Source organism: Lepisosteus oculatus, chromosome 22 (genome assembly GCF_040954835.1).
Source record: "Lepisosteus oculatus isolate fLepOcu1 chromosome 22, fLepOcu1.hap2, whole genome shotgun sequence".
Taxonomy (NCBI): Eukaryota; Metazoa; Chordata; class Actinopteri; order Semionotiformes; family Lepisosteidae; genus Lepisosteus; species Lepisosteus oculatus.
The window spans coordinates 4,119,350-4,390,975 of record NC_090717.1 but is presented as its reverse complement, the minus strand read 5'-3'; the positions used below and the strand labels follow the sequence as shown (position 1 = coordinate 4,390,975).

The 271,626-nt window shown below is 36.7% G+C and overlaps 5 protein-coding genes and 1 long non-coding RNA gene across 7 annotated transcripts; 4 read left to right on the top strand and 2 right to left on the bottom strand.

Moving 5' to 3' along the window:
• Positions 1-93,103: 93,103 nt before the first annotated feature.
• LOC107079759 (uncharacterized) lies at positions 93,104-116,750 on the top strand. The gene is made up of 3 exons (XR_001480671.2): positions 93,104-93,200; positions 114,338-114,373; positions 115,660-116,750. It is a non-coding gene; the product is annotated as an uncharacterized lncRNA (long non-coding RNA).
• A 5,239-nt stretch (positions 116,751-121,989) lies between these two features.
• srrm4 (serine/arginine repetitive matrix 4) lies at positions 121,990-186,422 on the top strand. 2 transcript variants are annotated; one of them, XM_015366393.2, is made up of 13 exons: positions 121,990-122,713; positions 162,949-163,089; positions 167,657-167,743; positions 167,941-168,012; positions 168,333-168,359; positions 168,451-168,501; positions 172,112-172,198; positions 174,503-174,683; positions 179,091-179,425; positions 180,449-180,658; positions 180,844-180,933; positions 181,437-181,589; positions 182,172-186,422. In XM_015366393.2, the coding sequence occupies exons 1-13, from the start codon at positions 122,583-122,585 to the stop codon at positions 182,428-182,430; spliced, it is 1,824 nt and encodes a 607-aa protein (XP_015221879.1). In that variant the 5' UTR covers positions 121,990-122,582; the 3' UTR covers positions 182,431-186,422. The 2 variants fall into 2 exon arrangements, with proteins under 2 accessions (XP_015221879.1, XP_015221878.1); XM_015366392.2 differs by having other exon boundaries at positions 180,823-180,933.
• Positions 186,423-187,103: 681 nt separating this feature from the next.
• Positions 187,104-195,670, top strand: hspb8 (heat shock protein b8). Its single transcript, XM_006640308.3, has 3 exons — positions 187,104-187,929; positions 191,775-191,838; positions 194,345-195,670. Exons 1-3 carry the CDS (start codon positions 187,563-187,565, stop codon positions 194,511-194,513), a joined length of 600 nt encoding a protein of 199 aa, XP_006640371.1. The 5' UTR covers positions 187,104-187,562; the 3' UTR covers positions 194,514-195,670.
• Positions 195,671-196,043: 373 nt separating this feature from the next.
• Positions 196,044-199,228, bottom strand: LOC102688740 (heat shock protein beta-1). Its single transcript, XM_015366055.2, has 4 exons — positions 198,579-199,228; positions 198,155-198,218; positions 197,409-197,535; positions 196,044-196,668 (listed from the first exon to the last, which is right to left on the bottom strand). Exons 1-4 carry the CDS (start codon positions 198,964-198,966, stop codon positions 196,198-196,200), a joined length of 1,050 nt encoding a protein of 349 aa, XP_015221541.2. The 5' UTR covers positions 198,967-199,228; the 3' UTR covers positions 196,044-196,197.
• Positions 199,229-202,791: 3,563 nt separating this feature from the next.
• On the top strand, positions 202,792-235,882 carry LOC102688538 (coiled-coil domain-containing protein 60). Its single transcript, XM_006640306.3, has 14 exons — positions 202,792-203,465; positions 207,445-207,534; positions 208,164-208,243; positions 215,041-215,223; positions 215,649-215,780; positions 218,109-218,213; positions 219,746-219,836; positions 220,829-221,090; positions 223,090-223,177; positions 223,623-223,703; positions 224,201-224,341; positions 224,598-224,738; positions 225,438-225,627; positions 226,136-235,882. The coding sequence occupies exons 1-14, from the start codon at positions 203,175-203,177 to the stop codon at positions 226,313-226,315; spliced, it is 2,055 nt and encodes a 684-aa protein (XP_006640369.3). The 5' UTR covers positions 202,792-203,174; the 3' UTR covers positions 226,316-235,882.
• Positions 235,883-240,209: 4,327 nt separating this feature from the next.
• Positions 240,210-243,249, bottom strand: xbp1 (X-box binding protein 1). The gene is given in 6 exon segments (XM_015366469.2): positions 240,210-241,172; positions 241,627-241,734; positions 241,737-241,793; positions 241,919-242,035; positions 242,354-242,450; positions 242,884-243,249. Coding segments are annotated over 6 exon segments (1,170 nt in total). The 5' UTR covers positions 243,117-243,249; the 3' UTR covers positions 240,210-240,614.
• Between the last annotated feature and the right edge of the window lie 28,377 nt (positions 243,250-271,626).

Here is a 271,626-nt window from a genome sequence, read left to right as displayed (position 1 = left end):
TACCTTAAAAGGAGGATTTTTTATGTATCATGCACTATTGGTCCTCAGTCTCCTTTGGTTAGAATTAGAGTCCTGGTGTTAGTATTATCTTTTTTTAAAATTTAGAAATGTCCCTGAGTCCAGTATCATTGGTGAAGTTGCAGTCTCCCAAATCATCATGGATGGGTCTCTAGTAAACAGACTCGTCTAGTTAAACAAGGAACATTTAGTGGTGAGTTCCATCTTGAAAAATAAAAAAACCCCACAACATTCTTATTTTCTTTAGTTGAGCATAGGAAAGAGATTGCACTAATCCAGGAAAAATCAGTCTTCTTTTTGGTTTGGAGAAAGTGTTTCTCAACAGTTGTTTATAAACGATTTGCCCACCTGGCTACAAATAACACCCAATCATCTTGATCTTCAGCACACAAAAGCATCAAATGGCTAAGATGTGTCACTTGAGCTCCAGATTTAATCACTAACAACTGACAAACTGTCCCACTTGTACACAAAAGGCACAAACATCATAAAAGTTCAAAGAGTATAATTTTGCTGGTGTACTCTGAGAATAACAATTTCAACAACAATAATAACACTTGCTTTGCCATATGGGAACAAATTAATTTCCCCTAAAACTTCTCTCACCTGCCCTGTAGCTCCCACTCTGCCTTTTATTGCTTAATTTTAACTCAAAATGCAGCATTTGCTACACTGTAAGAGTATGCTTATGCAAGTATTGTCTGTTTATGCTAACAGATGGCCACAGACATGCATCATAAAGTCAAAGATGAGACGTGGAACAACAAGGTAAGACTTTTGTTTTTTGTCTATGAAGATCATTGTTTGAGTTGGCTTGCTTTCAGAAATTATTTTATCGTATACTGTACAAACAATGGTAATACCAGGAGTTATGATTGTGTCTGGGAAAAGAGCATAAGAGAACAAACTGCAACAAACTAAGAACTAACACTGGAAAATATATTAATATCACATTAATATCACTGTAATAATGAAAGCTTCCGCTAGTAAACTGATTTTTCTTATACCATTTAAACCATATCAGATTAAAACAGATCATAGGTTTTGTCTTATAGGAAATTCCTAACAAACTGGCCAGGCAAGTTGATTTTTCCTAACAAATTCACAAGTGAAAAAAACATTACTTCGGTCTCCAAAGTGCACATATCCAAAGTTCAAAAGTCATAGTCATATGCATATTAAACAAACAAGGAGTACTTTAATCAAATATGTTTAAAAGGTGTGCTAATATATATAGATACATGGACATGTGCTGTTCTACTGTAATTGAAACATAATGTCAGCCAATGTATTACACTACTGAACACTTTTTCCATTTTGCTAGTTTTTATAGTGATAAATCATATTAGAAAGCAGGGTTTCTCCCACATTACAAACTGTTACTTGGTGCTTACCAGCCAGCTAACATTCAATTGACATCTTGCGGTAAGGTTTAAAGATGTTCTGCTGAAATCTAAATTAAAATAATGTATCAAATGTATGCAGAATGTTTGATCAACTAATGGGCTTTTATGGTAATGAGACATAGCAACATTTCGAGTTTTGCGATTTTGCAGCATAACTGCCGTAATTAAAAAAAGAAAGTTGCAGACAATTATTTACATGGCCTCAGCGATTGTATATCCAGAGGCAGTCTGTTTCATACTTTCGCAGGTGCATGCTGTTTTAATAAGCAGCTGTATTCTGTGCCTGCCGGTAACAGGATGATTTCATGCCTATTTTGGCATCAGCTATCAGCGGGTTTGCTGCCACTCAGATTGCCAGAGCAGGCTGGAGCTTTTTGATGTTGGTTGCAGTATGGATTCAGCAGTAAAACACTGTTCAGGCAGCATAAGCTTTGATATCCAACACGCACAAAGGGGAGAAAGAAAAGATGAACGAAAGGAAGGAAATATTGAATTCTGTCCACAGCTGTTGTGTAAACCTGCAGTTCTTCTCAGATGGAAAAAAAGTAGGAGATAAAAAAAATATTTCAGAGATGGGAATATATCACCTGTGGCTATGTTTGTGTAAACATCAGTCTGCCATTCATTGTCTGCAGATTCCATTGAGAACTGATGCTAGCCGACTGTGAGCTGATGATCTTAAGACTCTCCTTTTAGCTGTGGTGTTGGGAGAAAAGTAGAAATGGTTTTGGGCGCAACTACTTGAATCTGTAAATAAACATAATGAGACAATGCTTAAGGCCCGAATAGTTCAATAGAGCTGAATAGTTAAATAGTTCAATAAAAGAATAAATTTAGCCAAAAGGAGAATTCACACTTCACTGCTTGTCGGCAGGGATGACTGATGATAGCTACATATTTTAACATAAAGTATAAATATTGAATAATCAAAGGGAAACAAAGTCGAATGAGGGGCCTTTTCTTCAGGCACACCATCATTTAAAAAACAATTTGGGGTGTGTCAAGTTCTCATATTTTGAGGGAAAAAATTAACCTGTGTTTCATGGTAGCAAGCTTTGTGAACTGTTTTTTGTTGAAAAGACCGATAATGAACAGTATGTGCTATCAACTGCTTCTCCAATAGAAATGTATTGTTATCGGCTTTTTATGGGTTCATGCTATATATTACATAACCTTAAAAAGGCTGGGAATAAAAGAAAGCCATTTAACCCATCTATTCGATTAGTGCTGCACCATTTTTTTCTAGGGCTTTTTATAAATAAGAAATGAAATGATAGCATAGGCGTGGTTTCTCAGTCTTTTCTGGGTATTCTAGTCTTTTAAATTTCCACATTCAAAGAGTTGTCAATCCACACACAAGTGTTATGAATTATTGCCTTATTAACATTCTGAAGATGCATTGCTCTCACTATGTTGCCCATAGTCTCAAAGCACATCAACCATTGTAATTTGTGAACAGATTGCAGCTTTCCAGCAGTTTAGGTTCAGTATTGTAACTAATTCTTATGTTTCAGAAACTGTTTGCCTTCATTTACACCTTTTGGATTAAGATTTGTTCCAGATTTTTGTTATTAATTTGACTTGGTGTAATCGATGACATTTTATAATTAAATCTGTTAGAATCTAGGCGATTGAATCTATGATTAGAAACAGGTACTTTACTTCTTCAACATCTAAAATACCCTTAAATCGTTCTTTGTGAGATAATTGAATCTGAACTGATATTTGTAATGAACAGGAAGGTCACCATGAGCATGATTCAGATTCATCTTGAAATGTTCTCCTCCTCTTCCCCATATTTTGGAGATTTCTATTCACTATTTCATCTTGTGTTGTTAGGAGACTCTGCTGTCACTTAATTGTTGGCTGGTTTTTGCTACTACTGAAACATTTTCTCTGTAGAGAAGGTCTAAGCCTGCCCTAGGCAAAAATAGTGTTTGGTGGTCATATCTTGTATTTTGCTAACTTTTACTATATTCTTTATCTCCTTGACATAAAAATCAATGATCTGTATGGAGATACCCATATTTTAGAATTGTCTTTAAAAAAGCGGCTTTTGACTTTTTTCAATAAATCACTTACAAAACTCATAATGTTTTTTTAAATCTCATGGCATTCCACTTTGCACAAGACATGTTTGAGACATACAAAAAGTCTCTCAAATGGGCTTTAAAACTATCCCTTCCTGAAAAATTATTTTCTCCTTTTTGAAAGGTCACTGCATTCGAGACAAAAAATGCCAGTACATGAGAATAAGCTTTAGGCTAGCCTTCCTAACTCCCAGCTTCATTTCAAAATGATTTTTTTCCCCTTTTGTTAAAGGAAATATTAAAAAAAAATAAAAAGATCCACATTTTCACAAATGAAGCATGATTGTTAGCTTCTGGGGTTCGAGGCCAAGCAAGTACAGGTAATTTAAATTCAGATTCACAAATGTATACTGTATATAAATTGTATTCTGGCAGATAATCCGATGTGGTTCCATGTAAACAAAATTTATGCAAGGTATGAGCCTGTTTGTTTGCAGCGAATATCATAACCCCTGTGACTAGGAAAGTGAGAAATTGTTTTATTAAGTACCCTGTGGAGATAAAAACTACGATATGGAATGGTTGTTTGTTTTTTATTGCTACTATAATGTTATGCACTATCACCTATAACAATAAGAACTGAATTAAACTAGGTGGCTCGACAGAATGGACAGAAGACATTTATAATTCCCCTTCTTACCTGTTTTGAAATGTTAATAAATGTTCTTTTGTCAGTGTTCTCTTTGGCTCTCTTCTATCTCTAATTGAGCAAAAAAAAAAGGAAAACCACAAAACAAAAACAACAAATACTGTATTGCCCAGCCGAATCAGCCGACATGTCATAATTGCCCTTTGAACATTTCAGCTTATCTTGAAGGATGCCATGTCAGAAATGACAATTTCTCCTTTCTCACTACCGTTAAAACTTGGACTGACATGTGACTAGTCTGCTTCTCATTTCTTTTAACAACAACAACAACAACAACAACAACAACAACAACAACAACAACAACAACAACAGGCTCACCACACCCCACATCAGTGGGAAGGAAAAGAGCCTAAATAAGATAAGATTTGGCCATATACAATTTCATATATTAAGAATTTGTCACATACCCCAACTTGGTCTCCATGTGAGACACAGACAGGGAGAGAAGCTTGGGGTCAGAGCACAGGGTCAGCCATTTATACTGCACCCCTGGAGCAGTATAGGATTCCTCTCCTGGTTACGGGATACGAACCGGCAACCTTCTAGCCACAGACACAGATCCTTAGCCTTAGTGCTACCTCACCGCCCACTGCCATCCTCACCTTCAAAAAATGAAGCCTATTCAAAGATGTGGATTATTAGGAGGCTGTGATTAGTAAAGGCCAGGGGGAAATTTGGCCAGGACACCAGGGTTACACCCCTGCTCTGTATGAGAAGTGCCCTGGGATTTTTAATGACTGTAGACAGTCAGGACTTCAGTTTAGCTTCACATCTGAAGGACAGCACCTTTTCACAGTATAGAGAGTTCCTATCACTTTAATAGGGGAGTAGGACCCATGCAAACTGGAAGGTTAAGTGCTAAAAACACCTTAATGTAAGTTAGCAACATATCCAGAAATGCTTTAGAACGGCAACACAAAGTTTCACCCATATTTTTAAATTCTGCTGTGCTAACTCATTTACCTGTTTTTAAGTGTGTTATTTTGAGAGAGAGGCTGTGGTATGCTTAGAGGACACTAGTGTTTACCCTTTTTTCACACTTTTTGGACATGTGCACTTGTGAGTTTGTACGTGCAAAGTCGGCATTTGCAAGCACACAGTGCATACAAGTTTGCTGTTTTAATGCCACTTTTTGAAAAGACTTGCCTCTAGGAATTACTGAACACCACTGAATTCCAAACAACAAAGTGAGGGTTTAGATGCTGTTTTATATAATGCACAAAGGCACCCTGTCTTTCTTTTCTGGATTCATATTTTATTTAGAAGCCTATAGAGCCTTTTTGTCTGATGCTGGACATGAAGATCCTGAAACAGTTTCACTTCAGATTACAAGATCTTTTTTGTTTCTCCTCTGATACAGACATGTTTCACAGAAGTGGTAATGGCATCAGAAGACTGACAGTCTTGTCTAGTTGAAGCGGTGAGTCTCCAGAGGTACTAAGAGGTGAAGATGCACTTCAGTTGAAACTGAAGACAGTTTGTTATTAGGCAGCGGGATGTTTGTGACAAAACACAACTAGTGAGAGATACATGAGACAACAGATGCTCAAAAATATAAATATTTTACAGTTTTATATAACATATAAATAAATAAGGAATTAAAGTGGATTGACGCACTTATGCCCAGATTTAAGAGTTTTTATTATTTTTAGGATAAATAGTACATATGAAATTGATCACACATTGCTTTGTGTACTGTATACAGTATGTGTGGATTGAAGTTATTTATCCAAATCCAAACACCTATATATACAGTATTACTAAATCTCTACCTCCGCACACACCCCTTGTAACTACAGTTGTGTTAATTCTTAATTGGCTTGTCAGGTAGGACTTGGCTGTGATCGACTGGAGTGTCCTGCTTTTGCTGGTCCTTCTGTTTTATGTCACTGGAACATAATCTCATATGAGTGAAATCGAACAAGATCATATGCTTGGGCCCAGATTCTTAGCTTGTGCTCCTGTGTTTTGTTTTTTTTTTGTTATTCAGAATTGTCTCGCTACAACTTGGGGCATACTGGTTTTCAGCAATACAAGAGCTGTGATTAGAAATCTTGTCACTGGCTCTTACAATGTCACTATGAGAAATGTCATCACTGCACAAAATCAATACTGTGAATAGCGTTGCAATATCAATAAATAGAACCCTTTGGTTTATTATGTTTAATGTTCTTTTATGGATTTGTTGTATTTGACCTCTAGAATACATACCTCTAATCAGTGTTCAGCCTCTTCAAGGTGAAGGCCATGAAAATGCATTTAAAGAAACATGGATCACATAGATTGGGGAAATGAAACCATATATTGACATTTAACAAATATCCCTTAAAGGTAGGGTTTATTGAGTGAGCTACACCATATCTAATTCTTTCCAGACACCTTTTTAAATCAGGTTTGGCTCTGGTCCCCATCAATCATCCAGATAGGGCACAAACTGCACTGTGTTTTGTGGGGAGTTGTGAAAAAGGGAGTCTTAGCCCTTATAATGATTCACAGTATTAAAAAGCAATTGTCAGATGAAGAGGCAGGAGAGTGAAAGCAAAACGTGGCAGTTATTTTATTCATTTCTCTGGCACAGTGATTGAAAAATCCTATTTAGATCAGTCACAGGTGTGTACATCAAAGAGGTGCAGCTCTTCAGAAGCTGTCACACAAAATTCAAAGAGAAAAATATATACTGTATATTTTAAAAAATGTAGAAAATTGTATAGAAACAGAAGGTCTTTCAAGAAAATAAATGTTCAATTGTAGACCTTAGTCATGCACTTTAATAAACCAGAGTAATTGTTAATATACATTGCCACACTAATGCTATCAGCATGCAAAAAAATTATATCTTCTGTCAATCTTTAGTTTTGTTAGTATTAGCTGTCATAAAGGTGTTTGATTAGGTAGTATATTTAATATTAAAAAGATAAAGGGGGCTAATGTACCGTACCATATTATATTTATTATTTGAGTGATGTAGCCTATTTCAGTATTGTACATTAGTGTCACTTATTTTGGATTTATCTTCAGTAAAACAAAACAGATCAGCTATTCGTTCCCCCATCTTCACTGCTGTTTGCAGAAGATTTAATTTAATTACTGTCATTTGAGGGTAGCAGGGTAGCGCAGTGGTTAGCATTGCTATGCTACCTCTCAGTGCTGGGGTCCTGGGTTCAATTATGGACCTGGGGTGCTGTCTGTGTGGAGCTTGTATGTTCTTCCCATGATGTTTGTATGGGTTTCTTGATAGGAAACATACTGGTAAGTTATTTGGCTTCAAGGAAAACTTGCCTTGACGTGAGTGCGTGCATGTCTGTGTCTGTCGGCTCTGCGATGGATTACTGTCCCGTCTTGGTGTACCTGTTGCTTGGCAGGATAGGCTCTAGATCCCCTGCGATCCTGAATTAAAGAAGTGGTTACAAAATGGAAGGACAGATAATGTCATTCAAACACATCCCCTCTCTTGACATAACCCCGCACTCCCTGGCAGGTCCCCCCAAACAGCAGGAAAGTGAGAGGCTGCTGTTTGTGATTTCACAGCTGCAAACACACACTGACCAGGGAATGTGTGCAGCACTGCTTGCACAGGATTAAAGACTAATTTAACCAACCCCCTTTTTCAATAGATCAAGACTACAGATTACAGTGTGATAGACTCTCCTTGCTGCCATGGATACCTGACTTCTGCCTTTATTGCTTAAATTAAAAATCAGAGGACTAAAATTACTGTAAATTAGTGTTTCCTTGGAGATATGTGTTAATTTTCTTCACCTATTGCTGTTACAGACATTTCCTATAACCGGTCATTTTGACTTTGCCTTCTTTCCTTGCCCAATTTGTTATGTCATTAAGAAAAATTAATGTAGATTGGTCCATTATGAAGGTGATTATTATCTACAGTATATATTTTTAGTTGTTTTACCTTTACAAATTTTTAAGCATGTTTAACGTTAAATGAATACTTTAAAAATCATATGAGCAGTTGTGTGTTCAGAGAAAAGTTGAAACAAACAATGTTTCAAAGCTTGTGCATTTTTCTTGTTTAAAGTTTAAAGGCACTGTTTTCGTTTCCTTTAGTTTCCTTTTCATTCACCTCCTTTTCAGTTTATCATCGGAATGTTCCCAGTTATTCAGAATTTTATGATCATATTTTAACACTTTTGATTAGAATTTAAAAATGGTAACTTGCTCAATTAAAGGAAAACTTTCTGATTCTTTTCTGATTCTTCTGTTGTGTTGCAAACAGGCACTTTCTTAGTGATTGTGAGTGCAATTGATCTTTTGGAATTTCTTTTGAAGTTATTAAAAGAGAATGTATCCAGTGTTTTGTATTGAAACACTGGTAATACAACTGATATTGAGAGATCTGTTAAAGTTTACTGTGCACCACAAAAGCTTCTATATCATGACCCTGGACAATGGAATTAAGAGAGGTCCTTCTATTTTCTGGATTTTAGCCCATTCTAATTTCAAAAGATCTCTTCAGCTTTAAGAGCTTTAAGTGTTAAACTGAAAGCAGAGGGATGTGTTATTTCCTACCCCCTGTGTTGTAAAGGAAAAGAAAAGTCTCAGTGCTGTGACCAAATTCTGAGATTAAAAAATAAAAATGTGAGTTTCTAGAAACTCAAGCAGCAGACACACTTTAATGACTTCAGTTCTGGGTGCACAGTAGGTTCCTCAAATAACAGCCTCGATGGTATTTTGCAGGCTGCAGAAGTTCATCCAAAAGTCAAACCATGCTTTCATAGGCATCTTGGAGGAAATCCAATTTATTTAATTCTTTCCATTTTCAGAAGCTGGCTCATTTTCAGAAGCTGTAGATGTGGCTGTCTCAGATACCTCTGAATGTTCCCAACATACAAAAGTTGTTAAAAAATCCCATTTATGTTTTCACTGGGAAAGATCATATACCCTACCTTGAAATTACTGTCTTTTCTACAAGAGACCTTTCACGTGTCATAACACCATTCAAGTAGAAGCCTAAGGCTGTAAAACTGGAAAACATGTTCTGGATTACTGTAACCTTCACAAATGTTTAGATAAAGCTTCAAAAGCTTGCTTTTCCCTTTTTTTTCTCTTATAAATACCCCTTGAGCTAGTTACTGCTTTTTAAAGGGGTCCTTGATTGTTAGAGCAATGTACAAAGCAAAGTGCCTCCTAACAGGCATAGTTCCCGTGGAGCACAGTTCCAATTGTCATGCATTTGTTGCAACATATTCACTGTGTCGTGATTGCAGCCTCTAAGCAATACCAGTACTTTCCGCTGTATGCTTCTTGACACTGTTGCATTTGTTTATTCTTGTAATATGTTATTGTGGATGAGAATCTCCATTGTTGTTTCTGCCTTGATGGCAATTTACTGTAGATAATTATTGCATGATTGATTGCTATTCAAGTGATTTCTCAAGTCTTTATTTGAAGGGAAATGCTTAAGATGCCCATCATCTCTGCAATGTCTTCAGTGCACAAGGCTTAATTGCTCATTTGTTTTCTTACTTCACTTTATTTTCTGAACTTTTTTTTTTGTAGGTTATTGTCAGGGTTAATTACAATCTTAGAGGAAACCTAAAAGAAAACTTAAATGAGAAAATCTCATATAACACCTAATATAATAGGATGGAAAAATAAAATAAAAGCCAGTGGAAAGCTTATCTTAAAAAAATCTTAAATGTCAGACATTGAAGCAATACAATTTAAAAGATGTATTGAAGTTGAGAGATTTACTGCACATTCTCTTGTCACAGAAAGTGCCTTACTCCCCCTGAGTTCAGTTTTGTCCTCATCCTAATCTCTTTTCTACTTCACAACCCACCATCTGTACTTTGTAACGTAAAGTGGCACAAAAGCATCCAATTGATATAATTCAAGATTCTGTAACAATCCTTATTGTTAATGTAAACTGGGTGTTTCAAAAATACAGTGCTGATTACACAACCCTTACATGAAACATTTCTTAAATTATGGATTGTTCACAATGCATTCTACCGAACATATCTGTAATTTTCCTAGGTGAATATATAATTTTTTTTTGCATTCTTTACAAGAATAAAAGACGCGTTACACTATTTGAATAATAGTTATTGCTATTGGTAATGCAGAAGTGCCGTTGTGCCTTCCAGTATAATTTAAGGGAGAGAAGCTCAAAATGTAAGGAGTTCGATATAGGAGAAAGATATAGTGCAGAAAGAGTTATCAAACGTACTATTTCTTCCCAAAGTGAGAGGGATTATTTATTTAAGGAGCTATTTTTCCCCATATTTTGAGATATATACAGTTGAAATCCAAGAATGGACACAGAAAAGAAACGTCTAAATACGCTTTGGTGAGATAGTGTGTTTTTTATTGCGAAATGGACTAAAGCAGGTCACCTGACATGTTTGCTGGTTTGCTCCAGGGAACAGAATACACTTCTCAGCTTTATCCCACAGGCCACATTTTCTATTAACATTTGCCAAGTTAAAGTGAGATTGAAAATAAGCCTCAGTAATGGCCAGCTGTTCCTATAATTTAACAAACAGGTCACAGGTTATTAAAGTTGTTATTTCACTGTTTTATTGTAGATTCATTTTCTCTCTTCTGAAAGTGACAGATTAGAAAACAGCAATTTAGCTGGTTTTCTTTAACAATCGAGACCAGATAATTAGGGTTTCCATGTAAACAGTAACATTATCTGTTTTTACTGTGGAAGTGCATTAAAGCTAATGTTTAAAACTATAATTATGCAGAGTATTGTAGAAAATATTTCAACCCAACAAACTTTAGACTAAAAGCTTTTGCTTGACATTTGAATGTGTTTAAGGACCCTTCTGTCATGCCTAGATTTTTGTAGTTGTGCAGCATCTGCATTAAGAGGAATAATGGCTGGATGTAGACTCCAGGGGAACATAATCACAGGGCCAAATTTATTGCACCGTGTTTCATGTTCATTGTAAAAACACATTATAACTCCACTTTCTTGCTTTGCATTTCCATGATGAACACATTTGTCTCCTAACAATGATTAATCTGTAGACCACTACTGGACCTTGACTGTTATTTTCCTCCTAAATACTAAATGTAATATTATGGTTATTGAAAGTGACTTTTGAGGTGCCCAAGAATATAGGGACAATGGTCAAACGTCTAGCTAGTGTCCACATTTTCAGTTCTTGGGAGCAGAGGATAGAAAATGCAGGTAGAGGGAGACAAGAGACAGAAAAGGACAGGGGTGGAAAGCATGTGTCAGGCAAGAAGTCCTTGTTTGGATCAGCCTTGAAAACTTGCCATTCTGTTGTTTTTAATACACCCTGATTTCCTGTATCAGAGAATTCCTGTTCTCACATGGTTAGTGAATGCATTTTTAGAATAGGGAGATAGGTTCCCATTCATTTTGTAGCATCCTATAGAGAGAGATTTAACTCCAGGTTGTATTCTGTTTGGTGCAGATAGCGGGTTTCTCTCTCTTTTTGGCCTGTTAAGCATCATATACTTGATATTCTTGATATAGTCTGTTTTTTGGGGGGTTGGTCAGGACATAGGGCTCCTAGATACCTTGCTTGTAACTTGTGTGTTCTATGTTTATGTTATTTGTTGTTCAGAGTGTCATTCTCATTATGAATACAAATTTGTTTAATCAAGTGTACCTTATTTATTACCCTTTTTACCAAAGCTGTACCAGAGAACAAATAACTCAGGTGCCTCTTATTATAGAGAATAAACAGGTATATTCTTAGCAAAAGTTCCTGCAATTTGGAGATTATAATTATTTGCTTTACTTATTGATTAATCTGCTTGGTCTATTTCTGTATTTCTCTGTAACAACAATAATAATAATAGACATCTGCCTATGTAGTTTGCGTATGTAATGTATCTACAAGGTGATTAGTAAGTCATTTCACCATCCTGATGAAACATTAAAATAAAATAAAAAAACTTAGACCTGGAAATTGCTGTGTAAGAAGCAAGATCAAGATCATTGCAACTCTACAAGATCATTGCAAAGAAGCCCTAAGATGTTGATATATAAAATATGAGATGTCTTGGCTTGTTGCAAAACTGGGCTTCTTTGAGAGAAAACATAGAACAACCTTTTTCAGTTTTATGCTGATTGTGAATTCACAAAATAAAAAAAAATGTTTATTGTGATTTATAATGCAGCACATTTGGGCTCTTATTGGTATTTTTTTATTCTGAGGATGTTACTTTTGTTTTTTGTTGCTGGTCAAAATGAAAAATGAAAAAACATGCTACAAAATACTGAGCAGTAAACAAAAAGCTTACCTACAGTATATGTGTTAAAAGTATAAAAAACCTGACTCCCAGGGGAGAAAAAATATTTTTTCTTTAGCAAATGCTGATACTGCAGGGTTATGTAGTTTGGAAATTCTGTGCAATGGCTTAGTTATGGTTCAGTTGCTTTTAATTGCGGTCATTAGGCTTAGGACTGTATGTATGAATAAGATATTTAAGATTATCGAATGGGTTAATATGGATGGTGTAAGCCTCATATGGTGTATAATCCCTATATATTCCAAAGTGATTGCAGATATATTTAGTTATACAGTAAGTAGGAAGTGGTTAAAAACACTGAAATTCAATTTAGCAAGTAATTTCAGTACCAAGGACAGAAACACTTTGCTGCTAACTTCTTTCTTTTGTTTTGCAAAGCTGTTTCCTTTGTGATTCTCTCTTATCTTATCTTCTATCTGGTGGAGTTGCACAGAACATTGATATATTGCAACACAAATGCTGAAATAAAATACTTATGTTTCATTATGACTTTGGGGAAAAGGAAGCTAACTTCTGTGGATTTCGTTTGTCTGATAAAATACATACATATATATGTATATAACTTTTAGTCAGCTTGGATAAACTATCTCAGCAGTGTGTCATATATTATTCAAGTCCTTATGGACTTTAGCAATATATGCCGCAATATTGTCATGATTTATTTATTAAAGGAAAATGTGAAATATCTCCAAATCTCATCTTAAAGAACACTGTCTCCTGAGGTGTCCAGAGGCAGACATCCACACTATTTGTGGTCTGTGCCTTGCTAGTTGAATTTCATTATTTGTATAACAAACATTATACACAGGGGTGGCATTAACAATAGCATCTAAGAGAAAATATTCCTTACTGCTTTTTAGTGGTTTTTAAAATAATTTTCACAAGTTAATTTCAAAGTGAAGTTGACAGGGATTCTTTCAGGAGATAATCTTTCAGATAATAGAAAAAATTGCAAGTTAAGCTAAAAGTCTTAAAGTCTCATGGAGCACGGATTTCTGTTTTTCTTTTCTCTGCTTTGGAACTATTCAATGAAATGTAGGTTAACGTACTAGAGAAAAACACATTTGTTTTTCTTAATGTTTCCACTCATAGGAAAATATACAGCATTATAACACCAGCAATTAGATTAACATCAGTTATTTTTTGCCGAGTCTGGTATTAGTTTACTAACCTATAAGATGGAAAATTAACCCAATATCTTATATTAAATATTTCAGAATAAAATCTTATAAAACCTTTGAACCCAGTTGTGCTGTTGATAAGTCTGGAGATATATAACCTACTGTATATACAGTATAACCATAAACTTGAAGCAAAAAACTCCTCACAAGATAAGGAAGCCTAAGGTCCATCAGATACGGATGTGGTGGTGTTTTGAATCATAGTACTGAAATCTCAGTTAGTTTATAAGTGCAGCACAATGAGGGTTAATAAGTACCAAGTGTCTTCATAAAACCAGACCTCAATATGCCTTGCGTCACAGCCTTGTGTCTGAGATGTTAAAAAGCGCACCTGAAACTTTAAAAATGCTACTGAAGAGCCTTGTTTAGCAGCTTATCTTGCTTTCTTCAGCTGAATATTTTTAATCAGATCTGCTTAAAGGAGCTAAATGACAAACAACCTGATTATATAATTTAACGTGCTGTGGAAAGAAACAAGATACCTTCTTAATCATTGCAGATTACGTATAAAACAGACTTGTATTTTGTCTTTTAACAAAATATAGAAAACACAACATTATATTTTACGGACAGTGCAGACAGCTGTTTGCATCACCACCATTCGGGCCAAGTTTTTCCTCTTAAAGAAAACTGTTCCTTAGTTTGGAATATCTCAAGTTTTTTAACCATTAAAGGAGAGCACATGGGAAAGTGAGATAAATTGAAACACAATACAAATTTATATGTTTTTGGATACTTAATACAAGGAGAGAAAAAAATAAGGAATTCAAAAGCACTTTATGCTCACGGTGAAATTAATCAAAACAGATTGATGTGCCTGAGGGTTTTAGCTACATAACACAGGCTAACAAAATGCATTAGCAATAAGACTGAAATCCAGCATTGTTTATAACAGTTTTACTGTAGCATATTGCTATGGTATTAATCATTAAGGCTGTGGCTACTTGTGGCTACTTCCTTTGGGCATATCAACAATATCTATAGTATTTTCCCCTCAGTGTTTACTAAAACATGGATTAGCCACTTTTGTCAAAAAAATTGCAATTATTCTTAGGCACATCAAATGATAATAATGCATAATCACACTGGTTATGAAGAGAATAGTACTGATTTTAAAGCAGTCAGCACATATAACTGACTATATAACATACTGATAAACTGCTTACATGATTTGGTCTTGATGGTACTTCCAAAATGGATACAAATCCAGAAAAAAATATTCCTTGGCATCTTCCATCTTAAGTATGATGGAGAGGTTGACTGGTGAAGATAGACTATGAGTCACTGTTTATGAAAGCATTTTGTGGAGGTGAAAGAAATACGGCACATAGTTCCCTATCCTCATATTTCTCCCTTTCTTAATCTCACCTCCACTTGCTGATTCTCTGTCCAAAGAAAAAGAAATCTATTGAATCCGATCCTGGCAGTGTTCATGTACTATATCCAGAAAGAGCTTTAACCTTTAGCGATGTGAAAAATACCGTTAGATTTGCCAGCTTGTCTTGTAGCCTCTAGCCCCGGGATTATTTATTTTGTCAAAGATCTGAAAGATCATTCACCTGCACAGCATGTTATTAGGAATAAGTGTCATGTGTTAAATAGAGAAGAAGCATGGCACATTGATGAAAGTTCAGTGAGGAGGTGGTGGAAACGTGCCACTTTTTTTTGCCTTTGCTCGTTGTTGCAGAAAGTATTTGTAGATATATGAGCATTTTTGGGGGGGGGGTCTGAGGATCATCAGCAAGGGAGTTTTCTGTCAGTGGTGAAATGAAGAAAGCTTACCTCAGAATATTTTCAAAGAATAAATGGCATCTAGGCAGGTGTAGAGACAGCTAAAAGGAATTTGTACGTGACCGTGGTTGGAAAGTTACATCAGAGAATTGTGTGTACCTGCATCGGTAACATGATTAATGTTCAGCCCTCAGAAGAGCCTGACTTTCAAACCTCAAGTTCTGTTCTTGTCCAAGATCAGCATGGTACTAATGAAGCTGTGAAGCAAAGGGCATATATTACATTGTCAGGGGCAGTTATGACTTCACAGTTCAAAGGCAGATTAAACAACGTAGATATAACCTCCTGCCACCCTTCATTAACATGCTTATGCCTTACTTTAAGGATTTATTACCCGGTTGCCGTTTGGATTCCATTGGACTATTAAAATTTTTCCACCCCTTGCCCATTTTTCTCACCAATGCTGCAAATCAGGTTTGCTTCCAAAATAAAACTTAACATTTTGAAACTTTCATTTCTGTCTGATGAAGCTTTTCTGCAATAATTAAAGAAATCACTGTGATGACAAATTTTTTTTTGGTATATATATTGTATAATATGAAAAGTTAAGTCATCTTATTACTGGTTTTGCTGAATAATTTGGTAGCTTTGAATTGTACAAAGACATTTCAGATTCCAAATTCCAGTGGTAATTTCAATACCTTTTTTTAATTATAACGCCTACAATATCTAGATTATGTGCTTTAACTTTACTGATCATTCATTTAATTTTCTGTTTATTTTTAAAGCATACCAAAAAGCTTACTAATATCTTTTGAAAGCTGTTTCATTGAAATGTAGTCATGAGGATAGGTAATGTTGGGAGATATCACAGAATAGGGACCAACCATTATCCTCTGGCTTCTAGAAACAGATTGTGGCTCACATACTCAAGTGTAAGCAAGCTTACACATTACTACACTAAGATGGGAAAAGTGCTTTGCAGGTAGGTACAGGAAAAGACAACACAATACACAATACATTTAACACAACTCAAGCATGTTAACAAATAAAAGACACATGTATGATGAGAAAGAAAAGAAAAAGCTCTCTGGAATGCTGAATTCCAAACCGTACCACATCAGCACATACAGTACAGCACACCTTTTTACCTGGAGTATGCTCTGCACTCAAAACTCTCCAGTTTGAGATAAAAACTGACGGAGCATATGAAAACATGACTTTTTCAGAAAGTAATGGAACAGTCTTGTTTATTTTCTGGGATTCTAATTAAAAAAAATAAATCAACTGGAAAGGTAATGAAATAACACCCTATAGCCTCTCTGCAGCAGGTTATCAACAGCTGAGGCAGTGGCAATCGCCCTCATCCTTCTTTTAAGGCAGTCGGGATTAGTTACATAAATACTGCTGCCCAATGAAACCTTAATGATTCCTTCTATACAGTACATGACACTGCATTCTCTCTCTAGTTTGGGCTTCTCTGTGATTGTCTGAATTAATGAAAGTTGATTAAATTCATTTGAAAGTTAAGCTGTACAGAACTGCAGTCAGATTAAAAAAAAAATTTCAAGATGCACTAATTACAGCAAAACACAACCAAAAAGCATTATCCTACACAGGTTCAAAAAGTTGAGTCATATATAAAGCAGTGTTATACTTAGCTCATACAGTATTTAAAAATCAGCTTTCTGAGAAACACAAACATGCAAGGTTACAAAACTGCTGCCTTTTAACCATTTCATTGGGCTTTGGTGGTTTATGGTGTACCAAAAAGAATGGGCTTTCAGAGTTACATTTTTTTTTCTACTGTTCAAAAAGTATGGATTCTAAGCCCATCCTTTAGCTGAGACGATAAAAACATGCAATAAGCAATAAATGACTTTCTTTATAATCATGATGCATCCCGAAGCATTCAGCTGGTTAAAATAACAAGTTTAGGGCAAAATAAGGAAAAAGAATCCAGGAGGGCTTCTTTCATTATCTTTCTGTTTTTGCCTTTTTGCTTTTACATTCGTGTACAAGAACTGCACCACACAAAACAATGACAACAAAAACAACTTTCAGCGAATGGTTCATTTCATTCACTTTACGTCTGCCTGTAAAAGACCATTAGCAAATGTGAAAAGCTTTTATGCCATCCTCTTTCACTTTTGAGAATGTTCTTTCTTTTAGCTCCTAATGCTTTTGCTGAGGGCAAAACAACAAATTTCAGCTGGGCAGATGAAACCATACTGAAGCACAGCCATAGTTCTTAATACCCCTAGAACTTGAAAAGATGTAGGTGACTGTCTTGATCTTTTCCTTAGCCTCCAGGTTCTGCCATACTATATACTGTTCTTTAGAAAAGAAAGAGAAAAGCAGCCCTCACAAATACAGCCACTTTAAAAAATGAAGGATAGGAACAAAAAAGTAAGTTTTCAGTTTGACAGTAGCCTTGTGCAGAATAGGAATAACAGCTCTTCTCCTGACCCAGCCTTTTATTAACCCCTTCAGAACCCATTTTTGTGTATCTTAACAAAAAATATCAAACAAGTAATGGTATATTTCCACAAGAAAAAGTTAGGCTTATTCATTAGATATCCAGAATAAGTCTATGCCATGCATATCAGAAATTATATATGCATGTAGAATTAACAAGATAAAAAATGTAGAAGGAGTGCTTTAAGTACTTTAAATTTACACTATGAGCAAAAATGATCAAATAATCTGTGTTTTGAGATACATGGTAGCACTCAGTCATTTTAAGTCACAGGTGTGCGTAACATTTTAAATTAAATGTACATATTTCTCTGTGCTCTCTTGCTATAATGTCCTAATAGTGTAGCAATGTGTAAAAATTGCAATCTATTTTCAACATCTCAGGACAGCTTTTCTACAAGGTGTGTGTAAGGGTTTTGGTAAGAAAAATATTGCGCCTTTTCTGTCATGATACTTATGTCATACTGGCCACAGCCAATTGTAGCTACAGTGGAAATGTTGAAACACCAGTAGTGTCTATTATCTGTTCAGAATTTCCTGATGTGTCTGCCACGTCTAACGTCTCTTAATTCAGCTTTTTCGGAAATGTACTGTATTTTCCCTGGAATCAAATGCCAGTTTGCTCATTGCTGCTCTTTGAGGTTGAATAAGCATTTTCTATAATGGTAATGGTAAATCAAATCCTGTAATTTTTAACTTTATTTCTCTGGATTTGTTTATCGACACAATATCAGAGGTTCAATAGGTTCTTAAAACCTCCATTGTTGAAATACCTCAATGTTATTCAAGAAATGGGACCAATTAACTGGTTTTATGGCCACTATACCTTCAATTGTTGAAGGTTGCACTGTTGCACAAATTCAATTCCAAATGTTCATCTCTCAAAGGCATCTGTAAATAATCAATTTCCCTACAATATGAAAAGCTTAATTATTTTAGTAATTTAGGAGACTGGATTGTTATTCATACTGTATGTAGCACAGCAAGAACATTTAATGCCAAGTACATTAAAGAGTAAATGCTCAGGCTACTCATGAAACCACATACAGAAATCAGAAATTCATTGGTAATATTTGGATACATTTACTGAAGGAGAAGAGTAATATACAATATGCAAAAACAATATCTGCAAGTAATTCCTTGTGCAATACTTAAGCAAACAATATCACTTAAAATGCAATACTATTAAAAGGCAAAAAATCCTACACTACAGTATCTCGCATTCCTATTGAGTTATTTCCCCCTGTGTATTGCCTATTGTAGGTACCGTAGGTTTGTATTTCAACCTTTTGTGGTTTCTAGAAAGATGCTTCTTTAATATATAAAGTTGATTTCACGTGAAGTGTGATTACAAGTTAATCTCCTACATGCCCATGAACCATGCAATATTAATATCTACAGTTATAATATCTCAAGCCATGCTTGGCACAACATTTCCTTTTATACGTGCGGCATAAAAAGAATAATACAGAAAAGGGTAGGCAATTTTGACAAGATTGTTAGCAGAGTGGTCTCCAATCTTGTATTTGTCTACAATAATATTTTATTCATATAATTTCCAATTAAAATATATTTCTTTTTGAATTATATTTGACCTGGCATTCATTATAGGAACAAATGAAATACCATCCCCTCTTTTTCTCATTTTATAGACAGTCACTTTAATTTTTGGGCAAGATATGTTTTTCAGGATTCATTTCAGATGGATAGCAGGCATTACCGTATCCAATCCAAGGTGCTGAAAGTTATTAATTAGCAGTTAATATTTTGAATTACACAGCAAAGCCTTGTAAAAGATTTGGATCCAGATTTTTTTTTTATTTTGTTGCATTGTGGCATGTTTCTATCTCAATTGCCAAATCTCATAAACTGATTTGTGACGTGAAATGTGGTAGTTCACTTTTAAAAAAAATAGAAAGGAAAATATGTACATTTCAGAAATGTACTTTTCATGTTCAAATTTTATTCAAAATATTTGTTTGGTTTCTGAATTGCGTGTGACATTTATATTCAAATTGATGTGGAAAACATTACTTTTATTTCTTGTGCTGCGTTAGAAAGGTTTTACGTTGTTTGGTTTGCAGGTTTCTTAATGCCTCAGTTCTCAAGAGAGATCATTTATCATTAACCAAGGACAATGGCTCGATGTACAGTTATTGAGACTATAATATGATACATGAAGTGTTGCAGAACAAAATTCTTACACAAATGGTTTATCTCATATTTAGATTTTTTGTTAATCCATTAGTGAGATATGATACAGGAGTTAGAGTTCTCATAGAAAGTATGAATGTTGCTACTTTATTAATTATGCATAGAAAAAAGTCATTTTGAAAGACATTAATCAACAGTTGCTAGAAACCAATACTAAAACCTGGTCCCTAGAGGAATATATTTTAGCTGTACGATTAGGACATTAATCCTCTAATGTATTTTAAATCAACCATTGATAATGAATTGCTGACTAAATCTGAAGATTATTACTTTAGAGCTCTCTCTGCCACTCTGGAAATGGAGCTTCAGTATACAGGTAAGTTGAAAATGTACAAAAAGTGTGAATGTAATGCAAGTCATTTGGTTGATGATATGTAGAAATGTAATGATAAGAAAGATTTGTAGAAAGAAACGTAAACGGTGAATATGGACAAGCATTCTGTTTGCAATTTATGCACAGTGAAACAAGGATGTTTTGTTTGAAAAATCCCCTAACGACAGAATACCTAATCCAGTCCTATCCTGACATGCTACAGTACAATGTCATTAACAGGCCTTAATGATATCCAAATTAGCTGTACAAGTGAAGCAGTAAAAGAGTTCCTATCTACTTCCCCCTGTAGAGGTTAACCCTATAATGTGCATTATCCAGATAAGAAAGTGAACATTGAAAAGACCTCTCAAAACTGTACTTGTATACTGCACAAAACTGCTTTTATTTAAAGTTTTCTTTTTGTTCTATATCATACGACGATTCCGTCCTACAGTTTCAAGTCAGTATGCTTCTGTTTGTTAGAACTCAATATCACTCACCCATGCTTTTTTCAAAAGCAGATGACAATATTGCAGTTTCACTCCAGAGCATGTACTATTTATAACCAGAGTAAAATGGCTTGTTTTTTAGGGGGCATTCTAAAAGAATAATACTAAATGGGATGTGAAACTTGTAGTTTGGTATTTTAAATAAGAAAATGCCTAAAGAAGGTCAATTATTTCAGGATGTGTCTGGCATAAAATCATACCTCATGCTTTTAAACTATTCAGATTGTTCTGAGCATGTTCCATAACAAGAAATGTGGGCATCAATCAAACACTCAAGTGTGCTACTAAAAGACGTTTGAATTCATCACAGATACACCAAACAAGTCAATTACCTTTCTTGAATGATTGCACATCAGATATTTATGAAACAATCTAAAGCTTTGGCTAAGAATTGGCAGAGGAAATTATCATGCCTCTGACAGATTTTGCTTTCTTTCTGTCATTCTTATCTTGTTATTATTACCCCAAATAATTCCATTAAAAGCTGCTCTTTTGTTGTTATTTTTCTGTTGGTGCTTTTTAAAGGAACATTGCAAACCTGCACTACTAACTCATAAGCCAGAGAAAAGGAAACACCTGTCTGGCCTTATTTTTCAGTAGGATTTCTTATTGGATGGGAATCTTTGTCTTTTATGTATGGAATTAATAATAATTCTCTGTAGATTATTGGTGGAGGGAAATGTCTGGCATGTAAAGAAAACTTAGGAGGTGTACAATGTGTTCTGCGGGCAGATGTGTATATATTTGTTTACAGAACCTGCTCTACACATACAGATAAAGCTACACGCACAGTAGGGCGACTGTTATTGATGAGTCTTTGTGATACATGGAGACAAAAACATTGCTGGTGATTTATGATGGTACTGTCATGTAATGAAAGATTATTCATAACACAAGAATATATTTTGTTACCTTCACATTTTTCTACTACCTTAACTGCATGTTCCATCTTAGTTTCATCCTTTTGTGTTATGTGGCCTGTTTTCCGTGACTTTTGCTTCTCCCTATGCTTGGGGTCTCCAATAATAAAATAATAGAATAATCTATAGCAAGCTACAGCATAAACCAGGTCAATTAAATCAAACAAGCTTGATTCTCTTTCTTTCTTTTTGACTACAGTAGCTTTTGTAAGGTTGAAAAGAAGCTGAATTGTGTGCGACCTTATCGATTGAGTAAACTGTACATAATTAACAGACTGTTTTGACTTGTTCAGAATGGATGCGAGTGATCTTAAAATATGAACAGGAGCAGCATCAGTCATCTATTTTGTCTAAAATGGAAAAGAGAGGCAACCACAATGGTACATCCACCACTATAGCTACTCACTTCTAACATTAAATCCATACAGTACATAGGTCTGAAGCTCAGAGCAGCTAACTAGTAACAACCACATTTTTCAATGTTATTTTCAAATAACTATTCATCCATTTTCTAACTACTATAGATTACAGGATTGGAGGGGAGCTGTAGTCTATCCTGGAAAGCAACATGCTCGAGACAGGGTACACCCTGGATGGGATGCCAGTCCATTGCAGGGCACATACAGACACAAACATGAACATACTCACACCCATTTTTTCCAGAAGCCAATTAACCTAAGAGCATGCTTTAGATTGTGGGAGGAAATTGAAGCATCTTGAGGAAACCCATGTGAACACGGGGAAAACACACAAACTCTATGCAGATAGCACATTACTCCATTTCCAAATATTCTTTAAATATTTTTTAATTTCGTAGGTACTGCTTTGGACAAATGTTTAGACTTAGTTACTATTTTAGTACTCCAGAAGAGTTTCATTCAATCATTTTTAGGTACAGTTGACTGATCTGAATCTTAATTTCCTGCACTGGACATCTTTTTCTTCTCTGTAGTTTTTTTTTTCCAAACAGGCCCAACTTATATAGCAAAATCCTGAAACTGGAAATTAAATGTTCCATATCATTTTCCCCTTGGTGCTTCATTTACCCTTCGGCTAGACTGATAAGGGCTGCCTGAATATTTGCATGTTCAAGAAATCTTTCATAACAGGCTCTCAGTTTCTATGCTACTGGGCCACATTTGTATAAGCAGTGAATTTAATTAAATCTATCCACTTTCACAGCTTATTGGAACCAGATCGATTATGTTGTTTTATGACTAAAAATAACTTGTAATATCAATTAATTTTTATTTGATAGACATGATAGTCTGATATTGCAAAATAATCAACACAAAAAATAAAAGTTAAACAGGAATAGAGTGTACGATAACTTGCAAATGCTTTAGTCAGCTAATAGACATCCAAATTGTGTTACAATGTGACAAATGTGTCAGTTTAATGATTGGATATGTATGGAGGACTGTTAAGTGGCATATCACAATGAAAGTGTTGCAAAAATTATAAGTTGCTATATTTATGAAAGTACTGCATTACTAAACCCCAAATACATTTTCAGTATTTCATCATTTGAATTCAATACTGACATCTGTGATACCCACAAGCAGAAAGCAGCAAATTTTCACATGACTAAAAGAATGAGTTCTAATACGTTGATTTAATATCACTTAAAAAATGATATATCCATAATAGGTTCAACTCATTTTAATTGACAAGTCTATCTGGTACAACCCTTCCCAGCCACTGGCTAATTTTAAATAAATACATTTAATAAAGAAGCAATAACATTTAGGGATTTTTTCTGTGTATATACTGTACCTGTAGATTTATGTATTTTTTTAAAATGTGTGCACCTTATAGAATTATGTCTAAAATTTCGTATCCTTCTACTGTATGTTTTTCAGATGCTAAATCACGGTGTCCTAACACACTACCTTCTTCTATCTCTCTCTCACTTGCGTTTGGGCAATGCAATGTTGACATGTTGCCAAAGGCAATTCAGGGAATTAAATTAGTGCAACAGATAAACAATAATCATAATACAAGCAAACACACACATTACTCCTAGGATCCTCAAGGGATGAAAAGGGATACTGCAATTAGTACTGTGAAAATTGTAGATACCAAAGCACTGATATGTCTTTTGGATAAACTCGATGATGTAACGGTTTGCATACAAACACTTCAAGGTGCCCTAAACTGACATTGTGCTCTAGGTTAAACAGAAAACATTAGGAATGTGAAGCATAGAAGTGAGCAGTCATTGTGTCATGTGTGTTAAACACAAATTATTTTGGTCATTTGAAATGCTAGTTCTAAACACTGATGAACATTAAACTTGATTGTTAATGAAGCACACACTGCAGTATTTACTGATTGGAAAGGACACAGAAAGCACAGAGCCATGATGAAGGAGTGTTTTAAGTACTTTGCATTTGAACCGTTGTTTCACAAAAGACACTTTGTAAATAGGAGTGAGCACTTCTCTTTTGTGGACATTTCCACTGGCATTATGTGATCTTTTATGGCTTGCCTTTGCACAATGGATCAGCCATCCAGACTTACTATATAGAAATACATAGTTCCTCGATCATCACTTGTTTGTAAAGCCAAACAAAGTGTAATGAATCCATGTTATTCAGTCTGACACAAGAACAGACAAAAACGCTGATCTTTTGTATCATTATATACTGTATTCTGTATTATGAATGGTAAATTAGGGCAGTAGTCAATACATTTTTAATGTGTCTTGGGATGGGAAAATAGATGAGCCTGTGAAACTGTGTGCTTGGTGTGAGAATGAAAACAAATGAGACAGACAACAGCTGAGAGTTTCAGATACTTGGTTTCCCATGAGCCAGTAGAACCTCCAATATAAAAAAACAAAGCATCTGCAAAACGTCTATAGGAGATTAACTGCTGGTAACTGCAATTCTAGTTTGTAGCTCCTAGGAGTGCTTGGAGACTACAGGATAATGTATCCCATGTCAGTAAATTAATTAAAGAGCTAAGAAAGACCTTTAGACAAAAAAGACATAAAAAATTAATTACAGCTAACATAACTCTTGGAGAAGCAATCAATGTCTTGCTCATTTGTCTGTAAAATAGATAGTGTTGGTATACTTTTTCCATGGTATTTTCTATTTATGTGAGTCTCATCGTCACTTGGAAACATGTTTATATCATTTCATCTGCATTCTTTAGATTAATGTGGTATGAAACAAAGGTAAGATACGAAACCTTACCTATGTTAGTTTTCTTTTTTTAGTTTGTTTTAGTTCCAAGAAAAGTGATTTTACCAACATTTTTGCTATGCATTGCAATCCTATTCTAATTATATAGTACTTTAAGTATGATTAGTGAAAAAAGCAACGCAGTGGGAGAAAATCTTGGCAAAGTGCATTTTTGTTGTAGAATGAATGCAGAGTATTAATTGGTTTTCTGCATTATTAACATTGAATAAAATGCAAACTCCAAAATGCATGTGCTGTTAATTAATTAATTTTGAAAGCATTATTCCAGCAACTAAAGGTATATGAAAAATAAATCGTGTTTTTGTCATTGATTAATTTCAGCTCATGTTTCTTCATGGTTCTCTCTTTTTATTCAAATTTGAATCCCTAAATTTGTCACCCTGCTTAAATTGGAAGAAATCAATTATATATATATCTAGTGTATAGTGTTGGATGCTGTTGTAAACTAGTGGTTGGAACTCTATCGGATATTTCTGTTGTTCTTTGAATATGGAAAATCAAGTGTCGTTTTACTGGGGTGAGAAAGGTACTTTTGTAACAGTTTTGATAAGCATCCTGAATTAATCGTCAAGGCAAAAATTGGGCCTTTAATTAATTTCTTGTCCTTGCTGTTTTTGTTGGTTTGTGCTTTTAATGTAAGTACAAAGTGCTCTATTGGCTAGGATAAATTAATCTTAGTGATTCATTAATGGGTCTGTAATCTGCACTTTTGCAGGCATCAATGTTTCTTTACCATTTAATAAGATTCAATTGTTCTGCAGCTGACCTTCAACCTCTCATAAAAAGCATAACTATTTAAGTGGTCGAGCATTGACCTACTGAAGATTGCAGGTTTCTCTCAAAACAAAGTAATTCTTTATTCCCCTTGGGCACAATGTAAATACCACTTCAACTTGAGCTTGGCTAGTTCTCTTAGTGTGTTCTGAAAGGGCAGTGCTAGAGTAAATAATAGCTTTGTAGGAGAACCAGAGGGCAATTGTTTAAAGGACAGCTCTTAAAAATGAGAATGTAACACAAATGCCACAAAAATCTATAATTTCACAGATAATTGATAACATATTAGAGGTATGTTATTTTATAAACACTGCCATCACTACATGAATACTAATAACCTTAGAACACAGTTACAGATTTACTGTTGTGTTATGAATATACATCCATCCATTTTCCAACCTCTTCTTCCAATTCAGGGTCACAGGGAAGCTGGAGCCTATCCCAGCAAGCAACGGGTGCAAAGAAGGGTACACCCTGGACAGGACACCAGTCCATTGCAGGCAAGACGCACGGACACAAACACACTCAAACCTAGAGCCAATTCTCCCAGAAGCCAATTAACCTACTGTTATGTTTTTTGTATTGTGAGAGGAAACTGGAGCACCCAGAGAAAGCCCATGTGAACACCAGGAGAACATACAAACACCATACAGCTAGTACCCAGGTCTGGAGTTTTACCAAGGCCCCAGAGTTGAAGAGGCAGGATTGTTAAACACTGCGCCACCATCCTGTCCATGTTGTGAAAGAGATATACAGTATAAGTATGGTGCATTTATTTCACATTTCTGCAAAGCAGAAATGCCCAAACCTACAGTACATTAGGTGGCTCAAAGGGTTTCAGAACATGAGAAACTCACCATGACCTGAGGTATGCAGTGACACTAGCTACTATGACATTAGCAGCCACCACACACCCATAATTTATCTTAAGTTAACAACCAACTAACAACTAATCACACCCATGTTAAACGATTTGTGAGCCTTTCACCAATTTTCAATCAATGAATTAATATGCATCCAATGTGTCTATTTACAGTTATTACAGCCTCTAGTGGTAGGTTGGGTGTCATTTCTTGACCCAACCTGGCACAAACTATTTACATTTATGTGTTGATAATACAGCTGTTTGTATTGTTAACTGGGATATTATAAACCTTGTTGGAAACTTACATTTGTACATCAGGGCAGTGCAAAGTGCATCTTTAAAGTCTTAAGATTATGATAAAATGCTGCATTAAATAAAAACCAGCCGTGTATCTTTGAAAACCACAGCAAATGCATGTTAATCTCAAAACAACATCCTGGTTTCTCTTTATGAAAGTAAGAAAAGCTGCTTACCTGCAAACATACAGGTGACAAAAGCTGTGATCTAAGGAGGATCCATAAACATGCTAGTCTTTCATTATTTCAGAACAACAACAGGATTAAAACATATACAGTGTGCTGTATTCAGCACTGCCTCTCTGTGGCAGGCAAAGAGATGGGGAAATTAAATCACTGCACACTAGCACAATAAATAAAATCCCCTTATGGTCAACAAAAAAGGGTCATCACTACTTCATTGCTTCTTTGCAGTCATGCCTCCTTTTTTTAATACTTTGCAATGATATCTCCTGCCTCCGTTTCGACTTGGTTATTACTCTCTCAACACAAATCAGTGTTCCACAGAGTAGTTTATGTAAGTGTCTCTCTCAACATATGGCTGCCTTTGTCAGAATGGGCTGAGGCTGCAAAAGCCTGTGCTTGTCAATAAAAATTTACAGTGTCTTCAGGATCAGCAGTTTCCATTGTAACAGCATGCACTTCACTGGAATGGCTCTGTGTGTTCTTTTTCCCTGACTTGCCCTGAAATGCATTACCACCTGCCACAGTGCACAGTGTTCGTTCTTGGTAAGCTGACATAGTAATGGCCAGATCGTAATGATGCTGGATGGTTTCAGTGAGCTACATAGTGAACTTCAGTTTTTGTTTCTTTCACAGCCATTGATTTAACATTGGCCAGACATCAGTGCTCATTGAGACTGGTGAGTTTTTGTTTTCAAAGTTAAGAACATTACCACCCACTACTGACACCCAAATGAAGATTAGCAAAAGAAGAACACAGAACCAGGCTGTGAGACCTGTTTGTAATGAAAACTCTGAAGTCATCTGAGACCTTCTTATTTTACTGGCAACCTTTATGGGGGGGGGTCAATATATATCAGTTGAGTTACATCTTTGTGCTACAAGTAACACAGGGGGACAAAACAAGTAAAACCGGGAAATTACTGCACAGAATACACTATGGTGATTGTGTTATGAATTCTTAAAATAACATTGAAGGTTGTGCCCACTATGGGCATTAGTTTCATTTTCTAATATGGCCTCTAGGTAGCTCAGCATAAAAGCATCCTACTGCAATCCTATGGGAAATACTGTATATTTTGGTATATAGGTCTTGCCCTTAAAGAGGTACCATTAACTGCTTTTAGCTTGCACAGCTAAGGAAAAGCAATTTAAAGAGCAAACATTCTGCATTGATATTTGATAGTACAGAACATTTCCGGGTTTTGGTTTTAAATAGTGTAACATTCACAAAATCATTGACGTCGAAAACCAGACACCATAGGAAATAACATTCTTACTTTCCATAAGTATTGTGAAATCCACAATTTTCTTCAGCACCGTTGCTTTGGTCTGTCTCTTATTTTTGTCATTCAGAGTCGATTCCAGTGTCGTGTGTGTGAAAGTAAAAGTGGTTTCTAGTAAAATAGGAAAAGGAAGCACAATGAATTTTTGTACTGACTTCTCTCTATTTGAAAGTCATGTGTATGGGCTGATAACAGCTCTTCGAAGAATGCTTGAGCTGGACTTGCAAAGAGGGCGAACAGAGAATAAATTATGCGTTTCACTGATTATCTTTCCATAAAAGTTTCTCCCTTTCTTTGGAGTCTTATAGTCATTGAACATTTGCAAGGGCCCAGACAGTGGCCAGTCCTGGTCATCTTGTTTATTGGTCTCAGACTCCAGTGTCTGAATTGATCACCAGTTTTAAATCACCCTGTTCATCTCAATTTTGTTATGCAGTCTATTACTTAGTGATGTCTTCTAGCAATTTATTTAAATATACAGAAGCACCTTCACTACTGCTTGATTGATAATGCAGTTACTTAAAAGGTTGCTTTGGGCATATCAGTCATCCTGGGATGGCTTTGTAATAGATTCTACACCCCCACCTAGCTATTGAGGCATTGCAACTGTAGTATAGTAATTAGAGTTAATTTGAAATACATATATTTTGTTTGGATAATTAAAACTAATCTCCTCCTATGCTGTCTGCTTAAATTCTTTAAGCTGTGAGTTACAATTATCCTGACAGCACAGAGAAGAAAAGTCTTCACTCCAAATCAACATCAAACTCTTTTGAAGTTTAACTGTAGTTAAAATATTAAAATATACAAAGTACTTTGTTTTCTTGTCCTAAAAAAATAGTTAACTTACAGTCAGAGATAAAAAACCCATTTGTCTTTACTGTTTTTTTCAGGTGCCATCCAATGATGATAATATGGTTTTTAAATAAAGACATACAGTATTTCTTTAGAGTTTTTTCTCAAATTCCATTAAAATAGGAATACTTTATCTGCGGTCTCTCCAATGCGCTCCATTAGACTATTTTGCTACAGAAAGCTCCTTAATTATTTAATTGATAATTAAAAGGATCGATACAGAAATTACAGTAAAGAGCTGGTTGCTTCAAAGTCGTGCAGCATGGTGGATTGGAAGGGGTTGTAAATGGAGTATTCCTGCATTGAATGTATGTCTTCATAAAGAATTGCAAAGAAAACTTACAAAGGGAATGATATTATACAGTATTTATTATCTTTACAGTTACTCTTGCTGTTTGTATGGCTACAAAGTCTTTCATACTGCATCAAAAAATGAAAAAAACATTCCTAGCACATTAAAAGATATAAAAAATAGTACATCAATAAAGCAAAGTATCTTGGCCCTCCATCACTTCATGCATTAAACAAAAGAATCTGATTGTAAAGATTAATCATTATATCTATGTTATGATCTGTGCAATGCTCTGTGGTACTCTTTATGTATGTATCTATGATGAAGCATTGGATATCAGCAGAATGGCAACAGTAATTACTCCGCACGAGAAAGCTGACTTAAAATTGCAAAATATATATCCTTCTTAAAGGAAGTAATACAATTGCAGAGAAAGATATTTCATAATTGCGTGATAATATAATGGATCACTGGCAGTCAGTGCATGAATAAAGCTGTCAACTTGTTCCCATAAGGATTAAGCATTGAAATGAAAAAAAAACACATATCAGGAGTTGAATTTATCAAATCGCATGAGAGGTTTTCTGATGCCACAGGTAACATATTAGACGTCCTTGAAGAAATTTTTGTTATATTAAACACAAGGGCATCTGACAAGTTTGGGACACAGTGCTGGACTTTGCAAATTGGTTTTCCCAGTTATTAAAATAGCATGTAGACCTAATCTCTCACTGAAGTGATGATGTAAATTATTGATGCAGCTCTAAATCCCTCTTTCAATCAAAGCTTCGACCCACCCGCCAGTCACGAAATACAAGCTTGGCAAGCACTTGACAGCTTCCTGATTTTCCTGAGGCTTGCTCCTGCTATCCAATGGAAATGAACCATCAAGGACTGCATTTAGATTTTGCAATTAGCACTCAGTTTAAAGTGTTGTGTTAATCTGGATCTAGCTCTTGCAGCCATCTAGAATCCTAAAGTAGAAAGAAATTTTCTCGTGTAAAATTGATAGTGCAAATGTTAACTGAAATACAGAGATGCTTTAATGATCTGGATACTAGCCAGGTCCTTCAGCAAGTCTGCCAGCCAGTGTCCAAGCCTTTCGGTCTGAAATACCACAGGTTCCAGTGCACTGCCAGATGCTCAATTAGTTCTTGTCTGTAAATAAAACATCTGTCCTTGGGCTAACATACATGCAAATTTGCACTCTCTTCCTTTTTTCTGAAGGCAGTCATAGCTGGATGAAAAGCATTGTCATATTGTACAGTATGTTCTTATTATAGGTTTCCTGGAATCTCTGTCTTTATATTTGTTATCGAGGGGCAAGGCCTTTGAGTTAGCCTAGTTCAAAATATTATACAGTATATATATATGTCACAGACAGAACGTAACCCAGTGGCATTCTAAACATGCTGATTGTGATACAAAAAATAATAAGAGCTATTTATGCTGAATAATCATCCTCCGTCTTATGCATAAATCACAATTTTATATTATATTAGCCTTTGCAGTTAAAAGGGCACATTACATCCAGCCAGATTATTTTAAACTGTGTTGTAATTAATGTTCTGAAGATGCCAGAGGGGTGGAAGAGCCCTACTGTCTTATATAGGTCTGTCATGGTACATTACATCAGTATGCAGTAATCACATCAGTCCAGTAATGGCAAAAACATCATATTACCAGTAACTTCACCCCAGAAGCATTAGTTGTAAACTATTTAAATGCAATGGGAGAAAAACAATTGTGAATTAGAACAAAGGGTACTTTTTGCTGAGGAAATTCCAGCAGTTTTATTAAAGTAAATGAACCTCACGTTCTTCCATTGGACAAGAGTATAAAAGTCATGTTTAAGCTTTATGCATTTGCATAAAGGATTTGAATAAAGGGAGTGTTATTTTTTATGGATGATAGTTAAAAGCATCCATCTTGGATCATCATTAAAAAGACAAAAAACAAAGCAACTATCAAATTGTGTGTTTGTAGCTTGCAGCCATGTTTAAATCCAAGTAGAGGTAATAGTATTTTTAATACTACATTTAGAATTCTATGTTTTTAAAAAACAAATGAATAATGATTTGTGGGTTCAGTATTGACCGTAGTGGGACTTTGAAAGTCTCTTAAAAGGTAAAGGATAGATGACAGAGAAGAAGAAAATCAGAAATAATGCTTAACCACAAAATTCTCTGTGGCTATTGTAAGTACTTTCAGTGTCTTGATAAGTCAACGCTGTATAGGTTGAACTGAGACATATTAAGTTTGAAGAAGTGAAATCGCTTACATCTACTCAGAAGGATTGATTATAGGTGATTTTTATGCCCTCAAAGAAAAGCTGTCTAACAGGAAATCCTATTATAAAAGAATTCTCCACATCCCAAGGAGTCATTAAGAAATTCTATGAAGCTATGCCTATTAAGTGTCCATCTTCAAATATGTTCTTTTTATATAACAGCCATTCAGATAAGTGGGAGTCACCATCAATGAACCTTCTCTTCCATAGAATCAATTTGAATCCATTTTCTAATATTGACAGATTTCAATTTTTTCCTTCCTCAAAGTTTTTTTAAACAAATTAGGACAGAAATAATCTAGGAAAGATTGGCTGATGTATTCTGGGTGGAGGAAGGTGGTGGATGATAGTCTATTTTAACTCAAATTCTGTAATACGGAACCAATTAATTATTCAATCAATCAGTAAGGAGCTGATAGCTTCACAATCAATGTGTCTAGTACTGTTGATTGCTTTCCTGGAATGGATAAAATGTATCATGCTTGCATTTTCTGCAGAGAGTGAGAAAAATATTTTAATGTTTTCCTAGGGAATTTAATTTACACATTCATTTAGATACATTAGCATAGTTATTTAATGCAACATATTTTATAGCAACGAGAAACACAGTATGGAATTACAGTATAAATTATTAATAAAACTGTACCTCCATCTGTATAATACATTAAAACCATTTGCAGCTAAATGCTCCTTACTTGGAAGCCCAGCTTTGAATCATAAAATTTATATTTAACTTTTTCTTAAGTAGAAGGGTATGTATCAATTGTTTCTGTAGTTTTAAGTTATTATAATTTGATAATAAATGTGATAACTTCAATAATTCAGGTTGACATTTAGGAGTGGAAAGGAGTGAAGTTACTTACAAATATATGTGAAAACACTTTGAATACATCGCATGCAGCAGGGATCAGATATCCATAACACATAAATTGAGAAATAATCATATTCTGCATATGCAAAGCTCAAACATAAATTACCTTCAATAGTTTTTCCTTACTGGTCCACAATGAGTACCAATCACTCATACAGTACTTCAAGCGTGGTATGGCTTCAAGTAAATTAAATATAGCTGAATAGATTTTTGAAACATACTCAGTACAAATTTCTACTCCCAAATCTTTCAGCACTTTGATGCATGCTACTGTAGTTCTTAGAAAATGCTTCTTTGAGGTTATTGTTCTTTCATAAAAGAAAAACAGTGCACAGGCAATCTCTTTGGTTGTAACCCTCTTCATTTTAAACCACATTAATGTTCACCCTCTTGAAATCAAGGGTTGAAGTCAGAGAACAGTAAAAGTGACACAGATAATGACTCAAGCTGTTAACTTGTCTATGTCAGTAAAAAGCATCCTGATTAAATTTCTCTATTGTTTAACTGACTTTTTTTGTTAAGCCTTAAGTGTTAAGTGTTCAGAATAAAACGGTTAATACCCCACTTAATTTCAGATGAAAGTATTTTTGTTTGTGCTGATCAAGGTGTTTGGGAAAGCTCAAAGTGGTGATTTTTGTTTAGCTTTTCTTATATTTATTAAACATCTCTTTCTGTTCCTTGAGACACTTAGATGCTGCGTCAAGCACAGAATGTTCATTTAAATTCGTCCCTTGGAATGCAGTTCAGCAGCTGTCAGTTGTGATAAACCTAAATCAGCCAAAGTTAATTCAGAGTTCACACCAATATAAAACAGCAATTAGTTTTAGAGTTCTGCACATACAGATCTGCACTTGCCAGCAGAGAACAATTTATTTTTCCAGTGAGGGAGAGAAGCTTTTCTGTTCATTTTCAAAGATGCAGAAGTAATTTTTTTCTAACATATTTTAGGGAATATAGAAGTGGAGTTAAAAGATACAACCAAATCAAAGCAAAGCTTTTTCTAAAACTAAAAAACACAGAGAACTAGCAAAGTTTAGCAAAGCTCTGTTAATTTTTAAGCCATTTCAGCAGACACAGTGACCCCACTGCATGCTAATACATTGTGTTAGAACAAATAACACATCATTGGTAGACCATGACATAAACAGCACATCACAAACAAGTTACAACACAACAGAGTCCAGTTATTGTCCTGCCAAGCAGTCCCACTGACCAAGAGCCCAGCTAACTGAAATCTGGGACCAGCACAGACAAGCCGGCAGAACTGTTTCACTGTAATATTTAGAATGTAAAGTAAGACAAGATAGAGGCTCTGTAAATTTTTATAACAAGTACCAGGAAAATACATATGCAACAACAATGTTTGCAAGAAAATTTAATTTTGGCCTGCCATTCAACGTCATAGATCATAAAGTAGCCAGTAAAGCCATTTCTTCCTTTCTTCTTCATTGAACGGTTTAAACCTGGTAATGAGATGTAATAATTATATGATAATTCTTGAACGAACAAGATCATCTGAAAAACAGATACTCATAACGTACGTCATACTGCCCAACTCTCATAAGTCTGGAGCATTCACTAGGATGTTGTTCCTCAGAAAGAGGAATGCCAATGTGGTCCAACATATACAGTAAACATTGATCAATCCCAACACTGATTGGAATCTATATTCTGAGGAAAGTGTACTTCAGGTAGGAGAAGTGATTTTCTTGGCCCAGATTCCCTCAAAATGTATAGGAGTCTGTGAAGTGGAAATGTACTCCTTTAGGTGGAAAGTACCATATGTGTAAGTGCTTGTGGAAGTGGGAATAGGAGATATGTGTTTATCGAAAGGATTGTGGAAGAATGAAACAAGCTAACTTGTCAATGAGGTTGAAGTCAATACTTTAGCTTCCTTCAAGAAACAGAGATCCTTGTATCAGTAAGCCCCTAACTACAACATGGGCCAAACTGAGACTGAATAGCCCCCTCTCATTTGTAATCTTAATGTTCTTGAGTACAATCTTAAGAAAATTAAAAGCACTTGGTTCAGGGTTTAGATTTTTGCCGCTGGCATTTTGTTTTGCAGATATTGTTCTTTAATAAAAGCAAAAAAAAAACATTTATTTTGAACTATCTTCATTTTAATGTTTGTGCGTGTAAATGTTGCAGACGATGGACTAACAGTGCAACAGTGCAAGCAATTCCTCGCCTGATCTCGTCAGATGGGAGACCTCAAAGTTAAAACAGGCCTTTCAGATAGGACATTAAACCAAGGTCTTGAATGATGCGATAGGTCATTAAAGATTCCATAACACTGAAAGCAGTTTCTCACTTCTTCTCTGATTAATTTACTGTGTAGTGGGACTGCTGGCACACAGTGGCCGTCCTGTGTGTCCTAGCTGGTGCTACACTTCCATGGTGGATGAAGTTGATAATATATGTAACAGATTCTCTGATATAAATGCCTAATTATCAATAATAATGAATCACGTAGCTCCCTTTAAACATATGCACATACTACCCTCTCTAAAGCCTCAAGGCCCAGGGTTAATTACATTATGAATGTGCTTGTGTTCTAAGCTGCCAGAACATGATTAGTGCCTCCTTCAATTCTGAAACTAATTTTCAATAGTCCAGAGCCTTTGACATCAGATACAGGGATATGCAAAATTAAACTGCAGGTGTAATGTAAAATTTGCATCCAAAAGGAATTAGTTTCAAAGCAAGCAATGCTTGTAGCAACTCCTCTAATTTCATTGCTGTAATTTTTTTTTGAAAAGGTCACTTTTTTTGCCTGCTTTGATAAATGTCTCCCATTACAGTCTGATGGTTGCCTGTGTGCAACCGGACCCAAGCCATGATTTTGCTGGTGCTTAAGCTGGTATTTTCTATAGTTGTCGATGAAGGGATCAAGAGACCAAGACAGGAAAACATTACCATGTATTACTTTTTTGCCTTCTCTGACAACCCTCACTCAAGCGGACGAGCAAGCATGAAAAACTGATTTCAGCTCTGATAGTAATCTTTAAAGAAACATTTGACATGTTATTTTACCTGTCACACCTCATTTTGGATGTCCTTTGGTTTTTACTGGCTATGAACGTCTGTTTAAATTGTACTGGGAAGTTTGAAAAGCTGGTAGTGATAATGGATTTTTAAAAGGGCATTACATGATAGGGAGCCTGAAAGAAAGCATTATTTTTTTTTGATTGGCTTAAATGTCACTATTTGGTTTTATTGCTTTATACCATCAGCTGGCTAAAGCCCACGTAGAGTGGTGAGAAGAGCTGAACACTGTTGTTACATTATCCTTATCATTAGAATTTTTGAACAAAATAATCCACGTTCCCCTAGAATACTGTATAATTAGCATTACTATTTAAGACATGTATGGAGGAGTGTATGAATGTGCATATGAAGTGATCAGCTATTTGTGACCAACAAATAATATTTTATATAAATAACCCATATCTGTATAATAAAAATACGTTTGGCTAAAGAAAGAAAATGCATAAAAATGAATCCTTGCCATTTTAGGTAGGCAAAAAAGCGCTCATGGGAAAAGCATGCTTTAACGCTTGAAATCATCTTCGGACTTCATTGCTATTTGTATTTTTGATTTTTTCTTGAAGCCACTTTACAGACAATGTCCGCACACAACTGCTGAATATATATACACAGTAAACACACTGTAGTTTGTCATTTGCCCTTTTTTTCTCCTCCATAAAAATACAGGTTACTGGCAATCCTCACCCTTGAATAACTCTTTGTGTGTGTTCTAAACCTTTCATTAAGAAGAACACAAACACTCACAGGTGTCTTTGTGGGCAAGCTCTGCATTATGTTAAAGTACCTGTATTGTACATTGGTTCTCAACCTACAGTATATTAAACGTTTGATATTCCTGGCCCTGAAGAACACCAGCAGACTTCAGTTATGTAACTCCTTGGAGAATGGGACAGTAGTCTATTGCACACATTATACAGTAGGGTGGGCAAGAGATCACTGGGGTACAGCAGTTTGTTCATGGGAGAACCAGAACTGTCTACTGCAGGGACTTACAGTATGCTCACAATCTTCCAGGTCTGAATACAGCCCTGCAATCCTTTCTGTCCCTTCCCTACACTACAGTAGTTAAGGACACATGGCTTTAAATGATAAAGAATCTCTGGACATACTATGGAGATGTCTGTGGTTTTTCTGGTTACTAAACCAAAATGATCAGGTTCCATTAATGGAGCATATCTGTATACCTATGGAGCCTTATGGCAGGGGGTTCTTTTATAAGTTTAAATATATTGCATTAAAATGTATGACTTAGATCAGGAGAGAGGAACAATATCACATAGGTATGCATTCTAAATTTAAGAAAATGTGCTGCACAGCATATGCATACAGGACAAGCTTGGAACAAAAGGTCTACTTCAGGTCCCTAGGTTGGTTTTTCAGGCATTTGTTATGCCTGTTTGCTTTGTGTGAGATTGACATAATTGATTCTTTTATTGTAAGACATTTTCAAGGAGGACAAATTTAAGACATTAAGATGTATTGGTATGGTGCACATCTTGAAAAGTCCTTGCAGAATTTCAACTGCTCAAGTTCAAAATCAATAAAGAATGAAAAAGAAGCTGATCAGTTTGCTAGCTGGTTTTGTCTCTTGGGTAATTGGGCACTGAAATCAATACCTTCCCTTTGTTTACGGGATAGAAATATAGCATCACATCATTGCCTGGAATAGATCTCTTTATAGAAACTGTGTTCTTTCTTTGGATAATGGTTACCTGTTTGGTCCTTAGCCTTAGAAAGACATGCATAATGAATTAGCTGTATAGTTCTACATGTTTTCAGAAAACATTGCTAGTTTGAATCTTAGCCCAAAATAAAAAAGGACATAAAAGGTTTGTCTTGACTGTGCATTTGTGATAAAATAAAATCAGATAAAATGGCAAAACTGCTTATTTCTTGTTCTGTGCAAGATCTCAGCTCATTGTAAAAAGAAAACATTTTGTTTAGGTTTATTTCTTATAGTAATTGCTCTGAGGCAAGTGAAACCCCTCTAGATATGTTATCTGAGCTTTTGAAGGTAACTGAAGATGAAAAGTCTTTCCCTACAAACTCCTAAAGTCTACTGAGTCATCTGTCTGATTAAGTGTTGGCTCTATTTACTTTGAATGAGCACATAAAAGTGAAGTTCTCATGTGATTATGCACTCTAAAATATTTTAATTGCAGTTATAAAATTCTATGTATATATTTATATTAAATCATATGATTAATTTTGTGTTCATGTAGTGATAGTAGCACATACTATACAGTAAGTGATATCAATGTGAAATGTTCACTTTTTGTTGCAACAGCTACAGATTCTACCCCCCTAGATGTTTAGATATATTCCTTTGACTCATGATCAAAACTGGTACCAGAATTTTGGAGATTTTGTTGTTACCTAGCACCTAGCACCTAGCATCTCAATGGTGAGAGACACATTTCTGTCTGGTTCTTTAGATTAACACTATGAATATGTTTGAACTGAATAAGCTACTGTATAACTAACATGCATGAATAGCAATATATAATATCAATATACAGAATATACAGTGCATAGTCCTTTACTGACAAAGAATAGAAACAAACATGTTTTAAACAAGAAAGAAGAAGAACACTTTTTTCTTGCAACTAATTGATTTACTCACTGATGGGTTAATTAAGGACATTATGTTAGAACATATCATTTCTTTTAATGATTTTCACTGCCTTCAGGTAAGTGGAAATACAGTGTTAATCCTATCTGTTAAAATTTCCACATTCTGGATTTTTGTTTGACAGTTTTCTTAAATTGCATTCTCACCAATCTGTTTCAGTGACAATTGCAGTCTTTAATTAGTCTCGCTAAACATTTCTAGCTCACCTTATTTAAAACTTAATTTGCACATTCTGTGACCATATGTTTATTGGCATTGTTCTTAAGAAGAAACAAGAACACGTGCTGTATTGCTTAATGCAGTTTGTATACAAACCTTCAGAGCTCTTAAATTGGATGTAATAGGGCAGCAACAGCTGCTTAAACAATACAGCAATACAAGAACTTTGGCTTACTGTTTGTACTACATATCTAAGAGTGACAGCTCTGTAAAATAAATTAGCTATATTAGCAAGGACAAGACATGGATGTTGTGCTGTTTTTCTTTGCCACTCATTGGAGTTTTGAAATAATTGGGTATGAAAGCAAATGGACAAATTATGCTAAACACAATTACACCAATTTATAGTGTTGAGAGGGTCTTTGTGAACTTTGTGCAGTATACACTGTACTTTTTCTGCTGATGTTGCAGTATTTTATAAGGTGGACATACAGATCTGGATTGACTGGAAGAATGCTGGACACAAAGGCTACCCTGTGCTTCTGAGTTAGGCTTTGAGGGCTGCAACACCCAGCAGGAATAAGTGACATTGTGATTATGGACAGTACGATTAAGGAATCTGTAAGGAAGACATGGAGTCCTGAATATTTTCATGTTATGCCTGTTAAACATAGTTAGCAGTTTTGTTAGTCTAAGTTGACACAGGATATGGGGAATTTCTTGATATAAAAAAAACAAACAAAAACACCGTAAAACTGGTACATGAGAATTAAATTTATGGGGCACAATGAAGCTACTTTTCTATGTATGTGGCAATTAAGCAGGTCATCATTTTGAGTGTAAGCTTTATAGAGTCTGTAACAGTTCAGGAGGAAAGTTCGATCCTAATCTCGTACACTTCCCTTCGCCCTCATACTGTTTATAAAGGGGGGACAAGGACCCAGGGCTTCACTTCACATCTCTCTCACACCACTTCCACTACCCCATCTGCACCCTTGCAGCAGCTCCCCAGCTCAATCCTCAGTGAGGGAGGGTTTGGACATTATTACCCTCACAGCTAGGCTGCCAATACCTCAGCTAGGCGAGTCATGCCACAGATGCTTTACATATTGCATTTTCTATCACGTTCGTTAGCATCTAACTGAACTGCTGAAATTTAATTAATGTCACAGAAGTCTTTTTTGTTGTTGATTCCTTTGTTTGCTTCAGCTTGGAGCTAACAGTGATCTTTGGAAGAGACTTATTTAAACAGCTTAGACACAGCTCTCAACAGACTCATGCCTGTCTGACTGTTCTGATAGCGGAGTACTAGAGAGCACACAGAGCAGACAGACATCAAAAGACTCAGTTAGAGGCACAACAACAGAGTCAGCTCACAGTCTGGGAGAGGTACTACTTTCAGTATTAGTAAGAAGAACATCTCTGCTCATGCACTATTTTCCACTCAATCCCGAACAACAGGGTTTGAATTTATAAAAAAGCAAACATAAAAGAAAATAACTTTACTGTGTATTACTGCATTTCTACAGATTGCTATGTTCTGCACCATACACATGCTTTCATTATTCAAAAATCTATAAATTGTAGGCACATATGCTGTACTTAATGTTCAGTCATTCAGCCCTGCTGGAAAGTAAAAGATTGCCCAATGCCAAACCAAGACTGCTGACTCAACTGGGTTTGGAGTCTGATGAGATTTAGTGATGACTTACAAAACAGCCAAGGGGTCACTGCATTGATTCTTATTTATCAAACTTCTGATTAAAACCTGAGCTCTCCTGAGGTCTTATGCGCTGTATAATGCATGAACCCGAGCTATTTATATTTAATATAGTGATATAATTATGTATATGTGAACTTTGTCCCCAAAATCTCAGCATTCAGGAAAAGGCACTGGAAGTTGTTTATTTGAATGATTTACCCCCACCTGATTCCCTAAAGAATGGAATGCCAAATTGTCTCTTGTGAAGTGTAACAACTCTGACTGGAAGGTCAGTTCAGAAGGAATAAGTGATTTGTCCAACCCAGCACATCTTTCATAACACACAACAGTAACTCAGAGAGAATCAAGGGCAGATCGACATGGGTTTGTGAGGGGAAGATGATTTACGTTTTGGCCATGCTCTGGGGAGATGAGCTTAAAGATTGATTGGAGATCTATCTGCATGACACAGCTTTGCCGTGCTGAGTCTTGATCAGCTGAGCAAAATATGTCTGACTAAACTGCAGTTTTTCTTGATTTTTTAGTGCTTTGGTGAAGCTCAGTATGTTGTCAAAAGATATTTTGTAATAAGGGAAATGTGCAGAGTTGTGTGTTAAAATGTTTATAAAAATATACTCTGCTTTTTTAATCCCCTAGAGAATGAACATTTCATGTAACTGTCTGAATCTAAATATCTAAATGAACCAATTGAAATTAACTATTGTGTAAGTCAATGAAGAATGTTTATGGTTTTACCAGTCAATATAGAACCACTGGCTGGACCTTTCATTAATATTTTACCTAAACCTCTAGAATTATAATAACAGAAAAAAGTTTTTTTTTATATTTAATCAGAAGAGGCTTATTTCCAAGAATGTATAAAACAAGACTTAAGTACATGGGATGAATATCCAGAAGCAATATAAAAAAAATATTTGTGTTCAGCACATATTTACACCATATGGCCTTTACAGAAAAAGTCTGGGAGGGATAACAACAGCTGAGTTCATGGTCACCTCAGCTCCTCTAACCTGTAATCATTCCTGATATAATTTCCCAAATAAGAATAGATTGTAAATGCCACACGGACATCTTTTCTCTTTCATGGTCTACTTTTGCCTCCTTCCTCCACCCAATCTCCAGCTGCACAGCTGCTACTTGATAACTCCTCACTCTGTATGGGGGTGCCAGTTTCTTGCAGCCAGGGGTTCAACGGAGTGGGTTAAGTCAAATCCAGCTATGGCATTTAACTCTTGCATGTTGTTATTCCTCCTGAAAACAGCATTCAAGGTCGGTCTCCCCTTGTCTCCTGTGCAATGCAAACCTATAGGAGAGTCCAATCAAGCCAAACCCAATTATAGTCTTGAACAGTCAGCAATTTGTGACTTACCAGTATTAAGGCGATGAAGGTAATCTTATTAGTTATTTATTGCCTTCCTAAATTATATAAGCAAGCATTAAAAACAGCATTTTCTAACTGCTTCCTTGCCATCATACAATGTATGGATATCAGCAGTTTTCTGTCCTCATAGCTCGCATAGCTTATTAGCTTGTAATAAGTCTTTAACATAAAAGTCCCAATAACATCTATTGTAGAAATTAGCTCTCAAAAACACACTCATTACAGTTACTTCAATAATATATGGTCTGTGTTGACTGTCTAAATTTATTTGGAATATACCCTAGCTGTGAATATGGTGACAGTCTTCTTTAAACACTTTCTGTATTGTAAATTAAACGCATTTTCTAAGTGTATCATCTTATTATGCACCACAGTCCAATTTTCTTTGAAATGCAATTCCTCTTTTGTGATGACACTAATTCGAGCGCTGTACACCTAATGGCTATTACGTTTCACTACAATCATGCAAACTTCTCACTTGTGATGTGATATGCTTTAGAAAATCTAGCGTTGCAGAAAAAAGGAGCATTACCTGTTAACTAATTCACAATGAACTGAATGGTTTATTAAAATGAGAAATGTTTCAAGGTCTGAATTTCATCCCCCCTCAAAAAAAAATCACAAAACAATTTTTTGTTCCATTGTCTTTGTCAGCTGTGTCTCTGCCCGCTCTGTAGCTTTTGCATTCAGTGCCAGAGACTAACATTGGGGTTGCAAGGTCATCCTGAAAGAAGTTTTCTTTAGTTGTAGTTTGAACACAATGAGCACCCCTCCAGCTCCCCCTTTGTGTGATATTTCTGCCTAGCAAATCTTACGAAGTTTATTAACGTTGCATGCTGTGTTTGCCTCAGAAGAGGAAAATCAATAATGTATTTCTTCTTCACTTAGATTTATTCCCAAGGACCTGCAGTCTGACATAACAGGCATCCAATCATTTTTAGATAGGAATTTTTAATAACTCACAAAATTGGCACAGATTAAGAATCTTTGCCCAAAGCGGCTTTAAAGATTTACTAAATCCCCTGAAGCCTTCATATTTTCGATCGGACTGATTGATCACAGAACTCTGCTATCTGATCTCATCAAGTTGTCCTTTGAGTTCTGATTGGAAGGCTCTGAAAACGATAAGATAAGATATATTGGCTGTTTGCATAGTGTTGCAGATCCTAGTTGTTATATAACAGAATTGTAATGGTTAACTGAAAAATTTAATGTGTGATCAATAAACCCCCCCCCCGACTTTGAGGCCCCCAAATTTCCAAAGCAAATTAATGTGCCAAAGTATATATTAAACTTCCAACAACTCTAGAATTACCGAGCTGCAGCAAGAGCTGTCCTTCAGTGATATTAAAAGTCCTGACAACCTGGTCTTTAAAGATCCATGACATTGTTCATAAGATTAGAAGTGTTAAGTCTGAGGTCAGGGGTAAATTGTATTCTGGGCTTGCAAATCTGACCTCCTTAAAGTTCCCCCTTAATGATCAATAATTTTTAGTATTTAAAGCAATATTTAAAGCTTTGTATACTGTGTTTTAACTCATTACATTTACTGTATCTGTTTTTAGAAGGTTTATAAAAGGGTTTTGAAAGAAGTGCTGTTATAGGTAAACACTAACCATACTTATTAAAAGCTAAAAGTAAAAATATTAAAGTTTTTTTACATTTCCTTTTGTGTTTTGAACACCTAGTGACACTTTTTTTTCTGTAATCACAGGCTGTCACATAATCACTGACAATCATCTTTCACAGTGAGGGGCCTGAATCAGCAAATTGCAAGCAGGACTGAAAACATGCAAAATCTCTCTGCTTCTCTGGGAAGGGTTGTTTCAATGTTGTTATTTTCTAAATATTCTTTGAAAACTTTACTCAACTTTATTTTAATTAATTAAGAATAACTTTTATCTTTGTTCCAGAATTTCAATATAGCAATTAGATGAGGCAAAGGGGGTAATTTAAGCAATAATTGTAGTAAATTAATACACCTTCACTGCATGCAAAGGGATAAGACTGTATTTTAAGTACCATTAATAAATAAGTGTTTGCTAACTCTGGTAATTAAGAAAATATACTTTCTGAAATGTTATAAATGAACTTTAGCTTTCTTTACACATCTGTATGAATCATTATTTTCGTTTCAGATATCGTTCAATCATATAAAATGTTATAGAGAACATGGGAAAAACAATGCGTCAATAGCTTTTAATCATACAGACATACAGTACTTTCTTTTGCCTTCTAGTTTCAGACTGAATCTACTCTGAACCAGGGCAGGTTCAAAGCATCTCCAATCAATCCTTTCAAAAAAGACTGGTTAACAGTATTTAAGCAACATAAACTCAAACCCTGCCCGATACTCATCCCACACCAGCCTGCAGACCTACAAGGGCACATTTAAGGATGAAATCTAAGTACAGTTTCCCTGTACTCACAATTCCCTTATTACTCTTATTGCTTTCTGTGCTTTTGACAGCCTTCCAGGCCTCTTTTGTTGCCATGTAAACAGAGAGCAGAATAGACTGTTATACCTCTGCTGATTCATTGAAATAGTATTGCAGTACAGTATTTCAAACACCACAAAGCCATTGAGAGCGATAAGGTAAACTATTTTTATAAGTTACAATGTTCTTATCTTGGGGACAACTATTGAATATTCCTATATAAGATAAAACTAAAGCACTGAGCCCTGAATTAGTATTCAATTTGAGAAGTGTGAAGTCCTGTGAACTGCTGTAAAATCCCTATGCTGGTGGTAATAAAAGTCAAAAGGATCGGTTGCAAATTGTAGCTCATGGGTATTTAATGATTAACAATTATAAAATACTATATACTCTTCCTTTGTGCGATAGCTTGTTAAAAGAGGTGTTTTATTTTCTTCAACAAAATTAGACTTTCAGTAAACTACATAGCACTTAAAAAAACATTCAGTTTTTATAAAGTTATCTACACTGTGGTATACAAAAAGAAGCAAAATAAGTTATCTCATGAGACGCTTATCATTAGTGTCAAACAGGTCAACCACAAGAATGAGATGCACTACTACTTTGCTGATTGAAATTGCCAATAAAATAGATGCTGAGCTATGATATGTTCATTTGCCCTATACGTACAAACAGAATTAAACTTCTTCCATATTTATAACAAATATTTAGAACTATCATTTAATGTAATGCTACATGGCATTAATATTTATTTTAACTTTTAGATACTGTATTCGAGATTTTAGTTACAACTGGAGTTTGCACACGCTATGCAAGTAAGATAAAGATTTCCATCCATCCATTTTATAACTACTTCATGCAATAGATAGTCATGGGGGAGCTGACGCCTATCCCTGTTAGCAACGGGAAAAAGGCAGGATACACCCTGGATGGGACGCCAATCCATCTTAGGACACACACAAACATAAACATACAGTGGATATGCACACATTCACATTAGGGTCAGTTTTCCCAGAAGCCAATCAACCTACTAGTATGTGTTTGGACAGAAAACAGAGCTCCTGGAGGAAACGCACACGAACACGGGGAGAACTTACAAACTCTACACAGATAGCACCCCAGGAATTGAACCCAGGATGTCAGTGCTTTGAAGCAAGCCATGCTAGCCACTGCTCCACCCTGCAGCCCTAAATAAAGGATTTAAGTTGAATATTTTTTATTTATTTCTAAATTAAGAATGACAAGATTAAAAATTGAGACTGTGCATTGTAGACCTTAGACATTCTGGTCTACTGTTGTGTCCTAGCCATGAGATTCTGTACCGGAGAGCTGGTGGTAAACTGAATGAAAAGAGCATTGATTACATAGAGTACATGGCTATCTTTCCACAGAAGAACATACCTCTTAAATTCTTTTTTTACTATCTTATCTGCCTCACCCCTATCTTCCACATCTGACCTTTAATTTCTGTCTTCTGTCCCAGTGGAAATGTAGCGTTCTTTTCTACATGCGCCTGAGGGTACTTTCTATTGCCTGGTTGGTATTATTGCAGGCTTGAATAGAAAATTGCATTTTGATCTAGATCCCTCTCCAAAATGTTTTAACCTGGTCTTCTCCCTGGGCCAGCAGTTTACATTAACTCAATTTGGTCTGAGCTCAAAGAGTCTGACCCTATCCGTCAGCCACTGAGACTCTGCCTGTCCTCAAAACATTTGCAACTAACATCAGAGATACTACATCACTTGGAAAAAGGCAAGGCATCCAAAAGCTCGGAGAACAGGATAAAATGTCCCCTTTGGGATTGTAGCATCAGCTGTATTAGAGATGGCAATGCGGGATCTGCTACTTTTGGAATTAGAGGAGACAACAACAAATCTTAGGGGTGTGTTAAAGGTTGCTCAAGGACTATGCTACAAATAGGAAACATTAATACCTGTCTTTCAAATGCTACAATACTAGTAGGCTTAGTTCAGGTGGGTAACTGTGTCAGCATGTGTAGGCTGCAAGAAAGAAAACACAACGTTTCGGCTGTGGAGCCTTCTTCGGGTGCAAGGAAAAACATTGTGTTTTCTTTCTTCTCTTTTCAGCATGGAATGAACCTATTACTTGTTCCTGAATGTTCACAAGCCAACTGATCATCAAAAACCTATTACTTGTTCCCCACCTGAACTAAGCCTACTAGTATTGTAGCATTTGAAAGACAGGTATTAATGTTTCCTATTTGTAGCATAGTCCTTGAGCAACCTTTAACACACCCCTCAGATTTGTTGTTGTCTCCTCTAATTCCAAAAGTAGCAGATCCCGCATTGCCATGTTCACAAGCCAACTGATCATCAAACACAAGGTAATTCTTGAGTTAGAAAAGCTGTTAGTCTAAGGTCCAGTTGCATTGAGTTAGTGATTATTTGGTAAAGGAAAATTCAGTGCAGCTTATCCTGTGAAACTGTGGTTTCTTACTGGCTTCCTAGTGAGGCTACATACAGTACAGAAATCTGAAATTGTCTTCAATGAACAATGGGATCACTGGCCACTTATAGATCATTGGGGTGCTATTATGAGCATCATGTTTAGTCACATTTCATCACCAGAATCCACAAAGCTGTTAGTTGTCCTTGCTGTTTGACAGATTAATTCTTGCGGAAAAAATTATATTTTTTCCAAACAGACATTGCTGGGTTGAATATCATGAATAGAACAATCAGATAGATCTGATCTAGGATTATTAAGAAAAGCCATCTGCTTTGTGGTGGTGTGCCGCTTCCAGCGCATCATTCAGGGTAACTGCAAAACACACTGTCAAAGTCTTTATCGATTGTTTTGGAAGACGAGAAAAGAATACGATCCATTATGCAACTGGCCTGTATGTGTAAAATATAAGCCCACTGCAGTTTCAAGGTAGACTGCTCGGCTAAATTTAGAAGCTGTGGCTCGTTTATCACCAGTTAGTCAGAATACGCATGAGGTACCCATTCATTTTCCCAGGTGTTAAATATGTCCTTCAGGGCTTTTGCCCATGACATTGAAACAGCCTACTGAATATCCTTTTCTCACAAGGCCAGACTGAATAGTTTCTTCCATTTTGGGCTCTGCCTCATTTCATCGGCTGGCTCTTTTCCATTGGGATGAGTATGTGGCTGTACTGATGTTCTAATGAAATATTTTGAAATGGAAGGTCAAAACATGGGTCTTATAAAAGAAGTCAAGCAGACAGAGAAATTTTCATTAGGCAGACTTCTCTTTTCCATGGAGATCTCAATAAAGTATTCTTATGTTATTAAAAGTTTTTGGATAAAAGTTGCAAATGGATGCTGTCCATTCATGAAACTGAAAAATAAGAATATAGCTTAACTAAAATTCTTATAGTTTTCTATGTATTTCATTATCTCAAATTATCACTTAAATGCAAGGTGTGGATGATTTGTAGTTCTGAAGCAGCAGACAAGCATGGTGAGATTTTAATTGGACTTTTACTGTATCTCTCTTAAAGTGGATTTTAAAACTCTCTTGTGGTAAATTATTTTCAGTATCCTTATATCATATTATGGTGATTTTTTTTTTTGCTGGTGAAATTCAAGTAGAGTATTGACATTTCAGACCTTAAGCCAGGCTAATTTGGTGCTGATTCTTATGTGTGAGTCTTACATACTGCCAGCTTCAGCAAAGCATAGCAGCATGAAACAAAATCTTAATGTAGAGAGAACCGCCACTGAAACAATATAATTGCACAGGCAATTATCTGGATGACATGAGGTAGCATTTAGAATTGCACGTACATTATCACTGCATTTTAGACAAGGTTTCTAATCAGTAATTAGGAAGCAGATGACATGAAGAGATGCCAAACTGTGCTGTAGTATAGTTGGAAATTCAATTTTTGTTAGCTAGTTTATTCCAAGGCTCCAGTAAGATCTTTGGAATCCCAGGATATGTATTTGAACAACTATATCTACAAGACCCTGAAATGGTCTCTAGTGACATCAGCTTTTTCCCAAACATTTGTTTAAATGGTCATAAAATCATCCAGATTATTGTCAAGGATGTAATACTTTTATTCTGAATTGTTAAATGGAATTTATAATGAATTACAAGACTGGAAGGGATGACACCAGCCAAGTTGTGTGTAATTTGCAATTAACCATGATGTCACTTCCTCACTTAAACATCATAAATACTGCACATTACCTCTCTCCCTCGAATTCGTCTTTTGTATCCATCTTCCACCCCTCTCCACCTATGCAACCACTTGGTCACTCCTCACACTGCATCTGGGTCCTAGCCTCTTTGACCTCTGGCCAGGAGGTTAGCCTTCTGTCGAGAGGGTTAAGCCAAATTATTGTCACTGTAAATACTCAATAAACCTTTTAATATGAGAAGAAAGAAAACACAACGTTTCGGCCGTGGAGCCTTCTTCAGGTGTGAAGAAGGCTCCACGGCCGAAACATTGTGTTTTCTTTCTTCTCTTTTCAGCACGGAATAAACCTATTACTTGTTCCTTTGCAGCCTACGCATGCTGACGCAGCTCCCCACCTGAACCTTTTAATATGGCTTATTCTTGGATGTCTTCACTCCTATTGAACTGATTGTTGGTTAGAAACGTTTTCAAATGATAATCATTCATTATATTTCTGCCCTCTGAATGCAAAAGCAATATGCATGTACTGTAATAACACATCTATTAATAAAGTTTAACAGGTGGTGTTAAACTGTTGCATATGCAGCTTGTAGACATTCTTAAATAGAAGAATTATCATACCATTATTAAATTAGTTCTAAGCTTTGACAGTGCATTCCCCTATAATGCAACTATGTTGCTAAGGTATAAACTAAAACCTGCAGTGTTTCATTCCTCTGACACTTGAGGTTTTTCTGCATTTTGCTATGTTTCAGCACCTATCTTCTACACACTTTTGCAGATAGTTTAAAATTGAACTTTTTGCATTAAGTGACCCTTTGCAAGGAAGTATTAATTTAAGTTAAATGCCCCTTTACACTATTTGTTCACCCAAAATTGAGAAGGGTGTACTCTAAAATGAATTATTGCTGTATATTTTTATAGTTAAATCCCTCACTTTGTGTCTTTTCTTCCTCAGAGCTACAGTAGAACCTTTGTCATGAAGGTAATGCGCTTTTAAGGTTGTGGAACACTTGCATTCAGTTTTTTTTTCTTCAGTGGCTGTCATTTCAAAGAGTAATTGTGCCATTTTCCTGAGTTTCAGATGTCCAATGCATTATTCAGTCCATATCACTTTTCTCAAATCTCAGCCAGTTGCAATTGACACTAATGTCATGTTCTCATTGATGTATCTTCCTCTGTTGGATGTTCTCTTGTCATTTGAAGGACTGAGTTGAGAGATTGCACAAAAACAATTCCTGTGAAGCTGTGCTTTATTTTATTTCAGTATTGACATTTGACTCTTGATTTTTCTCTCCAGAGGCTTGCTTCCTTGCATTCACTAATTTGCATAAAAAATACTGTAGACTTTGTTTTGGTCATTCATTGAAATGTTCTTGGATAATTGTGTATGATGATTCATTAAAATGAAAAGTGTTTTCTAATTTCACAATATTTGGCTGCACAAAGCCTCTCTACTATAAATTCAGACATATATAGTCATGTCTTGTGGAAACAACTGTACATACTGTAAGATACTTGTTGACAGCAAAGGTTTTGACTTTTGTCCTACTATGTTATCTGGGTACAATTTACAAAGCAACAGTTTATGTTTCATATATTAACCTAATCCTCTCACTCAAATTCTCATTAGCTTATTGACAGTGTATGTTTTGGAATAGGATCCATAATGAAGGAATCAACTTTTCATTATGCTATAACCTCATTAAAATTGACTTTCTTCTAGAAACTACCTCTGCTGGACCAAAAGACTTGGTAGCCATGATGAAAGATCATTTCAACTGAAAAAATATCATCTTTGAAAAACAAGTCAAAGACTCTCTGTTTACCACACTTTTGTCTGGATGTCTGGGCTTAGAAGTCATGTTTTTTAGAAACAATCTTTTATCATATTTTGCTTTACATTTGTTTATTTCAGATATTTTTCATACCACATTAAAGAAGTAAAGTTTCAAAAAAAGTTGCAGGGTATGATGTAGAGCTTTGTTGAAAGGACACAGACAACTCTTTCAACTCATGTTGAAGCCAGATAAATTAACATCCATCTAAAAAGATAATTCATAACACAGCCCGCAGAACATGCAAAACATATCAAAGCACTAAGAGTGCTGGCACAAGTCAATATATAACTCTAGCTGAGCAAACTTTCTTTAGACTATAAGGGAGAGAAATTCCAGGGACAGTGTTCCATAATTTAAGTGTTATATCAAAGTAGAACGAACTGTCAGAAAGATCATATGCAGCAACATGAAAAACAACCTTGTTCAAAGAACAAAAAAGATCTGTCTTGGGGCCATAAAGGCTGTAGGGAAGCAAAAAGGCCTATTTATGATTTCCTTGAGAATACCTCTGCAGGAGAAAATTTTGGCTGCCTGCATTTGAGAGGAAGGTACGTTGTAGGTGTACAATCTAGCAGAGTGGGTTACGGATATCTTGGGAAACCATATATTTTTGTCTTTTTTGTAGCTGTAAATTTAGCTTCTCATATACATTCAGACACAAATAAAATTGATTCTGGAGACTATTAATGATGCTCCTTTTCATGCTACTAGGTGAAAAGATTTTATTCTCACTGACTTCAAACTTTACTTGCTTGGTGGGCATTTAGATGAGTAGTTTAGGTGCAGATATAAATCTGTCTCAGTACACACGAGAAGGCTAGCATGAAAAAGCTTTCATGTATCATACTGTACATTTCATCATTTGGGGGTCCCAAAAATTTGTGTTTCTGTCACATTACCAAAATCTTAATAAACAACCCAAGCAACATATCTTTGAACAGAATAAATACTGTATGTACCTAAACATTTCATTGGCTTCCCACATTGTCAGAAAAAGAACAATGATTGATGAGTATAAAAATCAAAGGAGGATATTGTTGTGTAAAAATACATTAATAAGGCTCTTTCATACAGTAGGTTTGCTGTGTGTGTATATAGTATATGCAAATATATTCTTTGAACTGATTTGATCAAAAATCAATCTTTTGATTCGCAATTGAAAGTTCATTTAGATTTAGGAGGCTCTTCTCAGCAACATGACAGTTCTTAGATGTCACCCATTTACAGTGAAGAGTCACTGAGCTGCAACTTCTTTTGATATAAAAAGAACTGTGTTAGAATTCTGTTGAAGTAGGATATGGAAATGCTCCAGGTGCACATTTCAGTTGTCTGTCTGTGTGAAATGGAGCAGATACAGTATATGTGTTTGCATGCCTTAATGTATTCTGTGTGTACTGCACCCACTATGTTATCTAGCTACTTATAATAACTGTGTTAATCTGGACTGTTCTCATCTCATCACTAGGTATTAGAGAGAGCAGAATTGTTATTGTTTGGATCGCCAGAGTGGTATAATACAATTACACATCTGTGTTTAAATTCAGGCATAATTACTAGTTCACTGATAAAACAAAGTTTATTTGATTTTCCGGAATGTAATGTTGTAAAAACAGAAGACAATTTTTATGGATATCCTTTTGGGTATTTCTGAACTATTGAAATAGGATCAATACAATTATTAAGGGCAAAAAATGTTTATTGTTGCAGCTGTTGCCATATTACCCTTGACAACTGGCAAGAATTAAGTCATCTCTGAATGCATAAAAGTGAAGCTTTATGGTTCCTTGAAGCTAAATTTCACAGATGTTAGGAAAGTATATTAATATACATTATAACCTAGACAGACAATGCTGAGGAATGTCCCTTTGTTATTCTAAGAGGGTAGTTCTCACAAGACTTCTATTCTATTCTATTCTATTCTAAACCAGCACCCTAGGAGGACAGCCTGAGATGACCTTCCACAGGAATGTTGAATATAAGACAGGCTTTCAATTTCTGTAAGGACCCGAGCCTTCCTTAATTAAAATCAGAGTGAATGAATACCAAATAAATTAACAGTGTCACATTTCATATTAGAATGTGAGCCCATGTAATATGTCCATGCCTTTCTATTAAATTAAAATAAATATTTGCAAATCTTTTTCTTCAGTTAATATTGAATTATGGAAATTCCCTTATTGATATGTGATAGCATTATTACCGTTTGGCATCTATTTCACACTGTTGCAGAGTCTGGAGAGAAAAAAAAACACTGTTTTTTACAGTACTCAGTGTCTTGTTAAAGAAATGGAATGGAATGTATCTACTTAAGTTTACTGTAAATATGCTTTGTGAATAGGTATACAAATTAATGAACAAACAATATCAGTTCCTTGAATTGGAAGCTACTAATGATGAAAATGTTCTGAAGAGGAAGCATGTTGAAAATAATTTTTTTACAAGGGGAATTGGGAATGATTGTCTGAGAGGGAATTTGTGAACTACAATAAAAGATATAAAATGAACATATCTGCAGATTCAGTGACCTGGAATCCAGTGTTACTTAAACACATTGTTCAGTGGAAAAGAACATACCCAAAATAGGTTAAAACAAACTCAAAATGCTTGAAATGCATAGGAATTCTTGTGTCTCAGAACAACATTATGCACTTATTAAAACCTTGTAATTGAAGTTTTAAATTTAAAACCAAATTAAACAGATCACAGTTAACATTTTCAGAGTAAAACTAGATATTTAATTTACTGTTGTATTCAGATGTATCATCAATGTGGTACAAATTAATCTTGAAGTTTATGTATCAGGTTGTATGGTTTTTAGAGCTATGCATTGTTCTAGGTTTTGAAAGTCATTCAGATATTCTCATTCTGTACGGATGTCTGAAAGGTAGCTGATTTGAAGGATCTGATCAGTGACAGCTTTTTTATGGGTGTATATTCCTATTTACAGGCAATGCTTGGATATCTTTTAAATTGCACATCAAAGTCAAATGTTTCAAGTATCATTTTCAATACACTGCAGGATCATTGCAGTATGGATCTATTACACTTATCTGTGATTTTCCTGTCAGTAGCATTTGAAATGTTTTTAATGACAGGTTTTGATACCAGTGTATTAACCTATCACAGCATATGAAATTCTAAACGACAGCAGCTCCATCCATTATCTTTTCAAAGGTGAAAGAAAGTGCACCGTGTAATACAGAATATGAAAATCAGTGTTGTTGCAGGAGTGGAAATCAAGATGTCAGGATTACTGTAAATTCTCAAGACCCACCTCATCTTAAAGTTCACTAAAAGTAAAAGGATGTGCTAGCAAGTGTTTTAATTCTTCCCATCTATAAAGATGTCAAGTAATGACAGGCTCTTTTTGATGTTCATTTAAAAATGCACTGTCTCTTATTTCCTGTTGGCAGAGCTCAACAGTAGAAGAGAAGAAGTCAGCCCAGCAGCACACACCTTGTCTCTTGTCATTTGATGCTGTTTCCTCTAGAATTAGTGTTCTGGAAATTGGGCTGCATAGTATGTGTTTTGCCAATGATACAGAAACACATCCATGCCACAGAGACTCTCGTAGCATTCATTAGAGTTTATCTCTAACAATGGCACTAGTCTCCTTTTGAGAGCTACAGTACCACACTGTACTGTGGTATCATTACTGGGGATGCCCTCCCATATATACAGGCGGACAGACTGTGCTTGAGGAGAGCTCTAAGCATCATCAAAGACCCCACACATCCCAGCTACAGACTGTATGACCCTCTACCATCTGGAAAACAGTACCTGAGCATTCGGGCCTGGACTACCAGACTCAGAGACAGTTTGTACCCCCGCGCTATCAAACTATTAAACTCCCAGCCTCTCTCACTCTCACCTCACCTCTCACCTGTGATCTGAACCTCACAGTGCTTTCTTTCTTACCAAAAACTCACACATTGAAATCTACCTCTACCTTACATGCAAAAAGCTCACTCCCCATAATTTCTAACCTTTAATTCTGTTGATGCATGTTTTTGCACATCACTAGTTACCTTTTTGTTGTTTTGCACATTGTCTGTTGTTGTTTTGCACATTGCCTGTTGTTGTTTTTGTACACTGCCTGTTGTCTCTTTCTTTTATTATACAATTGTATTGTTGTTGTTTTTTGTACTACGTATTGTCTGAGAGCTAGCTAAATAGCATTTCGTCACACCATATACAGTACCTGTATATGAGTATAATGACAATAAACTTGAACTTGAACTTGAACTTGGAATCAGGAGCATTTGGCAAGAAAAACTGCTTCTTTCGGTGGAGAAGGGAGGAAAGAAATGCTTAAGTTGTGCAGTGAAAGCTATGCAATATTAATACTGCAATTAAACGTACAGAGAGATGTGTAGCAAAACTTGCAATTGTGATTGCTTAAAATAAACAAAGCCAACATGTTTGTCTTCTCTAAGCAAGTTAATTATAGATAATTGTAGTTCAGGTGGGTAGCTGCGTCAGCATGCGTAGGCTGCAAAGGAACAAGTAATAGGTTTATTCCATGCTGAAAAAAAGAAGAAGAAAGAGAACACAACGTTTCGGCCGTGGAGCCTTCTTCACACCTCTTCGACCTCTGGCCAGGAGGTTAGCCTTCTGTCGAGAGGGTTAAGCCAAATTATTGTCACTGTAAATACTCAATAAACCTTTTAATATGAGAAGAAAGAAAACACAACGTTTCGGCCGTGGAGCCTTCTTCAGGTGTGAAGAAGGCTCCACGGCCGAAACGTTGTGTTCTCTTTCTTCTTCTTTTTTTCAGCATGGAATAAACCTATTACTTGTTCCTAATTATAGATAGATGTGCTCCAAGGAGTGAATTTAAACAAATTTGTGTTGTTAGATTGAGCACCACCTCTTGTCAATTGCAATGGCCCTGTAAGGTAGCTAAGGTAAATATGTCAAAACTGTCTTCCAAGAAAGATCTGTTTGTCTCTCTCTCTCTTTAACACTATAACTATGTAACCTTCAACAAATGCCACATAACCAAGAAATGAAAGACTGCATCAACTTGCCATTTAGTCTGAAATTAAAAGGCTGAACATAAGGCCATGGAAAAGCTTTCATTCTATACCCCATGAATTAGCAAGGCTAACCATGATAATGCCTTTCATTTTCTCTCCAGAACCTAGTGATTCACTCTTTTTTTGTGCCTTCAGGTTTTATGTGAAGATTTTCAGTCTTTCCAAGTATGTAGAATGCACAATATGATCCACCTTAAAGCTATACTAAATATTCTAGATGGTGGGCTTTGTTTTAATAATGACAGGTTACTGACAGACATGTAATGGATATCCTGCACTACCCCTTGGGACTTTTATACAGTACCTTAATCATCTGAATGATAATTATCAGTAACTGCAACTACAGGAAGGCAGATGTTCATTAAAAAGCCTATTTGCAATCGAGGCAAATTGCACATGCTTGAGCTAATGATACTCACAAGATCTTACAAAAAAACAGATGGGATCAAGAAATAGCATACATTCCTGCCTTATTCAGGCTCTTTCTTCGTCATTCAAGTCCTCAGTTCAAGTTGATTTGAATCACCTTCATAAAATTATTCAACAGACTTGATAAGAATCTTTATCTTTTTGGTGCTTCGGAGCTGTCTATCAAAGATGTTCTTCAACAGTTTCTTCACATGAATTTTGTTTAGTTTTTACCATCTATCTATGAAGAATGATTCAGAATGCAGAGCATGGAGACACCACAGCCACTCTTGACAGACCAGTGAGCTAAGGAGCGCCAGCACCCTTCCTCATGGACTCCAAGGGTTGACTCTACAGAGGGATGACTTAAAATAACCTATCAAAGCTATCCTCCAAGTCTTTGTGAGGGTCAATGATATCAGAATATCCAGAGATATATATATATATATCCAGAACCTTGGAGCAATGAGTTATCAGTGCTTACCACCATCTACAATTGTATGTTGTATGTACAGTATGTAACATACAATCTGCCATTCATAGGTAAAATACTGTTGATATACAGTAAAATAGCTTGGCTATTAGGATACCATTTGGAAGAGACTAATATTCAGTAGCCAAATAAACAATTCTGAATGCATGTACCAAATGAATGCAGTATTGTGCCTTTATATGTGAAGACCTCTGAAAACAATATAGGATCAATACTTTCCCATCATTCTTGAAAGAATGTTGCATCCTATTCTATCTGACTGCTGAAAATTAATTTTCTGATGGTCCCTTGAGAACAGATTAAAATATGGAACTTCCTTTCTATTTTTGCTCATATGATGTTTTATCCACAGCAGATCAATGTGAAATAAAGCAAAATTGAATTTATTAAGCAGTTTATTGATTAAACAAAACTGCTACAGGGTAGAAGGGAGGAGGATAGTGAAAAGGCCTGTAGTTTTTCGAATGTAAACTGAATAGATTTCTGATGCAGAGACAACAGGGAAAGTAAAATACTACTATAAATGCTACACTACCACAGAGTTTTTCAATGTCTGCTCTACAGTCTGGTGCATGTTGTCACATGGTCTAGTCTTAAAACATCATGTCTTCCTGCATCACCTGCTTTGGGAAATGTGTTGGGTTACATTTTTCTACCTTAATGATACACCTACTGTAGCTTAACCCAACCCCAGAATGAAGGGCAACTTTGAAGCTGTAACAAATCAATTTTCCTAAGGTAGTGTTACAGTACTGTCATCTTTAGCTATCTCCTTCCTTTATACAGGGATTTTGTACATTTTCTTTAGCTAAACATGGAATAAATGCTCCCTTAAAATTAGGAAGTACACATTGGTCGATTCTGTCATGTAAAGCCTTAGTGTCTTCTGTTTCACCTGTTCTGTGTTATCAACATCTGCAGAAGAAAAGATATTCCTTTGTTCATTTTTAAATTCCCAGCACGATGCAAAAGCAGAACCTTAAGGAGTTATTGTAAGTGTCTGAATGTACCTTCTTTGAGGCATTCCTCCCAGAATCTGTGCAGCAGTTTTAGATACAAATCTGTGAGCTGTTCCATTTTTCAGACTGTTTTAATCAAGCTGTCACAAAGTTAATAAGTTAAAAGATGTAGGACCGCAAATACCTAATGCTTTCTTATACGTAACACACACAGGCATTAAAAATACAGCAAATGCTATTGGTTCCAATAGTCATTTTCCAATACCAAATTTCCTTTACCAATTATGACCTCCTAATAATCCCTATCAATGAATTGGCTTCATCACTCTTGTCTCCTCCCCACTGATAGCAGGTGTGGTGTTTGTGACGTGTGGTGAGTGTACTAGCACACTATGGCTGCTGTCACATCATCCAGGTGGCAGCCACACATTGAAAAGTACTACATAAGTGTAAGGAATTAATTATTATTATTTTATCTGTTCTTATCATTAATGAGGATATATACAGTACAGTACTTATAGGGTAGTTGGAAAGAATCAATCAATGCACAGTAAGCGTCTTGTATATTTACTGTATGTATACAGTATAAAGAATATCACAATAAAGTATATATCATATGCATAACATTTACTGTATATAACTAGAATATTAAAGAGGACTTAATTGGTTGAAACAGTTATGCCTTTTTTGTGTGCTTCTCACTTAGCTATGGATTTCTGCAGCTGATGATTTATAATGTGGCATTTTTAATTAGCACCCTCCTTTGAAATGAAAATGGCCGCATGCGAGTGAGGTTGAATAAATTTAACAGAGCTCTGGACTGGGAGGCAAGTTCACAAATAGAGGAGGCTCACTTAAAAGCAGGGCAGACTAGGATGGCAGGCGCTGCCACTGCCTGTGTCTGTGTGCTCTCCCTGGAACACCAGGGGAGAGGGAGCTGACTGGATTTGTTAATGGCATGACCCTTCTCTTCAGGTGCTGGTACTTACAGAGGCCGCATTGACAGTTGACTAATTACAACTAATGATCCACTAATCAAGTGGCAGCAGGTTTCTTGCTGAGCTGAGCTCTCAGAGCTCTGCAGAGACTTGTGAGTAATCCCTTCCCCTGTCCACTTCCACCTCGCTGATCTGGCAGCACTAGCTCCTTAAGAATGAACTAATTACCTGAATGGACCAAAATAGCAATTACTAGCATAGAGCTAATTATTCACAACCTGTACCATAAATTACTATTGAATTAAAAAGGAGCTGAGGGGAACTGTGGAACCTTCATTTATCAAGTTAAATGTTCAAGAAGCTTTGCCATCATTTTATAGTTTAAGCTTCTTGAGGAATGATCAATTATTTTTTTACAGTTTCCCAGGTCAGGGCTGTGATGAGAAGGACTGGAGAAGGCTCAGATGAAGGGTTTTCTACATGCCAGGTAAAAGGTGTACATTATGCAAGGAGACAAAGTTTACTTCTTGTCATGTAAAATGACCAGGCTCTATAAACCTGTATTCACTCTCTAAAAGCCTGTGGGCACTTTAGAATTGTCTAACTTACAATCACGATTTTGTTGTGTTGTGAGGATGTTTCAGTGATGCCTGTTTAGAGCCCAGCATTTAATTTAAATTTAAATTTCCTCTTTTAAATGGCAGGTTAGTGTAAACACTCACAGATACTGCAGAAACCTGATGATCTCTAGCTAAAGTTAATTAAATAAATCTTCACTTCTTTAAAATGAATATTTAGCATGAAAGCAGTGCAATTTCTAAAATACACAAAAATAATACCTCTTTAAATACTAGAATGCATGTTCTCTCTTCTCTTTGATTAAGTCGCTGTAATATTCTTAACCTTGGGATTATTTTATCTTAAAATGTCTTTGTTCTCTTGCTTTCTGAAGAGAAGTTACAGTCAAAAGAACACTTTTTTAATGGTCTTGACAGCACTGTAGTGTTGTCCTCTGGCACTGCAATAGTGCTGTAAACATATTATTTCACACTCAGGGATAAACAGAGTTGTGGCACTATTGAAGTGTAAGTATTACATTCTGTTCTTCTTCTTATATACTGTACGTTTGGGGTGGTGTAAAGCTGAATCCAATCTGAGCATTTTGTAAAGAATATACAGTAAATAGGGGGATGCAAGTACCGTATATGTACTACAGTATATATCTATTCGTATATGAATAAATAGCTGATTTATTAACTTAATTCACATGTACAATATTTTAGCTTATTTAAATTGTGCTTTTGGGATTGAGTTCAGGGTTTGAAAGTATAGCATTCATAATGAAAACAAGTGGTTTCATGCAAATTTCATTGCTCACTCATTCAACAGTTTTTCATCAAGGCTTTTCTTTGTTGGGGTTCAGCAGATACAGTATTTGTACAGCTTTTGCAAAAGGTAATAACTCACTGTAATGTTGTTTACAATGTGCTTCACCTGTAACCACCAGCCCTACTCGGTAAAGTGTGAAAACCTGCCCCTTACATTTTGAATACATTTTATATGTTTTACATGTGATGCAGGTGAGGAGCATTTCTAGCCAACAGAGCTGTCATCTGCAATAAGTGCTATTAACTGCTCAAAGCTATTTAAGCTCAATGTTTCCTTAAGTGGATAGCTGTGCAGTTACCCCCTCTGCTTTGTGAGCTGCTGGGCAACTATTGTGGCTGCATTTGTTTTTGGCCTACTTTTTTAGTTGCGAATCGCAGTGCTCCAACTGGCTTTTTAGACATACCCCAGTGATTCCGTAAAAGATCTTAGAATCCACTGAACCAATGTCATTCTGTCATTACCACTTTGATGAACAGAATTGAACAAAAACAGTGAATAATCATAACCATAATCATGTCTATTAACATAGATTTGATCATACAGTATATTTTCGAATTAAAAGCTTGACCTAATTTTGTGTCTTAAGGTGACTTGACTGACAACTCAGAAATGGAAGAGGTGGAAACATGAATTGCTTGTTGTATTAAGTTGTCTGTTTAGGCTTTTCACAAAAGCAAGCACTGTGCTGAAAAGTAACCAGAAAAAAGGAGAAAAAAATGATTGTTTTGAACATATCTTTGAAAAGAACTCAAATTGTTTTGTCAAGGACAAATAACTGACAAAATTAAAGTTAAACCCACTCTGGTCTATACCTTCTGATACAATAAATAATTTTTGTTAAATAAAGATGACAGCATTTGTGTAGACTGTGTTATAACTGCGCATGAGTGTGAAATTTTAAAAGCCTAGATCCACTGAATTGCAAATGTTAGTATTAGAAAAGTTTTACCTTCAAATCCAGTAAATTCCAAACAAACCTTACTAAAATTTATACAATAAATTGTTCTCCTGTGAGACTGTTAATGATTGTTCTCAAATGTCAGAAAACTGATTCTTTCAATGTATAATAATAATAATAATAATAATAATAATAATAATAATAATAATAATAATAATGAGGCTGTCTCTTATCCTTATCCTGTGCTGTTTGTGTTTGATTTTCTTACATGTCCTAACAGCAAACACTGGCCCAGGGTTTAGTACTGGCGTGATGTTTGGACATCAGCATTAATATTATCTGTCTAGAGAATGTCTACAATTCAGCTGTCAAAGTTGTTTACTTTTTTCCTAATTATTGACAGCATGTCTCTCTGGGGCCCTGCTTTTTAGTTGCTTTGTTTAAAACAATATTCTTGGATTATTAATATGCTTTGACCGGTTTTCAAGAGCTGAGTCTATTATTAATTCTTAAGGGGGCATCCATCACTGCCTAAAAAGTTTACTCGATTGGTTTATACAGTAGATGTCCATGTTACTATATGTTACTTTATTATACATAAGACTCCGAAAACTTCAAGTGTGATTTAAATGTTTTATGGTTTTATTATTTTTTGTCCTGCTTTTGAAAATTGGCTCACAAAAAAAGTACAAAAAAAAGTCAGAATCTTATAGCTTACTGCACATGTATTGTGGTTAAAACCGTAGTGTTTAATTCCATTTCAGTCTTAATTAAACTTTAAATTACAGAACTGCTAGCCTGGATAAGGAAAACCACTGGATAATGCAGATCCTCTAATCTATTCCCCAAATAAGACCAGACAAATAATAAAAAAAACTCCATTAACCACATTTATCATTTTGTATTCTATATTATGATCACAGAATGTCTGATTTTCATGTTGGTAATCCTCATGGCACAGGTTTGAAAGAGTTCAGATATCAAATTCATTTTTGTGCAGCTCATGAATTCGGTATTTGAATATGGTGAAAGGCACTCTGCTCTATCAACTCCTTTAGTGCTTTTCCTAATCTCACAGTGGACGCAGTTGCAGGAGGGAGCTGTACAAACAGTGGATCCTTGTGGTCATGATATGAGACAAATGTGAAGGAATGTAATTATCTCCAGTCCCTTGCTAGTTTGTGATGCTGAATACATAAATACAAATATATATTTAATCGCAAGAAAGTTGAAAAATCTGTTGCAGTGATATGAAGTGTAGAATTTAAATCCAGGGATGATGTGTCTGTTAGACACTAACAGAGTCAACTCAATGGATGTCAAATTTGATCTCCTATGTTTTTTTTAAAGAAATGTCTGGATGAGATACTTAGATGAATTAGCTACTACTACAGTACCTACAAAAAAACCACATGGGCCAAACAATTTCTTCAAAAACGTCTAAAATGCCAGTTATGAGCACCAAGTGTTTCAGCTTAATCGTGTTCCAATACTTTCTTGCTTAAGTGACTTTTGAAATGTTCTTTTGTCAAGCCTACATTGTACATTCATGCTATAGACTGTAGAATTGTGGATGATGACTGTAAACTGTATGGTTTTATTAAAATCTGAGATTTAAGTTGTAAGAGTAGGCTGAGAGGTGGCATGCTACTTCAAAATGCACTGTGATCTCAAGTCATATCCTCACAGCTGTCAAGGTCAGACAACCCCAGAACAAATTATTGAGGAGGTGTGGAGATGTCAGGCTGCAGCAGCAGCACTGGGGCTGAACTATAATCTCCCCAGGATCTGAAATGCATTCACTAAAACAGAAGTTAAATCTTATTCCATTTGGGCTGTGACAAATGAAGGCAGGGCTCCTCTTGAAGTGTGAAGGACGCTTCCAAAGGGTGAAAATAGCAGACAGTTTTGTATGGGTGCAATACATACACCACTTGCATCAGAACTATTATTCTGGAAAAATAGTACAGCTGACCCTGAAGTGCTAATCAAGCAAAAGGAATTTATAACCATCGTAGAAGACAATTTTTTCCAAGTGCATTGGAACAAAATCAGAAAATCAGCATGATTTTTTCTACTCTTGTACTATACACAGTATCATTTATTATTTAACTGGTCCTTCTAATTAAGGTATGCAATAGCACAGCTATTCTGTAGGTCTTTAATGAAGAAAATCTAATTCTTCCACCAAGCAGTAGCAATGTGGCAGGTTTCTGGGAATTTGTCTGGAATTTGGTTCCTCCATGTTTCAGATTTTCTCTGGGTGATCTGGTTTCTTCCAAGCTCCCAAAGAGATGCAGGTTAGAGGTGATTTGCCTCTCTAAAATGTTCTTTCTCATTTGGAAGGGTGGTGTAGTTAGTATATTTTTGAAGGGTAAGGACTGGACTACCAGGGACTACCAAGAAGTAGTATTTCATTGAGCTCAATGGGCCAAAAGGCCTCCACTCATCTCTCATCTGGCTTTCTGAAAGTAACACTTACTGTGTTACGGCTACAGCACCTGGGTGGAAATTGTAACCTAGCAACAGGCAGTTTAGGAAAAGAAGGAAACTAATTCTTTACCTCATCTGTTCCTGATTATTTGCTTCCAACTCAGATGGCCTTTGAAGTCATCTGATGCCTTCTTCATTAATCTCAATCTGTTCCACTTCTTTCTGAACTTTTATTTTTGTTGTTGTTAAAATGTTGTTAACCCCCCCCCCCATGAAAACAGAACCGACCCGTGACTGCTTTAAAGTCTGATAAAAGAAAATCTCTCAAAGAGACTTAGAAAATAAAAAATAGCAGACATTTATTTATCTACTTTGTTCTTATCCATTACTTTACTTACAATTCTTAAACCATGAAACGTACTAAGAGTTTCTTTTTTTATTTTGACTGGAAACAATTGCGCTGATTGCTGTACCGCAGAACAGTTTGGATGACATGACAAACATGTTTACTGGTAAATTTGACCAGAAGCTGTTAATTTGAGACTGTGGAGTGGCTTCAATCCCTGTAGAATACATATAAAATCTGTCAGAAATAATTGGTTTCCTATTGCATTAAAGCCTAAAACCTCAGGAAAAAGACTGTTTGAAATAAACCACCATCTGTAGTTTCATTTGCATCTCCAGATTTTGTAACTCAGCAGGCAAAATACAATATTTCTATATTTCTGTTTATCGAAAGTCCAAATGTTCTGTGTGGCAGTTAATGAACCTAAGAGTATTTTCAATTATTTGAATATTTAATTAACAGCATATACAGTAAGTGTGACTAGGCAGAGCATTTTTTATCAGTATTGGCATTTCACAAGACAAATGGGGAACATGGGGAAAAAGCCAATGAGGCAGTTTAAAACAAAAGTTCAGGAGGAGGTTAAACACCTAACTTCCTCCATTTACATACAAATATTGAAATTCTTCTTGCAGACTTGCTTGCATGTTTCGTTTTTGCATCCCATCCTAAAGTCTCCCAGTAAACCTCATTGACTGCTTTGGTTAAGTTCTAAAGAATGCTATAGAGGGCCAAAATATATTAGAGGTTACCTGTCGTAAATTATCTAGATGAGAGAACAGTAGCCCAACTGTAAGAATGAAACCCCATTAGGACCCAGACCCCACCGCTCTTCTGCGAGGAATGAGCTAGGGAGCTGCTGCAGGGGGGTTGTTTGTGTAGTCGAAAGAAACATCCAGAGGTTGAGATTGTATATAAATGTATACAGTATATAGAGGGGATAGAGGTGGGTTGGGATTAGATGCTATAGAGGGCCAAATGTATTAGAGGTAATCTGTCACAACTAGATGAGGGAACAGTAGCCCAGCTGCAGGCTTCCAAAACCCCACTGCTCTTTTGCAAGGAATGAACTAGGGAGCCGGTCAAAGGGTGTTCATTGGGTAGTAGAAAGAAGGCTGAAATTGCAGTATATATATATTGTATATAGGAGGGCAGAAGTGAGGTGAGAGTAGGATCAAACCTTCTACACCTTCTGGAATGAGCCTATCAAGGAGCCTGAGATGAAAGACCTGCAGTTAGAGTGTCTAGAACTTGCAAGCACATGCTCAAACTCACTGTTCTGCGATGGACTGGCATCCTGTCTAGGGTGTACGTACCTTGCACCCGTGGCTTGTTAAGATAGCTTCCCCGTGACCCTAAATTGGATATAACAGTTAGAAAATGGATGGATGGATGCCCCAACTCGGCTTTTGGAGAAGGTTGGCAGAATCTGATGGGAATAAAAAAACTTTTTCTCAGGCTGCATAGAGAAGACAGAGAAGGAGAAAAATGGGGAAACAATGCATGTGTTGAATGTTACAGCCCTGCAAGAGCACATTTCAGCTCAAAATCAATTACAAATGAGACTGTATTGTCACAACAGTTACAGGAATAAACACTTTAACAGTTTCTCTTTTCAGTTTAAAAAGAGAAACATTCTGTACGTTTCATGTCAAAGAAATTTGACTACCAATTAGTTTTTTAAAAATATTTTATGTGACTTTTTCTTCTTCCTGCGAATCAAATTGCAGTTTTTGGAGTCTGACAGAAGGATTTTGTTTTCAACGGATCACAAATGCCAAACAACCTCAGAACTGGCTAGACCAGGCCATTTAAGCATTTCATCGCGTCTTACTGTGACACTGTCTAAAAGAGATGAAGTCAAGATAACTCCAATTTAGAGGCTTTTTGAACGTCTGATACATGTTTTCAGATGTCTGTAAAAATTTTAGACCAATTTTCCTTGACAATGAATGTGCAAGAAGCCCAAATTGTGATCTTATCTGTGCCCATTAGTGCCCTGGATTGTGAATCCATCATGCATGATGACAGTTAGTTTGCCTTTGTTCTCCTGGATACTGGTGCAGGCCAGGAATACACTACATTCCCAGGCATCCCAACCTGACTAAACAAATTGAAATTGAATAGCCCCAGCATGTTTTGGTTGTGATATCTGCTACAAGACAGATGTGATTTCCTTGCCAGAGTTCTTGGTTGCTTTCTATTTGTTTGGAAGCTCATATGCAATGCTCCCTGCCTGACAATACTCTCCAATTATGGAAATTTGTGATTTGCATATTCAGACAGGTGCATATGATGCTGCTCAATACAAGTTCCTTTATTGTGTTCATGCAGAAAGCTCTTTTTGTGTATTTTTGACACCTGACAGGTTAGGAATGCTCTACTGGCATTTTAGATAGGCATTCAATTGCTTTGTTTGAGTTTTTTGGATAAATCTTGGAACCATTCAGTGTTACAATTCAGTGTTACAAGTATTGCTTTACTTAAGGCACACTAGATTTTTAATCTTGCATGACTCATGCACTGTGTAAGATCCACAACAGTTCAAGTTCTACAGATGAATGTTTTTGGAAGACATCTGGCAAAGAAACATTTCCTTGCCTACTACAAGCAATCCAGGTTAGATTAGCGACAACAGTGTAAGTGATATTGCATTTTGCAGGGAAATGCTTATTACAGAGAAGCAATTTTATTAAATTATATTAATTTCTATTGTGTATTATTATTCAACTCAGATACTGTCTCTTGGAAAAACCAACCCCTGCTGCGAAATTAGAACGGATGGCATCTGTCATAATGAATTAAGGCCCCTTTCCCCCTCCTAAGTACATCATACAGAATCATAATTTCCCTTCTTAATTTGATTGTACTGATTGGCCTGTTATCTTGAAAGCCTAGAGCCTGATATCAATGTTTTGTCTTCATATACACTTATAATAATATCTTGCCCATGTAACATGGATTTTATTATACTCAAAAGGGTGTCTAATTATATTTTGACACATGAAAGAAAAATCTAATTTATTGTGTCTTTCCTCTTCATCAGACTTTAAACTGTAAGCATGAATTTTCAAAAAATGCTCGACATTTTTAAAAACAACCCATCTATGTGGATTTGAAAATATGTTAAGGAATGCTTATTGTGAAGTCCGGCATAAGATATTGGTTTCACTTGCTTGGCTGAGGGCCATCACACTGGTTGCAGAACAATGAAGTCAGGACCTCCATAAAGAATAAGAAATTAACCAAGGGGCAGATGCAAAGGTGGAGATGGGATGTAGGAGGGATGTAGAAAAAATAATGCAAACAAGAAAAAGAGGCTTACTGTGGTATTTATACTGGGGTTCTTTAGAAAGTGACATAATATAGAATTAAGAGTTCGAGTAGTAGAGGTGAGAGAGACTTTGGTTCCTGTTATCCTTGCTAAACTTTCATTAGAAACACCATTTGTTCAATTTTTAGGGCTTTGCATCTATTTTAGAAATTAATAATACTAACTTACAGGTTATTGCCTTTCTGAAGATAATTGTCAATGCTCATTCAATGCACACATGAAGAAGGTTCCACAGCTGAAAGGTTGTCTCTTTTCTTTTACTTTCAGCATGTAATAAACTTTTACCTGTTCCTTTGCAGCCTATGCATTCTGATGCAAGTACTGTACCTGCACAGACCCCATTTCTGCTGCGACCCACTATGCCTCATACATCTTGGAACCCAGCATTTAATTTTAGCATTATCTGGAACTTGAATACAGCATTTAGTGCCTTTTGGTTGGTCCAAACCAAGTTAGTAGAAACTCCTGGGCCTTTCATGTAGCAGAACATGCAGCTGGAACAAAGAAGTTTAAATTCTCATCAAGGGTTTATTATTCTGCAGGAATTAAACACACACAAAGTAGAACAGATTGATATGGGTACTGTGATGGAGGAATTAAATTTTAAGAAGAAGCTTCAGAAAAAAAATAACTGCAAGATAAAGATTATTTTTATCTCTTCAAGTCTTGCGTATTGAGCTGTAGTTTAACTACTTTTTGTAGACCCATTGTCTGGTTCTCTGTTGGCTATAATCAAGTTCAATATTTAGATTAGGGACCCAGGCTGAATCTTGGGGTAGATAAAGAAATAGCTCAAACACATCTAAACTTGTAAGAGATTGCTTTATGTACCAGCATGTGTACAGATTAATTGACCTCTGCTTTATGCACTCCCACAAAGCTACAGCTTGACATTGAAGTGCATTTCGCAATGGACAAAAGAAACTGCTGAACTTCTCCGTATCCCTTGCATTTGCACAGGATGTGTTAAAGCTAGTGTTTCCGAAATAAGAGTAGTTGTAATCTGCCACTGGCAAGCAAAGTCTGTGGGTGGTCAAACTCAACTGAATCCCCCAGTGCACTTCTAGAACACATCAATGCAATTATAAAGCATGCCTCTGCTTTGAAACTTACCACCTAAGGCAAATTCATACATTGCTCAGAATGCTGAGCCACCCACACACCAACATACAAGAATTGGCTTTCAAAATGAGCTGTCCCTGACCAACAGAGGCTAAAAAGTTGCAAGAGTAACATCATTATTTAATTTGTTTTGAAAAGAAAACTGAGCTTTTCTTTAAACTGGAATGTCTTGAAGGGTATTTAACAAAAAAAAAAACTAAATGCTGTAATTGTTTCTGGAACACAGGGTTAGTTTTTCTATTGTGTGCCTGACTGTTAACATACTCTGTACTGCCATTTCTTGATGGTTTTGTATGGTATTAAGTTTGCACAGCAGAATGAAACACACGCTGCTTCATGCTCCAGCTGTTAATGTTAAAAACTGTGATTGCTTAACAATTAGGTTTTCACATAACATTCCACATTTAAGTTGCTCTGATAATCTACTGGAAAAGAGAGGCGATTTCTACAGAGCAGATGAAAGGAAGCTAAACTCAATCAAGAGGATAAAAATGTTTTCAACAGCAAGACAAGGTGAGTACTCAGATAACTCAATCTAGAGGGTTTTGCAACACAGGCATGCAGATTTGAAAGGGAAATAAATCAGACTAATTGAAAGAGTAACGTTGTGTTAATTTGCACTCAGTAACTATTCTTCAACAATGCCTGCAGTAGGTGGTACTGTAGCTTGCTACTAACACCACTGCTACAAAAAAATGCTATTATACAGCACTCGCTTTTCCCTCGATTTGCTTCTGTCTGTAATTAAAATATCAGTACATCTGTGACAAAAAAAAGTTATTCCCCAATACCTTTGTTTCAGTTTTAGCAAAGGCTCCTTATACAAGCAGTGTTGAACCACACCCAAGTGTAGCAGAGCATGTGTTGGTAGTATGGGTGATTCACCAAGGCATGGGCCATCTCATTTAGGCCAGCCGCATTCTTCAAATTCTCACCAGGAAATCACTGAATTGGCTGCACCTGGATTCTCTAGCTTCCTATAAAAGCTGTTCCTGAGGCAGTCAGAGGTTGTCTGTACACAGACCCTCACCATTAAGCAGAATAGGGAGCCTTTTAAAAGACAATAGGGTGGTTAGAGAGATCTTGTCCAGTGGATTTCAGAAGGGCTATAGCTGGATGGTTTTGGTAGCAGCCTTGGTCGTTTTCCGGGTCAGGATACTGGTAAATAAGAAGGTGGTTAATGAGTGTACCTGGCCAACCGGAATCGACCAAGTGAGGCTCTTGCCACTGCTATCCAGGGAATTACAGTTATACTTCACATGGGGGAAACCCCTTGCTATGCTGTTAAAAAGGGGATCTTTCACACCAAGCAGAAGCATGGCATTAGTATGTTGAACTGCACGCATACTGTACTTTTGGTTCTGATCTTCATCTTGTAAATCTTTCATTCTGAAAGCAAGAGCGTGTTGCAGCTGTTTGTGCACCAATAGCTATATTTTCTCCAAATACCAAAAAGGGGTTGAGCACTGTCTAATGGCACATTCAGCAGCTGGAGTAACTCCATTTTGACTTTGCTGGTGTACTTTTGGGAGCTTGTCACTTTTGAAAGGTGCCACTGTAGAGCCTAAGAAAGTTTAAGTGATCACTTCTTATAGCCACCAGAGATGATGTAGGTGGGCTTGAGTAAAATTGCTGCAGACAAGCCTAACAGATGGAATCTTACAACACTGCTCATAAGATGTTGATTTGATAGGAAACAGCTGGCTTTGTCCTTGGTCTGCCACTTTCTGTGAGAGTCCATGGTGTAATATAAGCCAGCACAGTAAGATTCCACATCTAGTGTCTAGTCTTAGTCAAGCATGATTTAAAAGATGGCATTTTCTGTGTGAAAGGACCCATCATCGAGCATTCAGGCGAATGCGATGCTTTTGACAGGAAGGCATTTTCCCTGAAATTCTACTGTCAAATAATAAGCAAATGTGACTGGAAAGCAGAGCTACACAAGATGTCAAGAAGTGTCTCTGCTTTTGCACCTGAGCTGTCAAAACAGAGTGCCTCTGCTAGCTTGCAGCCCTTGTGCACAAGCTACAGCTAAGGAAAGCTTGCCCATGTAAAGATTCAGTTTAAAAAACATTAGTGAAAGTATCCTTCATTTTTAATTACTGGATAGTATCTATAGAGTTCCAGTAAAATGCATTTTCATCAATTTTAGATATCCATCTTTTTTTAATGCAAGTAATGTGGATGAACAGTATTGTGGGTTGTGGATGGATTAAGGCTTCACACTACATTGAGTGTAGTTTTATAGTCTCTACTGTACTGCCTTTTCTGCATTAATATGCAATGCACTGTACATCACTGCTTCTATGAAAGCAATCTGTCACACTGGTTACACGACGGATGCCTGTTAGAACTGCAATGGAAATAACATAACATTCCTAAATAATTAAATCTCTTCCCCAACTCCTATTGTACTCTACAATTCTTTTCCTCATCAACTCAATTTAGGACTTGTGGTATTTCCCTCACAACAGCAGAGTGCAGATGTGGATTGCACACATAAAGTTACTTTCAAAGTTAGGCCATTACAGTTACAAATTACTTGAATGAGGCATTACTTTTTTTAGAATTTAATAAAAGTCAGGGGAATTTGCTTAGGAAAGATAGTGTTACTTTCCATACTTCCTATACACACATTGGAGAGATCACTTTTAACTTCTTGATCATTCTAAAAAGTAATCAATTTCACAAGTTACAGTACTTGTACTGCTAATGGAAAACTTTTTTTAAAGACGTGTAAAAGTTTTCCCCAACACTGACTGTAGATGTTCAAAAACAAGACAAAAAACAAAATTGCCAAATGTGGTTCTTGCAGGACATTTGTTTTCAACTGGATGAGTAACAGGACCCTGTCTAGCAACACCACACATATTCACAGGCACACTGCAAGTTACAGAGACTGTGGATGATGGCAAACTGGGGACACTGACTCAAGCTCACCCTAACCCTGGGGAGGCTCAGACAGATGTTCATAGCTGCTTGGGAAACGCTGACTGTAGTTGACTAATGACCCACATCCCAGCTGCCAATTCCTGGACTATAGGGCTCAACCTGTCTGAACTGTGAACCACCAACTCCATGAGACTCCATGAGTTTCTGTAATGTTCTTATCTTAGCTGTCCATCAAATACACCCCCCCCCCCCGGCACTCTCTGACTTTCAGTGAGTTTTTTATAAACAGCCTTACCAAACCACTGCTTTTCCACACAAAATTAATAAGGCAGGTTCTTTTGAATAAGTCTGTAAAATATGTTCTTTGTCTAAGATGTATTGAGCACAACTCTGTAACCTTTTACACCCTGAGTACAGATTCCAAAATGCTGTCATAACATGAATACAAAAATAAAGCTTTAGGTGGATTTTTTTATTCCTTTGGTTGTATTAAAGAATATTTTTCTAATAAGGTTGAAATTGATGTCACCGGACCTTGAACTTTTAAACTATTTGCAGTGTAATTTCATCTTTCAAAGTTTGTCACTCAAAAATTCGGTCTTAATTCTTAGAGTTGCCTGATTGTCATTGTCAATCCGAGATGTTAAAGCATAATTCACAATTCTCTTCAAAGGCTTGAGTAACCAAGATATGGTTTAAGTTCATTTTTGCTTTACTCCCACTCTTCCAAAGCTGTTTATTTTTTTTCTGGCACAATTAATTGAACCGAAATGCTGTAAGCTAGCAGAGTATTTATTTGTGTCTTTGAACAGTTGCTTCTCTTTATTAACAAAGTACACCCATGATATGTTAATGGAAGGCATTAATTTTCTTCACTGGTGCTTTTAAATGTATCTGAGGTTTTAATGCTTTGTGCTACAAAGGCACTTGGAAGAGATCTTCAGCGGACATGCTCTTGTGTCTCTTGTCTATTCACTACATCTAGGTGCTTAACACAGATGACAAGTACATACATCATAGGAGCAAAGACACACATTTGCCTCTTTTGGACTAACCCAATGTAACATCCACTTAGGCCTTTTATGATGCTGCATCCCTCAGTGTCCTTGGAGCCATTGATCACACACGGCAATCAAAGCCCCATCAGTGAAACTTAATGTGCTTCCTGCAGCAGGAGCCACTTGAAACTGTTGAACAAGGTTGTAATTTATAATGCAAAATGTCATTCTGCAAAAGCTGCAGCTAACATTCGCCCTACTTGAACTGACATAACTGTTTTTAATCCCGGTGTGAGAACAGGAAAAGTGTACACTGTGGATGTCTTCATAGCAAATGTGAATGTGGTAAATTATACCTGATTTTAAAAAACATTGAGACATAGTGCACTGATGTACTTCAAGCACAATTTTTAAACCTTCTTTTGCGATGGCAATTGATTTTTCCTTTGTCTCTCAAGGGTTTGCTTTCTTTCTCCCAAAACGTTTCAGCTGATGAAATAGCGATACGATGACTCCTTCTGGACCTTAGTGGACCCAGTAGACTTAAACAAGAACCTGATGGGTCTTTCACCTCTTTCATTCCCGCCACATCAGTTACTGATGCAGTTTGGAACTGCCCATGCCCATTGAAGCCGGTGCTAAATATTTTCTCTAGAATTGTTTCCCCCCTTCCCTGCCATTCGTGTTGTATTTCAAACTGAGAAGTGGATTGCTTATGATTCATTTTGTCTCTGAGCTTTATGGCTGCATGGAGAGTGGATGCATTTGCCAAGGGTAATAAAGATAAATCCTTCCAGTCAGATAGGTGAGATAAGTGCAGAAACATGAGTTTTTGTATTATTGCACTTGTATGACAAGCAGTAAAAATGGCGATCTATAAGAATAGACAGGTGAAAGTAGCAGACCTTCTCTGTAGCTTTACAGCACTTAAACGCCAAATTGAAGCATTAATGGAAAGTTGTAGATATCTTCCTACTAAGGGGTAGGACACTTTCTGCCATAAGAAATAAAATAAATTTACATTGAAATACTCAGCATATGCCTTTGAAGTCATTCTACTTTATTCCTCTATACATTATCAACAAGCCAATTATACTGGGGAGGGTTGTGATAAAGCCGGAGAAAGACCAGGTCACAGAGGAGACTGAACCCACATGACTGCTTCCGGACCTGGGGAGAACGGCAGCCCACTGCAGTGCCGTGGGGAAAGGCATAATGTCGCCAGTCCAGCCCAGCCAGTTTGTGTTTAGGAAGTGAGAGGAAAGCACAGCATCTGGAGAAACCTTTCTTGGGTACAGGGAAAATGTCCAGTCCCATACCAACACTTTTCCCAGGTCAGAATTGATCCCAGGAAACTGCACCTATGAACCCACAGTGTTGACCAACAAGATGCCAGACTGTCTTCAGTCTCTTTCTGGGCCACTCTAACGAGACAAAAGGCCAGTTTGACTGCAGACATGAATCGTGGGAGGGCATTGCAGTTCTATAATTTTATGAGGGAGCACATTACAGTTTTCCATCTACAGGTGTGCTCAGTGAGGGGAAGAAAGCTAGTGGTTTCTCAGTGATATGTATCATAATAACAACGGCATGCAGACAAAAGTAAATGTCATCATTTTTGAGAAAACGGCAAGCACTTCACACTAAAGGGCTTCCATGGCTGTGCAGAACCTGTCAACAGTAATTCTTCTAGACATTTATCACCCAGTTCTGTAAAGTGATTTTCATTTAGCACAAACAGATGTAAAAGGATCAATACTTTCCTTGTGTACCCTAGCATAAATCACAGTTTCTGGGCAAATAGTCCGATAGTGTAATGAAATTAAATAAAAATGAAAAGTCTGCTACTAGGTCTGGAAGTCTGTCAACAATCAGAATTCTAAAGTAGGGATAGAAAAAGCTCACAACGGTTGTGGGGTCATTTAACTCTTAGCATCCATTACCAAAATTTAGTTTTAATTTAAGGCTAGAATATTAAAGTGTCTTTAATTTGCTTGATTGTCTCCATGACCACAAACAACTTTAAATGAAAAAAAATCTGTAATAGTTTAATTTGCTATTTCTTTTGAATAGTTCATCCGTAATGCAAAAAGTGATACTTCAGAATTTGAAAAGGAGGAATGAGCAATATGAACATAGTCTAAGACACAATGCATTCAGTCTAACAAAGCAACATTTTTGTTTAGAATGGTGGACAAAGAACTCCCTTCCAGAATTAAACCACATTTTGGCATTCCTAACATCTTTGGCTTGGAGCCAGTAGCCATATCACCCTGCAACTCACAACTAGCAGCCCACTGAAGCTCAGCAGCTGTGAGCCTGGTCAGTACCTGGATGAGGTATTAAAGGGACCAGTAGGAGGTGCTCAGCCTGCATTCTGGATGGGTTCTAATGTCCCAGTATAGTGAAGGGGGCACTATACTGTTAAAAGGCGCTGTCCTTAAGATAAGATATAAAACTCCCCTTGACCATTACCAATCAAGGCCTCCTAATAATCTCCATCTATGATCTGGCTTCATCACTCTGTTCTCCTCCCCACCAATAGCTGATGTGTGGTGAGTGTATTGGCGCACTAAGGCTGTCATTGTTTCATCTACAGTAGGTGGGGGCTTCGTACCTGTGGTGGTCGAAGGAGTCCTCATTACCTGTAAAGCTCTTTGAGTGGAGTGTCCAGAAAAGCACTAAGTATAAGGAATTATTATTTATAAGTTAATATCTAAAAGGGGTCAAGTGTCCTTTTGTGAAGAACAATACAATGTAACAAACTATTACTATTCACTACTATTATTTCTCTTGGGTAGTGATTATAGTCTACCATCCGCAAAAAGTGAAGTCAGCCTCCAATATGAATTGTTTGAGAGGATTATACATTTATAGGGCCTTTAACAATGGAGTTAAATAAGGGTTAAAAATGTGCTTAATATGAAAAAGTCCAGTAGTGTTCCAAATTCCATACTTTGTTATAATTAAAAATAAATGATGCATCAAATTCAATAAAAGTTCTGGTAGCTTGCAAGATAATTTTACATACTAATGAGATGGCTGATTTTGGTGTAAATGAAGTGAATACTTAATATTTTTATAAAAAACCAGTTCTGCACTATATGGAAGAATGTTAAAAGTTCATTCTGAAATGATTATTTTTTTTCCAGCTTTTCTTAGTTTGTTTTATGTAGAGAACCAATTAAAAAAATGCTTAAGCACACACTTTGAACTAGAAGAGGAAGGTGGGGGGGGGGGAAGTAGATTTTAAAATATTCAAATAGTCCATAACTTTTCACCAGAGAGGAGAAAAGATTAACCCGGAGTGATAACTGTGACATCTGCTTCTTTTTACTGCATCTGAAACCTGGCATGAAGGACATATTAATTAACATGTCAACGGTTGATGGCACTGGAAGATGTCTGTTTGAAAGAGAGCCTTCTTTCAGCTACATCTGGTATTAACAAAGACTTTATTTGAACGGCACAGATGTGACACTTTTTAATCATATTATAATGAAGAATATCTTCTGCACTAAGCAAATCCTCTTTCTTTAGCATCTGCACATTTACGTGCCAGCTTTCGTTGCAGATTTTTTTTAAGAGGCAATACTTTACCTTTGCTGTGATCCCTGTAGGGACAAGGTTTTAAGATGTACAGTATAAAGCCCTGACTTCCTCCTTCCTTATTCAAAGAATGTTGTCATACCACTTTACTTCCATATGCAAAATAAGGTTTTGTGTATTTGTAATGCAGAACGTATGCCAGTGTTTATCAAACAGTGTGGTAATATGATATTAATGTTACGGTAAGTGGGTCCAACCTGAGGTGTTAAGTTTTGTTGCTTGTGATTTTTTTTGATTGGTCTGTCACAGTGTAACATACACATTACAGTAACAAAATAGAACCTACTGCTGTGTAATAGTAAAGCATCATGTACACCTACTGTAACAAATATGGAGGTTTAAACTTAATTTCATGAAAATGAAGTGTAATTTATTGCTCTGTTTAGGAATATGTAACTAGTCTCCTAAGTGCATGTTCTGCTATGGATGCAGTCTAATCATAAGAGTGTTTTCTGTACATTTGATTAAGCATAGGCCATCTCTACATTCTAGAAGGAATAGGGAAAACAACTCCTTTTCTCATGATGCAAGTAAGCCTCCGTGTTCGCTTTATTCATACTGTACCTACTAAACAAAATAGAGATCTTTGCTCTCCATTTTGTCCAGACATTTTTTTCTTCATAACCTGTCTTTCCTATCATTTCCTACCATAAAAAAATTAAACTTAAGTATGACCTAAATATTCTCCAAAGACCTCCAGAGAAACATGTTCTCCTAATCAAAAATATGTCTCAAGAATCACTTTTCTGTGCATAGCTCACTTTCCAAGCTTGTGGTTCTTCCTGTGCTCAGAGAGCTGCCAGGGAGGTTTTTTGAAGCATGCTAAATTGCAGTATTTCAGAAATGACAAGATTCACTTTGAAATGATTTTAATAAGCATTGTCTCATTCAGTTACATTTAAACAAGTTTACTGACCCATAGTAACAACCGCACAAAACACTGTTTATTTTTTTTCAGTGGCTTACAGCTCTTCAGGTGGTACACCTTGTCTTTTGCTTGTGTATCCTGTGTTGAAAAGCATGTGCATTTTTTACATTCAACTGAGAATACTGTCCTCTTTGTAACCCCAATGATATTCAAACTCTCCCTATCCCATTCACTGGGAGAAATGAAACCCTGCTTCAAGGAGTTTAGGGCCAGCTTACTATGATGAAACTGTTATAAAAAGGTTAAAATTCAAAGATTCTGCCTCTAACATGACAAATTTCTTCAATATGCAGTAAAGGTGTGAAATGTTATTCTTTCTAGGGTTCAATTGTCATTGCCTGACCTTCTCAAATTGGAGATTGTGTTTATACATGGCATTTAGATTAACTGTGTTGCCTTTTTCAGTTACTGCTGCTTTATTCTATCCCTTAAGAAGGATAAGACAGTCAGTGCCAATTCTGAGGCTGCTGAGTTAACAATTTTTTTTTTCATTTTAAGCTTTTGAATAGGTTTAAATAAAATGAAAAAACACTTTAAACATATGAATTTATGTCTTTTGAATTATATTGTTTCACTAAAATATATTTATGTAAATATATTAGCCAGGTAATACAGTACATATGTATATGAACACACTATGATTCATTATCTCATAAGTCTAAAACGGTCAAAACTTTTCATGGAACTTGTTACATTTGCCATACCAAAACGTAATCTAATATAACGTGTTGGGTGTTTCAACATTTGAAGGCTTTGGTTGGGTACGAAGTGTGATATTACTGTACAAGCTAAAAATGTATTCTGTTCAGTGGTCGTCTCTTAAACTGCAAATCCTAATCAGCATAGCTCAAAGTCAACAAACTCCAATTTATTCATTCAGAAACAGGATTTCTCCCACTCAGAAGCACATTTTGCTTTGATAGAACATAGCCAATCTCAAAATTCAAGGATTTTCTAAAAATGCTTGAGGTTTTGTACCACATTAAATCGTATTAGAATTATTCCTCATTATAATCATCACTTTATTTCAGCATGAAAATCCTCAGTTCTGCAGAAAAAAAGATAATGAGGGCAAAGAGCAATTTGATTTTCTGTTTTAAATTTTGATGTCACTTAGTCTCTTGTGTGGAAAATAAGCAAGTTTGTCTCCTTTTTTTATCAATATATTTGGGTTTGGGAAATGATCACAAAGCAATGTCTGGTCTGTAGATCAGGTTAACAGACTTTTTGTGAAAATAGTGCCTGTGTCTACATATTGCCCTTGCACAGAAATGAGTTGTTGCGTTTATCCCTTGTCATATTTAAATGTTAAATATTCCTGTTAAAACCAGCCCAGAGGCTTCAGTGTAGCAGGAAAAAAATAGCTGTAAGGAGCCAAAGATAATAGGATAGGAGGCTAAGTCTGATAGAGCCCCATGACAGGTGGGGAAAAGGAGTCTTGCTCACCATTGCTGCAGTTGCCATGCAGTTGTGTGTGGATTGGCGACCACCCCATATGGCAGTGACTCACCTGAAGTGGCATCACGTGACACTGCTTAGACCTTAAAAGTCAAAGTCAGATTGAATTTTCTGAAAAAGATCATCCACTCCCCTAGGGGGACAAGTAGAATTCTGAACAGGGATTGATAAGAATGTCATGTGATGAGACATATGGCACTCGCAGATAAAAACATTGAAAAGGCCTAAAAACTACCAGTTTAAACCGAGCCCCTCATTCCCAGCTGTGATGGTCTGTTGACAGTTTGGGGCTCGTTAATCCTGTTGGTGTTTGAAAACTCTGCAATTGCAAAGTGCATGTGTAACTGAAAATGCATTAGTGAGACTTTTTTTTTAATGCCAGGCATTAAAAACTTTGCCTCCTGCTCTCTGGTTCCACATAAAGGATTTTCCATGATATTTTGATCTTAATTTAATCCTGTCCTAAATTTTAACTCGGGCACTGCAGCTTTTTAGTAACCGGTGATTCTTTTATTACAGAAAGTTCAAACTTTAAGAACATGCTTTCTTTTTCTAGCACTTTTCATTTATTTTTTTTATTCTGTTTTTCCTTGCTTTTAAACCACATGAACTTTGAGTTACCATTAGCATTTTTCTGTGGGGAAAATGAAAACTCCAAATTTACTGCGCCACTTGTGTTATAGTTCATCTGTGACAAACAGGACAGAAAGCTCCCATTTGAGAGCACTAAAAGGCCCTTGAATTTAATACAAACCCTTGAGAGAAAAAAGCCATGTGGGATAAAAATACACTCCCACACATTTGCTACAAACCATCTAATCGTATTGTTAGAAACTCATTCAGTGGGGCATTACCACTGGAAATCATCCTATTTGACTTGGTCTATTGTTACCTGATGTTCTTGGGGATAAAGGTTCTGCTGATTTGTCATTTAGAATTGCTGGTTATTCCAGTGGCTTACAAAGTTCTATGAAATATTGCAGTTCATGAATAACCCATGAAATGTGCATGAATACAAAACAGAAATGTCTTTTAATGGTTGAAGTAACATGTAACAGTACATGAGTATTATATTACTGCTGGATGCAGCAGGTGTGTATGCCCTTGGAGATGACCATTGATTACTACTTCTAACATTCCCTGTGTTACACTTTCAGAACTCGGCTTTACTGGAACTTCACTTGGTCAGTGCTGCATCTTGAAATAACATCTGATATTAAATAAAATTGAGAAAAACGTTAGAAGATCAAATAAAATAACCCTGAGTGTTTAGTCTACTTTCTGGTGTACTGTATATGTAAAAAACATATGTGTTGTGGGTTTGAGCTGGGTGAATACCTAAAACTTTCCCGCCAGGGACAGTAGCATGATTGACTACAGAGTGGAAAATAAGAAATGGAGACGCCAGAAGTAAGACTCCAGCAGCAATGCAGACTTCAGTCTGAACCATTTATTTCTCACAAGTTTCCGTCAGGATTGAGATGCAACTCCACCAGCTGTGCAGATAACGCTGTCCCCCTTGGGAGTATACCCAGCAGCAGAAAGGATGTGTTTCTCTGTTCCCTTGTCATAAGGGACCTTATCTCGGCTTTAGTGCTCCGGGAAGACATTATTTGCTCTTCATCATAGCAGAGAGATACATACAAGGGCACTTAATGTATGAGCCCTGCAAGTTTTTCTTTTCACTCAAACCCATTGCGTCATTCACCGTGCTGTTTAGAGCAGCTTGAAAACTTTTAAGTCGCACCCCCTTTGAGGAAATCTACAGGAACATATTGTACATATAATTTTGTATATAGATATTTTTTTCCCCTTTTTCCATTACACTCTTTGATCTCTCGCAGGGCAACAGGTAAACGCACAACTCGGAAGGAATGTATTTGTACGAGTCAAAACCGATTTCTGTGGTTAAAGGGGAACTGCAACACTAGTTTTGTATTTCAGGGTGAGAGAGTCAGCAGTGATAAGTGTATATCAAACCACATTAAAAGAAGAATGCATACAGTAACTTGCAAAACCTCCAATTTACATCACAAAATGCAGTAGACCAAATTTCCAGGCATGCACAGCGCCATGTTCTGTGATTCAGAAAAAGGCCACAAAACATCTGGTGATGTGAAGCAGCCTTATCACATTGTACACAAGCAGGCTTGTGAATGCGTCTCTTTTAATCCATTAGAAATATTGCTCTTGATTTCGAGATGTTTTTGCCGACTATTATTACTTGTTAACATCTGCATGAGGATCACATTGAAACAGTTCTGCAGTGAAATATCTTCTGCACGCTTATTTGCTTGTACATTGCGATAAATTGCTCATCACAGTGACAAATGATCGGGAAGGGCCGCATTACATCTATGATACTAAGCCATGTTTATTTTATAGATGCAAGGTTTCCATATCTATTGTCTTAACATAATTATTTTAATGCATGCCTCCTTCAGAAGAAGGGAATTTTAAAAGTTGCTCATTCTTTGTCTCTCTTCATGTGTATTTATAACAGATCTGTAATTGATATCCTAACATAAATCCAGCACCCAAACGGTCTTTCATTCCGAGACATTGCATACTGATTTTGACACGAGCTATGTTTATTCCTGCGATGCATATATTATCGCTATTATTGCTAGTGATCATCTCTTACAAAATAATTATTTTATTTTTAGCTCTTAAATGCTTAACTTACTCATCTCTGTAACCTGACACGTTGCTTGCATAATTAAAAGTAATTTGCTGTTTTCCAAAACCAAAATGAAACTATTTGTGTGCTAATTAACAATTAATCAGGTGATTGATGAGGATGACATTTTCTATTGGTTTTTTTTATAGCTCACTGTGCAGCGCCAAAAAAAAAAAAATACCAAGCACTCATGGATACATACACAGATGGACAAAATCAATCCCAGACAAGTTGGGTATGGATTTGTGTGTTGGTGTCTTCAAAGAACAGTGTCCAAACTACAGACTGCCAGATGCATGCATTCTGCATAAATACAATTGACTGCATGAGGAAGTGCACTGAAAACTGAGAAAGAAAAAGCATTTTCTTACAAAAAAGATTTGTTTGAACCTACAACATTATAACCTACCTCGTTGTTGAAGCTGATACCCCCCCCCCCCCAAAAAAAAAAAATGAGGGACCAAATAGCCTCCTCTCATTTGTAAATGTTCTTGTGTTCGTATTACTTTATTGAATTCAATAAAATCACAATTAGGGAACCAAGATGAGCCACTGTATGATTGGCCTAGTTATGTCTTAGATTGTTACATCCTGGATTCTACAGTAGATGCAATTGCTTCCTGTTAGGTCCCAGTGTGTGTGTGTGTGTGTGTTTTTCTTTCCACACTGCTGACCCTTGATTGTTCTCCCTTCCCCATTGGCCCACCATTACACCACACTTTCAGTATGACGTCATCATCAATTAGCTCTCGGCCAATCAGAACACATTTTATTCACTATATAACATGGAGGTTTTCAGCAAGGAGAGGCCTTTTGTTTGACTTCGGTCCTGTTTGGTTTTGGTTATCGCTTCGCTTCTTGTTATTGCTTCGGCTTCATTCATTGGTTTGGTTTGTTTTGTTTTGCTTTTTGTGTGTGTTTTCGTATAGCTTCAGTTTTGTTGGTTTTCTGTTAGTTTCTTTGTCCTTTCGTTTGTTTGTTTATCCTTGTTTTGCCATTACCTTGCCCCAGTGTTACATGTTCACCTTTTGTACCCTGCTCCTGTTGATTACTCTTGTTTTCCCTTATTTGTATTTCTGGGTTTTGTGTGAACTTTTGTATATAAGGTTAGTTTATGTTGTTGGGTACAATTTACACACTTAGTTGATTCTGTATCAGTACACTAGTTGAGTACGGGTGAGTGCCATTTGTCTTGTATGGTTTTGGGTAGTCAGTGCAGGTTAGGTAGGGTGTTGAAGATGCTGAAGACCGTGTGTTTTGGGTTTTCTTTTGTAGTTAGGTTAGTTTTCCCTCACTGTCCTAGCCAGTTCAATTTTGTTTTTCTTTCCTTTGGCACCACTCTAGTTCCTTACCCTTGTTATCATACTTCCTAGTCCCTCACCAAAACCCTCCTGCTTCCAAAAGAATTATCCTAAATGTTACAGCCCTTTACCCCTAGACACTTGGGGTCGTAACACTTCCTTTTAAAGTTTGCATTTAATACTTCCATAATGATTTACAATAAAGTAATAGTTTAAAACAGTTTTGTCAGTGTTCATACTTGTATTAAATTTGACAACGACATTGGGTATTAGGTGTTTGTCCATAAGACAAATTCTTTTTAAAATGCATACTGTATATACTTAAATGTTCCACAAGAAAGAGTGGAAGAGGACTCTGAATTGGTTAAGTTATTAAAAGTGATAATGATCTGATGATGATACTGGAGATTTCTGACCATTCCTCCTTGCTCTTTAAGATTGCAAGACCAGTGCTTGTGATTTTCTATTTTTAACTCCGACCACAGATCTGTTAGGAGCTTATGTTAGCTAATCGAGAGCATTACTGGTGTGCCTCAAGGTATTTGATGGTAGTTTTGGAAATCATTATCTTGTCATTATCAGGGATAACTATTTTGGATAAAACATCATGATGCATTTAGGACTCCATCTGTCCCCCAACAAGGGTGCCAGGACCAGAGGATTCCGAACATCTAAAAATAAATAAGATCTGAGGATGTCATTCCTTTGAAGAACAGACAGAATTTCTTCATTCAGCCACATAATGTGGTCCCATTCTGGAGAACGTTCATGTCTTTTCTCTATATGCTGTAATATTTTGGAATATCCTGAATGAAGATTTATTTTTTGAAAATTCACAATTTTTGCCCAAACTGCATTTCTGAGCGCACACTAGAGTGAAACCTTCTTAAATCATCATGCTAGTGGAGTACAACCACTCCATTTTGAACTTGGTGATGGACACCATAATTTAGATGTCTTATGGGGTTATTAATAACTATTACCCGAGTTATGCTGGTCAATACTTTTTTTTTACCTTTGATCATAATTCAGAATTTTCCTGTGAGAAAGTGGTCGTTTTGCTTCAGTGTTCAGCCTTCTTTAATGCTCAATGACTAAGAAGGTGGCAGGGTTTTTCCTTGAATTTTCTGAGGCTTTGGACTTTGTAACTAGAATCAGAAGCCGAAGAAAATACCATTACAAAACTATTATATTATATACTAACATTTATATTAAACATGTTCAGAAGGAATAAAAAATGTGAACAGTATGTCTTTGAAACATATTTATTCAACATCCAGTATTGATAATCTTAAAATTGTTCACATTATTTAAGCAATGTGTACTGAATGTACATTTGCAGTACAACCAAATGTATATATGTATCTGTGAAAATTAGCAACTGAATTAAATTGTTTTCTCTCTTATGATAAATTACATTGTTAACTTGTTTCTTTTGAGACACTGAACCTGGAGAACTCCAGAATTCTGTCAGTTATGTGAAAATCTGATGATACACAGTACATGTTCTCAATTTTGTCATTCTATTTAAATAGATCTGTTGTTTTTTTATTTATCCCCAGAATTGAGCTGGCATAATTGGTTTAAAACATCATGCCATTGTTCTAGATATTTTTATAGTTGGCCCAAAGTTATTTTTGTGAAAGGAAATTTTTTCTTTTTGTTTCCTTGGCTTATTAATATTCCATGTTTTGACATTTCTCTTAGTGACCAAAACAAAGAAACCAAAAGCTTTGCCGTGACAATCATCCATAATCAAGTAACACTCTAGTTGTCTTCTAACTAGAAATACATGAAACATAATTAGATTTAAAAAAATAATAAGAGTAAGTTCAAGTAATTCACTGTCTATTTTCTTGGGATTCATTGTTCTGTTTTATTTTACCTTGCTCTTGAACCTTTAAGTATAAAGGGAACAAAATGTGCTTGTCATCTATTTTTGGTTGCCCTACTTTCTTAATGATTACTTTAAAGCCATCTACATGATTACATTTAAAACTTGCAGTAACCCAGGAGGGGTCATGGGAAGTAACCGACTGTTAGAAACACTACAATGGTAAAATGGTTGTCAAAATTGGACACTATAAGGCATTTTATTTCCTTTCTCAGTTAACCATAATTCATTTGATTTTCATAGTCTCCACTTTATAAGCATCACAAATTCCATTCTATTGGCAAAAAGCCAGAATAACAATGTTAAATGTAGATCTTAACTTGTATTAAAAACTGAAAGCGAAGAAAGATGTTTTTGAAAAACACAGCGTTATCCAATCAGCCTGTAAAAGTAGGTTATACAATGTAGTTTAAGTTCTCAAAACTGTTGAGGGATGTCCAGTACCGTCGTCTTAAAGATATGGCTGAAAATATAATTTCCTGACAGTAGATTAAACTTAATTAGTGACATTTTCTGCTCTCAGTCCATACCCTGTTTTTTACGATCAATAAACTTAATGATGAATGTTCATGCAAATTGCAATGCTGAAAGGATGCTGAATCGCTTTCAATGGTAATAACATGCATATAGGCAATTGCTTGTTCTGGTTGCCTGCACATATTTGCATTACAGAAAACAATAACCCAGAGTTGTTGATAGATATGCAAAATGTAAAGATAGATCAGCATACAGTACATGATGCTAAAGAGACATTTTATTAAACATTAATTGTACTGAACACTTGGCAGCAGAAGAAGACAAACGGCAAAACCAGAGATGAACTGGTATTCAAAAACTCCAATCAGAGAGGACAGGTTCAGTAACTGCTTATATAGAAACCAAAACTGTATTGCGAAAATTGCACTATGGAGTTATGAAATGCGGTACAAAGAGTCCTTGTTGAAATCGGAAAATCTCATCAGTGCTCACTGACACCACTGGTGGTATACACTGAAACAAGTGGTTAGTGTGCTTTTGTAAAGATGTTTTTCATCAAATGTTTTCCATCTATTTTTATATTCAGGTTGTTTGATTTAGCCACAGAACTTAGGAACCCTGCGCATTTCCAGAAGTATTCGAAGTACCGAAGTATACCTTGCTACATGCTACTGTACATATCCATCCAAAGTAACACAAGAGGGTTGTCTCGCCCACCTTCTGCTTCATGAAGGCGTTTTGGGATCATATGCCCTAGCAGTTTACTACTGCTTGAGCTGCTGTGGAGTAACACTCAACTACTGTTGGACTGCATCTCTGCTGTGCTGAAAAGCAAAAAAAAAAAAACCTGGAATGTCAAAGGAGTAATAAAAACACTTTTCCTTTCTTGGATACACATTTGTCTCATCTAGTGAACGCTGGAAGTAAAACAATATACTGTATAGGCTTTTAAGTTACTGGAACAGATTGCTGACAAAATAGTTTCACAGAAAATAGCGCACTTGCAATAATCTCAGTATTAAGCTTAACCATCACATTTTAGGACAAAGTAAAAGCTTTAATCTCCATCTGTAGATGATCCACAGTGTCTGTTAAGGTTTCTAAGTCATAAAAAGAAAGGTCAATGTGAACATAAACTACTGTTCTGTTGGTTATAAAGAGCAAAAGACAATGTTTTAGTTCCTTCTGGAAGCATATTACAGTACTTACCATTCAACTAAGTTCACTTCACTGGACCGTTTTTTTACAGAGCTGACACTTCTAGGCTTCGAATTATTTAACATATCATAGAATAAATGTTTTAAACTTTTTATTATATTTCCTGTAAAAGGACTGCAGCCATATTAACCTAAATTTTGAAATGAGTATTATTGTTCCACACTTTAAATCTGCATACACTGGGTCAGGGATTAAAATCTTATTTAAAACATTTTCAGTGTTGGGTATTGTAAGGAAATAAACCTATCAAATAAATAGGTCACCGTTAATTTTGGGTACCAAACTTGCATTTCCTTTCTTTTCTTTTCAGGCGCTGCTGTTGATAAAATCTCTGTTGCAGATTTCACATGAAATCCCTTTAGAGGAAAAAATGGTCGGAGTAATTTAAAAAAATATATTCAGGCAGGTTTATTGAATTTTTACATGCCGCATGCTATGATTCTGATTGTGTGAAGAGAACAAATGCATTTTTGTATGCGGAAACTGCAGGGGAAAGATCTTTATTTTATGCTACTGGAAAATAAACCTGCCAAATTGGTTGGGCTCAGTCTGCCATCGACCACTCAGAGGCTCTTGAGGCTTCACATGTTGAATAATCAAATCCTTGTGCTGTCAGCACTGTCATACCAAGCAGAGTGAGAGTAAGGACAAGTAAAAAATATTGATTTCACGTTGTTTCTGTATCGAAAGCAAAGCAAACAGGTTAATTTGTTTAAAAAAGAATACCGATGCAGACGCACAAACGTAGGCTCAAACAATTTACATATCATAATTGCTTCTTCATAAAAATGTTTATGCCTAGAGGCCGTATGACGGTTAAACCTCTGCATCACAGCTCCATGTTCCTGGATTCTGTTCCCGGAGCACCTGTCTTTATGATGTTTGTCTGATAAAACTAGATTTCTCAAAGAAACATACTTTAGGTTTTTATTTTTTGCTCTAAACATTGTCTGTTTCTAGGGAAGGTTCTAGGGGGCTTGACACCTGTGGATATTGTTCCAGGGCAGTACCTTGGCGTAGTGGTTGGCATTAGTGCCTCGCAGCGCTGGTGACTTGGGTTCAGCTCCAGACCCGGATTGCTACTGTATCTGTGTGCTAGCTTGTATATTCTCCCCGTGTTCAAGTGGGTTTCTTCCCACAGTCCAAAAACATACTGGTGGGTTAATTGGTTTCTGGGAAAACTGGCCATATGCGCAAGTGTGGGTGTGTCTGTTGGCCCTGTGATCCTATCCAGGGTGCGCCCTGCCTTGTACCTGTTGCTTGCTGAGATAAGTGCCAGCTGCCCTACGACTATCTATATAGACCGATTAATCTATTCTCTAACCGTTTATTCCAAGGATGAGTTGGAATAAGCGGTTAGAGAATAGATTAATGTTTGGGCACACCTAATACTGGGACAATGGGAAAAATGAAAACAGATTAGCTCAATGTCTGACTGGCTTTTCTGCTGTTTTAAAGAGACTTTTGGATTGGCAACGTATTAGTCATACCAGGCCTCCAAAGACACGTTCTTAAATGTACGTTCTTGTGCATGATGCACTGTTGAAGAGCTGTTATAACAAACATAAAATCCCATCTAATGTCTACAGAGCGTAACGTAAAAGGATGTTAATATTTATGGAACAAGGTATCAAGGAACGTTCTGGAAAGGTGGCAGCACTGCAAGTGGGAAATGAAAGACTTATTTACCTGACAGATTAGTTCAGATAACTGTCCAGAGCAAGGAAAGTAAATTAATCCAGGAGCCCTTTTTATGCAAATATTTTGCTGTCATTCTTGCATAAAATGTACTTCCTCTTTGCTGAGAGGATGCTTCAAAAGCTCATTCTAAATCGGAGATCTGATCAAGAAAAGAACAGATAAGGTGAAGGAAATTCTGAAACTGAAGGATTAAGAACTGTAGCTTTCACTGAACCATTTTTTTCCCATACAAGCAGCCTTCTACCCTTTGATTTCCTCTTTAACTTTACTTATGTATTCATTTTTGTGATAAATAGTGCTGAACGTGTAAATGTTTCCTGGAAAATGCACCTAGTGCACAGGTTCTGCTTTGCTTCAGTTAACTGATAAAAGTGGATTCTATACTGTGGGTTTAAAGTGCTTAGCTTCAGGTTTCTCTTCAGTAGTTTCATGGTCTTTTGTGACACAGCCATCAGTCACTGTGTGCAAAATGGCTCCCTGATCTCTGCTGTTCTGAACCGAAAAAAAATATAATATTCAATTAAAGTGCTGCAACGGACAAGGTTTGCTAACTTATGACTCCATCTTAACATTGCCCAGGGACTTGACGATACTAATTGATATCTAATAAGGCGTGTTCTCCATTTAAATAGGAAGACAGTCTGAATGGGATCACTGGTGACATTTATGAGGCCTATCCCCTGAAGCTGGGGGGGACTCTGTGGCCTGATGTGATCTGTGAGCCCAGTGTACCCATGTGAAATATGCAGGTGCAAAGGTTCGTCAATGCCATGATGCTGAAACATGTCCATTTCTGATTATTTTTAGTGTTTAGTGATAATTATTATTTAGTGTGTTATTAGTGTACTGAGGCATCAGTCTGATCAGCAATGTAGGACTTTATCCCAAGCACAGTGCTGTATTCTTCCCACACCTGCCCCATAGTGGAATTGATAATATGGCTCAAAGCTACATTTACATGCCCACTAAAAAAGCTTTCTTTTTAAAACTTTTTAAAAAGATTTATTTTCTAAAATACATTTTTCAGAACACATGCTTTTGCAAGTAATGCACAAGTTAACAAAATATTGTTTGGTTGTCGGTATCTTATACAGTCAGTAACTGTCATAATAAATTGATTAATTGTTATATTGAGCAACAAATTAATAGATGTGGTAGACTCTTGGAAGGTTCTGACCTTGATAAAAAAGCATTCTAGATATCCAGTTCCTCACAAATACTTTAATAGACTACTAAAATGTATAATGGAATCAGAAACAGAATATTCAGTTTCAAAAACGCATGCTTTCATTTCAGCTGCTTTCAGTGTAGGTCTGTAAAAATGAAAACAATTCGGGAAGAGAAATTACAGTATTTCGGATGATCCCACCCCCAAGTGAAATGAGCTTAATTGACTCTTTTCTTTCCAAGGCACTTTCTATAAATAAGGCATCAAATTAATGAAGGACAAGAGAGACAAAAGCTTGCAGTGCAGAATTTATGTAGCTGTAAGAGGATGACAGACTATCCGAGTCATGGTTTCTTTTCTTTCATTTACCCCTAGGTGATGGTAACTATCTAATTAGTTTCAAAATGTGTTCAACTTTAGAGGAAAAATATTATACACTGAGATATTACTCTTCTGGAATCAGTCCAGAAACTAGCAACCAGATAGAGTACTAGGCTCAAAGACATGTCCTGCACAGACAGGCTAAAACCACTGAAATGTTTCACTTGTGAGCGAAGAAGAGTGGGAACCTAATTGATGTGTTTAAAACCCTCAAAGTTATCAATGAAGTCAAAGTTAATATAGTGGACTTCAGAATCAACAGTGAAGTTACAGTATGTACAATGTACAATTAACACTGGTACAGGGTGCAGCTCTTTAAATAAAGAGCTGTGAAAATCCAGAACAAGCTATCCAGTCATGTTGTTGGAGCACTTACCTTGGTCTTTTTCAATAATTGGCTGGATGAGATTTTGTGATGAAGTAGCTGCAGACTACCAAATGACCATTTTATGATAGACACTGTTCACATAGAGGTTAATTCCAGACCTCTTTCATGTGTGAGTAATTCGGTAGCCAAAATGTGGAGTTTTCTTTTATGCTTTCAGTGTAAAAAGAACTTTTACCTGTTCTTTTGGAGACAGACATCCTGAAGCAACTCCATACTCGTAGACAAACCCACAGATAAATTCCAACACAAAAAATATAATATAACAATATAAAATAATGAACACATACTTAATGTAGATGGTGGTACTAATGAAATTATTAACCATTAATATGCTGTTTAAGAGTAATTTAGCTTTGTACAACACAACCTGAAAGCATGATGATGGATATCGTCAACTATGATGAAATGATAAAGAAGTTATACTGATGTTCACATATCTGAATACAGGATACATTCTGTCACCAGACATGCCTTTTGAAATATTTGATATATAGATAGACCCCATGAGAACAATTATCATTATTTTTTGTGCGCAAAATGATTTTGGAATTGTCAAAAATAATGTAACTGCCCTGTGTTAATTGCCTTTTTCTCATTTCAATATATAAATGTCGGAGAACCTGCTGGAATTACGCCTGGATGTAGCCTCTGGGACACAATTGTAAACGAAAAGGATTTCTCTGTGGATTTTCACGGTCATGAAAAATAAATGTAGGAAAAATTCATGTGGTCACATGTTCATATGTTTTGCAATAAGCTGTGATTTTTAATAGGTGTTGTAAAAACCATAAAAATAAGAACTGGTGCCACATGGAAGAGAAACCATAAAAGTCTGATTTCTAAGAACTACTGTACAGTTTGGCAAAGGGGATTTGCCAGGATCGCTTGTAAAAGATTCACATTATCCAACTACAAAGGTAAAGAAAAGCTGGAGTAGAGCAGGTGAATTTTCCTTGATACATACAGTACAGTATACAATACTGTATATGATGCTAGGATGCTACAATTATTCATCATAATTATTACCTAATGCTAATTACTCTTGATTTGCTTATAATAGCATTCAAAATCTGTTGTACCTGAGTTATTTTGAAATAGATTTTTTTGAATGTACTATTTCTACAAATTATACCCTGGTGAATTCATAGGGCCTCTTGGACACCAAAACGTTTTTAGATCAAGGTTAGCAAGGAGGGAGTTCGAGAGAGATGATCACAGCGTGACAAATTAAATTAGTAATTTATAATGTCCTTCTTAAAATGTGATGCTGTTAAATTAAGGATTAGAAAGTATTGACTTAATTTGTGTGCTTTGATCATTTAACACACAGCTGAACATATTCCAAATTTTAACATCTGCACATCTCACAGTTCAATTTGGTAGATATAAAAGCTGAATAAAACTCCCCTTAATAATTAATCCATCTCCTTATGTAGGAATGCTGAGGCTGTTTTGATATCTGACCCAGTTACTACCAGTCTTGACTGATTCAGACATTAGGATTCCTGAAACAGCCTAAGTTCTGTTATGGTAAGTTGCTCTTGCCTCTACCTTGGTAATATATTTGTACAGGTTTGAACACATCCAGATAATACCAGGATAATGCAAAAGACATTTTTTAAATCTCCTTACCAAGAGAAAAAAAACCTGAATAAGTTATTTTTTACATTGGTTAATTAATTTGGTTCCTGAATATTACAGCAACAATTACTATTTTTTCCCCACAAATAGTTCACACTGTATTTATAATCCACTGTATTAACAAGGTAGTTAAGTTTTTAAACTGGTAATGTAACTGGTTCCCTAGCCATTCTGAGACTTCTTGGGCTTTATTCTATTCCACTGATGTTTTTTCTTGACGTAAAAAATAAAGCAGCTTAAGCTGTAACATCTTTATGATTCATGCTTACTGGAATAAGATGAGTCCATAAGATTGTACCTGCTCTATTGGGCAGTGACGTTTCAAGCAAAGGTTTTGCTTTTTCTGTGCACTAGTCCTCCCTCTTTATATACAGTAGTAAAAGTAACAATAATAGTTAATCATGTTAATCGATTAACCTAATTCATTGATTATATAATATTGAAAGGACATTTCCTATCCTCTTATCACAATTAAGCAGGACATGGCTGTACAGTTTTAGTGTTCATTAATTAAAATCCAATTAGGCATGTACAGTTAATGTTATTAAATGAAATTAAGTAATTAAAAGCACGTTACATTACACGTGTTCAGGTCAGCCACACTAGCATCTCGGCTGAAAGGCTTCAGCAAATCACCCTCTGACTTTGCACTAAGCCTGCTGTTTTTGGAGTTAAATTTTACAGTTTAGAGCAAGGGGCTGTGTCTTTTGACACAAAGCCCAATACTCTCATGCTTTGCATTGGCAGATGTCGATATGAAGCCCCTTTTAGAGCTGCCTCAGTCCTGTCAGCCCATCATGCATCCCAGCGCCTCTGAACCAATCTCTCATTTCCACCAAAAGTCATGTCTTGAAAGCATAGAAGAAATAGTGCACTGCATACAGCTTGCACTCAGGTGACCTAAGGATTCTTTGGCAAGATGTTTATCTCATTTATTTCACAGATCTTTCTGTTTAATAAAGCCTCATGCTTGTAAAAAATCACTGAAAGCTGTGCCAAATTGCAGGGTTGTCATCCACATTATGACCTAGGGGGTATTGATTTGTTTATCTAATTATATCTGTTTGGTTGTGCTTTTATTATCACCCGGTAGGAAGATGTCATCTTATCTACGTTGCATATACTTTTGTGATTATACATACATATATATGTGTTTCTATGCATTTATAAATGCTAATATACGGATACATGACTGTGTGAATGCTTAAGCATACATTGCAGTAAAGGCGAATTTACGGCAAGATTTCATTACTATTAAACTAGAATTCATGAACACTCTGCTGAACTCACACAGATTTGTTGTTGTCTGATAACAGCACGCAAGACAAGAAATAAATTATTGATCTATGATTTCAGCCACTCAATCACAACATCCCAGGAGGCTGGTCTGCGAAGCAATTTATTCACAAGTATTATCAGCTTTGCTACTTCATTTAATGAGAAATAAACAGTTTGGAATTTTAATACAGAGTCTCTTAAGAAATATCAATGTGCCCCTTTAAAAGGGGGAGCAGTAGGGGTGATTAAAAATCCTGAGTCAACAAGTTCAAGAACTCCTTGGGAAAATACTTAAATGTTAACAAGCAAATAATAAATTAAAGGTCAGAAGGATCACAGTGTACACTGAGCTCACAGTGATTGAAAGGAGAACCACTGAAACTCCCTGTGGTTAAAACATACAATTAAGTCAAAGATGTGTGAAGTGTTTCATTGCCACTGGGGCAAAAGTATTTTTTGTACATGTAGCAGTCGCACAAGATATCTCTAAACGTGCTTGCCCTGTAAGGCTCCATAGGCTTTAGGGAAGGACGTTTGTTAATTATAAATGACTTTGCGCAGTTCAAATCATTAATTAAACCGAACTACGCCTTTAGAGCTTTGAGCGCATTGATTTAGGCTTTCAGAAATAGAAGAGGATAAGGGGGGGGGGAGAGTTGAGGCCACGACAGCAAGATTTGTTTGACCCATTTGTTTTGACTGCTGGCAATGCATTAGTTTCCAAATCTTTTATTTTGTACTCCAATGGTCCTGACAGAGTACGTCGGGACAACTGCATTTGTCCCATGTAGCAGTTATGAGGAGAAACTGAACAAGTGGGAAGGTCATACTGTGGTCAGTATGTTCACAAATGGATTTTCCCCCCCATTTGATTTCCTTTAAGCAAATGTATGTGAATCTTTGAGTCACTCACTCAATAATAAAGTTTAAGTGCACTATGCAAAACCACATAAGGCTTTACATATTATTATTATTATTATTATTATTATTATTATTATTATTATTATTAGCATAATTTAATATTGTGAATATTTTATATTAGTTCAGGGTAGCCGCGTAGGCTGCAAAGGAACAAGTAATAGGTTTATTCCATACTGAAAAGAGAAGAAAGAAAACACAACGTTTCGGATGTGGAGTCCAAAATATTGATTCAAAAATATTGGGCATGTTTTCATGTGGTCATTGTGGAGGACTAAGCTTCACAATGCTAAGAATTCATTTAACATATAAATGCTGTATATACTGCATACAATTCCATAGACAGATATATTCTCAATATTGCAAGTAGTGCCTATTAAAATACTTAATGTTAATTTTCAAATATCAGTATATTAATTAAAGTTGTGTGAGCTGAATATGAGCAGTCTTCATTTGGCATCCATGGTGCTCTACTTAGGAATAACAAACTATGACCACAAACCTGCATAAGACAGCCCCTGCTGAGCAGTATAGTTTCAAAATCAACACACATGCTGAAGCATCACATCATCTCTCATGGAAAAACCTCAATCATCCAAAACAAATTTGCACAAGTTACAGAGGCAGCTGCTGAAGTGGTTTGTGTAAATGGATTTCTCCATCAACGGTCAAAGTTTGTGTGCAGTTTTGCATGACATGCTATTTATTTCTCAATTTGGCTTCTTTCCCTCATTTTCCCATGTCCCCTTCAATCAGCCAGCCCTCCAAAGAGAGCTTTGCCCAGGTTTGCCATTTTACTCCATGTGATATAAGGATACAAGAAGACCAGCACTTCAGTTTGGCTGCAGTTCTTTCCTTTGTGCAGGTAATGTGGCTTATGTTTGTCTTAAAATAAACTTTAGTAATCAATGACTGTGTGTCAAAGGATTATATGTTGAATTTCACCCACCATTATAGACTACAAAACTGTAAAAGTATTATTAATTCCTTACACTTATATAGCGCTTTTCTGGACACTCCACTCAAAGTGCTTTACAGGTAATGGGGATCCCTTCTACCACCACCAGTGTGCATCCCCACCTGGATGATGAACATGAATTTCAGCATCAGATTTATAAATTGATAGATTTATAGCTCTATTTATTTCCTTGGCAGTCTGCACGTGAACCTCTTAGACAAATTGGTAGATTCCTCCAGAATATAAATGGAATAATATCACACTAGAAATAATGAAAACATCCTTAATTTAGAAGGCGGTCTTAATGAAATTATTGACCGTTTGTGTTGTTTGCTTTAGTGCCCTGTACCTATCCTTTTCAAATACTGTGTTCACTACTGTCATTAACCCATGCTGATCAACTACATCTCCAGAATCATCATGTTCTAAAGAAATCAAGTTGCCTACTCTTCAATATGTTTCATCTTTGTTTCAATGAATTTAGCTGTTCACAATGCCTGAATCCTGAATCCTGTAGCAACTCCTTAAGTTGTTTTAGGGAAAAAAGTATCAGTCAAATCTATTGGTAATAATACTAAAGAAACTAAATATGAATCTCTGCTTCAGGATGTTGACTCAGGAAAAGACAATATAAAAATGAAAGACATGAGCTTATTGTTTTATGCATTATTCTGACAAGTATGTGGACCGTGAATGAAATGAAGGTACCTGTACAGGCAGTTTTTTTTTCCATCTGCCTTAACAGAAGAAAGAAGGAAAATGAACAGCTGATCATTAGCTTCAGTGTTCAACCTCCATCCTTCAGCGACTGAAAATAGTGTCTGGCACTGATAAGCATTGATTTATTCTGGCTTGCATTGTCTTTTGAAGAGTATTTTCTGCTCGATAGGAGGTGACGAGACCTTATATTGTTCATTTTATTTACTATTCCTTGTATTAAACAATTTCAACTCATTGAAGAGTTTACGTTATATATGGGCTCTGTGTAAACTAGCAGTTGGATGCCAGGACCATATCAGTAATGGGTTTTATTATAATGATGATGACAATCATTATGTAAATACAAAAATCAGGAGAATTCTGAAGAGGATGATTTGTTTATAATCCTTCGTATCTTTCAAGAATATCAAACCCATACTTTGAAGTAAATCACCTGATTTTTCTATAAATTTAAATCAGTGCATGCCTTTAAGCAAAATGCTAAATGGTTTTCTTTTAAACCCAATGCAGTGGTATTGTATGTTTTACCTTATGACGAAAAGAGAAGGATTATTTAAAAATACATTGGAATGTCTAATCTAACAATCTCACTGTCGTGTTCTTTTTGATCCGACACACAGCCAAAATCTGTTGTTCCCGATTCTTCCTGGCAGGCAGATGTCCCACACTGACAGGAGCCAATTGAATTCTATCACCCTAGTAACTTGACCTTGATTGTTCATGAGCACACTATTGGTGAGAACTACTGGACTGAACAGGAATCGGCTCTTACTCTAGCATTTGAGCAAGTACAGTACTAGGCTTTGTGGCATTATGTGTGACAAAGAGAGCTCCAAAAGGGATGAGAGATGGGAGAAAAATGAAAAGTGAATGTTCTCAGAAATACTCTGTCTTGGGTTTTGAATGTTGTTGATAACAAAAATATGACTTGTGGTTTTCTTTAATCTTGTGACGAATTGTCCCCAACAACTACAGTACTTCCTGTTGTAGCATTCCTGAGGTACTTTTCTGTGATAATACAAATCATTATCACGTTTTAGATGTCATTTTATATGCATTATAAACCTGGTTCTGTAACTAATGTGCAAGTATTCCTGCCCTGCAGAATTACAGTGAAGAACAGTCATTGTCTTGATTGATTCAAATCAATACATTTTGTGTAGTCAATAAAAATTTTGGGAATAGCTGTATCACTCACATCAAGATGAAATGATAATTTCACCATGAGACATTTTAGTATATTCTGCTGTGATAATCTTCTGAATACTCAATAACTAAAGAAAATGTATCCCAGAAGGAATAAAGGTATGTTTTGTGCTAGAGTGGTGACTTTCTACCAGAAAATCTGTAGTATTTCTATCACACTTTTGCCTGTTGTTGAAATCCTATGGTAACGTCTGTTGTACATAATGGTTATTAAATTAATATTGATATCAATAAAATTAAATGCTGAGTTGTCTAACCTTAGAGATATCAATTTATATTATGTTGTTGAATATGTGTGTTTTTGTATATCTAATACTGTAAATCATTTAGATATATCAAAAACCTAGATAGAGACATTCTATGACTAATTCTGTTACCTATGAAAATTGAATGAATGATGGTGAGCTAAATAGAAAAACCACCTATAAAAGAGCTTATTTGTGCTGGTCTCTTGCATCATTTTACATAGACATTACACAGAATACTGTACAGATTACAGAGTGTTCCTTAAAGTTGATTCTTCTTTCTGTTCCTTTCAGACTTATAATTTAAGTCTAAGATCACCATTGGCATCTATTGAAAATGTTCTTAGCATGGTATCATTCTTCTATGGAAAGGTCATATAGTTTTGGTTTAATTTCTGAACTGTCGCGTTTCTTCAGCTGTGCTTTTTTTATCTGTCTTGACATCTTTAGACAGCCGCCTAAATGGTGACTGATCATTGCAAGCAGTTTATTATGTGATGTGCCTTCAGATCAGAATGACTCACTGTATTCCAGGAACTTAATTCCCAGAAGTGAGCAGTCTGCCATATTCCAACAGCCCTTAAATATTCTGTTTTCTGCAACTTGAGGCTGACATATGAGTTAGCTTAAATTCTATTAATCAAGTTTTGGTACTCAAGATAGTGTTATCAATGCCTTTAAAATGTTTAATTACACTTCAGGCTTACATTTCTATGTCTTTGTTTCTTGATGATTAACTAAACATTTATACATATCATTTCTAATGGTTCTGTTTACTATACCCCATATTCAACAATTTTAATAACTTCTTTTTGGTGTGAGCTTGAGAAATGCTTCTTTCAAAACAGTTCCAACTAGGGAAGGAAATAATAAGATTTGTGCCTGTGTCCTTATCATTTAGGAACCTCAAGAAAGGGGATGTGAAATGGCACAGAAAATTAGCTGCTTACAGATACCAATGAAACAGATTAACATGGCCTTAATTGCATTGCTCATCTTCGTTTGTTGAAATAATGGACTGACAAAACAAAGTAGAGCAAAACAATCTTATCTTTGTCTTTGTTTTAACTTTACACATACAAGATACCTCCAAAGCAAATAGCTCCAATAAACCCAATTATACCACAATGGACACATCCGTGTAGTATTAATACTATTTTGTTCTTAAAGAGAAGCACAGAGTGAAAGAACGTACTGATTTTAATGAAGTGGTTAAGGCAATAACTACCAATAACCTCCTGCTGCTTTTATAATTAAATGTCTGGTTTGATACACTCATTGCAAATGACACTATTGCCTTCAAACATTTAAGCATTGGTCAAAGCATTAATGAATGTCAAGATATTTTATTGACACTCATTGTGGTCTCCTTGCACACAGGATAAGTAAAAAAATAATATTAATAAAGTGTTTTTGCAAATTAGAGGCATATTTCTCCATCACTGCATTTGTGCTCAGCTGATGGGTCTTTTAAATAAGAATTTGTTGTTTAATTATTTCACATGCCACAGAAGGCTTAGCAACTGTGAATCTGCAACTAATGAAAATAATCTTAAAAACTGAATAAATCATTAGTGATATGCAGAGTATGTTCTGTTCCAGTCATGGAGCATATTGCTTTTTCATCATATTGACTTCATTTTTTTTTTACTTTTCAAACCTGTTACCTCCCTTTAAACCATGATTATAATTCAGTGTCGCATTTGCAGTACCAGTGGTCACTTCTTTTGTGAAAGAAAATATATTTAATCAATACAGCCAGGGATAATAATGAAATAGATTAATGAGTAGATTGGAAGCGTGGTAATGTGTTTCTTAGCCAAAGGCATGCTCATCCAGTCTGTAAAAAAACCAGTGTCCATAGCTTTTTAGTCCCTTCTTCCACAGGACCAATCCAATCAAAGTCATGTATAGCTCATTCTTTCCTTTTTACTGAGGTTTCATTGTACCTAATTACGGAATCTCTTTTGAGACAAAAGAAAAAATCATAACGAAAGGAAATGTGCAGAACTATCTTATGACTACTTGGAAAAACACATTGTGCCCTTTTCAATTCGGCTCCGGCTTACACTGGAGGCTGAGAGATGATTTTTAAAAATCATTGCTTAGTTTCCAAATTCTCCCTAAAGTGGTCTTAAATATAAACACACAAAAAGGTGCATATGATATTGCGAGTAAGGACTTACCTCACGAAAAGGAAATTAGAAATATATTTAAGATGTATTTCAAATCAGGGTGTACAGTACAGTAGATCAACAAATAAAGGTTAATTCTGTGCTGGAAAGATAAAAGAATGGACAACGTTTTAGCTGTTGGACCTACTTCATGTCTGAAGAAAACAGCTGAAGAAAGTATAAAAAAGACACCAGAAGAAGACTCAACAGCTAAAATGTTTTTCTTCCAATTTTTGTGGAGTTAATCTTTTACCTGTTACTTTGTAGCCATCACATGCTAGCACATCTCTCTGATCAACTCGGGGTAAGTAGATGTTAGTATATCTACTGACAGAGTACAGTATATCTGCTAACAGCTACTGACACTCCAGATACCTGATAGAGTATATCTCTCAAGTATCTGGAGTATTGGGATGTGAGTATTCGGTAATTAAAAATAAAAACAAAGTAATACACAAAGCATTCACTTAGAAATTTTGTAGGGTAAATGGGGAACTTCAACAGTATAGCCCTTCTTCTTAGATGGAGAATAGCAGTGAGTCATGGTCTTCGAGAGTTCAGAAAGTCCCAGAGAAGAGATAGCATCAGCAAGAAAGTTACTCCTGTGAATGGAAACACAGATAAGAAATCCTCTGTATATTTTCTCTAATACCTTTTTGAGATAAAATTGGAAGATGGCCTAACCTAACTACCAGCAGAGAAAAAGGATACCCTGAAAGTCAAACTTCAATTTATTGGGAAGGCGCTTTTTGTATTTCATGTGAAAACTGCAAAAATAACAGCAGCTGAAATTTGAAGTGCCTCAAAAAGTGAGAATTTTATACTCAGATTGAATTGCAACATAGTTTCCATATATTGGAAAATAATTTATTTTTCAAAATAGATTGGCCCTATCTGTATGTGGGGGAGGACAGCGAAGCTTGCAAACACATTTCTTTGTTCTGTGTGAAGAAAGTCACACAGAAAAATATAGCTCATTCATTAATTTCTTTTAGGTTTTTTTTTTAAAGAAAAACCCAAATCCCTTTGAAATCTCAAGGTTTTTAATAAAAACACATTACTTTCTGAGCTTTATCTCCTTAGCAACTATGTGCATCACAAACCTAGTCTCCATTACTGCCCTTGACAGAGAAACTAAAAGTACAGGCAGTTTTAAAGCAACAAAGAATTCCATTAAAACTAATCATTCAATCAATCATCCAATCAAACAAGAACTCTCTAGAGGTACGTTCTATGGCATTTTAGACAGGAAGTGACACTAGATCCTTTACAGCTTACTGTACATTAAAAATTTGGAACAAAGCTTGTCACTTGAGTTTATTGTTGATATCTGAAAATAAAGACATTTTCTGACTGGCACTTATGAGCAACATTTTAAAGTTTGTTAAATCCTAATTGCAGGCTGCACCTTTTTTTAGTTGCATGTTAAATACATCTCCATTCCAATAGTTTCAGTTCTGCTTTCCCGCAAAACTTTTGAGTGAACATAGCATGAAGGTAGGCTCATCCTTAACTAGGCATAACTGCAGCGTAGGTTTAATGTTTTTCTTTTTGGTGCATTAGGAAATTGTGCCTGATGTTGACAGTGAATAATCTGAATAAGCACAGTTGATTAACGTCTGTGGAGACAAAGACTTAATTTGCAGCAGTAACCATTCGTCAAAAAATAGTAAGGCAGTTGTATTTGGATCACGTGACTTTGTCCTGATTGTATTAAGAAAAGCTCTGGTCGCCTGTCTCGATTTCATACTTAACGGAGCATGGTTTTGCTACTGTGTGGTTCTATAGGTAATGCAAAGCAAATTCCATGTGGGGAAGAAAGGAGTCCTTAAAGTCAAAGCTACATGCCAGTTAACCTGTAGCCTGTAAATCATAAACCAACCTGACAGAGATAAAAATATTTAGATGAAAATGTGTGTTTCTGAAAGTGGTTAGGTTAGATACTTACCCTGAGGTGCAACGGCTTCAATCTCACAGAAAACTGTAGCAGAAAAATCGGTCTATGCCCCTGATTCCTGAGAAAATGGCATGAAGCTTCATACAGTTAGGTTTACGTAACCATTTGGAATACAGAATACAAAATTGCCATGCCATTTTCAGTAGCTCGGTTAGGTCTTAATGCCATAGAGGGGTGAAACACATAGAGTATTTGTTGGGGGAATGGTAGCCAAGTCATGAGGAGTGGTGAGGAGTGACCTTGGTGGCAGGGAGTGTGAAACAGAGATACCTCAAAGGAGGTCGTGGGTGCCAGACATAGTGTATACCTAGGTGAACAGGACATAGCAAGGCATAGCGTATACATATAGTATGTGAACAGAAGTGTGTGAGATTAGGATCGGTCCTTCCTTCCAAATTTTGGTTATAATCTCTGTTTAGATAAAACTCAGTTTATAGAAACTGCCTAAGAACAATATTAATTTGTTTAACCTCTTTATGGCTTTAAATTCATTTTTGACTTCACTTTTATTAACAAATAACAGGATGTGAAGGCTATATACAGTAAATGTTTATGACCTCACCAGACACGTTTAGCACACAAGGGCTGTGATTAAGGTAATTAAGGTATATAAGTATATATACAGTATATGCAAATAGACATTACAAGTTAAAACTGAAGGCAAGCTATAGAAATAGTTCATTTGTATGGAAGGAATTTGTTAAGTAATGGAAAGTGGCAGTTCTCATACACATTCTTACTGTTAAATTCATGTATGCATCATACATTATCTAACCTTTATCTCTCTGTATATCACTTGAACAATCACAATTGGTCTGACTGCAATATTTATAAAAAACGCTACTAATCCCAATCACCTTTCAATCCATGTTTGTGGGTTCTGTTGCTGTGGATAAGACTGATATGATTCAGTCTGAGCCCTAACTTTAATTGCTCAGTGACAAATGATATTTTTGAAGATTAGATCATTGTGGCTCATTATTATCTCCAATTTTCTAAGACGGAAATTATGTGCCTGCGTATTTTGCCCATTTTCATCTAAATCTCAAGTCCTGAATGTATTTACTTATGTAGATGCAGATTGCATCTAGTATGTTTAAGCCTGATCTTTTTGTTCTGTGATGCTACTCAGCAATCTCAGAAGAACGTGCTATTTTGGGGGGAGAAATTACTCAGAGGAAGTGTGAGACAAGTTGTCCCTAACCCATGCTTCATGATCATTTAAATTGATCTGGGTGAGAGTTTTAGCGGCAATCTACAATCCAGAAGAGCCTTCTATTTTTAAAACCAAGTTACAGTGGTAGAAAAAGATCAGTTAGAAACAAATATCTTTCATAAATACCTCTAGGAACCGAGAACTTGTGGACATTATAGAATTGTTAAATAAAATAATCAAATATAGTGCTATATAGTCTGTAATTTTCATTTATGATAACATCAATTAAAAATGATTGATTTGTGCAGAGCAGTTGAGTATCTGAATTACATTTCTTCATTTTAACTGTCAAGTACAAGTGATATTGTTCCATTCTTCAGAAAGCAAGTATCAAGTGCCTGGGCATCTTTAAAATATATTTTGCTTCACTTGTTAGACTGATTAATGACAGACTATATAATGAAGTTTTTGATACAGGAGATACATTCTGCTTAACTGCATGATTTGAAGACTTGATATTCAATATTTGATTCAAATAAATTATGATTCATGGCATTTTTTAAATGAAACGGCAACAAAAGTTTTTGTCACAAGTAACCCTTCACTGACCCTCCTTTTGTATGAGGCAATAAAGCCAAGCTCAAATGATCTAGCTGAAATGTTGCCACATTATCAGCATTGCTGTACTGCTGTTTCTCTATTTCTTAACTTTTGGGGAAGGATGTAAATTCATATGTAAGATTATATTCCTTGAATCTTCTTTATTAAATCCCTTAGCAACTGAGACAAAATGGGCACAAGGAAGCTAGTGATCTTTCACCTATGCTGCAGCTACAAAAATGGTTACTGTAGTCCTCCACTGAGGTGACCCTAAGTGCACTAGGCTCCTGTCAATGGAGCTGAAAGGCAAAGTGAGTCTACTGCAGTAATTTTGTTCTGTATGGATTGTAGCCAAAAGGTAAAATGGAAAATCTACCCTCAAGTCAAGCAGTCATTTCTAAAATGATATTTCAAAGTCATTTAAAATAACATTCCATCTGATTTCAGTATACTGTACCTCCTCTATATCTGAAAACATGCTGTATGAAAATATTACTTCTTGAATATAGCTCATACAGCAAAAGGGTTGTACATTGTGGCCACTGGAAATAAAACTGTACATACTGTATCTTGTATTGAAACTCATTAACTGAGTTTTATTGGGTCAGGCCAGATTTTGTGAATCTCTAATAATGACATGAACAGTAGCACAATAAGGAGATAATCTAGCATCTGTCACAATACCTAGTGTAGGAAGATGAAATTCCTTCTCAGCATGACTGCAGTGAAATGCTCAGGAAGCTGCAGGAGGACTCACACAGAGTTTCTGCATATTCATTTTTCTTTACTGTGGTGATCAAATATTTCAATGTGACATACATACAAGTCTCTCTTGTGCAAATTGAATTTTGATCCAATGGTCTCTGAAACATCTCAAACTACATGACCAGCACAGTTCAGACAAGCACTGGGGAATTCCACTATGCCAAAGGGCCCAGTATCCCAATGTGGGAAGTCCTGGGCAGTGATGAAATATGCATGCTTCCTCTTAAATGATCAGAAATCAGAAATAAATCAATGCTTAATAAAGTGTGTGCTCTTGTTGAATCTAGATTTGCATAAGCAGCACATGCCAGCTGTAAACTGTATGTTAACAACATTCCATGTCAAGAGGTTGTAAGGAATTTCTATATTGTAGTTCATAAAAAAGTAATTGTAAATCTTGACCCTGCCTCTGTGCCTATGCTCAATCATTTTAAGATTTAGAATGCTTTTAATATGAATTTACTTGAGCTTAGGAAACAAGTTTTAATACTTTATCGAAAGCAATGTTAAGTAAGCAATTTAATAAAGGGCTTAGACAACTGTCTATTATTTATTGCTTGGAAGAGTTGAATCTAATTTGGCTTTCGGTCTAAAATGAGATTGTCTGGAAGGCCTGGAAGATAGCCATAAAAACAAAAATTTTCCTTTTAGCACTGTGGAGGATATTCAGGTTTAGTTTAGTTATTGATAGCTTGATAATCAAAGTTGAATGTAAGAACCAATAAGTACTAATTTAGGTTACCTAAAAGGCAGTTTTCAATTTTGAATAAGCTGTGTTTATTTACTAGCTCTTGCACCAGCTCTTTGCTTCTATGTGTTTGGAAAGAGGGTCTTTAATATTCTAAGGAGGATTACACATTAAGGGAGAATATGTATTCCCAGTACAGCAGTGCATTGCTGTTTATTTTGCATTTGCAAATTATAAGAAATAGGCATGAGAAGCACATTTAAAGACAGAACTGAGCAATGGTGACCCTCTGCTTCATGCAATGGTGGTCCATTTTTACAGACAAATTGCAGTATGTTTCATGGGGATATTATATTTGTTGCAGGGCAGAGAAATAAGCAATAACTGCACTTTAAGGCTCAACCTGTGCTCTCAGTGAAGGACCAATTGGGTGGCTCAGATTTAAACCCATGTTTAAACCGAAACGTTGTTTTCTTTCTTCTCTTTTCAGCATGGAATAAACCTATTGTTTCTGTGTGTATATACAGAATATATCCCGACTGTGCCTCCGTACAGCATATAGCTCCAGCATATGCTGTACAAAACCTCCTGCAGTTCAGCCCTGTAGCTCTCTTCTCTGGAGAGACTGCAAAAGGGTACCTGCTACACATGAGCTGTCTGGTAATAATGTGGTGCTGATCAAAGTCTAAAGGGAGGAAACTCTGCATGTTTTACTCATTTCACTTGTTGCATGCTGCGTTTTAAACCCCTTCATTCAAAGGCCATTATCATCGTCATCTGCATTCCTCCCCAAATCATTCTGTTATTCCAGCATAGATTATCGTAAACAGAGCGCAAAAGATTCATAACTAGATCATTCAAAGTCTTCTTAAATTCAATTGTTTTACCTCTTCTCTACATAAACCATTTATTTTTACATTTTATTTTAAAAGGTAAACATTTTCAGTGGAGTTTCAAATGAGGCATTCAGTGCGTGATATATATTTCATTTCTCCTGCGATTAATACACCATCAAGACAACACTATCCTGTTGTGTCAGACACAGTTACTGGTTTACTGTGCTAATGAATGTAGCCAAGGGTGACAATTTAGTCAGTATGTGGTTACTGTATTTCAATAATAAGCAGTAAAACAGCAGCTTGTGCAAAAAGTTTAAGAATGACAGGAGTGAACAAGTCTGTAGTTTGATGATACACTTCCAGGCTGTATTTCATGGTTCATTTACACTTCACAGCAATCTAAAACTACCCATCATAACACATTTAAGAGTTCTCAAGTGAATACTACAGCAAATATACAAAATCTTCAGGTATAATTGCATATTTTTTACTTTCTTCAGATTGCATTCTGGTAATACTTTGTTTTTTTATAATGTGAAATGCGCTTCTTGCTTTTTTTATATCCATAAGTGCTGTGCTTTTGGAACTTTTGTTCCTCCTCTAGAGAAAAGGCAATACAATCATCAATTCAAAGCCTTTTGTAAAATTGTAGGTTTTTAAGAACTAAGTTTGATTAAGGTCAGCACTCTATTGTCAAATATTTCCAGGAAACCTCCCAGATGGAAACGTAACAAGTCAATTTAGTGAGACCTGACAGATTAAAAGCAAACACTGTAGCAATGTTGCAACATCAGAGCTTTTATCATGCAAACAAGTCATCTGTTTCACTCTGCATGGATTCCAAAGGCCAATAAAACTGGCACCAAGCAATCAAAAAAAGCACCATCTGTGTGCGATTTGTGTAAAAGGCCATTGAGCTAAGGGAATAGGATGTTGTTCTGCAGCAGTTATATTAATAAAGACCTGAAAAGCTCTATCTGTAGGCTTTTTCAAAGCTTTTTTTTCCAGTTTTAAAGCTCATTGTGGAATCCACAGGACAAATAAAACACACAAGCCAGGGGCCACTTGCTTCATCAATTAAACCAACCCATCAGCCAATGTGCTTTTAAGGGTCTCGAGCATTGCAGAGAGAGAGGGAAAATAAGAGCACAGTTATTTGACAGATAGCAAGAAAGTGGAACGCTTGCATAAGCATCCATCACACAGGGCTGGGAGATGTGAAAAGGGAGTCAATGATGTGGATCACTAATAGGAATTTCTTCCGCTTTCTGTTATAGCAAGGCTCTATTATTAGCAGTGGGAGTTGCAGCCAGTAAAGTCTGAAGTGTAAAAGTCATCCAAAAAGATGAATACCCATGTTGACTGAAAAGAAAATCTTGAAGATTTGAAGACTTGTGTGGGTCACCAGGAATCTAATGACATCAAGCCATGCTAGGTCATTGTCACTCGGGTTAAGTGCTCGCTTTCATGTCGGCTAGACAAATAATGTGATTAGGAAAGTAATATAGTAGTCTTTACATGGGATAGCTGACCACCAGATGTCTCATAGTTTAATAACGGAAGAATTGCTTGAAGAGGCATTTTCATTAATGTGCAAAAAGTGGTATGAGCAGCGATTCCACAAGTGATTTGTTAACTCAACAAAATCTATAGAGAGCATAATCAACAAAAATGATGTATGGGAAAATAAAAAGTTTGATGTAAACAGCTATAAAATGAGTCTTGGGCAATGACACTGCAAAGTGATCATTCTGTGATTTAATGTTTGGAAAGCAATAAATCCCAGAAGAATGTCTTCATTTTTTAATATGTGCTGAAGATATTAACATTGGTTTATTCTTTGCAAGTTTTTATTGAACATGAACCTATTGGTGTGACAGTAAAAAAAATGTTGCTTAAAGGAGCAATTCCTGCCCTGTGTGTATAATTCTTTTTGCTTTTGCCATATATTCCTGCTGATGCATCCAACAATAAAGCAATCTGTAAATGGAGTGTGTAGACAAAGCATTCATGTATAGTTGCAATCTTATTGAATACTGCATCTCAAACCAGAACTGTGTCCAGACTCTCTGTGATCATTTCAGGATTTTAAGGTTCAAATTTTTGTTATGGCAAATAAATATATAAGACTGCAATACCCTTCTGATTAAACAATATGTAAATTATGCTTATAGCCTATAGGTGCAGTGGCTCTGTGGCTAAGGATCCGCGCCTGTGGCTGGAAGGTGGCTGGCAGAGGAATCCTACTCTGTTTGGACTCCTAAGCAAGCCCCTTAACCCCAACTGCTCCAGGGGCGCCATATACAGTACAGTCAATGGCTGATCCTGCACTCTGACCCCAAGCTTCTCTTCCTGTTTGTGTGTCTTATGGAGAGCGTGTTGGGGTATGCAAATACAATACAAGAAATTGTATATGGCCAATCAAGTGATCTTGCATATAGAACACTGTGCTGTAAGACATACTGCCCTTCTGAGATGTTTAAATGATCCTGACCACATGGGCACCAAGGATTCCACAGTTCTGCATGTACGATGTATAACCCGGGTGTCCTAGCTAAATTGCACTTTGGAATTGCAGGCTGGCATCTCTAAAGATTTCTCTCTTAGTTCAATTGGCAAAGTAATTACTCACTTCTCCCGACCTGACCTGCTTGCAGTGGGGCTGCTGGCTCAGAATGGCTGCAGTGAGTCACCCAGCTAGGTGCTGTACTTCTGTGGCAGATGAGGTACTGTAGGTCCCATTCTGTATGTGAAGCATTGTGTTGTAAACAAAAGCAAATGCGATTATTAATTATTTACTGCCTGGCAAAGGAAAGCAGCAATTAGGCTCTACTATTTTTTTTTATTTTGAAGGTCATATCAATGAAGGACATTGAAACAGAAAACATGTAGTCATTCCTAATTACTGCAAAGACGCAGTATAATAACATATTTTAGAGTTCTAGAATCAATAAAATTACATCTGCTTTTTCCCAATACAGAGATAACTGTTATTCTGGGTTTCATTGGCATGTTTATAGATTATTTGTTTTAAATTATGAAAGAGGCACAGCTGGTATGATATGCATCTTTTTTGTAACCCAGCATTAAAAATTCACAGTCATTTTTGAACAGATGCCACAGCAAAGACATTCTGAAGTGATTAAGAGAAAAAAAGGGAAAGTCTATTTTGAACATGGAAAGTATTACTGTAGAGTGGGTAACAATTCAATCCAATATTTATTCAGATGGTGTCAAATATTTGCGAGTTTCTAAAATCTGAGTTTTAAATTTACAAATTTTTCCATTTTCTTTTATGAAAATGCCAAATTTTAAAAAGTTTTGTATTTTTAAAATCTGGATGCAGATTGATATTTTTAAAATCTGGGAAAAAAATGATATTTAAGATGTTCTTAAAAGTACTTTTAGACTAATGATGAGTGATGAGAAGAAATAAATTAAAAAGTCAGTTTTTCTTCTAGCGTCAACAATTGTTGCAGTTCAACATTTTTCCACCAGAGGTCCCTTAACTGAAGGAGGTGTTTACATCACGAATAAGCTAATTCTGTCTGGTGTTATGTCATGTAATGTTATGTTTAACTGTTTCTGAGTGCACTGGTGTTGGAACCAGAGTTCAAGCCAAGCTTTTACAGACAAGTAGTTATGCTTTCAGACCAGTGTCACAAAACTGGCACTCGATGCCAGGTTGTGTGGCCATGTCAGTTGATGGTTGACAATACTGTCTGTGAGAATTGCTTGCGTTTCCTTGCCCAGCAGCAGTTTGTGGCTCACAGACAAAAATCTGGTTTCTTATTTTCCTCTCTGAGCCTTAACTACAGTAATGAAGCAATGGGGGCTGTGACCAACACTTGGGTTTTGTCATGCTTTGAGTGGAGCTGTGGTACCTCAGATGGCAAGGGCGTCTAGTTCCTGACCAGAAGGTCCCAGGTTTAATCCCAGGTAGGGGCAAGCAATGGAGCTCACTCTAATGACTTTCAGACAACTACCAGGTCCACTCAGCCTGCTTTCCAAATAAGTACTGGGGGGTTAATCCTTCTGGGGGTAATAAGCTGGCCAGAGCATGATGCTGACCACATCACCTTCACCTCCAGTGTTGGGTGGTTGAGAAAAATGGTGGCCCTTGTCTTCCATTCCCCATGGGCCTTTATGGCCTGAAAAGGGGACCTAGCCTACCCGTAGGGGACCCACTAACCTTCCAATGTTACACAATGGTCTGACTCACCCTGTACATTTAACTTGAACTACAGACTTAAAAAACATGTGTTACTTTGCATAAAATATAGCAGGATGCAAGGTTTTGTTTTAACCATTGTTGAACAGTATAGTTTTTTCATGAACAGTAATTGGCTAGCTCTAAAAATATACCTCGTAGGCAGAAATCGTGCACTGTGCCAAAATGAGATGCTGATTCCGTTTTTCAATATTGCCAGGTTAGACCAGCACAATTCCTTTGGGTATATCACATAACATTTATTCCATGATGTGCTCCATAGCCTACCCAAAGATACAGGCATTGACGTTTCTTGAGTTTTCTTTAAAAATCTAGGTGCAAACATTATGAAATTGCTTCAGATACATGTAAGCAATATAAAATCAGTGACCTCAGATGTTCTTGCGGTGCCTGGTATTACAAAGAATTACTTTGATGTTCAAGGAAAGCTGTTCCAATGGGAATGCCATTTAGCATTGGCAAGACTAATGTCTGTAAATGGTATAAAACATTCATGTGGTAAATGGCATAAAAGAAAAAAGGGAAATCAAAGCTGACTTCTTCTGCACCAATCTATAAATAAAGAAACACAACAATAACAAACCTTCAGATATCTTCCTGTATCCATGTTATTTCAAAGCATGATCTAGTTCCACACAAAGAAAAATACTTTTATCATCATTTTTTCGACTTAATAAATAGGAGAGATGGCCAAGAATTTTCCAATACTTTTGGCAGACCTGTAGTAACTTAAGGGTAAAGAGCAAGTATTCATTTTGCCATTGCATATGGGAAATTTTAGTTTGCTTGTTTTCAGAAATCAATTATTTCGAAAATATGGATCTGAACCCTCCTGAGAGCCTTAAAAAACTCAGTTTGTGATTCCTGAAAGAATAAATATTTATATATCAGGTGTACAAATTACTGTAGGTAAACATACAGATTAGTCCCATGAGTATAATAATCAGAGGCTAGAAAGCAGAGGTCCATTGATTTAATAAATCAATTAAGACAAATATAAGGAGAAAGGAAACTGAAATGCTTATTTATTTATTTTTAAGTATTGTTTAAAGAGGGAGCATTTTTAATAATATTCAGAATCATAAAGATACAGTATAGTAGTAAGACCTTTAATACAGTAGTGTGTTCTTTTCAGTTTTACAACAGAAGAACAAGACAAGGCTAAGGAAAGTGTCTTAGAGATAATAACAAGCCTTAGACAATAAATGGGAATGCCAGATGTAATAAATATTTTACTTAGGTGTTAACTAATCCATTGAAAGGGTAATAAAACTGAAATAAGTAATTGTATGCCAATAAATCCTACTTCTTTGAGGGGAGTCCCCATTACCTGTAAAGCGCTTTGAGTGGAGTGTCCAGAAAAGTGCTATATAAGTGTAAGCAATTATTATTATTATAATGTTGGGGAAACCATAATAAGAACAAAGGTTTTGAGAGAATTCCTCATAAAAGATGAATTCTCAAATTGCAGACAGTTAGCATTCAAGTGTATATACTGTACTGTATTTACTGTAGACTATAAACTAACAAATGGACAGAAAGCAGATTCTAAAATGAGCACAAATAAGGACTGTTGTGACGTACTTAGCAGAGTAACTGTAAGACGAAAGATATAAGATGTGAAAAAGAGGTTAACTGATTTCTTTCTGCACAAAGACTTCTTGTAAGACATTCCATGCTTAGGCAGCTTTGAGTTATGGCAGGGATAGGACTTAATTAATATGAAATTCCAAGTGCAAGATAAAGACCCCCCCCCACCCAACTAAGGAAAGATAAAACCGACCATTAAGAGTGTTCAAGGTCTTGGGAATGTCCAAACACAGGTGGCCCCCCCATTACCATGGTAACAATTTGCGTCAGAAGAGGCTGAAATTTGCTATATAAACTGGACGCTTTGTACCTATATTTCGAACAATACTTTGGTCTTATTGTTTCTTGCATGCAATAAACTCAGTTCTTTAAACTTCATCTCGGGTTCTAGAACTTATTTGTCTGTTACTACAATAGGGATCTGTATTAGTACCTCTGCTTTTTATAATTTATGACAATAGCTTCTAGATTCTTGTGTGGGTGGTAAAGGCAGGTATCCTGGCTTCTCTAAAGAAATGCTGGATGAGATCTTTCGATCAATGAACTTACAGCTACCAATCAAATTAAATGATACAAATCAAGCTACAGATCAAGGCCAAATCTTGTCAATGAACTTAAATTCACTTATCCTCATGCATGCTGTGAAAATTTAAAAAATCATGTCCTTTTTCTGCAACACATTTGTGGGGCATCAGATGATATTGAGGATGCAGAAAAATATAAAAGTAAAAAAGGATCAGATATTTAATAGCCAATTATGAATACTTTCTTTGAAAGACAAACCAGAAATAAAAGCATGTGAACTAAAATGCTTTAATTCATTTAATCAGTTAATTATGTGATCAGAGACAAATTCTTCAGTTTCAAATAAATTACTGTTGCTTATTTTAACTGCATTAAAATATTATGGCTTTGTTGGGTTTTTTTTTCAGATTGACTCTGAATGCTTTTAATTAACTGACTCCGATTCAGTTACTTAACAAAACTTTTGATTAATCATAAGGCCTTAACTTTTTTATCCAAAACTCAGAAGGTTTTAAAGGTACCGCATCTCGTACTACATCAGTTGAAAAATGTAAAATAAGTCCAGTTGAATAAGTATTTAGATTATAATACTTAGGATAAGTATTTAGATGACTGATAGAAATTTAGAACAAAGTCAAAGGATTGTACTGGTTTCAGTAGGGATTTGACCTCACAATAATATTTCCTTTGCTGCCCAAATTTCCTTACTTCCATCATTCAAAACACACACAATGAGTGTGAACAAAATCAATATGAAATTATTCATGGAATTGTATGGTGACATTTTAAAATATTATTAATTTATCCAACTTGAAACAAATTAAATTAATTTGACAACTAGATTTTTCGGCACGGTTTTTTTCCATAAATTTTGAAATGTTGTCTACGTCTTTAACATGCTGCCTTTCAGCACTTTTTTGAAAGCTGCTGTTGCTGCTGTGGGTTAATAAGGAGAACTGGTTTCCAGCTCTGTTAAATATTTATTAGGTATTTGTGCTGTTTTCCAAACCATACAAAATCAGCACTTTTGTGAATGCCATGCACTTTCTTTCTGTCAGATTCAAATTGAAATTAAGCAAAATCTAGAACAGTTTTCTCCAAATGGTACAGTATATCTATTAATTATATAAAAAGCAAGTGGTTCATTGTCGTTTCCATAATGAATTTTTTTAAATAGGTTGGTATCATCTTACTGTATGTATCCATTCCATGTAATGCAAATAGCGTAATTCAGTACTTTTAAAATCAGGTCACTGATTTTCACCTACAAAAAACTCCAGAGGTGCCTGTGTAATGACATGTGACTTGTAATAGAATAACATCCATACGTTTGCATTCATTTGCAGAATATATATCTGTATATACAGTAGATCCTGTAGGCGATTCTTGTTGACATCCATTTCTGACCAGTTAATGTGCTTTTTGTATTCCAGAACATTATTTTTTACAACAAATGTTTTGCTTATTTTTTTTTTCTCAGTAGTGGTCAAGTGGCTTTTAAAGCAATCTCCCTTGTAGAGGTGTTTCTATAATAATCTATTTTATAGCAATTACTTTGTTTAGCATAATTACCAGATAATGGAATCAAGCTAATCATAGAATGTAAATGAATTGGTTGATTACTTGAAATTAATAAGCAATGTCCCAGATTTAAATGGTAATTGCTATTCCAGTCCAAGACCCCAGTGCAATTATTATGAAAGCACCAAAAGGACATTCTGGTCATATATTAATGAGAGGGGAGAAAAAATAGCTCAGATCTTGCATATTACAACTGGGAACACAGAAAATTGCACCTAATTTTGAAATGCATTCAAAAAAGGAAAAGCTCTTTTTTTAGCATTTATTTCACTGTGGTCTCAAGGAAAATGTCTTTGCATTGTGTTGCTCTTGAGGAGTATAAAACTAAGTGAAGTAGAATAAATTATCTATAATTGTGAAAATTGCATTCATTTTGTATTTGGTAGAGTTCTATATATTACATTGATGACTGTGTGATGTGCTGTTGAAAATGATCATTCAAATTTATAGGCTAAAAAGTCTCACTAAGTTAAAGTACTAATTTCATTCTCAGATTAAGTGCCACACAATTTAGGTCATTAAACTATAAGTATGCCCATAAGCTATCACAATTATAAAAGAATGGGTATTTTTGACATAGTATTGTTTACAATATTAGTATTAATTCTAAAAACCTAATATTAATAAACAAAATAAACAGTTGCGAGAATCCAAAGGTATTTTTCCTTTATATATTTCTTTACTTTATCTGCAGTAAAGACACTTTAAAAGAAGTATTTTGAAGACATTTTTTTGTTTGCTTTAGAATAAAGCATATATAATATTATTAAAACGAGAAGCTGGTCACATGAACAAATATCTTATTAGCTTTATCCCTGGTTACATTTTGAATAAACCAGATTGTAGGTATAAACTGCAATATAATTATGGGCACTGTACAGTATATTGTAATTACATTGCAATTTTCGTTCGTGCTCGAATTGATATAATCGAAACATCAATATTACAATATTGTTAATTGTTATATCTTTTCTAGACATGAAAAAGAAGCTTTTCTATTCCAATCGTTCTAAATAATGGCGAAATCCTAAACAACTCAATTGGACATGGTGTATTGCTCTTCTGAAAGATGGATAAGCAGCTGAAATATTAGATTATTACAGTCATTTTTGGGGGGTCTAAAACTAAACATGGAACAAGCTAATGGTTATACATTAGCAGACCTTCATCTCAAATCCTGAGACTACAGTAAAAGCTTGGGGATTAATTACTTTTTGTTTCCTGTAGATCTAGCTACTGCAGATGTCATATTCTCCACTCTTTGTCAGATTCAATTTTAGAGGGGCAAGAGCAGGAAACCTTAAGGTAATAGCATATACAAGCTGACTTTCCACTTCTCAGGAAAATATCAAGCCGTTAAATTGAATGCTCCCAGTGGATCCTGCAGTTGTTTTGTTAAATATCAGTCAAACCAAAGGTTTCTATGTATCTTTCACTGAATGGCTGGCAGGGATACCCCTCCAATTTCTGATTTAAAAATGTATCGCTGAGCAAACAGATGTACAACAGATGTATATCAGTAATGACAGAGTTCCCAATACACTATGAAAACAAGTATAGGCAACAGATTTTCTCTGAGGATAATGATTGTAATTAACATATAACAAAACAAAAGAACAGTGTTTTATATGAGTTAGAGCTTGTGCAACGATGGTTCACTGAAAGATTATAAGATGGACCACAGCAATCTAATAAGGTATTGTACATTCATTTATATGTAGTAAACAGATATCAAAATGATCACATCTTCAGGTTATGATGAGTGTTATATTGTCTATCCATAGGCAAAACCTCTGTTCTTAACTCGCACCCTCTCCTATGAAATACGTTAATTCATATATAGATATAGTGCATAAATACTGGGACAGTGAAGTTAAACTTTTTGCTGTACCTTTTTTCTGGGTATTTTTGCACATATACAGTATGCTTTAATGTCTTATGGAGGGTAACAGATAGAGATAGAGAGATATAACATAAAACATACAGTATTTAACATATGTTACTGGCAAAAGTTAACTATGTCATGCAGTTAAACAATAATATGAGCGATAATACATGAGCAAATATAGCCGGCTGTCTTTGGCTGCTACAGTATCTTTGACTTAATATCCATAAACACATTGAATAATAAGTCATAAGACAGTTCCATCTCCTGTAGATTTGTAATTGAAAGAAAAGCCCATTAATATTCATACCCATAGTAGATAGATAATGCGTATATAGAAATAAATTTCAATCCATTATGGAGTATGTAACCAGGCAACAGCCTCAGAGGATAGGGAAGACCTTAAGCAGAAAAGAAAAAAATCATAACCTGTAATTAAGATTGAAATATGCTCACAGAAAAGTCATTACAGTGGGAATTTGTGTTTGTCAACACCGGTTCCATGAATCAGGTTAATTGATTAGATTATGACAGCAAATCAATCTGTGATGCTTTTTTTTCATCATCAGCTGCTCAAGCCCAGAGCATTAGAAAGGAAGTCTTAACAATAAACAAAAGGGAATAAGGCAAAGGCATCTGTTCTAGAAACAGGTAATTCTATAACTTCGACTTTGAATTATGCTGAGGTTCAACAACGGTTAAATCACACTTTTTCTGACAATATTTCACTTCAAAAACATTATAGGTTCGGCACTGAGAGAAAGAAAGAAGAAAAAAATATTTTGTCTGGAACCTTTTCGGGTACAGTATGTCAAACATGCAAAGATTATAACATAGAATTTGTGCTGACAGCTCACATTTTTTCTTCTTTCTACTTTTCAGCATGGAAATAACCCACAGATTCAACAACATGGCCAGGTAGCTTGTCCACTTGTATCCTCTGGTTTTTGTCACTGTTGATTCTATAGATGTACTGTATGCTGGGTGGACTTGCTCAGTACCTTTGAGGAAATTTAGATACTTGAATTGGGTCCCCTTTTAGTCTTCTCTATTTAAAAGGTTCAGTTCTTCCTCTAATTACTGTGTCACACATTGAAAAACCTATTAATATAACCTAGCAGAAACATAGCTACGCAAATTCTATACATTGTGTGTGATTAGACAGTCTTCACACACGAATGAATAAACCTACATCAAGGTTTATTCATTCATGTGCCTTCTTAGTCATCAATGTCTTTAGGAATGCAGAGGTATGACAGCCTAAAGAAATCATAAGAAAGAAAAAACAGTTTTTCACTATTTCTATACTGTATGTCTGTTGTTTTTGTATCTGCAGGAATAACTGTGTTCATACTTATGTCTTTCTTTTTGCAGACTATTATGTGATTACTAAATGAATGATAAAATTCAAATCCTCACTGAAGGTCTTGCCTATGATGTGTATGAAGCAAACTGTCACGTTAAATTCTTATGTTTATCAATCGCTTGACACAGTGAGTTTAATAGGTTCCAAAGAAGCACTGACTTTTGTATTTCTTTTGTTTGTACATGTTTCATTTTTCATCTCAGCCTATTATTTCACACTTACAGATACTGTCCAATGCCCCCCCCAAAAAAAAAATCAGCCAGAAAAACAGGTCTCCATGTTTGCTTTCGGACACTCTAAATGTTAAAAGTCAGGTCATTGCTTCTAGTAAAAAAAAAAGTTAAAAATACTTTCACTATGTCTTCCTATTTGATTGCTGCTGTTGTTTTTTTTTTATGCATTGGGTACCAATTAAATCTGTACCACCTGCTGCAAAGTACTAAGTCTGGAAATGAAAGGAGAAGCTTCTGTGATAGGCAGAATCAATTTACCCAAAATAAATAGGATGCCTTGGGTCAATTATTTGCTCTCCCTGCTGTCTCAGAAGAGTGAAATTCAGTCTCCTGTGTTCACTTAAACCTGTTTGTACAATGCCAGACAGTCTATAAATGAACTATCATACGCACACACCAGCTCCTTGTTTTCAGCTGCATATTTTTAGATTTCTGTTTCTACAGCGCGATTTCTACAGGGAAAATGTAAACATGATTGTCATCAGATATTATTAGGAAGCTAACTTTTTAATAAGCGAGAAGCCATGAGGGAAAGTGGTCAACGTTGATGCTAAAACACCAAAAAAGAGGAAAACCTTGTAAAGTCTTGTGTCTTTCTCTTGCAGGAAGAAATCTTATCTCCGATTCTCTTCACCCAGCAATAAATCTTCTGTAATGCATTTTATACATTTTAAAACAAAGCACAGGCTACAGATAAATATGAATTATTTTAAACAAATACTGTAAATATGGTTATCTTTGGAAATCCTCCTTTATCCATCCTCAACTGATGTAAAAATGATGTTTGAATTATATAGAACCAGTAGTAAGTAAATGACTTCTAAAACAGTGAGATATTGAAGTTATTGTTACCACACTATAAAAAATGTATGTTTATCTTATGTGATGCTTATGCTGTAAGCTTCTTTTTCTATGAGTGAAAGCTGAGTGACAGTGATGATAGTATAATTTAGTGTGGGGAAAGAACCTCTCACCTTTTTCTTGTTCAGTATCCGATGCTGTGCCTTTTGCTTTTGAAAGAGTACAAAGAGCACACAAAAATAACGGCGCTCTAACCCTTACTTATCACTGTCATGTCTCTCAAAATAACAGACTTATATTGACCCCTTCCTAGTACTTTATAAGCTTTTAGCAGTGCTGTTAAATATTACATTCAATTAAAGCCACAGCAAGTCTTTTACATACAGTACTAGGCAGGGTATTTTTATTAGTTTGACACGCTTCATAATTTATTGATTGTATGCCTTGTACAACCTCAGAGAAGAGGCAATTTAATATAACTTACAAACATATATGTATATTCTAATGGCTTCATCTATGAATTGGCTTCATATCTCTGTTCTCCTCCCCGCTAATAGCTGGTGTATGGGGAGTGTACTGGCGCACTATGGCTGCCGTCACATCATCCAGGTGGGGCTGCACACTGGTGGAGGGGAGTCCCCATTACCTGTAAAGCGCTTTGAGTGGAGTGTCCAAGCAATTATTATTATTATTATTGTCCCTCATCAACTATTTTGTGTTCTCATGTATTAGTGTCAGGGTTCTAAAATAATACTCTCCACTTCAGGAAATGTGTGGAGCCAGCAAATAAAAAATATTTTAAAATAACCCAGATATTGAGGCTTGTAAGTGAGTGAATGGCAGATCTTTAATGAATACAATAATGTATGCAATTAAAGGAGAATTGCAGTCCCAATTTCTCAGACTGGTTATTAAATCTCGTTAACACAATACTGTTAATTAATTGACATGGTTTCACAAAAAAAGTGTGAACTCTGTGAAAGTACTGTAAGTTGCTACTGTATGTTGTCACAAACAAGGTGCTGCAGCCCCTCCTGCTCACTAGTCACCATAAGGACTAATGTAATGTGATGTACTAGTGAATAAGTACAGGCTGTGCAGCAGACATTTCACCACAGAAATCTTTCAACTTGATCAGCATGCAGAGTTAACAAGTAAATAGCATTTGTCCAGAAAACTGTCTCAAAATTGAGAGCAATATTTTTATTGGATTAAAAGAGATATTCACAAGCCTGCTTATTTACAATGTTATAGGGCTGCATCACATCATCAGAAGTTTTATTGTCTCCTCCTGAATCGCAGAATATTGTGTTGCGCATACCTTGAAATTGTCTATTTTGTGATGTAAATTGGAGATTTTTAAAAGTTACTGTGTACTTTTATTGTGGTTTGAAATACACTCATCAATGAAGATAAAAACAGTGTTGCAGCTACCCTTTAAATAAAACTTGAGGATCATCACTGGTATTGCACAAATAATATATTAACAAAATGATGTCGCTTTAATTTACATTACTTCATATAATGAAAATAACAAAGATACGCGACTATTAATACAGTATCTCTTGCATTCAACAAATAAAATAGTTTTTATCCTTTTAAGGAAATACTATATGATTGACTATTAGTACATTCATTTTTATTCAAATATTCAGTTTACAGTGCCTTACATGCAGAAATTTGAGCTTTTTTGCCTTCCTACTGATTTTGATAGAAATTTGGGGGAATCTTTCACACTCTGTTAGCATTCACCATTTTGTCTTGGAGCAATGGACCTGAGAAAATATTTTCAGTTTTCCGTTAAGAAGCTGGCGAAAATGGTGCTGTCACTGTCAAGTCTAACTCCAGCTCAATTACCATTTACCCAGTCTGAGTCTCTTTAAGCTGATGTTCTGTGCTTTATATAGAGATACTCAAAAAAACAAATATACAGTTCATTATCTCTTGCACTTGTATGTAACAAAACAAGCAACTGATTTACAGATATGTAGCTACCATATATATTTTGTCTTCACTTTGTAAACCACATGTGGAATGACATTTTTAAGAAGATATACTGTACTGTATGTCTTATGCCATTGTAAATGCAATGTAGGTGTTTTTGAAACCTTCAATTAATCATGCTGTGTCAGAAATTTTTTAATTAGCTCAGGGACTGAAGTCTTCAAATCCACCTGTTTGTTAATTTGGTTCTCTTTTATAATGGGGGTTTACAGAAAGGTTTCTCCATCACTGTTGCACAAAACATCTCCATTACAAAATCTATATACTGTATCTGTTCCCGCTGCCTCAGCAAAAGTATTATCATGCTTTTTCTATGGGTCTTTTTAAGCCTAGTCTGCAGAATTGGATGCCAGTTAGTGTCAACTTAGGGAGTGATTGTGCGATATGAGCTCAACGGTTCAGGAGCACTTGGAAAGACAATTATGCATACTCCCCTTCACCCCTTTGTTGAGCCTTAATAAAACTTATGACAAGAACCAGTTTGCTGCTCTAAAAATACACAAACAGCAATTACCAAGGGCGGCCAACAAGCCTAAATTCACTTAGTGGAATTTTTCGAATATTTTTTAATGAAGGTCATAGACTCTCGTCAATGGTCATCACCTGATAGTTTCTGGCTTCTGTTTATTTAATTTGATCTGTGTTAATATTTATTAACAGAAATGAGATTCAGGGCACTGATTACAGATGGTACTTGGTGAAGCTCCCAAAACTGCAGGAGAATTGAGAAATCATTATAGAGCTCCCTCTAATTGAACAATATGAGAAATGTGAGTGCCTATGAAAATTGTCATGTTTTATTAATGCCACAAAATTTCCAAATATAATAACATTCTGTAGCCAGTAATTTACCAAGTACAGAACTGTAATGGGACCTTTGCTGTTCTTTCTGTTAAGAAACTTTATTGACATTAAATATAGATGCTTCTTACTTCTTTATTCAGCTCACAGATTGAATTAATGTTAATTATTTGTTACCAAAAAATCATGGATTGGCATTGCTCAGCTACTGATGTTTCTACATGAATGTTGGAGAACTGTAGAGAACATGTTAATATAAATCCCCTACACCTTATCTATCTCTGTAGCTAAGAAGCAGAAAGAGGGAGGGCTGGTGGAGAGCTACAGTATGCAGTTTAATTACCTAGGGAGATTGACTGCACAACATGTCTCTGCTCAATACCTCTGCAACAGCAAGAGGTGTAATTGAAAAGATTTCCTTTACTTTAACTGACTCATTTTGGAGTGCGACCGAAAACCGAGAAAGCATACACAAGCAAAACTAATCTAAAAAAAATATGAATCTGTAGAAATCTGACTCTGGCCTGGGGTCATAACTCCTGACCAGGCTTGAGTGAATTTTAAACCGACACCTGCTGTTGTACATGATATCTCAGAAATAGCTGAAAAGTGAGATAACATAATCAGAAGGAGCCACTAGACCACAAGGGAAATGATCACTCTTAAACCCCCATTCATAGCAACAGCATGGCTGGACGTACAGAGCCTATAAAACCCTCTGTAACACTGTTGTGGGAAATACGCCTTATATGTCTCCTTCAATGTTCTCAGGAAATCGCCATTTCCGTTACAATTAAACTAATCTCAAACCTTAAATGGGATTTGATTCCTGCATCCATACAAATCCAAAGAAAAAGCATTACGTTCTTGTGTCAGCACCAGTGCTTAATACTCATCTACTTGGCTGTTGCTTTAGGAATTCTTTCTTCCTTCACTTTGAAGTGTCAATGTGTGCACTTCTTCAAATGCCACAACTCGTTAGCATGTCTGACAATGAAGTGAATATGGTAGTAGTGTGAACAATACAGTTGGCTACTTATAGATCTATGCAGAATCATATTAGTCAATATTAGTTTGTGGATTCAGATTCCAGGTGGGGCCTCCTGTTGTACCCATGAGCTAGGTACAGTACTTCATTCAGACTACTCCACTAAAAAGTTAATCTGTATAAATAAATACTAATTTTAGTCGCTTAAGTTAAAACCATTACCCACATAAGACACTAAAAATAGTTCTTTATCCTTTCCTAAATGGTTAAACACCAACAGTAAAAGGTGTCCTTCTTCTAAGTTTAAATTTAGAAGGTGCACAGTACACGATTGTGACATTTTGGAATATTATTATTTTCAATAATATATATATATACACTGTATGCATTGAGGCTTGTTTCCTAAATGCTTAGGAAACCATTTTATGCTAAGGAAAAGAGTAAAGTTTCCCCATTTTTTGCCATCTCATTAAGTTTTTATTCTATGACCTAGTTCCCTCTGAAAGAAAGATTTGACAGGAAGGTTTTCTGCCTTGAGCAGACCTGATTGGGCTCAGGTGTGTGAGGTTTGTAGATTGAAAAGGGGTTCAAAAAAAGCAATTGCAAAAAACATGACCAAATGTAAATGCAATACCTTATCATCATATTTCAGACTGGACATACTGGAGTCATAGAATGCTCTGCTAATCACAGTTTGCATTTTAATGAAGGCAGTCAAAGTTAAACGCCCAGGAGCCAACCACATTACACTGTTGTTAGTAGCTTTGACGCATTAATCCATACTGCATTTTACACTTGGTAGTGACTTTCTAAAATTGCAAAACCTAAATACTAACTCAAGGGATCCATTGGAAGCAATGTGGTACAATTAAAGAATACTGGAAAAAACACAAATAGTTATTTTGAAATAACACTTTAGTTCTTTATTTCCTAATTACCATTTTGTGCCAGACCTAAGCATTGAGTAAATCAGAAAAAAGGACCCAAAGATTGTATTGAAAATGTTTATCAATTCAAAACATAAATACATTGAGTAGAGTCTACTGTAATATATTGTGTTTTTAGAGGCAACACGCTACACAATACACATGGAGATATGTAGTCTGGATAAGAAGACTATCTCTGTCTCTTTTGGGTTTAGGAGCTGGATGCTTTTCATGTATCTCTGCCAATATCTTTGTTTTTTTAGCAGATAAAATATGAACATATTCATGGCTCAAGATATGTGCTCTTTGGAACCTTAGGAGCCCTGGAAATGGGATCATAATCCAAAATTGTGTAGCAGACCACTGAACAAGATCTTCCAGTATCCAGGTTGGTAATAGAAATGTGGGCACTCAGCTGTAGTAAACCTATCTGCTATTGCTGGCTCCGTGAAATTCACTGTTGCATATATTTAGTGTACTGTATATTTTAGTGTTAAAATACTAAAATAAAATCCTATTTATAACATCTGTAAAGTATTTAAACCAATTTGCAGTTCTTTCAACAAGACAGCAACTAGCAACTAGGCTCCGTGAAATTCACTGTTGCATATATTTAGTGTACTGTATATTTTAGTGTTAAAATACTGTAAGAAAATCCTATTTATAACATCTGTAAAGTATTTAAACCAATTTACAGTTCTTTCAACAAGACAGCAACTAGAAGTTAAAAATATGTCGAATACATTTAAAATGTCTTGATTTATAAAAAAAACACTTATAACACTTTCACCACCACACTTTCTTGTAGCATTTTACATCACACATCTATGTTCAGTAAAGAAGAAAAAGTAGTAGTGCTTACTTTTTCAGTTTCAGACTAAAATCCTTTTACTGAATGCTTCGGCCTTGGTTTTTTAAGATTCCAGATAATTCTGATGTACATTCACTTAACACAATTGGTCAGTACCTTTTTTAATCAACGCCAAGAGCATGAAGCTAAATTGGAACATTATACTCATTTTTAACATGGAATTGAGCAAAAACAGATAAATGAATCCGTAACTTTTTACATCTATCACAGAGGATATCATAGAGCATATGAGGTGGTTTGAGAATTTGCTTTATCATAAGACAAAAGGCTGTTATTCTGGCTTCTCTTCCATCCTTGAGCACCTCTGGGTCAAAGAGAAATGACACACAGGCATTGTGGGAAGTTTCAGGCAATTCCCCCTGAGGCATTGTGTCAGGCACACGTAATGCCTATTCTCCAAAACCTGCTGCCTTTTGTTATGCTGATGGAACCAGCAGGCTCCGCTTTTTTGTTGAAGACTGAGAGACAGAGTAAGAGGAGAGAGAGAGGAGAGAGAGAGAGAGAAAAGACATCCTACTCTGGTGACCCAACCCCAGCTTCAACGTCAGAGCCTACAAGAGACAAAACAAGAGATCGTCAGCTGGGCACATACATCCACACACACGCACACTCTCCCAGCCACACGACACTACACTGTCCTTGGCTACGCACTGGCTTTCTCTTCGAAGCTCACATCCAGCGGCACGGACAGAGCCTCCGCAGACTGAACTCATGGTGAGTGGACTGGACACTGGCTTGCCTCCCCTGAACCAAGGCAAAGCAGGTGACAGCAAGAAATCCATGGGCAAATGAACAGAAGGCAAGGGATGGTGAAAATAATGATAACCCTTAAATAAATGGTGCGTCGTGCAGCCTTTGTGACATCACATTGTCTCTAGTGGAGCAAGCATTATCACATGGACAGAAAGACAGGAAACGGCAGTAACTGATTGCTCCTTGGCATTTGAAGAGACTTAAAGGCTTTTGCGGCAGCTCTGGGCTTCAGTATTTGGACAGCTCCCTTGCTCAGGAGTGTTGTGTGTGAGAAGCAGCAGCAAGCAGGCGGCGACTGAAGCTTCAGCAGCAGCCTTGTCAGCCACTTCCCCCCATTACTTCCAGCCTTCGGTCACACGAGCCCAGTCTGAAGAGCAGCAAGCCATGGCCAGCGTGCAGCAAGGAGAGAAGCAGCTCTTTGAAAAGTTCTGGAAGGGAACCTTCAAAGCTGTGGCCACTCCGAGACCAGAAAGCATCATTGTAGCCAGTATAACAGCCAGAAGGACTTTGAGCAAGTAAGTGCCTTCATTTCAAACCGATCCACTTAACTATACCTTTAACTTATGAGAAGAATAGGGCTATTTGTTGAATTTAAAACCGAACTTAAGACACATGGTTCGGATTAATTCGTTTCCTTGATTAATTTCGGATACATTTGTCTACTTTTTTTCAGTTAATTGATTCTGTCTGAGTTGCTGAGTGCATCATGTTATAAACAAAATATGAAAATAGAAAAAGGCCCAGAGGAACAGGCTGTCTTTAAAAGCTTTTTGGCTCCACACCTAACTTTCCTCATAACTGGCAATGGTTAATAAATTACACATCTTTGGGAAACGTCTGCGTGACCTGCCAAAAAGGGGCAAACTGTGTAAAAACTGCATTTTACCTACAAAAATTGATGAGTTTTCTGCCTTAAGATCTGAACTGTCTTCTGCCTTTGTCAGATATGAGCTGCTCTACTTATTTATTCTTTTTTTCACCAGTATCACAAAGGTGACTTGTTGGATTATCAGCAGCTAGCATTGGCAAGTGAAAAGTGATTTGTGATTCATTTCAAACCACTGTGTGCTCTGCCAGTATCTCTTATCCCAGCTTTGCTGTCTTTACATTCCGTAAAGATCCAGCGCTGACAACTCTTATCTCACCCAATCCTAATTCAGTCATTGGGAGGGCAGACCGTTATGAGAGGCTCATAAATGTTGACTGAAGTCTGCAGAAACCTTCTTTGCCATACAAAGTTGTAGCCAGTTTGTGTAGTTAGCAGATGAGCACTGCAGAATATAATACATTTGAGCATTACAATGTTTTTCAGGTCTTCCGATATTTTTATTTTTCAAACTATTCAGAGTTAAAACCCGTTTCTCTTTAAAATGATGACAGGCAAGCAACATTTAGTTGTTTTTTTCAAACCACTTGCATTATTTTAGAAATGTGGCTTTTATGTGAGTAAATAAGTGAATTAGCTTGTAAAATAAACATACTGTATTTCTTCTTAATGTTTTGAATCAGAGGGGGCATAAGAGACACTAAACGTTTACAAAAGTACTAATGATATAAAATTCCCTAACTGATATATGTATGTAGTTAGCTACTCTTTGAATGTGTCAATATATTTTCCTAAAAAATAAATATCAAGACATGACAGTTTGCTAATACCTTACTTGCTTGGTGAAGATGATTACTTGTTTTTTTTAGGTAAGCTTCTTATTTTAACAAAACTGACTGATGAATTATAAGCAATTTGTACAGAAAATGTGAAATAAGGGAAATACTCCCTTCTGACAGAATAAGGGCTTTTCTTTGAAACTAATCTAGTATTTCAATTATATATTCAGCTGCATTTCCATAGCATAGTATAATCCAAATTTAATTACTTGTGAGAGTGGTTTTCCAGAACAAGCACAACAATAATAAAGTCTGCCCTCTGTTATTTTCTTATTATAGCTATATGGTTTCTATAATTTCTCTACATAAAGTGTAACCGAGCAATTTCAAACATGAATCCTGTCTGAATACTATAGAATCCAATATATTCAGTGTGATAGTAAAACATCATACAGTATACAGTATACCCCAGTAAAATTATGATCTTCATTCTTGTCACTTTTGCATTGTTTGATAGTTGTGCTCGATCTAACTCACCTCTTGTGTGTTTGAGAGGATGTTAGCAGGTGTGGCACACAGATTACAAACCCAGCATCCTTTTTAAAAATCACATGTAACTAAGCCACCGTTAAGCTTTGGAAGGGTTTTCTTTCTCTTTATTGTATCCATTCTTAAATACACACTAGAACACAGAGAAGACCCTGAGGAACTTATGCTGGGAAAGATCCAAAGCCATTCATTGTTTAAAGGGAAATATCTCTTTCAACAGAATTTGTGGGTACTGTAATAGCAGATCGAAAGCATTCATCCCCACTGAGTAAGCAGGCCTCAATCTTCCACTTTGCTGAAGTAACATACTGCAGTGCATAAGCACTGAACTGGGCATTTGACAATGCTTGATAGCAGAGAAAAAGGAAACTACAGAATGGGGATGTGTAATTATTGCCCTTTCATTTTCTATGTATTGTCCTTTTCTTCAAACGTCACTGGAGCTGACTATAGCCTCCCCTGCTGACTGCCGTTGGGTAATTAGAGAGGTACCCCTCCCCCCACCCTCTTTCAACTCTGGGGGAAAAAAGGGTGATGTGTTCACGAACACTCCAGCTGGAGGGTTTCTCTCTGGGTCATTATATCCTGCAAGCTGTTTTGTACCAGGGTGAGGCTCATTAAAAATGCAACCAGTTTTGGAGGGGGAGAGAAGGTGGGGGAGGGAGGAGACCTAACCGGAGTTGAAGCAGATGGCAAGCAGGGAGATGGAAAGGGAGAAGAGGGGATGGCTAAGAGTGAGTGCCTCTTCCTGAACAGATGCTAGCTTGAAGAGGAAAAGAGTGAGGGGATTAAAAGCAAACTCCTGTATCAGCCTGATCTAAAGGACAAGGGATTACGTGTTCATTGAAAAAACATCCACCATGAAGGAAATTGTGTTTATGCATACACCCATCCATTATCAGCAAGCTGCTTATTCCTGGTTCGGACTTGTGACAACCTAGAGTCAACCTGCAAGCATTAGGCACAAGGCACAAGAGGGGATATCGGACCCTCAAAGAGTGCACAGACACTATTTACAGACACACATTAATGTAACTGGAGCACATGGAGAAAGCCCATAGAAACACAGGAAGAATGTGCAAATCATAGTAAAGGCACCCTATCCCAGAAGTAAACCCAGGACCCAAACGTTGTGTGGCAGTATCATTCGCTGCTATACCGCTCTGCTACCCAGCCAGGGCTAAATAGTGCACATCTCTTTTCTTTGTGTGTGCTTGCTTGACTCATGCTGTGGTCTAGAGTACTTAGTGGTAGTGCGGAGGATATTAAACTGATGAGTATCTATTTAGCCGGTCCCACACTCTACCCACTAAAACTTTGCAAGAACTTTTGTTCATCCTGTAATTGCAGTTGCTCAAGCACAGTGATATGTATTGCCGGAGCACAATCAAAATGATGTGCCTGAGCTGAAATTGTCATCATGCAGATGTGCATTGCTCAACTCAGTTAGACTTTACAGCGTCAAAGATGTTTTCTAAAACGGCATAAAATCCTCACTTTCCTCCAAGAGTCTGTCTTTCACTTTGCAAATGTTGAACTGGACTGTAGCATTTCTGGTTTTATACATTTCCTCTTTATTTGAAAGTTACTTATTTTTTAGAATAACTAAGCAACTGAGTGGTTCTGATGTTCAAATGTTTTTTTGTGCCTTTATACAAAATCTTCAGTATGAATATCCTTTAAGGCTGTTAAAATATAGTGCTTAATGGAAACAGAGATCAGAATTGTTTGCTTATTAAAATAATGCTTGATTCATGCTCTAAACATACAGTATCCCTTTATGAAGTGGATCCCCTTAAGAAAGACTGATAAATGTCCACAATGTCCTTTGATATAAGTCCCTTAAGATCTCCAAGCTTTATAGAGTAAAACTAGCAATGAGTTCAACCCAGCAATTTGCTGATTCAGTTAAGGATTAATTAAAATAAAGAGTTTGACTGCAACGCACACCACTCAGTGTGTGGGTCCCCAGGACGAGCATTAGCATTGCAACAAAAGGCACTGGGGTGCTGGTCACTTCACCCAAGCTCTTTTTATCCTGCCCTCTAACATAGGGAGAAGATTGCATGTGCTGAAAATGTGAAGTTGTCCTTGCGCTTTGTTTTTAATTAACAGGATTTTGATGATCCAACTCCGAGCAACAGACTTTGGTACTTTCAAAAGAAAAAAAACTAAAGAATACCTGCTCCTTTTCCAAAAGTCCTCTCTATGCGGTCCCTCCGTACAGGTTTGGAAAATGGCTTGATGGGTAATCAGCTGACTATTTTAAACCAAAAGCCTTTATTTTGATTATAGGACTATAAGCAGATTCAGCCTGACAAACTAGCCTCTCTTAAAAGGTGTCTCTTGTTTGTCACACCCTTATGTACCTGAGCACAGACCTTCATTGAGAACTCCTTTGCCCAGTTAACTCAGGGCAAATATACCATTGGCCTTAATCAACACTGGCCACCTGGGAAATGTAGTTTGTGCTTATGGGCTCACCAAGCCACTGAATTTAAATAAGCAAAATGATAAATATTTGATATATCTTAGATTTCCATAAAGACCCTCTCTGTACCCTTGTCCCATATTGTGCCACAATATACAGTATCTATCTGAAAATAAGGGATATACATTTTACAAATTTAGCGTATTCTTATGTACATTCTTTAGCAAGCAATAGTTTTAAGGGAAATATATTTCTTTTCACAAATGAGGTGGAAAAATCTAGTAGGGGAATATTTTGCTTTTGACACATTTTTAACTCTTCGTCTTGAAAACGTACTGTACAGCAGCCTGAATGAATAACGAGACGTAAGGCTAGTAATGTCTGATTGCACATGTTGTCAAGCACAGTCTAATTAACTGTGCTGCTATTATGTACCTGATTGAAAGCCTTGGAGGCATACTGCTTCTTTCAAATCACATTTTTGTCATTTTGGCTCCAAATTTATTCCGTTACTATGGCTGTTTATTAAATGTAATTACAAAGCTCTTTTAAAAAGCTGTTGGGCCACCCTTGAAAAATCACTTTTAAGTTTAAAGTGATTGGGTTCCACCTACACAGCATTTTATCCAGCATTGAATTTAAATAAAATTGACATAAAAATGGACCAGTTACCAATCCAATGGTCACTGTGTTGTACCAGAGAATATATCAGAAGAGTATAATGTGATGGCTACAGCTGTAATGATGAATCAAGCACAAACTCATTTTTATTGTGCAGACAGAATACATAGTCCTGACCAAGTACAATACAATAAGTAACAATTAGATTGAAACTATTTTTTAGCATTCGTTATTGTTTATGCAACAGTAAGTAGGCTCAAGGGAGAGACCACCTCACCAAACCAGCACCATTTTTTTGATCTGGGCAATCGATGTGAAAATATTCTAGATCAAATTTTGTTTTATTGTTTGGTATTTTGTAGGTTTTCTTTCTATTCCAGTATTAAACTAACTGCAAGCTTTCCACAAATACTGTTTTCTTGTACAATGTACTGCACCAGAGTCTGATTGTAGTGCTGTGTTCTCCAGTTCAGAGCTGAAAAAGATTGAAAAGCAATTAAAGTTCAGCGTGGCTGTTGGTGTCTTGCTATTGCAGTGCTGAATGGCTGACATAGTGGCCTTCAGAGGTTTAAGAATAACTCCACTCTAATCTAATGGCAAAGAAATTCAGAGAGTGGGTGGTAACTGCACTGTTGTTCAGAACAGTTCCCTTACCACAGCAACACAGAAAAACTAGTCAGACATGGAGCTGGACAACCAGACAGTAAGACAAGACAACCTTACCAGACAGTAAGACAAGAAGTAAAAAAAAATATTGAGCTGAATTATAACAAATGAATGTACAAAATCTACATCTGTATATGAGTACAGCTAAGAAGCAACATTTTATTCTTCCAATTTAATTTCATTGACAAAGATTATTTTTCATTTTCATAAAACTATTACTCAACTCAATGTCAACACTAATTATTTAATGAGAAATGTTGGCATGTTTTTAGAACATGTTACAAATGGAAACCTTTGTTTGAAATATTAGTACAGCTGAAAATATGACTATATTGTGTAAGATCTTTTTGTTATTTATCCTGGTAATTTTTTAAACAATTTAATTAAACTAATGCAAGAACTGTTATCTATTTAAGAAATCTGAGTTAGTAACTTGGCATTTTGAACTTCGGTGAAAACTTCACATCACATTTGAACTTGTGGGAGTTCTTTGGAACATTAAGGAATATTTGGGAGGAACTTAGCATGTTATGAATGATTTTGAACAAATTTGGACTTTAGAGAACTTTTTTGAACATTTTGGAAAACTTGTGAGCTGAGGAAGACGTTTGAACACTCTTGCTTAATATTTTACCTTTGGACTCTGTTTATACTGTATACCAAAAGATCTTTTTCTTACTTCTTGAAATGCTCTCTCATCATATTTCCTAATTAAGAGTAATTGGCGTTCCAATGACTCATTGTAAGCTCTTCACAGAATTCTTTACTGTTTCTGCCCAGCAACGCTGCTTGTTTTAATACAGGTACTAGGACAGGAAAGCTTACTTAAGCTTTTACTATGGCCAATTAAACGAATTGGACAAATTATTCTCTTTGTAGTTTTTTAAATCAAATCTGTCATCTCTGTTTTGAGTCTATATTTAATATCTATTACTGGACTATATTCACTTTTATTTGATTGAAGGCTGCATATATACAGTACAGCTCGAAATTACTCTATGTTTCAGATCTTTGAAAGAACTAACGTTGTTTTCCTGCAGTGTTGGCTACTATGCAGACCCAGCTAAGATTTAGTCATTCACTAAATATTTCTATACTTAATGACATTTCTATCAGATGTGGACAAGCACAAAAAATTTATATATATGTATATTTCACTGAAAAGCTGATTCAATATTATATGGATATGAAGGATTTTCTGGTAATATAACAGTTTATTGGAATACAGTACTGAAGACTTCAAAAACAGGATTTACGGTACTTAATATTCACAGAGTGCAGAAGCATACAGTATTACATTTTATATTTATAATAGTGCTGTTAGACATCTGAATCATTCAGTGTTCCAAATTATTTTTCAAATTATCGTAAAGGCTTCTGCATCTTTTAAAACAGAAACAGACCAGATAATTCACAATAAAATATTCACTTCCTTGTCAGAGAGATCCCTTGCAGAAACTAATCATTAAAGCAGTTTAACCAACCTTCACACTGTCTTAATGGATTATTAATTTATGTGGCTGGCATGCTTATCCAAAGCAACATACATTTGAACAGCACCACATATTACAGGAGAAATAGGCGAAAGGTACCTAGTTCAACAGTGTACTAACTGTTCCCCATACAGAATTTAAACCTGATACTTTCTGAGTTGGAGATCTCTTAACTGCACATACGGCGGGGTTAGTTTTCATCTTTCTGGCACTCTTGTAATTACTGGTACATTTAGGAGTGAATTTTTAAGGATTTTTCCCATGTGTACCATTAAGTACTGAAGAAACATAAACACATTCTGTAAATTCATTGAATCAATTCATTTTATGAATTTTTGCTAGCTGAAAACACATGGGTAGGTCCAGACTCTTTGAATTACATCTATTCCCACTGATCCCTTTCCGAAATGTCAGAGTCTCGTTTTGCTAACGAGACTAATTTGGGTCTCTGGGACAAATCTGAAGTAGGTACATCTGCACCTCAGATATTGTTCTGCCTATTAACATTCATTAACTGTCCAATTTGTTATTCCAACCTCTCTTATTGTTTACCCTGATTGTTTATAATTATTAAATTATCTTTTCCATTATGATAACGGACATAACAGAATAAAGTCTGGAGCCCTGGGTGCTGGGTATGTTTGTCTTAAAGAAGGAAGAAAACAGAAAATATTGGTCAGAAGTAGCTGAAATAACTGCAGACATCCTGTTCCTATTAAGTAGGACATCCAGTAACACCATGTGTATTTTCCATCTGGTTAAATTGTGGTGTTTTCCTTTTTAATTGATTTTCACAGTCAATTCAAATTGTTTTACATCTCTTAAAACACTATCTAAAAAATGACAGCTTAATTTTGTTTAACATGACATACACATTTCTGAAAGTGCATATTTAATTATTTTCTGATTTCCACTGTAACCAAAGTGTGTGTTTAAAGTTTAAATGGATTGTGAGGCCAATCTACATACTGTAGAATATGAGGAAGGCAAACTTCTTGTTTTGTCTTGTTTTGGACCTGCTTCATTAATTTACATAACATTTTGCTTTCTCCCAGTAATTTCTTTCCTTAGGGGGAAGACAGATTGTTTTTGTTTTCAACAGACAAGTGATTATGAAAAATTAGCATCATGTTATACATACCTTATTAAGTGGATAAAAGCCGAATTTCCTGTGATTGGAGACTATATAACAGCAAAGTCACAGACCAATCAAATTCTATGTACTGTGACAGAGCTTTAAACCAAAGAAACAGACCCAATGATGTCTGTTCCAATGGTTTTGCAGGAAAGGGTTTGGGGAGTTAGTGCCGCATTATAGCAAATCTGCATAGGTTTTGTTAACTCTTAGTAAATCTATATGATCATCTAAAAGATATGGTCTGCATACAAATTACACACTTAGTGCTGGAATGTAACTGTCCTGCAATGCCCAAAGAAAGACAATAATGCAGGGGATCTCACTGACAGAACACGTCTCTTAACAACACAGAGCAATCAGAAGGTGAGAATTAAAAGAACGCATTTTTCTTGAAATCAGTTCACATTAACTAAAATTATATACTGTATAGTAGCTGTGAGATCAATATCTTTAATGTCAACTTTATAGACTCTAAAGACTTCCCGAGGAGAATAATGAACCAAACCTAGTGAAGACGGCTGCTGGATAAATTCATGCATCCAAATGTGTCCAGAACTGGAAGGAGACCAGAACTGTTTGGCGGCAAGTTGCACAGGGATTTGAAAGAGTTTGAAAGAATTAGTGCCTGTACAGCTCTCTGGCTGGTGGGCAGTGGAAAGGGAGGGAAAAAAGCCAGGCAGCAATATTATTCTTTAAAGCTCCCTTAGGAGACTAGACATGACAAAAAGTCAAAAATGTTCAGCGGGCAGTGGAGTGTGAGAAGGCATATTTTGCAAAAATATTGCAGAGGGGAGCTTCTGGTGCATGTTATGAAATTAACCAGCGGTACAAAACACATAACATAAAAGCAAGAGATTATTTTCAAACAATAAAGCAGGGTGGTTTGCTACAATTTACTAGAGAAACCATTTCGATTTAAACTCTGTCTGCTTGTTCTATTACAGGAAGAGTCTGAATGACTAGTACATCTATTAACAACTGCTTTGATAATTTAAGTTAAATAACATATACATTGCAAAAGTGATGATTAAATTTACTAATACTTCAACCTTTTGCCCTCGGCTAATTTTATATTCATATGAATCATGAATAAGTATTGAAGATGTAGGAAAAAAAACACAAGTTTTCAATTACTGTCTGTAAATAAATACAGACACCCCCACCTTCACTTAAGTTTACTGAATCTTCACAGAATTTCATTGACCCCTGTCTGTACAATTATCCGTGCGATGCAAGATGCCTTATACTGGCGCTGGTATCTGGACAATCACAGCTGGAACTGGAACTGGAATTGGCAAATGTCTTAAAGGTGGAAGCACAAAATCGAATGTTACACACAAACCATTTCTACCGAAACACCTTTGGAAGAGAAGTGCGGTCTTGTATAAGATGATCGTTTGCAATAATGTAACATTCCTCCTTCGAACTGAAAAGAAAAAAAAACAAAAGATGTATATCGGAGGTACTGTAAGCTGTTAAATGCAAACAGGGAATAACCAGACTTTGCTGCAGTACTGCACTATTTTTATCGCAGCGCCTGCTGTTACGGGTCACAGTAGGCTTTCACTGATCACTCACTAGGGAGCCGTCAAGCAGATGGTGCGACCCAAACCGAGAGCTTACGCACTGCCCTGCGCCTGCCAGGAGGACAGGCTGCTGATATTGTACTAAATTATTAGACGCAACGCCCTGGCACCTTTCACTTCAGGAAAAAAAAACAGACAGACATCTTTTCCCTGTCTGGTGAGAAATCCACCACTATGTTGCATTAAAACTTCTGTAGATGGTACAGCAAAAAAAAAAAAATCGCACAGCAGACAGGGATATACTGTACACATATGTATGTTCCCCAGTTTTCCCATATGGTTTCTCAATTTTCTGTACATTTTTTGCATGCCTTCTTTTTTTGCTGTATTGTGTCATGATTTCGCTGTGCCTCACTGTTTATCATGGTACTGTATGCGACAGGGAATGTTTGCAAGAGACACCAACATTTCCACTGTTAGCTTAACACTTCATTCAGCTTCCCTGCTGTCACATGGGTGTTATTTGCAGACGATACAAGAGTTTGTTTCATGTCTGGTGTTCTGTAAAAGGCAGATGATCTCCTGTATATGCACAATAAAGTATCTATCTTGTATAAAACACACTAATTGATCCTTTTCTAAAAGCAAAATCTTTTGAGTTCTGTTTTAGAAGACATTCAACAGAAAGGCATTCAATAATCTTTGATTTTCACATACAAACCCGGGTCACCATGATAGGCATAGGCACAGCTCTAACCTGATTATACTCTGGCTGAATTCTGCATGCGGTGGTATGAGTTTGGATACATTTTTAATCTTAGAGAACAAATGATTGCTTCTAACACAGAACATAAAGCATAATAACATGAGTTTATATTTGACAGGAAGCTATCCTTTACATCTAGCTTGTTTGTTTGCTAGAGGAATTGATCATCTAGAGAAAATAAAGAAACCAGGATATTAACTTGATCTCAGCAATATACTGTAGATCACTCAGTTCTATGTAGTTTATACTTGAGTTCTCCAGTTTATAGTCCTATAGATTAACTACTTACCACTTAAAAAAATAGTGTGACATGTTTATTTTGTAGAAGCAGCCTACATTCCAAAAACAAATATATGCAATACTTTTTATTCCTGAAATCCATTTGAGGAGCTGGGATTTCTGCTCTTAAATATCGTGTTAATAATATTGCAGCCAAAAGGAAGCTTAAGGAATAATTATACACATTGACTTATTCTGTAGGTTGCAAAAAATGACTTAACTGCAATTTGCTAAACTTCTGGTTTCATTTGTAATAATCTAAGTTTAAAACTTAAAAGTCCAAGGTATAAAATTTAAAATTTATTTTAAAGCATGGTCTGCAGTGTTTGCATGCACTCTACTGTTTTTTTTTCCTGTTTGCTATTGCTCTTTTGAATGCTTGAATATGACTGAATAGGCTGAATTGCGTTTTATTTTCCATTAGAGCATATTTAAGAACATGGAAGTGAAAAAATATCTATTTTACATATGTCAACTGGAAACAAAATAACCAACCTAACAACCCCCCCAAAAAGATCACAATGATTAGCTTAACAGATTTGTCAGGCTATGATATTATAGAGTTTTCTAGTGTTCCAGAGCAAAAGAAATCAGGTTTAGAATGTGCAGGGACATGCGTTAAATTGTGATGACCCTTCAGGATGACAGTTATTGTGGCTGACGTTTTAGTACCCTGTAGTTCTGCTGAGTGCTGATTAGCAAAAACAGAGCTGACAGATTTACTGTCTCCTCTAGCTGCCTGGACGCACAGTAAACTGGATTAGGGGTATATTCTTCAACAGATCCACAATTTCCAATTGTGGTGACTTTATTTTCCACTGACATTTTAACCATGAATGCTCTTCCTATCACAAACTTAACATTGGAAAATATAATTTGTTTGCATATGAAAAGCTGTAGCATTACCAAAAGACTTCTAAAGTACTTTTCAGCATTACAAAGATCTAGAATGACATGACAGGGCTGTAATAGGTGTACAGTGTACTTTGATGGGCAAGAGTATAGTAGTACAGTAAATATAAACATATGTAGTTTTCCTGCATGATTTACAGTAGGTAAAAAACAGCAGCATTCCAGGTCTTGTGTTTTATACTAAAGGGAAAATGCAATGTAAAACGTGTTCATGTACAGTATGAGTTTTGAAAGTAAGGCCCTAAAAAAACACAATGCAAATTGTTGCTTGCTTCTTGATTTTCTTATGTATCATATTGCTCAATATGGCACTAGTGGAGGGCAGAGAGGCCTGAGCACTCACTGACACCCTAGGGATACCACTGTTCGCCCAAGAAAAAATCATTTTCCTCCCGTCACCCTCAGAATATATAAAATAGTCAAGACGTACTTCTCCACCTTAGTAAGCAAGACCCCCTACACCCAGCTTGCAGAAAAGAATGCACAAACCATAGTCGTTTGGAAAAGGACATTGTTTTATGGAATACTATGGATAGAAAGCTTTTTTTTACAGATTTTCACAGCTGTTGTATAATGATCTTTCCCTGGCAGCTCCCTGTCACACAAGCGCATTAAGAACTTATCAGTACAGAAACACAGGATAGATTATTGTGCGCCAAGAGACATCGTTAGAATGTCCATTAAACTGGGTTTGAGACAATCAACGTACACAATAAAAATTTTGCTGCTAGAAACAGGCAGATGAAATTTCCCTTTTCATTATAAGGATCATAAAAAAGCCAAAGGATTTCTGTGATGGAACTTGACTGCTTGCCCCTTCCCATTTCCTTTAGTGATTCAAGTCCTTATCCTCTTTTTTCCATCTTTATGTGCTTATATTTTTTCTCCTAGCTGGGATATACACTGTAATAATCTAATTCCTACTTAACTGCCTGTTCGTTTAGTATTAATTTGCTTGTGGGTATGTTTAATGGGTTTTTAAGGAGATTTTCTTTTTTCAAGCCTCATCTTAATGGTAAACATATCGCAAAATGGAACAAAAATGAAAATCAGTCAGTCTCTCCCCTGCCTTGACTTTTTAAAGATGATTCTAATTCTGCCTTTTAGTAGAAGATATTGTCATAGACATGAGCAACACACTGTGTGTAAACCGTTCTGAAAAGAAGGTGCAAACACTGACATCTACAGAAAACGTTGCTGCTTTTCAGCTACATTTTGGAAGAATACACTGTAAATTCAGTGATGGCAGTGCGAGAAGGCATACAATAAAATGGTTGTCACAAAATGTAAGGTCTAACACAAAATTGGTTCTTGGTTATGATTTACATTTTTTCATCTAATGTACTGCAGCTCATATGTGAAAGGTACCATTTATTTAAAATATCTTGTACATTTCTTAAGGGCAAAAACAGGGATCTCTCATTTCCAAAATATGCTTCCTTTTGTGTCATGTGAAGCAGGTGTTATTATTGTTTTTCACACATTATAGCTTTTAGAATAGTGTCATAATTAAGCAATTTAATTTAAAGCGTTAATGAAATAGTTTTTGTATAGTCTGTATTAGAAATGCAGTTTCAAGCTACACTGCTTTGTTCTGAGCTCTTCTCTCAATATGAGTCTAAAAATATGTTGTGCCTGAAATTCAGTAGTAATAAAGCTGAAGATTAGGATAAGTGGAAATGCTTAGGAATAATGATCATGCCTTTGATCACTGCAAGAAAATGTATTGATGCCTTTGTCCTACTTTAATGAGTTTCGATTTAACTAAGACTTTGGTGCATTATTTAGACATAGATTTTCTTTTTTTTTTTAAATTTCCTGGCAGCACTGTTTCATGTGGTGCTGATGCTTATCACCATTGTGTATGTGATATACAATTCATTGTTACTCATTTTTAACCACCTGAGATTAACAATTAGCAACTGCAGAAATAAACAACAGCAGTTTGTACCGTTGCTTAATCATAAAATTGACAGGTTCCAATCTTAATCTCATCTCCTTGCTAAGGATAAGAATAACTTTTTTCCTCAACTTAAATAAATTTCCTGATGCATTCCTTTGGAATGAAATTGAAGCTGAATAAGTAGCACAGTGCTTTATTTTCTTGCCTAGATTCTTATTGGCCTCGTCTTTACTGGGAGTTCTGCTGATATTTTAAATCAGATGCAATGCCTTATTGGATGCAAAGAGGGTTAATGTTGCAGATACATCCTGCCACTTCCACTGTGTTTCCCCAGAGTTGACAGTCTCAGGTGCTGTCCCTGACACCTCAGAGTGATGGAGTGTAAAGATGGGCAAGCTGCAACTCAAGGTTACTCATGAATGGAATGAAGATATCCTGCTTAAAATCTAAAGTGGCAGAGCCCCAGAATGCTGTATCAGCTATCACTTTTCATTGAGCAAGCATTGCCTCTTCATTACCTGTTATTTCTTTCATTATCTGCTCCTACACACACAGCAGCCCTGGAAGGCAGACCTCCCCTCTCAAGCTTCCCCCTTTCATCCACTTTCCGTGTTCTACCTGTATGAAACAGAATATATTATGATTTTTTTTTCAACTTTGATTTCATTTCCCGGTGGTGCACGCAGATCTTTGTGTTGAAACCTGATGTCTGAAGTTCAAACTTATGCCACCCACACGAGATTTTTTTTTTTTGCCAAAGCTGGCTGGAGAATTGTCTTATGCCTCTCGCGGATAGGAGAATTTGAAAGGATTTCAAGGATACCTGGTTTCTGTCTGTACTTGCCGAACGTAAAGAACACTGAGAACATCAGCATACAGTATTCTCCCCATTTCCAGAAATCAAAAATAGAAAAAAATCCTGCATTTAAAAACAATTGCTTTGGCTGTGATGTCATCACCCAGTGCAGTTAGTGTGAAAAAGATATTATACACTTTTGAGAGTAATATTGCAAATGAAGCACTTAACTGCTCACATTGTTTCTGCTGTAGAGAAGACATGTGCCCCTGAGCAGTGCAGATCTGTTAGGAACACTCAGACTGAGTGTTCATTGAGGATAAAGTCCCATGCCTCCATGAAATGATCTGTTTGGACAGATATCCTGTGGGTGCTCTGAAGAATACAGAAGGGGAAATAAACAAAATCAGGAATTTAACGGGGAATGTCACTTGTCAAATCCTATATGCTACTGAATAGGTATGCTACCATTCTCATTTCTGTACAACACATAAAAGAAAACTGTTACGAAGAGTTACATCATAACCCGACATCTCGCTTGACATAAATCCTGCAATATCTACTCTAGCATTGGGCTAGCATTGATCAGTCCCTAAAAGACAGTCCCTGGTCTTGGTAAACCCTCTATTATGACCATTCTACATAAACTCTGTGTCTGGAGTAGGCTGTTGGCCTGTTGGCTGTTGGCCAGGACTTGCTAATTGAATTCCCACAATACAGAAGTGTGTTTCTGTATTGTATTCAGAAAAGCATTTGCTTTGTGTGAAAGAACAGGAGGTGTACAGGAAAAAGCTTGTTAAGGCAAACTTGGGCAGTATGTGCTCAAACCAATTGGATGCAATCCAAGGTTAGGTGCTCTGGGTCAAAATCTCACACAATTAGCTCCACACATGGGGAAAAAAAGTTGCAAACAGACAGCCTGAATATTTCTGACATATTCATTTGGACAATCAAGAAAAATATAATAACATTTTATTTTGCCCTTGCTTCAGATTTGGAGAGGAACAGTATTATCTCTTCAATCCATAGCAGAAGGTTGACTTGTTATTCCACATTATAAAGAACAAAGGAACAGAAAAGCAGCAATAAGCAAAATGATTAAATTTATCTTCAAAATGATCCACATCTTGGCTGTCAGCACTTTTCTGATGCTCATATATTCTATAATGTTGAACACAAATACATTTGGAATTTTCTGTAATAATTTCATTCATGTATTAGTTGATGTGAAATGCTGTAATGATTGGCTCAGAAGAAAACTTTGTTCTGCTCTCCAGCAAGTTCATAAAAACTCCTACACATAAAAGTAATGGGTCTCAGTGTGAGTGGGCATTAAATAATTCTGAAGGTGAGGGGAGGGAGATATGCTAGTTGGGTTTATTAGGCATTATAGCTGCATTGCTTTTTGTGTCTTTGAATGGTGAAGGTCACTGTCTCTCTTACAACTTCTCCTGCAAGACGAAATTAAAGGGAGCATGGAGTCAGAGGCTGTGATTTTTACCATCTCCTGCCAGACCAACAAAGAAGCCAGAGTGTTATAAAAGGCAAACCCATAATTCTAACTGGGTTTGCACGGCAATCATTTTGAGATGTCTTTGCTGACCTTTTGCAAGTGGATTATCACAATTATTTTCTCTTTTAGAAAAAAGGGGGCAAACATTTCGCAGTTGAAGGCAGTTCCTTAAAGATTATGGCAAGATCTTGCCTTAAGGCAGGTTAATTGCAAAAGAACAATAATCTCTGTGTAGTTTTTTGTACTCCAAATCACACTTCTGTTGTCTTTCACTGAAAATGCTACTGTATATGTTTTCAGTATACAGTGCTCCACTGCAGGTTGAATTACTGAATTCAATCTTTTCCCCTGTTTTTCATTGCCTAGTTTTAAGTACTTGCTCTTTCCAGCATGTCATAATCCTTATTTTGCAAGTATAAAATCCTCGTCGTTTGAGCTAATCTGCAGAGATGGATTTTGTTTTCTTGAAAGTTCAGATCCTTTTCATTCAATGCACTGAAAGAAGGCCTCGTTTTCTATGTGCAGCTGTCATGCAACACATTCTCATCACAGTTCATGCGGAGCTCCAGTAGAGCTGGCATGTTAAGAAGGCTCAGCTATTATCATTTGAGAGATGAGTGAAAATCAAAGCATTAAGAAATAAATTCATAAGAATGTGGTACTTTGCTAAATAGTTTTTACCTCTAAAGTCAGAATAATGCACAGCCAACTAGCTTAGAACTTTCTTTCATATGGTGAAGTCTGTATAGAGCCTCAGCATTCAAAATTCCTCTCAATCAGGCTTTTATGTGCCACCTGTACAAGAACTGAGTTTCCACCTGCCTTTGTAAGCCTAACAGGTGGCAAAAAGTGTTCTGTAGCCCTCAGGCCAGGATTAATATCAGGTTTGCCAGGGGAATCTGGTGCCTGGTGAGAGCTCACCTGTGCAGGCAAGCTGGTTAAAATTAAGCCCAAAGTGAAAGTCACAGATGCTGAGTATCTGTCTTGGAGAGCACTGGTGTGACTAGTGATATAATTCCGCTAGGTAGTGATGCTGGAGCCCAGTCGCATTTGTCATATAAAGGAAGATTTTGTCTAACCGGACTGGCTCACACATATGTTAATTTTACTTAATTAGGTGAACAGACTTCTTTACTAAATTACAAAAAGCCTTTCAGGAGGCTGTTGTCTCGTGTTTTTTTCACTGTCAATTACTGAACTTTACTCAGTTTGTAACAGATATCTGAGGGATTACTGTATTTTATACTATCATTGAAATTTGTCATTTAGGAAAAGTAGGGTTGTGTCATCCAGTTTGCTGATGTTGCTGAACTTTTCACATCTTTGGAGCTATGCTTAGCACTCTGCAATTGTAATCCAAAGGCTATGGGTTCAAATCCCATCGCACCATTCACTCAAGTTGTTTGGTAAAACACCTAGCTGTAGGAACAAGTTCTCCATAGGTTATCAATATTGATGAGAATTGTTTCCCATTTCACCTACTGTATCTGTATTCATAAAGGATTGTCTGGGTATAAATCTGTTTTACATTGAAGAGCCTTGCATTGATGAAAACTGGTACATTTACTGTCTTAAGAATATTTGGTGAATGCCTAACACCTTGCTGATTTAATATCAGTAAGACACTGTATTTCTAACTGCATTTTAGCTAGGAATAATGCATTTTTTAGGATGTATTGCTGAATTTTATAGCATAACACAATTTACAGAATTATGAATATGGATTGGACACAGTATTGAATATGATTAATCTAATTATGGTTTAGACTGATTTTGTATTTATTTTTATTTTTCTTCTTTCTGTCCAAGCTCCACTTTGTCGACATCCAACACAATTTGTTTAAACTACTAAAATGCAGCTAGCCAGATCCACAGTTATAGTTACTGTAACCGAGTTAATTATGCACTGTAGATCACACAGTAGAAAATGAGACCCACAGACTGGTAGTCGAACAATATAATAGTTGTAATTATATTAATATAATAAAATACGGCCTTATTTTCTTGGTTTAGGTTTCATTTTAATTAACCACAGTTGCAGCAGTTAAACTAAAAGGAAAGAGAATATAATTAAAAATATGCAAATCTTCTTCAAGTAGATTTGATGATCTTGCGCATGATCATTAATGCTACTCAAATCTGTTACTGGATCATTTATTCTTCTTATGAAAAACCTGAAATCCGTGCAGGGTGAATTATTCTATGAGACGAAGTGTCTTCTTCAGTGCAAACTGTACTGTAGCTATAACTACGTGTCTTGAATTATTCAAAGAGCTGTTTTGTGTAGTAAAGGCTTTCCAAACCCTGGAGACTGATGGACAACCTCTGCAATTGCTCCTTCATTCTTGAAGTTCCTCACAGTACTAATTGCTGTTCAAGTCTTGTCAAGGAATTCTCTGACTCCTGACCCCACTGTGGTGCTGTGGAAAGGAAATTTCAGGTGAACATTTTCTCTTCCTCCACGTAACCTTGATCTGGGTGTCTATTCTGACACAGTTCATTGATTTATGAAGCCCACTGCTCTCATGTCTTTGTGCCTGCTCTTAAAAGTACATTTCAGTCACAGCTCTTTATATCTTTTTTTTGTTCAAACCACAGTTGCAGCTACTTAAAGACTGAACCTATGGACAGTACAGTAGCATTACAACATTTTACAGTATTTTTGATTTTTGAATTTTGCAGAACATTTACTTTAAAATAATGTGGTAAAGTAACAGTACCACATTATTTTAATGTGTGATCCTGGCAGGTTGCTGAGATTAACTGAAAAGTTACAGTATCTCCTAAATATTATATTGGTATTAACAGTTAAAAGGCACAACATACAGTATCTTGCTGCTGCTTCTTCCCGTTTTATTCACAGTAAAGACTATTCTTTAAAGGAAGACATTCTCGTGTTGTCACTTACAAGGTCTGCATACTCATTTCAAATAATATCCAAACAATGAACTTGAAATGACAAAATAGCAGCAGGGTGGCTTCACCTGCTCAAGGATGCACTGTACTGAAAAGGTATTTCTGTCTATGATGAAGCTATTTACTTTATTGACAAGGAATGACATTTCAGTGAATGAGAGGAAAATATGGAACATAACAAATCTGACCACAACACAAATCATTCTTAAAGCTCTAGATTTAAAATTATATTTACTCAGATTTCTGATGATTCCCGGTCCTGACCTTCTCTTCTCCAAACCATTAAAGGCAAATTACTGTATCTGTACTGTACTGTAACTGTAAGGTTAGCCAAGGCTGGGCAAGATCCACCCTCAATATTTAACATTTTCCTCAAAAATCCACAGTAAATTTACAAGAGTAAAAATGAAATTAAAAAAAAAGATCTGACTTCCATGCCTGTTACCGCAGTGTTTAAGAATTCTGTTCGTGTAGCGTGTTCTAAGCAGGGGTAAGGATCTAATTTACTAAGATTAACAAAAGATGCATGTAAGCAGTGTTTTGTTAGTGCATAGGACATTGTTAGTACAATTTCAAGCATCTAATTAACATACATGTAATTTAAACACGGGTCAAATGAGAAGATGTTCTCAAAAGGTTCACCTGAATATAAAGGGCATCTCAGTGTAATGATGCAGTACTAATGCATAGCTGACTATAAACGATTGAGCAGAGGCTGAGGGGAGTGTATGAGAAAAATGGTTTTAAAATAATGTTAACAAAATATGTTATGATAATGCAATGCATTTTTAAAAAAGCACATTGGATGTGGCTGGCTTTCACGCTTGTGACCTATCTTCTTTGATAATGGTCCTTTCTCTGCAAATAAGGAGGGCTCCCATATTCTGATGAACCACTTATGCTGCAAAGCAGACCTCCGCTCACTAAACTTGCATTTCAATCATTGCTGAAGTGTACATAGTTTCCACATCATCTATATACATTTAGCAGGTGTAAATTTAACATCTACTATGTTTTACATGTGAATTCATGAGCCTATATGGTTTTCAGGCACTTCTTTTCTTAATTTGTCACTATGCATCTCTTATCTCTCGCCTTAAAACCTTTTGTTAGTGAGACCCAATGTATCGTAGTGAAAAAAACAAAATATTTTTTGCTAAATCCTTTGAGAGGCCCTGCCACCGTTTGTGTCTTTCTGTGAATGCTGAACGTAGCTGTGAAATGAAGAACCTCTCTGCTTTTACACAGAAACATGGCAAAGAAAAAGTTCTGCATAATTCGAAAACCCGTATGAAAAAGTTATCACTAATTTGTAAAAAGAGGATGCGCATATCTGTAAAGAAGTTTGTCACATAATGACCACTTGAAGCTTGCCAGGATGTGATTCATGAAGTATTGTTCTTCTGATCATGAATGGCATTATGTTATAAATTTGAATATTAAAGGTTACTCTTCTGAACATTAATATCCTTTCATTAATCTCCTAAAGTGTATGTTATGCTATATTTTGAGAGGTCTGTTTTTGAGACAGGTGTTTGTTGGATTTCATTCTTTTCAAATGTATTAACCTTCTTAAAGCATTCCTGCTTATTTCTGAGCACTCTAGTCATAAGTTACATTTTACACTTAACGTGCCTACATTTCCAAAGGCACTTATGAATTCTGCTTCGGTCAACCAATTATGTTTATTTTTTAAAGTGAACATCATCATTGATATAGAAACATTGATATAGGAAAGCTGGGCCTTGCTTCAATCTCTTGTTCTTTGAACAAGCAAATATATTTTACCACTTCACTTCAGCATTTGCTAATCCTCCTATTTCGGTTCATCTCCAAACTTGCCTTGTTCACTAACTATACCAAAAGATTAACTAAAACTAGGAAGATTCAGTGGTCCTCCTCCAGATCCCTGTGGCACATGGGACTCCATGTTTCTGTACTCCATGTTTCACTTCCAATAACCAGTTCTCAAATCTTTATGAAGAACTACGTCAACAGGGTTCTGATCATTTCAAACGTAAGTAAATGTCATGCGCTCTATTTGTCTCCAGTATTGAATTCTGACAAGTTATTATGCAGTCCTTAAATTTCCCGAAATCCTAAACTGTAGATATACTGATGATTGTCTAATTCAGTGCTGATCATTGTTTCCACACCTTTAATTGTAATAACAATAGTTTATAATTATTAACCTCAGAATTAGAGGCACTTTTCTGCAAAAAGGGTTGTGAGTGTGGGAATCAAGTTACAGTATCTAGTCATGCTGTTGAAGATACACCCAGGTGTCTTTTAAGTAACAGCTGAGCTCCTCAGATCACCAAATGAACCAGATGGGCTGTATGGCATTTTGTAAGCCTTCTTATTTCCTGTGCTTACTGAATAGTTATGCAGTAGGAGGAAATGCTATTTATGTACAGGTTATAATTAAATGTACCCTGCAAAGAAAATTCATAATAACTTCTTTCTCTCAGTCCCTTTTTAAATATATGAATAACCAGTGTCTGTATATAGAGAATAAGTTGTATTTGTCCTAAAGAGATACAAATGGTACAGGCCATGTAATCCTGGGATTCTGGTTAAACAATACAAACCCAGTGATGGAATTGAAGACACAGCCCTTCTAATAGGGTGGTGTTTATTGTAATAACCATCTGCTGGGAATTGGTACAGCAGCACTTCGTTAATGCACCAGTAAGCTCCCCTGATGGACAAAGGGAGTCCAGAGAGCCAGGGAAGTGCCTGGCGGTGTGGTGAGCTGATAATGATACACCTTTTCCAGCACTCATCACTGTTGAGGGCAACAGACACTGCCCGCAGGGCTGGGAAAAGAGGATGTCGGTTCTCCTTCTGGAGAGTGATGAGTGAGCTTGAGTTTGCACTTTTGCTCAGGGAAACAAATGATTTGTTGGCACACAACTTTTTAACTCTAGCTTTCCAAGTCCTTGCTCGAAGACAAACGACTCTGGTGGCCTCGACCCATAACTCAGATCTTCCACTCGGTGAGGTGGAGTGTGTGAATAATTCTGTGATTGCTCAGGATAGGTCAAGGACTGACTGTAAGGAATTATGCATAATTATGCATTACTGATTGGAAGAGGAAGGTTGAAAGATGCCTCTAGCTATTATTCTTCATTACAGCTTGTGTAATGGTTTGTCAATACTGAATTTTAAAAAGAAATATATACTTAATTATTTATTAGAATTTAGAAGATAGGCTTCTTCATGTACTGTACATTAAGATCCTGTTTGGTTTTTGACTTGCTTAAGATTCAATTTTCCCTATTACCCTAACACAGTTTGTAACAATGGAACAATGGAAGAGAATCTGAAAATGATGCTGCTTAGGAGGCCTGAGGACATGTTCAGCAGTCTCTCAGTTGTGTTCTGTTATATAAACTGATAACTATTTTAAATAGCTGAGAAATGTGTGCCTTAAAAAAATTACAGACCCCTATACTCTGCCAACCAGGGCTCAGGGTTATAGCACATCACTTTACATTCATTAACAATGTTGTTTTTATGGGTCGTAACACTTTTATCACTTATCAAAATCACACAGTCATCATCTAGAATTGAGAAATGCAGATTTTCTCATTGTTTTCCTAAATGTGTTTTTTACATGAGAAACTATTTCCTGCTTTTAATTGTCAGTGTTGTGCTCACCAGTACAACCTAAAAATATCTGAGTACAGTTGTGTTGTTGAAAATATACTTTCAAAACCTTTTAGGATTTCACTGAATCCCAGAAAACATGTATTTCACATAAAATGCTACTGTAATATTTATGATTAACAGAGACCAAAAATATTTTTTTTGTCATTTGACATACAGTATAGTTGCTTCATCCCAAGTACTTGCAGTCTATAGAAGTACTACAAAACGGTACTTCTACAATTCTATGTTGAGTCCAGAAATATTTATTAAATAAATCTATATCTATACTTTATCAGTAAAGTATATCTGTTGGTGAAGTTTATTGTATACATTCACAGGCATTAAGAATGTAACCTAAATTCTAAACTGAATACTGTATCTTGCCTTCTAGGGCTAAATGTTGCCTACATGGTCATTGGTCCTGAATTAAGCAACAGAGAACAGATGGCTTGGAAACAATTTGCTTTATTGTGTTACAGCCTCTTTTTCCCACCTTTTGTTCCAAAAGAAGACATGCTATTTCCGAAAACTGTTCATTCTTTTGTTTTAGTTTTCAGTCCACAGAATCAATTTACAGATTTAAACCTTATTACTAAAGACAACAACATCCAAGAATTGAATGCTTTGTGAATCTTTGGAATTTATGGTGAGATATACTGACCTAACAGCCGCCTGGCTGTAGGACAAGGAGGCTCAAACCCCATTCAAAGAGGATGAACCAAGGAGTAGCTGCAAGGTGGAGATGGTGTAAAGGGATGTTTGAGATGAATGCAAAGAGAGTTGCTCGTGTTTGATTTGTATATAGCTAATGCCTGTGATAATTATGATCAGGAACAGCTATTGCATGTGAGAATGGCTGTTTTGTCCCTTCCGAACTTCAATTAATAACTGCCACTTAAAAGGATAAAAGACTGCAAATAGCACCATACAAATCACTCCAAACATGGTAGCAGGGTCAAGTCATGAACCCATTCTAACACTGTAGATATCACACAAAAATGCAAAGAGTTCGAGTAAGAACAGTTGAACAAACTGTAAACTAGGAGGAACCTAGCATTTCAGCTTCCTTTCTCATGTGTGTAGGCTCAGACAGCTACAGTATATGTTTTTTAAATAAACCTCTGCTATGTGACAATCTATTATTTAATTACAACCTTACTTGGCCATTGTCAATATTTCTGCTATAGCAGCCTAACATTCCCTGATGGAGGTCAGATTGGCTTCGCAGGGGATGGTAAACAACAGCTGTGACTGATAATATCCTCTTTGAAATCTTTCCAAATTGCTGTAATATCCTAAAAATCACAGGAAAGGTCTTCAACCTACAGACATGGTTGAAGGCATGTGTCGATATTTGATGTTTTTATTTTAGGTTTTACTGCAAAAGTGTCCCTGACATATTGAGCTTGTACATGGCTTTTTCATAAGCAATGATACAATTTTCCAGCTCAGTGCAGTCTTCAAGGTGATGGCAAGAATTTCTTTCTGTTTTGTTTAAATATGTTCTGCTTCTTTAAAGAATTTGCACGTCTGTACTCATTGAGATTCAATGACCGATGTGTGACTTGTTTTTATATTGCGCTTGAAGCTGTTGCTGCATCAGCGCATGAAAAAAAATATGATAGTGAAAGGAAACAAAGTAAAAATGAACTAAATAAAACTAGCAAAAAATCCTAAGAACATAAGAACAATTAGAATTTAATGGAGGCCAATTGGCCTATCTAGAATGTTTGGTTAGTAGCTAATTGATTAAAGGATCTCATCCAGCCATTTCCTGAAAGAAACCAGGGTATCAGCTTCAACAACTTAATGGGGTGGCTTATACAATAATCCTGCAACCCTTAATTCCAACTGTGAACCTCCTGTGCACAGTTTGAAATGCACTTCATGTAGTGTCCACCTGTGGCCTCTGGTTTATGTTTCACTGTGGATTCTGAAAAAATCCCTTGGATTGACATCAAATCAAAAGCATAACATAGGAAAAAAGCATAGGAACAATTCAGATTTGTAACTAACAAACAGAATGTGCTTGAACTTTCTTTGGAAAGTGCTACATTATAAGTTAATAGCACAGAAGTTTCTGTTGCGTTATTGTTTGTTCGGTGGGATGTTGCAATAGTATGGTTACATTTTGCCAAGTCATACTGGGTAGTCAAACTGGGGTCTGGCTTACGATTCAGTAAATGACAAGATTTGATACAGTCAACTGAGGCGATACAATTAACTGAACAAGAGCTTCTCTCTGTCTTCTTCGAATAAGATGTTCAGAGCAGCTTGTCTCTAAAAAACCCTTCCTTCAATCACCTTTAAATGATGAGTGTCAGAAGGCAGAATTTCCATCACAGCTAGACAGGTACTGGGCAGCACAGCTTGAATGCTTCCTCACCCTGCTGAGATGAAGTTCACAACCCACAGAGGTAAAACATTCAAGGCCTTCCAATCCAATTACTAAGGCAATTGTGCTCTGCATCTAAATTGCATCAACCCCCAGCTAAATACATGCCGCATTAATTCTGCGATTAAAAGCTGAATAATTTAAACATGTGACAGCTAATTCTAAAATGGCTTTTTTTTTCATCCTACGTGATGACAGCCTTTAATCATATGGAATTTCATTTCCTAGCTCTTTTCTTTTCTCTCTTGTTCTCATTTAACAACCTTACAATTAGGCTGTTCTTTGATTGGCCCTCGTTATTTTTGACATATATTAGCATACGCAGGGGGTCTTTTCGAAAGAGAAGACAGGAAATGTCATTAAGAAAAGCCTATTAAAAGCCGCTGATTAAAGCGCAAGATTCTCCCCCTGGAGCGCTAAGCACATTTAGCAGATATTAGGTTGATTAACAAAAAAGGTCTTTGTAGTGTCAATTGCAAACCGACAATGTGCAATAACACAAACACAGATGCAAATTTTAAAGACCCATAGATTACTGTTTCTAACAGGCTAGATCAAGAGCCTTATATTGTACTGCAATTGAGCAGTTGTGAAGCCAATGTCTGTATCATTGTAACACAATATTGGATTCCCTATATAGTATGTTGATCATTCCATTCTAATCACCGTTGTGCATTTTTAATCATTTTGTTCTGTTTAATCACTTCATGGACTAGGTGTCACATAACAACCTGATATATATGATGACCAGCCTGATTTAAGCACCTTTAATGGCAGCAAAGCACACAGGGATAAGCGATCAAATAAGGTATCGATAGTGATTTGGTTGGAACATATTAAAATTAGACTGACCTGAAGTTATATAAATATATGTAGCTTTTAAATAAACAAAAGCTGGATTTCATAAGTCTCTACTAACCTCCGTGTCACTTACGTTTAATTGTAACTTTTAATTAACTGACCAGCTCCTTTTCTCGCCTTCTGTTATAAGCAGCTTGGAAAGAAGGAAGACAAAATTAAATAAATTGGCTTATAATTCATGGCAGCTTGTAGCTGTAATGGAATTTAAAGACTGTCTGAGGAAAGGAAGCATCCATTTTCAGAGAATTACTGAAGCTCCAGTGAGGTTAATCTCTGCTAGGCTTTGAAAGCAAAGTCATGTTCAACCTCTGGGCTTTTTCTTTTCCAGAGGTTAGTCATGTACTTTGCTAAAACCAGTCTAGAGGTTTCTGAGTAATGTGGAGCCTGGACAGCCAAGCAAAAGTGTGCTGACATCTGCAAGTTTAATTGGTTGAATTTAATTTCTTCATTATCTGTTGATTCAAAGACCGTGAAGCAAAGCAGCCTTCGAAAGAATTAGGATAACATGAGAAACCCTTGAGTTGTAAAACCTCTACAACTATTAACAACCCATAAAAATGTAAAGGTTATCTTTATTAATTCCATTGGAAGAAGCATATCAGCAAGGGCAATTAGCAAAACAAGCTGAGAATGACTTTTTCTAATTGCTATTTATCTTTAATGTTTTGCATAGTTCTAGTTTTTCAAAAAAGAGATAAATGCTGTTAGAATTTCAACTTGGTAAAAAGAGAATATCCTGAGATCTCCCAACTGGTGAGGGTATAATTACACAAATAAACCCTGGCCTTACTTGTCTTTACTGATAAAAACACACTCCAGAATTGTCAACGTAACTTCTTCCCGGCATTTTAAAATGTGTGACATTATCTTCATGCTCTGTAAGCATAATGTTTTCTCCCAGGCCATTAAAACAAACACATTTACTTTAACTTTCCTGAACCAAACAAGAAGAGTCATGATGTGTATAAATCATAACAACACACTCCAGTCTGATCCAGTACCTAAATTTAAGGAACAAAAAATACAAAATGCCTCATAATCAAGAAGAAAATGATTCCTTTTTCCTTTGTTCAGAAATTAATTTAATGTCCTTAAGTATCCTATCACATGAAGAAAATAGTCAAGGTTTGCATTGAATCTGTTTCTATAGCATCATTCATCAGCCTTAGTTTAACAGTCATCAACCTTAAGTCATTACATATTTTATCAAAAAAATCATATTTATTAACCTTTCCATGCATACTAATGAGCATCTTCCTGCAAATACAGTATGACAATGTTGTCACTGATTCCGCCAGTGAGTAAACTTGTTTAAGGGAAATTTGAAACTGGAAAATTGTAAACTGGAAAACCAATTATTCCCCTTTCCCTGACAAATTGTAAAGAAAAACCAATTATTCCCCTTTCCCTGACAATGTGAGAGGCTAGAAATGAAAATAAAACATATTTAGATACCCAGAGAGAGTTTGAGATGACTTTTTTTTTTTGTCTTTTAGGAAAGATGTGTATTAAAACAGAAAAAGTAGGAAAATAATCCTTATGCACTGGCTGTACAGAAAATAGTTCCCACATAACGAGGCCTGTATGAATAATGAAAAGAAAGTGGCAATTTCTTCAAGTGGAGCTGTCACTCTGCTGACAAAGAACAGCTTCTAATGGACATTGAGACCAGCAGTATAGTTTTATAATATGTGCAAAAAGAAAAGAAAAAATTCCCTAATGTTTAAAATGCAGACGGCACAAAATCCTCCTATTTTTGTTCTCAATGTTTGGTGAAGCATACTGTACATTAAAATAAATTATTCTTCTAAAAGGTAGGATGTACTGTAAACAGTATGGAATAGTACTCATGCTGGCAGCACCCTATAGAGTTCATTAGACCCTGTAGGATTGTCTTCTACCTCTATTTGCAGAAATCCTGTGATTAGCTTTATTATAAAGTGTTAATATGAAAGTCAGTTAAGTGTGTGTTATGTATTTGACAGTACTGAAAGCCTTGTGATTCTGTCATGACATCTCAGTGGCTTGTGCTGAATTTATAAGCATCCATCTCAAAACCCTCAGGCAACGCATTTAAAATGTGAGAATTATACAGGGCTAGCTTTACAGTACAGGAAGTCCTGAGGGAATTTGGAGTCTGGTACTTTGCTTCTGTTCAGGTATAGCCTGCGTTCAACCATCAAAGAGCGTCTTACTCAACAGTGCATACGCATTTCCTCCTTCATTTTAGTGTAATAGTGTAAAATGAGCTTTAATACTATCAGACGATACATACTGAATTTGTTTTTTATTTATCAGAGCGTTTCTTCATTATCTGTGGAAAAGATATTTTGAGCTTGTAATCACAAGACTACATTACCTATGTTGAAATTTAAGAATACAAGGATTACGTTCTGTAATTATATCACATAATATCATATCATAATCATATAATAACAACATTTAATAATATATTTATATCAAATGCAAAAACAATATATGTGTTTTATATCTTGTCAGTGGACACTGACAAATTGATCGTTTGTCTTATACATGAATACATTCGCATTTTTGTCCTGCTGAAAGAATTTTGCCCACACACACAGATTTGCCTACATTCCCAAAACATTTTCATTTTTGGAGAGTTAAGGGGCCTGTTTAAACAAGAGTTTTTAGTGTAACACAAATGCTAAATAATCCTTATTTATTTCCCATGTCTCATTTCAGAAATGATTTTTAATCAATTGCCAATCATTAGAGGTGACATCCACTGAGTGTCAGGGTCAGGGGGAGTTTTCCCTCCCAGCACTGATCCCATGGTGAAACTTACACCATCCTGTTTGAAGGGAGCTCTTATGTTTTTACCATTTCAGTGCTAGTGATACTCCCTCAATATATTCAGCCAAAGGCGTGTGCGTTATAATTAGTAAATGAGATGTCAGAGCTTATGAAGTGGGCAGCCTCATCTACAATGCTGCACTGAAGTGCAGAGTGCATTTTTTTCCCAATGAACAGAGGCATGAACAAAAGAGAGACCAGCAGCATTTAGAAAGCAAGAGGCTTCACCAGAGAGGCATTAACACTGAAAATATAAAGAACCATAGACTCTGGACTTGGGTGGCTCTCATTAATAAAGTTGAGCTGTTGCTATGGAATGGATAAATTATAGCTAAGTGTTCATATTGATCCTGGATCTGTTTTTCTTGAACTTTGAATCAACATAATTGTTCAGCAGTCATGGCGCCCCACATCCTAGTTCTCAGCGACTTCTGTTGCTACTTCCATTCCTAATTATACAGGCATGACTGAATGAGAAGGCCAGGCAACACAGCTAATTCATTTTGTGTTGGATGGAGGTGACTTTAGAGAGTGGTTGGGTGTAATTTGATTGATGTCTGGGTCACGGAGCAGTGTACTTTGTTGTAATTACACTATGTGCTTTCCGTGATAAGGAAATTAATCAAACCATTATGCCCTCCCTATTTTATCATCAGGCGGTAATAATTGAATAAACCAAACTCACTTGTCTTCAGAGCTATCCAGCTCTCTGTTTGCAATTTTTGGGTGAGAATTCTTTTGCAATTAGGTCTCAGCAGCAGGGTGTTGTGGACTCCAGAAGATGAATTCTTATTTTCTTGTTTCAGAAGGAATCCTTTCAATGTGATTCACAGATTTCTGGAGTGACATTCAGTAATGAGCTTAAGTTACAGCTGGAGCTGTTTGGAGAGAAATCAAACTCAGAAATTCTGTTATTTTAGTCCTTGGCGTCCTTGGAAGGAGAACACACACAAAAAAAGAGATGGTGAATCCAAAGCAAATATGCTCTTTCCCAAGTCAACAAAATGTGGTTTCAGGCTTCATAACATAAAGGAAGAAAACCAAAGAAGACAGAACTGTCGGTCTAAATTAAGCTACAGGCTACTGCCATTAAATCCTTTGATTATTATTTATTATTTATTAAGCTTTTTACAAGGATCAACATTTGTTTCACAACAGTGTGCAAGAAACATAGATCATAACCATAGTTTATTTGATAAATCCATTTTAGTAAAAAAAACAAAGAAATACAGTAAACCAAAAAACAATCAGCTACAGTTCCACCTAATCAAGGAAGTATGGATAAGCCTGAGCCACTTCAGCAGACAAACATCCGCGTCTACAGGGCAGTTTGCTGAGGCATGAGTGTCACTGAAAGCCAGCTCCAATGATGTGTGCATTTGGGATTTCAAAAGCAACTGTTTCGGAAGCGCAGACTGGATCTTGGAGTTTTGGGAGCAGGGGGATTCCATTAGAGTCCGCATCTGTGCGTATAGTGCAGACCTGTTTCATAAAGGGCTTGTTTGTGGAGAAGGACGTTGTGACACAGTGGACTTCGGCAAACAAAGAACTTGATTGCAGAACATTACCACCTCGGATTTGTTAAAGACCCAGTTCCCAGAGTGCCACTGTTGAGCTTGCAAGCTAGCGGGTAACAGATTGAATCATGATAATAAGCTCTGCTGGGGTGACTTGCACTGTCCCTTTTCAGAACACTGCCAATAACCTCGTCAGAGCTAGTATGATGGAACTTGGCTTTCATCTCAGAATTTAGAAGTGTCCAGTGTGCCCTCCCATCATTACCTGTATGCCTGAGATACTTGTTCGCAGGTGTTTCACAGCTGCAGGGCGTGCCTTTTGGCTATAATATACAGTATAGTACAGGGTGTAGTGTGACAGCCTGGCAGTGATAACCCCATCTCCCTACCAGTGCTTTTAGCAAAAGTCATTGCTAATCTGGAAGCATCTCATTCAGCCTTGGCTTCACTGCACGAAGGGACGGTCAATACAACGAAGAAAAAGAGACAGGACCGAACTTGTGTGGTTTAGATTCACCAGCAAAAAGTGCGGGGGCAGAACAGCTTAATGCCGAGGTTCATTAGAGTGAAGATTGTTAAAAATCATAATTTAATGAATTCCTTCATTCATTAAACCCACTTCATCTTGTGTGTAGTAATAAACTAATGTTTTAATTTCTTTCTTTTACCCACTTAAGGCTTGGCCAAAATCGATTCTTAAAGAGCACGTGACCCACATGTATTTGTAATAGTTTTGTAATCTTTGACTTAACGGATGCAGCATAAAGTAGCTGAACATATCATAGTTAATGCGCTAGTTAAGGGGGAAAGCACTGATATTTAAAACTCATAGGCAATTAGGGCTTTTGAAGTTTGGAGTACTGGCCAATTAGGAAAAAAAGAAACAATTACATTCAGTGACGAAGAATTGTTGAAAACAGAAGATGTTTGTCTCAAAGAGATGTGATCTGGGGCTCCCTGGCTTGCTATTCTGATATAAAGAGCATGCAGGGAAATGCAAAGCTGAGAGCTACATGATATAAACACAATGATTTGGAATTTTATTTTCGTCCATTCGAGACTTTTTTCCAAACAGCTTTTCTGGGAGCACAGCGGGCTGTCTTGGGAGGAAACCACTGTATTATTGAGGACTTTTAATTTTATTTTGTGTTCCTACAAAGAGGTTTATGGTGAGCTTGTGACAATTGCGACAAGAAAAATACCTAATATATTTTGTCAGTTTGTCCATTAAAGAGCAGCTAACAGCCATGCTAATTAAGTCACAAGCAGTGAGGATTAAAGGAATACCGACACATGCAGCAGGTAGTCCCATTTTGATGTTATTCAATGAGCACAGAACAATCACCATGAAATATTAAATAGTTCTTGAATCCCTTATGTCTGCTGGGCTGGATGTGGGTTGATTGAAAAGCAAAGATGTGGTTGTGCGTGGTAGAATAGTGCTGGTAATTAGTGCAATGAGGCTTGGAGTCGCACGTCTTGCGTTCTCCATGCTAATTCTTATTTGAACCTGGACTAATTGCAATGTGCAGAACATTTATCTTTCATTACAAATTAAAACTACTCTTACCGCAGTGGAGATAGTACATCCAGATAACAGCAGAACAAAATGGTTAATGTAGGATAATAGACACATTCGGAGCTCTGGCGATTTAGCTTTGGTCAATCAACATATAGCAGTGTGTGATTACAAATAAATACACCACCCTTTTTTCTGTGCAAATGTTTTAAAATCAAATGCTTTTTTGCATCCCCATGCTAATTGATTCAGTTAATTTTTTGCTGTTTAATTTTCTATTTGTTAGGGAAACACCATTTACATTTTCCTAATTTAATATTAGATACACGTACTGTACCTACGCAACACTGTTCTGTTTTCTGTATAACTATTAATTTTAATGACATGATGATAAGACAGTGTTAAAAGCAAAGATGATTTTACCTGAGGCACTAGATTTGATGATAATATTTCTACCCCAGAAAATGGGTTCTTTGGAACTCTTCAGAAGGCATTTTTCTAATTGCAATGCTTAATCACAAGCTTAAAACACGTCTCTTTCTCTTCAGCAATATTATTATTTGTTATATGACACAGATTTGGATAATGATATGCATATTACTCCTCTTCACTGAAGATTAGCTAGGGACTCTTCACGTATACAGCATATTTGCAAAAAAAAATCTGTTTTTTTCGCTTCTCTTCATGTTTTCAGAATGCAGGGACAGATGATTCTCATAATTCTCCACTCCTCTGTCACTAATCATTTCAACAGGATGATATGTTTATCAGCTTGCAGTCAGTCCTAGGGCTTAAGAGCTTGTAGTGATTGTTTTATAATCCAGAGTATTTCTGGTTTGAATTCAAGATAAGTTATGTTTCCCCCTCTGTCTTTTCTTTAATAACATTCCAGCTACCATTGGGCACACAGTGGGATTAATCACGTATTGTCAATGTGTTTTTGTTTTTTTCATGGATTTTTTCCTTCCATTGTCTTTAAACCATTTCAGACTGAGAAGATCATATGTGTTTTTTATATATGTATGGGAAGAATATACAGTACTTATATATTATACTATATACAGTATCATAATATATACAGAAGAGCATCAGGTCAATACTTTTTTTTTCCAATTAAGGTGAGGACATTCAGCAAGTGCTACATGCTTCAAAATAAAGGACGGCTAAATATTTATAATTGATGAATGTTACAGATTAAAGCAGTTAATAGAGAGTATTAAAATGAGGTACGCATGTTCAAACAACACTTCTTGTTTCTTTCATGTCTGTGGAATCCTACATAATTAATTCAAGGAAGCCTTCATAGTGACATTTAACTAAACAATAAAGGATCTCTTATAAATATTATGCTAAGATGCTTAAGTAAATTTTTTTTGCTAGTCTTGCCATTCGTTTGCATTTGTTATAAACTCAACAGAAGCGCAGTTTAGTGTTTGACTGAAGGCACTCGAAAAAATAATCAATATGAAGTACTGTGCTTGTGCAAGTAAATGTCAAGTATTGACAACCAGATGCAGAACCTGAAATCAATATCTTGGATGTGAACTGCATTATATCCTCAAGATATTAAAAATGTTCCAATGAACCTTAATTTATTAAAAATAAAACTGCTGGGATAATCCTAAAGGCACCAACTATAATGCACACATATGAAACATTCTCATTATTTTACCTGTGTCTGAAGTGATTATCTGTAGTGAATTACTTTTAAACTGCAAAGATGAAGATGAGGTAATTCAGCTGAAAGACATTTTTTTTGTTCCATTTCAGATTGGTGCCATGCTGTGCATTGCCTAATGATTTTATTAAACTGTACAATAATTCTAAAGAATTAATAATAACTTTGAAACTCCAAACTTCTGAACAAGTCATGCTCATGTATGAGATTGTACTGTAAGTAGTTTTATTACATCTCAGACTCAAACAGCTTAACTAAAGATACATTTCAATATAAATGACTTACACAGGTAGTGTGCAGGTGGTGTTCCAATGAAGCACTTCTAAGTAGATATTGCTATTCTTACCTGCTTGCTATTTACCAGATTAGCTGTATTGATATTAACTTTGATATTTTCTGCTTTGAAAAACCTAATCCCAAGCACTAATTGACATGTTGCATGGTGTTCTATTCAGCTTTTTACAAAAGGGGAATATTCCTTAGTACACAAATTAGTGCTACACACCCCAGCATGCAGTACAGGTGGCCTCATCCTTAACACTTGGCTAGTAAGCATTCATAACAAGTTATAGCCTTCCATCCATCCATTTTCTAACCTCTTCTTCCAATTCATGGTCAAGGGTAAGCCAGGAGCCTACCCCAGCATGCAACAAGAGCAAGACAGGGCACATCCAGGGCAAGACACCAGTCCATCACAGGGCACACACAGACGCACATACTCACAGCAAGTCCAATTAACCAATTAGCCTACCAGTACTGTATGTCTGTGGACTTTTGGAGGAGCCCCATGCTCACATGGGAAAAACATAACTCCACACAGATATCACCCCAGGTCCAGAATTGAACCCAGAGCCCCAGTGCTATGAATTAGCAATGGTGACCACTATGCCACTCAGTTCTCCTGTAGTCTTTTCTACTTTTTCTTTAGAATTTTTGTACTTATTTTTATGTTTTCTTGTACAGCGCCTTCAGATTCTTGGTATGTATGGTGGTTTATAATTACAATTTTGAATCACTGACAGATTTCTTGAGACAGTTTTGTAAGCAATGTGTTTTTGTTGAGAACAGTTCATGACTGCACATCAGCACCAGTCTGGTAGAGATGAAGATGGAATACATTAGATCTCAAAGACAAAGATATAACTACAACACAGCAGCTTGTTTCTGCACTTCGTGGGCTTTGGTGTGAGCGTGTTAAAATATGGCCATAGCCCTTGGTATCAGTGCCTCTGTCTCACAGACAGTAGCAGCGAAAGAGGTTATGTGTTCATGGAAAGCTAGAGATTGCATATTGGCGTATTCTAGTTTTGAACTGGCAACTATCAGGCTTTCAACTGCCAAAATAAAATGTTTTTACAAACAGTTTCCTCTGGACTAGTAGAAACCTGTTGCAGTTACTGTATATAAAGGAACAAGTTAAAGGTTTATCCCACGCTGAAAAGAGAAGGAAACACAGTTACTGTGTGTATATATATATATGATGCTACTGTATCAGTGAAAATATTTTCTGTTGGTTTCTAAAGAAGAATCAATATTTTTTCCAGTGATTAGGCCAGATCAAATTCAACGCCTCTCCATTTTTAGCATGGCTAAAAATTAATCAAAAATCAACTATTTTGATAAATTAAAAACTACTTGTTTTTAATTTATCATTAAAAACAAGTAACGAATATATGATCTCAGCAGTAATTTTCATGAATCTGATCCCCACATTTCAGGTAAGAACATGTGCTCCCATGAAGGATCAAAATTCCCATGTTGTAGAAACAGTCGTTGCTCTTTACTGCAGTTTTCATCCTTCTATTGTCTCAACAAAAGATCTTCAAAATGAAATGGAAATCTCTACAACTTATTACTGTCCAGTATATCTTGGTTAAATACACCATTTAGAAGTCTGTAGATAGTGGGAAACCGAACATAAAAACAAAGCTTCTTCCGTTTATTTGTATTGTTTTTATCATAGTGTTGGTACTGTATATGTTCTGATTCCTGAAAGGTGATATCTTCTTGCCTCCTGCTCCCTGCGTCTCCTATACTGCCAGATTTAAAATTACATTTTGAGTTTGGAACATACAGATGGCAAATATCTGAAGAACAGTGTTTGGGATTTTAAGTAATAGAACTTCCTGTTAAACCCCACTTTTCAACTTTTCTGTAATCTCATTGTTTAAGACATTGAATCTTTTTTTAAGTAGAATGCATTTAGATTTAAATCTTCTGTGGTTAACATTTTTTGTTTTTTGCAAAAAATGCAAGTAAACAAGGAATGTACAGGAAACTATTCAAAATGACACAAAGCCAGATTAAAATTAGTTTACTTTGAAGTTTGCAAACAGTACTTGAATCCCTCTGAATATTTGATTTGGACTTCCCCTTTGGAAACTAATTTATCTGAATACTGTATCAAACCATCACAATAGTTCTGTGAGTGTTTTGTTATTGGGGTTACGCTATATGAACACAGATAGTGTGGAACTATAAAGCAACAAATTCATAATAAAATCACCATAAGAAACACCAAGAGTTTTAGCACCTCAACAAGATCACGTGGACCTAAATCACAAGCCACTGGACTGTTTTGCAATAGATCTTGCACAGATCACATGGAGTGTCTCTGAAGAACATGTTATATTTGCTTGGGTATAGCAGTACAGCTTCCACCTGGCCCTTCCTTTTTTATCAAAATAAAAAATAAGAAGACATGCAATTATTTCACTGTTGTTTCAAACTGTACTTCCCCGTATCCCTTCGCATAGTCAACTAATTAAAAAGAGATGAGTTTGGGGTTAAATAATTTATTGAGCAGTACTTATGTGAACACATTATGATGTGTTTGCTAATGGTAGTACCCAGTTGATTCTTTTATTTTATCTAGTTATCTAGTTATCTAGTTATTCTAGTTATTCCCTTTCTGTGTAGGAAGGACTGTGTAAAATACGTTTGCAGTCCCATTGTGTGCTCCACAAATCTGAGACCATCTGTCAATGTTTTGACTCCAGAGGAATATACTGAGGTGGCAAGAGGCCTTAAGGCAGCAACTGTTGCCAGGCACCAAGATGGCTTCTTAGGAGCGCAATCTTGCTTCCTCAAAATTGTACAGAAGAGCTGAGCCTGTCAGGAGCTCAGTGAGAAGCTATACCTGCTGCACAACTTGTCTTCCTGTGCAATAGTAGTAATTATTACCGTGCTGTCAGTTCATGCTTCTCGTATTCATGATAGTGCTCGCACACTTTCGAATACATAAATACGTAAATTCAGCAAATTAGGCCGAGGCACGTTTTTGAGGGAACCAGCCATGAAACATTCATTTCACATTTAGCTTGGTGTTTGACCATTGGATTTTACATCATACGCCAAAGTTCTAATTTTGGAATCATCACCACATAAAACGAATCATTCAATTACCAATAAAACAGCTGTACGAGAGCTTGTTACGAGTCACTGTAAAAGGAAGGCAAAGCATAAAGCAATACATAAAAATATATTTGTGTTAGAAAAATCAAAACTGATGTTCTGTGATGGCTAAGTGAGATGTATGGCTCACTTGTTACGGCTCTAATTAGATAGATTTTAAACTTTGTGCTCTAATGGAACATTTATCTTTCTTAATTATAAAGGCTTTTAATGATTCTTCTGCAATTTGGAAATTTGGCTTTGACATTGCACACGGCAATCATTTTCATTCAGTAAACATCAATCATCATAAACTTGCTGATTCTTGGTGAGACCCAGGCCATCACAGGAAGCGCACACACATACACAAAAAGACACCCTTTGAAACACTGGTTAATCTAGCCTGCACATTTCTGATAAGTGGGAAGAATTCAGGGATGTTGGCAAAAACCCACATGAACACAGGGAACATGCAAACTCTACAAAGAAGGCTTTCCAGCTGGAATTAAACCCACAAACTGAAAGACAGCAGTACCAGTCACCACGCTATCATGCCAACCCTACAGTCAATATGTGAAGCATATAATAAAAACCTTGGAATTACTTTTTGCACTCTAACCAAGAACTGGAAGAACACCAGCATGTCTTCTGGTAACCAGCCATGACTCTGAGTACTAAGGCACAGAAAAATACTCACAAAATTCAGAGTAATTCCAAACCTCTCCATATTGGATTTTAAAATATGTATAACTATTTTAAAATATTGATCACCAGTTACAACAATGAGGTTCGTGAGTTTAGAGAATTAGAGGTTGAACGAATGGTAAATGAAGAATGATGTCTTTTATTTGAAAATGTGTCATGCTAAATTGCAGGAAGGACAGAGAGTGACACTTAGTTCATTATCACATTTTTTTTCTTTTTATCCATCTCATGTTATGAATATCATAAGTTGTGACTTTGCTTTTCATTACTCTGGCAAGAGTGTCATGGCATTTTCCTGTGACTAAAGAAAAAGACTTGGCGTTTTCCATTTATAAAGTGTGTAGATATGAATAACATGCTGACACTAATGTAAGCAGGTTTGTGGAATTTAGAACTGACTCCAAGAAGCCCTATGTACAAAAATATTCACTTGTAATTTTTTAATGGCAAAAGACTGACTAGATTAGATGACACCACCAAGGTTTTGACAATATATCCAAAGGCCTTTTTGCACATTTGACAGTGTCCATTTCAAGCTAAGCTTTTTTAAAAGTTGGTTTAATTTAGGTATGTTATCAATGATCTTTTTTATTCCCCTGATATTTAATTTAGTGTCTGAAAAGGGATCACTTTTGCTTTTTTGATTTAGAACAGGGATTTTCAAAATAAAGTGTTTCCTCTTCCAACACGTATACAATCCCCTGACAATCCATTTCCTCACTGTGGATGTATTGTATATCCTTTTTTTCAGGCATGCTACAGAAAGGTGTGTTAAGTCCTGAATAGTCCATTTAGCGCTCACAATCCCTGCTTGAAGTCTGTGGTTATAGATTACAATTACAGAAGATTTTACCTGCTAGGAAAGTTGTAGAGCCCTGACAGATATAAACTGTCTACAATAAATTGAGGTGCTTATTGCTTTGAAAGTTCCACCATAAATTCCCAGTTTGATCCAGAGAAAGTGCACCTCTGATGGAAGAATCGATTTCATTTAGAACTCTCATCAACAGAGCTTTCAAGCTGACACAGAGTCACAGAGAGCCATAAAGCTGTGCAATGAGTGTTTTTAGCTACTGAATGAAATCTTGGATTAAGAAAAAAACATCTAAAGAAAGTATCAGACTAAAAGAAAACCCACTGTGGCACTCTTTAATTTTTATATAGGGTCTTTGGCCTCAATAACATTCTAGTATAAAACTATTTTTCTCTCCAGATGTTAGTGTTTGAACAGCTGCAATTCTTTTTAGAAAGTAACTTTTAATTCTTAAGAAAAAAAGTATTTGACTCCCTGACATAATCTGTGATGTTAGTTTTAGCTGTCAAAATTAATTGCTCAACAGGAAAATCATACTGTATTTATAACCTGCTTAGGAACAGGTCATATAAAGTACAAATAAACTTTATTTAGCAATGCTGCTAATAGCTGTTTAGGTGAAAATATTGTAAAGAGTATGTGATAGTTTATGAATAGGTGTTTTTTTAATAAAATTCTGATTATGTGGAAAAAGTGTTTCTGTTGAAAATACCGTAATTTATCTCCGTGCTTAAGCACCTTACTGATGCTCAATGATATTTTCATCTTCCATAGTCAGGAATGGTCTGAGCTGTATTTGAGATTAAACCACTTAATCTTTAATTATAGGTTTAGAAATTCATGTCTGCCATTTCAAAAAGGTATTAGAATAAAGAACTTTTTATATAGCAAGAAATGTAATCAGGTCTTAATCTCCTTAGCTGACTGACTTTTCATTGAATCTAGGCAGAGCCACTTCAAATGTGTAAGACAATAAATTATTAGAATCCCACAGGACAACAACTGGGCAATAATCCAGTACATAAAGGTTAACATACTTTCATTGACAGACAAAACAGTCATTTCTAGATTTTAAAATTCGTATGTTAACATTTTTATTCTAAAAGACAGAAGCTTTGCTACACATAAAACTCTTTACCAATACAAAGTGCTCACATGGCTATTCAGAAGGTGGTGAGGGGATTGGAAAAATGGACAGGCCAATTTTTGTGTTTTGCTCTGATCGCTGAGACGGGCAACTCTCTTTTCATGCTCGCAATTTAAAAGGGCATTTTTATAAGCAGCAGACTTAAGCTGTTTCCTTGAACCAGATCATCCCACTTCGGAAACTGCCTTGTTACAGCCCTAGTGATGTGCCTGACAATCTTGGGATGCAAAACATAATGCGAGAACAATTGAAGTATGGAAATGGCAGCTCTCAAATTGGCATCTCATTTGAATAGATTTCAGATTTTAGCACTGTCTCGAAGGAATTACTGGAAAGACAGATCATAAAGGAAAGCATGAAGTTGCATACAGTTAAGAGGGACACAGATCCTTAGATCAGGTATTTGGCAGAATATCTGTTATTTACAGTCCAGGATGGAGTACTAAAGTTACACTACCTTGTACAGTACTTAAAAGCTGGAGGGAGTTTCTTGCATAGAAAATTCGATTTTAGAAATTCCCGGAAAATGGATTTAAAATGACCAGAAAGTTTTATAAATGGAATTGGGATCATGTGTAAGACAAAATGATCTAAGGATACTATGCATGGAAATTGTCAGAAAATTATAAAAAAGGCTTTTGTACACTGTCCTGTGGAGTTTTAAAGCAATAGGTTTTTTGAAGGTAAAGGTAAAGGTGAGCAGATTGAGATTTAGATGCCTTAGACATTTAATTAAGAGGTGCACCTAGATGAAGTGGGATTTCACCTTTCGTGTAGTAATTTTACCATTATCAAACTAAAATTTCTTAGATTAAAGAGGAGAAAATGAAAGTTAATAAGGGCTATACATCTTTAAAAATGTAAGCATCACGTCTTTTATTACACAGAGCATATAAATACCGTGGTTGAAATACCTCTGCAGTTACATTCCTAAATGGTGAATTGAGAATTTGAAATAATTGTATAAATATGTTTTTCAAATATTATAATAATAATATTGACATGAAAGAGTAACAGGACCCCTACTATGCATGAACTATTCTCATAGCAGTACTTTATTTTAGCATAAGAAAACCTATTGTATTGACTGTACTTGCCTGCTGGGATGTCTAAATGAGTTCTTTTACTTTCCCTAGCACTGATACTTCAAGCTGTCAAGCGTACAATGCAGATGAAAGGAAAATGGAGCTGACAGACGTAACGGAGAAGACCTCAGACAGAAATGGATGTATCCAACCTCGGGATCGAAAGCACACCAGCCATCGCAGATCATGCAGGTGAGCAGGTCCCACTCGGGTTACAAAAAAAACACAATGACGCAGAACTGAAGCAATCAGCTTGCCTTTGCTCACATTAACTTGTTTTTCTGTCTTAAGGTGAATCAATGCTTTGGTTAAGTCTTTCCCAAACTAAAATATAAGCTTTATTGTGCCTAAATGTCAGTCAGTCACCTTTTATTTAACTACAGGCATTTTCAGGGTGGATGTTTTTAAAAAATAAATTATGCTATGTAGGAGGTGCACAGAAAGCTATCAGCAGCACATTTGAATAAAAACATGATCTTGATATACACTGATACAGGACCAAAGACACAGCATTTTCAATTGTGTTCATGAAGCAAGACAGACAAGTTGGCGGTGTTTATAATAAAGAGGTTTTGTGAAGCTAACTTCTCCAATTATTTCCTTTTATTTGAAAAAGCTGGCAGTTCAAGAGATAGCCAAAGAAGTGAGCTTGATGTTCAGCCTAGGATATTTAGAAACAAATCTAGTTTCCCTTCTTTATAGGCACTTATGATCATTTTGGAGCACATCTGTTTCCTAGGCAGGTCTAGAAAACAGAAATCATTCTGAAAGGAAAGATCCAGTGACAAGCATTCCGTCTTAGTTTGGGAAAGATTTGTGTGCAAACGTGACAAATTTACCGTTGGATTTCATACTTTCACCATGGTTTTACTGCAATTTGTGCATGCATTTTTTTTGTGGTTGCCTGTGGTTTGAGTTTGTTTTTACTCTGTTTCATTACACTGGATAATTGTATTTAATTCACTTGCTCTTTTCATCCAATTTTTATTTTCCAAACCATCCGGTTCATTCGTTAGGCAGGTCTGCTGTTTGAAAATGGTGAAGTGAAATCAACACAAGGCCGTTTCTGAAAGCCAGGACTCTGAGTGCAGTGAAGCAGTATACCCTTCCGAAATGTGTTACCACACATGTCAGCCAGAGACAGAAAAAGTAATGGCATCCATTAGAAAAGTGTTTGCTAGAGCATTGCCCTCAAGGTCAAACAACTGAATACAGAAGGCCAAAGTCGAAGTATTTCTGACACAAGACCATTATATTTAAGGAACAAATGAACAAGAGTGCCTGCCTTTAGCAGCATGTTGCTCATTGAAGACACATAATTGCAGACAACGTTGTAACATTTGCTAAACCTTCACTGTGCTTTCCTGCAAAAACAATAGATTTTCATTACATTCTTTTTGTAGATGTCTTCAATCTGGCTGTGAAACAGCTTGCTGCAGGAGTGACCCTTATACCTCCTATAACTCAATTTTTTTAAATAAAGCAATCTAATAAACAATGGATTAAAATTATCCTGAATGTGCTGCAAGTAAATAGGGATTTCCGGGTATTTCCACTACTGGCTCCTGGATATGAGAAATGTGTGCTAATCCATTAAAAGAAAAAGGCTATGAAAAAAGAAGATTTTCTTTAGGTTGACAAACACTATGATATTTGTATCATTAGGATAAGGGCAACTTCTGCTGTTTACAAAATTCTGTAAATCCAGCATTATCATCATTAATTAAATTGAGTCTGAAAACCAAACTAAAGGCTCCATGCTTTACACATCACTCAATTCCCAGTATTATTGTATTGCTAACATGAGAAATAACAAATAATATCAAAGGGAGCATTTGGTCAACCACTTTCTATATATCAATATATAGTAAGCAAATATACAACAGTAAGTTCTTTCTTTCAAATATAGGGTTTTGTCTTGGAATGTACTTTATTAGAAATCAAATGGGATCAGGCAGCTAGAACATTTTGTAGTTTAGTGTGAATTTCATATCATCCTCACCTTAACACAAGTATCTTTTAGAAACCTTCCCAAATGTGTACTATGGTAAATGGTAAATGAGTACATTATTTCCAAACATTTTCCATGGCTTACCATGAATGTCCCTTGAATTACAATGGAGGGTTGGCTATGATCTTATCATTATTTCATTGTGCTCTGCATTTCTCTTTTACAGCAGTCAATAAGAGATTAAAGTTTAGAAGCTGAAAATGCAAATGAGAAATTGGTTGATTATCATACTGAGAGATGGATTTTCAACAACTGCCCTCTTTGTTTTCCATTGTGTGTGGCTCAGGCATGGAAACTGCAATGCCTCTTTTCCAAATCACATTTTTTAATGTAGTAAAAGACATTTAATGAAGATTTAATGGCAAAGTCTGTATAAAACAGCAGAAATGCAAAGGCTTAAATGGAAAAAGCATTTTAATAAATGAACATTAACAACAAATCTACATTTTTGCCAATAGACCTCTGTAATGCATTTCAGCTGTTAATGTTCAATACGCATTTTCCACAGTTATTTTACTGACCTTTCAAATATGATATTCAAATAGCCGTGTCTGGTTTTAGAAATAGAGAGTTCTGCAACAATCTAGACAACATTTCAAATAGTAGAACAATGCAGTTTTGTGCGGTCATAAAACACAGCCTCTTTGGAAGATCCATTGTCAACCTCAGACATTGGTTATAATAAAACAGCTCCACTGTAGTCCTTGAGTCATCTGAGATCATAAGAAGTGTTTTTGATTGCCTGTCAAGTTTTTTCTATTGTTCCTATTTTGCGCTTGAAATCATATTTATACAGATATGTTCACAATCAAAAGCAAAGGTGTAGTTGTATGAATATGGATCACTGTGTTCCGCTGTGTTTAGAGAAATGTGTACAAGGTTTAGGAATGAATCACAGACCTTGAAGAAAACATGCAGTAGTTATGAGTAGTTCACATGATTTAGTTTTGTCTGTTTCTTCTGCACTGGAGGTAATTCTTATCATTATCAGCTAAACTGAGTGTTATTTGGCATGGGGCTTTCAGCTTTCAGTCTTTGTGAGGAAAAGGCTCTTGGGGGTTAGATGGGTTCTAAAGGTTGCGTGAAGGAGATCAAGGAACATGACAAAACAGATAGCTTGGGAGATTCTGAAGTATTAAAAAGGGATAAAAATCTTTTGATCAAGCTGAAAAAAAAATTGTAAAGGACTGTATTTTTCTCTTTCTTTTCACTTCAGTTAAGGTAACAAGTCTGAAGCCTTCACAGTCTCACCTTCTTTATGCCACAAATTGCACAGATTTTAGACTTATTCTGGAGCGGCAGATAAGTCAATTAAAGAATAATCCTGATTTAATAGAATGAAACTCTTTTCCACAAGTAGCTGCTTTTCTGGCTTCCAAATAATCTCCGTGTAATCCTATTATCTCTTTTTTTCTTTTTGTTTAATAAACATCAGATAACCTACATAACAGGAATTTTTTGTTGTCCTTGAAATTGATGATCATTCAGAGAATAAAACGTTTATCTTTCATGTCCATTCTTATGTTGCTTAAAAATAGAGCAAAATGAATGCTAAGGACCACAATTCGATTACGGAAGTAAAAGAGAGCTTTCTAAAATACTTTATTACATATTTGGTGGTTACCATACTTTTCATATAGAGTTTATGGAGCCCAAATTCTACGTGTATTTTTGCAGTGTAAATCTGTCACTCCTTCTTCTACACAAGGAGGTCTCTGTAGTTGTTTTTAATATTGGTTCTTCAATCAAATTCCCCCTCCTGATGTCTTCACATTTAGAGATATATTTACTACACAGTGCCTCCATAAATGTTCAGTGACTCCTACCTAATTCAGACCATCTAATTTAATCTTTTCAAAACACCCTCTTCAATTTTCATGATAACACTCATTTTCTACCTCATTATTGCCTGAGTGATGCTGTCCAAATGAATTGTGGTTAAAGGCCCCTTCTTGCATATCTTCGCTACCTGAAAGGCCAATTTAATAAGGCTGAACTGCTTCAAAGGGCTTCATCCTCACCGGGCATTCAGGGAGTGCAAATGAAGTGGACCTTTAGAGATTGCAGATCCAGTGGAACAGATGGGATTTGACAAGAGACTCATTTCAATATTGACAAATTTAAATACACAGAACAGAATTAGCATATCAGCAGCGAGAACACACAACCTGCTCTTCAGCAAAGCAAAAAAAATGTGAGGAGTTTCTGTTCAGATTCCATTGCCTTAAGGTTCAGCATCACCACAGCAAGGAAGAGGAAACGACTTGCATTCCATGGGGTCATTGGAAAAAAAACCTAACTGTGAAATAAAGGGGTTGTATGTCAACCAGACAGTATATCTGCTTATAGGTTTACTCATTCTTGAGCCAATCATTTTGCCTGTAATGCATTTCAAAGGTATTAACATTAAGCAAAATAAAACTTTTTGGAAACTGAGGCATAACCGCTGTCTCTGAAAGCAAATTCCATTTTCAAACAATTTTGAGAAAACATTCAAATGTTGATAAAATGTGTCAGTGAGCCACAATGTATTAAAAGGTTATTACAAATGTATTAAAGTTATTTACAGTTTTGCTTTGTATATAGTTTTTTAACCTTATTAAACATGGAAGAATAACACAGTATTTATCACGGAACCACCATATTCTGATATTATAGATATATCATATCTCAGGGTGTCAGTTCATAGATCCATAGCTATTGCAAAAACAACATCAGATATACAAAACTCAGTCTGCTTTCTTTCAGCCTGCCTGTTGCTGATGATCTGTCTCCCCGGCCTGCACCCAAAGGGAAAAAGAAAAAGAAGAAATCAGAACGAAAGAAAAGAAAGAGGTCAGTTACTGAAACATTTATTACGTCTATTACAATTGTTTTGTCAAGTGAAAATTGACTTCCAAGCCGCATTAAATATAAATGATCCGTAATGGGTTCTGGATTACATTTTTGTGGGATGGATCTATTCACTTAATACAATCTATGAATCTGTGAAAAAAGGAAAGCACTTACTATGAAAACATTCTTCCTGTTAGGTCTCCATCCTACAGTCTGTCACCTGTGAGGAAGAAGAAAAAGAAGAGCTCAAAGAAAAGAAAAAGGAACAGGTGATTTCCTAAACCCAGTGTTTGTCTGTTTTCAATTAGGGATCATATCTTAATAACTGAACCATGCATTTTTATAGTACCACTTGACATAAAACACTGTATTCTACATTTTGTATGTCTTTCAACCCTAATTAAAATGTACAAGCTTCCACAAATATGAGCATTTAAATTAACGTTACTTTTTAGATTTTTTAAATCCGAAATGTATATTTTCAAAAACTTCTTATTAATAAAGTGGACACAGTGCATACAGTATGTTTACTTACTGTATACAGTATGTTTTATGTATTTAATAGGAGATTGTATTTTTCATTCTGCAGGTCTTCATCAAAAAAGAGAAGGCACAAGTAAGTGTTATATTTTATGCTTTTAAAGCATAAATGAATCCAAACCACTCTCTATTCAAAAGTCTCAATATCTTTTTCTTCTTTTGCTCAGTTCTTCAAGCCCCAAAAGTAAAAGAAAAGATGAGAGAAAGCATAAGAAAAGGTAGGCTCTTGTGATTGTTGTATTATACTAAAGGGAAGACTTGCACAGAATGAAGAGAAAAAAAACATCATTGAGAAAGTTAAACAAAAACAAATCTAAAATGCATAAAATATATTGTGGAAGATGCTACAAATAAGCATTGGGTCACTTCAAAATGTATGCAATATTTATTTATGCCTAGGCTTAATATTTTGCAGAAGTCAATAGAGACAAGTATCTTTCGTTTTTTGCAGTAAATATCAATATACATATACATATTACACAGTAATATACACGCTTAGCTATTCAGTAACTGTAAGTACAGTACCATTTTCTTGCTGTCAGTTAAGAAACGTGGAGACACAAACTCCAAATGTATCAGTGTAAATGACCAGTGAGAAACATTTTAGTAGATTATGATTTGAAATTCTGTTAAATTGTTGTGTAGGTTTGTGGAGCATAAACATAGACTCCCGACAGTAAAAGTATATTTTTCCCATGAACATCTTGTTCTCATTCCTGACAAGACTTCTCAATGAATGCCGTGTATGACATTCACACTTGTTTCAGTCTGCACTGATGTATCCAGATACACAGTCTCTAATGAGACATTCAATCACATTTACACTCCATCAGTCAATGATGCTAAACTCCTGGGTCATGGTACCTAAAACACGACAGGACCATATTATTGCCTTTCACAAGACGTGAGCTTAATTGTGTAGTCTGGGAATACATAACTGCTCTCCTCGTTACAAACTACTCCATTATAGAACTGCCTGGCTTTCTATAGCAATACTCATTAACCCATACTGTGTTTCATTTAACATATTATGACATTGTAAATCAGAATTGTTGCAATGCCGTGAACAGCTGTAGTAATGGTGAAAAAAGACAGATTTTTTGTCCAATTTACAGATTCTCATAATTATTTGTTACCCATATTTATTTACTTTCAAATATCCCATAATTCAGAGCATGCACAGCCTGTTCCTGCTAAGATAATTGGGTTCATGAGAAGCTGTGAAAAATCATCTCATAATAGGATTACATGTAAGCAATTACACATGGGTCCTTCTATTACACTGCCTCCAGTGCAATTAAAGAAAAATGGCTTTGAGACTATAATTTGTTACTTCATTTAAACTCATTTAAATGAAGACTTATGTTGGAGACAAAACAAATACATGGTTAATAATCATACATAATATACATTCTTCTTTATTTGGTCTAAAACAAGTGTTTCCGTCACTGGTTTGCCTTATTCTGCTGCTGGATTCCCTAAGGAATAATAATAAGGTGGGTACAAATTATGCACTAGCACACAGCAGATCAGGTGGAGCAGTGAGAAATTGTTTCACCAATTGAATTAAGGAGGAACTTTTAAGGAGGTCAAATTGAACAAGCCCACAGAGGAATCTATTCCTGTATTTATTTGGATTGAACCTGGTTAATCAATAATAATAATAATAATAATAATTAATAATTGCTTACTTATATAGAGCTTTTCTGGACACTCCACTCAGAATGCTTTACAGGTAATGGGGACTCCCCTCCACCACCACCAATGTGCAGCCCCACCTGGATGATGCGACGGCAGCCATAGTGCGCCAGAACGCTCCCCACACATCAGCTATCAGTGGGGAGGAAAGCAGAGTAATGAAGCCAATTCATAGATAGGGGATTATTAGGAGGCCATGATTGGTAAGGGCCAATGGGAAATTTGGCCAGGGGTTTTTAATGACCACAGAGAGTCAGAACCTCAGTTTTATGTCTCATTCACCAGAGAAATGTTAGTGAGGCATCCTACAACAGCAGCTTCCCACTTGAGATTTCAATCCCTGACTCTCCAGTCTGAAAACCAGAGTTTTAACCACTACTCCATACTGCTAAGAAAGGCATGGCAATGCATTGTTAAGATGTGCTGCATTGCTAAGTGTGGGTGTTAGCAAGGATCCCAGGGTTAACACCCCAACTCATATGAAAAGTGCCATGGAATCTTTAATGCCCCATCTCAGGATCTCAGTTTAATCCAGGAACAACACCATCTTTAGCACAGTGTCCACTGTCAACATTGTGGGGCATTGGATTGCAAATTCTTGCCCAGAGGGAAGAAGGCTAGATCAGCACCACTCCTTACAGCAGCAACAATGAGTCTCTTAGAAGTCTCCCATCCCAGGACTGACCAGAACCAGCCTTACTTAGCTTCTTTGACTTAATGAGATCAAGCTAGACGGTGGTAATGCTGCTGTATGTGAGCACTCCTCATGTCTCAACCTCCAGCTGAAACACACTTTCCACCAGGTGACATGAGCTAATAAAGGGAAACATGAGGCAGAAAATTGTGTGTGCTCTTGCTGAATGAACATGTTCTTAATTAAATTAATCTTTTTTTGTTGTTGTCACTGCCTTTCTACACAAAAGCAAAAGTCCTCAAGCCTAGCTTCTCAGATTGCCTTAAAATACACAACCTGTCTCTCCGTCTTTGTAATAGGCCAAGATCTATGATGGAGTATAAAACAGCATAAGGTGTGACTTGATACAGTATATGTTTGGTTATTTGTTTCAGAGATAATGAAATTGGAGAATTTATCATTCTGATTTAGATATTAATTATGGTTAAAACTGAAGGAAACCTATAAGCAAACCTCACTATAGCTGGTTTCCCCTTGCAGGGGTATTTTTATTTTAAAAGCTTTTCATATAAACCCTAACCCATTGTATAGATTTCGACTTCAGTTTGTTTTCACTCAGTTGGAAAAGCTTTACTAACGTTTTAAATTAAGATCCAAGATCTTCCTGCATAGAAAAAAAGGGTATAGCTAATCTAAAAGGGAGTGATTGACCTAATTTCCATTACAAACTATCAGGAGCTGCAGAACATGCTGTTGGTGATCTGAGCTGGGGAAGTATTCCCTGTCTAGCAAGACAAAGTTACCTACTGTATATTGGATTCAACTGTGAACAGTAGGCAGGCTTAATGACATGGATAGCATTCCTTAGATAGACACTGTGCAGTACAGGCACAGTCAGTGCTCCATGGCAGAAAGCCAAAAGGTAAATATACTGTAGGAACACTCTGAGAGAAAGAAACCAATTTCACACTGTAAGACTGCAACATTCATAATCCTCATGAGTTGAACTGTGTAGTGCTTCTAACCTTACAGGGAAATTGTGTAGGTAAGCCAAGCCTGAAGACGGTTTTAATAGTTTCTAATGTTACTTGTTTGTATAGGAAACTTACAGCCTTCATCTGATTTCATTTCCTTTTTTCTCAAGTAAACAATGTTTCAAGAAACTGTTCACTCTGCAGAAAGGATGTGAGAATATAAGAAAAGGCCACAGTGTAACATGTTATGGCTAACCTTCGGAAAAACAGCACAGTTGCTTTTAAATACAACCATATTCTGTATTGTATATACAGTAGCAAGGTGCTAAAGACATAACCCAAGGTGAGATACAATGATTTTATAGCTCAAGCTAATATCCACATTCAATAGAAGCAATATTTAATTACTCATAATAGCTGTGCAGAAATGACTTGGAAGTCAATGTCCTCTGTGCTGCCACCTGTCCCGCTCCGGTCTCGGGTCAGATCATCATTCTTTCTCATGTCTCACGTCATGGCCAGGTCTCGGAGTCATACACACCGGAGGCATCATCGTCGGAGGTCAGAGTCGGAGAGCTCTGCTTGGCGTTCCTCCAGTAATGAAAGCAGGTAGGAGAAGAAGGAACCCTGCCTCTCTTATCTTTAGACAGCTTGTTTCTGCTCTACTGATGACTGATATGGGAAAGGTCACGTAGAGAAATGTGAACAAGTACTACACCGTCCATAACTTTTAATCTGCTGCACCAAAGGTTCCTGCTTGAGGCTCCAAATGTGAAGTCTCACATTAGTTGAGGAACAAATTAAACTGAATGAAGAACAAAAGGCATGTACTGCATCAAATCAGTTTTTTTTAAATTGTTGCGGGAATCTTTTTCTAATTCACACTCAGCTAGTGGAATAAATCTGTGTCACAGAAAGGCATTCACCAATTAAAGAGCTAGAAAAATCAAAGAATTTATTTATCACGAAACTGTGTTAACAAATGCAAGGCCATTTACTTGCCTCATGTGGAGAACTGTGTGCCCTTTAGCCAAATGAGTAAGAAAAAGCATAAAAATGCTAACAAATAACTGGACACTATTCACACCATCTACTGTAACTCGCTTGTTTGTTTTTTTCAGGAGATAATTGATCTCATCCAGTCCTTGTTTGAAAGAAGCCAGGGCTCAGCTTCAACAACATGGCTGGGCAGCTTGCTCCTTACTGCCACAAAAAAATTGGTGTTTTTCATAAGAGATTTGAATGAGCTGAAGCTGCAGATGATAGCTTTTAAATCCCTCATGATCTTTCTGTTGTTTGGACTTTCCATGGGACAGCTGGCATATAAATGTACTGTAAACTCTGCATGACTTTGCACTGATAGTAATGCATTGACAGGGCCTATTGTTGAGAGAAAATAGGAATCTATTTGCTTTTGGACACGATACATATGACAGGAAAATGTTGATTTTAGAACCATTTTTAATTTGCCACTATGCCAATATGCACATTACGTTAAAACATAAATCTGAGGAACGTAAGACAAGCCAGGCTTTTCAGACAAAGTGAATTAAATATTTTACGCATTTGTCTTATAATTGTTATTGTGCTTTTTTACATGATGTTACGGCTGCTGAGTCTTTGTGACAGTTATGGCAGTCTGGTAGCCCGCAGCACACACTGAGAACATCTGATGGTTTTTTTCTCGAGCCTTAGTTTGCACGTGAAAAAGCTTTGCTCTTTTTGTTCCTGTGACCAAAATCTATTTTACTTTGCTGTTAGGAAAAAGGCTACAGCAGCTGGTTCTGACCAATCTTCTTCCCTGTAGCACTCTCTTATTCTATTTACTGGAAATCAGCATGAGTGACAGTTCCCATAGGGGAGTCAGTCATGATTTTAGCATTTGTCGCAAACATAGGAAGAGACAAAATTTGTGAGGCTTCTTTCAGAATATCAAAGGCTTAGCCAGGTCTGAAAACACTTGGGAACTTGTTTCATTGGTTGATCCTACAAAATTGTGAATACAAATAAAATAAAGGTTTTTCAAATCCTTTAAGGCATTTGCTTTTCAGTATGGAGTGGATTTTAGAAGCCTGAAAAGAATTCAAGTGCTAATTTTACATGGAAATGTGGCCAAGGCACTGAGATGAGAATGTCCAGAAGCAAAGTCCCTGCCACAGGCAGTAAAATTGGACCAAGGCTGAGGACATTAAGGGCTGTAAGAGAGGAGCTTGCAGAGGAAGACGAACGAGCAGTTCAAATTGAAATATTTTCAGTATATCCTTAATTCGTGATATGCGTGACATAAATTATTTTACAAAAATTGAGTTATATCTTTAAAACCCCAAGCAAGTTAAAACACTATGAATCTACTATTGTTATAATTAGTCAGGCCCAAACTATGGCTTAGACATTTTCTTTTTAGAAAGCAAAAACTATTCTAATGTCTCAGTAATTGCTTTGCAGCAATGGGATCAGGGTCCAAAAATATCACAGCCGTGAAACTGACCTGTTCAGAGCTGAGCCATATAGTTAGAATTTTGGCTAGCTGGTGAAATTAAGTAAGCCAGGGAGTCTTTAGTTTATACATGGGACCTTAGTGCCCTGCAAGGCAACTGAGCTCAAATTGATGAGAGCTGAATCTATTCCTCTGATGCCCTAGCTCTGCTGTAGGCATTTGCTGTCAAAAAGGAGTAGCTGGCCTGAGAGGGTGCATTTCAAAGGACACGTGTATATTGTTTATCATCTCTCCTCAGCCATCAGTACAGCAACTGCCTTTCCACATCAAACATATTCTTGTCCACACTACTCACCCACATGGTTAGCTTGCCACTGTCATCTTTACTGTATCTCCTGAACTGAAAAACAAAGTCAATCTTTTTGACAGAAAGTGTTGTTGTTGTTTTTTTTTGTTGTTGTCGTTGCTTCCTTTAGATATAGATACAGATCTGCTGAGCGGTCAGCATCCAGGACTTCAGACAGATCCCACGTCTCCAGAGAAACTACACAAACTACACAAACACCTGCAGACCAGAGCAGGTCGGAGTGGATTAAGGCAGCGAAATCAGATTGTAAAACTCCTCTGAACTACTGCTCCATCTCTTCGGATGCCATCGTAAGTGTCCCTTAAATTATTAATAGGTCACTAATATGATAATACATTTTTATTGAATCTATTAAGGCCAAGTTAAACAAAACTGGTTTATCCCAATATTACATTATACTGCCTCATTGCATTATTAGAAGAACTAACGGTCAATTATTGGCACAAAAATTACAAGTTCTACAGTTCTTTGTCTTCTGCAGTCAAATGTGATCAGACATTTTTAAATTGTTATGGCTTGCTTCTGAACCAAAAAGTTCAAATAATGTGAATGCAAAATGCGTTCTTGTTGAACACTAGTGCTGCCTAACAGACATTTAGACTGAAAATGGAATTGAGTATATACGTGTGTAGGAACAAAAAAATCTAAAATGCCAAACCAGGCTTGAAAAACAATTATTTTTAAAGGTCTCATAATCACTTTTTGAATGCACATATCCAAAGCTCAGTAGAATAGTTAGTCTATAGCATATGCAATGTGAACTAAATGCAATTTTTAGGAGAAAATAAAACCTTGTCATATTCTTATAATGCCTCCATTATGTCAGTTGTAATTCCAATGAATTAAAACCAGCTTCAGAAATCTGAATCTAATATTCAGAAATATCATGCAAATAATAGAAACTTTTTATGATGTGATATACAGTAACGCAAAGCGAATGACATATTGTCATTCGCTGTAGAAAGAAATAACATGGAAGGAAGGGCACAGTAAGGTACTGTGCATTTTTATAGCTGGTTTTGAATGGAGATTTACTTGCTGTTTTGATGGTGTTAAATCAGTTTTACATCCCTTTACATTATTTTTTCAACTAAGATCCTCTGTTCTACTCCTTTCTGTTGTATATTATCTGTTTTCATTGAGTAAACTGAGTAAATACTTGTTTGTCAATACACTATATATGCCTAAAAAGCAGGGGTTAAAGACATCGCTCCTAATTTTATATTGAAGCTTAAATCAGGGTGAGCTGGCTCATACTAGGACTAGTCATTGTTTTAGTAGCCTTGGTACTCAATAGAAGATTTTAATGTGATCTACAAAATGTAAATAAAGTCAGTGTGTGTGTTCCAAGGGAATGCAACTTTTAGCAATCATGCTGCAAACACTAATTTAATAAGGCAGCATTGGTAAAGAAATAATAAGTTATCTTTCTTGTTCTGAACAGACATAAATTAAGGAATTAACAAAAAATATTTACTTTGTCTATTTAACTTCAATATTTTAAATAAACAAATAAACAGATTGTCTTTATTTCTTATGGGGATAAATACATTGGAAATGTACAGTATACACAGCATATGATTAATTTTTAGATGAACCAAATTAGTTATTTTACCTTTTATTGAGTATAGTAATTTATGTTCACTCTTTAAGTAATGCTCACTTTTTGTCCCAAACATTCTGCTGAATAAAGTAAAATTGTAACCAGCTTCTAATAACACAAGGCACAGCTACTGTGAATAGAATAATGTGAACATATTAGTAAAAAAAAAAGTAAACTTACATTCTGCTGAATGGTTCAAAAACATATGCATTTAATTATTAAGCAATATGTACAAACTTATAATATAAATAGTGATGCAATATCTTTGTAATTTTTGGTGGCTTTTACTGCATTAAGAAATGACACTGTCCAGTGAACCATTGCTCGGTATAAGCTCGGTGAAGCATGAAAGACTTTTAATTCCTTACCAACAATCATTGAATTATGCTAATCTTTCCTTCAGATGCTTGATTTAAATCACAAAACACAGTGTTCCTCATTTTAGTCTTATTAGTTATACATCTGAGCATTCAATATTTCAAATTTAGTTTTTACAGCAATGTACGATTTTGGGTACTGTATATGATAATCAGTTTGCCCTTAATGTCAGTGCACTACACCAGACTTGCCCTTATAATGAATACAATTATATTTCAAAGTGAATTGAATTTATACAGAAAGAGTAACAGGCCAGTATTAATGTAATGATATTATAACCTAGAACAAATACATGAACATTTCTCTGTATTCTGTATCCTACGTTCCTGCATTAACAACATGTAAGGTTATAGTCAGAATTGGTTGTTCATAAATATAATTGAAAGGAAATACATTGGTGCCCTCACTTTTTTCAAAAGGAGTCAATCAATTACCATTCCAGTATGTTTCAGATGGCTGACCATACCCTGTAGAGAATGTTCAAGATGTCCAAACCATAAAGATATGTTTAGATTTATTTCAGCAGAACTCGATTTGTACTGAAATCATCCATGATTTCAGTTCTTGTTATTTCCCATATTATCAAAGTTTCAAAGAAATGTGAGTTTGTAAAAAAGTCTTCAAGCAAATCTTAAGTTGTTATGTAGCAGTAATTAAATGTTCATGTTTTCATTTTTCTTTTATTTTTGTTCAATCCAAATTCGGTATTTTTTATATTTCCTTTTCTAATAAAGCATTCCAAATGAATAAGGGAAAGGTGGGTATTGTTCTAAATTAATAAAAAGTGCAGGTTTAATGCAAGTATGATTAGAAATTTAGATGTTTGTACATCAGTGGAAATATGCCCACTTACAGTAGCTGTGAAACATTTCTGCAGATTTAGTTTAACTGGGTTATTTTTTCTAAGTGTTTATTTTTTAAATGGACTGTTACAGAATGCTGTTTTGGTTGTGACTGCCCTAGAAGGACTAAGGTGGTATGTGTCTATGTGCCACTAGGATACCAAATATACCGTAACTAAGTGCATTTTAATTATCTGAGAACAAGGGTGTCTAATTGGTCTGTTAGTTCAGACTGCAAGGAAAGCAAAACGTTAAAAAATGACTAAGGAAAAGATACTCACTGGCATAATTGAGTATTTTTCAGTCAGATAAACCAGAAAATTAGAAGTGTTCCTGTTAATTAATCTGACATTTTTCATTCTCCAAATCCGATTTAAACTAAAATTGCTTTGAAAAATAATAATCTAATGAAATGGCTTAAAAATACCAATTGATGAAACAGACATCATCTTTTCCTTAGCCTGTCCTGGAAGAATGCATGCCTAGATTCAAGGATAAGTAAAGGAAATGGGGTCAAAAGGTTTCTTGGCAAGAATTTAACCAAGTAGCCTGTTTCTTTCTTCAGATTTGAATGGTCTTCTATACAATTGAGGGTGTTAGTTTCAGGTCTAAGGAGAAAGAAAGTTCATATTCAGGACCTTGATAAATCCATAGCAGTACTGTGCCAGTTGCTCTTTTAATTGCTTGTAGCTGCACAAACTTTTGCTACAACAAAATGGCCAGGTATCGGTGGTACGATCCTGTTCCTAACCAGCAAAATGAGCCCATTGGTTTTAGAGAACACGTACTGTAGATTTACACTGAACTTTCCGCCTCAGATACAAAACCCTATTCAAGTCACCTTGTCCTGACCTGTCAGAATGGAACAAATAAAGTCATTCCTGAAGATAAGACACCAATAACAGCTCCTTGTCTAGATGATGCCAAAACCTTGAAGCCCAGGACACCAAACAGACACTAAACACCAAGCAGAATATGTAAGCCAGAGGGAAAAGGCAACCCTTCACCATCACAAAGTTTTGGAAGTGCCAGACTGTTCAACCCCCTCCCCCTACCACAAAAAGTCACGCAAAACACCAAAAGACACCCACACATGCTCACACAAATGCAGACCTAAGGAAACAGCAGAGTGCTAAAAGAGGAGTGACCCAGGGGCTTTGAAGAGAGGGTTATTGTCTTTTTCTTGTCATTTACGACTCTGATGATGCACTCACGTTGCACGCTCTTCCCTTTTTCTTACACCTTACCTACTTAAGGAGGAAATCTTGATTGGTAAGTCGATGCTATCCGCAGATCTAGGGATTTATCTTAGGTCGCTGGAGAGAAATTTCTTCTGACAGGGGAAAAAAAAAAGCACAAAAAGCTGTACCCTTCTGAGGGCTTTTAGTTAGACTGATGGAATATTTATTTGTTTGCAATTCTTTTTATTTGTACATAATACCCATTTTGTGATGTTTGTTCAATGTCCTTTTAAAAACCACGCTTTACTGGGGCTTTGCTTTTCTTTCTTTTCTCTCTTTCTCAAAATTAAGTAGTACGTAGTTCTATTCACACAACTCTTTTTCTTTCCTTTGAACGTTAATCTTTGGTTGTTCCCTTCTTTTCTTTCTGTTCAAGGTTTATTTGGACTTACACTTTGTTTTGGTTATCTTTTAATATTTTTACTTTCTACATTGTTCGCATGCTATAAATTTGCATGATGTCTTAATCTCTCCAAGTTTTCCTGTCCCGAAATTCAATTTTTTTCTCTGTGTTGAGTAGGGAAATACATGCCTTTTTTAGAATGTTTTCACTGCATCATGAAGGTAGATGCTTAAGCTTGTGAACACCGTCTCTTTCCAGTAAAGCAACAGGTCCTGTGTTTCTGTTTGCAGATTACGCAGTCAGGGTCTGGAGCTGACCTATTTACCACAAAGGAAATCAACCATGCCATCCTGTCCCATCAGAATAAAGGGCCACAGGATTATGACTCTGGAAATGATACATCCTCTCCGCCATCTACAAAAACAGGCTTGGCAAGGTCAGAGGGCGATGAAGAGAAAAAAAGCTTGTATCAAGTAGAGTTACCTTCCCCCAAAAAACTGAGGTTCACTGATGCTGATAACGCCTCAGATTCAGGGAATTCTATCACCAGTTACTCGTCTGTGTGTAAGACATTGACCTTGGCAAACCCACCACCTAATGGTCTTGTGAATGGGAAAACTAAAAGGTGAGTCCGTCCATGCCATTTCACTTTTGTATGTGTGACAAAATGTTAATTTAAAAGACAGATGTCAATGTACAATCTATGTACCATTTATGTGCTATGTGTATGGACACTGATATTGCAACAATTTCTTTGTTCAAGCAATCACAGTAAGCGTATATTTAATGTCTTCAATCTCATGGTTAAAGTATTTTATACCTGCGATGACCTGAAGTTGGTCACTCTCCAAACACTGTACATATCTCAGCACCCCTGAATATCTGATAATAAAGGACTGCAAGGTTTATTTTCAGTTCTTTCATCCCAGTCTACTTACTATATGATTTTATATTTCATTCATCCTGTCTCCAGTTTAGAAACAGAGATCTCATGATTTAATTGTAACATTCCAAGACAGAAAATACCATGTTGCAATGCTAGTTTGTGTTCTTTATACTAAGACATTTATATTTCACCATATGAAATTTATGGTGTGCAATCTTGTCAGTCTCATTTTTCCACATCAAGGAAGAAAGCAAGCTGATCGTTTGGACTTTTGTTTATCGCACTAAAAATTGCACAATGGTATAATCTGAAGCAGCATAATTCATGTTTCCAAATAAATGTCTTTTAGTACGGGCCATGTGATGGAGGTCTACATTAACATGGCAGGTCAAAGTTTTAGAATTCCCCCAACAGACCACAGGTTGGGACTGAACAGCTGGAGCAGGAAAATGACATTTATTCCACAAGGTCCTGCAATGTGTGCAGCCCAATCCCATTCCATTCTTCATGCAAGATTACATTCAGTTGACGTTACGATGAGGTTAATGGCGTGTGGGATTGAACTGCATGTTCCATTGGTTCCACCTGTTTTCAATAAGATGGAAGGTGAAGGAAGTCTGTTTCATGCTCCTCAGTCCAACCATGCATTGTCTGCCGCTCAGAGAGTCTACACATTTGACTGGGAGTGTTTCACCCTGTGTAGGTATGTGAAACAACATGTTCAATAATATCTTTACTTCAATACCGCTGCAAACATTGCAGGGAGCTCATGTCGCCAAGCTTGGGGACAGCAGCGGTGGATGAACACAAGCCATTGGGGAATTCCCCATCCCAGGCACACCTACCCAGAGGTTGCTCAAGGATGAGGTCTAGGAGCAGCCGGAGCAGAAGCTGCAGCTCCCGGAGTTCCAGCCACTCCTCACACTCCTCACCCCGCTACTCCCGGAGCAGGTCCCTGTCCTCAGGAAAAAGGTGAGTTTGTGACCATATGCCACACCCACCCTCCATATGTGACAATTCAATATGTGCAACCTTGTAAAACCAGTAACAATGAATCAGGGTTGCCTTACTTGCCTAAAAAGGCTTACTGCATGTGTCAGCCTTACTCGGTTTCCTCCCTTTCCCCTTCACTGAAGGTCTTATTCCCGGTCACCCAGCTACTCCGTGAAATCGAGGTGGAGGAGATCACAGAGCCAGAGTTCCAGATCTAGCAGGAGCCCCAGCTACTCCAGATACAGCCCAGACAGGTAGAGGGCATTCTCAACACAGCCTGCTAGCAAATTGACAATGTAATAGATCCAAGGCAGAATATAAAAGCTTTGTGATTGATAAATGGCCTATCGCTTGGATAGATGTACTGGGGAGTAAGATGATATAAACTAGAAGAAATAACTCCACTTACTGGAAGACAAATATCTATCTAGGTGATGAATTGTATTTTTGCAAGATTTTGTGATTTATTCATGTGTAGTATACAAATCTTTATGAGCCATGTCTGTGAATTAATGTAGATAAAGCTAACTTTGGATTCACTGAAACATTGGTGGATTTACAGTAACAAAAAAACTATTTAGTGCACTGAACGTCTGCAATGCAACTGTATAAATTAACTGGAAAATTTACATTCAAGTAGCATTGCTCAGAATGCAACAGTAGAAAATACTACATTCAGCACAGGGCATGTGTTTTAATTTTCCAATAAGATGATCGGGAAAGAGTTTTAACCTCACCTGTTTGTGTCCCACACGAGGGATCGGGAAAGGGAACGAGAGCACAAGAAGTACAGCTCGTGCGAGAAAGAGTCCAAGCGGGCGAGGGAGCGACGGAGGCGCAGGTCTTACTCACCACTGAGGAAACGGAGGAGAGACTCTCCCAGCCACTTGGAAGCACGTAGAATCACCAGGTTTGTGCCGGGTCTGTTTGCACGCTTACATTCTTCATCCCTTACGTCACATGCACAAAATATCCCAGCGTGCTGGTAAAATTCCATACTGGTCTTGTACTCGATCTGAACTTCCTTATAATCCCCCTGAATAAAACTTGATAAACCAAAGTCTAACCCCACCTGATCTGCTGCATAGTTGGGCCACAGGAAGGTACTGGATATCTTTGGTGAATGAAATCCTTCCCCTCCTCTGGGTAACACATTTTGGGATCCTTGGGGATGAAAAACACTATATAAATACAAGGCATTGCCTTTACAACTCAAAATACTGCTGCCCTCATACATAAAGACTCATATTTATGCAGTATTTTAATAGGTCATTCTACAGTATAATTCGTTTTTTTTTATTTTGGGGGTTTTTGATTTTTGTTGGGGGATGGGGTTCCTAGCAGCAAAACCAATCTTTCACTTCATTCACTTCCATTAAAAAAGAAAACGTCACTTCAGTGGTACAATATCTAATGCTGGAAGAAGTGTGTGGTCCCGTGTGGAGGACTTTGGCGCCTGTCAGCTCTTGTTTCTCTTGCCCCCCCCACACAGTGCCCGGAAGAGGCCCATTCCTTACTACCGCCCCAGCCCTTCCTCCAGCAGCCGCTCCAGCAGCTGCTCCTCCTGGCGCAGCGCCTTCTCTCGAGACCGCTCCCGCGCCCGGAGCCGAAGCAAGAGCCGGAGTCGGAGCTATTCCACCTACGGGAGCCACAGCCGCAGCCCTTCCTGGAGCACCCTCGGCCGGAGCCACAGGAGCAGTCGCAGCCGGAGTTACGACTCTGCGGGCAGCTATGGCAGAGTGCGACGCTAGTTCCCCGCCTGCGCGTTAGGCAGGCCCGCATTTTGACGGGAAAGTGGGATCATGCCAGGTCCAGCTCCAGAGAGGTGTCGCTGGGCCTCTGGGGATGAGAATCGATTTTCCATATGCTTTCTGCAATCAACAGTCAACCAGAGAATAACACTGATGTTTTATAGTCCCCTGAGTTTCTTGTCAAAGAGTGCTTGTTACGAAAGTGGTGTTATGCGATTGGCTGTATCAAAAGAGACTGTAGGCGGTCACTGCACTGCTGGAGCTTCATGCTGCTCTACTGACACTCATCTGCAGCTGCGTTTCGAAAAGGTTGCAAGCTTTTCGTGAGATCCTCCTCATAATGGGAAAAGAGATACTTCAGATCCATTTCTTACATGTGTAAATCTGCTTGTAGGAATGAGACCAAATCCAGCAATGGTCCAGACCGGAGTAGGACAGCTGTATCCCAGATGCTCTTGTCAGTGTCTTTTGTCCTTTTTTCAACCATCCACTCCAACACTCCTTGGCACTTGTCAAATTAGCATTGCGCAAGCTTATTATTGAAGCCTGTAGGAGCTGTAGGAGCTGAAAATCTTACAATATGTACCGGAAAAGGGCAGTCGGTACAGATTTTTAAAATAATAGACATACGTTTTAAACTGCTATCTCATACATCAGACATACATCTTTTTAAAGTAAACTATACAGAGGTAGTGTCACAGGTGTTTTGAGAATATAATTTTCCCCATTTCTCAAATGTACTGTTTGTGTGTAGTTTTGAATTTTTAAAGTTTCTATAATGAATCTAGGCTAATTCATCTTTAAGGCCCAGTAATAAGAACCCTAGAACTGATCAATTAAAAATGGTTTTTACAGCACCAGCAACTTATGATATTTTTTTTTAATCACTTCCTTGGAAATGATAGCTCTTTCAACCAGCATTTGATGATACTTTGTTAAAACACTCTGAAAGCAGTCTGGATTTTTTTTATATTTCTATTGCAGCTATGCAGAGGGTAACGTATGCACCTAAAGGTAGTCTCATAGTAGGTGTAGCCTGTTATGGTAACATTTCTCCCTAGACTTCCTATTTTTGATGTCTCCTGCAGGAAGGAGTTGTTGTTGTTTGAAGGAAGTGTGTGGCTTGATGTTGGAAAGATGTCTGAAATGTGGTAATCGAATGCTGGCTGGAGATGACACCATACATACTGTTGGCCATATTTTGGTTGCTCTGGTGGTAGCTGCTTGTAACATCCATATCATAATGAATGTGATATTTAGGGATTGGGTGCATATACACACAAGTTACTATCAAACACATGTAATGTATTGCTATGTAAAAATTTAATATACACTACATAGTGCTGAAACAACATTCTATTTACCTCTGCAGGCAAACTGACACCTATGACAGTTGTTTAAGCTTACATATAGAGATAAATGATATCAGAGAAAACATCATACAGAATAAATTGCACATAAGCCGTGAACTCTGAGTGCATTCAACAATAAAGATATGCATACTTAATTCCACTAACGTGCAGTTTGGGAGTTACAAGAAAAAGAATGTGTAAAATTACATTACCCTATATTTCTTATTGATTTAAACATAATAGAATTCTGATCTATTCCGCAAGAGCAGAGGGGTCACGCAGCTATTTGTATGTTACTAAACACTAATGGAGTGGGAAATTTTCAATTGAAAAATGTTTAAAGAGTTGTTTTATGGTGAGATTAACACAGCTTCCTTTTTTAAGGATTATATCTAAGTTCCCTATACCTAGGGAACTGTCTTATGTATAATGTTTCATGGCGCTAAAGAAATTAATTTATGATTGAAGGCAGGTGCACCTACAGGGTGCAAATAATGAAGAATTTCAAAGAACACTACAGACAAAGACTCATATTTTAATGTCAATACATGGCATGTAATTAAATGCATACTTGTTTAATGAAATGTACTTTAATTGTTTTAAGATAATATTGTCAACTGATTATAACAAAATCATAATATTATTCATTACTTTTATTATAGTTTTATCTTTTATTTAAATTCCTGAGCATACTTTTGTACATCAACTGTGCAAACATCTGTGCAAATATCAGTGTGATGTTTTATTTTTATTTCATTTTTATTGTATGAATAGCTTTTTGTGTTGGGTTCCAGTATGGCACTGACCGTTGGTTTCAGGTATTGTTATTATGTTCTATATTTCTTGTGTTCAATTATTTATTTAAGATCTTTAAAGAGCAGAAAAAACAAAGTCCCATGCTTCTAAATTAGCATTGGTGGCATTTATTTTGGAATGGGAACATTTTTAAAGGAAACATGCTCTAGTGGTTCATTTTCAATAGTACTATGCACATATTTTTGTATGCTATGGCTCTGTTTCGGTTCCAGCTGCAATGAAGTTTACAAATTATTTATTTATGTATTTATTTTATGTTCATTTTTCTTACAGCAATTATTTATTTTTTCTATGTAATTGTGTTTGATTATTTTTGCTGTTATTTATATAGTAGACAAGTGTGTTCTTTAATGCACTAATGTGGATTATATATCATATATAACATTATATATGGAAGAGGGAGGCTTGGGCGTTCTTGATCATGTTTTTGTAGCCTGATAGAAATCCATCAGCAATGTTATTTAAATATTTGATGTTCACTCCTAGCACATAGGTGAATGTTGCCAAGCTTAATTGGTTATGTACTGTAGGCTGTGAATAAGAAGAACAAGGTTTAGCCTGTCTGATATTCATTCTCAAGAAAAAAAAACATGTATCGTCTGCATTCCTGAAATACTGTACATGGTTTTTGATTGTTTCCCTTTTCTCAGAATGTGTAAGGTCTACTTTGAAAATGGAGATGTACCGGAATGAGAATCAGAAAAGGCATGGAAATAATGGTATGTTCTCTATGCATTGTAAATATGAAGGGGTGGCTGAGGTTGTTATGGAATTCTAGTTATTTACTGTAACCTATTTAAAAGAAGTAGTAGGAAAAGCAACAGAAAAAAATCTACATTGATGTCAAGGGATCTACTGTTTTTGATGTGTACGTTTATTTTCTATGATTCTCCAAGAGTGTTTGACATTCAAAAAAACTTGCTGGAATACTGTATATTCAATGTTCTGTAAATATGCGTCAATATATCTAAGTAAGCAAAAGAAAAACAAATTTTGTTTTGTGGGTGTGGCACTATGGTCATAGGTCTTATGCCATCCTCTGAAAAGTTTATTTGTCATGATGTCTCTCTTGAATTGTGAATCTTTTTTTGCACTATGGGATCATACTATTTTGTCAGAGAAGTCTCGTCCTTTTTAGAAGCTCTGTAGATACAGTATCTGCGCTTGCATTTTCATAGCAGAAGGCGAGCAACTGTCTACGAAACAGCGTTACTGTCAATTTATTAAAATTACATTTCTGAGAGAACAATTCATTCAGCGTTTGAAATAAGATTCGCTCACTATGAAGGTTTGAAATGCTTGGGAACTCAAAAAGAACAGATGGAAAAGCAAAAATTATGGTGATCATTGTCAAGACTGGAGAACAGTAAGAACCTAACAAAGAACAATCTATCCACTTATTTGAAAATGGTGTACAGTTAAATTATACCAAAAACATCAAGTATTCTCCAGTCATTTATGAAAGCCCAGATCTCTAGGCTAATGGACACTGCTGCTGTACTTACAACAACTGTTGTTCCAAATGGCCCATGGATACATATTCTAAAAGCAGAATATCTACATACTGTATATGGCCATTTACACTTAAAATGCCTAAATGTTTCAAAAACAAAAACAAAACCCTGTGAGGACCAAAAATGTCACAAACTCCCAATGCACTTATTACATGTCATTTTGAGCTCGATTTGAAACTGTTTATACCTATTGGTACCAATCTCCCATTAAGACATATGAAATACCCTTCATAAAATCAGTCTTCCTCTTGGATTTAATTTGTGAGCCTGTAAAGCAAAACGTCCTGAATAAAGACTATCTGAAACAACACTTTGCCTTGCACTTTCACGTCATTTGCGAGAGTTCCTGAGTTTGTTTTGACTACGGTTGACCAAATGATGACAAAAAAATGGAAAACTTCCATCTCCAATTGTCATCCAAGGACCTGGGTTATTTTTGTGAACTATTTTAACAGATAGCCAATAATACAACCAAAGGAGCACAAGCCCATTGTTTCACTTGAAATTCAGGGTGTTATGCATTTAATTCTTTCATTTAAAAACCTACAGTAGAACCAATTATTTTACATAAGCAGTGAGGCCAAATCGTGCCAAATTTGCATCACTAGCGCTGATAATTCAGATCCCTTTTTAAACTGCTACATTTCATTGTTGAGGAAAGAAGACCTGCATACCCAAAGATTTTAGCAATGTATCCTAAAACAACTCAATAAGAATTTTTTAATGAGGTAAAGTGATCATAAGAGCATCTATAATTTATATACAGTATATTCTAACGTCGTGTATTACAAATGAGTTGATGACTTTTTTGGGGATAGTGACATCATGTTGCTCTCTCTCATACGGCGCCCTCTCTGTCGCAACCTTGAGTTCATTTCTATTTAAAAACTAATGAGATGCCATGGGGGTGGGCTAATCTGCTGAGCGATGGTTGTTCTGGAAGCCTGACACAAGGTGCACAACTAAATTTGGACAGAGAGCGTAATCACTTCATAGTCCCTAGGAAACGTCAGCTGTTACACGACATGCCTTCTGGTAAAGATATTTCATGATCCAGTCATAGCCCCGGTGACAGGGGGAATCTGATTCGGGAAACCCCACTATATAAAGCCGAAGGAAGTGGGTTGGTGCTTCCAGAAAACTTTCTGAAAGCACAAGATATTGATCTTCGATGCAGAAAAGTTTTGTTGGAAAATAGGTTTTCGTTTCGTCCCTGTTTGAGTTAAAGGGGATCGATAGAAAAGGTCATCTGACTGATCTGATATTTTTGTGCAGCTGTACATTAAACAGGAATAAAAGCAGTAAAACGCCGAAAAGTTTTTTTTTTAAAGAAGTTACTGGGTTACAATAAGACGTAGCTGCTCAACGTCCATTTTACGTTTAAAACTAAATAACAAAGTAAAAAGGCGAGAAGTTCACGAGTTTGGTACAATCAACAAGTTTGGGAAGAATGGCGGATGGACACTTTTATACTACTGGAAGCAGACAGAGGACTCCAAGAGACCCATTCAGAGATCAGTCGCTCAGCTCCCGGTTCCTGGATGACGATTTTGGAATGAGCTCTTTTTCAGATGACCTGTCAATGGACTGGCCTGACTGGGTTCGACCCCGTCTAAGCTCTGCTTGGCCGGGCACTCTGCGGTCCGGATTCTCTCGCTCATCCACAGGTACCCCTCCCACGTACAGTTCGAGGTACAGCGAACCTCGCAGTGCGCCCGTGGCCAGAGGGGAGCCGTGGAAAGTGTGCGTCAACGTGCACAACTTTAAACCCGAGGAGCTGAACGTAAAAACCAAAGATGGGTTTGTAGAAGTGTCGGGTAAGTAAGCAGAAAGCTGAGAAATATGATATGCAATGAATATGCAAAGATGCTTCAATATAAAGACGGACTTGTTTTGCCTTAGAATACAAGCTCTCTGTAGTTTTGCACCTACATGTTTTAGCCTAAATAATAATACATTCTAGTAGAGAATTTAGCGTAGTAGCTGCAGATATCCTGAAGAAAGCCTTAGGAATATCCTTCACAGCCTTAGGAAGGTTGTACTTTTGTCGCTACTTTACAGCGCATAATTATGCACCGTTTGTTCCTATACATGATATATTCTGCTTCTCTGTATAAATGATTTTATTTTTTTTTAGTTCTGCTGAGTCTTGCGGCTTTTCCTAGTAATACTCATTTATGCCTTTTTGCTTTTCGTTATTTAATCTTGCCATAGCAGTAATGTAACTTTCATTGCTGGGAAGGTTGTAAAATCAGAGTGACAAATCTACATGCACACAAGCATAAAATGGCTTTTTATTCTTTCCTTACCCTTTGCATTGACTCTAAATTTAATCTTCTTAATTTACAGCCATTGTTTTTAACCATACGTACTTAACAGAACGATGCGAATTGCTGAGACTTGTGATTCGCTATTTGCAATTAAAAACTTAGTTCCCCGTGCGTCTACACCTGCCAGGATTCCTGGTGGTTTGCTCAGCTGTGCAGTATTGTAAACCGGAGACAATTTTAGGAATCTTAATCCATTGTCTGCCCCAGTGCCATTACAGTCCGATACTTGTGTTGCTTGAAACTGGCGAGAAACAAATTTAATAACTTTTTTGCCCTACCCCAATTCGTATAAAAGAAATTTGAATAATACAATATTGTTAGAGGATCATTAGGCCTGTGTCTTTATTGAAGGATTTTATTTGGGTTGTTTTTTTTTCATGATAAAGCTAAAACAGTTTGCTTCATGATCTATCTTTGAAAAGCTTTTTACTGCTGTATGCACAGAAATAAGTTTGGAAAAGGTTGCAGCTTAATTCTTTAAAACTATACTGGAGGTCTGAAATACAGTCCCAAAAGCACAAAGCAAGTTGTCAGTTCATATTCTTGATATCCCAGACAAAATCTCTGTGGTGAAATCTCTTCCCTCTACCAGAGCTCATTCTACTAAGTACACAGAGTAGGTGACAGTGCCATAAAAAGTAGATGAACATCATTAGAAAAACTTTACTCTGTGTCATGTCAATATTTTGGAATATTTTCAAAGCATTAGCAAAATCCAGTTTTTCTACAAGGTCTGTGTTGTCAACAGTAAATACTGATTTTTCACAATTCGCACAGTTGTTAAAATGGTTGAAATATTATGAGATCACAGTTTCCCCTTGGCAGATAAGGTGGTTACAAAACAAAGTTTAATAAAACACTGAAAGGAAAAATGTGTGACAAAAATGTTCTGGTATTTAATATATGTCATGCCAGTGAGGGAATGAAATCACCACAGAAAACAGCTTGTGTCCTGAATCCTTTCTCTTTAGGAGCTTGATCTAGTTCTTTCTGGGATCTAAGATGCCTCTGAGGGTTTAGGATTGCAAATAACTTGGCTAAGGGAGGGGTGGGGCTGCTCTGACATTTAGGAGCAACAGATGGAAAAAAACAAACAGCTGCTGAATGAAATCATGAGCTGGGTCACAGGCTGGGTTATATAAGAAAGGTTGCAAAGAGGAGGAGACATTCAGCCCATTCTGCTCATGTGGTACTTTAGTAGTCAAGTAAATGTCAAATTTCCTTCAGCCTTTCTCCTGGAGCAGTACAGAGCTTCAACTTCAGCCTCCTGGGAGGAAAACTGTTTCAGATATACCCAACCCTTTGTATAAAAAAGGGATTTGTATTATCCACCCCTACTTAATTTCCCCATAATTTCGTTTTGTGACCCCGTTTCTCATCTTCACTACTGAGTCCGAAACTGTCCCCTCAGGTGGACACTAACTATAAACCTGAGGAGATTATATTTATAGATCAACTCTCACGTCAATGTCCTTTATTCTAGACCAAAGAGATTTTACTCTTTCAGCTTGTTTATGTATCTATCAAGATGAGGAATCACTTGTTTTCATTTTGAATTATTTCTAAAGCTGCGATATCTTTTTTGACTTGATCTGATTAATTGTACAGTAAAGGCCTTCAGAACGCGGGCGACTGTTTTACTATTTAAAGAGCAGCTACAGTGGTACTTATGTCTATGGCTACTGTGGATTGAAATGGCACTAAGCGATTCACAATGATGTTACATATGAAGAAGCTAATAAAAAAACATACTCCACATGTGAGTGCAGTTTTGTTCTAACAATGCTTATCTGTTGAGTTACAACAGAGTGATGGTTTCCTTTAATGGTTAAATTTATATGAGTATATACAGCAATGAAGTAGTGATTACTTTTGGTTTTAAATTCCAAAAATCCCCCTTAACCAGTGGTAATACATTATATTCTCTTCAAGAGTTATAGTAACTGAGGCAATGAACAATTAAGCAATAATGCTATGTTCCATGGCATGTTTGAATATTAATTACCTGAATATTGTAGTGGCTTTTTTTTGCTTTTGGGAACTATAGACATTACCTTCTTGAAAAATACAGTCTCACATTACTCTAAACAAATATTTTAAATAATTTTAATACTTAATATTTTAAATGAATGAAACATCAGGGAATTGGATTAGGAAAACCTGACACAGAGCACAAATGAAGAACCACAAGTTATTTATTGATGCACAAACCCTCTGCAGATGTTAAACAATATCAGAATTTTATCATGTAGAATTTAATATTGCATAGCATTCATTAATTACCTCAACATTTTTTGGTAAAAATTTAAAATATACCTAGTTCAAGGAAAATGTGTTTGTAGAATACACTAGAATTCTAGACTATCATATGCAAACACCATACAGACAAGACAAAAGATTAGGACACAGATTAGGACCAAAACAGATTAATTTTTAAGAACCCATATGGAGCAGATTTAAGTGCGAAAAACCTGTTTGGCTTTGTCATTCTCTCTGCATGAGAAAACAGACGTTTTTGTAGAGAGAATCACTCTTGAGGTTGAACATTGGGAAAGTTGATCAGGAATGGGTTAGAATTTTTTTTCAAAAGGAACGGCTATCCAATCATGAGCTCTTCTGCCATTACAAAGGGCTCAAAGAACCATTTCAGCCAAACTTTATTTCATACCAAGCCAACACCATTCGTTTGGAACACATGAGTCTCATTTTCATTAGGTCTCTTGAGTGAACTCTCTTTAATGAGCTGCAGCCACTGGAAACCGTAAAGATGAAGCGTCATGGATCGGTTAAGTGAAAGGTTTTGAAATGTATTTATTTATTAGGTTTTTTTTATCATGCTCATTTGTGTGGCCCTGGAAAATGCATAATGAATGAACACCTTGTAAACTATTGTATTACATTAAATAGTTGTTTTAACATAAATGATGTGAAAAAATAATACACATTTGAAAATCTATTCATTCAATTCATTTATTATATTTCAGTTTTAACCAATTTGTAATAAAAAGAGAACATAATTTTAGTATGTATGAGCTCAACACTGCACTTCTTTCAATCAACTGCTTGGCTACATTGTGTCAAAGACAGCAGCAGATAATCATTGTAATTATGGGAAGAAAAAAATAATACTAATGGCAAACAGGATTGTTGATTGCCAATACTGTATAATCATCTATAGGAAGACATAAAATAATCATTACACACTGGCCAAAACAACAGTTAATTTATCTTTAACATGTTAAACGTTACATTTGACCTTATCATTAAAATGTTAAAGTTGGAGTCTCTCGAGTTTATTAACTTGTAATTATGTTTTTTTTTTCTGTGTGTAGGCAAGCATGAAGAAAAGCAGGAAGAGGGGAGCATTGTTTCCAAAAATTTCACTAAGAAAATCCAGTGAGTAACCCCATTGACCTTAAAGACTAGTTCTAGTGCTCATGTGCTTCAGTTCAATCAGTTCATTGCACTGGAGTGCCTCTTTGTTATCATGACAGCAATATTTTCCATAATCAATTCTTTTGCCTTTGGATTTTGACTAGTCAATCCATGTAAAATAGTAACATTATTTTAAAGTACTGATGCCAGCGAATGGTTTTAGAGGTGATTAAGTTGGGTGCTTAAATCTCTTGCTGAAAAATAATGTCAATTACATGAAACCATTAAACCAACTAACTTTCTAACCAGTCCACAGACATTACAGAAGTCATTCAAGTAGGGAGCTGCATCAGCATGCGTAGGCTGCAAGGGAACAGGTAAAGTTTTATTCCATTCTGAAAAGATTAGTATGGAATAAAACAGAACATTGTGTCGCTTTTCTTTTCAGCATGGAATAAACCTTTACCTGTTCCCTTACAAAAGTAATGCTAATCAGTACTACAGGGATGGCCCTAGGGTATCATCTCAACATTGTTCATTTCCTGTCCACTGATTAATACCTTTCTGACCCTCGCTGGAGTTCTTCATATATTACAATGGTCAGGAACATTTCACATCTCATTTTAGCAAAGTAGTGCTAGGTCTTCTGGGCTTATCTGCAGACCTCATCCTGCTTCCTCCAGAGTTTGACACATCCCTAAAACATTGAGATGCAAAGCATGACTGGAAAAATGTTTAAAAAAAAACATCAAATTGAGGAAGACCAAGTTAGATATAAGAAAGATAAATTAATAATGATACACAGTGAAACAGCTATTGGTATTCATTTTACTGTCCATACTAAACTAAAGTGATGCTTTAGAATCAATGAGTGTCTCTGATGGGATATATAAGTGTATGGCATGTATTAATTTTGTTTTCCCCACTTGTTATAGTTCTAAATAGGTAGATCTTTGTGTTCAAACCTTTTATTCTTTTTTTAAGAAAATGCAATGCTTAGAAAAGTCCGTTTCAGTCATTGTTTAGATGTTTCTGTTACTTGTTTTCGTGCTGCTACAGTATCAGATCCCCCCCCCAAAAAAAAAAATTGGATGCTTTCTGGCAGTTTCACAAAATCAATGTGAGTGAGAAAAGCTGCAGCAGGCAGTAAACAAACCCTACTGCAGTATGAATATAGGGTCATATCAGTGTCTGAAATAATAAGATACGGTATGTGAAGCTTTTGATGCTCTAAAGAAAGCTGATGTTTGACTGCAGTATTTTTGCAACTAAAAAGTATGCAGTGTAAGGTGCAGTGACTATCTTATTTTGTCTTTCTCTGTTAGAGAAAATACACGATTCGCTCACGAAAGGGAGAGAAATATAATCTGTGTTCTCTAGCTAATTAGCTATCAGTGTGGATTTTGGAGGGACCATGTTAATGAAGTAGAATGTTGGTATGATGTATGAAATGGCTTGGGAGTTTGTTTAAGCACTAGACAACTTGGCAGCTTTTCTGGAAACTTGAGCAAGTCCTTATTAGGTGATGGCACTTGACAAAGACTTGGCACACACTGCTCAGCTGTTTCGACTAGAAAGATCTTTTTCAAAGTAAGACCCTTCTGCACACCAGAGGACATTCTTTAGGGGAGCTGTATTTGAAAAAAAATGCTTTCTGCTTTCTGCTTGAAAAGAGAATAGATTTTATACAAATGGTACACACAGCTGTATTTGTTAAAACCTTAGCTTGTTCGAATTTAGTATGTCAAACTGTATAGTGTAGAGTCGTTATCCAATATGAGAAAACTTGTTAGTGTGTTTTTTAGATATTTCTAGAAGCAGTTGTGGTGAAGGTTATACATTACATCTGATTTCACCTCAAATGTTACTACTGTATCTGGATTTATCAGCAAAAAGCTGGAATCTGATTTGTCAGGATCAGATGTCACTCAATATGGAAATCATGGAACTACGACAACGTAAAGCAGTAAAATGCATGAATATAAATCCTGTAGAGAAATATTCTCCTGCATGGCGTCTGTTCTTAACCTTTATAGTCATATTAAACGTACCATATAAGGTCTCTGATCTCTTTCACTTGTAGGCCTCACTGATAGGAGTTTTATCTTAGATCTTATCTTGTCAGTCTCTAATCAGCTGGGCGGTTTGGAAAAATGGTTAGATTATCTTAGCCAACTTATGTCTAACCATAAAGGACTGGACTAAGAAAGTGAGGAAAATACTGAAACATAAACCTTAAGACATAAGTGGAAACTACAAGGAAGTACTTTTAAAGCTGAGAACTGCAGGGACTTTTTAATCTTTTTTTTCATCAAAGTCCATCATCTGGTTTCCTGAACCTGAAGATGCTCAAATCAATTTGGTAATTAGTTACTCACTACCAAAAAAATGGCCTCCATACAGTATATCTCTAATATTTCTTATTCCTATAAAGATGACAGTATCAGTACCCTTTGAAGATTGAGGATTAAGTGACATGACACTGTATCTTTCCATATACAATCTTTTCCCTTCACTTTTTTTCTAGGATACCTGGAGATGTGGATCCCCTCACAGTTTTCGCTTCCTTGTCTCCTGAGGGAGTTCTCATAATCGAAGCTCCTCAGACCCCTCCCTACTACCTCTTTGGCAGTGATTACACAGGGAACGAGGGAGAGGAAACCGAGTTTAAAACTCAGGAAACAACTGTGGCCTAATGTCCTCGTCTGTAAAAGGAGGCCTCAGAGGGATGTGGAAACCCTATCAACAAACATAAGCGGACAACCAACCTGAAAGATCTGACAGAAAGGGTTGGGTGCAGCAGATTGGTTTTCTGACCTTTGCATATTTTCACCTCTTGAACTTTAGGGTACATCAGAACATGGGGTCACATTGGCTATGGGTATGCTTGTCTTCGTTCAGCCCCTAGAGGAATTATACGAAATATTTCTAGCTATTATATTACTATAACATTACAGTATTAGAAAATACCACCACACAGTTATCTATAACAGGCAAACTATGGTGAATGCATTAACTCAGTTCACTTACTGGATCATCCCTACACGGTTGGACATTGACAAAAAAACACATTTTAACCACCTTTCTGTATGTGCCTGCCTCCAGGTGGACACAGAAATCCTGAGTGTCCAATTTCCTCTGCCTGATCTAGTATTAGTAATGCTTCATTCTGAGTCTGTAAGGATTTGCCATATGTTTAGTTCAGATTAGCTCAAAAGCTGATGTTCTATGATGTGTGTGTTTACATTTGATAGAATGAGAGAGCCTGCTTCATTTTTCTCTATATAAATGTGCAGCATCTCACTAATTTCATACTGTACATCTATTGAAAGCAATCAGACTACTCAACTGAAAGTCCATTAGACCTTTTTAGGTGACACTCACAATAAAGCATTACTGTCTTTCTAAGGTGACAAAAGGTGCACTTTTCAGAAAATGGCAATTGTAAGAATTTAGGTTGTTTGGACTGCTTGAGATGTTTATGGTCAAATTCATGGTAAACAAGATTTCTTTCTCATTTATTGGAGTGCTCTGTTTTAATCTGGACGCATTCAAGCAATTACTAATTAAGTATATAAAACTTGATTTATGCTGCTTTTCAATTCCACTTTTGCCAACTGTATATAATTCATTTTTTTAAAGAATCATGGGTTGATCAATTTATGTGAATTTTTTATATAGGTCTTACAAAAATGTTTTTTTTTTGCTTTTCTATTTGTATATGAGATCCTGATAGTTTTTTTCTGAACTAATTAATGCCTTTAAAAAAAGTCAGACTAATTATTGACTGTTATTTTTAATGGAATGCCACTGAATGTCTTTGTTTAAGCAATAAAACCTCCCAACACCTCTTGTTCAGTCTGTTTTGTCTTTGTTCTATTTCTGTGTTTGGAAGATTGTTGAGAACATCAAATAATGTATTGCTGCAGTAGAGTTGTAATAATTGGATGACATACTTGTTGGGGGCTTGCTAGATGTACAGTAAGATGAACAGCTCATTTATGCTTCCTGCCAATATGTACATATTTGGTGATACTGATCTAAGGATTCACATCCTGCTCAAGATTGTAAAATACAGAATAATTTAACATAAGAAAAGATCTGTCCATTAATTCTGCACATTCTCTTAATAAACAGTTTGGCTTAATTCCATAAATTTAAATGCGAAAGCACATACTGTATGTCATCCCTCTCTCTTCTACAGATTAATCACAAGTAAAACCTGAATTGTTGCTTGCAGTTCTTTATTAGTACTTCTAAATAGCAAGTCTTACAATGTTTGGTGTAGTTTCTTTATTACTGTACTTCTGCAGTTCCAAAACAGATGGACACTGACAACCTGGTATATAGAGCATTGCTATTTAGTAAGTGTAAATTGAATCAGGAATGTTGTGTGCGTTCTTTAACCTCTTCAGGCTGCTCAGTGTCCTGTTTCTCTGAGACCACTTGTCCAGAGCACAGGGAATCCTGTGGTTTGACAGGATCCTGCTGTGGTCCTTCTATAGGAGGTTCCTCGGGTGTTGCTGGGGTTTCCATCACAGGTTCTTCAGTGACACCTTGCTGAAGTCCAGTTTGCACCACTGGTTCTTCACTGGTGGCACCCTGTTCACTCTGGACAGGAACACCCTCCTCTGAACCAAATGGTGCACCTTGCTGCCCTGAATGTGGCTGTGGTTTCTGATTGGCATTTTCTTGTAATGCACTTTCATGTTCATGCTCCAGATCCGCCCTGGCTCCAGGCACAGTGTCCGCATATTGCTGTGCCTCAGTCTCTTCAGTGGGTTGCAAGTGGCCTCTGTCCTCTCCCTCCGCTTCATCCTCCTCTTTCTGGGCTTCCTTTTTTCTCTCCACCTGCACAGTAATTTGCTTTGTCTTTCATTTACATTCCACGTACTGTACAAACAGCATTTTGGTCAGCTTGAAAACAGCCACCAAGATCAACAAATGGCCTTGAGATGATTTGTTGAAAATAACTAGTAATAGAAATAGTACATTTTTCTTTGGAAAAAAACAATTTCGGTAGGGAAACAGCAACAATGATTTTACTACATTGTTCTGAAGATATTAATTAGAAAATGACTCCCTTCAGAAATTTTAACCATCATTTGCCATAGAGGTCACAATCCAACTGTGTTAAACACAGCCTAATTAATTAGTCAGATCAAGAAGGGATCTCAAATGATGTGTTCTTACAAGCAAAAACAATCCATTTTTAGTAGCATGCTAATTGTTTACTCTAACTTCTAAGATGTCAAGCCGATTTTGACAAGTGAACATTGAATACAAATGACGGCTAAACAGCCGAAGATGAAACAATATACATTTGGAATTTCTGCTGTTATGGTGTTTGAATGTGGATGAATATTAATGTGAAAAAATACAGTGTATATAGGGATAAGGAGGCTGTTTCTGAGCCAGAACAAGTGATTTGTTAATCTACACTTTATATGGAATCACTGAGAATGGATAATTAAAAATTATTTCAGGAAAAGGCATGAGCCGGCTGTGCTATCATAAATATTTTATTCAGAATAAATCCTTACAAATCCTCATCATACTTGTTGCTGCTCTATGCCTTGATCTTTCCTCACCTGAACAGGGATGACAATCTCGACTGGAGCTCCATCAGCTTGCTGGGGGAGAGGGGCTTCCACAGAAAGGATGCCACTTGGCGATAGGGAGGAGCTGATGTTCTGAGGATCCACACTCGAGGGGATCCTGTAGTGATCAGAAGAGCCAGAACCAAGCAGGTGAATCATATCAAAAGACTGTTTTAGTTACAAGGAGCTTGCAATGTATGGAGCTCGTGTAAAAAGCAAAAAATGTCACGAAACAGCTTTGGTAAAATTATTAGTTTTTCCCAAATCGCTGCCACTTTCTATATGAGACGCATTGTAGAATATTTTGTGAAATTGCTTTGAAATGATTTTGTTTTGACATCTTTAGGCTGAACACACAAAAATCAGTTGGCATCAGGATTGCACGACTCTTGCCCATGACTCAGAACAAATTTGTGAATCAAAAGCACAGCGTGTTTTTCAGAGTATGGTATCTTAATTCACACTTAATTGTTTAGTCCATGACTCATCTTGTTCATTGTGTGTTCATTTCTAATAATGACAAATGGAAAAACCAACATGAAGTGCAGAGGTTATTGAAGAAAAAATAAATAATAATGCTATCCTGAGAAATGATTTTCACAATGAAACTGAAGCACACCTTACTAATCAAAGTAAAGTAAAGTGTAAAGGCTTATGTTGAGAAACAAATGTATTTGGTATTAAATCTCAGTATTTAAATTGCATTAAACTTATGACAAATAGTAATCTTAACTTACTTATACTTCCTTGTAAAACATCTGGAGACAAATCCATGTTCATCCTGTCTTTCTTCATGTTTGCCTAGGAATTAGTCATCAATTAATTATCTTTGAGTAGAATTCAGAATCAAATACTTTTTGTGTAAAGCAATTGGACTCCCCAAGCTAGCGTGAATGCTGTGAAATCTCCTTTGTGTAGTCAGCTCCTGATGTTTAAACTGGTGTTCAAGGAATATGTGGGCAGTTCCCATACTACTGAAAGTTAAGAACACAAAAGACAAATTCCTTTAAATGCAGATAACACACTCCCTCTTTTTAAAATAATATGCTCAACTTTGGAATTGACATGTAAACTACAGACAAGTGTTAACAAAAACTATGTAACCTTAGGTAAAAAAAGAGAGAGTACAGCAAAGAAAAGTGACTAGGTTGTTGGTGATACCTGCTATTTCCAGGTAGCCCTCTTTTATTTTGATGGTAATTTCTTCTGGAGAGAAATGGTTGACATCCAGGCTAATTTTCCAGCAGTCGGGTCCAGTCCTGACTTCAGATACCCCTCCGCACAGTTGCCTCTGAAGATTTGGGCTGCTGGCCGCTTGCTCATAGAATGAATAAGGTGCAAACAGGGGTGAGCGCAAGTAAGCTGGCCAGGAAGAAGACAGCCGTCTCCTCGCCCAGTCGATCCAGTTCAGATCTCCTTCCTCCAGGAAAGGGGGCAACCCAAATTCCTGGTCAAAAATGCGACTGGGCTGTGCCCAGTCCCGGAAAGGATCCCAGTTCAGGTCCCGTTGGGAAAGGGGACGGGGGAGACGTCTGCTGTGCTCTGCCATAGCCTACGAAGAGTTCACGAAAAGGCACGAAAAAAATACGAAGAAAAAAGAATGGGCCTTTCAAACTGCTGGTATTTCCCTTTCTGCCTTTTTTGGCTCTCTTGCTTTATCAAGAGATGAAGGCTTCAAAACGTGAAAGTCAAAATTAATGAGAAAATAGTTGCAAGACAATAGAAACAGCTAGATTTTTAAGGTATGCACTTGGGAGCTGATTAATAATTAGAAAGGTCAGATTTTTACAAAAGCTTTGCTCAGTTAGAACACATCGCTCACACTCCTTATATAGCCTGACTGTCCTTTCTAACACTTACTAAGCACTAATAGTTGTCCTATGAGATGTGAAAGTAGGAATCAGGTGATGGGCTGGGAGATGGTGCTGTTACTTACATGTTACACCATGCTTGGAAGAAAGGAGCTAATTAATGGTATTTATAGCTCTGGAGGGAAAATGGCAAATAGTTGGAGGATGACTGCAAGCACAATGGTGATGTTGTGTTCACTGGCGTGTTCAACAATCTTGTCACATCCTGGTTCTCTTTACTTTCTCCATAGTTACCGCTGTCTTCTGCTTTGCAATGGAAGTTTGTTGATCCTTTTTGCTGAGCACTTTCATCAAGGTGGAAACCAACTAGAAGTTAACTGGTGTGTTAGAAATACAGGGTCTCATTTTAAAGTGAGCTAGACCGCCTTAAGAAGCACTGTGGGTTCTTCGGGAACTAGTGAAATTTTTGCTCAAGAAATAAGCAGCAGCCAGTGGCTATGCCCACAAGGGTTAGTAATACTCTGTTTTTTGCAGGTAACAGCAACACCAAGAACGGGAAAGATTGTAAACACATGTGTGCTCACTCCCACACTGTACCAAGGCTACAGGGTTCAGTCATGGAGGGGTGATCTTAAAATTGGAAAATCCAAATTTGTTTTTGGAGCATGGAGACAGATTTGGAAGTGTAGTTGACAAAGTCTGAAAACTCATTCAGGATAAATTATTTGACTAAATATTGAGAAAAGAGAGAAGAAGCATAAGCATGACTTGCTTATAGAACATAAGAGGGGGTTATGTTGTAGAGGAGGCCCATCTAGCCCAGTTAGTAGTTCATTGATCTGAGGATCTCATAAAGCTGGTTCTTGAAAGAAGCCAGGGTATCAGCTTCGTGTTTAATATTAATACAACCCTTTGAACACAGAAGTGTCTGATGTTCCCAATTTTAAATGCTTCCACTGAAGTTCTGTGCTTCACATTCTAGTTGCTTCTGAAGGAATCCATTGAGTTGGCTTTGTCAATCCCTTTTATAGACTTTTGCATACTTCGATTAGGTCCTCTAATAGTCTTCTCTGTCATGGAATAAAAAGGTTCAGTCGTTTTAGCCTGACACAGTACAGCATTCCTGTAAAACCTGGGGAATGTATCTTTACAAATTCCAGAACAGCTTCTGTGTTCAAGGCTTATTTTTATTGAAGGAAAAAAAAACTATATACATTTTGTATTTTGTCCACATACTGTACATTTTGCAAACATACAATATAACAAATAGCACAAGGAAGGCAAAAGCTTTGTGTTACTGATAATAACTAAAGGTTATTTTCTTTCAACGGAGTAAAGCAGGAGGTGTTTGCGGCAAAAAAAACCCTGAATCCTAATTAAACTGATAAAGTCCTCCTATGAGAGCTGTGAGGAATTTCACTAATGAAAGAGCTTAGCATCCCCACTCCCTACATTTCTTTACTTCTAATTAGTTTATGTCACTGGTTCCTCCAAGTGCTATTAACGGACTAGACACATCTTAACAAATTCTAGAGGGAATTAATAAAATCTCTCTATGAAACAGTAATGAGAAGCAATCAAATAAAAGGCATTTTTAAATGAATGGCCTGGGGAAATAATAATATGAATTGGCCTGCAAAAAAAAATACTGAAATAACATTTGTGACGGGCAGAATGATACTGTACCGAATACGTAAAAGACTCTTGTTTCTAATGCTATAAAATAAAAAAACATATTGAACACTATTCTGAAATCAAACTCCATGAAGGGGTCTACCAGAAAAGGTTCAACCCAATTTTCAATGTTCTATCTTTGGGTCAATGAAGTAATTTTAAGCCACAGGTAGTTGAGATGCTCGTAATGAGTAATATCTATGTAGTCCATGCTCCTCACACAGATATAAAAGAATAAATGAATGTACAAAATTCAATCTATAAATTAAACACTTAAACATGTCACTTTCAAGACCATGCAATGCATACATGAAGCCAAAGAGATTTATTTCAATAACTTACAAACTTGTGTTTTACCTTGTGACCTGATAACTTCACACTTTGATATTTGTTTTCATTTCTCATTGAAGCTGTTAAAAAAAAGCTTCCCCCCACCCCGTGCACAGAATTCAGTTTGTCTTTTTGTCCTCTGGTCCCTGCCCTGTCTTTTCCTCACAGACATCAAAAGGGACAGTGGCAAGTGAGGGAGGGCAAAAGACACTGCAAAGAAAAAGCTGCCTTCAAAGAGAAAGGGGGAAAGGAGCTGCTAAATGGACCTGAAGAGCTGATAAAGTGAGCTTTGATTTTTGCTCAAATCCCTGAGCAAAAAAAAAAGCTTACTCTGACCAAAGAAGGCTTGAGTCTTGTTCTTGTACTCATTCAGGGTTGAATAACAGAAGCTGTAACATAAGTCCTTTTGCAATACATACTGTAATATATACAGTGTAGTAGGAGGTTTTAAAGTGAGATCTGTTTTATCTCTTCGCCCTGAAGGTTGAGGCATTGCTACTGTAGGTCTGAATGAGTTTTTTTTGCTGTAAGATTGCAGCAGCTTTACTGGTCCTTGTATAAATTACATGTCTGATGACAACAGCTGCTTTATACAACACTGATGTCTGAGGGCAGGGGCTTGTCTTAAGTAGCATTTCACTGGTGTTGTCTGATGAACAATATTGAAACATGCCTACCACTATGGGTATGCACTGTGGTGCATTGTTGTAATCGTGGACATCTGGGGAGACTGAATACCCCAATGTGATCACCACCTGCTGGATGTCTCTGTTGACTGCAGATAGTACAAAGAAGTGCATTCCCCACTTGCCAGGTAGGTATTTTGGTGATGAGATAACATAGTTGCCTTTGGAACTAGCAGCTGGTGTTCAATTGTGTGGCTCCGGCTACAGAACCTACAGCATCACAGTCTAATGTAAGAATCACCTAGCAATGTGATTATTCTGGAAACTCCTGGATCCTAATTAAAATAAATAAAACTGACATTGCACCCCATACATATCTGTTCGTCAGTTGAGAGCTTAAGAACAAGCCATTTTAAAAAGAGATTTTAAGAACGTATCCTTATACAGTACGTATTCAATAATAAATTCCAGTTCCCCAAACAGTGAATATCTCGATGGCGATCAGACATGTTGCAGTAGAAGAATTTACACAGTATATGGGCACACGGTAATTTCCTTGAGATTAATAAATGTCTGTTTTTAATTATTTTAAATTTTCTAATATTCTTTAAAATATATTTTATTTTTCTTGCTTCTGTTTGTCAAACGTTTAGTTATAAACCATGTAGTAATAAAACATTTGTCCTGTAAACAGGTGAAATTGATGGGCTGGTGCGGTGAGACACTAATTAGTTAACTGACACTAATTAGAATACTAACTGCGAGATCTATTAGTTCTACTTAAATTTATGTGCCGTTTTAATTAAAACGTCTGGATAACCGCAGTAACCAATTAACTTTCAGTTTCAGAGAAGCTAATTTATAATCAGACAACGCACAATGGCTGCACAGAATACAAACTTGGAAAAGATTCCCGAAACAAGTATTGAATTAGGCCCGGAGTAAAACTTCTCTATTTAAAGACGAGCCTTCCGACAGACACGTATTTATGACGGGTTGGTTCGCACTTTTCAGGAATCCTTGCTCTCTTAAATTATTCCTCTCTTTTGTTTGCACTGTAACTAAGGGAAACAAATGAAGACACTAGCCAGTGTCTGCGTGACTGTAGAAGACCGAGACGAGACGGATTACTTCGCTGAATTATGCGTTTTGTATTCTAAGAACCACCATACCGAAAAAAAAGAAAACTAAGATGGAATAGGAAGACCACTACAATAGCTCTTGTTCTGTGCGTATTCTGGAGTTTAGTTTTTTTTTTCATGCGCATTAAAAACTCTCATGACATAACATCAGCAGGCGGGGTGTAATGTGCAGCTATGCCTGTGTGCTCAAGTAAAAGTCTGGACCCACGCAACTTCGTAATTATCAAACCACTTCCCATAAGTCCTCCCGCGGGGATAAAACTCCAAGCTCGTAGTAGCACCGTGTTCAACCCCTGCGAACCGAATCGGGAGCAAGTTTTCAGGGAGAATTACCGTCGGAGACAGAAGCAACTGACTCGCCAGGGCTACAGGGCAGTAAATTGGCGGCCGTATGAGGAGATTGGAGAACCCCTTGTCCTGGAGCCTAAGAGGCTGATTCTGCATTCTTTAGGACAACCTGAACAGGTGATTTCTGTTGTAAACTAAGAAATGCATTGCTTCTTCACGTCTTACTTGAACTATTAAATAGTAATGATGTAGTCTTCATAGTATGTCAATGAACTGAATAGGGAAATGGACCAATTCACCTTCAAAATGGGATACATAATTATTAATTCAATCAGATTGGTCCGTTTGCTTTATACGACTTCAAATAATGTCTTAGTTGTGTTTTTTTAATTTATTTTTGATGTTATTATGTAAGCATGCCAAAACGCAGCTCAACTATTACATTATCCCTCTTAAATTAGTGTTTTCTCCTAGTAACATTCAGCTTTTTTGGTAATTTAGGATAGAAAACATAGAACATTAGAAGAAACCACTTTTATATTCTACAGTATGTTCATCTTACTACATTGTTTTCGTTTATATTTGACCTATGTGTTTAATCTTTAACGAATCTGTCTTTGGCAGATATGTGTAGCTCAACCTTTCGTGTTGTTCTTGAGTTTGTTTCATGAAGCCAGAAAAAAAATTGTAGGACACACTAAAGGGATAGGCTTGTCAAAAGAAACTTTTTCTAAGCATCTCATGTCACCCTTGAATAGTTTAAGTAATTGTATAGATTTGGATTTCCCTGGCTGGCCTCTGAGGTCAGAAAGAATGCAGATAGCAGTGTGAGTTTCGACCCTCCACTTGTGTTAAATGTGAGGCTATATCAGGTGGCCTTGCTCCTATCAGACAGGAGACGGGAGGGAATGTCAGTTCACAGGTCGCAGTCCTTCATTCATTCTAGAGCCCACTTTGTTATTGCTGTATGGCACTACAATGCTTAGGATGTTTCCTTCTCTCTCCCAAAGTATTGCTTTTGGTTTTATTAGGCACGTGCAGATGTCCTCGACTACTAGCACAACAACACGGCTGGAGCCTGATTCTTTTACTCAATTGCCTAAAGTCAAGTGAAGAATACTGTATTTTTTACCCACCTGTGGGACAGGGTGTATTGTTTTTACAAACAGCAATGTGTTGAAATATAAAATCCCATTCAGACTTTGGCATAATAATAATAATAATAATAAACTTTATTTTATATAGCGCCTTTAAAGGTGGCTTCTCAAAGCGCTTTACAGGATGACAATAACAATAAATAAGAAGACTACAACAATAAATAAGAAAATTTCACAAGACAGGACATAATTATAATTACAACAATACAACAATAACAATAGAGGAGACCGTGGAAGATGGTATTAAGAAGAGCAGAGGGCTGAAGAATGGAACCAGTTAAGTAAAGGCTTTACTGAAGAAGAAAGTTTTGAGTCTGGATTTGAAGGAGTTTAGAGAAGGTGACTCTCTAATATCCTTGGGTAAAGAGTTCCAGAGCTTGGGGGCATAGCAGGAGAAGGCCCTGTCGCCCATACAATGTAGACGGGCTTGGGGGACAGTAAGGAGGGCAGAAATTGAAGAGCGGAGGTTGCGAGGTGGGGAGTAGGGCGATAAAAGTTCAGACAGGTATTGAGGTGCCAAGCCATGTAAAGCCTTGTAGGTGAGCATGAGGATTTTAAAGTCTACGCGGAATTTGACCGGAAGCCAGTGCAAGGACTCCAGGATAGGAGTAATGTGAACACTTGTACTAGACCTGGTCAGAATTCTGGCTGCTGAATTTTGGACATACTGCAGCTTGTTCAGAGTAGATTTAGATACACCAGGGAGCAGAGCATTGCAGTAGTCAATTCGAGAGAATACAAATATGTTGATCAGCTTTTCAGCCACAGTTAATGATAGCATAGGGCGTAGTCTTGCGATATTTCTAAGGTGAAAAAAAGATGTTTTGACAGTATGCTGTACATGTGGGTCGAATGTTAAGCCAGAATCGAATATAACCCCAAGGTTTTTCAATTTTGATTGAAGCTCAAGTACAGAGCCATCTACAGACAGGGTTACAGGACTGGCTTTTCGAAGTTGATGGGGGGTACCAATAAGCATGACTTCAGTCTTGTCACAGTTAAGATGAAGGAAGTTTTGAGTCATCCAAATTTTTATGTCAGAGATGCAATTAGATAGGATAGAGACAGCCACGTCAGTGTCGGGTTTGGTATGGATGTATATTTGAGTATCGTCAGCGTAAAAATGAAAGCTGAGGCTTTCAAGGAATAAGACATTCCCTGCTACCTTCTATAGGTACAAGGTGTAACAGCAGGACTGCAATCATTACAAGCTCTATGATTAAACTGGCAGCAGAACTGGGGGATGTTGCTTGCCCCTCACAATATAGTAGTGACATCATTTTCAAAAGTATAATCAGTATCCATTAATGTTCCCCTAGAAAGAAGAAAAAAGTTAGTCATGTGTACACAGGAGATTTTAAAATGATTAAACATGTTCTGCAAAGACCACTGTCAACTCTTTCCCTCCAGAACCCCAAAGTGCTAATAACTTAGGGCTCCCGTTTAACTTCTTTCTACTAATGACTAGATTGATTGCATTAAATTAATATTTATTTTTTACCTTTAGTAGCTGAAATAGTAAGGTTCTACAAAAGCCCACAGGATTCTGGATCTTAATAACTACCACTAGCCTAAAGACATTCACCATTTCTGTGGCCGCGAAGAGTTTGCTACAAATGGTACCTGACATATTCACTTAAAAGAAAGCAGCTGGGAAGGGTCTGGCATTGGCAGTCATATACCACATGTTTCATCTTTTATTCTTCAGAGTAGGAGCAAATGCACCTGGGGGTCGACAGAAGTTAATGTATCAATTTTAAAATGATCATGGTCCATGACTCGGGACTTTAAATAGCTTGAGCAGATGTATGGAATTTTAGCATCTAATGTATCATAGAAGATTTGGTGTTAAATGGGCGGTTTATTTCTGTGGACATTGCATTTATCATCATTATTGTTGTTGTAAAGCGGCTGATGCAAGCAGGTTGCCATAAGTATGTGGGCCATAACAATATTAATGGAGAATGATGGAGGAACCTGTGCTGTTTATATGTCTGCACATTTGTACATTTAAAATGGATTCCATACAGCCTTGTTACATCTGGTTTGGTCTTTTTCACTGACTTCAAACTCTTCTTAATGACAAAGCGAAGCTGGTTTATTTCTGTAAAAAGAGTGGATGCACAGACCCTTCAAGATCTGTCCTTGTCTATATATAGAGAGCTGTAGTAATTCACTCCTGGCCCTGGAGGACCTCAGTCCACTAGGTTTTATAAGTAACTTATAATTCTCAATGACTGGAGACCTTGGTAATATTAATGGACTAATTAAGTGGAAAAATTGATTCAATTCATGTCATTAAGAGTCCTGGGTGGAATGAAAATCAGAAGACATGGTTGCCCTCCAGGACTTATAGGCTTCCTTATGTAGTATCTAACCGAAGGAAGAAAGAAAGTATTTCAATAAAAAGTTAATTATGATGTGCAAGATAATTGCAAAAATTAATTATTCGTTAAATTTTGTGCCTCTTCAAATGTGAGAATTGATGCTGCCTACTTTAAATGCATACCATTTTTGGAGGATGATGGAAATATTTTAAGAATACAACACAGTTTGGATAGTTGCCCAGAGATAAACTAATGTACCTGTAAAATGATTTTTGGGAGGAAAAAAAAAGCCAATGAAGCAAAAAAAGGCTATATTGATGCTATATGATATCTAGGCTTAACATGGATTGTTTTAGTGCATATCATTCATCAGCTGTGGCATAAAGGAGCATACAGAAAACTTGGAATGGATTGTTTTCTACTAACTAATAACATCCACTAGTTTGCCACAGCTCCACTTAAATTAATTTAACATTTAAAGGAATTCAAGATTCCTGCATTTACCTTTATGTTTTCTAGACTTTTTGTTGCAAAAAAGGTTTCTGGAATGCATAAACCAATTGAGAATTTATGAGAATGGATCTCCTAGATGTGGTGTACAACCACAGAAAGGGTGAAATGTTATTACTGGAATGTATGGTCTTCAAGAGATTTAAATGTACTGAATTTCAGATTTGTAAGGATGAACCTTCTGGAGGACCAAAGGAAGACCAAGAGAGTGCCTTCAACAAAGCACAACTAGATTCAGCTGAAGAAAGCAAGGTAAAGGTGTTTTTTAATTATTTTAATGAGTGTCATGTAATACAGAAAATATATACACACGGCAAAACTTAAAATGTGTATTTGGTTTTGTGTTCTAATCCTAGCATTCTATATGACATATCCTACTGAATTGAATATATGAGTATGCAGAGATAGAAAGCAGCCAGGAAGAGGTGAAAAAATTGAAATGGTGAATTAATCTACATGTTATCCTAGAACTAAGGAAGGCATAAAGGCAAGAAGTTCAGCTGGGTGACGTAAGACAGGACTGGCTGCTTTACTGTGTGAAACAATTCAGCAGGTCCATGGAGAGTATTTTTTTTCTAACCTGAGAAACTGCATATTCATGTGTGTCTGACTTACATAGATGGGGCAGCCTGACTGCAATTAAGTAAGATAAGCCACTGGGATTGAAGGGATATAAATGCTTAATGTGAGAATCTGTCATTCATTCTCGTATTTTTAATTTTCCTTCTTTTTTTCCAGGTTATTTATTAACTGTGTATTCTGCCATGATGTACCACATGCCGCTTTTACGCATACATGCATGCGCGTTTTTGTTATAGGAAATAAGTATTTGTAAAGTCCCCCCAAACTTGCTTTCATGCTTCATATATTCTTCTGTTTAGAATGTGCCTTCAAGAGTGCTTCCCATTGAGAAGACAGGGGATGATGGGAGAGCTCTCAGGAGACACCTGACTCACACAAGGTCAGAATTCATGCTTTACAAGAGCCACATTTGCTAATTGCCTACGACATTTACTGCAGATTATCTTCAGTGCAGAACAGAAATAGTAAGCATTTTAAAATGCATGTAATGTGGGTTCGTGAAGTGTGAATATATGAAGAACAAAACATTTTGATTTTAGAAATGTGTTTGGCTTCTTTAATCAAATATCCCAGACATAAATATCAAACAGATTTACAGAAATATGTACATGTATAAAAATATACATAAAGAAAACATTATAACGTTGCACAATGAAACGTGACACTTCCAAAATTAAAACCATTACAAATTGGATATTGTGTATGTCCTCCCTGAGCATTAACGCTGTCCTGGCAACACAGGTGGACTGACCTGATCAGACTCTGATCAGACAGACTGCTGTGGACTGTTCCACCACTCTTCCTGTGTAGCTACAGTCAATCAGTTAGTGAAGGTTGGCTGATTGCAGTCGTTTTCCTGTTGATGATATTGGTGATGGTGAGGCCACACAATTGTTCTTATGCACTTGGATCTGGACCAAGAGCTGGCTACAGTAAGACTTCTGTCAAATCTGTCTTCTGCAAAACATTCATTTAATTAATTAATTGCTTACACTTATATAGCGCTTTTTTGGACACTGCACTCAAAGCGCTTTACAGGTAATGTGGACTCCCCTCCACCACCACCAATATGTAACACTCACCTGGATGATGGGATGGCAGCCATAGTGCTCCAGAACGCTCACCACACATCACCTATTAGTGGGGCAGAGAACAGAGTGATGAAGCCCCTTTATAGATGGGGATTATTAGGAGGCCATGATTGGTAAGGGCCAATGGGAAATTTGGCCAGGACTTTCATCTGTGAATGGATCACCTGTTCATCCCCTTTGCCACCATGAAAGATGTCTCTGGCCTGCAGAAGATAGCAATTCTGTGTCTCAGCTGGCATTGTTACCTCTGAATGGTCTCTGAGCTTGCAGATCCTTTTCATGCAGAGATGAGTTAGTCATTCTGATGATACTCAGGTTATTTCTTTTTGGAATTGCCTGTGCTTTAGCCACTGTAGTTTTTAAATGATTAAGCAGATTAATTAGGTGGTAAAAGGCTGTAACACTGTGCCTTCTAGGACATAGCCAGCTCTTCACATTTCCTGGTTTCTCTGTACTAGTTTCCTTATTGTTGAAGCAGAACATTTCTTTCCTGGGCAACTTCTCTTTGGGACAATACACATTCAATCGGGCAATCATTACCTAAGCAGGCCATATTTGTAGTTGTGACTGAAATACCAAAACACTGAGCCGCTGGCAGTTTTATGAAATCATGTGGCTCGACATTTTATTATCCGAAAGAATAATACTATTAAGGCAAACAACAAGGCTGAAATCAAATAGATATTGATTTAAAACGTGGACATTGGACATCAGTAAGTTACTGATATGGGCACATTGGCTGTAGAGGACAGATAACATTCTGTTTCACCATGGCATAGTTTCTTAACCTCATTTATCACACAAGCAACTGTCTTAAATGCAGCCTTATTAGTCATGCAGTGTTAGTGAAAATAATTTAATATGATTTAAAATAAAACATCAACACTAAAACAGATTATATCATCAACTGTTTTTTAAAGAAATGTTTTTATTTCTTGCTGCTGTCTCTATGCAGAGAGGCCTTTGTACTACAGAACTATTTACAGCATCAACCCCACTGTGATGAACTACAACTGTCAGCTCTCAGCAAGCCAGTGATCTTTCACTCTTAGGTCGAAACAACAAGCTGCATCAGGAGATTATGGGTTTTATATTAAAGAATTGTAACGCAAGCAGTTTCTTAATGCAAACTTCTCCCTGATCTTTTTTTTTTAAATCATAAACTTTCCCCCTAGACTGGACTTTGATTGATGAACTCTACAATATGTAAGATGTTTTGCAAATTTGAATATGTTGGCAAATTCTAATAAGGACGCTGACGTTCTGCATTTACCTTGAGGCTATGAGAAATGTTTGTGAACAGCAAGTCATATTTTACTTGTTAATTCACTCAGCACTAGGTTATTAATGTATTAGTTGCATTTGTCTAATTCCTTTGAAAAACAACATGCAATTGGTTTAACTTTTCAAGAAATGCAGCTCCAGTTTCTCATTAGCACAATTTGTCTGCTCCTGTCCCTGTCAGAGCAAAGGATTGTTTTATGGTATTTGTCACAGAAGGTTTTAATGTGTAATATGCTGTTGGGTAGTAAATATTGAGGCTATATGCTGTAACAGTTAAACTGATGTCTGAGTACCTTTTGATATACATTTTAGCAACAAGGCGCAAGCTGAGTGTTTAAATTAAACTAATAACTCCAATAAAAACAAAAAGTAAGCACATATAAAAGAAATAAGTCCTATGGTAAATTTGTATTGGTTAGAAGCCAGGCCTTAGCATGTTCAGATCTGCAAGTTAGAAGATGAGAAAGCTCTGACAATACTGTTATTGACAAAAATGCGCAAAAAATGTTTTTGCATAAAAGGAAGTGCATAAAGCCACTTGATCGAGAATTTTGATCGTGGTGACTTCTTGTTTCCTACAGTACAAAAATGGGGAATTTTCAGCAGAGCCACCCCCTGAAATGAGAATACTTTAAAGTAGTTTAACCTCATCTGTTCCCATTTTCCATGATTAGCCATGGTTTTCTCCTCCTATTTCCTCTGCTGCTCGTTTCACCAGAGATGAGACGAAGTTCAGAGGAGTTCACGGACTTGTCTTTCCAAATTTCAACCCTGCTGCTTAAGTTAAATTTATCTGAATAAGAGAAGTTCCCGCATTATAATTTATGACGGAAACAAAGATTTTTGTCATAAATAAACTGAAGTATCTTACCACAAAGGCACAGAGTCAAGTTAGGTCAAAGACTTAACAAACATGTCTGATTTTCTCAATGTTCCAAAATGATAGACTTGTCAGTAGATTGGCAGTTTGTTTGCAGAAATGAAAGAAAATGCATTTGGCAGTCTGGAAGCAGTAGAAACACTGTTAATCACTGTTAAATTGAATATTCTAGGTTTGGGTGATAGCACTTTGAAAGCTCTGGCTGTCATCTTGAGGAAGAGTAATAATCTGGACTTACATGTTGATCTATTTTAGCATGTGGACTTGAATTTTTAACAGGTCTCTTCCTGTTAGCATTCTGCTTGGGATTTGTCTTTCTGAATGAATGTTTATATTTTGTAAGTATTGTACAATCATTAATCAGTAAGTGTTTATTTACTGTTATGGACTAACCAGCTCTTTAATATACTGGTAGCTTCCAGAAATTAGAAAATCAGATCCTCTCTTTTTATAATTAAGTTTATTTTTATTTTATATGCTTATTATTGGTTATTTAGTTTTGTTTTACAATTTTAGCTACTAGCTGTATATAAAGTTTTCTTACCCTGACAGCCGATACAAAATATATATGAAATTTGGTTAATACATGTATTTGCTGAGATAACATGATTTAATTCTGGAAGAAATCCTGTCCATTTTTATTTTCAGTTGGTTCTTCTTTCTTGTTGCCACCACATGCCATTTGTTGCCTAGAGACCAGCGTCCAATCACTGTGCCACGTTTACAAGAAGTATTAAGTACCTGGTGTTTCTCAGCAGCAGCAGTTAATTTTGTAATATTATATCTGAGTCTGCTAGTTTTACAATATGGTATCTCAGTAAGCAGTAAAAATAAAATAATTACAATTTTAAAACCTTAAAATCATAACATTTTAAATCGAATACAATCAAAAAAAACAATGAGATGACCTTCTCATCTTAAAAGTATTGAGAACTGGTTTCAATCTAATTCTCTCACAATTAAATGTAACATAACTGTAACTATAAATAAATAGCTTTAATGTGTGCAACAAAAGAATATTTACTTTGAAACAAACACGAGAAGGTCATTCGTCTCACCATGCTCCTTTGTTTCCAAGTAGCTTATTGATCCACAAGTATTTGAAGGGTGCAGGATGCTGGCGTGAACATCATCGTGGGGCTTCCACAACCCTCTGTGTAAAGAAGTGATTCCTAAACTCAGTCTTAATGGTGCTCCCTCTTAGATTACAATCCAGCCCTCATTTCACTGTTGATCGTGAAGTAGGCTTCTGAGTTGAGTCCCCAGCAAGCAAACGGATGTAGTAACAACTAAAGACACCTTTGGAAAGTAAACTACATCATCTTGAGTGCTGTTTGAGCAGACACCAGAAACCGGTGGATTTTTTTTCAAAAGAAGCTCGGTTTAATCATTTCTCTACATCTTCTCTCAAATCTGTCTTGTACTGGTTTGAAAGAAAGGGCAAATTATTATTCAGGGAATAACGCCCAGTGCTCTCAAAATGAGCAAAGCAGGAGAGAGGAAAAAAATTATTCACGATTAGTGCTCTTAACTTAGGGCAGAATTTCTATTAGAAAGATCCTCTTTTGTCTCGTTATTACAAATAACAATTGATGACTCAAACAGCTGGGCCTTAGGCTTGTTTTGTTTCATTTTTCTGAAATGTAAACTATAAGTGAATGGCTTGGAAAGGGAATAGTCCTATATTAAAATATAAAAAAGTCTCCCTCCTTTTCTGAATCATTTTTTCCTTTTTCATTTAAAATGTATCTATATCCATTAATTGCTTTCTTGAACTTAAGAAATCATTTTGAGATTTTTTTTATGTTTTTGAAGATTTATCAACCTAATTTCAAATGCTAATGTGACTCCCCTGTTTGACCCAAACTGTGCAATTAGCCAGAGAGCTGATGATGCCAACTATTTTTATGTGTATGTCACTGGTACTTGGGAGATGGCCTATTATGCCATATGTGGTTGGTTAATGAGGATTAGGGAGTGAAAATACTGTGTGTCAACAAATTAAGAAAAAAGCTTGTGGCAAGTCTTCTGTTTTCAAATCCTTCTTGTAGTTTTTTTAAACCATTGTCTAAACTGTGGATGACGGCTTCTGTTAAAGGCTCTGCTTTTAATTAGATAGAAAATACTTTATTAATCCCGTAGGGAAATTGATGTATTGATACCTTAGCTCCTTCTTCTATCACTCATTCCAATGTTACAGGGTTACGAGCATGTTAGTGACCATGAGTTCTGTTCCCAGAGTGCCAAGTCTACATCCTGGAGAGATACATACTGCCAGCTTCTCTGTCAAATAACTAATTTTGACATTTAAAAAGCGAAAAGAAAAAACCTTCATCAAGATTTATAATCACCTTAATTTTACTGCAAAGTCAAGTGATTGCTACACATCGGCGGCACTCTGCGCAGCATTTTAATTTTCATGTTGATGTCAGTGTAAAGCAATTTGCATACTGACTCAAAGAGGCAACTCAGACTGTCAGCAAACAAGATTTCTGAGGATGACTACAGACTGCAGCTAAATTGCTGTAATAAAGTAATTATTCTACTGCCATCAGAGGGTTGCTTAATAATCAATGTTTCATTGTAATTCTCTTTTTAAGAGATGGAATATTAATTTACCCTGCTGTTGTTGGGCATCAGACACAGGACTTGAGCTGCTGGTATTATTTGGTACAAATTATTGCTATAAAAGCAAGCCACAACAGTGTTACCAGATCATCTGTGTTCTCTGTTAGTGACGCTAACTGAACTACAGAGCAAATATTTGTATTTGGTGCTACAAGCAATGCAGAAAACAATTTAGGAGGACATTAACAATACAGTGGTGTTACAAGCATCATCTTGAGGTGACCTGTTTTCTGCCTGTTGACATGACCCAATGTGTACAGAGCTGGTGCAGATCCACCAGGTAGGTGGTGAGCTTCAGTGGTTGATGAAGTGGGCCCCCTCAAAGTTTTTAAAGCACTTTGGAAAGCCCTATGTAAATAATTATAGTGTAATAATTGTTTCCTCACCATAATTTTAATGTGTTGAGAGGGCTCAGAAAACTTTATAGGTAACATTTTGAATTTAACTTCCCAGGTTCCTGGTTATTTCCTACTATTATTTTATTTGTCTGACAGTTTTATCCACTTACATGTGCACCTTTTCACCCAGCTACAGTTTGTATTTTGCTGAAGTAATCTGAGCGCAGTACCTTGTTCAGTAAAACAACCACAGCTTCCAGCACAGGGTTTGAACCCACTACAACCCAGAGCCCCTGGGCCCTACTCCACAGTGCTGTTTGCAAAACCATCATTTGTATAGATACCTCTGGTTTTGTTTATTTAATGCAAGGTTTGTCTCTTGTATTTTGTTCGTGAATTCTTGTTTCTGAGACCAAGATAGGGTCTGATGTGCTCGCTTGTTCACAATACTGTATTTCTCTTAGCCTCCAAATGTGTTAAATTTGAGTGCAACAATATACTGCAGTATGATATTCTGTTAAGTTGAAATATTATGTCTCTTTATAAATCAACATCTGATTTTATACACTTTTGTTTGGACTTTTCCCAAAATTGTCCCAGATGGGGAAATTTGCTTTGCAGGCACGTAAAGACATAACGTATTATACAATACATTTAATGGCCATATCACATGAAATGATGCCTTTAACACACAATACGTTTAACAGATGTATGGTGAGAAAGAAACTAAATATAAAGTAAATATACAGTCAGTTGTCCCAATGGAGCAGGTTAATAGCTATGGGAATAAAAGATGTCCTCTTGCTGTTGAGTCTAAGCAGTCTAAATCAATGCCTTATATTTGCAAATTATATTTGCCTTTGGCCCCATTTGCTTCAGGTAGATGTCTGAAAGCTGCAGTTGTTGTATAGTACAAATTGCTCACCTTATCCCAGGTGCTCTGCTTCACATTCAGGTGTCTAGTGTCTGCGGTCAAGCAGGGCCAGGGCTACTTTCACATCCTACAGAAGGAGGCTCAGGATCTTCAGAAAGCTCATCTGGAGGAGCAGCAGAGACTTGCAGAGTTACGGCGCAGTGCATGCAAGCCCCCCTCATTCTCCACGGAGGAGGGCTCGGAGAGCGATGAGACCACAGAGGGGTAATCGGATCATTGCTGTTCATTTAGCTCCATATTCTTTCGGTCCTCACACCACATAATTCTGTTTCCCCATTATAATTAATAATTGCCATTTTATGGCCAGTGAGTGTGTGCTGCAGATGATGATGAGTCGGTGAGCAACTGCGGTTGTTAAAATTTAATTTATCACAAGAAGGTCAGTAGATAATTTGGGTTTGCTCACAATTTGATGAAGATATTTTACTGTGGGCCAAAATTAAGTATTTTGTTAAGAATACTTGGAACGTTTTGCTAAGATGAACTTGTTACTCTATGAAATACTATCATGCTGAATTGAGTTGGTTTCATGTCTGCATGGGTTATTGGTAAAAACAGTAAAGGTCACATGGTAATTGATGCTGTATCAAAAAAACCACGTGAAGCTTTTTTTTTTTTACTGTGGTTAGCTTTTTCAGAACTGCATTGCCTGCAGAACACAGCCAGTTATACAAGAAACACGCACGGAGGGCTTCACCGGCACGACCTTTCACCCCACTGCACTGTTCACTAACATCTCCACAGCCATCTGAAGCATCACAGTGAGTGTGGGCCATTAACTTCCTTTCACTGTTAGTTTGAGGGGATGGTTTATTCTAGTGTATAAGTCTCTGGCCTCATGATTGATGGGCTGTAGGTTCAAGTCTCCCGCTGTTATACCTAAAGTGCGGTACATTACATTTCTCCAGTTCACCCAGCTTTATAATGGGAACCACTGCTGCTGGGAATAATCTCTATAAAAGACCAGCATCCTATCCAGCAGGGGGTGTCAAAATGTCTTCTTTTTCCACTCCAACCTGCCTCATTCGTTTCTTTGTGTGTGTCTAGGTCATTGATTTGAAGTCAGATTTTGTAAATATAAATCAAGCACAAGTCAAATGACTGTCATAGGTTAATTTATGGCCTAAAGAGAGTTGCTTTCTGCAAATTCAGCCATTTTAGCCTTTAATTTGTTCTGTCGTCCCTTGCGAAATAATGGATGTTTAATGCAATATTTCCACGTTATTTTGAAATTTTACAGGGAGTGTGTTTTCATTGCAATACTTGCATGTTGTCAGTGGCTTTTTTGAGTACCATTCTGAATATTATCACCCACCCAGCTAGGATGTGAATCACCCTTATCTTTTAAAGCAGAAGAAATATTTAAAAGATGTAAATCTCTGAGCTCCAAGTTTATAAGTGTAGTCCTTATATAGTTTGCTTACATGAACCATATGTCATCTGGCCAACAATGGGCTTACAGTAAATGGCTCTTACAGTTTCCTTGATCTCCTGGCCACAAGCACACAGTAGCCACACAGATCAGGATCAAGAGTAAACAGAAATAAACCAAAAATATTTTGACCCTGCCGTGCTGCATCAAGGTAAAACAAATTTGTTAGGACCAGATGCAAAGAATTGTTTTTTAGCTTTTTAGTGTGATAGATGTTGTGAAAAGCACTGCTGCCCACAGCCTGTTCCTGGATTCAAATCTGGCCATGTGTATATACACACGGTCATCTATTATTACATCTTAAGTCTGCAGGTCATATGGAGTTATTTGTTTGACAAAACGTTGATCAAAGCACGGCGAAACCATCCGAAATGAACTGTTCAGTGTTGAAGTGAAAGTGGTTCATGAATCCATACATTCCTGTTCACTCCACATTTCCTGGTAAGGGTCAGGGAGATGTTCATAGCTATACAGCTTTATTCCTCCTGACAAAAAAATGAATGTTTTATCTCCATGTAATGAAATCCTGTTGCCCTGGCAAGAAACAAGAAAATAACACCAATTTCAAAGGTCATTATCCGTGTTTTGATGGGTCTTAATCAGAAAGACTTTGCCTGCCTGCTTTGTAAGTGCTCAATTTGATATGAATAGCCATGCTGAACAGGAAGACGTAATTAGCATTTTAATGCTCCAGATAACTAAAGCCTGAGATGTGAAAGCTAATCGAGGAGAGTAATAGAGTAAATGCATTCACCACGGATCAACATGGATAGAAAATGTGTCACTTTGATTGATATCTCCTTGATGCTATTAAATGCAGAGGCTTTGGGGGCAAGCGTACATCTAAAGGTCAGAAGGTTACAACTCTACAGTGGAAAAAAGACTTAAGAATGCAGATATTTAAATAAACAGTTTCCATTTTCTGTTTTTTTCAGTAGCATTTGTTTTTTCATTTGTCCACAATACTGTATTTCTCTCAACCCAAGTCAATATGATGTACTATAGTAATGAGAATGATAACATACATCTCTTGATGCTCTTGGGCATATCATTGGTGATGTAACCTGGTGTCAAAAGGTGTTTCAGTTCTTCCATCACACATCCTCATCCAGGTGACCCTGAAAAGGCTTCATATAATATATTTTGTTAAGTTGAAACGTCTCTTTATAAATCAACATCTGATTTTATACACTTTTATTTGTACTTCTGCTTTCCACTCATTCTTCCTGTCAAAACAGCCTGACATTCACCTCCACAAGATGTTTTTTTCTTTTCATACATAAAAACAGAAAACCAAAAATAACTTGTCAGGATAAAAAAAATCAATAAGCGTTTGACTGCTGAGGTTTTGTCAGAATGAGGTTTCAGTGCTTCTGCAAGGAAACTATCATTTTAATTGCTTCCTATTTATAATCTAAGGTTTTGTCTATAAATGTATTGATTTATTTATTATAATAATTACCCAAGAAAGCCCCTAGGCTTTCCACTGTTTATAGCAGGGGATGGAGTTAAGATGCCATTAATGTGTCATTCCTGAGTGATTGGACGTTTCACCTTTATGATTGAAAAAGCTTTGTCTTGAATACCAAGGAAGCTCTATTACAAAAGGTAAATAAATGTTGATTTGTTTCCAGCTTTTCAAGTTCTTTTATTACAGGGAAACAATTTTTCGCCAGCTGTGTTGTCTAAATTGGCTTCTAGAAGCTTTGACGTTGGAGCCCTTGGGAAGAATGGGGCCTGTCTTTTCTTGCTGGGATATAAAGTAAGCAACAGATTTCTTTTTCTGTTTTGCTCAACCGGGGAAGTAAGAGCAGGTTATGTAAGTCAGGGCATGTCTTAAAATCCAAGTCTCATTGATTTGCACCTCGGAGGGAGCTTGTGGAAACCAAACTGAATTACCATTCTTGGAAATGTACAAAGAGCGACCTCACAGTGTGGGTACGTTAATGGGCCTCAAACAGTCCGAACTTTTAACCCTAGCTGCACACAGAAAGGTTGCATTCATATATATCGCATATTTATCTTCTCTATATGAAAATCTTGAAAATATCACAGCAGCATCAAGTATCACATTCTTGTTCCAGAGACCAGCTGGTTAGGTTTCCTCTAACCACAGTCCAACCGTGGGAATAGTGTCCTAAAGAGAAGGTGTTTGGCAAATACCAGAAACGCCCATACATTAACTGGAAGGTCTATACAGGAACCGGCGCCATATCAAAGATACTATAGGAAGTATTTATATGACAGATGAAAAAATGTTTTAGACATACTGTATAATCTGTCCATTTCATTTAATCAATGGATTCCATATTAAGGTGAAATAACCTGGTATAGTACCTCTGTGAGCACTACTTAATTCTTTGCTGTATGCGAAAAATTAGAAATTCTGTGCATGCTGCAGATACCCCTGTACACACTTACCCACACATTGTTGAAAGCATGATCATGTGTTTTTAAAAAATTAAGGTTCTAGATAGATGTGCATGTTTCCTCTGAGTGGCAATAAAAGTGAGGTGCTTTCCTCTCATTGGGATTTTTTAAAGCACTTAACCAAAGAAAGTGCAAGTAACCAAAAATGCTTCTTAGGAAAACAAATTTCCAACATAACATGAGGCCCTAACACAATCTAACCAAGAGCTGTATAAAGAACCAGGTAAATTGCTTTTTAGTGTACTTACATTTTTGTGACTGCTAGTAAAGCAATCAAATCAATTGTAGAAATGAATTATTCAGTTTATATTCTGATGCCAGAAACGAATCCAGCTAACTACAACTTCAGAAATTTAATGTTCACCTTTTTGAAAGGGCAACCACACACATGGGGAAATAACAGTATTAAAATGAATTAGCGTTCTTCAAATGGAATAGGCATTAGAAAATCGTGGGAATAAAAAGCACATTTTTATTACACATTTTTTATTGCTGAGGTTGGGGAGGGGGTGGGGTGCGGCTTTGAAAGATGAAAAGTCAATGAGCTCCATATTACAGCCTAAAGCTTTTAATACAGTATTGCCTGCACAATATCCAATTTTCTATTAAATCTTTAAGGGAGAATATTCCTGGATTAGAGCTTGAAGATATTATTGAGAAATGTAAACCTTTATTACAGTATTATAGCTCTGATGTGGTTATAATAGTAGGTGTAAACCTACTTCTGCTTTTCTGCAGTGAATTATCATTTCTGTTTTGTTTCTTGCCCAAATGCTACCTTGTGGGCTACACGGCACTCTGAGAGGGACAGAAATAATTTACATGTCACTTTGGACTTATATTCTCATTATTTTCTTTACTTAGGGACCCTGGCAGAAGTAAGACGATGATAAAGACACTGAATAAAGAAAAGGCAATTGAGATCAAATGGGACCAGTTTATTACACAGTCAAAGGTACATTTTTTCTGCCTCTGAAATAAGATGAGCATTTTCCATCCTGTATGTATTCCTGTAGCTGTTTTACTAATTTACTAATAGAAAGAGGTATAATAAAAATTTCGGCTCTCACCTAAATGTTTTACGGTACCTCATAACTTGTCAGAATGTCAGTTCAGAATGTGTCCTTTTGCCTTCATGCTCAGAGTTTAGTCTTACATTATTTAAGCCCAATGTTGCTCATCTGTAAAATACACATTTACTTATCCTTTTACTTTTTACCTTGCTCGCTCTGCTCCATGTATAATGTTCAAAACAGGAGCAGCGCATATTCCCGATCTCTTTTCCTTAATAAGCTGTAAAAGTCACTCAGTTTCTATTGAGACCATTCTTTTAGTCCCTTCTGACCTTCAAAAACATTTTTTTAAACTGCATTGTGATAAAAGGGCATTTCATGATTGCAATGCAATCAGTAAAATGTTATGGTGCTCAAAAACATCCTTTTGAAACCCAAGCCTTTCTGTTCTGTGCCACATGGGGCTGAATTGACTCCACCTGCTTCTTAAATCCCTTGAAGTTCTTGCACGGAGTCAGCAGATATTTGTGCATTGCACATCCATTTCTGTGGCTGCTTTAATTTACTTTAAGAGCCACCGTTTACATTAATTAAGCAGTAATTAAACAACTTAATTTAAACTTGATTTCCAAAAATCAAGGAAAGTGGCTTGGTAATAGGAAACAGTGTGTAATGAGCATTTCCTTTTACCAATTCCTTGGAAACAAAAATGTGGATGCGAAAAGATGAATTCCTAATGCAAGAAATTGTATAGGGCTAATAAAGAAACATTATTAAAACCTGTCAGCTATAGAACACTGGATGCAAATTGCTTTTAACTGTGAGAATTAGACTGACATCCATGTCAGAAACAGCGAGTCCTTAACAGGGTTAAAACATTGAGTGCCTACGAAGTCATGAAAAAAAAATTAATTAGCACCCTCTTTATTTTTAGTCCAAAAAGCCTCCCTCCCGGGTCCTTCGCAAGCTGTCTGTGAAGCCGAGGAAAACGTCATTCCTTGGCTCCTCGTGTCTGAGCGAGGTGTCGTCCGCCGTGACCCCTACGATGGGGAGCACTTCATCGCTCGCCCCTGGCTCCGAGGACCTGGTTCTTATTTCAGGGGGCGTCGGTCATGCCGAGGAGAGCGAGTCTGCCACCAAGGCCTCTGTGGCCCAAAGCAGGCAGGACAGCGAGGACAAGGAGCCCGTGTCAGACTGTAGGTGCAGCAGGGTCGCTCTCTCAATACTGCATGAGCCTGGAGACAGGCACCTCCCTCACTGAGCTCTCACCTCAATTTTCTTTACACAAAAGAGGTCAGCGGGAGGAAGGGTATACTGTATTAAAAAAATTCAAATAGCTCAGCTAATACTAGACACTGGAATTTCCCCTCCCTTGAAAGTGGGCTGTCTGAGTGCATCATGGCACGTGTTGATCACATCAGCGGCTCTGTTCCTGACTGGAACTTCAGCGCCCGCCCCACTTACAAAATCAGAACCCAATCTCTCAGTGCTGGCACCTGTTGAACTAAAGTAAGAAGTCTCCGGCAACACATAAACTCACCATGGCTGCAGGAGAACATAATCTGTGTCTAGCTGAGGTGCAAAAAACAATAATAATGAGGGTGCAGATCATTTGTGTCAAAGTACAAAAAGCTATCTTTCTATTCTGTGCTCCAGCTTTCCATTGTAGCACCAGCCAAAAACAAGCTTTTACAATCATTAAATTACTTTATCTTTATGCGTCTCCTAATAGATATGTATGTATGGGTACAGGTGTGCAAGGTGACCTTCAGAGGTTGTTGTTGTTTTTTTTTAACTGATGGACTCCGTCTCAGTTGGTTCCAGTCAGGTGAAGCAAAGAATGGGACCTCTCTGATTTCCGTCATGCTTTCATTTTGGATGCCAATGGATAGGAACATCCTTGCATGTGCCAAAGAGCAGAAGATGGTTGTCATAGGAACACTCTTCTGAAGCAGGCAAGGGGAGGCTTGGCCATGCGTTTATACAATGGGATGTATGGAACTGATGTGTGGCATTGTGGGTTTTTTTTAACTGCTGAATGTTGCACATGGGAAGAACTCAAGTGTATTTGTTGTTCCCCTCATCTAAAAATAGTGCTATACAGGCAAAAATATTTTTATATACCACTGCACACTAGGAAACGTTTATAAATAGAGGCTACCATTTGTCTGATGCAATAATGCGTCATTTTATATTCATTTTTCTGCATCCAGGAGTTACTGAATTTTAAAAGCAATATCTTTTTAATGAATTCATTATTTAAAGGATTAAAAGTATGTTGTGGTAAACATATTAGTATTTTTTAAAATTACTAAGGTTAATGCTGAAAATAAAGTGATTCAAATTTCACATGAATTTTCACTTAGTTGTTATAGTTAAAAGTAATCCAGTAGTTCTTCAATCATAAACAAACAAAATTGTAACTTTGGCATGGATAATGAACATGTATGTTTATCAACAAGAGGAAAACATTCACCTCAATTAGTCCATTTGGTAGTAACTGATTCACAGATCTTATCCAGCCATTTCTTAGATAGTCGAGTTATAGTCAGAGTTGAAAACAACCTCTCTACTATCGGTAATAGTTTTCAGTTAACAGATGAATATGTTTATAAATTGTAATGTTTTATATCCTCACTGTAAGATACTGTATATAGCACTGTTAAATAAAATTGTAATTATGATGATAATGTAATAATAATAATGTAGATGTACCTACATGCAGAACTGCATATAATTTTGGACTAAAGCAATATACTGCAGATGTGTACTGGATAAGGGGTTTGAAATTGTAAGCACTGACGTATTTGTAAGTAAGTACTTGATTAGAATTGCAGGATTAATCATGGTAGACATTTACTGGTGCCTAGATAATTAATTGCTCTTCATGCATTGACCATCAGAGGGCGCTGTTGTATTACTTTTCTTCAAAGATCGAGCTCGGAGCTTTGAAAGTGACAAAAGACGCAAGACGTATTAATACCATAATGAATGACAGTCATGGTTTAAATCAATTCTATTTTTTAATATAATTTTAAGAACGTGGGCATCTAAAGGAGATTGTTTTTGCGTGGCTGAAATAAAAGCCTCTGTAGAAAATAAGCGTCGTAAAATGTGGGTAGTTACACTGCATTACGTACTAATACAAGTATTGATTCTTTTTAATGAACATTGAAAGGGATTGTTTTATTCCAGACCTCCAAAAGCTGCTTGATGCTGTTCACCAGAGTGTGGCCAAGGAGTTGCACAACTCTGAACAGCACAGTGGGAATCCAAATGACAGGTAAGACTAGTTAAAATAGTAGAGGGTTTTTATGAAGCACACAAATTACTGCTCTATTCAGTTTTGCATTTGTATTACTTATACCAGGGGTTCCCAACCTTTTTTGTCAGCTGAACCCCTTCAACCTAAATTATTTGCCTCAAGTATCCCCTTGAGATTTTAACTAAATCAAACCTTTCAATAAATGTAGATCTGCTACAGCAACCCTCTTAACATGCTTCTTTTCACTTTCACTAAAATATTATTATTACTACTGTTGTTTTTCTTTTCTTATTGCATTATTTATTAATAGGACTATTTGATTTTACATTGACGATTCCATCACAATCTCACGAACCCCATGCAGTACCGTCCCGAAACCCTAGGGGTTCACGATCCCCTGGTGGGGAACCCCTGACTCATACCAAAGACTACAAATTCTTTGATTAATTTGTGTAACCTTAAGCTTGTCACAGGCCAAAGAAATCCCTGGAAGAGATGAGCAAAAAGAATCAGGACCTGAGACACATTCTCAAAGGCCTAAAAGGTATCCTCATTTTTACCAGTACAGAGCAATGCCTGTGCTGCTTTGTTCATTTCAATCGGTACTGAAGATAGATAACTGAAGTCAAAGTGAACCTTTAAAACGTCTTTCCTTCTTTTTTTCCCAAAATGTTTACAATTAAAATGTGTATGGTCTATATAGGTGTATAAAGTTTGCTTTAATAGGCCAACAGTCCTTTGTTCGATTCAAGCTAAGGATGAGAGAGGTGTGTATTTTATTTTAGAAACATGCAGTCGAATGATATGGATTTAAGATTTTATTTATTTTTGAAACTCTTAACAGAACTCTCAATCTCATTCCCCACATTTAGGCAGTTAATAAATACCTACCCTTCCAGTGCTCATACGTTTGCCTGGCTAAAATTGCTAAAACTAAATAAAAAATGGTAGGTGCGAATTTTAACTTCTTAGCGGCCGGAGAATATACAGTAAAGTGAACTGAAACATATATATATATTCTTTTTTCACAAATACGCGGAGCTCCCCCATCCGACAGCTCTCTGCGACCAGTCAGTTCATCACCAGCAAGTCGTCAATGGCGTCTGAGATGAGAGCGAGGATCTTGGAGAGGGCTGAGGAAGTGGCCATGAGTCTAAATGACCATTTGGAAGCCAAAGCGAAGTACGTATCTCAGCATGTATACTCATGCGTAATAAGAAATGGAGTAATCACGACACCATCTTTCATCAATGGCCGACTTGATAAATGGTAAGAAATTTAGTGATGGGGTGGGTTTGACAAATGCTATTTATTTTAACACTGCCCTTTCCCAGACTATGCAAATATTTAAATCTACGTCTGAAATTGCGACTGCTACCCTGCCTTTACATTTGTAATCAATGTAATGAAACATCAGTGCTGTCTGTTTGTCTTGCAGGAGGCGCTGGGTCAACAGTGTCCACACGTTCCTGTCCTTGGCACACGTGTCAAACGGTCGACGTGACCTCCATCGAATCGGAACTCCTGCAGAAGAAAAGGACATTGTGGAAAAGGAGGAGAAACCAACCCATTGCACATGGTGAGAACTGGCACTTGACCATGCATTTTAGTTAATTAATTAAAAGAATACATTAATAATAATTATAATAATTGCTTACACTTATATAGCGCTTTTCTGGACACTCCACTCAAAGCACTTTACAGGTCATGGGGACTCCCCTCCACCACCACCAATGTGCAGCCCCACCTGGATGATGCGACGGCAGCCATAGTGCGCCAGAACGCTCACCACACATCAGCTATCAGTGGGGAGGAGAGCAGAGTAATGTAGCCAATTCATAGAGGGGGATTATTAGGAGGCCATGATTGGTAAGGGCCAATTGGAAATTTGGCCAGGATGCCGGGGTTACACCCCTACTCTTTTCGAGAAGCACCCTGGGATTTTTAATGACCACAGAGAGTCAGGACCTCGGTTTTACGTCTCATCCGAAGGACAGCGCCTGTTTACAGTATAGTGTCCCCATCACTATACTGGGGCATTAGGACCCACATGGACCACAGGGTGAGCACCCCCTGCTGGCCCCACTAACACCTCTTCCAGCAGCAACCTTAGTTTTTCCCAGGAGGTCTCCCATCCAGGTACTGACCAGGCTCACACCTGCTTAGCTTCAGTGGGTTGCCAGTTGTGAGTTGCAGGGTGATATGGCATTAATTCTGTGCATCTGTGTTGCTTTCATTGTTAAATTCTGGGCTTCAGTTGTCAGCTGTTTGTTTATAGGTTGTCCGAACTGCTGTCAAGCCTTCCTGAAGGTGTTCTGGAAAACAGAAAAATCTGCCGCATTTTGGAAAAACTGGCAAACTTTGCAGATGGGCCAAGTCTAAGGATCCGGCCTAACCAATTTCTCAGGGTTCTGGGCAGCCTGCGCACATGGGAGCTCTGTTCTCCAGATGTGTCTGTTGCTGTTGAGGTAACTAAACCCTTTCTCACCCAAACCTGTCTTCCTCCGAGTCACAAAAGCATGTAACGCTATTTTGGGGGCTGTGCTGAAAGTGTCTTCATTGTGTATTCTTGCAAAACACTATTTCCTTAGCTTTAGTAAGATGTTGATTGAGAAGATAAAAGCAGACCAGTGTAAAAATGCATACGAATTACACGTCAAAAGTGTATTGCGTAGTTAATTGAATAGCTATAATTAAGAAGCTGGTTTTATTGTTTCATTGAATTTTCAATTGAATAAAGACCACATTCATTCCAAATACCAGTGTCACATTTCACACCCAGGCCTTGTTTGGCAGTTTTGTTTAAGATAGTTTGAATAATTCGCAGGAGAACAGAAAGATACTGTTTGCTGGCATATTTTGTTAGGAACAGGTGGATCCAAATTTGGATCTAATCCTGGCCTAAATCTTGATACACCTGTGCAGATTAATGCTAACATGACAGAACAAACGACGTTTTGTCCGCTTTGTTTGCAGATTGTGCGGAAGCACATCGTGCACATGTCAGAAGAAGACTACGAGGCGTGGCTGTGCCCTCGGGTCAAGGTGCCCCCAAGAGCTCAGAGTGCACCCCCCTCCAGTGAGGTGAACCCTCTCTTCAGGAGGAACTCGCACATTAGCAGCATTTTCCCAAGACCTGTAAATCTTTCCCTTTAGCACCTGCATTTGATATAACAGATTGCTGTCACCCAGGTCTGTTCCAAAGGTTCCCCAAACCATTAAACTTTAAAAATGACATCTAACATATTACCTACCTTCAGAATATTATGAATCCAAAAATACACCTACTGGATAATTTGTGAAAAGCACTTATTTGAATTGTCATACTAAAAGACCATTATTTTGCTTGGAAGTATAAATCTTCAGTGATACTGAGCCACAATATTATCAAAAAATTCAGCACCATTGTCAACAAATTCAGCACTACCATTTTTGGGAAACATACTAAGAGCAAAGTTTGCAGCTGGTTGAAGCAGTAGTCAGTTCCTGTAGATCTCATTGAATTCCATCACCAAGCTGTCTTGCTTGTGCCAATGATTGAGTGTTTGATTAACATATTTCTTAAAACCTGAAAGACCAAGATTCAGGATTTGGAGAAGTGAATAAGTACATAGAATTTTTATCCATGGGCTCTCAAACTCAGTTTCTGAAAGGCCTGCTCTTCCGCTTTTTGTTCCACCTGAGATCTCAGTTGCATAGCTGGTCTCAATGGAATTCTAACAAAGTTATAATGGGAATCCGGGAGGAATGGTAGATCTTAATCGTACGCACTTCAGTTCGCCTGCATATGCAAGTCTCGCAACCGTCACTTTGTGTATCGCATCTGGGCGGTGCGGTGGCTTTATGGCTAAGGATCTGCGCCTGTGGCTGGAAGGTTACCGGTTCGTATTCTGTGGCTGGCAGAGCAATCCTATTCTGTTGGGCCCCTGTGCAAGGCCCTTAACTCCAACTGCTCCTGGGGTGCCGTATAAATGGCTGACGCTGCGCTCTGACCCCAAGATTCTCTCTCTGTGTGTCTCATGGAGAGCAAGTTGGGGTATGCGAAAAGACTAATTCCTATTACAAGAAATTGATCATAGGAATAAAGTGATCTCATCTTATCTCTCTCAAATGCCTCCCACCACCCCATCTAAACTCCTGCAGCAGCTCCCTGGTTCATTCCTCTCAAGGACGAAGGGTCAGTGCAGCCTCACCATTAAAGTGAGGTAGTAGAATCTGCATATTTCATCTTTCTCTCTCACACATTTATTAGGATCTAACCAAACTTCAGAATTATTAAACTAGCTGCACTGTTGTAATACTTCTAACAAGACTGTGCGTTGATTCATAGAAACTTTTCCTTGTTAGTGCTTACAAGTGAATATCCTTTCTAATCAACTGTAAAATCCTTTGTCTCTAATGTAGAAAATCAGGTGAAATCTGTTATTGGCTTCTAAGTTTGTAACAAAAACTAGGAAACAGGATTTGAACTGTGGTTTGAGGCTCCTGGTCTAGGCTGGGGGTAAAGTGAAGGTTTAAACCAGATTTCCAGTTCACAGTAACCACAGTAAATCCTGTGGTTGGGCTGGAGTTTTAATTTAATTTAGTGTTAAGGCTGGACTTTGACCAGAGCCCCTCCAGGAATTTTGTTCTTATCAGTTTCCCCAGTGTTCCAGCTAATCTCATACAAAACACTGTACTTTAGTAGTTTGTGGGAGGATCCTGAACTGATGACATTCATTTGCATGAAAGATAAAGATCCCATTTATTAAGAAAATGTATTCAGACCCTTTGCTTAGGTTTAATTGCAGCAATACAAGGAAATAGAAAAATTCTGTGTCCATCCATCTTTCAGCTTTCTGGTAATACAGATAGATGTAGATTTCATGAGATGTTGAAAGGGATAACGGAAAATGCTTTACTTTTAACACCTAAGAAAATGAAAAATGAAAGGCTGGAAAAAAAAACAGTATATGTCTAACTGTATTGCATAGATTTCAGTAAATTGACTTTTCATTTGTGCCCTTTTGTATTATAACCACTACTGTGTGATTTTACAGCTGTCCATCTTATTGTGCTAATGTTGGTGGTCAGGTTCTAATCATGCCTGCCAACCTTAAAAATCAAAACCTCAATTCAAAATCAACTCTGCCTTTGTATTTCAAGCTTCCACCCTTTTTTGTTCTACTTTTTCCAGATAATGTAGTGCCAGGTTAGTGGACCTGTGTAAGGGTATGGCTAAGGTCCAGCAGAGTGTCGCTTTGCCCCAGTGTCCCCTGAGAGGGAGGTGCAGGGCATAGTGTCAAAGTTCAAGGCTGCATGGAAGGGGGACAGCACTGTAAGAGGTTGTGGTAGTGTGAGGGAGAGGAGGCCAGCAGAGCTGAAGATTTGCTAAGGATGCGTTATGATAACCCGTTGAAGTGAAAAACAGTCTGGAGGAGGGAGTGGTGTGTTGACTGACTTAAAATTAAACTACTGGTTTAGAGCAAGAAAAAAGGACATTTATTTTAATTAAATTTATACTGAAGCTTAGCATTATTTTCCACTTATGATGAAGCAGATGTTTTGTTTTTTTTAATATACAGTATATTCAATTTGGTCAGATTTTTTTCTTTAAGCATGCAAAAAGAACTTATCCTGAAGCCCAGGTACAACATTACCCCAGATGGGTGGCTTTTGATAGGACAGCTGTTCCATTCGGAGTCTGTTTTGGGATAATCACTGCACAGTGTCAGGAGAGCGTGCTCGGTTTATTTTCATAGTGATTGCTATTGTTACCAAAGCCTGCCTTCCGTAAAATGTTGTGAGCGCATCAGATCTAGGAACATGTACCAGTTACCCTTTGCCTTCAAACCTGTGATATTCACATCAAACGGATTTAGGTTAATCATGTTTATTCAGTACATTTGTGAGAGAATGTGCACAAAATTGTTTGTGGAAGGGTATTTTTATGTACCTTTTATAATGTAAAACTGTGTGCTTAGGTTTTGTTAAGTGGAAAGCAATGCTCTTTTGTACCTTTTATTTTTTCATAGTGTAAACAGTGAATGATTTGTTAGGGAAAATTCAATATTTACCCTTCAATTATAGTCGGGACATCCAATTCCAGGCTCTTATGTAAGCAACTTGACAATGCTATAGTCTGTTCCCTGTTTCTTAACAGTGGAAGTTGTGAAATCATGAAAAGCATATTTTTAATGATGCATACTTTTTTAAAAAAGTATTTTTTTAATGTTTTACTTAATTACATCTATAATGTCTTGACACCTAAGTTTTTTCTTATACTGTATATTAATATGGCTATTGTTGGACCGCTGATAATCCTGTTTGTATTTCATATCTGTTGTCCAAGTAAATGAATGTGAATAAAATGAGCAGTCTAGTCAAGCCCTTTAGTTTTTTTTTTTGTCACAATTACAAACCTTGACATCATCTGAAACGTAGATACTTAAAGAACCTGAGCTCTGAAAAAGATTGTAAATGTCTGCTGGAGTATTGTGATACGTGACAAACACTTAAAAGTGCAGTTGTTTTTTTTTTTATATAGCCAACTTGGCCTTTACCCTTAAGCTTCCCAAAACTGATAAGAGCTCAAGGTTACAGTTGTGAGAAACAGGCATGACCAGTTTACCGGGACCTGGCTCTGCTTTATCAGTTTATTCAGAATAAAGTGCCCTAGTGTGTACTCAGGGGCACATGTGGGCTGAATGTTTTTTTTTCCAGTGCACTGCAAAACACCAACAATAAGTCCTCTTATTTATCCATTTGAGCAAACGGAATGGGGCACATGTCAGAATAACAAAAGCATTGAACTATTTTTTTTATATGATTATCCTAGCAAATGTAGAAATGCGTTAATAATTTATACTGTAAAGTGGTGTGCATAGAAAAGCAAATTACTTCTGGCATCATTTGAGTCTGTGAGGACTACAAATTTTGGGTGAGCATAACCCACAACAGAAGTTCAAGTAGATACAGTAGCTGCATCAGGATGAGTAGGCTGCAAAGGAACATGTAAAGGTTTATTGATTCCATGCTGAAAAGAGACAACGTTTAGGGTGTGGAGCCTTCTTCAGGTGTGATGCTTCAGGTGAAGAAGGCCCCACAGCCTAAACGTTGTCTCTTTTCTCTTCCTTTTAGCATGGAATAAACCTTTACCTGTTCCATTATAACCTACAACATAGTCATTTGCTTAAATGAAGTGTGTACAGACTGCATGCGTGTCTACAGAATTTGAATAATGCACGCAAGTCAAAACTGTTGGATCTTCCTTTCCAAAGGGCAGAAATTAAACCATTAGTGAGCAAATAAAATAGCTGCCAGTTAGGCTTTCTGATAGGAATAGTCAAGAAACTTATTCTACATGTTCACTTTGGACTTTTGTTATCCTTTAATTGACTGTACTCAGCTAAGGTGTCATTACTCACTGGGTATTATTGCTGTATAACAAAATCACCTCCTTTAAGTAGACCCTGCTGTTCCCAGCCAATATGGGAATGTCTGTATAGGACCGTAAATACTGTAAACTGTAAATATAATGAAAACAACATTCTTTTTACTTTAGTCTGCAGCCCATCACATCAAACTGTAGCGTGATATTAAGAAGGTCCCAGAGTTTGCTTTGAATATGAGGCTTTGCTAACTATCTGGGTTGATAAATTGCCTGTCTGTAAAACAATGTTTAATATTGTAGAACCTGACCAAGTCAGCCAATCAGATTTCATGTTTGATATCTGCTTAGTAGTGTGTTAATGCCTTTATGATCTTTTGAACTGGTTAGTTTAATTGATGGTTTAATTAAACTGAACATTAATTGAACTGGTTAGTTTAATTGATGGTTTAATTAAACTGAACATTAATTGAACTAGTTAGTTTAATTGAAGGTTTAATTTCCTTATTCCGGCAATATCTCTAAATAAACAGCAGTTAAAATGAAGATACTCGAGTGAATAACAGACATTTACCTCACAGTATATTTCCATATCTGTTACTAGCAGCTCAGGTTTTTTTAGGTTGCCAAACAAATTATGATAATTAAAGAAAGATGAGAGCCAGCTTCCTCCCCTTGATCTAGCCCTTTTTGTATGGCATCACTTGCTCAACAACATTCATGTTTGCAAGTATAATGGGTTGAGACTGCAGTGCAAGTGGGATTCTTTTAAGATTTAATCAAAGGTGAATGGTAAAGTCTTGTCGGGAGATGCAATTTCCAGACCTTCAGAGATTCCTAATGTGAAGGTCAAACGCCCATGCTAAAACCATTTTATTGTCTTTACAAATAGATCATGTTTAGCTCACTGTCAGGCTCTCATGCCTGCATTATTAATTAAAGAGATTAAAAATTGTATCATCCATGTTCTGTTTATTACACTGTCTCTTTAGTATGCCAGAATCTTGTTTTCATTACTGCAAGTGTGGGCATGTATAGAGAACCTATGTTTCTTTAACATTCGGCTGAACCGAAAACCTGGAGAGACAATTCCTGGGAAACCCACAAAATGTTCTAACGCTTGATTGTGTTGAACATGCCTTCTCCATTCCCTACCTGAGTCTAGAGAGGATATCTGAATTATTATCCTAAACATTCCTTTGTGTTGTGTAGCAAGACATTCAGAATGGACAATGACAGCAATAAATTCTGAACTGCAAATGTAAAACCCCTTAGTGTGGTACTATATATGTGTGTGAGTAATTTGGGATGTGAATAGAAATGACTAAAAAAAACTGCAAGCACTTCTGCCTAGAAGAGTTTTCACATTAGTGCAAAAAAAAATAGTGTTTAATTATCATGCAGTGTCGAGCATTTTAAGTCTCTGCTTGAATATTCCAAGACAGACACAGCTCCTGTCCTGTTAGGGATACAAACAGAAATGGAAGAAGCAATGATCACTTCACAGAGCCAGCTGGAAGGGCAGTGGCTGATAATACCTAGAGATATAGTTGAATACTGAGGGTTAAAGTACATAGGGGGAGGATTTCAAGAACTAACTGAGCCATCAGACGTGGGGGAGGGATGAGTGTGAAACAGACGTAATATCAGACTAAAGCAGCTGTGGTACTGAAGATGTACTTAACAGGAAATAACAAGAAAGACCCACAGACTCCAGTTTCTAAATAACTGTAAATTGAGATGCCTTGCAAAGGCAACTCAGTACTTTATGATGAGCTTTAGACTGTATGAGGGGAAACGCACAATACTGTGTGAGCTAAGGGAGTTGCAAATAAGACTGCTTACAGAAGAAGGATCATACCTCACAGCAGCTCTAGAGTTGAGCAAGGCATTTTGTGGACTAGTCAAGCTGACTACGTGTTGTGAGCGTCTAAGGGTTTTGTGTCTGTGAAGGTGACTGACGCAGTCTGGTATATTGTGACATTGTTTGGTCGGATTACAAGTACTGTACCTACAACAGCTGTGGCCGCTGGTCTTTCCTTTTGAAGTAGGCTCTGAAGTTTTCGCATATCCTGTGTGTCTTTTTAATGATACAGTAGTGAGGGTTGGATTTTGCATGAATAAAATAAATAAACCCACAGCAACCTTCACGCAGGGAGAATTGAAAGGACATTTAGTGATGATTATATTTACACTGACCCACATAATGTCTTGAGGATTGCATCATTTGGCTAAACCTCTGTTTAAAAGTTTGTTTTTTTTACCATCGTGTGAAACAACATTTCAACAAAGATGGAATGTAGGAGAGGTTTTAAAATCAATGTAAAAAAGGGGTTTAAATGGGTATGATACATTTACAATAGCATACGTTTCACTTGAAATTCAACATGCTAAGCCATTGAATTGTTCCTAAATTGTGAACTTTCTGAGCAATTGAAAGTTTTACTCTTTAAAATACAAGCAAATTGATCAATTTGAAAAGTCATCCATATAGAGTGCCCTAGTACTACAATGTCACCATAATTATAGTTTTTACTCCTAATATCAGAAGTTAATAAAACCACACACAAGGTGACAGGGCCTTTTGTAATGAATAACCTCATTTCGGAGTGCCACTGACTTCACTTCTATTTAAATGGTAAACAAATGTTATATTGCTGAAGTCATTATGCTCCACCTGTGTCTCACCCTTTTCTCCTAGAATAAGTGTTTGTAGTGTTGAATGCATAGAGAGAGGCTAAACACTTTCTCCCCTGTGTCACAGTAGCATCCAGTCCTTATCTACATAGTTGTATGTAATGCTTAAATTAATGTTTTATTTCTGTGTTGCTGTTAAACAGAATTGAATTGAATTCAGTCAATATGTTGTATTGAATAGCACACACAGTGCTATAGGAAAATGAACATCATTTATAGTATTACATGAATATTACCAAAGTGTTCCAGATTTTTCATTGAATATGCTTGTTTTTTTTATGATTCATAGAAATGTTTAGTTTCTTTGTGTGTTGAAAGCACAAGAAATGAGAAAACATTTAGTTTTAAGATGCATACTGGAATCTTTTCTTTTCAAGAAAAATATTGCTTATGCCTTGCAAATAACCCCAGCATGGTTTTGCTAGCTCATGAGGAGTCCCAGTAAAATCTTATCTAACAGAATAACTCCAAAACGTCTGACCTGAAAACATCAGGCATAAAAATCTTGGACCTGTTTCCTTGTGAGAGGTTGAAGTATTATTAACTAAATATCAACTAATGCAGTAAACATATAGACACACTTTACCCTCATTTGATATCTCTCTATATCTGTATTTTTCCCCCCCACACTTCCATTGTTTGTTTTATGTTGTCAGAAAAGCCAGAGTACATTTTGACTCTGCCACATGTTCAGGAAGCGAAACCATAGCAACCCTGTAGCACATTCTGTAAATTACAATCTGAGGTCACAGTTGTGTTTATTCATGCTCACAACAGGAAACTAAAGGATGCTGTGACCTGCTTAAAGGCTTTTATCACCTGGCAGTTTCAGAGGTTTCTTTCTATGGGTATTTTTTATGGTTTGTGCACAGGGTTAGCGTTTAGTCTTTTATAGTCACGTGTTTTCTATTTCTTGTTTTAAAATATACACAGGTAGGCTGCTCTCAAAAAATATGATGGAAACAGCCCAGCATCTATGTAACTGCAGATAGTCCAGAGATGCTGTTATTAGCACTGCAGCCTAAGATGTCCCATCTCATCGGGGAAAAAAGAAAGCTGCTTTGTACAATTCAACCATGGGTTTTCTCCATTACATTGTAGATTAAAATCATCACCCCTCACACTGTCTAAATAGGTTAAGGCGCATTGCCATGCTTTCTCAATAACACGGTCATTATGAAGAGTAAGAGGGGAAATTTACAAGTTCAATGCTGTTTTCTTACCTCTCAACCAATCCTGCATTGCACGGGAGTCTTGATCTGTTGCGGGGGGAACGAGCATAGTGTTTTACAATGAGAATGACACACTGGAGTTTGAGAGTTCCTTGCCTTTTGTAGATTAATCTGTGTTACAGGAATGGTCTCATTGGAGAGAGAATTTTAAAACTGGACAAAGGAATACCAAGGTAATGATGAATTTTGAGTGTCAAACACTCTGTCGGAAGGAATTTAAGAGAGTTTGTCACATTTTCACCTGGTCAGTCATGAAATCACTAGTTTCATGAGGAAAACGAGACTTGAATGAATATATTGCTTGTAAATATTTTATGCCACATGTGCCACATTATGATAAATAATTTGGCTGATTTAAAATTCTTAGTTGCTATCCCGCTTTTAGGGATGATGGAATTTTAATTTTCTTTGTTTTGAGTGGAGCACCAAGTACGGTTATATGAGCACAGAAGAAAAGTACATCAATAGGTGCAACTCTGTAGCCGATGTGAGTCAAGAGCCTGCAGTCCTGTAAGAGGGTTGTTAGACGTCAGCCCTTCTCATCTCCATATGCAGGAGGCTGCTGGCACTTCCAGCTGAAAAAAGGTTTTATGATTATTTCAATCAGACACGTGTTTCACTGGCGAATTTTAGACACGGCTAACCGAATCTGATGTCTTTGCAAGAGCTACCTGAATAAGTCCTCTAATTTCTGATTTGTAATAGCACTGTTTTGCAATGCCTGCTCTGTTGCGAAGCCAGGTATGTGTAATGTTAACCAAAAGGGAAAGCACTGGTTAGATCTCTTTAGCAATTCTGAAGAAAAAAGTGCTCATAAATAATGCAGGAGGGTTTTAATGGGTTATCATTTTTAAACCTTGTAAATGCTTGTTCCAGTCACGTAATCAGCAAATTAGCCTCTAAAAGCAGAAACTCCACTGCACAACAAGTGCATTATAATCATTTGCATGAACAGATGTACGTGTAAAGCACTGCTACATCTCATTTTTTAAGCAGTGGAAAACAAGGATGTGTTAGGAGTGATGCGGCCTCTTGGCTCTGATTTGTTCCATTTTCAATTATTTACCAGGCTTCCTAATTATCACAGGAGATTAAAGGCTACATTGCTGAATGCCACTGTGTGGAAAGTGCAGGCTTTTTAATCAGATGATTGGAAAGGTCATAGGAGTAAGATGAGGATCTTCATTCAGTTGTTCACCAATTCATTTTACATTTTACATGCTTGAGCTAATTTGCACCTTGTGATCAGTCTCAGAAGGCTCTGTAATCCTTTGGAAAGCAAGGCAGGCTGAGAACTTTCTAGTTGTCTTAAGAGGAACATCTGACATTCACAATGGAATACATAAATAGACTTTAAATTCTGTGAAAAAAAATCTACCTGTTCTGTATTTTTTCTTCTTGCTAGCAAGCAATTAATAAATTCAGTTTCTGTGCTGACATAGGAAAATATCCAATCAATAAAAAATGGAAATTTGAAATGTGTACTGTGTACTGAAATACAGCTGTTGCTGTAGAGGAATTTAAAAGGGAAAAGAAGCTACAGTATATACAAATAGCATCTCGATTTCTCTAGCTACACCTAAACAATTCTGTCCCCAAAGATATTGGAGAGTCACCTACCCTAAGTGCATTTTCTAGGTCAAACCTTTCTTTTCATAAAGGCTTTTATTTAATTAATTAGTCTCTGCTCTGTTTTATAACAACCATTTATCCTCTGCTGCTTGTGTTTCTAATATGCTTATTTTGTAATTTGCTATTCTTGTAACTGTTCTGTTTTTACACTTACAGTAAGGTGCTTTGAGCTGCTACTTTAAATGAATTAATAATAATTAAGCAGGATTCATTAACATTGGGGAGTGAAGCTTCATGCAAACTGCATGCAACTGTACGTTGTCTCCTTTATATAATAGCAAGCAGTGAATTCTTCTTATGGAATTGCTGAGTTGTAGCATGGACACCCAAGCCTTTCTTTAGGATTAACTGTAAGCCTTCCAGGGGTGTTGACAGTGTGTATTACCACTGGACATCAATGTCTAATTTAAGTTTTAACTTGATCACAGGGGAAAGCTTTGCTTTGCTGCTGTTAAATGAACATACTTTTTTAGCTAGGCAAAAGCAGAGAATGACTGCAAGTGTCTTATTGCTCCATATTTGAAAGCCTGTTTCAGTGAACAGACCTTATACTCTACAAAGGTAGAGTATTTTCTTGACTGACATGGTAGATTTATTTCTGAATAACACTGCTAAAATTGATCTGACTTAATGTAATTTATTGAATGAGACTACTATATTATTTCACTCAGAAACCTAAGTCTGCCACTGTGGCAGGCTTTTTACAAGACATATCGCCTTTCAGGTATTTGTTCAGGTAATTCCCATGGTTTCATAATAAAACATATTTTCTAAGGAAGTGAAATCTATTTTAAAGGAAAGTGAAATGAAACAGTTCAGATGGTTTGGGAATAATGTATTTTCTCTCTTCACTTTTTTTTGTTCTTATTGATATGTTGTTGTATAGAGTAGTACATATTTATTCTGAAATGACACTTTTGTCCAGTTTCGACCACATTTTTGAACCTTAGGGAGATAGGTTTCAAGTTCCTGCATTGCCTGGAGCAGCTGTGGGGCTGTTTCTTTGAATTGGCTGTGGAATGTGAATTTCCAAAGAGGAACAATATTGTTTCAAGGTAGGAGGAAAAGCACAACTTAAAATGAGTCTTGAGTTTTCACAGAAAGATGCTACATCAAAAATTAGGTTTTGCAAATGCAGAAGACTTCTCAGTGTTGTAAAATTAATTTAAAGACGTCTTCCTTTTTTGCAATGATAAATAGTTCAAAAGACAATTGACATTTAAACCTTGATCAATTTATACTGCCATTAGGACTGGTCAGATGCTGTAACCCAGATCCGACATGAATGCATATTTAAAGATTATGGATATAACATTTTTAAAGGGGAAATAAATACCTGATGAGATGGTTAAGCTGGTTAGCTTAAACTAAAACCCCCCATTAGAAAATATAAATACTTGCTACAGTCATGCACTGTCAAAAAATAGGAGCATTGACTCACTGTTAGAACAGGAGGCAAGAGCCATGATGTCTGATTCACAAACATGATGTCTTTACATCACTAGATAACCAACAACAGCTCAGAGAACCTATTGTAAAACCTTTATTCCAAGCAAAGAATCTGGCTTTCTTGAGTGCTGGGAATTGTTGTGGCTACAGATAATGTCTTGAGTACTGATAACCTAATCTTTGTTTTCTAAAAAGACGTCCCCCTAGCTTCTTATAGTTTTTTACATCACCCAATCTAGGAATACAGAAAAAAACTCTTAAAGGTAAAAGGATATAATGAGCATCTAAGAAATCACATAATCTTTTTAAGGTTCACATGTTGTTCTAAAGTTTCCATATCAAACTTCTAAGCTGTGAAATGTATCCTCTCAATGATCATGGCCATTTAATGTTCACAAGCAGATTTTTTATATTCATTTTAAGTAATATACTGATGCACAAAAGAAATTCAACACTTGGTAATTAATTACACCTATTTTAAATATAGATACCACTCAACATCACAGCAAATGTGAAAATAGAAGTAAAAAATTATTTATATTTTTGGCATGAAAAATGACACAATAAATATATTTCAAAATAATAGATTGGGTGTGGCCTCCCTAAACACAGATCTGACCGTGTTGATGCAAAAACACAATTATCATCTGCCTCTTCTAGCTGTGGGGTCTAATGTAACTGTAAACACCCGACAAATGCTGGCCACACAGAATTTATTGATGCCAAGGTGGTCCAGAGAAAAGGTGACATGCCATTGTAATCATAGCATTATAATAATAATTGCTTATACTTATATAGTGCTTTTCTGGACACTCAACTCAAAGCACTTTACAGGTAATGGGGATCCCCTCCACCACCACCAATGTGCAGCCCCACCTGGATGATGCAACGGCAGCCATAGTGTGCCAGAACGCTCGGCACACATCAGCTATTTTTAATGACCACAGAGAGTCAGGACCTCAGTTTTACGTCTCAGCCGAAGGACAGCGCCTGTTTACAGTATAGTGTCCCCCTTACTATACTGGGGCATTAGGGCCACATGGATCACAGGGTGAGTGTCCCCTGCTGGCCCCACTTACACCTCTTCCAGCAGCAACCTTAGTTTTTCCCAGGAGGTCTCCCATCCAAGTACTGACCAGGCTCACTCCTGCTTAGCTTCAGTGGGTTGCCTGTTGTGAGTTACAGGGTGATATGGCTATGTGGTATTGCGCTGTCCAACTGGAAACCTAGGACAGAAAAATGATTGGTTAAAGGAATTTGTCAATGTGTCACTGAGCTGCAAGATTGCCTTCAATCTGCACCAGAGGTATTATGTTCAAAACGTTTCCCCCCTTAGACAGTCATACTTCTCACACCCCACACATTGCGTCAATCAGATTCCCTCTCTCCCACTTCTCCACACATATTGTCTTTTGTCAGGTCCATCAAGGAAGAGCTGGCTGATTTCGTGCCTTCTCTGAATTCATTTTCCAAGTCAAGAAGCAGAACATCTCCAGGTAACTTCTCTCACAGACTGGCCAACTTCAAACATGCCCATAGTAACCAGGACATTTTCATCAAGTAAACAGGGAATGGGGTGTTTTTTTTTTGCTGTTCCTGCATTAATTACATGACCGTTGAGCATTTTTTTAAGGTACTTTAGCCTTACCTGATCTTAATGCTTATTCCTGATTCTGTGTCCCTCTCCCACCATTGACCAATACCATCACGAGCAAGTGAGAGCTTGCAGTTTGACAATGGAAAATTAATGGAGACCTCTCGGAACATAACACCTGTGGTTATGCTGCAGGTCTTGGTTTGCATGTAAAAATCTAAATATAGCCTTTGCTTTCAGTACTTATGTTTAAATGTGTAAAAGAAACTCAAGAGGGGAATTGCCAGCTTTTTCATATATAGCAGATGCTTACAACAATAGTTTCAGTGGTTTATTAGTTCCATTTTCTGGACCTTCCACATTTAAACTGACAGTTATGAACATGTGCTCATTTTAAGTTTGTGATAGAACGCTATGTACTTGGTAAAGATTAGGCATGATCAGCATGTGAGACAAGGGGAGGGAGGGAAATCCAACTATTTGCTTTGTAAGGGTAGAAAGGGAGCTTGCAATCAGGAGTAAGATGTTGGATAAAAAAAGTAGTGCCTCGCCGTTTTGTAGGAATACAGCTAACCTACAGCCAGAGAGATTTTCCACACGTCTTAATCTTTAATGTTGGAACCACAGGGTTGGTTGTCCTGCTGGAATTTAAAATATTTTCTTAAAAATCTAGGACCAGCACATTGGTTGTTAAAATGTACCAAGTACACATTTGTTTAAATTCATTAATCAGGGCTATCACCCACTTCACCAGCATCATGTTCAGTACTGAGACTTGAGAAGAATGGGGGGAGGGGTGGGGGGGGAAGAGACTTCTGACTTCATATGGCATTCCATAAAACCATTCTAGCAATAAAAGAAGTCGTCATGGCTGCCTCTAAGAATTCTAGACCTTTAGATGTAGTGTCACCGAGAGGACATTATACACAGTTTTAAATCCCACACAGCTGAGGGAAAAAAAAACCCATCCATGCCATTTTAAGTATATATTACACACCCATGATAATTAAAGGCATGGGAAATTGCAGCACCCTCCCAAGAAACCCAGTTGTAATTCAAAACCACAAGGAGACATGATTCATTGCACTAATTTAATTTTGCAGCAGTTTAAATATTCAATAAAGAAAGCATCCCTTAATCATGAAAAATTTACATAGTAAATTAGAAGGAGAAAGGCATGTACGCATTTATACACACTAGAATTACAGAACCGGTGGATACCAAAATACCTTGCAGACACGAAGGGTAGGGGAAGGGAAGAGTACAAAAACCATTACATTACCCATAGAGGTCTTTGCTTACATTCCACCCACTTCCAACTATTAGATTGGGTTGCATTTCCAGCCTGGATGTGGCTAGGACTTACTATGGACAGTTTACCCCCAATTATATGGCGGTAGTAACGAAGCAAATATAGGCAGGAATATGGGTTATAAAAATAGACTTTGCATAAGACTATTTAAATCAATATTTTATTACATCTCAAACACTGATTAGCTGAGGAAAGAGTTCATTGGCAAAGACATCATCCCACGGGCTGTCAGCACACAGCGGGGATGACATGTTGCTGAAGGGAGACGGGGACTGCTCATATCCAGAGTCGCTGTACGCGTCCAACACGCACGATGATTTTTCGGGGCTGCATGTCGGGGAAACAGAGGTGAGGAAGTCGTTGACCCTGATCTCGGGGATCAGCTCGATCTCCTCCGGCTCCTCCTTAACGGACACGGGCTCCACCTCCACGATCTCTTCCGCAGCCAGGGCAGGTTCTTCAATCTTCACTTCAGGGATGCTTTCTTCATTCTGCTCCACGTTGGTCACCTCTGCCAAAGGCTTGGTGTAGATGTGGTCAAAGTGAATCAGTTCATTAAGGGCTTCCAGCTTAACTGATGGGGTCCCCAGAGGTGCAGGGGTGGGGGAAGGTACTGGATCGGGCTCTTCTTCTCCCAGCTGCGGCAGCTCCCTGAACTCCGACTCAGCACAATTCTTGAGGAACAGCTCAGGGTCAAGGATGTCCAGAATGCCAAGCAAGAGATCAGACTGTGGACAGAGAGGTTATACACTCGGATGAGAATCGGTAAGCTAAAAACCTGTGCTTGAAATACAGCATTTGATCAATAAGAAGGACAAGAAGGGCTAATGTCAGCATCTACACCAAACTGTGGCTTAGCAGAACTCCATGCTTTACGGATTCCTTTTGAAATGGACACACTCTCCACCCCATCCTCAACAGATAGCTTTGTTTCCAGAGCAAAACTGCTTGACAACTGTCTTCCTCATCAGCTGACTGTCATGAGCTAATCAATAAGCCTCTCAGAGGGAATCCAAACACTTCCACACCATCCTCCCCCTTCAAGTCCACTTTAATAGGGGAGAGCAGAACACCAGATCAGTGCTTAGGTTTGTAGCTCCAGTTTAAAAAAAAATAAATTAAACCCTTAAGTGTGTAACACAGGAATGGCACCCCCCAGCAGTTGAGGGGCAGGAAACTCACCTCAGAGTCTGTAGAGTCAGGACTGTCAGTAGCCATGTGGGCATCCTCCGATTTGATGACTGCTGGGCCTGCACCTGCTGCAGAGGCACACGTAGCCTGAGTACTGCGGACTCAGAAGACCCGATCACCAAACCGACCTCACCCACACTGGACTGCAACACCTGAACCTGCAGGAAACACGGGGGGGAAAGACAGGCTCAGCACACTCCGCTGTGGCAGATGAGAGGAGGTTGGGATGGGGGCGGGGGAAGACCACAAAATATCTCTTAGCACAGGAAAACAAAGCCACTACCTTCTCTTTAATTTCCAGAGTATCCAACCCCAGCCTTTGGCGCAGTTCCTCATTTTCAGTCACCAATCCGTGTGTCTTTTCACGTAACAGTCTGTTCTCAATGTGAAGTTTCTGATTCTGGAAGACCAGCAAGAAAAAACTAGTTTGTAAGTCCACATTACATATTCGCATTTTTTATTTTGATTTAAAAAAAAACACATTAAAGCTGGGTCAGTAACCCAACAATAAAGTATGTTTCCTATCTTTGGCAGATGGAAATGACATCCACGGTTTTCCCCATTTGCTAAACTCTGGTTCATACAAATCTGCAAAGATGTCAGGCAAGGTGTCAGTAGTTTCTATTCTAACCAGGGACTCGTTTTTAATATGAAGACACTTGAATAAAAAGAAATGAATCTGTAATGACATCACTACATTCGACATTTGCAGGAATACCTCCAATTCCAGCTCCAAAACCTGCTGTTCCAGTTCACCCATTTTGGCTTTTTTTCTGTCTCTGGCCGTCTGGGCGGCGACCCGGTTTTTTAATTTCCTTTAAAAGAGCAGGAAGAACAAAAAAACAAGAAGTCACTTCTACTGTGAAAACTATCTTGCGGCACAGCCCCGTTACACGCATCTTGGCAGAGCTGGAGAAGTTCCGAGAATACCGGGTTGCGCAACTCCAGCTCGGCCATCTTGCCACGCAGGCAAAACCGGATCTTTACATCCTCGGCGAGTTATGCGAAGCGGAAATAGAGGCGACAGATAGGGGAAACGCAGATCACAATCAAAGACTTTTAAAAAATGCAGACGGTCGAGACACGCAGATATAAAAACCGTTTTAGCAGATCATCGAAATGCAATGATTCATTTAACTCTTACTGTAACGTTAAGGTACTCTCTCCCCACCCGGAATATCAAATCACATTTGTAACATTACACAGGCAACATCATCACTAAGAAATAAGGAATTCTCAGATGCCAACCTCCTAAGTGCTTTTTCTTCGGGACTCAAGTGCGTGAGCCGCTGTCTTTTGCGCTGAGGCTGTCCAGACCCATTGGAGTCGGAGTCCGAGGAAGCCTGTGTCCCAGACGACGGCAATACCATTGAAATAGACCGGCTGAACCCTCCCTGGGTGCCGGCGGACGAGGCAGCCTGCTTCCCAGATATCAGCAGCACTTTGTGGCCGCCTCCTGACCCTGTTGCTATAACCACCATCCCGTATTCCCTCTCTGAGAGCTAAATTAAACCCTCGGTCTTTTCAACTCTTGATGAAAACTAGCTTAAAAATCCCTCTTACGTTCCTCGCTCATGCCCAGATCCACAATATCCTAATTTCCTCCTGCATGCAATTTCTACTGTCGTGTGCAGATCCGATTGGGCAATAGGCGCTCTGACGTCAGCCGGATCTGACTGCTGATTGGCTACGTCGTTGATGAAATTTATATCAGGAATGGCATCAGGCTGTTTATTCAGTGGGCTGTTTGCATTTTTGGTAGAGGTAGAGGTGGTTTCCCGGTGGTGTCTGTTACATCGGGCAGAAGTAAAATTATTAATACCAAATAACAGCTCTCATAGTTTTTATGTCCACTGTTGGCAGGGTGCGAAGACGAAAAATAATAGCAAGCATCGAACTTGCACTAGTGTGTCGTTCTGCGCTGACCTGTAATTCTGCAATGCGTGCTTAGCTACGGGGTTTAAAACGTTTCGCAAGTGTTCTGGTCAGTCTAAAGTAAAAACATTTAAGGGAAAAGTTTTTCAGAACATGAATTTAAGTCCCTTCTCTTAAAATGACAGCGCTAAACGTCCCACATTGCTCGAATCCTCTTTTACAATGTTGTAGAGTAACGAAGATATGTACACAGTTGTTCATACGCGAGAATGTCATAGTACTTTGTACTGTTCAGTGAATCATTGATCAGGTCAGAATGAAAGGACTTTACAGAGTTATACCCTTTCAAATGAGAAAATTATTTTATTTTTGTTAGTATTTTTCTTGTTATAATACGTTTAGTTTGCTACAATTCCTATGCACAAGAGCTGGTGCATGAGAGCTAGTTGGGAGCATCTCATTGCAGACAGGACAGCAGAGTAATAACAGATTAGAAGTCACAGTTCAAGACCAGAGTACACCGCTGGAATAAAAACTCTATTACTTGATATTTCTTTTCTATATCTTTCATGTATATTTTATTGTACCTATATTAAGTCACAGAGTATTTTTTATTTCATGCTAATTTGTCTGTGTATTCTAGGTTTTTGCATCTGTAAAACACCTTTGTGACGGTAATAATGCTACACACAGTTAACAATTCACAGACTTCTTCGATTATTCTGTAACATTTGATATCGACTGTGCTGCTATATAGGGGCGACAAGGTGAGACCCTTTCTTGTACGAGTTTGTGGCATAGTAAAGAACAATTGGAATGTATCTTATTCTGCAAACACGTTTAATCCACTTTGAAGCTGAAAGAACCGACTTTTTAATAGAATTTGTGAGATGTTTTTTCGTTGTATAACATTTATCAGCATGTATACATCAGTGATTTAACTGTATCTACTGTCTCATACAGATCTACAGTAAATAAAAACTATAAATGCAAAACTGTGACAAGGAGGCTGAAATTCAGTATTAGTCTTTGAGTAAATCTGTATAAGGAACATTACAAGAAAGGCTTTCAGATACCAACACAGTGGAAAATTATCTGTGGAGATCTAATATTTTTATTAACTTACAGGGATATAATAATTTAGAGGAAATTTTCACCCCATTTCCACTCCAAAAAACATATTATTGAAATTCTTTGTAGGATATGCAGCAAGTGACCATCTAGCTCAGATCTTCAGGCATTATGCTCTGGTTCCATCTTGTAGTTTCCAGAATATTCTGGAACAGCAGTTATACACAGCAGTCTAAAACTATACTAACAGCATGCCTGAGGTTTTTGTTTCAGTTATTGTTTTGCTATTGTTTGCATTCTGCCATCAGGGTTCTGTAGAGTCTTGTACAACTGTTTGTATGTCTTAGCTCAAAAGAAATGTTATATGAGGTAGTCTACAGTCAACACAAGTCCCTCATCCTAGCACCAGTATAGTTTACAAGAAAGGGTTTCTAAGTAGGTGTTACACTGCATATTAATAAGGATCTCTATGTGGAACCTCTGGGTAATCAGATCTCTATACTATCCTGGGCCCTGCCTGAGCCTGTTGGATTTCTTCACGCTTTTTGATGCAATATCTTGAAATGTGTGGTCACATGTTTAGCAATTGCAACATTAGCACTCTTCTCTTTGTCTCTTATCTGTCCAACAGCACAACATTTCATCATCCTCTCTGTAATCAACAGTAGTAGCCACATCTTGGCTGCTGAGAAGAAATAGCCGCATATTAATGTGCTGGAAGTCTGCATCCACAGGATTATTTAAAATCTTTGTTTTCACTTGTTTAACAAGAACATATAATTAACAAACTAAGTAACCTTTAAGTATGGAATTAAATAATTAGGCCCATTAATTGTTGCATTGCTACTTTTTTCAACACGGTTTGCATGAACCGTTCTATCATAAGTTAGATGAGGCAAGTAATTGCAGGTTTCAGAGTCAGCAATGAAACTGTTGTACTTTCACAGGAGGTGCAATCTCAAGCTGTTCAAGAACATTTCTGGTAAAAAATAATTTACTGTTTTAGTTTCTTAGCTAATTTGGATTAATGCAAGATAGAATTTGTGTTTGTGGCCCCTATGTACTTGTGAATTGTTTTAAAGGCATAAACCTTTACTTTCACACTTTCGGTAAGATACTGGTTTTAAATAGTTTTTACACATGATGTTTTGTAAAGATATTAAATGGAAGTGTCTAGGCTGCCTTGGACAGTATGAGATGTTCTGTCTTAAAGGCCATTATGATGTTGTTATTTCATTCTTTGATTCCATGTCAGGTTTCTTATTTAGATTTTAAACAAAATCTCCTCCTTAATTAAAAGTTATCCTTAATTAGAAGTATCCTCCTTAATTATAAATTATGTTCAGTTGTTTCTTAATATTTTAACCGCTAAACATCTGCGTTGTACTGTAGAAGATGTGTAAACACTGGCTCATTTGAATTCCCATGCGGCATTAAGCTGGCTATTTAAAAGTAAAAAGCAACATAGCCAGTCTGCCTATTCAGTCAATATTGACACGTGTGACCTAGGTTAGAAACAGGATGTACTGTAGCACTTTGCCAATCCATGCGAACAGCACTGGACTAAAGTGCTGTTGCATTGTTTCATTTCATGCTTGTATATTGTTTTGTGTAACTGGATGAGAGATTTAATGAAATCTGTGGTGAAAGTTCATAAATTGTGTGGATTAAACTTTTCTACAACCAGGAAGCAAGGAACATTACAATTGTTCAGTTATGGTCAAAAGCTTTGCATCACCATAACCTTATCAATGGTGCTGTAACAGCAAAATGACTCAGTTACACCAACTGTTCTTTCTCTGGTGACTGCAAACACAAATTTGGCTTCAGGCACAGCTAATCTAATGTGTCTTGGCAATATGTGGTAGTTGGGTACATTAAAATTACTTATTTTCTCTATGAAAAAATCCCAAAATATAGTTGAATCAGAGTGTGAAAAATGATTTATTTATTCATCTTTTAGTTATATATTTTAGAGGTTTTGGGACACAGTGGAACATAAAATTGAAAGCCTAAGAATTTGAGGTTGTGTTGTGTCTAGTCATCACCGGGCTAGTAGCCACTATGCTCATGCAACAGTAATACGCAGCTATATATCTGAATGCTGACAAAAGATAGAACATCTAATAAAATCAGTAGAGGTGCTTTATCAAGGCAAGGACAAGGGGAACTGTTTTTGTGATTACATACGCAAATTTGAAAAAGAGCCTAAAGTATTTCACCTCTCATTGCTCTAAAAGATAGTTGTTTTTTCAATCCTGATAGGTAAGTATGCCTTTCTGTTTGGCATGTGTGTTCCTATGAATGTGTTAGTAGATTTATGAATTAGAAGCAAAGAATCATACGCCCAGGTTTGCTTTGTTTTAAAGGATAAAGTTAAACCCTTTTTAATACTTGAACCAAGTAGAAGATACAATAGATGTTGCAGACATTCTGTCTGAATGTCCTCTCCCCACGTCTTAAGAACAATGCCATCAGCAGATCCTGGGGGCTTTACGGTGTTGTTTTGTGCTCCGTCTGTGATTTGCTGTTTTACTGGATGTGGACTTATCTTCCACAACATTTGTCCCTGAAAATAGAAAAATCAACTGAATGTGAAGCATGTCGGTAGCCCCTCTTTATTTTAGAGATCTGTGAAATCTCACAGCAGAAGCAGAACTTGCCTTCTGGCCAAGAGTATTTATTATTCACATCTCCTTACAAAAAAACAAAATATTGTACAGAAAAGTGCTGGCTGTACTGAGAACTCTGATTGTGTCCTAACTTAGACTTTTGCTTTTCTGCCTGTCTTTCTAATGTTTAATACATTTCAGTGAAAATGTGATGGGGGTGTCCACAATGTATATACATACATTCTTCATCATGTCTTATTATTTTTTCTTTCTAGTCAAATACTATGTTTATTGATGTTATAATACCTTATTAAAAAGTCTAATAATTACTGTATGTTTCATTGGAGTTTAAAGTTTATCACATAGTTGTACATTATATGTTTTCCCATTAGCTTTCCTAAGAAATGCTGTTCATTATTCCATTGATATAGTCAGAAGTTGGTTTAGAAACTCCCATTAAGGATTTTTTGTGTGTGGAATTTTGAAGAGAATCTGGTTAGGAAATTTCCCAAAACTATACATCGTAAGAGAAAGTCGTGTGTGGTTGTCCCAGGATGGAGTGAAAAATTAGCTTCCTTTTTGTTAACACTTTTTTGTTCTGAGGAAATATTTCCCCCCAGGTTAAAGGCAGGGAAATGTGTTACTGTGAAAGAAAAGAAGAGAAAATGAGGCCTGTTACTGTGTCCTTTCCTAACACCAATTTGAAAAGTAGAAACAGAATGGTCTCATCTCTCCTCAGGCATTTGCATTTCGACAGCTAACTAGGTATCTAACAGCATCAGAAGTCTTAGTTATTTCCCTTCTGAAACTGCGGTAAGACATAACCCATGATAAGGTATTTCGTTCTCAAGGACAGAAACCACAGAACATCACATATAACAACATTTACTTCCTTCTTTAATATATATATACACATTGTTAACTGCAGCTTAAGTTTTTTTTTAATAAAGTAAAGGTAGAAAAACAAATCTATTTATCAATGTATTGTTGTCAAAATCACATATGTCTTATAGATTTTTCTTGTAGGTTGACAACTATGTATATTTTGTTATTTTCTTGGCAGAACAGGTTTACAGGACATGTGAGCAAGCAAACAGTATTTTATATGTTCACTCCATCTGACCTTTTCTAATGTGATCATCTTCCTAGGAATGCTAAAATTGCACAGCTGCTAGTGTCCAGCAGTTGAAATGTTGACATTTGATACAGAACCTGCTGCATACTGATCTACTCTTGGGGATTAAACATTGTCAGGGAGGAGAATCAGAATGGTTTTAAGGAGACTTGGTCTTAGTTTTGTTCTTACAGCATTTTGCTTGTGGGCCAACAGTAAAATGGCATTCATGAAAATATCACAGAATACCTCATTACAGGGTTTACACAATAATGTGGTAACAGTGGCATGTTGATTGTCAATGTGCAATGGTTCACAGAGTCTGTGCTGGATCATAATTAGTCTCAATGTTATGAAACAACTGAAACCCTACTTTTAATTTAAAGATTCATTATATTCTGCTCTTTCATTTAATCTTTGACTTTCAGGACCCTCAGATCAACAAGCCAAGGGGTGGGAAAGGAATCATTATGTGTAACAAAGGTGGGGACTGGCACAGCAGGAATCACACACACAATGCGTCTGGGTGGGGAGGAGTGTGAAAGTAAGCACCTGGTACTCTGTCCAGGCAGCAGAGAGACTCAAGGTTACATATATAGGTATCCCTGAATGTTTGCCTAGGCTGGTCTCTTCCCACACTGTGTTCATGGAAATTAACTTACTTGAAAAGTAGGTGTGATTCCCAAATGCAAACATCAATACAATACACTATTACCAAAACCTTACCAATATATATAATAATTGTATATACTTAACTGACAGAAGAAGTTCTGTCTCAAAGCAGTTTTAAAATCTGGTTTCAGTTCTAAAATGTTTCAATAGTGCAAGTCTATGCCAAAGGCCCATGAAATCAGTAATTAATAATTCCATAATGGGAATTTTTGTACTTTTATGATCTTAAAAAGTGGAAATGTTAGGAGTCATTCTTGAGAGTTGACTCGTAGGGTGAAAATTCCTCTTATTATAAACTGGTGAGAGACATTCAAAATGTAGGCGTAGAAAGTTTTGCATTTTGTGATAAACCTCCTAAACTTGTTTCTGAACGGTTGCACATGCAAACAAGCACAGTGATCTTTGTTCAATGAACCATTCCTGTAGAGATACCAATATGCTTAACATGTTTGTTTTCCTTTTCTAATGAATGTGTACATTTGCTACTCTAGTACGGATGTTTTGTTTTGCTGGAGGCAGGGTATCTTTGCATGTGCCTGTAATACTGGCACAGTTAGCCAGTGCCTTTTAAACATGATTAATTACATGATATTGTGGTTAAAATAAGCATCTCCATGATCTCGGAGGAAGAGCCGCTAAAGCCAATGACCTAGAGCTCAAGAGCTTGTCTCTAGTTTGCTGCAGGACCTGTATACCAACAGAAATCCCTCATACAGCACAATCTCCAAACTCGTGCACAGGTCCTATATTTCTTGCGCTGGGAAAGCAAAGGGGTTTTCACACAGACGTGATAAGACCCCACCAGGCAGAGCCCAGAAGGTTCAGTCTAATAATAATCCTTCCCGCCCAAGTCGATCTCACATGTTCCTCAGAAGCTGCCCAGCTTCAAGGATACACAGTTCCATGTTACAGCACACTTCTCTCTTTGTCAGACCCACACACAGACAGTAGAGACAGATACAGAGCCACAACAATTACAGAACTATTTAAAGAAATGGCAGTGAAACATCAGCTGTTTATACAATCTAGTCCCTTTTTTCATATTCCATATTTGGGCTCCATGTCCATTACAGTATTTTTAGATCCAAATATTTAAGTGTGGTTTTGGATATCTTCGCATTGGGCTGACATCTAAATAGAATCTGAGTATCCTAGAAAGCCCAAATTGCTGATGAACCTACAGTGCATAAGATTAAAGAGGAAATGCTAAGATCAGGGGGAAAATGCGTTCATCTTATGCCTTTTATGTGCAAAATCACTCTGCAGAACAATCTTATGGCGATTTCACGGCAGTAAACATGTTTCCATAACCCACTGCTGTAATGAATAGTTGATTGAATCTCTTCCAGTTGATGAACCCTTGTGCCTGCAAATCTTCCCCTGTGTTATTATGTAGCTACGCACAGTTATTTACTCTTTGTTTTCCTTTATGGTTTGATGGCTAGATGCCAGGTTGTTGTTCTGAGCATGCATGGGTGTTTTTGTCAAAGAAGTGTGTTTATCTCAGAGTATATAGTAAGCAGTAAGTAAAACTATGACTCCTTTCTAGTTTTCAAGATATAATATAATAATAATTTGCATACATTTATATAGTGCTTTTCTGGACACTCCACTATAATGTCATGATGTACTAGGGTATTGTAGCACAACTTTCCAACTGCATTTGTTCCATGCAACACAGTCCCACACTAGCATAACCAGTTTTGTGGTATTTTTTAGAAAGGTCCCTATTAAGAAATCATTTTCTTAAATTTAAAACTACTGCTAAGCAAAGCTGCTGCTCTTCTTTTCTTAAAGTTGACCCCAATGGCTCAATAACTTGTCTTCTGCAATTTAGCAGACTCAAAACGACACCCTCTAAGTGCAGTGGGATCTGGAGTGTAAACAATGATTAAGGCAGTAGAGGGCGGTGCAAGGACATTCCAGAAACAGAGAAGAAAGATTAGGCATTGCACACAAGGTTAGAGAAATCGGCATCACCTGTCCATAAATTGATTTATCTATATAACAGTTGAACACTCCACAAAGAATGTCTTATTTGACTTCAAAATATCTTGCTATGAGACTGAATTACGATGAAGTTAACAATAGTAAAATAATTTACTAAGTGTTTCTGTGTTAGGGGCCTTAAAACCTCAGGTTTTAAATATGTTCCTGGCCAAACAGGATCAGTTGATTAGACTAGGCCTTCATCCTTCATCTAAAAAGGGGAAATGGAAGTACCAGTGAATTATGGACCAAACTAGGGTTGGGAAGCTTGTAACATCAGGGGTGGTCTGACTCCCGATCTGTGTTTTCCCTTTATTAAATAGGGGGTTTATATAGGTAGGAACTTCCACACCACACAATTGAGTGAGGAGGATCTTCTACTCCTGCATTGCTCCTATTACTTGAATTGTAACATTTACTATGGCTACGCATACTAAAATGGACAAAACTATACTGATTATTCATAGTATCAGCTGTCTTGATGTTTTATATATTTCTCTCCTGCTGAAGCTCCAAGGAGCTTACAGGAGTTGCTGAGTTTTCATTGTAGCTGTCTATTGTTGTAAACAGATGCTACAGTAGGTATATTAGTAGTAGTAATAGTAGTAATATCCTTACACTTAAATAGCACTTTTATGGACACACCACTGTAAACACTTTACATGTGATGGGTTCTCTCCCCCAACACTACCAATCTGTAGCCCTCACCTGCATGATGCGATAAAGTAGCCTGAACAGTCTGTATATCTGGTAACTATCCATAAAGCCTTTCTTCTACCCTTTAATTACCTTTTATGACTGTCCCTGAATTTTGCCTTTGGCAATAAGCATTTGCTTTCTTCTGCCTCTCACTGTTATTTATTTTTCTTCAGAGCAAACAGGTCTTCCTTTCATCCCTCAAGGAATTCACTTTTTTCCTTCTCTTTTGCTTACATTTGACACCTGGTTGTTCAGAGAGTTTCCAGTGCTTGAATACACTGTAATACAGTACATAATAACCTGTTATAATTGCAACAAATGCTATCTCACATGCTGTAATGATATACAGTATATACATAACAGCCTATGAGTATCAACTGGAAGAAAACAGTGCTGCAGAAAATTTAGATTGTTTTTCTAAATGAATTTGCTAGATTCCTTGATGAAATGCTGTCAAACATCTACTGGGACTTTCAATTACAATTACTGTATGTAATGTATGTTCCTTAATATTATATGCTTTCCTTCAAAAATAAAGTTTGTCAGGAGATGGCAATGTTATATTCTGTCAGACAGATGTAGTACATTTAATTTAGTTTGTTTCTGCTAATGGATTCTATTAAAAGTAGCCTGGATGGTCCAAATACATGTAATTAAATACAGTCAAGGGACTGTTTTACTGCATGTTCCTGTTGGTGTGTTTTTAGAAGCATTTGAATCAAGGTTGTGATCATTTAGTGGAGTTAACAGTTTTAACCTTTAACCTCTAAACATTACAAAATACTTTCAGCTTTTAGACAGATAAAAAATGCCACTTCTCCTTCTTGGTTGTTTCTAAATTGTGCAATCAGTTCCTAGAGTTTATCTGCCCTCAGCAGTTTCTACCCAGGACGAATAGGGTAGAAGTGCCCATTATAGAAGATCACAGTATTAACAGTTTACTGAACATTGCTTGTTGGAATCAACTTACAACTTCAGAGGCAGTTCTTTTTTGTTACAGCCTTTTGGTTATGGTATTATATCTGATGTTTTAAGAACAATGTCTTTCTCCCTTGCAAATCAAGCTCCCTTTGCTGATATAAAGTATGGAATTAGATAGTCCTTTCCCCAGGGTTTGCATATATAGCACAAGTATAGCTACTTTGTGTAAGCAGTCCTTTTTCTGTCAAATGTGGACAAGTCATGCAGATCCCTACAAATCTACTCTAGAAAGATAGTACCTCAAAACTAAAGACAAATAAATATAAATTCAAACATCTTTGCCTGAGGTTAGGTTTCAGGTTTACATGCCATTTTGTTATAAAATCTGGAATTATGCTTTCAGTATTCTATATAGAATTAGTATTAAACATTTCACAGTTGGGGTTGTGGGATCTTAACAATACACACAGACTGCCCTCATGTGGCACATCTTAAGATCTGCAGGACATAACGTACACAGTTTAGTATTTACCTTATCTCCTTTCCTTTTCAGACTCCATATGTAATGAAAAATAATCTAACACTTTAATCTAATTCAGGGTTGCAGGGGTGCTGGAGCCTATCCCGGCAATTAACAGGAGCAAGGCAGGACACATTTCAATACATTTTAGCAAAGATATCCAAACCTCCCTTTGAATCGGTTTGCTTTTCATTTTGGTTTCCTGAAGCTTTGAATTTATTAATTGTTTTATATTCAAAAAGCAACACTAAGGTTTGAATATTCATCCTAAATCCATTTATGAACTCTGAACCTCGAGCAGGTCTACCTCATAGGGAGACTGGATTGCAAGCAACCTCTACAGCCCTAAATACCCAAATGTTCAAGATACTCCTCTGTTTTTTTCTGCCTTCAAATCTTTCTGAACCCCTAATGTTTTGGCACAGAAGACGAGTAACACCCCAACAGTAGGTCTGCTACTGTTTGTATTTAGAACTTGGACCACGTTATTGTCTGCCCCCTGCATGTTTATACTTTTCCGGTGTACAAGGACTGTCAAGTATTTCTTGATCTGAACTCTTGCAAAGAATAAAATGGTATATAACATTATGGGGGATGCATCATTTAACAAGTAAACAACAATAAGATGAACTATGAGCAACAATGAAAACTAATTAAACTGTATGCTGAAGTCCGTAAGGAAGAAAAGAAGCACAACACTCTAATCTATTGATTTGAAACCCCAGGACAAGAGTCCAGAAACCAGCTTCCTTTGTTTTCTTTTTTTTCTTTTTAATTTCAAGGCCCCCACAGCTCAGGCATGTCTAATTCCACACAGTTCCCCTGCTAGTGCACATGACTCATGTCCCCCTGATGCGTGGCTCTAATTGTAAATGAGTCATGTGTGTACTGGCAGAGAAAGACCAGCCACTAATGATGATGCTGAACGTCCTGTTAGATGATTGAACTTTATTATTAATGTTATTTTGCACTTAAGAGTTACTCAAGGGGTTTCTGAGCTTATAAATGTTGTTGACTAAGGAATAAGATATACTTAGTCCCCAACTGCCTTCAGAGTTTTTAGAATCCATGCCTGCAAAAGGAATGAGGGAATATTCAGTCACCCTTATGAAAGAGGTGTTTCCATCAAGTGCTCTTTTCTGTCCTAGTACTGCCTCTTCCTTACACCATTTGTTGATTCAAACATGTTTTTAGTGTGCAAAGGAACAAGTAATAGGTTTATTCCATGCTGAAAAAAAGAAGAAAGAGAACACGTTTAGTCTCACACCTGAAGAAGGCTCCACGTCCGAAACGTTGTGTTCTCTTTCTTCTTTTTTTCAGCATGGAATAAACCTATTACTTGTTCCTTTGCAGCCTATGGATGCTGAAGCAGCTACCCACCTGATGTTTTTAGTGTTTTCGTTATGATGCATTTTTCCCCCATGCAAAATTACTCTTCCAGCAAAACGTCTTTCTGTAGAAAAATTATTCCCATCCCACCAGGAGCCATGTGGTGGATACAATTGTGTTGTCCCAAAGCTCACAAGCAAAAACAGTCTTTCAATGCATATCCGATGCCAGGGATATAGGAAAGAGTCTTCCCAAGTATGTATGAAAGTTCAACATTTTACATCCAGTGCAAGTTTAACAAATTAATGTAATTGTAATACTTTCTTAATGTCACGTAACCTTTCCAAGTGTAAAACCAAAACGTTAGTTTATAATTAGTTTATATTTTGCGTGTTTGGGTTGTGGGATCTGCTTAACTTGTCCTTAGAGTGGACAATACTGCAATCAGCTGGGCTAGATTATACTGCAATGAAAACGAATTCAAATGGTGAACTGAGAATCAGAGTTGGCAAAGCTTAAATGTTAGTGACAGCTCCTGTTATTTATCACTGGATACAGGACAGATCCTCCACCAAGACTCATAGCCGAAACTGAAGTTTAAAATTTAATACCTCACAACGTTTTACATACAGAGCAAGCACCTGATCCATTAAGAATCTGATATGTTAAGTAGAACGTGGATAGGGATGTCAGTAAAAGAACCAAACGAATGTGTACAACACTGGAATCTGTCAGCTATATTTCAGCAGGTAGCTGTGCTGTTGCTTACCATGTGATATGCTGCTGGGATACGGGGTAAAGAAAAAAAATGCATTGTTGATGTAATCTGTAATGTACAATTTAAGAGTGTTGCTGTTGTTGGAAATGCTGTTTGTGGAAAATCGGTGCTGCTTAGCTATTGGCATTGGCTCTAAATCTTTAATGGAATAAAAAAAAGAATATTACCATAAAAGTGTAAATAATAAAGGTGTATATCTTTGCAAATGTTTTACTTAGAAGCAGTAACCAGTAATATGGAAGGAAGAGTTAATATATGATGTTCACTGCAAAGAAAGAAACAGCATCAGTTACATTTGACTGAATCTTGATGACAACACTACTCTGCTTATTATTGAGTGAAGTTATTAAAACTGTTTCTGTCTTTTAAAGATTAACTACAGATTATATTACGGCATGCAACAATGACAATCACCTTGAAAATAAGATACGGTGGTCTTTAGTGGTCAATCATAATGCTATTTTTTTATTTTGCTTTTTAATGTTTTTAATGGTCTTAACTCTTTTATTCATTGAAAGTTAAAACACCATTGAGTATTCAGGAGGCCATATTATAATAGGTAACACTAGTATTTTATCTACTACTTTGCCTACTTTGCCAGGCTGTATACAATTCAGTCTGATTATTAAAATAAAATCAATTTCAGCTGTTTGCAGAATGCCAAGGGCCACCTTAACTGTATTTTTAAATTTTGCCAAAAATAAAAAGAGATTTACATGGCAGTATTTTGCAAAATTGGCATACTAATCTTTAATTGTGCAAAAACAAATACAGATGTAGAACAAAATTTGGTTGAACAGCCCGAGGGCTCATTTACAACATCAGAGGTTTTGCTTTGCACGCTATCATTTCTGGTGTTTTTTTGTTTTGTTCATTTTTTGCAAGACGAGAGAACAATTAAGTAAATCCACATTTTCTTTTTCAGGATCAGAAACTCTATAGTGGACAGCCTTGGCCGAATGGCCTGTGTTTGTTTGCAAACCTTTTAAGCTTGCTTTGAATCGCACTCCTGTAAAGTGTATTTTTTGAATTCATCCTGTCAGAACTCAAAAACTCAAAAACTCAAAAACATTCATTGAAATGTAACTATCAGCAAGATGTTTCTGCAAGCTCAGAAATTAATTTGTCAATGCTTAAAACAGGAGTGAGCTCCATTTCCTTGTTATGTTTTAAAATAAAAATATACGGTACAGCGTTTAATGGCATGCACTTCACGATAAGACAGGGATAATCAGTGTAATCAAATTAACGTAAATGTTTCAAAACACACAAAGAAGTGCTTCTTGATTTCACTATCTAGAAATAGAAGTTTTAGTCTGCATGCACACTTTTAAGGAAGGTGATTTTCTATAACTCCTGAAGATGTTAATCTATTTTTATTATTCTTTCTTGGTTTTATTGTACCTATTGCTCTCATTCAACATAGACACCTATAAGTAATGTTTCTTAATAACATTAATAAGTTGTAAACAGGGGTTTTACAATACAGGGGTATTAAGATAACATAGTGAAAGTGGTTAAAACAAATCTGATGTGCTGTGCTATGTGTGAATTTGGGAAAATATTGGATTATAATGGTTTGCTTTTTATTTTTGATAATCTGGTTGCAATTCAAGGGTCCAGCACAGTGAAGTAGTGGTTAGCGTTGCTGCCTTGCAGTGCAGGGGTCCTGTGTTCAATTCCAGACCTGGGGTGTTATTTGCATGGAGTTTGCATGTTTTCCCTGTGTTCATGTGGATTTATTTGCTCTGGTTTCCTCCCATAGTCTAAAGATATACTGGTGGGTTAATTGGCTTCTGAGAAAATTGGCCCTAGTGTGAGTGTTGTGTCTGTATGTGTCCTGTGATGGACTGGTGTCCATGGTATATCCTACTGTACCTGTTGTTTGCTGGGATAAACTCTGGCTCACCTGCAACTCTGTATTGGATAAACCAGTTAAAAAATGGATGTATGCTTTTTAGCCATTAATACAAATGTTTTCTTAGTATAATTTCACTTATCAGGCTATATTATCTCTCATAAACTAATAAACAATGTAATATTTTATATTTATTGAAGCAAACCACATACAGTATAACATATAATACAATTTCAAGGCAGTATAAACTGGTTAGCTATATTATCCGTTTTCCAATAATCGTTGTCCTTCTGCTCCAGTGTATATACTCTAGGATGTAGACTAAAGGAAGAAACAAGTATATCATGCCAGTTTTAAGAATTAATAAATCATTGCCAGAAAAAATGGGTGACTGCAGGGGGAAAAGCAGTGTACAATAATCTGTCATAAACGATGCCAGCAAAGGTGTACCTTAATAAAAACAACAGCCCTGTGTGTCTAAAAAGGTTTAGCAGACCATGAAGAAGTATCAACTGTTGACAATTTCTCAGAAAATAATTTTGCAGGGGTTGAATTCAAAGACATTTTTCAAAGCGTTCTGGGGTTTTTTTCCACATTGTTTTATAAAAGCAATAAAACTGAAATAGAAAAAAACACAACATTCTCATAAAAGTCACTTTTTTTGTTGTTTCCTGTTGTTCAGAATAATTCCACCACTATGGTTTTATAATTGAAGCACTTTGAAAAGGATCAAGAAAACAGCTCCACATAAACATAGAGCTTATACAGCTGCTAATTAGCTTTTATTATGTGTTACTATTTAGCTTAGACGTTGTTACAGTTTTTCATTTTGGCTTTTATTTCAGTAACCTTGCTTACTCATATGGCATACAAATTCACTGCACACTCACAAATACAATAAGTCATTATAAGAGAACTGGTTCTTTGAATGATGTATCATGACTCTCAGGCTCTGGAAAGGAAATGTTCAGGTGCTACTGTCTATTCTGAGACTATATCTATCTAGTATTTGGGAAATCTTGTCCTGTAAACACATTGTGCCATTCGTTCAACATGCATTTGTGAAGTGGGAATTTTATCTTCCTTTATCTGTTATGGTCAACTTACAAAGAAGAATTGGAAACAGAACAATAAAGAGTGAGCTATTGAGAACTCCCTGGGTTCCTTGTTTAGGCACAGAAACTTTTTAAATATACCAACAAGTAAAGAAATACACCTTATCTATTACAGATAATGACATATAGAGTGATTTTATTTTGAAACCTTGAAGCATATTGATAAATGCAATCTAAGAGAGGCAATCTGATGACTGTTCATTCAACTGAAGGGATTCTATTTTCTGTTCTTTGGTCTCTACATACATATATCCATACTGTACAGGTTTCAGTATGATTTTTTAATTGATTTTCATTTGTATGTTTAATATCCCTGCAAGATCACAGACCATTACTTCACCTCCACTGACATACCTATACAGTAATAAATAATCAGCATCTATCTTTAATGTTTTGTTTTGGTTATTCTGAATTACTGAGTTATTTACCTCCTACATGTATTATTACAATTATAGTTCAGGTGGGGAGCTGCATCAGCATGTGTAGGCTGCAAAGGAACAAGTCTTTCACTCTTTCTGTCCCCTGCTCCCGCCTCTCGCTCCTCCTCTCTCCCAGCTTTTGTTCTCCCGTTATATTGCCTTTGCTTTGTTTTCGTTATTCTCTTTTCAGCACGGAATAAACCTATCGCTTGTTCCTTATTACAATTATAACAATTTATATTCAATTATCTGATGTGTTTGTCCGAGGTGACTTACAAATGAACATATTTAAATTTGTGATCGGTTTAGACTAATGGGAAATAATACATGGGATTTAAGAAACAGTGAATGACAAACGGACAATTGTAATAATGGGGTAATGGACATTGATAGCAAACATCCAGCTTTGAAAAAAAGTTTAGTTCGTTTCAAATCTGACTTTGAATTTTTATTTCAGCCTACAATAGTACAATTACGTCTCCTTAACAGAAAGCCTGTATCAAATCACGTCCCTAATATTTTACTTATCTTATTGTATTTTACAGTGTTAGAATTACAACATTGTGACTTTTTCAGTGAAAATGTTGTTCTATGTACTAGATATAACAGCAACAGTACCTGTTCCTGAATGGTGTTATACTGGAATCCTTAATTTGCCATGTCTGCTCTTATTTTTGATATGCTGCTTATTTGTATTTGATAATGGCATCTGTTAAATGATGTACCCATATCAGTGATGTTATTGTTCTTCTTTTATCTAGTATTAGAACCCACTGCAAGATTATACCAATGTATCTATAATTAACATTACTTTATCTGAAATCCAACTAAAATGCTGCAAATTCAAGACACAAATACTAAACACAAGTACTATTAATCCTCCAAACATAAATTAGATAGCCACACTTAATGGCTTTACTTTTCTGAAGATCTTAATGCCAGAGAGTAAATACTGCAGCAAGATGTCATCACAAACTGCATGTTGTGACCAACAAGAGAATACTGTGAATTGTGTCTATACTCTCTAAGAAGACTTGTTTCTGTTTACTAAGAAAAAGCATTCCACTCCAGACAAGATCAGTTTTGTCCTCGGAGGAGTCAGTATATTGCTTTACATGAAAACTTGGGGAACTGTTGAAATGTTAGCATGTCCGCTTGTGGCTGTATCTGCATGAATTGACCCTCATGAGAAGGACTGTAATTTGGTCTTGAGACGTTTTTCTGAAAAAAAGTTGAAATCCTCTTTATATTTTAAGTAAGTATTCAGTACAATAGTCTGATTTCTGTACAGCTTTCTGATCAGTTGTTTTAAAAGAGTATTGTTTACTTACTGTTTGATATGGTAAACAAGCAGGAAGACTACATACTGGTTATGTTGACAGCCAGTGGACACTTACATTTTTCTGTAAGACTTGGCTGCTTCAGAGAACATTGGTACTTAAGGGATCCTTAATAACTAGTTTGAGTAACAAGTACCTATTCACACAACTGTAATTATAATACTTATGAGAAACAGAAATGGGTATGGAATATCATTTATTATAAAAGGATTTATATAAGGCTAATTATATGTATTAGAGTAAAGTAACAAGTTAATTTTCAGCATCCTTTCACTGTTAAGTGTCAGTTTTATTTTAGGAAGCTATGACAAGCATTATGATAAAAACCAAGAGCCTTTCAAGGGAAATAATGCAATTCAGGCTTAGGTTTTGTTGTCAGACTTAAAATAAATTCCTCGGGAATGTTTTGTGGTCTGCAGAAAGGTTTTGTCAGAGCCTGTTATGGATAGGTGACTGGTTCAATAAATGCAGTATCGCGCAAGTTCAATCTACAAGAATGTCCTGGTGTTTGTCTACCGTGCACATCGCTGCATTGTAAAAATGCAGTGTACTCTTTGCATGGGTTATCGGTTACAGAGCAATGGACTTGGTTTGCTTCTATTTAACTCTGAGAAACTTGAGATGAAAATAATGTGAAGGTGAGTGATTCCGTATCCTTAGATATTCTACTGAACATGTCCACTGTATAGGATTTTTTCTGCTTGTAGACTCCAGTGGATGAGGGAATTTAAAACTTATCATCACACTTAAATGATCTGTTGGTGCCTGAAGAACAATTTCAACAGTACAACTCAAAACTGTTCCTGAACGTTCTCTAACTTTGGTCTGTTGCTCTGTTTTGTTTCTTTCTGTCTTTTGTCTCTATTTGCAGTTGCGCACATTAAACTCTCAAGAGGGGTTTGCACAGTGTCTAGGGTTTCTTTAAGTATGTTAATGTAATGTTTGCTTTGAGACCTGCTAAATATGAACCTTACTTGAAATGTGCATTGTTTATATTTTCAGCCACTTCACAGTGTGCTGTTCCAAATCCCTACTGCCTTGTACTCCACGCAATTAATCTCACTCAGAGCACTTGCCTTTATCTCGTGCATGAATCACTCTTCTATTTTGACAGCAATACAAGATTTGCTTTGCTTAAACTCTTTTTAACACCTCCCTTCAAGCCTCTCAGGCTTTTGTCTTAGTTGGCGTCCCATTCAGTGTTTAACCGAAAATACAGCCAGGTGGAACTTTTTAGTCTCTGTCAAACATATAAATCCCCTGAATACACATAATGTATTTTGTCAACATAATGAGGAAATTCTAGTTTGATAAACCCTTGGAATGTTGCTCCATATGGAAGAGGTCTATCTGGAAAAGGCATTTGATGAGATTGTTTATCAGTAAGCACTTCTGAGCAGATGGTTTTCTTGTGCTAGGGATCAGCTTGTTCTAGTGTGTGGTTTAGTCAGCATCCCAAAGAGCCTTATGCCAGGATTTAGAAGTTATTTTATTAAACTGCGTAAAAGATAAGTTTCTAGCAAGGTGTTGCCTTTTTCATGACAATTTACAACAATGCTTCAAAGGTATCGCCAATGGACTTGGACCATCTCATGTATAAGGGCAAAGCAATTGACTTCCCCCAAATTCGGAATCTGATTAAAACTCTAACCCAAGATACAGTCTGAACCACCGTAAATACAGAGGCTGCAAACCCCCCTAGCCAAATGAAGAACCTAACAGCCCAGAACCCAGATGTTCAGACCCAGGAAACCCAGATCGGGTAACAACATTCACTGTTAGTCGATTTACAGTACTTAATTTCCTCCTTATCAGCAGATTCTAAATGCTGAACACGTCAGATCTCAGTCTAAACTGTTCTGGGGTACATCAGCTGGCTTGGAGACCATCTATGTGATCCCCTGATTAATAGAGTCATTAAATTCTGCATCTTAATACATATTATGGCTGATGGTTTAATTGACAAAGACTCTCTTTTTCCTCAAGCAATTTACTGATACTTATCTGCTCTGATCTGTATATTTAGACTATTTTCCTCTGTGGCTAGTCCTATTCACAAGTCTTCTTACTAGTAGTAGAGATGAAGACAAAAGTTCAGATCGTATTTAAATGAGCAACTTTTTCAGCTTAACACCACTCTTCTCGAGTGAGTTTCAGTAATATCCATAGCTACAGTAGTTCCTGCAGTGTACCCTGTGTATTCTGCTTGTAGTCAGGCAACTAATGAATGAAAGTTTATAGATGTAGATTGTAACATTGGGAAATCAAGTCCAAGCAATTTACTGCTCTTAAGAACCTTTATCTGTGTTGTTTAGTTTTGTAAGGCAAACAAATATAGAAATAAAAATATAAATCCTACAAATGGTAATGAAAAAGAGTGTCAACTCGTAAACTTGTCGTTCGATTGAAGGCTTCTTTGAATTATTGTTTCACCTTCAGGTTTAGTAGAGATTTCCCCAGGGAGAATCATTTAAGTACAGAATTAGAAAATGCCCGTTTGAACATGCTTTCATGTAATTTCCTTTTATCCCACCATTAGCATTTTATTTTCAACTGTGCTGCATTTTTTTTTCCTTTTGGCATGAAGATTCCAGTCCCCAAATTATGTAAACCAAAATGTGTTTGAATCGGTTGTTTTAACAGTGCGGTATGTGGGCCTCACCGTTATCAACAGAAAGCTTTTGAGTGCACTGCACCATATCACACATCACCTAATGAACAAATTGTCATTCTATAACATTAAGGGCAGTGACGTCATTTCTTCATATAACATGCAAGGGACAGCAGGGAAATGAGCGCCCCATATACAAATAAGGAGAAAAATGAAGAATGTTTTAGATACAGGAATTTGAGAAATCCAAACTTGGGCTGAGGCTTCTTGCACTTCACATGTGTTAACTTCAGGAATAAAGTAGGTGGTATTTCACACCAGCTCTTAGGCATGATTTCTGCTTTGAAGTTGAAGATTATTTGGGAAATAGACTGTCAGGATAGTGGATGTGACTGGGTCACTGGTTGAGCACAGCAGTGTTCAGCTTTGGTCCTGTTGGACTGCAGTAAACTGCAATACAAACCTGCTGAGAGACAGGACCTTCAGGACTAGACTTGTCCGATCTTCTTGTTGAGCACAGGACACTAGGTACTGTAACTGACTGGCTTGGAAAACCACAGAAAAGTGATCTGCATGTTATGAGCAGCTAGTGACGGTGGAAAAAAAATGAGTTCCTTCTTTTTTCTTTCTTTCTTTGTGCGGCCTTGGAGCTGAGATGATACAAAGGAGAGAGTTAAAGGGAGATAGAAGAGAGGGGGTAAGGCCCGACAACATATGTTGAAACATGTTTCAGAGCAATTTGGATTAAAAGGGAGAAAGTTAGACTGTTATTCTCACGCACAGATCTCCTCCAGGTTGTATTCCTTTTCATTTTTTTTCCCAGGAAGATTTTCCCTCTGTCCTCTTGCATCATTCCATAGTTTTTTTTATTTTTAAAGAAACATCGGTTCTTTTTAGAAGACAGAAAAACAAAACTAAAAACTGCTCTGCCCCCCGCCCCCCAATCATATCTCCTTTGGGAAATGAAATGAAATGAAAATGAAAGAACCTAAAATAAACTCTCCACACAAATAAAAATATTTCCTTACTTTAAAATATCTTTATTTGCTTAACTATTACATTGTTGGTTTATGTGAAATACACATGTAAAAAGGAAAAAGCTTAAAAGCTCATTTAAAGCTTTGTCATTGGTTTAAATATAATAATAGGTATTTAGTTCCATAACATTATGTGGTACAGACTAGGTATAAACAATATTTCAAGAAAACTACTAATTGTTTCATGTATACATACATTTCTGCTTCCCAATAAACTTCATTATTCTTGTATTTTTTTAACCAAGAGAGGTTTTTGGTAAATTAAAATATGTGTTGGTATATAAAATTGTATGTAGGCAGCTAGATGAAGGATTTATGTCTCCAAACTCTAAAATGTAATCAGCCAGCACATCACAATGAAGAAATGCAAATTGAATAAATTATTAAAGATCATTAAAATGCTTGAATTAGAAATGATTGAAATTATTGGTTAGGGTTTGGATTTGAGACCAAAGGGTTGTAAGCCCAAATTCTGAGAGGGTTACTGCTGTTGTTCCATTGCACCCTCCAAGTCATTATTGTAAATGTGAATTTTCTCTCAGTTGATTCACCTGGTTCACTTAAGATTTTAAAACGAAATTTGTATAGTTTGGGATGAGTCCACCAGAGGGAGACATAATAAATTTGAAAATTTTGAAAACAACGGGGACTAATTATTAGACTGGGGAATCAATATATAATAATTAATAATAATAATAATAATTATTATTATTATTATTATTATTATTATTATTATTATTATTATTATTATTATATATAATAACCTGTATACTGACATGTACAAGCATGTGTAAACTGAAGAAAAATGTGATTTAGAGCTTAAAGGATAATTCAGAAGCTGTATTTGATTTTTTTCTTTATTTGAATCAAACTGCTATTTGTGTCATAATATCGCTGCAATTGCACAATGGGTTATGTTGCCCATCTGATAGTTAGATAGGGAGCTTATTGATCCGATTGATCTCATCCAGCCATTTCTTAAACAAACTTCTACCGCATGGCTGGTTATCTTGTTCAACAACTTACTCCCACAGTCTTTTGGGTACAAACCTGCCTCCTATTCTCAATTTTAAATACATAGTTCCTTCTTGTGTCCCCTGATTCCACTTTTTTTCTCTGTTCCTTTTGAAGAAGTTCACCGTGTCTAATTTGTTAATGCCTTTAATGATTTAAAATACATGAATCAGGAGTATAGCACAGGTACCACACTGAAGTCCCTTTTCCTTTGTCTGACAGCCTGTGTTATGAAAAGTGCCTTATTTTAATTTTGTAATAGCATTACTTAATGGGGAAGTCTATTCCATTCTTTAATATACTTTGGTGTACTGAATAGCTACAAGCAGTGATTCGCAAAACCTACTGCCACTTTTGCACAATGCAGCTATACTCTCCAGGTAAGGCTGTCCCTTTGTGTCCTAGAGGGCAGCTTTTCTGTAGACAATGGAATATGTCTCATACCCTTCAAATAACACAAAGGAGCCATGAAACTAAAAAACTATAAATCAAACATGTACACAGTATAGGTTATCTGTTTTTAATATCCATACTTGAAATGAATCTATGTAATTGTACCTTTTTCAAGCTTCAGATAACTTTTAGTCTAATAAAAGCTCGAGGTCTAACAATGAAAATCCCTTGAATCTAATTGAGTGTTCCGTTTCCTTTTTCTCTGCAAATATACCTGTCCTTGCATGTAAATACTCCACCCACGGCAAAGGCCTTTTCTCTTAAGACCCACTTTTTCTCAGGAGACAGCTATAGACTGGACTCCCAAGTGCACTAAGACCTATTAAAATAACTTTCCTTGCAATATACACTTCAAAGCATTTTACCCAGAGTACCCCCGGGTGAAATGTTTAACGAGGGTGGAGTACGCTCTAACAGATTAGCATTTCAACTTTCAGGTCTTAAATATAATTAAACAATTAAAAAATCTTTTAAAACAAACACGCAAAGTTTAAAGATAAGTTCAGGTAGTAAGAACGAACCCATACACAGCAATATATACTGAAAGGCATACAAAATTCAGCAAAGGAATATTGGAACCAATAGCATTTATTGCCTTGTAAAGCTTCTCGGTAAATGACAGTTTCTTACATTTGGTGTAAATCATTGCGAATGGGAGAGTTCATATTATCGTACATTTGTGATTTCAGTTTTAAGCAATAAAAAGTTAAATAAGTCAGAACTTGTAGAGTCTAACATTTCCATAAATTAGCCTTAAAGTTTTCATGTTTTAATGTTTTCTGGCAGTAATGACTGCACTCATTGAAGCATGCTGATTTGTATCTGTAGGCAGTACATCTGCTCCACAGTTGTCTGCCCTGTGGAATCCTTGCAAATCAATATTTCAGTAATGCTATTCTAATTTACTCTGCCATCATTTATACTTCTCACACACTCTTCTAGTTTGCCTGAAGAATCGGAGCAGATTCTTAGACATGTTTTCTGGACAAATTCAAAGATCGATATTAAGCTGAGGAGCTGGTGGTGGGTTCTTTATTATTGTGTTCTGTTACTTAAGTTCTCCAGCAGCCCTATCCTATTGTACCTGTAATTCTCTGGTGCTTCAGCTGTGCAGAAACAGAAGCTAAATTACTATTCTCAAAAGTAACCTGGGACTCATTCAGAACGGTCACCTGTCTAATGGATTGCTGGCTCCATGTATCAACCACAGTGTGCTGGAATGTGTATGAGTTTCATCCTTTAACTTGATCTGCATTACAAGACAGTGCTCACAAACCTTCTGTAATGAACAATACAGAATCAGAACTGATCTGGTCAGTATCTTGGCTATTTCAGAGGCTGTAATTAGAATACATTTGCAAATATGTGAAATATTTTTCTAGGCACTCCCCTGCTATTTCAGCACTCTGTTCTCTCAATAAGATAGTTACTGCCATTGAAGTCTTGTTTTGGTCAATTTTGCTACATCCTTAGAAAGGAAAGTCTAGAAAATGATATTATTGAAATGCATAAGCATTGTCTTATAAAAAACGGAATGAGGCACTAATCAATTCCTGTTGATTGCACAAGGCAGGCATTTGGCATTATCTAAGAGAACTGTCCGTTGAAGTTAAAGCAGCAAATACAATTATGGCAGGGTGTAGATGGATCATATCCAGGCCTGTGGTCCTATTATTCTTTGATGAATCTAACAAAACTCAGCTACACTTTTGCTGCTTTAAGTATTAAATGAACAGTTTAAGAAATACACATTCTATATGTGACCAAATATTGCTGAGACAAATTAAAACTTGTGAGTTGTTTCCTTGTTGGTGTTTGGCCTTGCACTGCTGTCATGCTTTAATAAGGAAAATATATTACGATGAAGGCAATATTTGCATTCACAGTATCCAAAACTGCCGGGAACACTGTGCTGTATTATTATGGAAAGCAATTAAGGGGCCCATACACGCAAATAGAATGTTTTTTGGGGACGTGATGCTACAACCCTTTGATATCGAAGTCTTGAAAGATAAGTTGATTGTTTAAAGGCTCCACACATTTAGATTAGGGCCATTATATTTCTTTGTAATAGTGGGTATAGTGTATAAATAGTTCCAATCTATATATTTAATGTCGATTCTTTATTAATTTAATGGGAGACCACTGTGGAGACCATCCGTACAAAACAACCCCCCATAAAACTGTGACTCTTCACTTGACAGTTAAAAGACAGGTTTTGCTCTGGTGTTGTCATTTTTGTGTCCTCTCATCTATAAAGGGAGTGAGATTACCCTTAGCTACTTCCACGATCCTTTTTTTTTTTCAAATTAATTATCCTGACCTTGAACACCTTTTACTGTTTAAGCTATAAGAGTGTGCACTTAGCTCGACAGAAGTCAGAGACTGGCTTACACTACTGTAGACCTACTGAACTATGGCAGATTACTATTCTGATGTCCAATTTCTGGGTTGATGCCAGAAGAACAATGTTAAGCAGGAGACAAATGGGAAAAAACGGATGGACTGATGACCAGACAAGCCATTGGAACAAGACTCAAAACAGCCTTCCCTTGATAGGAGTTATGGATCATTACTATAGCTGTGGAGTCAGATGTATTACAACTTCAGGATGTGACAAGGAGGTGTGGGGTTTGACTAATGATCTGGTATCTTTTCAGATCAGTGACCACTCATATTTTACCTCAAAAAAAATATTTACTGTGGCTGCCAAGCCACTTAGCTATTGCTTTGAATACTTACTGGGGCATGTGCTGATCTGTACATGAAAAAATGTACCAATACTTGAATGTACCAGTGCTCCAGGAACGGCAACAAATACCCAGCCAGAAATAACAAATAAACAGTGGCGGTAAAATTGGAAATACAATTTGCTTCATGTACCAATCCCTTAAAATATAAACACGTCTTAGAAGCCCTTATAAACAGATGTCCAATTAATTGTCTAACTAGCTAAAATCTTTGCTGACTCGGAACTGAAAGTTACTTTTCATAATACACCCCACTTCATTCCGCCACGGACTGATAATAAGGTTAATACCGTTAATAGATCTGTACCTATGAAGTAACAATTTTGTAAAGCTTGCTCTCTGAAATTGTCCGTGATGTGAAAAGATTTGCTTCGTAAAATATGAGACCGGTTGACTATAGTGCAGTTATTGTTTGGATTTTTTTGCATGGTTGTTGTCTAAACTGTGGGAAACAATTTTACTGATTTAATTACGTAAGGTAAACTGGCGGTGTTCTAAGGCTCCTTGTAAAGTTTTGGGGTGATATGAAGTTTTATAAAACTTAAAATATCCAAGGTCTTCTCAAGGTCTTTTCTAATGCATACTCTAAGGAATGATTGAAGGCATGCACAGAGCGCAGAGCGTTTTGTGTCAGCCTTTTTTGTGAATTCTGGTTTTGCTTGCTATTTATTTTGTCCGACGTCGTCTTCTTGTTGTGTTTGTTTCTTTGTGTGATGAGAAACAGATGTGACAAAGGAAAAACAAAAATCCACATGAATGATCAACAATTCTTTTTAGTCCGAAGTCGATGCCGCGCTTGTTCCATGTGGACTTTTTTTTCACAACCAATGTAATCTGACGTTGATTTATTCCAGCAAAAAAAAACTGTAATATGAAAAAAAAATGCGATGACGGACGTTTTTTTTAATCATGCTGTAAGTTTTGACACGTACTAGTAATTACTGCTTATGTAAATAAAAAAAATCGTCTTACTATGCAAGACAGTTGAAATTCCTTTGATCACAATAAAATGATGTTTATGCGAGGTTAATCTGAGAAAGCAACAAATCCGTTTGCGTTCATTTTGTATTTACAAAAATGCTAAGAATGAAACATTTTGATTGAAAATGCTGTATTTAGAAAAAGATGCAGAATTAGATCAAACGCAATTAATTATTGCGGTTGGAAGAGTTTATTTTGTTCCTGATGTTAGAGAAGGTACAGTGCCACTTTGGATAATTTCAATGAGAAACCTTCTGACATGTTTCCAATAGCCCGTGTCGTTCATTCATATTACACATCTGCCCCTAGAGGGCAGGAGAGTGGCGAATCATTCTCCAACTTCGGCCAGGCTGAAGTGGTTCAGGTAAAACGGTTTTGACAGTGATCGAAGTTGTGAGTTAACAGTGGTTACCTGTCATGAACAAAAACTCGATACAAAAGAAAGCGACATATGCTGTAACACGGATGCTTAGCGCTGGTTAAATAAACGTTCAACTGAAATGAATTCAGATGTGGAAAGAACTCGACAACCATTACACGAATACAATTAGGTTTATGTATCATTTATTAGATTCCCTTCAAGGAAAACCGTGACAAACATCCTCGAATTAAACGAGGGACACTTTTGGCTGTGCTGCCTTTATTATTTCAGAAAACTGCTACCTCTTTCTTAGGTACGTACAGTACAATCCATTATGCAGATAATGCACAGCCTGTTTCAGTCTATTGACTACTGTAGTGTACGTGACGAATTGAGGTACACAAAGGAAATAATTTGTCATCAATGAAATGATAAATATAGATTTGGCTCTGCTATTGATTTTTTCAACGCTTATGATGTGGTTTATTCTCTGAGCTCCTATGCTTTGCTTTATATACAGCATTTGATAGAGCACATAACGCCTTTTTTATTTATTTGTGCTCAGTATGTAGTCCTAAAATAGTTCTTCACAGAATCGCTGCTATCAGCCATTCATGTCTTTTAAAATTTGTGAGAAATCTGCATAGGTGTATCTGTAAATTTGATTTCAGATGGTGATGTGAGGAGATTTGGTTATCCCCCATGTTCAAAAGGCTTGACTGTGAAGTAGAAACAACAGTCCACCCAGTCATGTTGTTGAAGTTGATACCCTTGGCTTCTTTCAAGAAGCAGCTGGATGAGATTCCTGAGATCAATTACCTACTAACTGCCAAATGGGCTCGGTGGCCTCCTCTCATTTGGATCTTTTCATATGTTCTTATTAAAACTTCACATCAAAGGCACGCAACTTAATGGCACCTTCTAATATTCTCCGCTGGATTCGTTTGGCCAATATTTGATCGGTTCTTGGAAAGAGTCAGCCAGAGGTCTAAAAAGCTGCTCAAAACTAAATTGACCAGTCTTTTCCAACGGGTGTCCTGTTCATGCTGTCATTATGCCAGTAGGATGTGGCGAGTTATTATCCAAGAACAAGATACTAAAATGGTATCTTCTACATATCTGGCATCAGTATTCTAGGCCACTGCTGTGGCACAAACATGGAATTTGTGTGAAAATATATAAGCCAAGAAAAGGCATTCTGTTACCAAAAAAACAGGCTCAGAGGATTTCACTTCATAATTTCCTTTCATGACCGCCCACATCAAATACATTTTTTATGCATCATATGCTTTTGATGAGTTTATAAAAGTAGGCAGAGCATAAATTCATTCTCAAGCAACTTTTTTTTTCCTTACCAAATTACTCGTTATTTATAAGCCTTATTTGAGAGCACTCCCTCCCTAAATTGATGGACCTCTTTTAATGAAGCACAGGCACCATTTTTCCCATAGAAACAGCTCGGTTTTCAGCATTGTATTTTTGTTTGTAAGGCAATAATGCATTTAGTTTCCTCCAGAGACCCTTATTATATAAAGCAGCAAGCTGGGAAAAGGAAAATAGTTTGATTGTTTCATCCATTGATGGGGGTTGGAGGGGTGCGGACTCATTTGGAATCATCCCTAGTGGCATTTCCCACTTGCTTTTTCTCAACGTTCAATGAGAACAGTTTTAACTCTTGGTAGATAATCCACAAAATTTCCACTGGTGAAAGGATCGATTTCCCATGGGGTTCTCAAGAGCTTATGCCCTACAGCGCTGTAGAAGAAATAGCCCTGCACCTAGATTGCTAACCATCACTGTTTACGGAGTCAGTGATTCAAAGAGTGTTAGAAAAAGAAAACAACCACCCCAGCTGTGTGTTACAAATCCTTCACCTGGTTTTCTCTGCAGCTACATACAAAACCCTTTTTTTAAGCTCATCTAAAATTTCCTAAAATTTTAATGCATTTTTGGAATCACTGTTCTCATTAAATAGCGCAGTAGCTATAGCCTGCTTAATATGTTGAACATATTAGATGTGCGTCTTTATTTCAACATGGATTTCTTCCTACAAAACAATACTTCAGATTAGAGTACACTGTATGTGCTATATAGTTTATCTGAATTATATTTTATTATGTTAGCAGCAAGCACATTTAAAGTAACAGGAATGCTTATAAACAAGTGTCTGATAGTTTGTAAACATGAATGTTTGTAATGATGTCTTTGTTTCTATCAATGGGAAAACAAACAAAGGGCAACACATTAGCTACTTACGATTGGTGTATCGAATCCCTGTGTTAGTATGACTGCTCTCTTACTGTTAAAGAGAAAAAAGAGTTTTTCCCTAAGGGAAGGTTATATCCCTAACAACACTTCAGCCTGCCACAAACAAACTGTGGCAGTAATGCCAGTCTGACTTCAGCTTTTGTCCATACTATTCAGTTCTTTCAGAAAGATGTCATTTGTGAATCATGGAGAGGGGGCACGATG

Excerpts from the sequence above, each read along its gene's own strand:
- srrm4 (XM_015366392.2), top strand. The coding sequence starts at position 122,583 with ATGGCCAGCGTGCAGCAAGGAGAGAAGCAGCTCTTTGAAAAGTTCTGG. Across the intron at positions 172,199-174,502 it reads TCCTCCAGTAATGAAAGCAG|ATATAGATACAGATCTGCTG; the intron begins GTAGGAGAAGAA and ends TGCTTCCTTTAG. Across the intron at positions 179,426-180,448 it reads GTGAATGGGAAAACTAAAAG|GGAGCTCATGTCGCCAAGCT; the intron begins GTGAGTCCGTCC and ends CAAACATTGCAG.
- hspb8 (XM_006640308.3), top strand. The coding sequence starts at position 187,563 with ATGGCGGATGGACACTTTTATACTACTGGAAGCAGACAGAGGACTCCA. Across the intron at positions 187,930-191,774 it reads TGGGTTTGTAGAAGTGTCGG|GCAAGCATGAAGAAAAGCAG; the intron begins GTAAGTAAGCAG and ends TTCTGTGTGTAG. Across the intron at positions 191,839-194,344 it reads AATTTCACTAAGAAAATCCA|GATACCTGGAGATGTGGATC; the intron begins GTGAGTAACCCC and ends CTTTTTTTCTAG.
- LOC102688740 (XM_015366055.2), bottom strand. The coding sequence starts at position 198,966 with ATGGCAGAGCACAGCAGACGTCTCCCCCGTCCCCTTTCCCAACGGGAC. Across the intron at positions 197,536-198,154 it reads TGTTTTACAAGGAAGTATAA|GATCCCCTCGAGTGTGGATC; the intron begins GTAAGTTAAGAT and ends TGATCACTACAG. Across the intron at positions 196,669-197,408 it reads AGATTGTCATCCCTGTTCAG|GTGGAGAGAAAAAAGGAAGC; the intron begins GTGAGGAAAGAT and ends ATTACTGTGCAG.
- LOC102688538 (XM_006640306.3), top strand. The coding sequence starts at position 203,175 with ATGCCTGTGTGCTCAAGTAAAAGTCTGGACCCACGCAACTTCGTAATT. Across the intron at positions 215,781-218,108 it reads CAGCCATCTGAAGCATCACA|GGAAACAATTTTTCGCCAGC; the intron begins GTGAGTGTGGGC and ends CTTTTATTACAG. Across the intron at positions 223,178-223,622 it reads AGTGGGAATCCAAATGACAG|CTTGTCACAGGCCAAAGAAA; the intron begins GTAAGACTAGTT and ends TGTAACCTTAAG.